This window comes from Uloborus diversus, chromosome 2, assembly GCF_026930045.1.
Source record: "Uloborus diversus isolate 005 chromosome 2, Udiv.v.3.1, whole genome shotgun sequence".
Classification (NCBI taxonomy): Eukaryota; Metazoa; Arthropoda; class Arachnida; order Araneae; family Uloboridae; genus Uloborus; species Uloborus diversus.
This window is the reverse complement of record NC_072732.1, coordinates 11,635,036-11,923,393: the sequence shown is the minus strand read 5'-3', so window position 1 is coordinate 11,923,393 and position 288,358 is coordinate 11,635,036. Positions and strand designations below refer to the sequence as shown.

At 33.5% G+C, this 288,358-nt stretch overlaps 3 protein-coding genes across 3 annotated transcripts in view; 2 read left to right on the top strand and 1 right to left on the bottom strand.

Annotated features, from left to right (window-relative positions):
- The window catches only part of LOC129217812 (obscurin-like), a 106,567-nt gene extending 34,144 nt beyond the window's left edge, over window positions 1-72,423 (top strand). Inside the window, exons 14-34 of the mRNA XM_054852151.1 lie at window positions 2,039-2,239; window positions 5,952-6,090; window positions 12,826-12,998; window positions 16,781-16,807; window positions 19,822-19,974; window positions 24,787-24,832; window positions 27,165-27,245; window positions 31,015-31,238; window positions 32,305-32,383; window positions 35,994-36,183; window positions 37,647-37,798; window positions 41,853-41,985; window positions 45,502-45,636; window positions 49,530-49,697; window positions 52,185-52,374; window positions 53,442-53,724; window positions 57,552-57,735; window positions 62,222-62,300; window positions 64,829-64,978; window positions 67,756-67,962; window positions 72,191-72,423. Coding sequence (XP_054708126.1) covers window positions 2,039-2,239; window positions 5,952-6,090; window positions 12,826-12,998; window positions 16,781-16,807; window positions 19,822-19,974; window positions 24,787-24,832; window positions 27,165-27,245; window positions 31,015-31,238; window positions 32,305-32,383; window positions 35,994-36,183; window positions 37,647-37,798; window positions 41,853-41,985; window positions 45,502-45,636; window positions 49,530-49,697; window positions 52,185-52,374; window positions 53,442-53,724; window positions 57,552-57,735; window positions 62,222-62,300; window positions 64,829-64,978; window positions 67,756-67,954 — 2,986 coding nt within the window. The 3' untranslated portion in view covers window positions 67,955-67,962; window positions 72,191-72,423. The remainder of the gene's footprint in view (window positions 1-2,038; window positions 2,240-5,951; window positions 6,091-12,825; window positions 12,999-16,780; window positions 16,808-19,821; window positions 19,975-24,786; window positions 24,833-27,164; window positions 27,246-31,014; window positions 31,239-32,304; window positions 32,384-35,993; window positions 36,184-37,646; window positions 37,799-41,852; window positions 41,986-45,501; window positions 45,637-49,529; window positions 49,698-52,184; window positions 52,375-53,441; window positions 53,725-57,551; window positions 57,736-62,221; window positions 62,301-64,828; window positions 64,979-67,755; window positions 67,963-72,190) is intronic.
- Window positions 72,424-82,978: 10,555 nt separating this feature from the next.
- LOC129217732 (eukaryotic translation initiation factor 4E type 3-B-like) lies at window positions 82,979-119,181 on the bottom strand. Its single transcript, XM_054852068.1, has 6 exons — window positions 118,982-119,181; window positions 114,459-114,531; window positions 106,211-106,366; window positions 106,058-106,124; window positions 99,582-99,734; window positions 82,979-83,471 (listed from the first exon to the last, which is right to left on the bottom strand). Exons 1-6 carry the CDS (start codon window positions 119,080-119,082, stop codon window positions 83,422-83,424), a joined length of 600 nt encoding a protein of 199 aa, XP_054708043.1. The 5' UTR covers window positions 119,083-119,181; the 3' UTR covers window positions 82,979-83,421.
- Window positions 119,182-152,650: 33,469 nt separating this feature from the next.
- LOC129216863 (rho-associated protein kinase 2-like) lies at window positions 152,651-255,467 on the top strand. Its single transcript, XM_054851078.1, has 32 exons — window positions 152,651-152,749; window positions 156,408-156,489; window positions 157,732-157,832; window positions 166,399-166,458; window positions 167,061-167,138; window positions 172,331-172,506; window positions 181,819-181,903; window positions 181,984-182,137; window positions 183,229-183,367; window positions 184,296-184,387; window positions 188,798-188,957; window positions 194,394-194,448; window positions 198,553-198,638; window positions 201,834-202,170; window positions 204,068-204,233; window positions 205,523-205,629; window positions 205,792-205,942; window positions 206,996-207,156; window positions 210,078-210,262; window positions 214,647-214,716; window positions 219,164-219,246; window positions 223,799-223,985; window positions 228,541-228,634; window positions 230,513-230,607; window positions 230,695-230,820; window positions 234,943-235,165; window positions 237,933-238,089; window positions 239,832-239,910; window positions 242,535-242,618; window positions 244,722-244,857; window positions 245,743-245,956; window positions 255,368-255,467. Exons 1-32 carry the CDS (start codon window positions 152,651-152,653, stop codon window positions 255,453-255,455), a joined length of 4,110 nt encoding a protein of 1,369 aa, XP_054707053.1. The 3' UTR covers window positions 255,456-255,467.
- Window positions 255,468-288,358: the final 32,891 nt, after the last annotated feature.

Sequence of the window (288,358 nt, the reverse complement as noted above, 5' to 3'; positions counted from 1 at the left end):
ACTTATACAGGATGTTTCAAAATGAATAGCGGGGTTTCAACATGTTATAATATTTATTACACCAAACTTACAGCCACAAGTGATACATCAAATGAAAGAGAAACTCAAACATTGCAACTCATTGCTGCAACAGCTGTTTCAATCCCGTTCCTTGATTCGGGAAGGTCGGCTGGCAGTGGAGGCACATACACACTTGGTCCTTAATAAACCCCCAAAGATACGAAATCACACGGCGTTAGGTCGGGTGACCGTGGAGGCCATGGGAAACAAGCCTTGTCATTAGGCCTTTTACTGCCAATCCAGCGATCGGGTACAGTTAGGTTAAGCCAATCGCGTACCTCATTATGCCAGTGAGGCGGCGCACCATCTTGCTGAAAGATAAACACAAAACACTTTCTGTTCTTTGGTCGCCATCTTTGCTACAAGCGCTTTCTAGCGGATTGCAGCAGAAACATTCCACGCGCATGCGCACTGATGCCAACAAACAAAAAAAACTGTTTGAGTTTCTCTTTCCTCTGATATATCACTTGTGGCTGTAAGTTTGGTGTAATAAATATTATAACATGTTAAAACCCCGCTATTCATTTTTAAACACCCTGTATTTCCATGTCGTGGGAGGAAACATGTATTCAAAATTAAATGTTTGTTTTCAATCCTAATCAGTTCCTGTGCTTCAAATTCAAACACTGAGGTTGAGTAATTTTTGTCATTCCTAACCCAATCCCGATGTTGTGCTTCAAACTCAAACACTGAAGTTTCTCTCTCTCTCTCTCTCTCTCTCTTTTTTTTGAGCAATCACGATTGCTTATTGTTCTCACTTGACTGTTTTGATGTGCATTCATTTTATTTTCCCGCCAGCACCCTCTGCAGCATCACCGTCGACCTGCTCCTCACGATGCTGCTCCTATAGCGAAAGCCGTCTCCAGGTTGCGTTCATATACTACACACAATACACAACTACACACACACAACGCGCACACACAAATACATACACCTACACACACATACACAAACACATACACACACACAAACATTTACACACACTCAAACACATACACACACACGCATACATACAGACACCTACACATACACACACAACTACCCACACACTCATCACACTCATGCCTGCACACAGACACAAACACATATGCTTACACACACATACACATTCCCCACCACACACAAACACTCTTACACACAACTACCCACACGCTCATACCTGCACACAGACACAAACACACATGCCTACACATACCCCCCTACACACAGACATACCCCCCCCCACACACACACACACATAAACACACATGCCTACATACATACACACACTCGTGATTGCGAAAAACATAATTTGAATTCAAGAGGTCAAAATTAAAATTAATTTTTTTTTGAGCAATCACGATTGCTTATTGTTCTCACTTGACTGTTTTTGGCGTCCTATCATTTTATTTTCCCACCGTCACCCTCCGCACCATCACCGTCGACCGGCTCCTCACGATGCTGCTCCTATAGCGAAAGCCGTCTCCAGGTTGCATCCATGTCCTACACACACGCGCATACATACACAACTACACGCACATACGCACATACCCACACACACATATACACAAACACACATACCCGCACACTCATGCCTGCAAACAGACATAAAAACACGCCTACACACACACGCACATACGCACATACCCACACACTCATGCCTGCAAACAGACATAAAAACACGCCTACACACACACGCACATACGCACATACCCACACACACATATACACAAACACACATACACACACACATATGCCTGCAAACAGACATAAAAACACGCCTACACACACACACACACACACGCCTGCACAAAGACACAAAGCTACACACAAACACACACACACGCCTGCAACAGAAACAAACACACACATACCCACACACACACACACACATGCCTGTACACACGCAAAAAACACGTGATTGCGAAAAACATAATTTGAATTCAAGATGTCAAAGTTCAAATTAATTATTTTTTCTTTTTTTGTTATTCCTCACCAGGGGAACCCAGGGTATTACGTATCACGTGGTGGACCGCCGCGACGGTCGCAGTTTGGCGGCCAAGGTGATGCACGGGCCGGAGCACATGCTGGACGTCATGAGGTCGGAGTTGGACATCATGGGAGAGCTCTGCCATCCGCGTCTTCTGAGGCTTCAAGATGCCCACGAAACCAAATCCTCACTCACCCTCACAGCGGATCTGTATCCTTATGATGGTTTCAGCTTTGCGATACGATTCAGCAACTGAAATGTCCTTTAGAGGAGAATATGTATTTATTTCTTGTTCTGTAGAAAAATTAATTTTTCATTATCTTCAATTTCCACTCCCCATTTTTCTAAAAATCCGCATTTCGTTTTTTTACTTTCTTTTACAAAAAAAGGAAGTATTGTATTCGCGAAAAAGTTTTTACTCAAAATTCGGCCTTAATTTCTATTTTGCTCACCCCCGAATGAATGTTAAGTTTTTTTTTTAAGGGGTCTAAGGACTCTTAACCTTCAAAATTTTCAGTTTTCTGGAAAAAATATATGTTATGCATAATTTAATTCTGTAGAATTTGATACCGTATTTATTACCACGCGCAAAAAACTTTTAAAGTTATCATGAAAATGCATAAACTTTCCCCATAGAGATTTATGTTTACAGCACTTTTTTAAGCCTTTTTCCTTCAAGTGCCGGTTTCTTGTTTTGCGTGCATGATATCTTCGAACGTTTCTTATGTATTTCCATTAAACTTTTCATGCATGTTTGTCTGGTTTATTTTTATGAGCTGAACCTAAATTTTAACTAAAAATAAAAGTTAATATTAAAAAAAATATTTCCCCCAAAATTTTGGAAATTTTTTATATTAACTTATAACATTTCAAAAAAAAAAAAAAAAATTAAATAATTTTAAAAAAATAAATAAATTTAGGTTCAGATCATAAAAATAAACCAGACAAGCATGCACAAAAAGTTTTATGGAAATATATAAAAAACTTTCTGAAATATCACGCACGCAAAACGAGAAACCTGAGAAAACGCAACCTGAGAAAAAGAGGCTTAAACAGCTGCTGTTAACATAAATCTCTATGGGGAAAGTTTACGCATTTTTCCGATAACTTGAAAAGTTTTTTGCGTATGGTAATAAATAAGGTATCAAATTGTAAAGAATTAAATTAGGCATACCATATATTTTTTTCCAGAAAATCGAACATTTTGAAGGTTAAGGGTCCTTAGACCCCTTAACCCGACCACACGCGGATAAGTGCCTAAGAACATATAAAAACCCGAAGTATCCATTTTAATATTCCCCGAGTTAATTACAACGATTTTTCTCGTGACTTCCGTGTGTACGTATTTATGTATGTGCGTATGTATGTCACATAACTCAAGAACGGTATGTCCTAGAAAGTTGAAATTTGTTACATAGACTCCTAGTGGAGTCTAGTTGTGCACCTCCATTTTTGGTTGCATTCAAATGCTCCAAAGGGGGTCTTTTGCCCCTTTTGGGAGGGAAATCATTGTTAATTTCGATGTAAACTCAAGTGGTGTTATAATTTGGCGGACACATGGCGATATATCGCCAGTCTATCGGTCGCCAAGTTTTGTCGCCAACTTGGCGACAAATTTGGCCGTTTAAGAAAAATAATCTGGATTCAATTGGGACACTGTTGGTGATATTTAGAAAGCAAACTAATGAATCACACTAAAATTGCCAGTAATGGAAAAATTACATTAAAATTGGAGTAAAAGGAAGTCATGTGATGCACACATCAGCTCGCTTTCTAAAAATAAATAAAGAGCAAAAAAAAGTCAAAATGTAAATATTTCCCTTGTTCGAGAAAATCATGTTTTAAAGGCTAAAACTCTAGTCATTCTTAATCGTACAATAAACTTTTGAGTGATTTTCCTTCTTTGTTACCTGTTTAAACACGGCAACAAATTCTATTCTACGAACACTCCGTATTGCCCTATTAAACTCTACTCGAACGAAAAAATTACATTTCACCTCTCTTCCATGCACTCTTATGCGATAATAGGAATTGTTTTTGTAGCGGTCTCCAATCAGGGTCTTTAATTTACAAAAAAAAAAACATGTTTCAATCTCTTTCACCATTGCACAGCTCATTAATCTCGATTTATGGGCCCTTTTCTTATACATCAGGGTACATTAAGATTTGCTTTCTTGCATCTTAGGAGCGAATTCAAAGATTTGAGTGAAGCACGGATTGAAAAGGTGGGGTTTTCCAACAAACGGTGACAATCTTATATGGTGAAGAAATCGAAAAAAAAACATTCACAGGCAACAAGGGCGGATCCATAAATTTCTCAAGGAAGGGGCGATTGATTTTTATTACTTACTTTTTACCATGTATACTGATTAAAAATACTGATCACAAAGATTTTGGACACAAAGGTTTGGAACTGTATCTTAATTTTGAAACAGTACCGGGATATGGTCCTAAACCTCTCTTCTCCTAACATCAATGAAACTCGTCTAAATTAGCGTTTTTTGAACTTCATTTTCGAAAAGTTATCGGTGGAGGACCCCTCAAGGGAGGGGCGATCACCTCCATCACCCCTCCCTTGTATCCGTCCCTGCAGACAAAGAAGGAAATCTGCTTGTCATTCAAATCAGTCTACACTTCCCATATTAGAAGTAAGTCTCCTACAAAAGCGGCACGTGGCTGCCCATTTTAGATTCGACCCATGAATCAAGCACGTTTGTTCGTGCAAAATAACATACTTTCACCAACAGAACAGAAAAAAAAATGCTTCTAATGTGCTGCATTCCATTTTGCTCGCAAGCTTGCATCAATAAGCATGTTACCTCGTTCACTCACCCTTATATGATTAACAGTGAAAAGTGACTGAAAATCAGCGTGAGAGAGCAGAAAACTGAACACGATTCTTTTGCGTATAAAATCACTAGATACATACTCTCCGGAAACAACAGTACAGGGTGTTTCAAAATGAATAGCGGGGTTTTAACACGTTATAATATTTATTACACCAAACTTACAGCCACAAGTGATATATCAAATGAAAGAGAAACTCAAACAGTTTTACATAATAGCCTACAAGTGTTCAATGTGAGCACCATTCGTCACACGTCAAGATGATATGCGAGTTCTTCCCAAACTTTGATGAGTGTCTCATTAGTCATTGCTGCAACAGCTGTTTCAATCCTGTTCTACGGTCGGGTGACCGTAGAGGGCATGGGTAACAAGCCTTGTCATTAGGCCCCTTACGGCCAATCCAGCGATCGGGTACAGTTAGGTTAAGCCAATCGCGTACTTCATTATGTCAGTGAGGCGGCGCACCATCTTGCTGAAAGATGGAGTTTTCTGGTTCATCTTGTGCCGGTTGAGGGAATAGCCATAGCTGTAAAGTATCCAGATAAGAAGGCCGATTGCAGCAGAAACATTCCACGCGCATGCGCACTGATGCCAACAAACAAAACTGTTTGATAAATAAATACCTTTGTGCTGAATAGTACAGTCAGACCAAACAACGTAAGTAGAAGCACAAATTTGTAAATAACAGCAAAATGCTGTTATATGCTGTTATTTACAAATTTGTGCTTCTACTTACGTTGTTTGGTCTGACTGTAAAACTGTTTGAGTTTCTCTTTCATTTGATATATCATTTGTGGCTGTAAGTTAGGTGTAATAAATATTACAACATGTTAAAACCCCGCTATTCATTTTGAAACACCCTGTATTTACCGCATTGTTGCACTTTGTGTTTTACTGGACAAAAAGGAGATGCCTGCCATTCCAACAAAATCTCTACATAAAAAACTCGCAGAGACCCATTCCAAGCCAATAAATAAAAAGAAATCGGAAAACACGGTGGTAACTGGAGTGCTAAAGTGTTCGGCAAAATCTTTGGTTCAACAGTTTCTTTAAATTCCGTAACTCCGATGACTAGATGTGGAGGCGGAGAGCTGTTGCCCAACATCCTGCACCGAGGCACGCTGACGGAAAGTTTAGTGGCGCATTACGTGAAGCAGATTCTGGAAGGTCTCAAACATATGCACCAGAAGAACATAGCTCACCTGGGATTAACGGTAAGAACTCCGTTTTCAGATTTCTAAGTTTGATGGGAAACTAGCCGCATTGCCCGGCTTTGCACGGTCTAGCTCGAAAATAGAAGTTCTGTCAAGGGACGCATGCTCAAGAATCAGGCTTCAACTAGAGTACAAAAAATATTGTGAATTTCTCGTCAAAACAATCATTCTTTAAGAAAGAAAACGGCAAATCAAAAATTCCCTAATAAACAAAACGCAACACCTAAAATCCAAAAGAAAAAAATAAAGAAGATAAATCGCCAAATAATAATCAAATCGGAAATTTTTTATCTCAAAACAAAAATTTTATTTAGTCACAGTCGAGAAAAAAAAAGGCAACCTTCTGAATTGTTCTCATGCTAATTTAAAATGAGATCGCGCAAACGATAAATTTTCGACATAAAATTTCTATTCCATTAGGCTTAATGATGCTTTTTAATTACTTCCCGATGATTTTACAGCCTTTTTTTTTTTTCTTTTTTGCAATTTGAAGAAAATAAATGATCCTTAGGGGTATTTTTCGTGACTTTCGAATGGCACCAAAATTGAACTGGTCGGATAATTATTTCGAGTAGAAAAAGCCATTTAATGCCATTTTCGGGTTTTAAAATTCAAATTCAAACGGTACGGTACTTTTTTGGCGTTCAATTCCCCCCCCCCCCCCTCCCTACGTTCCTTCTCGGGTGCCCCAGTACCTCCCTGCCAAATTTGGTCCGACGAAACTGTGATTTTGTATTAGGGAACATACACACACACATATATATATGCTAGCAAAAATACCCGGCGTTGCCTGGGTCAGTAATAAATATGAGAAAAAATCGTTATTTGCTTTTGTTTTCTGTTTTAAGTGAAAGAATTTAAAACACATCTTTATGACGTGATTAAAAATCGAGTTTCTTCCTTACCCATAAAACTAAAATAGCCATAAGTATAAAGAACAAAATAGTATTGATTTAGAAACGAAAGCACTATATTTAAGCATACACAAATTTCCAAAACATGAAATTAATCTTCTCATGTTTAAAAAGATTAATCTGTTGATACTTTTTTTTTAACATGGAGTCTTAAACCTTCTCTGCATGGCTATTGAAGTACGAAGTTTTTTAAAAAAATGTAGCCGCGCTCATAATCCCCTTGTACTTGCTTTAGTTATTTTGGGAAATTTCAATCATTGTGGGCTCTTGGTGCGATTTTACCGAATTTGCGAGAGTCGTTTTGGGGTTCTTCGATGATGCTCCCCCCTTCTTTTTTACTTTGTAAAACGATATGATATTAACTTTCATTACAGAGATATCGTCACCAGATGCTGAGATACTTTTGGTCACCATAAAATGGCGCTAGACAGTTTCATCCGAAATGTTTCCAAAATAAGTATTAAAATCTGGTGATTGTTTGAAATTGTGCAAAAAGGAAAATTAATGGGAGTTTTTGTGCTGTTTATGGATTTGCCTAATTTAGTTGCTGGATTATTTAACACAGTAAAAAAAAGTCTTTTGAAAATTCTTTGATTGTCGATATTTTGTTTACATGGTGAAAGCTGAGAAACATTATGACGTAGTCTTCGGCTTCAAAAACAGCGACGTTGAAAAAACTGCCAAATGCATCAGCTACGGAAATCTTTCTGCAAAAATTTTGGCGATCTGCTGGTTGATTGGATAATGAGTAAGTGTTCAATCAGCATAAATAATAATAAAAACCATTAATTACATTAAAGTTCCGTTTAAGTGGAAAATGATCAGCCAAATCATGTATTATTTGCCACTCTTGTGCAAAAATCTTACTTCAAGATTTGACTTGAGAAAAGCCTTGAACAGTCACGAAAAGCAAAGATAGTCAACAATACAACAATTGTCGCTATCGACAGGGAGTTGAGATGATACACTAAATACTGTATTGAGTTGAGGAAAGCCTTCGAACATGGAACTAAAAAGCTCATAACTCGTTTTTTATTCTACTTAGAAATTTCGAACAGGTGCCATCATCAGCAGAAAAATCAGAGCATTCGATGGACATATAATGTAAATATGTGCAAGTATATTTTCATCTCAATATTAGAGAATTTATACAAAAATTGTGTTTTATTGCCCCCCTAAGGGGGTTTTGCCCCCCCCCCCCATAACGCGACGAAAACTACCCTATGTGTTATTCTGATGCATAAGCTATATTATTGTAAAGTTTTATCAAAATCCGTTCAGTAGTTTTTGCGTAAAGGAGTAACAAACATCCATACATCCATACAGACAAACTTTCGCATATATAATAGTAGTAAGATTCTGTTTTATTTATATAGATGGCTACGACCAACTGTAAACAGGAAGTATTTATTTAGCTATGCAGACCAACGAGACAGCACAAAACATAAAATGAACACTTACGCGAATTGTTTTATGTTACATTTTGTTGGGGAACGCCTTCATTGGCCTACGCTTCAATGTCGATCAATAAGATGACGGAAGAACACCTCAGTGACGTCAAGCGTAAGGATTTGTGTGCTTTTTAGTTACGTGCTTGGTTCTGGATTTCACTTTTTTGACTTTCTGATTGAATTACGAATATAGGTTCTGTTGAAAAAATATTTTTGTCTAGATAGCGTCTAGATCTCTTGGCATAGCATATCCAGTGAAGAGAAATGGCTCTGGTTCTCAGTTGTAGCAAATAGGAAAGACTTCCTATTTCAATGCCTGCTTTGAGACATGTGCTCACTGCAGACATCCAAAAGAATGCTATACTTTATGACACCGGTTTGTTTCTTGTGGGAAAGCATTTTCTCTGATGAAACGGGTTTTCGTTTGGTTGTCACGTGATATTCTCTCAAGATAACGAGTTTTAATGAAATTAGAATACCGTTTACTGTTTTTTCTTCTTTTTTGGGGGGGCTACAAGTATCTTGTATAGCTTTTGTTGACATAATTGAACCTACAATCATCAGTGCGGCACCAAAAGATATGCGAAAACCTGCCACTTGACAATGATGACATAAACAGGTCTTTTTTTTTTTTTGCGATTTTAAAATGGAATATCCTCTCCCCTGGACTACTTCATCTAAAGTTCTAAGGGATCAATGCACCATCAAAAACCTTGATAATATATATATATATATATATATATATATATTTATAATATTTTTGTCCTTTTTCTTTCTTTCTTTTTTTTAAAATTTCGTTTGAGATATTACACTGTAAAAAAATTCCGAAACGTTTCTGAGTATTTCCGTGTAACGTTTGGGGTTTTAAATGGTTTTTATCCACTTCCTGGAAAAATCAAGTATCATTGTCAAAATGTTTCCTGAATTGCTACAAAATGTCCGAATGCAGACTACTCTCTGTTGTAAAAATAATAGTTTTAGCTCCCAGTTTAAAGCTTAACCTAGCGTATTTATAAAGTATACCCGCTTTAGTACGATTGCGACCCGTCCCGACTGATAAGGCATCCAAAGGGTGCAAACCAGCCCCCTTGGACAACGTAGCTTTGCGAAGAATTGCAGGCGAGTAAAATTCTTGACATTTACTTGCAATTCCGACTTCGCTTTGGTCATACTTGCAATACTGCATCAGGAGCTCTCCTGGAAACGCAGGCAGGTGCCAAGTTATAATAGTATGCCCACCTAAATTTACTCTAAAATTCCAGCGATTCGAATGTCTTTAAACGGGAAGCTTCCTGAATATTTTAGGAAGCTTCCAGGATAATTTCAGGAAGGTCACTGAAGTCTAGCGGAAAACGTTCCTGGTTTTTGTAAGATATGGTACAGGAAGAAATTGGGCACATGAGCTGCCCATTATTTTCCAGGAACGTTTTTGAATCGTTTTTACAGTGTACTTTGAGCCGTTTTTTCGTCTCTTCCGACTTTTGCTCATCTTATTAGTTTAAGATTTTGTGTCTTGTTGATGTGACTGCGTTGAAATTCTAAAGTAATCTATTTACTTAATGATGTTCTGAAGTTCTGAGCAAGTTGCGACTGCCGCTGAATCAGGTTTGACTTGTCGGGTCATTACGTCTATAACCGTTAGTGAAATATTAATTGACACAGCAAAAATTTAGAACAATTTATCTGGAACATATTGGCGTTTCGTGCTTGAACTCAGCAATCGAAATCTTGACGATCTTCGCAGCACTTATGAGTGGATTCAAGGAATTGAAATCTATTCTTTTTCTGATGTTTCAACAAATTTAAGATTTTCCATTAAAAAAATTACTCCTATTATGGAAACCAGGTTCATATTGTAACGGATCCGGCGAGACTTCCAACTTTCTTGAAAGGACGACACAGTTCTTGATAAAAACACAGGAGCTTTATTTACACTATGTACAGGAGAAATCGTTAACAACTGCTAAATTAATCCACAGCAATTAAGCAAATATCACTCAACACCGTAAACTCAACGGTTACACACGTATTTACTTCCAAATACGAAAAACAACGCAGCGAAATACCCCGCAATAAACAGAGCTAATACACTCTCAGTACAAATTCTCAATCGAAACTCCACTTTTTATCATGCGGGACGCTTTTATAAACATCGAAAAGTTTCCACAACATTCTTACTGCTTCTCGAAATGCGTAGACCGTTATCAAATTTTATCAATGAAAAAAAAGGAAATAGGGGTCGTATACTTCAGCCGAATGTAAAGGGGTTGTATATTCATTACAAGAAGCTATTTACAGGTTACGTTACAACAATAATTACTATTTACAGAATTTGTAACAATATATATTTATAAAATCACAAAGTTCAGAACATTTAAAGTTTATTAATATTGAAATGTTCTGGCCAGCGACAATATTAAAGTTCTCATTTGCTGGATCCCTGGTCATGTGAGCATTGTAGGCAATGAGGCAGGCGATTCGGCTGCCAGAGCTGCAAGTATTCTGGTTGACGACAGTGTTCCTTACGCTGACATCAAAAACGCCATTTCTGAATCTCTTAACATGCATTGGCAGCGGACTTGGAATTCAGAAATCCAAAATAAATTACATTCTATCCAGCCCTAGACTAAAGGTTTTAGATCATTACATCTCACGAGGAGGGAACAAGTTTTATTAGCTCGACTCCGCATTGGTCATACTAGGTTCACACGTAAATACCTTTTATGCCTTGAACCTGCCCCAATCTGCATGACATGTAATGTGAATCAGACAGTGTTTCATGTTTTAAGTAACTGCCCAAATTTTACTCAAATACGTTTTAAGTATTTGAATAATTTTAACCCTACTTTGAAGGAGTTGCTTGGGGACCAACCCCATCGCAATTTGTACTCCTTCCCTGGGGAGATTAGTTTCTCCCTTTTAATTTAGTGTTTTATCATCATTATGTATTTGTCCTTTTCATATTTTTCAAATTTTAATATATATGTTCAGTAAATTACCGCCCATTAGCCAGGGCTAAAGCAGAAATACGTAAAATACACCGCCAGCTCAGTCATTTCCAGCCGAGGACTGCAGTTTCGTGCTTATTAGCACTCATCAGCACGGCATAGGAAAGTGACTGAGCTGGAGATGGAAAAGCTAATAAAGAAGCAAAGAGTGCGGAACAAACTGGTAGCTAATATCGAATTAGCAGACCAGACGAGTGACCGAAGCAATGGTTCGGTTCAACTCGAAGATTGAACGCGAGGCAAGGTATATTCAGTAAAAGCTCAGTCAGTTTCCTATGTCAGACTGATGAGTGCTAATAAGCACGAAACTGCAGTCCTCGGCTGGAAATGACTGAGCTGGCGGTATATTTCACGTATTTCTGCTTTAGCCCTGGCTAATGGGCGGTAATTTACTGAATATACCTTGCCTCGCGTTCAATCTTCGAGTTGAACCGAATCATTGCTTCGGTCACTCGTCTGGTCTGCTAATTCTATATTAGCTACTAGTTTGTTCCGCACTCTTGGCTTCTCCGTGAGCTTTTCCATCTCCAGCTCAGTCACTTTCCTATGCCGGGCTGATGAGTGCTAATAAGCACGAAACTGCAGTCCTCGGCTGGAAATGACTGAGCTGGCTGTGTATTTCACGTATTTAATATATATGGTTTTATCTTTTTCGTTTTTAACGACTTTATATTTTATGCTACTTAGATTTATGCCTTCTACTTCCACATACTTTTACTTTTAACGTTTTCTCGTTCTATACTTAAATTAAAAATTAATTGTATAAAATAGAAAATTGTTTGGCGCAGTATAGTCCTGAAAGGGCTCTTGCGTCATTAAACCCAAATAAACCAACCAACCAGGAAAATCTAATGCAACATGGTTTCTGAAAAACTCTTTTTCTGAGCGAACTAGTCGCAAGTTTTAGTCTTCCGAATGGCTCAGTGTCCAAGGTATGCTGGACCCTGGTCATTTTATTTTTATTTTATTTTATTTTAACCAATGATACCTTCGTACCTGCCATTTCCAGCTTAACCGGTGAAGGGTACCATGGTGGTTGAGGGGGAGGGAAAGAAACTGAAGGGAAAACTCTTGTTGAATATACAAAAATACTTATAGTGAAAAGACACTTGGTTAAAAGGTTGTATACATCCAAGTTGAAATGCCTGGTAACGGCCCCAATAAGAACATTTTTCATAAAAGTGGAAGAAACGGCTTAGTGAATCCTAATACGCGTATCTGTTTCTTCCACCGATGTTTACAGAAGAGAATGAGAATAAGGGCCAAAAAATCGGTCCTGGTCATAGCAATAGTAAAACAGATAATAGTAAATTCGTAAGTGACTTTTTTGCTCACAAGTCTGTGCATTTTCTCACTGTATAGATTGGAGACGTCCTGCTTACTCGTGTCAACGGCGACAACGTGAAAGTCGGAGACTTCGGCCTGGCTGCCCGACTTTACCCGGGCAGAGAATTGGTGCAAGAGTACGGTCATCCGGAGTTCGTGGCGCCTGAAGTCGCCAACAAACAACCCGTCTCGCTGGCCGCCGATTTATGGTGAGTGTATTTTCAGAAAACATTTTGTCGATGATACCAATGAGAGAACTCTTGTTGATGACATCGCTGATACTGATGAGTGTCAGTGAAAACAATGTCCTGTTGAACCTAAACTGCTTCTTTGAAATGACATACCTGTGAGTTTTATCTTCAAAATTTCATTTAACAAGTCTTGACTAGAATAACATAATATTCCTTATGAATCCAACAAACAACCCGTCTCGCTGGCCGCCGATTTATGGTGAGTGTATTTTCAGAAAACATTTTGTCGAGGATACCAATGAATGAACTCTTGTTGATGTCATTGCTGATACTGATGAGTGTCAGTGAAAACAATGTCCTGTTGAACCTAAACTGCTTCTTTGAAATGACATACCTGTGAGTTTTATCTTCAAAATTTCATTTAACAAGTCTTGACTAGAATAACATAATATTCCTTATGAATCCAACAAACAACCCGTCTCGCTGGCCGCCGATTTATGGTGAGTGTATTTTCAGAAAACATTTTGTCGAGGATACCAATGAATGAACTCTTGTTGATGTCATTGCTGATACTGATGAGTGTCAGTGAAAACAATGTCCTGTTGAACCTAAACTGCTTCTTTGAAATGACATACCTGTGAGTTTTATCTTCAAAATTTCATTTAACAAGTCTTGACTAGAATAACATAATATTCCTTATGAATCCAACAAACAACCCGTCTCGCTGGCCGCCGATTTATGGTGAGTGTATTTTCAGAAAACATTTTGTCGAGGATACCAATGAATGAACTCTTGTTGATGTCATTGCTGATACTGATGAGTGTCAGTGAAAACAATGTCCTGTTGAACCTAAACTGCTTCTTTGAAATGACATACCTGTGAGTTTTATCTTCAAAATTTCATTTAACAAGTCTTGACTAGAATAACATAATATTCCTTATGAATCCAACAAACAACCCGTCTCGCTGGCCGCCGATTTATGGTGAGTGTATTTTCAGAAAACATTTTGTCGAGGATACCAATGAATGAACTCTTGTTGATGTCATTGCTGATACTGATGAGTGTCAGTGAAAACAATGTCCTGTTGAACCTAAACTGCTTCTTTGAAATGACATACCTGTGAGTTTTATCTTCAAAATTTCATTTAACAAGTCTTGACTAGAATAACATAATATTCCTTATGAATCCAACAAACAACCCGTCTCGCTGGCCGCCGATTTATGGTGAGTGTATTTTCAGAAAACATTTTGTCGAGGATACCAATGAATGAACTCTTGTTGATGTCATTGCTGATACTGATGAGTGTCAGTGAAAACAATGTCCTGTTGAACCTAAACTGCTTCTTTGAAATGACATACCTGTGAGTTTTATCTTCAAAATTTCATTTAACACGTCTTGACTAGAATAACATAATATTCCTTATGAATCCAACAAACAACCCGTCTCGCTGGCCGCCGATTTATGGTGAGTGTATTTTCAGAAAACATTTTGTCGATGATACCAATGAGAGAACTCTTGTTGATGACATTGCTGATACTGATGAGTGTCAGTGAAAACAATGTCCTGTTGAACCTAAACTGCTTCTTTGAAATGACATACCTGTGAGTTTTATCTTCAAAATTTCATTTAACAAGTCTTGACTAGAATAACATAATATTCCTTATGAATCCAACAAACAACCCGTCTCGCTGGCCGCCGATTTATGGTGAGTGTATTTTCAGAAAACATTTTGTCGATGATACCAATGAGAGAACTCTTGTTGATGACATTGCTGATACTGATGAGTGTCAGTGAAAACAATGTCCTGTTGAACCTAAACTGCTTCTTTGAAATGACATACCTGTGAGTTTTATCTTCAAAATTTCATTTAACAAGTCTTGACTAGAATAACATAATATTCCTTATGAATCCAACAAACAACCCGTCTCGCTGGCCGCCGATTTATGGTGAGTGTATTTTCAGAAAACATTTTGTCGAGGATACCAATGAATGAACTCTTGTTGATGTCATTGCTGATACTGATGAGTGTCAGTGAAAACAATGTCCTGTTGAACCTAAACTGCTTCTTTGAAATGACATACCTGTGAGTTTTATCTTCAAAATTTCATTTAACAAGTCTTGACTAGAATAACATAATATTCCTTATGAATCCAACAAACAACCCGTCTCGCTGGCCGCCGATTTATGGTGAGTGTATTTTCAGAAAACATTTTGTCGAGGATACCAATGAATGAACTCTTGTTGATGTCATTGCTGATACTGATGAGTGTCAGTGAAAACAATGTCCTGTTGAACCTAAACTGCTTCTTTGAAATGACATACCTGTGAGTTTTATCTTCAAAATTTCATTTAACAAGTCTTGACTAGAATAACATAATATTCCTTATGAATCCAACAAACAACCCGTCTCGCTGGCCGCCGATTTATGGTGAGTGTATTTTCAGAAAACATTTTGTCGAGGATACCAATGAATGAACTCTTGTTGATGTCATTGCTGATACTGATGAGTGTCAGTGAAAACAATGTCCTGTTGAACCTACACTGCTTCTTTAAAATGACATACCTGTGAGTTTTATCTTCAAAATTTCATTTAACAAGACTTGACAAGAATCTTTACTAATAATAAAGCTGGAAGTCTCTCTGTCCGGAGGATATCTGGATGTCTGTAGGATGTCGGGATCTCTGTGACGCGCATAGCGCCTAGACCGTTCGGCCGATTTTCATGAAATTTGGCCCAAAGTTAGTTTGTAGCATGGGAGTGTGCACCTCGAAGCGATTTTTTGAAAATTCGATGTGGTTCTTTTTCTATTCCAATTTTAAGAACAAAATTCTCATAAGATAAAGGAGTAAGTTACGAAATTATCATAACGTGGAACCGTAACATGGGCACAAGCCAATTGGCGAGATACGAAATTATCATAACGTGGAACCGTAACATGGGTACAAGCCAACTGGCGAGAAAATTCACCATACATTATTTTTAAATATACAAGCGAACCAAAAGACCTTAAGACCTTTTAATTTTTCTATTACGGGCAAAGCCGTGCGGGTACCACTAGTAACATAATATTTCTCATTTATCGATTAAAAATATTTTTCAGATTCATGCCAGTATTCGTCACATAAATAAAAATAACTATTTACTCTAGTTAGGGCAAACCTAACCTAGTAGCATTGTGATGGCTACGCAGATCCCAATCACGGCATTACGACGCTGCCAGGTTAGGTTTTCCTCAACTATACATAGTTATTTTTTTTACTTTAAATCAGTGTCACATTTACTACCCATTCAACACCATAGGCTCAGTTGAAGGGGACGAACGGAGTTATTACTTTTTATATTATTTCTCACATGTGATTTTCATGCAAATTTTAAAAAATTTCTACGTTACCAAACATGTAATAAAAGTGTCTTGAGCACTTGAATAAATCGAATCAATAGAAAAAGTAAAAACACATATATTTTCCTATCCATTGTCCTATTTATTACCACGCTCCCCGGTTTTATAGTCAAAGAAGGTATGCAAGAACTCATTTTAAAAACTAAAAACTCATTAAAAAATTTTATGAATTTAAGCAATGTTCCTTCACGCTCCCAATTTTTGGAACTGGTAAAAAGCATCGCTTATTGAATAAGTGTGAGAGGTTTTATGTGAGTATTCAAAATCAGCAAAAAAAAAAAAAATAATAATAATAATAAATAAATAAATTCTGAATTTTATTTTTTAATAATGATTTTGCTTATTTGTTAAAAATACATCCTTACGACAACTTTAATGTTTTTTCTGTTTCTATTTTAGGAGCGTTGGTATCATTAGCTATATCTTGTAAGTATCTTTCTGTATTACATGTAGTTATAGAGCACTACTCTCTAAATGGTTGCATGAATGTGCATTACGAGAAAAAGACTGTAGAAAGCTCTTTTCTTTACATAGCTTTTCAGTTTACATTTATTAATACATGTTTGTTAAAACTTTAAAGGTGTACAAGACGGAAGAAAATGTAATGATGACAAAAATTTCTCCATTTAATTTTGTTTCTGTTTAATGAGAGTTTCAGTACCCCCTATACCGTCAATGTTAATTTGCACAGGTTCGTGTACCTTTTTCTGAAAATCTGTTCAAGATACAATTATGAAATTTTTTCTGTACCTTAAGTAGACTGTTTTCTTTATATTGAAGTAACATTTTACAGAAAGGAAGCTTGGTTTTTTTTTTTTTAAATTCTAATGCGTAAGTCATTGTATTTTTTTTAAAAAATGCCATTTTGTAACACGAAATCAGCTCTGTAAAAAAATATTTTTGGAATATGAGAAAGATTTTACTTCAGTATATGCAATTATATGTATGAAATAGGTGGTAAAAATTTCAAAGCCTAACACAAGTTAGTTTCTGAGAGAAAGGAACATTTAGTTTCAAAAATACCATTTCGAGATATTGCAATTTAAAGGGGAAAATCGTACCTTATCAACATGCGTTTAATTTTTTTTTTTAAATTATTTTAACTTACTTCTAATATGAGCACGATCAAGAAATTTGTATCATTAAAAAGGTATTGAAATGGAGTTTCAAAATATATAAAAATTAAAAAATCGAATTTTGAAAGTATTTAGGGTACTGACTCCCTTAAGTTCATGCAAAAAATTATTCTCTGCCTTGGATCACAGCTTTCAAACTAACGAGCTAAAGTTTTTGGATGAGGTCCGAGTTCTTTTATCCTGCGCAAGTTATGAATTGCATTTAGTATTGCATTGGAAATTATGTTTCTAAATACAAGGTTGTTTCTTTATAACGGTTGAAAGGGCAAACCTTGTTCCTCGCTTTAGCTAATGATAATAACTGAGCTGTTTTATATGCCAGACCCATCTCTTTCGAGTAATTATTATACAAAATAAGTCTGGTGCGTACTTGTACCAGTGTAGAGTTATAGAACATTAGTAGTTTGAGTGTTCAGAAATTTAACACTCTGCCGTACTAAAACCAAACGTTTGCCTAACTCGAGAAAAAGTTTCATTTGATAGTTCAATAATTTTTAACAGCGGTTTTAAATATTAAACAAATGTATAGTATTTATCAAAGTTTCATGTGACAAGAGTTCATAGTTTACATCGTGCAACAAGTAGTAATACTTCTTTTGATTTACTATAAGTGTTGCTGATTTATTTAAAACGGGCACTGTAACTTCGTAGAAAAATGCAATAAATGTTCTGTTTTATATTTCAATTATAATGATCATATAGCAAACAATCTACAAAATCTAAAAAAATATTTAAGTTTAACTTTAATACTGATCGCAGTAGTCATCCACATAGTATAAATAGCGTAATGAAATGTGTTAGTTTTTTTGGTTCTCTGTGAGAAAATATCACAAAAAATAAATAAATAAATAAAGAAAGAAAAATTAATTTGAATTTTGACATCTTGAATTCAAATTATGTTTTTCGCAATCACGAGTGTGTGTATGTAGGCGTGTGTGTTTGTGTGTGGGGGACATGTGTGTTTGTGTAGGGGGTATGTGTATGTGTGTGTAGGCATGTGTGTTTGTGTCTGTGTGCTGGCATAAGTGTGTGGGTAGTTGTATATATGAATGTGTGTGTGGGGAGGTATGTGAATGTGTGTGTAGGCATATGTGCTTGTGTCTGTGTGCACGCATGAATGTGTGGGTAGTTTTGTGTATGTGTGTGTAGGTGTTTGTGTATATGTGTAAGTGTCTGTATGTTTGTGTGTGTGTGTGTAGTTGTGTATGTATGCGCGTGTGTGTAGGACATGGATGCAACCTGGAGACGGCTTTCGCTATAGGAGCAGCATCGTGAGGAGCCAGCCGGTCCACGGTGATGGTGCGGAGGGTGGCGGTGGGCAAAATCAGCGTAACGCCAAAAACAGTCAAATGAGAACAATAAGCAATCGTGATTGCTCAAAGAAAAAACTTCCTTTTACAAGAAAATAAATTTTAGCACGTACAGTTAGGTTTCGCTTTGTCATTGTATTAGAATACTATTTTTGCTAAAGACACTTGAATGCTTCAATTTGTCTAGAGTAGTGTACGCTGTAATGTTGATAGAATCGTGTTTCCAGTTCATGTTGAACCATAGACTAATAATAAGAGTAGACCGAGCTTTCTCATTCTTGCTTATGAAGAAAATTGGTTCATAGATGTATCATGTGACCAGTGGAAGGGCTTGGCGAAGACTTTGGCAGCATGGTTCTAGATGGCAGCATTATCTATAGTTTGGCACTCGACATGTATTTTAAGACGTAATGTGTTTTCATTATAATTTTTTTCCAGGAGCAGAGATTGAACTGTTTTTCTTTTAGTTATGAATTATTTTGACATTAGTAATTAGTTTTTGATCACAGTTTTCAGTAACTTTTATTTTATTCGGAACTGCGTTGGCGTGAACGTAATGGCGTATACGTTTTGCGGAAACGCGAAAATGTACTAATCGGTATCTTAAATTGAAATTGTAGGTAAAAATCTTACCGTTTGCCGATTCTTTTTGGGCGCTTGCATCTTTAATTGCTTAGAGAGTTATTGAAATTGAATAAAGAAAATGCACAATACTATCTAAACGAAAAACTCACTATTTTAACAAAATATTTACAACTTAGAATAACATATTTACAAATCGGACTCCATAAAAGATCATTCTTCCGTGTTCCATCAATTATTTTTATTTTATTTCTCGCGGGCGTTGATCGTCTGCTACGATCAACGTCCGCTGTTGCTAGGATATCCACCAGTCACATGGTTTGGTTTATGAGCAGCAAAAGGGTTGCCATAGCTCGGTCTATTCTTATTATTAGTCTATGTGTTGAACAAATGCGATATTTCTGCTGACTAGGTTAGTCGGGGAGTCTCCGTTCCTGCGAGAAAATGACCGGGAGACGCTGAAGGCCGTGCAGCAAGGGAAAGCAGACTTCTTCCACGGAGGGTTCGCCGTGCTGTCGGACGAGGCCAGAGATTTCGTCACCAAACTCCTACAACCGGATCCCAGGTGAGTTCCCCTAAGGCCCCTATAGTGGAGGAGCCGACGCATCCGCCATTTCGGAGCAAACTTGATCCAGTGCTTGGTAGCGAGAGCATTGCTGCTGATGTTTACATTTCTTTAGCATGTGTTAAATTGAGTCAAATAGGTGGTTGTTCGGCTGTTAATTGTGTAAACAGCTCCAAAAAAGGATTTCAGCTCTTCAGATTTCTAGCAGATGCAGAAAGAAAAAAGAAATGGATAAATAATAGCGCGCGAAGTGACTGGCAGCCTGGGAACGACGCCAACTGTTTTTAAAATTTCGCCAATGCTCACCTTAGCTCTCCGTCTCTCTCGTTCCCTATTTGGCGAATGGTTGCCAATAAAGGTAGTTTTTCCTGTAGTACGCTTGCTCCAAAATGGCGGATGCGTCGGCCTCTCCAGTTATAGGGGCTCTAAGTTCCCCCACCACCAGGGTTGCCAGATTTAAGAACGGTAAATACGGGACAAGCTTCTAGGAGTAATGGGGGGGGGGTATTTCTGAGACGTCTATTCATGATAAGTCTGAAAAATTCAATCGCAACAAAGCTTTAAATTTCGCAAAATGTTGCCTATAAAAATCGTTTTCATTTGCGACTGATTGACGAAGCATGCGCAGAACTATGTTTCCAGCATTAGCCAATAAGCAAAGAAGAAGCAACCATACAGCTCCTCATGGTCTGCCACTAAAACAAAAACATACAAACCAAATCAAAACGAAAACCATTTTTTGCGATTGCTACCACATGATTTTCTCAGAGCTCATTATTTCACATTTTTTGTTTTACTTTATTGTTTCTCCATAAAATAATGTCTCATTCTGTAAAATATTGTTATCAGATAGAATACGGGACTTTAACCGTCCTGTAGTGAAGTTCTCCGGGACGCGGGACAATTTTTCAAAATACGGGACTGTCCCTTGAAATCCGGGATGTCTGGCAACCCTGCCCACCACGAAACAAGAGTGACAGTAACATTGTACGGTGCTCTGGAATTCACTTTCTATCCAAATTGCGTAGATTTAAGGCTTAGGGTAGACACTAGAGCCGCTATATAGATAGGCCGACGCATCAGCTTAAGTTTAGCCATTTTGGATCGGATTTTTCATTGTTGCGCTGCTAGGGTTACCACAGCAAAGTTTCGGATTTCGCCAAATTTGCAGAAAATAATATTTTATTTCATACACAATTCACGTGCCGCTAATAATTGCTTACAGTGAACAATCACCAACGCGATAACTTGCCAGAAAAGACAACCACTCAAACACGCGCTCCGATCCAAAAAGGCTGATCTTAAGCTGATGCGTCGGCTCGTATATATAGGGGCCTTAGGGTAGACTAGAGCCGCTATATAGATAGACCGACGCATCAGCTTAAGTTTAGCCATTTTGGATCGGATTTTTCATTGTTGCGCTGCTAGGGTTACCACAGCAAAGTTTCGGATTTCGCCAAATTTGCCGAAAATAATACTTTGTTTAATAAATAATTCACGTGCCGTTAATAATTGCTCGCAGTGAGAAATCACCAAACGCGATAACTTGCCAGAAAAGACAACCACTCAAACACGCGCTCCGATCCAAAATGGCTGAACTTAAGCTGATGCGTCGGCTCGTATATATAGGGGCCTTAGGGTAGACAATGCCCTCCCTCATATATCGTGTTATAATGTATACCTTTTAGTTATAATATGTTTATTTAAGCAAATATATTGCATTTTAACCAACAGAAGAATTGATTAAGGCTAACAAGTTATTATGCTAGCTGAGCTGTACACAGTTTAAGGGGAGTCAATACCCCCCTATGCCGTCAATGTTAATTTGCACAGGTTCATTTACCTTTTTTTGAAAATCTATTAACGATACAATTAGGAATTTTTTTCTGTACCATAAGTAGACTCTTTGATCCATACTGAAGTAAAATTCTACTGAAAGAAAGCTCAGTTTTTTTTTTTTTTTTGAAATTCTAATGTGTAAGTGACTGTTTTTTTTTTTTTTTTTTCAAAAAATGCTATTTTGCAACACGAATATCAGCTCTAGAAAAAAATGTTTTTCGAATATGAGAAAAATTTACTTTAGTATATGCAATTAGATGTATGGAATAGGTGGTAAAATTTTCAAAGCCTAACACAATTTAGTTTCTGAGAAAAAGGAACATTTAGTTTCAAAAATATCATTTCGAGATATTGTATTTTAAAGGGGGAAATCACACCTCATCAAAATAGGTATAAATTTTTTAAAGCTTATTTTAACTTACTTCTAATATGAGCATGATCAAGAATTTTGTATTATTATAAAAGTATTGAAATAGAATTTCAAAATATATAAAAATCGAAAAATCGAATTTTTGAAAGTATTTAGGGTACTGACTCCCCTTAAAACTAGTATGTTGTGGCCATCACGAAACATTCTTCTATATTTTTCTTTTTTTCTGATCCTTCCCCATGCTTGACGAGGAAGCAATATTCCCAACAAAAACAAAATTACACATGCAAAAACTGAAAGTTATTTTAAAAGCCTTGCTTGAATTAATTACAAATATTTTATTTGTCAACAAACATAAGATGGCAACAGTTAAAAATTTTAAATCATTGAGATAATATTTCCGATGGGGCCGTGGTAGCCTGATCGGTAGGGCATTGGACTCGGGGCCGGAGGGGCTCGGGTTCGATCCCCGCTGGTCGAAGACCCACCGTCGTCATTAAAGGGGACTGGGCGACGTTAAATATGCTCGTGGTCTCAATGTCCTCCAAGTGAAACGATACCTCTGGGGGTGCTAGTATCAGGTAGCTATTAGCTCTTGGACTAGTTCTAAATTCTCATTAACTGTTCGATCCGGTGATGGTGCTGCCATCTATCGGTATATAAAATAATGGAGGCAAGGCACTTAGTATGCAGTCCTCGACATAAATACAGTTGTAGTCAGTTGTGACTCTTGAATAGAATAGAATATTTCCGATCATGTCCATACAATTAAAATCACGAGAAATACGCAGACGACAATCTATTACGATAAAAAAAAAAAAAAAAAAACCAACACCTTGGAGCGATTGGTGTCAAAATTGAACCAAAGCCTGTTTACATATGGATTCACATATATTCCAAATTTCAACCAGAACGTAGCATTACTTCTTGAGATAGGGCACTCACAATGGAAAAAAAAAAGAACGGGCGATTGCGCTACCCCCTTTTTAGCTATTGACACCAAAATAAAATCAGCTTTTATACCCTTTAAGGGCTACTTGCCGATAAATTTTTCTTTCATTCCGTTCATTATTTCTTGAGATACAGCAGTCACAATTGACGACAAAAAACGTTCTATAGCTCGACTCTCGTTTGAGTTATTGACACCAAAATTGAATCAGCACCTGTTCCTGATACTGGCAACATATGGACCAAATTTTGTTTGATTCCGCCAGTTACTTTCTGAGGAATAGCAATCACGCGTAACTCAAAAAACGTCCCATTTCTCCACCCCCCTTGGAGGAATTCGCGCCAAAACTCAATGGGCACAAGTTCACATAGGGGCACATATGTGTACCAAATTTCGTTCGATTTCATGCGGTAGTTTTTGCTGCAGAGCGGCCACAAAAAACTGGTCACACACAGACGTGACAGACACACACATACACACACACACATACACACACACAGACAGACAGAAATTTTCCAAAAATAGTTGAAATGGACTCAGCACACCTAAAAACGTTCGAATCCGTCAAAATTCGAAATTCGAAAATTTGCACGAATCCAATACTTTCTTCTATATATTAGATATAGAAGAAAGTAAAAATGTGTAAGGTTACCGGTATTGGTTAAAAACTCAAATCGTTGGAGGAACCTAGCACTACGGTTCCAGTAGAATTCAAAACGTATTCGTAAATATCAGAATCGGCGGAGAGCAGATAAACTCTTACTAGCAAAATGAAGACCGGCTTTGGTGGCCGAGCGGTAAAACGCTCTTGCTTTGCGACCCGTCTGTGAGTTTAGCGTTGTGAGTTCGGACACCTCTCAGGTTATTTAATCTCTTAGTGCAATAAAAATCTTGTTTGTGCATTAAAATGAATAAATAATTGGTGTACATTTGTAGGGGAAAAAGCATGAACTTGATAAATATTGAATAAACGAATAATTAAAAACAAGATCTGTAAAGAAGGGGTTTCTAGGAGGTTTTTTTTTTTTCTTTTTACACTGTTATGACGAAATTTCAAGTAATTTAATTCAAGTATTTTTTTCACAAATCAAGTACTTAGTACATAATTCTTTAAAGAAAATTCAAAAGAAAAACATAGTGAATTTTAAACAGAAACAAAGCGGTTAAACGCGTGAAATAAAGAAAACAAATTAGGTGACTTCTTATAAATGCTTACTGAATGCAAAGCTTCAATTTCACATTTAAAGTATATCTGTAAAATAAGAATACCGTTCAGATAGCACGGAAAACTTATTTTAACCGAGGTGTTACTGTATCGATGTTGGCTGCATTTTCGGGAAGTTTTTTTTATGTGCTTCGTGTACGATCCTTATGTACGCATCATTCGTTCTAAATAAAAGCACAAAATTATTTAAAAGTGAAAAGTAAATGGCAAAGTTTTGATCATTTGAGGTTCGTTTATCCGAAGCTCTTTGTTTTCTGAACCCTTTTGAGTCGCAATAAGAATTCGAAATTGTTTAGTTAACAAATATGATTAATGATATACAAACTGTTGACTCCTTGATTGTGCTAAGCTAAAATGTTTTGCGTAGTATATATATTTCGTTTATTTTATTTTAAAATATTGATTGAGGTTTTTTTTCCCTCCCTACAGTCAACGATTAGATGTAGATGCAGCATTGAAACACAAGTGGTTACAGGTAAGTTTTAGTTTGCAAATTTTTTGAGTTAAAAGCAGGTTTTAGCGGTGTTTTTAAATTAAAACTTATTACCTTAAAATTTAAACTTACTTCCCTGCGATCCTGTGAAAAAAAATGCTTTAGAAACAGACCAAAACGTCTAATGTGATTTAATCATACGCTTATTGAATCTCATCTCAAAAGCCGTGTTTATATTGACATTTTCTACCCGGGAAAAAAAACCTGCTTTTAACCACATTCTGGTTATTTGCCGGGAAAATGGAGTTTTCTTCTTCCTTCTATCGACTGGAGTGAAAGCGGGGTTTTGCCCTGAGTTAGTGCAGGGAAATGTGGAGTTTTCTTCCTCCTGCTATCGACTGGAGTGAAAGCGGGGTTTTGCCCCAAGTTAATGCGGGGAAATGTGGAGTTTTCTTCCTCCTTCTATCGACTGGAGTGAAAGCGGGGTTTTGCCCCGAGTTAGTGCGGGGAAATGTGCAGTTTTCTTCCTCCTGCTATCGACTGGAGTGAAAGCAGGGTTTTGCCCTAAGTTAATGCGGGGAAATGTGGAGTTTTCTTCCTCCTTCTATCGACTGGAGTGAAAGCGGGGTTTTGCCCCGAGTTAGTGCGGGGAAATGTGCAGTTTTCTTCCTCCTGCTATCGACTGGAGTGAAAGCGGGGTTTTGCCCCAAGTTAATGCGGGGAAATGTGGAGTTTTTTTCCTCCTGCTATCGACTGGAGTAAAAGCGGGGTTTTGCCCCGAGTTAATGCGGGGAAATGTGGAGTTTTCTTCCTCCTGCTATCGACTGGAGTAAAAGCGGGGTTTTGCCCCTAGTTAATGCGGGGAAATGTGGAGTTTTCTTCCTCCTGCTATCGACTGGAGTGAAAGCGGGGTTTTGCCCTAAGTTAATGCGGGGAAATGTGGAGTTTTCTTCCTCCTGCTATCGACTGGAGTCAAAGCGGGGTTTTGCCCTGAGTTAGTGCACTAGCTGGGTATAGCCGCGAAGGGTGCAGGGTAAAGACGTTTTTCCTCTCGGATACACAGTACAAGATGTTTTTGCATGTGTACGAAATACCTTCTTTACAAAAAAATATTGCATGTGTGAAAATACCTTCTGTAGTTTACGACCTTTCTTGAAAATGGGCTTTTAATCTTAAATTATTAGAACAGCAAGTAGAGAAATTAAGGTATGTGTTGTAGATGATTTCCGGTTTTGAAAAAAACTGTAGCCAAACAGTGATGAACTTTGTAAATGAAAACAAGCCTAGTGTTTTGGCTTATTAATTCCTGGGATTTTTTTTTAAGTTTATAACTAATTAATAAAAATTTTGTAATGAAACATGCATTAAAGCAAAATTTCTTGGCTTTAATAAAATCAAGTTACCTATTATTAATTAAAAAGTGAACCTTTTATCAATGAAACCTTAACCAATAGAACCCATTTTAATAAAACATTAAATGTTTTTGTTGAGAATACGTGTAGTTAATGATATACGGAGCGCTGCAATTGGGTTGAAAAAGGTTGAAAACCCTTGGCCTAATCCTTATAATGAACTCTGTAAAACGCGTTCTACTGCCAGCGCAGTATCAATGCGGTGAAAACAACAAGACTACTGTTTGATCATCGATTACATGGAATGGCTGATATCCGGTTTATAGGCGGAAATGGACGTATCTATTAGTTTATAGGGGTGTTAGTTGGTTTGCTACAGATGTGAAATTTTGACTCTCTATTATTTAGCCTTAGTTTTGTAAAAATGAAAATCTGCTCACAGCAACATTTTTCAAATCTAAAGTATATTCGATCTATATTCTCACGGCAAAAATTAGTTGATTTATTTATTCACAACAAAGTTTTGAGCTTACCATTTTGCTTTTACGTTCCTGAACGAAATGAAAATATTTTCTTTTCTTTTTGTTGTTTCCATGGTAACTATTTTTGTTTCCCCTTATTTTATTTTAGAGAATGCAATAAATGTATAAGGCACTAGTTACATTATAAAAAGCGTGCATCAAAATCCCATCGTTTATTTTCCCTACTCCCCTGCTAGGTTCATTCAGATGGAATAGTCTTTACTTGGCAGACTGCCAAATTACATACAATCCGCGGTCAAACAGTACCGAGCTTCGCGACGATTCATAATGCGTAGTTTTATTTTGACTTTTCCTGCTCTTTCCATGCGTGACTTACGTCCAGTACTTCAAAGAAGGTCCTTATACATTATTAAATTCCAGAAAGAATTCATAATTGTTCAAGAAATTTATCCTTATTGGTGGTCAATTTTGCTCGTAAATGCTATGTATTGTGTGCGGCGAGTAGCAAAACCTTTTAAGAGTTTATTCTTCTTTTATTAGTTGGATGATATACCAGATAAATGTGATGAGTTGGAAAATATTGATAGGCTAAAGGAATATTATCGCAAGTGGAAGGCATGGGTGAGTATTAAAAAAAAACTACTTTCATAATAGCATTAGAACCACAGTTAGTTAGTCACTAATGGCACAGAAAAGTTTTGCGTACATTTTCTTAATGTTTAAAATGTTGACTCCGGCTCTTACTTCTATATGATGATAAAGAATAATTTTATCCGATTTAATCAATATTTAAAGTTACAGTGGACCTTGAAAACCCACTATTTTTTTTATTAATAGATTTTCATGAAAATTGTAGCACATGTTTATAGTATAAATAAATATTCAAATATAAATTTTTGTCAAAATAAATTAAAAAGTTTTTGAGGTATTAATTTTTTTCTTGTTTTTGATAACGGATAATCGGTATTTTTTAAAAAAAGCTCCATGCGGCACCGATTTTCACAGAAACAGATAGGAATCAACATTTTGTGCTCTTATTAAATGTAAAATAAATGTTACTAGAAAGAATTATATTTAATCCTTTATAAATTTAGAAACAGATAATATAATGAGAGATTTTACCCTGAAAATCGTAGAAATCGAAAAAAATTAATTATTTTTTATTTGCATTCCGTGTTATGATACATAAAAGTTTTCTAGTAACATTTATTTTTTACATTTAAAAAGAGCATAAAGAGTAATTTTTATCTGTTTCTGTGAAAATCGGTACTTTTTTTAAAAATACCGATTATCCGTTATCGGAAACAAGAAAAAAAATAATATCTCAAAAACTTTTTAATATATTTTGACAAAAATTTATATTTGAATATTTATTTTCACTATAAACATGTGTTAAAATTTTCATGAAAATCTACTCATAAGCGAAAAGTGGGTTTTCAAATTCCACTGTACCCTTAAATAGCTTAAGTTCTGAAATGTTTCTTGTTTTTTAGATGACATTGGTTGCTCTTAGTATATGTAAATATTGCATTGATCTTTTATATTGAATCTGTCATATTAATACGGTTAATACAGCTGTAAATGAGGGAAATTTTTATACTCGGTCAGATAAATGTGTTTTGTTCAATTTATTTATTTCGAAACTTGTTCAAGTCTATTTTTTTATTCTATTTTTGATACTTAGACAGTTCTATTCCTCAATATTTTGCGAACTATTTAATTAAATAATATCATTAGATTCATTGCTACATCGGATAAAATTGATTCCAGTCGTAGAAAACTATTGTTTTGTTGTGCCATTTGTGAGCTTTATTATTCCGTGTGGTATATAATTAGCTATTAAGTATGATGAATATGCTATACTTAATTTTAAAAGAAAAAACGTATTTACTCTTTCTAAACACCCACAGCGTATTTGTCCTTTAGAACCGTTTATTGTACTCTTTGAATTTTTTATCTATTTTTTCTCCCCTTTAAAACAAGAGTATGCATAAAGTTTTGAAAACAACATGAAGAATCAAAAATAGAATCAAAAATTCCTGACAAGTGCTTTAGAATTACAAGGAATCCCTTTGCCAATGCAAAAGAATGAAATAAGGCGTCAAAAGACAAATCTGGAAACAAGAGTCAGCAGTCATTATTTATTTTTCTATCTTTTTACATTGGTTTAAGTTCCTAACACTTCGCGCAGTGCCAATGGAAAACTTACTTGTGTAGGGTTGAAAACTTAAGCCATCCTACAATTGGAGATTTTGATTTACATTAATAGTTTATTTTGCAATAATATTCGTAACCATGCACAGTAAGAAAACATTTAGGAAATTGAAGCGACTGATACTCAAAAGTTTTAATTATTGAATAATTCTGATAACGCTAGACTCACCATGTAGCTTAGTTTTCCAATTTTAGTAGTCCTTAGTTTAGTAGTCAGTTAAGTCTGGCTGAGAGGAGATGGCAGTTTAGCTTGGTTCGTTTCAGAAGAGTCCATTTTACCAAAGATGCGTCAGGTAGAGAAAAAATTAGGAACGGAATGACGAAAATAGGGTTGCGAACTCAAAGCTTATAATTTAACTTTCTCACCAACTAAAATCAGTTTTTTCCGCCGCTTAAACATTTCAAAACTAATTAATTAAATAACAGAAACATGCTAGGAAAGCATTTTTTGCCGCTCAAATCTTTCTAAAATTTTTAAGTATTAATCATCAAAATGACTTATGTTTATTCTTTTGCATGATAGTAGGAAACATCTACAAACTTCCATCCGCAAACAAAAAATAAAAAATTAAATTTCTTGTTCAGTGTTTAATTTTATCGCCTCTGGCGAAGCTTTTTCTTAGAACTATTCACGCCAACATATGGCAACCCTTTTTGTTTAATAAGAAAATCGCCATTGTAAACCCGCCACCCTGTCCATTGCAAATAAACGCTTACAGTCCACTCACTCGCTTCTTAATAATTTAATCTAACTCCGCATATCTCACTCGAGATGCTTACTGCAACCTCAATTGAAATACTGATGTACAGTCGAGTTCCGACTTACGCGAGGGATGCGTTCTAAAACCCTTCGTGTAAATTGAAATTTCGCGTTGTGAAGGAAAGGGTATGTGTAAAAACTTTTATAAACATACCCAATTATTTTAGACACTTATAAACACCAGCTCAAATCGTTAAGAACAATTTTTTAACTATACAATATTGTTTCCTACATAAAAAGTGAAGTTTTATTTTTATTTTAAATAAAAAGAACGTTTTTTTCAACATAAAATACTGCTACGATCTACAATTTCAATGATCAGTGGGAAAGAAAGACATAAAATAAACCCGTAAGGTACTTACAGTATGTAGTAAGAAAAACAAATGCACTATAGTTTTACTGTACAGTGGATCCAGTAATGATATTTGTAACTTAAAAAAGTGAAGATGATTTATGCTGCATGATCAAACCGTTATTCTTATACTTTTAAATACACAATACAGTTGCTTCACTAGTTCTTTCTTAATTTTTCTTATAGCAACACTCCTCTTCCTGGTTTCTTAAATTTACAATACAAGAGCAGCTTCCATTTTAACAATTTTTGCATTTTCCTTAGATACTACTCGGTGAACTTTTACGGACTTCGTTTTCTTGACTTTTAATTGCACATATGAAAGATTCATTCATACCTAACTGTCGTGCTACCTTCGACGCATTATCTTCACAAAATGAAACAGCGCTCTTAAGTGTCATTATATTTCAACAACTTTCACATTTAGAATGAAAAAAGAAAAAAAAAAGGAAAAAGAGGAGTATTTATTTGTATTCAAGCAATGTATCAGACTAGTAATGTGTGGAATCTTCCGCTCCCAGTGATGCTAAAGGGAAGACAGTCTATTCACGAAAAAATTTTTTAGTAGCCAATAACAAAGCCGATATTTACAAACCGCAATTCCTTTCCGAAATTTTTGGTGTTGCGGGCGAAGAATTCGCGTTATGTATAAAACTCTTTACTGGTGAAAAAAATCACGTTATAACCATTTCGCGTAAGTCGGATCGCGTTGTAGCTGGAGTCGACTGTAATAAAATTAATGTTGTAGATTTATGTACCGTATGGTTCGCTACACTGCCTTTCTTGCTCTCATATAGTTGGCTCGTTAACAGCGTATTAAAGCTTGCTAAAAAATACATTCATATCACCAAAACTGTCGCTAAACTCATAAATATGACAAACGATCTTTCTTCCTACTTTACCGATGTTACGATAACGGACTCATACGCCACTAATGATTGACAGGTGCTACGTAGATGTGATAATACCTAATAACTAATGCTGATGGTAACAACCTTCAGATTTACATACTACTATGCCTGAACTTACAACACATTTTTCTTATATTGGTTTTTTCTTTTCAGTACGCAAATGCGCAGTGCAGATGGTTCTACAGAAGACGCACCCTCGAATCCTGCTTCACGCACCCGTCGAGGATGATCTACCCCCCGGATGAAGTGTACACACCTCCCCTGACTCCGGACAGAGAGGTCGAGGGCCGGAGCCACTTCAAACCGGCCGCCTTCGACGACCTCACCTACAGGCAGAAAATTGAGCGAGAGGTCATTGATCCAAGATCGGAAAGCCAGTAAGTGTCCATCGGTCAACGAAGTGAAAAAATAAGATTTATTTCGTTTTATTTTAAGGGGTTAAAGTACCGCAAAAATGATGAAATGATAAAAAAACATTTTTACTGCTTATTTTAAAACTAAAAATATTCTGAACACAGGGAAAAAAGTTTCATTGCTTTAGTTCAAATATTTAAAAAGTTATGAGTGGTTTTAGGCTATGCTCGCTATGTGTTCTTATGCAAAAGAAAAACTTTAAACTGCTTTTTCTCGATGATGGTATTTTTGTGTTTTAGTGTCATTAGAATCCCTAAGGATTTTTTTCTATTAAAGATACAACTTTAAAGTAATACTTTGTGCAATTGGGATAACATGTTTGACAAAACTGTGCATTGGATAAGCATTTTATAAATTACTCAAATGTTTAGAGCATGTTATACCTTTAAAAACCAATTTTTTTTTTTTTTAAACTTCGATTTTTTACATAATTAATCACAGAAAATTTTCTAATAAACTCATAAGCAAATGAATGCACAGATTTTTTTAGAGATGATTATAGTGATCGTTTAGCAAAAAAAGTTCTTTTAATTAATACAAAAATAAAAAAAGCGTTAGAGATTTCAAAAAAAAATGAAATTTTCTTCAATTATTTGAACTTTTAAAAAAAGTAGACAATATTTTTAAATTTTGAAAATAAATTATTGATTAAGAAATAAGTATGCATGTTATGATTTCAAAGAAATATAAAATTTACTTAAATTTAAAAAAAAAGTGTGAAAGGTACTGTGACCCCTTACATAAATCGGAGAAGGTAATTCTTTAAAATTCAAAAAATACTGAAACTAAATGAATGGTAAACCGGTTCGTGGAGAACGCAAGTGGAGAAAGTCAACTTAAGCAACAATGATTACGACTTAATTGCTGTCGCTGAAAGTGTGCACTTGAGTCTTTAGTAAATGTTCTCGTGGTACATAAAAGTTGAATTCAATTTGCCACTGTGACTAAATTTATCTGTCGTTTCAAATATTATCGTCTGATCGACCTTCACTCACCTACATTAATATGGATTATTTATTTCATCAACAGCTACCAAAGCGGGCCGGATACATTCCTCCTTCCACTGCGTGATCCAGACTTCCCAGTTCGCGTCCGGCGTTACCTGAAGGTCGGCGCCAATCGTTCTCCCCTCTGCTTGCGAGACACTTAAAGGACAAACACTGGGGATACCAAGACGTAAGTAAAGACTAACGCCCGTATTCACCAGGCCTCTCGACCCTTGGTCTCAGACAGCCAAATTGCCGGTCGAGGCCTTTATCAACCCAATAATCACCATGAAATACACCACCAGCTCAGTCATTTCCAGCCGAGGACTGCAGTTTCGTGCTTATTAGCACTCGCTCAGCCCGGCATAGGAAAGTGACTGAGCTGGAGATGGGAAAACCTCTTAAGGAAGCCAAGAGGGCCAAACAAACTGGTAGCTAAAATAGAATTAGCACAGACCAGACGAGTGGACCGAAGCACTGGTTTGGTTCAACTCGAAGATTGATGGCAAGGCATGGTTTAATCAGTAAATTAACCTGGTCTGCGCTAATTCTATATTAGCTACCAGTTTGTTTGGCACTCTTGGCTTCCTTAAGAAGTTTTCCATCTCCAGCTCAGTCACTTTCCTATGCCGGGCTGGTAAGTGCTAATTAACCACGAAAGTGCAGTTCTCGGCTGGAAATGACTGAGCTGGCGATGTATTTCTGCTTTAGCCCTGGCTATTGAGCCGGTAATTTACTGAATATACCATGCCTTGCCTTCAATCCTCTAGTTGAACCGAACCATTGCTTCGGTCACTCGTCTGGTCTGCGCTAATTCTATATTAGCTACCAGTTTGTTTGGCACTCTTGGCTTCCTTAAGAGGTTTTCCATCTCCAGTTCAGTCACTTTCCTATGCCGGGCTGACGAGTGCTAATAAGCACGAAACTGCAGTCTTCGGCTGGAAATGACTGAGCTGGCGGGTGTATTTCATGCATTTCTGCTTTAGCCCTGGCTATTGGGCGGTAATTTACTGAATACAATAATCACCAGTCAATTCGACCCCCAGCCAGTCATCCGAAACGCAGATTGAAGCTTTCTTATTGGTTAAAGAGGGCTTCGACCAGCGGTTTGATTATGTAACCGAAGGTCGCATTGTCTGCTGAACACCAACGTTAGAAAGCTTCAATCTTCGGTTCAGGAATCTAACCGACAGTCGACTAGTCTGGTGAACGCAGACGTTAACACGTTTGTATTTAAAAAAAAAAAATCTCAATCTTCGGTTCAGGAATCTAACCGACAGTCGACTAGTCTGGTGAACGCAGACGTTAACACGTTTGTATTTAAAAAAAAAAATTCTCAATCTTCGGTTCAGGAATCTAACCGACAGTCGACTAGTCTGGTGAACGCAGACGTAACACGTTTGTATTAAAAAAAAAAAAAACAAAATTCTCAATGCAAATGCAACGTACGAGCTGATTCGAAAACCGTTGTCAAAGAGCTGAAACAGATACTTGTGATGTAAGTTTTGTGATACTGGCCATACTTCCCTCTAGGACAAACAATGATACATTTTTTATTACGTCTTTCTAATAACAAACAATTCAGATCTAAAAGTTTGCTGCGTCACACAAAAGTGTCGAAATTTCATAAAACCTACGCCTTAAAAAACTTCAGTAACATATAAACTGCCATCATTGGCTTTAGCACCCCAGATATCACCGTACCATCCAAATGGTTTGTAATAACCGGTTTGGAATGAGTGTCTGAGGATAGTAAAGCCAACAACCTTCGTGAGGAAGATTAAATCAGTTTTAAATGTTGATGACTTTACATAGAAATTATTAGTTAAGATTACTAATATCAAGTCAATACATTTGATTAAGGAAACATCAGTCTTTACAAATATGTCCAAATGGGCGTAAAAGAGATAGAACTATTGTTGCACAGAGGAGTATTGCATTAGGTAACAACATAAAAACTTGATAACAGTTCAGAAAAGCTTACTTCTACGCACCCTTATTAAACGAGACCCGGACTTAACGAGGAAATCAAAAATAATCAGTTGATTCAATGGAAGTCTATGGAAGCAAGTGAAGCCACATTTTAGTGATTCGCAAAATTTCTATTTTCTTCAGTCTAATTACTAATGTCAAAATAATGCATAACTAAAAGAAAAACAGTTCAATCATCTCTGCACCTGAGAGAAAAAATATAATAAAATCCACATTACGTCTTAAAATACATGCCGAGTGCCAAACTATAGATAATCCTGCCAGCTGGCAACCATGCCGCCAAAAGTTTTCGCCGAGCCTTCCACCAGTCACATGATGTATCCATGAACCAATTTTTTTCATCAGCAAGTCTGGGGAAGCTCGGTCTACTCTTATTATTAGTCTACTAGCTGCGTCGCCCGGCTTTGCACGGTCTACCTCGAAAATAAAAGTTATGTCAAGTGACGCCTGTTCAACCCTCAGGCTTGAACAAAAAGAAAAGAAAAAAAAATCAGTAAAGTTTTGCGGCAGTTTGCGGGAAAACAACCAAAAAGTAAACATTTTAAATCTCACGAATACAGGAAAAGCCTTTAAAACAAAATCAAGAATGTTACTTCTTCATATTCGAGAAAGAAAATGGCAACATATCTTTCGTCTGAATGATTTTCTTTACCCCCCATAGACTAATAATAAGAGTAGACCGAGCTTTCTCATTCTTGCTGATAAAGAAAATTGGTTCATAGATGTATCATGTGACTAGTGGAAGGGCTTGGCGAAGATTTTGGCAGCATGGTTGCTAGATGGCAGCATTATTTATAGTTTGGCACTCGACATGTATTTTAAGACAATGTGTTTTCATTAAAAAAAACTTCCAGGTGCAGAGATTGAACTGTTTTTCTTTTAGTTATGCATTATTTTGACATTAGTAATAGTTTTTGATCAGTTTTCGGTAACTTTTATTTCATTTGGAGCTGTCAGCGTTGGCGTGAACGAAATGGCGTAAACGTTTTGCGTTAACGCAAAAATGTACTAATCGGTATCTTAAATTGAAACTGTAGGTAAAAATCTTACCGTTTGCTGATTCCTCTTGGTCGCTTGCATCTTTTATTGCTTAGAGAGTTATTGAAATTGACTAAAGAAAATGCACAATACTATCTAAACGAAAAACTCACTATATTAACAAAATATTTACAACTTAGAATAACAAATTTACAAATCGGACTCCATAAAAGATCATTCTTCCGTGTTCCATCAATTCTATTTATTTTATTTCGCGCTGGCGCTGATCGTCTGCTACGATTAACGCTCGCTGTTGCTAGGATATCCACCAGTCACATGGTTTGGTTTATGAGCAGCAAAAGGGTTGCCATAGCTCGGTCTACTCTTATTATTAGTCTATGTTACCCCCGCTATAAATTTTAATAAAAGCATTGTTGCCGAAAGTTGAGATGAAGCACTGAAAAATAATTTAAATGGAGGAAAGCCTTCGAAAAATATGGATTTTATTTTGAAATCTAAGAGTCATAATTAATAATTTTTAATTGATATCTCCGCTAATTATTATCGGAGGATTATGTTAAATAGCCAAACATGAAGACGGGAAGATGACGAATCCATCGATACCTGGTTCGATCGTCAGTTCACTGTCGTTCGGGAGAAGAAGCTTGGACATAGATAGATAGATAGATACTCAGATTTTATATGTATAAGATGGCTTGCGCTTAATTGAGATGGAATATGCTTTTCTCCATCTTGGCACAGGTGGCCGTCCGCGAGCGCCGTAAGTTCGTAGACGTGATGGACGAGGAGATCTGGGACGAGAAGCGAGGCGTGGGCGGGGCCAGCCCCCACCTGAGGATCAGGCACGAGGTGGGCACACCGGGCTCTGAGTACGAGCACCACGAGCGGGAGCAGGCGATCATCAAGAGGAGGAGGCCGGGCACACTCAAAGGTAGGAAGGCAGTCTGTATTCTAATGAACTGCGAGTTACCGCTCAAAATAACACCCATTTTTTTTTAAATATTTTGTACCCTATTGTACTACTAATAAGTTATCTTTACTAATAATAAAGCTGAAAGTCTCTCTGTCTGTCAGGATCTGTGTCCGGATCTCTGACGCGCATAGCGCCTAGACCGTTAGGCCGATTTTCATGAAATTTGGCTCAAAGTTAGTTTGTAGCATGGGGGTGTGCACCTCGAAGCGATTTTTCGAAAATTCGATGTGGTTCTTTTTCAGTTCCTATTTTAAGAACAAAACTATCATAAGATGGACGAGTAAATTACGAAATTATCGTAACGTGGAACCGTAACATGGGCGCAAGCCAATTGGCGAGATACGAAATCATCATAACGTGGAACCGTAACATGGGTACAAGCCAATTGGCGAGAAAATTCATCATACATTATTTGTAAATATACAGGCGAACCAAAAGACCTTTTAATTTTTCTATTGCGGGCGAAGCCGTGCGGGTACCACTAGTTATATAATAATACTTCAGTATGTCCACGCTAGAGATCAACAGTCTGGAAATGCCTTTAGCCAAAACTGCTGATCCCAAATTATAGTGACAGCATATAGACGTCGTAACCGAACTATGTGTTCGTAATGTTCTGTAACTAGTGCTACCAGCACGGCTTTGCCCGTAGTAGAAAAGGTCATTTGGATCTCATGTATAATTACAAATAATGGATGATGAATTTCTCGCCAATTTGCTATGTTCGTTTGCTTGCCCATGTTACGGTTCCACGTTATGATAATTTGGTAATTAACTTTTCCACGTTGTGATAATTTGCTCGGTAAAATTTTCTTAAAATCGGAATAAAAAAGAACAAAATAGAGTAAATAGTTATACTAGAGTAAATAGTTATTTTTATTTATGTGACGAATACTGGCATGAATCTGAAAAATATTTTTAATCGATAAATGAGAAATATTATGTTACTAGTGGTACCCGCACGGCTTTGCCCGTAATAGAAAAATTAAAAGGTCTTAAGGTCTTTTGGTTCGCTTGTATATTTAAAAATAATGTATGGTGAATTTTCTCGCCAGTTGGCTTGCACCCATGTTACGGTTCCACGTTATGATAATTTCGTATCTCGCCCATTGGCTTGTGCCCATGTTACGGTTCCACGTTATGATAATTTCGTAATTTACTCGTCCATCTTATGAGAATTTTGTTCTTAAAATTGGAATGGAAAAAGAACCACATCGAATTTTCGAAAAATCCTTTCGGGGTGCCCACCCCCATGCTATAAACTAATTCTGTGCCGAATTTCATGAAAATCGGCCGAACGGTCTAGGCGCTATGCGCGTCACAGAGATTCCGATATCCAGACAGAGAGACTTTCAGCTTTATTATCAGTAAAGATTATATTGTTTACTTAAGAAATAATGGATATTTTGTGTCCACTTCAGGTTGGGCTCCGTTCTTCCGTGAGAAGATCCGTCACTGCGCCGTGCGGGAAGGAGAAGATGCCGTGTTCCGATGTCGAGTGACCGCCCAACCCTCTGCGCAGGTGTCCTGGTTCCGAAATGACGGAATCCTGGTGGAAAGCTCGCGAATACTGGTCAGTATGCTCCCTGAAATATCCTAAGTGAAAATTTCCGATTCCGAGTCACAACTGACTACAACTGTATTTATGTCGAGGACTAAGTGCCTTGCCTCCATTATTTTTTATACCGATAGATGGCAGCACCATTACCGGATCGAACAGTTAATGAGAATTCAAAACTAGTCCAGGAGCTAATAGCTACCTGGTGCTAGCACCCCCCACAGGTATCGTTTCACTTGGAGGACATTGAGACCACGAGCATATTTAACGTCGCCCAGTCCCCTTTAATGACGACGGTGGGTCTTCGACCAGCGGGGATCGAACCCGAGCCCCTCCGGCCCCGAGTCCAATGCCCTACCGATCGGGCTACCACGGCCTTTAAGTGAAAATCATCACTGAGATTGAAAAAACTATGCATTGCCATTAAAAAATTGCAGTTTTCAAGCATAATTGCTATTTGGTAAAAAAAAAAAAAATGCTATTTTTGCATTCCTTAAATTCAAGCAGAGCCTACAAGGTTGAACTCAGAAAACAGTAAAACAGTAAAAGTATAAACGATTTATTAGAAGAATGCATGAAATATCTACAGAGTTACAAAAGAAGACCACTGGCTGTCAAACAAATAAAATAAAACCATAAGAGACGTTTTGAAAAACCTGATATTTACATATCCTTGTGGCTAAAACTATGATATTTGGGCATTTAGTATCTGGTTTTTAAATATTACTTCTTGCTACTTGCGAATAGCTACTTGTCCCATAAAATTGTGAACAAACTATCGAAATTTGTAATTAAAGGATAAGGAGGACATCTTCAAGAGATTTCATCACTAAAGTAATAGATTAAAACCATACATTTAAAATGTTAAACTGCTTTAAGGACTGTGTAAAAGTCGATTCCTATTCCTATTCAGAGTCGCAACCGACTACAACTGTATTTATGTCGAGGACTGCATACTAAGTGCCTTGCCTCCATTATTTTATATACCGATAGATGGCAGCACCATCACCGGATCGAACAGTTAATGAGAATTTAGAACTATTCCAGGAGCTAATAGCTACCCCCTGCTAGCATCCCCAAAGGTATCGTTTCACTTGGAGGACATTGAGACCACGAGCATATTTAACGTCGCGCAATCCCCTTTAATGACGACGGTGGGTCTTTGACCATCGAGGTTTGAACTCAGGACCCTCCGGCCCCGAATCCGACACTCTACCGATCGGGCTACCACGGCCCAAAAAGTCGATTGTCTCACGTTTCTCAGTTTCATCAGGTATTGTTTAAAAGAACAATAATTCTAACAATTATAGATTCATAAATACGCAACCCAGCAACCACACTTAGAGCAACACGAACTTATCTTGATATCTTAGAAAGACATAAGTTGCAATCGCAATCATTCAACCTTATTAAATATGCTATAAGCATTTCTATACCTAATTCTTTACCACTCGAAACAGCAAGCACTGTTTATGAATTACAGTCAATATGTACTCAAAGCTTTTTTTAAAGAAGCAGAGTATTGTCTTTACTGACAACTTTGATCCCAAGTTTTTCTATTTTTAACTGCTTTGAAATTTTACTTGCGTCGGCTTTAAAGGCAATAAATACACTGTAAAAAAATTCCGAAACGTTACTGAGTATTCGGGAATGGTTTTTATTCACTTCTTGGAAAAATCAAGTATCATTGTCGAAAAGTTTCCTGAATTGCTACTAGTTTTACGACTGCAGACTTTTTACTGTTGTGATAAATATTTTTAGCTCCCAGTTTAAAGATTAACTAAACGTATTAATAAAGCGTATCGGCTTCAGTTCGATTATGGTTCATCCATGCTAATTAAGCTCCCAAACAGAGCGAACAAGTTTTGGATTACGTTCAGGGGCGTAGCTAAGGGGGGGGGTTTGGGGACAAACCCCCCCCCCCCGAAAAGTTAGTCTCAAAAAAAAAGAGAAAAAGAAGAGAGAAGAGAAAGAAGAAAAGGAAAAAATTCCAAGCGATTATACATATACATATATATATATTATATATATATATATATTATATATATATATGTATATATATATATATATATATATATATATATATATATATATATATATATATATATATTATATACATGTATATATATATATATGTACATATATATATATATTATATATATATATATATATATATATATATATATATATAAAAAAGAAGTAACCCCCCCCCCCCCCCGAAAGTCGGGTCTAGCTACGCCACTGATTACGTTGCTTTGCAAGAACTACAAGCGAGTAAAATTATCGATGCGTACTTGCAGTTCTGGCTCTGCTTTGGCCATGTTTCCAATGCTGTTTATGGAACTTTCTTAATCAGTTAGGAAGGTGGAAAGCTATTATGTGATATCTTCCGAAATTTACACTAAAGTTCTAGATACACGACTGGCTTTAAACGGGAAGATTTCTGAATTTTTTAGGAAGCTTCCGGGATAATTTCAGGAAGGTTACTGAGTTTTAGCGAAAAACGTTACTGTTTTTTGTAAGGTATGTTACTGGCAGAAATTGGGCACATCAGCTGCCCATTATTTTCCAGGAACGTTTCTGAATCTTTTTGAGTGTACGTCTTTTCTGTTATACTGAAGTTAATAATTTTATGCCCTTTTTCATTTTTTGCTATACTACCACAATGACTCATTTGAGTTACCGGAACCTCAAAGTTTGTAAATGACCAAGTTACGGATATATTTATATCTGGGCTAAGATTACTATCATTCTTCTTAAGCTTCATAAAGTAATGACAAACACACTACGGATCATTTTCAACTCTAACACAATCGATAGGGCCGTGGTAGCCCGATCGGTAGAGTGTTGGATTCGAGGCCGGAGGGTCCTCAGTTCGAACCTCGATGATCGAAGATTCACCGTCGTCATTAAAGGGGACTGGGCGACGTTAAATAGGCTCGTGGTCTCAATGTCCTCCAAGTGAAACGATACCTCTGGGGGTGCTAGCACCAGGTAGCTATTAGCTCCTGGTCTAGTTCTAAATTCTCATTAACTGTTCGATCCGGTGATGGTGCTGCCATCTATCGGTATAAAAAAATAATGGAGGCAAGGCACTTAGTATGCAGTCCTCGACATAAATACAGTTGTAGTCAGTTGTGACTCGGAATCGAAATCGAAAAACACAATCGATCGAGTTTGATTCGATCAAATTCTATCTTCTAATAGAGCAGAAAGAAATTTCCAACGCTCCACCCAGAAGGAAATTCCTCGTTGCACTATTGGTAGATAGAATTCGATTGAATGAAGAACGATCGATTCACATTTAATTCTTCAATGCTTAAAGCTTTTCCTGAAACAAAACGAGCTGATGTGTGCGTCACATGACTTCCTTTTACTCCAATTTAATGTCATTTTCTCATTATTGGCAGTTTTAATATGATTCAATAGTTTACTCTCTAAATATCACTAACAGTGGCCGAATTGAAACCAGATTTTTTTTAAAAAATAGCCAAATTTGTCGCCAAGTTGGCGACAAAACTTGGCGACCAAAAGACTGACGATATATCGGCAAGTGTCCGCCAAATTGTAACACCACTTGAGTTTACATCGAAATTAACAATGATTTCCTCCCAAAAAGCGGCAAAAGACCCCCCTTTGGAGCATACGAATGCAACCAAAAAGAAAGGTGTACAACTAGACCCCACTAGGAGTCTACGCACTAAATTTCAACTTTCTAGGACATTCCGTTCTTGAGTTATACGACATACATACACACATACGTACATGCAGACGTCACGAGAAAACTCGTTGTAATTAACTCGAGGATCGTCAAAATGGATATTTCGGGTGTCTATACGTTACTAGGGCTCCACGTTATCCACGTGTGGTCGGGTTGAAAAAAAAAAAACTCAACATTCATTTGGGGATGAGCAAAATGGAAATTAAGGCCGATTTTTGGGGGAAAATTTTTTCGCGAATACAATACTTTCCTTTTTGTAAAAGGAAGTAAAAACAAACTTTTTTTCATTGCATTGAAATACATTGTTGCTGTGAAATTAGATCTATGCCTGTATTCTTCTTCACTTAGATGGGCCAGTACTCCGACGGTCTCTGCACCTTGACCTTGAGACCGGCGAAAGCATATGACGTAGGCGTCTACAAGTGCGTGGCGCGTAACAGCCACGGAATCACAACATGCCGGGCCAGGCTTCACCTAGGAAGTAAGTGCCTCAGCATTCCATTGCCTTCCTTTTGTTCGATTTCATCATAAAGAGAAAGCTCAAAAACTGAGCGTGATGAATGAAAACGATGACCTGAATCTTTATACAGGGTCCATTATGAAAGTAATGAGCATTTACTGGCAAAATCTATTTATTGATCGTAATTTGTACAAATGTTCAATATTCTTCAAAATACATTCCTCCTGCATCAATACACTTGCGGAGACGTGTTTGCTACGCCTGAAAGGCACCCTGAAACTCTTCCAAGGGAATGCCTCTCAGGAACGTTGTAACATGGTGTTGGATGTTTCCCAAGGTTCCACAATGTTTTCCTTTCTTCTCTCTCTCTCTCTTGAGTCGCGAAAACAAAAAGAAGTCACGTGAAGCTAAGTAGGGACTGTAAGGTAGTGAGGGATCACCGGGGGGGGGGACATCCATAACGGGGTTCGTCGGCGACCTATCCTGGCTCTCTTTGAATGCCCTGTGCCACTTCCCAGACTGTGATCTTGAAATGCAATCGTCCTTGAAGGCTTCTTGCAGCATCTGGAATGTTCCGGTTGCATTTTTTCCAGACCTCACGCAAAACTTTATGGCGTATCATTGTTCAAGCGAACGCTCCATTGCGTTATGTTACAAAAGTTGAAAACATACTTCAAGCGGAGGCACTTATCTCCGCTCACGCTGCTCGAAAGCAACTGACGACTGGATGCATTGAAAGGGGATATCCCGCACCACATTTCCCAGCCGGTTTTACCGTGCTGCCATCTATCGTCGCGTCACAATAACATTATGCTCATTACTTTCATAATGGACCCTGTCTACAGTCGAACCTCCATATATCGAACTTCCACATATCGAAATTTTCTATATATCGAAATCCCAGCAAATTTCTATGTTCAGTACATATAAAAATTGTTTCTATGTATCGAAAAAAATCTATATATCGAAATTTTTTTCGAGACATTCGGAGATTTTTTTTCACTTCATACTGTTTGTCTCATGAAAAATGAAAATTAGGGGAGAAAATTATGTTCACTAAAGGTTGCTACGAAACTCATAAGGAATCTGGGGTTGAGGGCTGTGTAGATAGGTCGTTGTTTCGTCCTACAATTCTTAAATTCCCTCAAGTTTATTTCAAATATCTTAGTTGTAAACAGTATTACGGCAAAACCAGTTTCAAGTCATCCCTTTTGTCTGTTGATTATCATTCCTAGTCTTTTTAGCTTCAGTAAAAATCATTCAAGTTAAGTAGATTGAATTTTTACTTTTCTGTGGATTACACTGTCAAAACGAAACCCCCCTATTTTTGCGAATCAAGTTAATTGCCGAAGAATGAAGATGTATGACGGCGCAAAAATATAATTTCTGTTAATTTTTTGTTTTTCAACTTTCATTTAATCCGATGCCCGTATAAATTAGAAATTGGGGGGCGGGGTGAAATACACGAAAATTATCTTTAATTTTAGTGTTTTAGGAGATTTGTACGATAAAATAAGATCGTTTCTATATATCGAAATCCCAGCAAATTTCTATGTTCATTACATAGATATGTTGTTTCTATATATCGAAAAAATCTCTATATATCGAAAATTTTTTTGAGACATTCGTAGATTTCTTTCCCCTTCAGACTGTTTGTCTCATAAAAAATGAAAATTAAGGAAGAAAATTATGTTCACTAAAGGTTGCTACGAAACTCATAAGGAATCTGGGGTTGAGTGCTGTGTAGATAGGTCGTTTTTTCCGTTCTGGAGTTCTTAAATTCCCTCAGGTTTATTTTAAATCTAAGTTGTAACCAGTAACACTGTAAAATCTGTTTCAAGTTATCCCTTTTGTCTGTTGATTATCATTCCTCGTCTGTTTAGCTTTAGTAAAAATGATTCAAGTTAAGTAGATTGATTTTTTACTTTTCTGTGGATTACACTGTCAAAACGAAACCCTCCTCATGTTGCGAATCAAGTTAACTGCCGAAGAATGAAGATGTATGACAGCGCAAAAATGTAATTTCTGTTATTTTTTCATTTTTCAACTTTTATTTAATCCGATGCTCGTATAAATTAGAAATTGGGTTTTGTACCCGAAAATTATCTTTAATTTTAGTGTTTTAGGAGATTTGTACGATAAAATAAGATCGTTTCTATATATCGAAATTTTTATACTGGGTCCATTATGAAAGTAATGAGCATTTACTGGCAAAATATATTTATTGATCGTAATTTGTAAAAATGCTCAATATTCTTCAAAATACATTCCTCCTGCATCAATACACTTGCGGGGACGTGTTTGCTACGCCTGAAAGCACCCTGAATCTCTTCCAAAAGAATGCCTCTCAGGAACGTTGTAACATGGTGTTGGATGCTTCCCAAGGTTCCCCAATGTTTTCCTTTCTTCTCTCTCTCTCTCTCTCTCTCTCTCTTGAGTCGCGGAAACAAAAAGAAGTCACATGAAGCTAATTAGGGACTGTAAGGTGGTGAAGGATCACCAGGGGGGGGGACATCCATAACGGGGGGTTCGTCGGCGACCTCCTCCTGGCTCTCTTTGAATGCCTTGTGCCACTTCCCAGACTGTGATCTTGAAATGCAATCGTCCTTGAAGGCTTCTTGCAGCATCTGGAATGTTTCGGTTGCATTTTTTCCAGACCTCACGCAAAACTTTATGGCGTATCATTGTTCAAGCGAACGCTCCATTGCGTTATGTTACAAAAGTTGAAAACATACTTCAAGCGGAGGCACTTATCTCCGCTCACGCTGCTCGAAAGCAACTGACGACTGGATGCATTGAAAGGGCATATCCCGCACCACATTTCCCAGCCGGTTTTACCGTGCTGCCATCTATCGTCGCGTCACAATAACATTATGCTCATTACTTTCATAATGGACACTGTACATCGAATTTTTTCTGGGAATTTGCTACTTCGATACATGGAGGTCCGACTGTATTTAGGAAGAAGCATGCTCAAGAACTACAGTTATAGTCATTTATTCATATAAATGAAGTTTTTACGGATCCTGTGTATGCACATATTTATTATGATGATTACTTGCAATTAGCTAATACGTAATCCCTTAAAAACCTAATTTTGTGCTTCTTGAGCGTGCTGTCTTTGGGTCTACCACTAGTATTATTCCTATTAGTAGAGATTCCAAATTCATGATTTAGAAAACTATATACACAACTGCATAGTAAAAAATAACAAATGATATATTTTATGTGAACAATTACATTTCTGATAAAAATTAAGGTTGAATTATTTTATGGTCTTTGCGAATGCCTTTCTTTTTTGGATGTTTCGCTTGCATAAATTTTAATTACACTCTCATGAATCTGAGTTTTTTAATTTTGGAATCCAAAATCACAACACTTCGTTAATACTATTGGTGGCTTAAAAAACTATTAATCATCTCAGGTTTTTTTTTTCGGTAATTTGGAAGATATGTTCAAGTGTATGACGAGAGCTACGGCGCATAAAACGCATCTCAAAAAGAGATTTAATTTCAAATCCAATCTTCGATTTTGCAGCTGCCCCCAACAAACCGGATCCACCCCATGCAGATTGTTGCTCCGACACAGAGGTGCTCCTTCGATGGAACATGTCGAGGGACGATGCCTTTGTCATACCCACCTTAGGATATTCCATTGAACAGAAACAGGAGGGTAAGTATATTTTTCTGTAAAAATAACTTAACTCCAAAGCGTTAAAAACACACATCAATGGCACTAGGACAGCCAGAACGTATTTTCTGTGGGGTCTTTTTGTTCCAACAGCAGGCCCGGTGACAGGATTCTCGGACCCCTGTGCAATTAAGGAGTCCAGGCCCCTCGCAATACTAAAACTAGAAAAAATAGTTAATAAAAGGTATCAATTAAATTAAGCTTCAAAAAACAACACAGAATTGTACAAAACCAATCACACAAAAACATAAAAACAGCACTGAAATGCGAGCTTGAAAGAAACATCTGCCCAGTATCGTGTTGTTTACCGTTCAGTCAGGTTGAAACCTGTGGTAAGGAAGGGGAAGGGATGGGTGGGAATGTAGTGAGTCACTGCTCCCGTGCCCTGCACGGACCGGGGCCCGTGAGCGACCAGCGCCAGGCAGGCACCGGCGCACCGCGGTTCTTGAAAATTCCACCACATTCAGTGTTTGCAATTGGCTTTCTCTGTACATTAGGCCCGTGACGTTAATAAAAAGAGCAGCTGTAGAGCATTTGAACTTAATCTGTTATCTAAATTTTTAACAACGCACGTACATTTTAAGCACTGGAACGTTTTTAATTTCATCGGCTTCTGTGAGTCCGGGCCCCTATGCATTGTCCCCCTGTGCACCCCCTTGTCGCCGCCCTTGAAATACAGTCGAACCCGCTTAATGGAATAGCCATTTTGCCACGAAGAAATATTCCAATAAGCGAGATATTCTATTAACCGGGATCCAAATAACACATTACATTGGCTTGGTGCATTGAAACTGTATTGTATTAAGCGGGATATTCTTTTAACCGTTATTCTAATAAGCGGGCTCGACTGTATGTGAGTGTTGTTGTCGGTGAAGGGACTTCCCTTCAAGGTAATTGATGCCAAAATGAAACTTAGCTTGGGAAATATAAAGTGTTCATAAAGTCTTGCACAAGAAAAGAAAGTTCACTTCAAAAAAAAACTACTTAAAGCTTTTTTTTCTGTCTTTATCTCAAAAAGTTCTTCTTTTCTCAACGTTCATCCACTTTTACGAAGGCACTTTTCGTAGTCGTATACTGACGATTTTCAATTTCACGTCATGCACTAGTGCAGATAGAGTTTATCTTCTGGTGGTGAAGGTTTGGTTATAAGTCTTTACATGGACACTTACTTTCATATTTGGATTGTCAATGCGTGTTAAAAATAAGGATTCTGGAAGGTTGATTCTCCCCCCCCCCCCCGCCTCACCCCTACCGTGAAGAATTAGCTAGCATATTTTTGTTGTAACCTGTGATATCGCATGCATTATTATTTCGTTAAGTGTGACACAGTGAGCGAACAATTTCCCATTTAGAAGCCCAGAGGTAAAAGAATGTAATCAGTATTTTCTTTCATTGATGCCATTTTAATATTTAATGTTACATCACTTCAACTAATATTGTATCAATGAGAAAGAAAATTGATTAGATAAAGATTTGAAAAAAAAAATAGTTATGCATAATCTTAAATACTATTTTTTTATGCATAATCTTAAATAGTATTTTTTTATGCATAATCTTAAATAGTATTTTTTAATTTGAGCAACGTTTCCCTAGAGAGACATGGGTCCTATCAGACAGGTCGCAGTTTAATCCAATACTTGCAAAATTGGAAATTCATTGCAGATCAAAAGGGAATAAAAATTGTTAAAAAACTTAAGAGTCTGTCCGGTTCTTTTGACCTCCATTTACAATGGATTCCATCTCATGTGAATTTGAGATATAACGATATTGCGGATGGACTGGCGAAAGAGGGCTCTACTATGACTCAGAATAGTGGGGATCCTCTGACGTACCTTGAACTATACTCCAGATGTAAGGCTACTATAAACAGCTCTTGGAGATGTCCTCATGAGCATCCATGGTATTTTTGCGAGGATCCTGGTGCTTCCCTTGGGTTTGAGGGTGACAGGAGAGATCAAACTGCTTTGACTCGCCTGAGCACAGGTCATCTAAAAACCGTCAGATTTTCCCATGGTAATAGGACTTTCCCAATTTGCACCAAATGTCATACTGAAGAGGCTACTGCACAACATCTGATTTTTTGTGTTGGTTTGGTACGCGAGGATCTACGGAAGAGACCTGCTTCTGTCTTGAAGTTGATGAGGCGAACAACCTCATGGATCTGATCTGATTCAGAACACAGAGATAAGTAAGAAGAAGAAGACATTATTTTTTCTCAGCAGAGCAAGACACTACAAACACCTTATGTTCTCAACTGAAATTGATACCACAAAAAATAGCATTAGAGCTAACTGAAAGAAATTGTTATCAAATTTTTGAATAAAAATCCGCTAAAACTTTCACGAGCGAAAAAGGACAAATCGTATTCTCAGGAAAACAATATCTCAATCCAAAGTCAAATTTTAAGCCATTGATTGGAAATGATACCAAATATAATTTAATTTACTGAAATCCGAAGGAAATAATTAGCTTGAAAAAAAATTTTACTGCGCATACCGTTGTGTCCTCAGTGGCAGATTTACAATTTTGGGGACCCTGTGTGATGAATTTTTGGGTGATCCTTAGGGATGAACTGAGCGATGAAAATTTTTACTTATATGCCCCTTGGATCATCTTTAGGGCTCCTACGTCAATTGTGACATGGTAAATGCGTCACTGTGTGTACTACAGTTATTACTAGAGATTACGGTGCCAAGTTTGTGCTCGCAAATATAGTCAAGAAATTTTTAGTAACGACCAAAAAAAAAAAAAAAAAAATAATAATAATAAAAATGAATTAATTTGAATTTCGACATCTTTTGAATTCAAATTATGTTTTTCGCAATCACGAGTATGTGTGTGTATGTAGGCGTGTGTGTTTGTGTCGAGGCATGAGTGTGTGGGTATATGTGTGTGTTTATAGGTATGTGTATGTATGCGTGGGTGTTTGTGTCTGTATGCAGGCATGAGTGTGTGTGTATGTATGCGTGGGTGTTTGCGTCTGTGTGCAAGCAAGCATGAGTGTGTGTCTGCTTGTGTATTTGTGTCTGTGTGCAGGCATGAGTGTGTGTGTATGTATCCGTATGTGTGTAGGATATGGACGCAACCTGGAGACGGTTTTCGCCAGAGGAGCAGCATCGTGAGGCCGGTAGTCGGTGGTGCTGCAGAGGCAGACGGGGGGAAAATAAAATCATAGGAACATCAAAACAGTCAAATGAGAACAATAAACAATCGTGATTGCTCAAAAATAGTAGAAAAACAGAAATTAATCACTACTTTCGCAGATTTTTCAAAGCTGTTGATGTAAAACTTTTACATAATGAATATTTTTGGTTCGGTTCAGTGATTCTCATCTACGGATCTAACGGACTGGCACCGGTCCTTGGTAACTTTTACCATCAGCATCGTAGAAAAAAAATCTTTATTAAAAAAAACTAATAATTTTTATTCGGCATTTTTTACATTAATTTTTTATTTCTTTTCTTCAGTTGCTTTTACTCTAAGTGGTTTATTTATTAATATAAGTGTAGTATAACGAAAAATTACTTACATTTGCATTCAATTTATTACTGTAATTAAACCATATTAAATATTTTAAAATAAACCAATATAACATTTTTTCCTTGTGTATGGTTTTTCTTTTATGTAAAAAGAATAGAAATAGGGGGAAAAAACTCTCATCCTTCCGCAAAATTTTCTGGTAAACGGTAACCAGTCTGTGGATCAAAAAATGTTGAGAAACGCTGATAAAACCCAAAATGATCTAAATCAAAAGTAATTATATTAGTCTGAGGATTAATATGCTTTTCTCATATACATTAAGATGTATCAAACGATGTATAGATAAATAGACGTAATAGAATGTCACGTATTCCTTGCAACTTTGTTTTGTTCAGGCACGGAAGAGTGGACAAAGATGTCTGGCGTTTTCCCGACTCACGAGTTTTACCTTGTTCGGGGCTTGAGTCCAGCCACATCCTACCGATTCAGGATCCGATCCAGGAACAAATTTGGCTGGAGTGATCTCAGTTCCCCTTCAGAACCCGTACTCACCCTAGCAGAAGGTAAGCCCATATACAATCATGTTTCTTTTCCCAAACAAATCAAAAGCAGTTTAATACAATCTGATTCTCGGAAGCGACGATCTTTTGAATGAACCAGTTTCTAAAAAAGTAATTATGGTTTGTAACTGGAAGTCCAATTTTAGTTTTATTTTCTACAAAGTGATGATCCTACAAACATAACAATGTCAAAATTCACAAATAACACTAAGAATTGCAGGCACATGTTTCGGTATAACGAGAAACAACTTTATATCAATGAGCTTACGAATGAAATGACTAGCTACGGCTTTTATTGCTCTTTCTGCATTTTATAATAGTGTGAAATAAAGTTAATTTATGTTTTTACACAGTTACCTAAGCATTTTTCTTTTTCTCTGTTCCTTGTTCCTTTTGTGAAGCAGGAAGTAAGACAACCGGATCTCTTTGGATCACTGGCGGATTTACTAGGGGGGCGGTGGGGGAGACCGCCCCCTCCATGACCGTCATTTTCTGAAACCAAAAAAATGGATTTGAAGAAATTAATACCAGTAGCTACTACTTTTTATCAAGTAAATTTTACAAATTTGCTTTAAATTAATTTTAGACTGTTTAGTGCAGTTGAGGATGGACAGCCTTACCAACTTTTCAATTTGAACATAATTTTGCCCCCTCCCAATTTTTTTGAATTTTAATAATTTTTATATTTGCATATGTGTCCTGCTTCCACCTTTTTTCTTCCCGGACTTCACTATACTGGAAGGTTAAGACGTTGCTCTGATTTAGAACAGTGGCTCCCAACCCTGGGGATGATTGCCTCTAAAGGGGGCAATTTGGCACTTCAAGGGGGGATAAATTTGTGAGGGGAGATATAGGGTGATTAGTATTTAAAAGACAAGATAATAATAAAAATCCAAAATCGAAATTAAAGACGCTGCAAAACTGTTTTTTCAACCGCCCTCCCCTTGAATCTATATATATAAAAATGGACTTTGGTAAATTTGTTCCCTAAGATCTCGGAAACTACCCGGCAGATTTGGCTGAAACTTTCACCGTTTGTTCTTTTTGGTACTGGGGAGGTTTGTAGACCAGTTCGATAAAAATCCGATTGATAGTTCCTTTTTTATTCTAATTTGTCCAAATTTTCGCATAAATGCCCCAATATGACGGTTAAAAAATACGTTCACATACTAAAATTATGTGTCCATCGAAAGTGCTTATTTTTCTGCTGAAGATGGCATCTGTTAGAAAGTTCTAATTTGTATGAAAAACGAGTTATGGGCTTTTTTTGTTCCATGTTCGAAGGCTTTCCTCAACCCAATTCATTTTTTAGTGTATCATCTCAACTCCCAGTTCATAGTTAGAATTGTTGAATGTTTTTGTGTTTCGTCTGACTGTTTGAGGCTTTTCTCAAGTCAAAACTTAAAGTAACGTTTTTTCCCCCAAGATTGGCTAATAATAACTAGATTTGGTTGATTATTTTCAGTTTAAATGGAACTTTAGTACAATTAATGTTTTTTTTATTATTATTTGTGCTGATTGGATTTTTTAATCATTATCCAATCTAACAGCAGAAACCTCGCCAAAATTTATGCAGAAAGATTTCTGTAGCGGATGCATTTGGCAGTTTTTTCAACTGTCGCGGTTTTTGAAGTCAAAGACTACGTAATAATGTTTGTCAGCTTTCACCATGTAAACAAAATATCGTCAATCAAAGAGTCTTTAAAAACTTTTTTTACTGTAAAATAATCCAGCAACTAAATTAGGCAAATATATAAACAGCACAAAAACTTCCATTAATGTGACTTTGGGCACAAATTCAAACCATCGCCAAATTTTACTACTTATTTTGGAAACATTTCGGATGAAATCGTTTAGCGCCATTTTATGGTGACCAAAAGTATCTTAGCATATGGCGACAACGATTCCCGCAAATTCGGTAACATCGCATCAAGAATCCACAATAATTGAAATTTTCTAAAATAACTAAAGCAAGTTAAAGGGGATCACGGGCGCGCGGCTACATTTTTTTAAACAGTTCGTTCTTCAATAGACATACAGAGAAGGTAAGACTCCATGTAAAAAAAGTATTAACCGATAAATCTTTTTAAACCTGTGAAGTTTAATTTCATATTTCGGAAATTCTTCAAATTTGTATACGCTTAAATTTCGTGTTTTCGTTTCACAATGAATACTATTTTGCTCTTTTTACTTACTGCTACTTTAGTCTTATGAGTAAGGAAGAAGCTAGATTTTAAATCACGTCAAAAAGGTGTGTTTTAAGTTCTTTCACTTAAAACAGAAAACAAATGCAAGTAACGATTGTTTCTCATAATTATTGCTAACCCAGGCAACGCCGGGTATTTTTGCTAGTATTCTATAAATCCGCCCCTGCTTTGGATTCAATTCCGGGTAGGGATGTGTGAGATATAAAACATGTTTGAAAATCGCCGCATCATAAATGATTCACCGCAAATCTATGGAATAATGATATTTCCCTTGTGTATCCAGCATCTCCGAAAATCGAGCTGTGCAGAGGCGATCAGTTCCATCAGGAGCAAGCAGAAAGTGGCATAGACCCTGCCCTGAGCGAAGGGGAGGAGGAAGGACAAGAGCTGGATTACCTCAGAGAGGAGGAACCCATTAAGCTAGAGAAAAAGGAACCCACCGAAGTCTGCAACTACATCTCAGAAATTGCCAGGTAGGCAGATACGTTTTGATGCCTCCCCAAAAAGATATTTCATATATTGAATGTAGAAGTAACGCCTCTCAAAAAATTGGTGAAGCTTATTTTAAAGTAAAATCTATATCACTGCTTTTTTTTTTTGGCTTTGGTTGAGATATATTAGTTGCAGCAGGCGGTGGATATTTTGAGAAGATCGTTATCTAACACAACCAGTCAATTTTCTATTATGAACCGAAAATGCACAACACCTAGCGTAACTAAAATTTTGCACCACATAAAACTTCCAAATTGAATTTTTAAAAAAGCATAACTTCTTACCTTAATAATCTGTACTAATAATAAAGCTGAAAGTCTCTCTGTCTATCAGGATCTCTGTCCGGATCTCTGTCTGTCAGGATCTCTGTGACGCGCATAGCGCCTAGACCGTTCGGCCAATTTTCATGAAATTCGGCACAAAGTTAGTTTGTAGCATGGGGGTGTGCACCTCGAAGCGATTTTTCGAAAATTCGATGTGGTTCTTTTTCTGTTCCAATTTTGAGAACAAAATTATCATAAGATGGACGAGTCAGTTACGAAATTATCATAACGTGGAACCGTATTATGAGCACAAGCCAATTGGCGAGATACGAAATTATCATAACGTGGAACCGTAACATGAGCACAAGCCAATTGGCGAGATACGAAATTATCATAACGTGGAACCGTGACATGAGCACAAGCCAATTGGCGAGATACGAAATTATCATAACGTGGAACCGTAACAAGGGTACAAGCCAATTGGCGAAAAAATTCACCACACATTATTTGTAAATATACAGGCGAATCAATGGACCTTTTAATTTTCTATTACGAGCGAAGCCGTGCGGGTACCACTAGTTAGTAATAAATCAGTAATAAGTTAAGCAGTCAGTAATAAATTTAATATCAGTCAACTGTCCCTCGTATTTCCATTTTGAAAACGGTCGGTTCACTTTGAAACACCCTGCATTATCTGCAATGGAAATATACTGTTATATTGGAAAGGTAGCAGCGAGGTTTCATTGTAACTCGACTGCTTCTGCAGAGTGTTTTTCTTTTACCAGGGGTCGTTTCTCGCTCGTGATGAAGGTGTGGCACAAGGAAAAGAACACAGCGCTCGTGGCCAAAGCGATCTCCCTGCAGAAGGACAAGGATGCGGCTTGGCGGGAACTGAGCGCTCACTGCTCCCTGGTGCACGAGCACCTGCCACTGCTTCACGCCGCCCTGGAAGGCAGTGGATCCATGCTCTTCCTCATCATGGAGAAGTTGGATGCCGTAGATGTGCTGCGAGCTCTCTCTTCCAGAGCTCTCTACAGCGAAGAGGCGGTTTCGAGGATCATCATACAGGTCACAATGTTTTCCTCTTTTTTTTTTCATTTCTAACTTTTAGTTCACACTAATCTTAATCTTTACTAATAATAAAGCAGAAAGTCTCTCTGTCCGGATGATGTCTGGATGTCTGTAGGATGTCTGTGACGCGCATAGCGCCTAAACCGTTCGGCCGATTTTCATGAAATTTGGCACGAAGTTAGTATGTAGCATGGGGGTGTGCACCTCGAAGCGATTTTTCGAAAATTCGATCTGGTTCTTTTTCTATTCCAATTTTAAGAAAAAAAAACCATCATAAATTACGAAATTATCATAACGTGGAACCGTAACATGGGCACAAGCCAATGGGCGAGATACGAAATTATCATAACGTGGAACTGTAACGTCGATACAAGCCAATTGGCGATAAAATTCACCATACATTATTTGTAAATATACAAGCGAACCAAAAGACCTTTAATTTTTCTATTACGGGTGAAGCCGTGCGGGTGCCACTAGTAGCTAATAAAATAACAAAAGAAAAAGCGTGTAAAAAAGAAAAAAAGGTGAAAGCAGGGGAAAAATTAAAAATGCCAAAGACAAAGAAAAAGCTGCTTTGAGATCTATCTCTTCAGCAATGGAAGTCTCAAAGTAATGAGTACTAGAACAACAAAACAGCACTAAATGAATAATTAAGCCAATGCACTAAAATGCTCAAAGAAAGAATACTTTGAAGAGGCAGCCAAATTTTGAAAAGAAACAAATAGGGGAAGCGAATGTATTTAATGTATCCAATGTCTCTTGTGGAGACAGTTATTATCCACAAAGCCAAAGAAGTGCAGAACAAAAAAGTTTACATTAAGACAAAAGAGTTTACATTACAGAGCACATTAATGTACGCCTGAGTAATGCTTCTAAAAATAAAACATACTTGGTCTTCCCCCACCACAAGAGATATCTTACTTTAGTGAAATTACATATTATTTGTTACACATTATATATGTATATATATATATATATATATGTATAAACTCACTTCGACTTATTTTCCCTTGAACAAAAAAAGGTAAAGGAATAATATGTGTGTATATGTATATAACACACACACCGTTAACTGCCAAACTTCCATTAACCTAACTAAAGACGTCAAGTGAGAATCTTGAACATTTTCGCTACCGTGTATTCATCAAATTTGACTACTTACGAAGTTGTGAAAGTGAACACATTATTTTCCATTTTATTGAATATGTACTAGGTGGTAAAGTAAGACAAAACAACGTTAGAAGAAGCACAAATTTGAAAATTGCTTCTTCTAACGTTGTTTTGTCTTACTTTACTGTTTGCACAAAGGTATTTATTTATCTTATGTACTAGGTGGCTCCTTCTGTCCATGGTACCTCATGGGTTTTCATTTTGACCGAAAGAAATGCATTGTAGGGGAGACCGGGGCAAGATGACGAGCCGGGCAAGATGACGAATGTCTTATTTTTTCCGTATTTTCTACTTAGGTAACAGCATCAACTGGATACTACAGGCTCCTCCCATCGGCCGCTCGTTCAGCAATATCATAGAGACACTGAAATCGCAATATTTGTATTACTTCTGAAGCTCTGATTGTTTATGGCTGCAGCGTTATAACTTTTATGCATGTGTAAATAAGCTCTGCTACAGATACAGATAAGATATATCGTATCCCTTTAGTATTTATAAGAAACTTAGTTTAAATACTACCTATTACCATAAATTAATGTCAATTAATGGCCTTCTTTAATGGCAATGAAGATGAATCATTTCAAACACGCAGTCCGGGGCACGATGACGAGCTCGTCATCTTACTTTAGGCCAAAGTTTATAAAATTCAGGCCAAACAATCCTAGTTGCATCAACTTCAAAGTATGGCGTTATAAGCTGCTTTGTTTTGTAAAGAAGAATATTGTGCTCCTCAAACAGAAGAATAAAGAGGAATATTCCAATTTCGAAAATGGAATTTTTATTTTTACATTACGTTAGTTGCACACTTCAACAATACGCTTAAATTTTTACATGACGATTAATTTTGATACTTTGTGAGATGTAAAAACACAGTAATCATTTGTTAAGCTACGTAACATTTTCAAAACATAAAACATGTTCCACTTTTACAGAGTGAGTCATCTTGCCCCAAGGCCAAAGTGATCTTGCCCCAGTACTGGGGCAAGATGAAGATTTGTTAAGGTTATGAAAAAATAAAAATATCCTTCTTTTTTTTTCTTTTGAAATTTAAATGGTAATATATTTAATGCTACAAAGGACTACTCTAACAGATCATGTAAAGTAAATTTTACTATCCTTAAAAATAAATTTGTAAACAACAAAAACTGTTAACATAGTCATCTTGCCCCGGTCTCCCCTACGTCAAAAAATTACTTGACTTTCTGTTCATTAAGCATGCTGACTAAAAACTATGAAAAAAATTACATATTAAAAACCATAATGTCATCATTTTAAAAGTCAGCAAAGAAAGTTCCTCCAATAAAAATATTTGTATTTGTTACAAAGAAAGAAATAATGGAAGGTAGTTTTAACAAAGTAGAGGACCATTGCCTCCTGGCTTTGAGAAATCAATCTATTTGCACATAGCGTCGCCTCGGAGCAATAGTAAGACTTCCAATCCCAGAAACAACAGTAAGGGTGCATTCGGAAACAAGGATCGGTCGCCTCGGTGCAACCGCAAGCGTTCGGAAACGCTTGCGGTGGAACCGGTGACGTCACTTAACCGCGTTCGTAAACGCTGCGGTTGTTTTCTGGCGGTCGACTTGGTAGCAACCTGTGGCACCGCTGTCTGGAAGCGGTTAGCGAGATCACAAACGTCACAAAGTCTGTCTTGGCCAATCCGGTCGTGTTTCATGTTTTGATCGTAACGCACGTGACTTGCCTATCATGAAAGTTACGCTTTGATTGGAGTTTTACCGTGGTTTAACCACGAGCGTTCGGAAACACAGCTGTTCTACCGGAATTCCTAGAGAAATTTCAAATACGTCATAACCATACCGGGCTAACCACGCGGTGTAACCGGTGGATAGTTTCCGAACACAGCCTAAGATACATTACTATTGCTCTGATTCGACGATATGTGGGATTGACTTATGTTGTTTTCCGATAAAATATGTATTGGGTAGGCCCTCTTTCACTCTCCTGGAAAAAACATGAATTGACTGACATGCATAGGAGCTCCAAATATCATTTAGAATCCAATTTTGAGCTTGAATACTGTTTTACAATAATGTTACGAGTTCCGGTACGACTTCCAACTTTCTTGAAAGGACGACACAGTTCTTAAGAAAAACACAGGAGATTTATTTACACTATGTACAGGAAAGATCGTTAACAACTGCTAAACTAATCATCAGCAATTAAGCAAATATCAATCGACACCGTAAACTCAACGGTTACACACATATTTACATTCAAATACGCAAAACAACACAGCGAAATGCCTCGCAATAAACAGAGCTAATACACTCTCAGTACTATTTCTCAATCGAGACTGACTTTTTATCATGCGGGGCGCTATCTATAGACATAGAAAGAGAACTCTCAAATATTCCACAAGATTCCCGAAAATCGTAGACCGTTATTTTATTTCTTTCCATTCACAAATTTTATCATTCAGAAATGAGGGGCCCGTATACTTCGGCCGAATGTACGGGGGCTGTATATTCATTACAAGAAACTATTTACAGGTTACGTTACCACAATAATTTTAAATGAAAGATAATTTAATAAACGCCAAATTTAGCTAGATTACGACAAATTAATCAAAAAAATAATTACTATTTACAGAATTTGTAACAATAAGTTTTAATGATTTCTTGCAATATTTCCAGGTGCTGGACGCCATTGAGTATCTGCATTTCCGTAATTTGTGTTACCTAGAGCTACAGCCTGACAACGTCCTGCTCCTCAGGCCTTACTTCACCCGAGTGAAGCTGGTAGACTTCGGAAGCGTCCGAGAAGAAGAATCCACCTTTCCTAAAGAACAATCGCCTGCGTCGTGCCCAGAGTATTTAGGTATGTCTTTTCAAAAAGCGGGGGAATTAAATTCCTCCTAGATAAATACGGATAGCTTTAATCAGAGTACTTTATCTTTCAAAAAGGAATACAATTTAGGTAATGTGCTGTAAGTTACTGCCTTCAATCCAGAGCTAGGGCAGAACTACAAGCATATACCGACTGCCCGTTTACGACATGGATAGTCTGAAGTTTCGTCCTTGTTACAAGGACGAAACTTGTTAAGGACTTGTTACAAGGACGTTCTTGTTACCATATCCAAAATTTTAAGGGGGGGCTCAAAAAGTTTCTCCATGGTTTATCAGAATATTTTTCCCATGGAAACCAATTTCAGTACAAATTAGAGATATTAAAATTTGACATTTTTATAACTTGTTCATTAATGGCTGGAAAAGAATTTTTTATACATTTTTGCAAAGAAAAAAGCACTAAAAGCAAGGAAGTTCTCATTTCTAAGGGGGGCTTGAGCCCCCCTTGCCCCCCTATATGGGCGCCCTTGCCTTGTTACGAACTCATCAATGTGGAATGTTCATAACAAAGCTGAAGGTGGATGTCCTCTCTTTAAAGCTGGTATCACCTTCAAACCTAGTAACTAATATTGCTATAGCACAGCAGCGAGAATTCACAAGCAATGGACCAAGCTAAACTCTAATGTAAAAGTTTTAGGTAGTGAGCTGTAAGTTACCAACCTCAACCTTGGTCTAAGGCGGAACTTCAAACATTAGAGATTAAAATTAGCTAAACGTCTGAAAGTATTTTCAGCTTCAGTGAGGGGATATCTATCTCCATATCTGTTATGAATATTCTAGACTGTTTGTAACAAGGACGAAACTGCAGTCTCTGGGTGTCGTAACCAGGCTGTTGGTATATGTTTGTACAGGTAGACAGTTACTACTAAGTGGTTACCATGTTGAGTTTAATGTTTAGGCTACCATGTACACGTTACATTGGACGGAGTGTAATCACCAGTAGTAGAACTCATCCATGCTGAAAAACTGTTTGCTGACCCACTGATTCAAGTACTCAAAATTCCATTGGAACTAATTGAGGACAACTGTATGCCTTAATCTCAGAGGAACACATGTGTGTATATTCTCCCTGAAACTATTTCCTCTTTGCTGTGTGGTTCCCACCGAGTTTAGATAACACTTTTATGAATATCTAGTCTTACAATATATCCGAAATTTTTGAAGACACTATTGGGTTTTTAAATACTGCCGTGGTCAAAATTTCAGGCGTTGATATAAATACTTAATTGGAAAAAATACGGTAAGCAATATTGTCCGGCTGCCAGCAGGGCCGACGGCAAGGGATTTTTGTGTGTGGGGGGGGGGGTGCTACACCCCAAGCCAATTTCCTTTTAGCGGTGCAACAAACAAAGAAAAAGGGAAACTCTTCGTTGTTCTAAAAAATTAAAATATTAAATATAAATGAACAATTGAAATAATAGTGACAAAAAGGGTTTGTTTTCTGCAAAATTTGAATGGAAAATGTAATCTTAAAGTACAATTTAGGTACATCCATGATTTTCTTTGATGAAAATTATCCAAGTAATAAACGCGGAAATGTACGCTTCAAACATTTTTTAACGCAAAAAAAAAAAGAAAAAAAAAAAGAAAATTAATTTGAATTCTGAAATTTTGAATCCAAATTATGTTTTTCGCAATCACGAACTGAGACAGGACCCTACTCGTTGGAGTTATTGTTTCTAGAAACGGCTCCTGTCCCCCCCAAGCCTGCCTCTCTTCCTACGTGTGCATAGTTGTGTGTGCGCGTAGACCTGTGTGTATGCACGTAGGCGTGTGTGAGTGTATGTGTGTGAAGTCGTGTGTGTGTGTGTGTATGTGTGTGAACGTGCGTGTGTGTAGGACATGGACGCCTCCGACCAGGAGATCGGATAACTCAAAACCGGAGCAGCCGCGCCGCCAGCAGAGGACGGTGGGCGGTGGTGCTGGTGTCCCTGGTCCAAGTTGAAAAAGGCACAGACACCAAAAACGGTCAAATAAGAACAATAAGCAATCGTGATTGCTCAAAAAGGTATTCAGTGCACTATTCACTGAGTGGGTATGTCCGCTTAGTTGGAAACTATGGGCCGGCTCAGATTAAAGTATTGTGCGTAGAGTAAAATTAGCACGATGTGATGAGGATCGGCGACAAAACGTGCACGCCTTGTCTCTCGGCGGCTCTGGTTATACAAAACAATGCTTCATGGTTCTTTAGTTTAAAAAAAAAATAGATGACTAACTAAGATGGCTTCATAGGGGCGCCAAAACATTCCCATATGTAATTTTTTCGATGGAAAAATATTGTCCTGAAAATCGTTACTAAAAGGAGAAAAATGCATGGGTCGCCGAAATATATTTAAAACAGAAAGAGAGGGAGAGAGATAGGAAAAAAAAACAGTTTAATCCAAGAGAGATTTAAAGTATTGTGATGAATACTCACCAAAAGTTCTAAATGTTTGAACGTAAAAATCGTGAGTAAATCAAAGCTTAATCAAGAGATGCATTAGAAACATTTAAAATAAAATGAAGTGGAATAAATAAGACCTAAGGTATCACAGAAAATTATCACATCTGTTCAAAATATTAAAAATTCTTTTTCTGGGGCCACAGACGCTTGTATTTCAAAAAAAAAAAAAAAATATTAGGCTGGAAATTGAGAATTTTACTATGGAAAATCCAAGCAAATAATCGTGTTTCGCAAAAGAAAATTGGAAGAAAGTATTACCACAACATGTTTATCAATAATTAAAAATTAAAAATGAAGATAACGATGCAGCCAAACTGATTAGAGTGGAGAACTCCAATTCCTTCTTTTTACGTCCCCAAAGCTGGTCTGGAATTGAGTTTTTAAAACTTTTGTTTTGAAAAAATTCTGGAAAAACGTTCTCAAACCCCATCTCATGCCCAAAAGTCATTAATGGCGTACACATGAGTATTTAGGACTGCAATTTTGAAAACCATGAGAGTGCTCCCGACGTAACAACCGAGAAACGCTCTCTCAATTAATCATTCATCATTATTCACGGCCGAATAAGTTTCGTCTTTTGGACTTGAATTTAAAAAAACTCCCTGAGGTCTCCCGAACTTGCCCTCCTATATTACTGAAAACCCTCAAAAGTTTCATTGTTAAGGCTTCAGAAAATTTTCGGGGGAGGTCTCCCAAACCCCCTACCTCTCCAACAGTATTGAAATTCGTCTACGATTGCGTTAATTAAATTTTAATTTTGAAAATTTGCCAGGGGAGGACTCGCAATCTTTCCACCCATTAACATTACCAAAATTCTTCTAAAACTGCGTTTTCTACAAATCAGAAATTTTTCGAGAGAATGCTCCCCTCTCTCTCTCTCGCAAACATCGTCGAAAAACGTCTTAAATCTCGTTTTTAATGCTTCAATGACGAAAACTTTCTGTACGCGAGCCCCTTCAACCCCCACCCTTCAGTGAAGTAGGCTTACATTACGTTTTCGGAGCTTTAATTTCAAGAAACTTGCGGTGCACTCAGTTTTAACAAAAGAGCCTACAACCGCGTTATTAAAGCATCAATTTCAAAGAATTTCGGGGGGATGACGCCCGCATCTCTCTTCTTCTTAATATCACCATATATAGTCTAAAACTGCATTTTTCGAACTACAATTTTCAAATTTTTCCCGGGGGATAGCCCAAGACCCCCCCAGGTCCCTTTTCCTGTAATTATAGAAACAATTCAATTGCGTGCTTGGATTTTGAAGTTTGAAAATCTATCGGGAGATAACCCCCGAGTCTCTCCCTCCACTGTAGATCGTCTAAATCCATGTTTTTCAACTAACAATCTTGAAAATTTCCCGGGGGTAAGCCCCCGGGCCCCTTCTCTGAACATAATCAAATATAACGTACGATTGTGTTTTGGGGACCTAAATTTAGGGGAGGGGAGGGATTATCGGACCTCCTCTCTCCTTTATCCCCAAACTTAATATATAGTCTAAAGCTGCGTTTTTATAATTCAATTTCGAAAAAGCCAGGAGGAAACCCTCCGACACCCCTTATTTCTGACTGAATATTATCCTTACGATTAAATTTATATTTCTTCTACTAAGGTCTAGTAATATGACTATCCATGCTAAATCTTTCTATGCACATTGAAACATGCGTTTGAGACAATTAAGGGACCGCCAAATGCGTACACACACCCCAGTTTTTTGTCCTAGCGACGGCCCTGGCTGCCAATGTCATATTTTTGATTGAAAAAATGCTCAGAATTTAAAAAATAAATAAAAAATTAACAAAAAATTAATTTAAAGTTGGTGATGTACAATTTTACAAAAGCAGTTACTACCATGAAATTAGGTGAAATGAATTTTTGTAACACGATACTCAAAATGTCATTTCAAAAATGTCACGACGTCTAGAGTTTTTAATACAAGATCGTTAAAGATTTAGCAAGATGCTAAATTGAAATTTTTATTTAAATAGTTTTTTCTTATGTGTATTGCAAATTATTTCAGCTCCAGAAATACTAAAAGGCGAAGACGTCATCCATACGCCAGCAGACATTTGGAGTGTAGGCGTTCTTACGTACATATTGTAAGTACATTGTATAAAGCTCTATCTAGAAAACAAATAGTAATAATTGTGTCCTTTAATGTACTTTATTAGTAAATTTGCTCTGAAATTGCAAAGGGGTTGGAGCAATATCAATAATGTAAAAGCATATCTTAATATATAAAAATCTGTGCGGACGTTTGTCATCATAAGGCTTTTAAACGGCTCGACCGATTTTGATCAAATTTTTTTGTGTGTAATTAAGGTGTGGCAAGCATGGTTTCGAGGTGCGATGGATCGCATCGGAAACGTTTTTGTTAATTAAATAATTAATTTAAACATTGGATGTTATACCTCCCAAATGATTAATATTTATTTTAACCTATTGTTGGGCGAGAATTGAAATAAATATAAACCTGTTGCCAAGGGACAATAAGAAAGTCAGCTCTGCTTTTTGTAATGAAATTTCCTACTGTGATATGTCAATTGAGAATAGATAAAACGCAGAGAGAGAGAGAGGGAGTGAGTGAAGTCTTTATTTCTTGAAAGCAACGATTTTAGGTCCCGTGATATATTTTAGTAAAGTATTGAAAGGTTCACGCAAAACGTGTATTCTGTCGTCGTAGTTGAAGAACCATGTGACCGGATCGGTGCTTTAGGTTTTCCTAACCAAATGATCAGAAAGTACCGTACCTAGCAACATTTGCTTCGCGGCTGAAATCCATCTGAGTTTTGACACCAATGTCAAGAAGACTTTAAGGATTATCTAACTAATCAGTACATTATTAAAGGAAAAGATAATGGAATTTAAAGATGAAACAAATTTTGTTTTCGTCCAGATAAATTACAACAGGGTAGTTCTGTACACAAAAGATCAGTGCAGTGGAAGATCTTTATCTTTGGTGGAAATAACAAATTAGGCAATACATGAAGTTTAAAAAGTTTTCGTTTAAAAGATCGGACCGCTAATCAGTCGAAGTTGGCTTCGCTCACTGATCGGCTGGATTACAGTGACGTGGTGGCTTGCTGACATTTGGCTATAAACAATAGAGTTGCGTGATCATTTGTTTACATTTTAAAGCTACTGTTAATGTAATTTATTGTATTTTTTGTTTATTTCGCGAAATGTTTCAAATTGCAAAGAACTGTTTTTCGTTTTTAAAGAATTTTTAGTCATTTTATTTGAAGAATGTTTATTTTACATCGGGAGGGGGAGGGATGAGTGATTTTCTCCCCCCTCTTATTCAGAGAACTGTTTTTACCGTTATAATTTTTCTAAACGATATCCTATCGGTTGTTTTATTCTTTTTCATATGGGGGGATGTTGCAGTGAGATTTCCCGTTTGTTCTAGATGTGTAGTTAGATTTTTACACTTAATATCTGGGTAAGCTTTTTATCCTTTGAGCATGGTTGAAGGAACAAACCATCAAGTACGGGAGAAAAAATAGTTAATAAAACAACTGCTTAGTGGGCATTAAATAAATCAAGTTGTAATAAATATATGCATTCTGGCACCACAGCAGCTTAAAACATTTTTTTTACTTATTTTTTTCAACAGAACGGTTCAAACACTTGGTAGTTTATTGAAATTTTTTAACTTTTCAATTTACAAAGTTTGAACAGAACAACGTGTGTCGTGTCCCCTAGTATCATATATAATTCTTAAAACTTTATTGCTGATCGTTGCATCATTTTCTTTTAGTGAGGAATTTAAATGCAAATCCTCTCCAAAGCGTTGTGACCGTTTTCAAAAGATTTTTCTAAAAACAGAAGCCTTAAATAAAATTTTAAACTCTCAAAATTCGATATTACTCAAGTTAAATTATTAACCACTCTTAACTGATGAATCTAGTATAAGAATAGTTCATTAGCTAACTTTAAGTGGGTAAACATTGTCACAAAAAGCAGCTTAATTTTTAAACTTAGCCTCATCAAGTTCAGTAATATAAGGACCCATTATGTATCATAATATGAAGTATCAACTTTCTTTTCAGAAAAGTTATACTTGAAAAATAATGATCTGAATGTTACGCCCACAACACGTGTAAATCGCTTTTTTTTAAATACAAGAAAGCTTTTCAGAAAGTTGATACGCATATTATAACACTGACTGGTTCCATATATTCGCATACATAAAAATTAAAACTCCGATAATAAAGTACAAATATATGCGTAGAAATACCTCTTTTTTTTTTTTTTTTTTTTTTTTGCAAATGGTTGAGCAAGAAATCTTCAGTGTAACAGGATTACTGAATATATTTAATAATACATGAAATACACCGACGGCTCAGTCATTTCCAGCCGAGGACTGTAGTTTCGTGCTTATTAGCAGTCAACAGCCCGGCATAGGAAGTTTCCCGGTTATCAGTTTTCCATCTCCAGCTCAGTCATTTTCCTATGTCGGGCTGTTGAGTGCTAATAAGCACGAAACTGCAGCCCTCGGCTGGAAATGACTGAGCCGGCGGTGTATTTCATGTATTTCTGCATTAGCACCTGGCAAAGTGGTGGTAATTTACTGAATATATTTAATATTATTTTATTCTTAATTTTTGAGTTTATATTCATCCAGACTTAGTGGTGTCTCACCATTTGCCGGAGAGACTCCACAAGAGACGAAAGACAACGTGCAGTGGGTGCGGTACCATTTCGACCACCTGCATCGCGAGGCCAGCCCTGAAGCCACCCACTTCCTGATGCAGCTCTTCAAGAGGACTCCACAGTGAGTACAATATTTTTCTTTCCCACCTTTAATCGTACTAAAATTGTGAATTATTATTACCGGGGGGGGGGGGGAGGGAGCATCATTATATTTGAAGTAATTTGATGGCTCGTTGTCAAAGTTTGGGAACCACAAGGTTAGAGTCAATCTCTTTCACCACATACTAACCCCACTGTAAATAACCTGTAGCTCAAACTTTTTGGATGGAGCCTCTTCATCAGTGCAAAAAGCTCACCGACACAACCAGAAGTTGCGAGAGAACCAAGTTGTGGTTCTCTTGCAACTTCTGGTTGTGTTGGTGAGCTTTTTGCACTGATGAAGAGGCTCCATTGTAGCCTTGAAATAGCTATATGCTGTATTTTCTTCAAAATTTGTGCATTATTTACGTTTTTTTTTTTTTTTTTTCACTTTAATCATATTGTAGCACAAAGCTTATATGATAATTTTTCATTTTCCTTCTTATGGGCTTCCCGATCTTATGGACGGATTACACAAGTCAAGAATTATATATATAAAAAAAAGATAACAAACCTACCAGTTGAACTACGAAAAATACACTTTGATCGATTTCTTTTATTGAAACATTGAACTTCTGTTTCCCTTCAGTCGGACTGACCTTAATTCTTTTCTGCTATGTGATATATATCTAAAAAATGTATTTTGGAGGCAATAAACTTGAAATGGAAATAAAATACAAAGAAATGTGTTTAATATTTAATTAGCCTTATTTGAAAGGTAATTTTATGGCATTTATGTTTGAATATGATTTCGGACGTGTGGGCCACCGCGGTTGGCGCGTACTGCATACTTACAGCATACCCGAGGTCCAGTTTTCACATACCTGCAGTAGATCTGGTTGAGAAAATAGCCAAAGGGCGCCAAATCGTGAAATGCACCTTAATGGACCTGTGGAACCATTGGTCCGTATGTCTTTAGAAATAAAGAAAACTGATGGTGACCTCATGCGAGTTGACGCCTTTGGATTTTACTTCCTCTGAGGATATGTGAGGTACCTTGCCAAGTCTTGCCTTGCTTATGAAGTATCTTTCAAATAAAGCAAATCCTCATATAAATAATAGCCTATGATCGAGTAACCAGCGTGTTTCAACAATGAAACTCGCGCCACGGCATGATAATTTGATAATAGGTTTTGGAGATGTTTAACATGCAGGGAAAGGCTTTATTGTGACAAGGCTGAACTCGATACGGTAACTTTACTGTTTTACTGGTAAGACTGTGTCATTTCATGAGAATGAAGAAACCAAAACGAGGTCAACTATGAACGCTATCTACAGGAGTTTAGGGTTAATCCACTGGAGTTAAAATTAAAATTTCCACTATTAACATATTACCAAACAGGAAAGTGCTCCGTTAAAATGTAGAAGAAGATGAGCGGTTTTCACTCGTCATACCTTGAGTGGCGAATTTCTAGTTAAATGAATAAAAAGGCTTTTTACTTTCTTTTACAAAAAAGGAAGTATTGTATTCGCAAAAAAAAATTTCACTCAAAAATCGGCCTTAATTTCCATTTTTCTCACCACGAATTAATGTTGAGTTTTTTTTCTACCCGACCACACGTGGATTTACGGCTAGGAACCTACAGACACGACGAAATATCCATTGTGACGATCCCCGAGTTAATTACAACGAATTTTCTCGTGACGTCCGCATGTACGTATGTGTGTATGTATCTCGCATAACTCAAAAACGGTATGTCCTAGAAAGTTGAAATTTTGTACGTTGACTCCTAGTGGGGCCTAGTTGTGCACCTTTCCTCTTGGTTGCATTCGGATTATCCTAAAGGGGTCTTTTGCCCCTTTTTGGAAGAAATCTTGTTAATTTCGATGTAAACTCAAGTGGTGTTATAATTTGTCGGACACTTGGCGATATATCGTCAGTCTTTTGGTCACCGTTTTATTGCCAACTTGGTGAAAAGTTTGGCAATTTTTTCTTTTTTTTTTAATTTGGTTCCAATTTGGCCACTGTTGGTGATATTTAGAGAGTAAACAATTGAATCACATTAAAGTTGCCAATAATGGGGAAATGATATTAAATTGGAGTAGAAGGAAGGCATGTGATGCACACATCAGCTCGTTTTTTTTTGAGCAATCACGATTGCTTATTGCTTTCATTTGACAGTCCTTGATGTTCCGGTTCCTTTTTCAGCTTGGACCAGGCCTGCAGCACCACCGGCGGCGGCGCGGCTGGTCCTGAGCACTGTTCCCCGAAATCCACTTTTGCTGGGCGGTGGCGTCCATGTCCCACACACACGAACGCCTACACACACACACACACGAACGCCTACACACACACGCGCGAACGCCTACACACACACACGAACGCCTACACACACACACACACACGAACGCCTACACACACACACGAACACCTACATGCACACGCACGTACACAACACTCACACACACACATGCAAAAATACACTTACGCACCCACGCACCCACTTACATGCGCCTACACAAACACACACGCTCGTGATTGCGAAAAACATAATTTGAATTCAAGATGCCAAAAATTAAAATTTTTTTTTTTTTTGTGTGTGTGTGTGTGTGTGTGTTTTATTTCCATTTTAAATTAGCTGTCTCTAAAACGCCCAAAACCCTTTAGAAGTTGAACAGTGATTTTCTTACATTTTATGAAATCCAAACATTTCAATGAATGTGGTTAAATCTCAACTTCACTGGTTGTACTAAAGGTTTCTCTTAGAGGAGATGCGTTTAGATTGCCCACTAACTCTTAGTACCGTTGTCTTTCTCAAGGAAACGCCCGACGGCTTCCGAGTGCCTGGAGAACAAGTGGCTCCTCCCCGCGGAGTCCCTGATCCGAAAGCGGGAAAAGACGCTGTTCCCATCCCATGCACTGAGAGAGTTCTCAGAGAAGTTCCATTCCCAGAAGGCCGCCCATACGCCCCAGCATCTGCTCAACATGTATGGGAAGAAGGAAGAAGAGACGTCCTAGGAGGCAATGTAAGTAAGCTACCCGAGGGTCTCGGGTTCGATCCTCGCTGGTCGAAGACCCACCGTCGTCATTAAAGGGGACAGGGCGACGTTAAATATGCTCGTGGTCTCAATGTCCTCCAAGTGAAACGATACCTCTGGGGGTGCTAGCACCAGGTAGCTATTAGCTCCTGGACTAGTTCTAAATTCTCATTAACTGTTCGATCCGGTGATGGTGCTGCCATCTATCGGTATATAAAATAATGGAGGCAAGGCACTTAGTATGCAGTCCTCGACATAAATACAGTTGTAGTCAGTTGTGACTCTGAATAGGAATAGGAAAGTAAGCTACCCCTTGCTTTTCTGCCCCACTCTCTAATAACCTTGAGGTTGAACAGCGCCTTGTTAGGAAAGTCAACGCGCGCTAGTTTCAAGATAATTGTTGCTCTAAAAATAACAAAGATTGAATTTCGAAATGGATACTTTTAATAAACGTTCGTATCATCGTTTTCAAAATTTCAATTAAAAAAGTAGAAAAACGAACTTTAAAATATATGTGGACGTACTAGATTAGAAAATTCTCATTTTAACCCGGGAGAACTCGCGGTACTTTTCGTCACACGAAAGCTCGCGGGGGGCTCCTTAGGCCCGGAGTGGTTATTTCTGTAATTGAGTTTGCAAAAAAAAAAAATGTGTTTTCAACCCTTAATTATAAATAGATAAACAGCCTCTAAAATATGTTTTAAAAAGAAATGTTTAAGAAAGTTTTATGATACATGAATCTAAATCTTCTTCTAAGCATGACTGATGATCGCTATACTGTTCTGTGCCAACTTCTTCATCATCTTCATTAAGGGAGGTCTCATCAGTTGAAATCTCAACTAACAAGGTCTGCAACCTCTTCATTTCATTTTTGTACTTTAAATAGCGATGCATTTCCCAACCTCTTCCTTTACATTCACAATCTGAAATGAAATAATGAAAAGCGTAAGCGCTCGCTCCGGGCCTCTGAGGCCCGAACCGGAATTTTCTGGGGAAAAGGGGGAATGTACATTCCTGAAAAGCATGTGGTCAGTATGTAGGTCACCTTGGACGCAGCTACTGTGGCCCGATGCGAGTTCTCCCGGGTTAATGTATTTTTGGAAGAAAAAATGTTGAAATAACACATTGAATTGAAATTTTATAAAACTTACTGCTGAATTCGTCCGAAAATCACAATAGGGAAGTTTTCGATTTTTCAATTTTATTTTTATATGATAGAGTAACATGTATGAACATCATAGGTGAAAACATTTTTGCGATACGATAAGTAGTTTTTTTTTTAAATTAATTTTTAAAGTTCAAGCGCCTGTGACGTCAGATGGCATAGGAAGTGACGTTATGCGCCTTCCGGTAGGGCAGAAGCCGAAGCACGCATTCGACTTCGAAGACGAAACGTAAAAGGCTATCTCCTCGCATTTAACTCCTCGCGTTTCTGGAACATTAAACCTCTCATCCTCTCGGAAATATTCGAATATCCTCATTGATGTTACATGAGGAAGATTATTTAGATTGTGCTTTAACGAATCCGGTCTCCATAGTGTGTTCAAAAGGATTATTGAATTTCTGAAAAATAAAAATATCAGCGCGCTCAAAATGTTCCTAGCGAAAACAAGGGATCTTCGGCGGAAGGCTGCCCATTCGCGCCCTGTGACGTAGGCTCGTGACGTTTCAGAAGCGCGCACTTTTGCGCGTGGATTTTTAAAAATTCATTAAAAATCAACCACGGTGTTTTAAAATTCGGCGATGGTGAATTTTTTAGTTTTGAGGGTCAATTAACAATATCCAATAGCCAAAATTTGAACATTTAATAGGTTGCAACTTCCCTATTGCTACGACCAGATCGTCTGCTGTTGCGACATCACGTTAACAGCGAGTTGGCTTTCCTAGTCTGGAAGGCATAGACGTGACGTGGCCCTTTTATCATACTAAAAGTGTGAGCATAGAGACCAACCCAGTGGACTAGGAACCCCTACCCTGAAGTTAAAAATTTAATTTCTTATAATGAAAATCAAAGCTGGTGCTTCTCTTATATTTAAAAGATGTTTTTCATCATCCAATCAGGGGTACTCAGCTTGTGGCGTCCCCCCCCCCACACTAGACGTTAAATCCCAATTATCACAAATTTGCCATTTCCACTGCGCTTGCGCGCGGACTTAGCTTTTTGTTTTAAAATTTCGTATTGCTTGTTTATATTTAGGCTGAGCAAAAGTCCCAACAAATTAATGAATGCGATTAGAATATTTTCACAGAGATTTCGTGATATTTTATAGGAAACTACAGATATGAATAACTTATAATCTTTATAATGTAGAGAGAAAAATGACGTTTCAAAATTTATTGGTTTGGAAATATTTATTTAACATAAACGTAAAACACGTTGTGTACTTCAAAAGTGATTGGAATATGAGTACAGATATCCATCTTTTGCGGATAATTTACGTTAGGCGTAAACAGCTTAGTATTACACATTTTTACTTAGGTTTTGATGGTTTGGCCTTGTACAAGAGGTGATGCGAAAATTCTGGTACGCTCTTCTGAGGTTAAAAATTTGGCCCTGAAAAGGGTCTTTGTTTGATAGAAAAATCAGCGTCCGAATCCATTAATAATTAAGACTCAAAACTCAATCTTTACCGAGGCCTACAAACCAAATCTGGGAAAGCTTTGTGATTTCTAATTTTTATATGTTGCTATCTCATATTTAATAACAATTTTAAAATGTTTGTAACTGATTTTAGCAAGATTTTTGAAATCAGCGAAGTCCGTGCGAAAGCGCAGTTGAAATGGCAAATTTGTGATAACCGGGATTTAACGTCGAGTGCCCCTCCCCCTCCCTACAAAGGGTGTAGCAGAATTTCAAGTGGGGTAATTAATCTATAAAGTTAATGAGATAACTGACTATCGTCACTATTGATGTTTTTAAGCAAGTTTATTTAAACGCGCGATGGGTACTGGTTAACAATGGGGGGGGGGGGGCGGAAGCAAATTCGGAAGACACAAACAAAAGCCCGATTCAAATTGTTATTTTGTTGCTTTAAAATTGTAAAACATTCATATTTTAAAAATCCGCAATTTCTTTTTGAAAATTTTTTCAAGAAAAAAAAAATTGGATATATATTTTTTTAATACTAAAATTTTCAAACTTAGACAATTTTCGGAAGTTTTGAAAAAAATTCATACATTTGTTTAGAAATCAAGCTTTCTTGGTTTTTTACTTCCTTTTACAAAAAAGGAAGTATTGTATTCGCGAAAAAAATTTCACTCAAAAATTGACCTTAATTTCCATTTTACTCGCCTCCAAATGAATATTGAATTTTTTTTTCCACTCGACCACACGTGGATAAGTGCCTAAGAACGTATAGACACGCGAAATATCCATAATGACAATTCCCGAGTTAATTACAACGAATTTTCTCGTGACATCTGTATGTACGTATGTATGTCGCATAACTCAAGAACAGACTGTCCTAGAAAGTTGAAATTTGGTACGTAGACTCCTAGTGGGGTCTAGTTGTGCATCTCCTTTTTTGGTTGCATTCGGGTTTTTCTAAAGGGGTCTTTTGCCCCTTTTTGGGGGGAAATAATTGTTAATTTCGATGTGAACTCAACTGGTATTATCATTTGGCGGACACTTGGCGATATAGCGCCAGTCTTTTGGTCGCCAACTTGGCGATAAATTTGGAGATTTTTTTTTAAAAAATCTGGTTTCAATTCGGCCACTGTTAGTGATATTTAGAGAGTATTTTTTTTTCAAAATCTGTTTCAATTTGGCCACTGTTGGTGATAGTAGACTATTGAATCACATTAAAATTGCCAGTAATGGGGAAATGACCTTAAATTGGAGTAAAAAGAAGTCATGTGATGCACACATCAGCTCGTTTTTACATAAGATGTTCAGTAAATAGTACTCTGACAAAAAGACCGTTAAAATGTTGCGTCGATCGACTTAAAAAGGGGTTAGAGATTTACGCTAGTCTCTACTGCCTGGGATGCCAGTGAGAGTATGAGCTTGATTAATGCCCATACAAAACAGCCAATTCTCTATTTAACGACTTTCGAGGGACCACCAAAAAATTGTCAAGTAACGCTCCCTCAAACAGAATTTTTCTAAAATGACAACGGGACGGCCCAGGACCGTGTGAAAAATAGTCTTTAAATAGAGAAAGTCATTAACTAGAGAATCAACTGTACTTACATTTTGATGTGTCTTGTTTTTTAGTTGAACATAACAGCTGCACCTTGTTCCTGAAAACGGCGCCAATGACTTCCTGATCTGCTTATCGAATCACCGTTCTCGAAGACGCCTCATAGCTCATCATTGGATTCAATCTGTGGATTAATTTGTTCTGTGAAAGAGTGCTATAAGGGATGGACTCGTGAACTGTTTCGCTTCGTACTAAATTGTGCTTGCTCAACTTTGCTCATTATCTAGTCTAATAAATTGAATGTTGTAAAATACTTCAGAGTCGTCTTACCTTTTGTTCATTTGACCAGCTTGTATTGCTCATTTATTTATCTGTACATATAAACAGCTTGTCCTGACTGACAATCGACGCACAGCAAAAACCACTGAGGCTAGAAAGCTGAAATTTGGAACAAAGGTTAATTTTATAACGTAAGCGCGTGCTAGGAAAGGATTTTTGGAAATTTCAATTTTAAGGGGGTGAAACGGGATGGGAAACCTTCTGCACTCATATGCAAAATTCTCAAGAAAGGGCTCGAGTTCAGGGTCGAACCAGGTATTAAAAAATTTGAAATTTTACGAGGGTTACGAATATTCCAGCCTTACCTACGTAGGCCGCTAATTAACGGAGACATTAATTAAAAACTCAATTTTACGTCCACTTGAACATACGTCTATGCTAAGAAATGTTCCGATTTTTTCGGGTTTTGTACGTTGGAAAGCTCATAAAAAATAATCATTTCAAAAATATCCGCAAGGACTAAAGAGCGGACATCGAAAATTAACTACAAAAAAAGTTATACGCGTTTGAAGTAAAAATTAGTTTCAAAAAGAAATTTTTTGCTTCATTTTTTGCGCGTGACTAATTTGAGCTTGAAGAAAAGCGGAACAATATTATTTGTTGCCATTTCTTGCTTGAGTATCAAGAGGTAAAATTTCTTGCAATTGGTTTTTAACGCATTTGGGCTTCGTCTGTGCGTGCGTGTGTGTGTAGCAGGGCATCTTTATACACAAATGGCTACTTCTGTGTGTATGTATATGTATGTCCGGGCTAATCTTCAAAACAGCGTGTTTTGAGTTTTTTCAGTTAAAACAGAAAACGAAAGAAAGTAGCGATTATTCCCGACCCAGGCAACGCCGGGTATTTTTGTTAGTGTATACTAAAGGAGTTACTAAACTCAAAAGTTACTGTCCAACCACGGATTGTATGGAATTGGCAAATGTACAGTTAAGACGAGTCAATGAAACTTGATGCGCGTGTTCCACTCATTTGAACGAGACTCTGCTTAATTTAGAGGCAAACATATACCTACAAAAGCTGACATCCCTAAAAACAAAAAGATGCGTTCATTTTTGCCTGTAAACCAGTTGTTCGCCTTGCCATACAATCCGTGGTCATACAGTACTAAAATTTTTTTTTACGAGACTCTTCTTAGTTTACTTACGAGACTCTTCTTAGTTTAGAGGCAAACATACCTACAAAAGCCGACATCCCTAAAAACAAATAGCTGCGTTCATTTTCGCCTGTAAACCAGTTGTTCGTCTGTAATTTTTTTTTCAGGCGAAACAATAGCCGACATCCCTAAAAACAGATGCGTTCATTTTCGCTTGTAAACCAGTTGTTCGCCTTGCCACACAATCCGTGGTCATACAGTACTAAAATTTTTTTACGAGACTCTTCTTAGTTTACTTACGAGACTCTTTTTTTTACGAGACTCTTCTTAGTTTACTTACGAGACTATTTTCTTACGAGACTCTTCTTAGTTTAGAGGCAAACATACCTACAAAAGCCGACATCCCTAAAAACAAATAGATGCGTTCATTTTTGCCTGTAAACCAGTTGTTCGCCTTGCCACACAATCCGTGGTCATACAGTACTAAAAATTTTTAATATTTGACACAGCTAAATTTTCGTAACGTTCTGTTACTTTAGAACGCATGTATTCAAGCTTGCTTATGCCCAAATACTATGAGCTGTAGTATGTGTATAAAGATGAGCAGTGAAACTAAACAGAGAAGTATTGCTTTATAAGTTCGAGTTTCATGCGAAGAATATGCCGTTCTAAAGGTGAAGGTTCGATGGGCCCCAGAGAAGAACTAGTGTACGCTCTTACTAATGAAAGAATGTGCACTAGTTTTTCCTCAGGGACTAGTGTATGTAAAAAGCTGTGAAATGAAAACCACTCAAAGAGAAATACACATAAAATAGAGTTTTTATAGAACAATAAATAAGACAATCTCAAAATATTTCCAACAACAAAGTATATATATTAATTTGCTCTTTTTAATAACATTTTCAAATAAATAAGTTCAATTTAATTAAAGGAAACTTTTGAAAAGTACCATCTTTTAATTTTAATGACAGGGAATCCACTTTATAGACAAAAATAACGAACCTATTTAACTTATTGAATAAAATAAACGCCAGAAAAAAGTACTAACCACAAAAGATTAAAACGACGTACAATAACTTCGTAGCTACGAACAAGATGCTCTAACATATAAAATAACCAATATATAGTGAAATACTAATGATTGTTTCATTGTTTGATTGCTTATCAGTACAAAGTTTGGCAATAACTGCATGTGTCTTTAACCGTTTGAGTGCTGAAGAATTTTCTTACATACATGCTTTAAGTGTGGCGCAAAATGCACGGTTTTTTTCCCTTGGGGAAATTCAACAGCAATATGAAATGCATAAATTAATATCTGACAATAGGAAATCTAAAACAAAAACTGGATACTCCCTCTTTATCAGTGTGGGGGATTGGAGGGGGAGGGGGCGAAGGCCCTGCACTTTTTTTTTATCATCAAAGATTGCCTAAAAGTTAAGGTTTTAATTTCAAAACATTCTGGGTGAGATTACCCGAACATTAACGTCAGAAAATGTTGCTTAACATTTCAGTTTCAAAATAGAATTTTAAAAGTTTTCCGGGAGAAAATCCACAAACACACCCTCCTTTCTTTAAATTCAAAGATGACCTAAATTTGCGTAATAACGACTCCGAGGGGAAAAAATCAGGAACAGAATTTTCATGCAGAGCGTAAAACTGCGTTTTTTAGACACCAATTTAGAAAAAAAAAATCCGGAGATGTTTTTTTGAAGTTCCCAAAGGGAGTTCAAGACTAAGTTCTAAGAATTTCATCAGTTCCAAAAAAAAAAAAAAAAAAAAAAGAGAACCTCCAGACCTTTTTGTTTCTCCTTAGGTCAATTCAAGAGGAGACTGAAATAACGTTTTAAAAGATCTTTTCAACTTTGCAAAACTTACGGGAAAGACCCCCAAACCCCTTGCTCTAAGGTTCACTGAAAAAGGCTTTAATTTGCGTCCTTAAAACATCAGTTTAAGATTTTTTTCCGGGAAGAGCCTTTTTTACCCTCAAATTACCAAAGACAGTCCAAACTTCTTAGTTTTTTAAAAATTATCAATTAGACTTCATTAAAAGAAAAAAAATTACGGGGAACAACCATATAAACTTCTCTTTGTTCCCCAAACGTTGATAAAATTATAATAAAACTGTGTTTTTAAAACTGAAATTCTAAAAATTTCAAGCGTGAGAACATCAGAAGCTCCCCCTCCCTCAGTCACTCAATATAGCCTAAAATAGCTTTCAACTACCTAAGAAAATTTGCCCCAGTCGCCGCCTCTGATTCTTATACTATTAACTGTGTTACAATACGTTGTAATAACAAAATAAGGGCAAATTACAGCGCATGAAAACTAGCATTCAACTCAAATGGTAACTCACTAAAATACCAAATAATGCCTTAAAAAAAATCCTATATCATTAAAAAATACAATTGAATGACACTGATAAAATTAAAACAGCAATTAACATAAATACAACTACTCTCAACTAATGTGAAAATTATACAAATAACATAGTGCTTCTATGTACTTTTGGCGTAATACAGGATTAGTGCAATGTCACTTTATCGCACTCAAACGGTTAACTGCATTTCATTTACATTTTGAATCTGACAAGTAATTTTTACAAATCATATTACAACACACAATTTTCACCCTCATATTTTTAAATATCAACTCAAGTCTTGGAGGTTTTAAGTCGAGGGTATTTGAGAAGCCAGAATAACAAAATATGAAACCTAAATGTTCTAAGTAAAAGAAAAGAAAAAAAAAAAAAAACAACAAGAACCAAACATCATTTAAGACTTTGGCATTGTAATTCGAAACTTACAAGATGGCACATTTTCGAAATGCTTTGTACAAGGGGGGACCCAAAACAAACCGGACTAATGGTGCGATGCCAATCCTAGATGTAGTAGAGTGTTCTTCAGCTAGATGGCTCAAGTAGAGACCTTCACAAACCAGCTGTGCAAGTGGCGTCAGTTTAGTTGATATCGTCTGATCATAGTGTTAGTTTTCTCAAAGGTTGTTGCTTTCCGCCTGTGATCTCATTATGGCAGATTTAAAAGAACAAAATGTAAACTTGAAATTTTGCTTTCTGCTTGAAAAGTCGGCAACGGAATAGTGTACCAAATGCTTCAACAACCTTTCAAGAACGATGCTATGAGCCGTACACAAGTTTTCGAGTGGTTTGGGCGCTTTAAAAGTGGTAGTATGAATGTTGAAGATTATGCTCGCTCTGAGCGCCCTTCAACGTCTCAAAATGATGAAAACGTTGAAAAAATCCGCCAAAAATTCAACGAGAGTCGTTGTTTTACGACTGAAGAAACTTCAGAAGAAACAAGATTTAGTTGGAGTCTCGAGTGGGCGATCGGAAGAATGGTTTCTTCACCATGATAACGCTCCCGTACACACAGCCTTCACTATTAACCACTACTTGGCCTCTCAGGGGTGGCTAGTCGTTCCCCGACCGCCGTATTCGCCAGACCTAGCTCCCTGTGATTCATTTCTGTTCCCGAGGTTGGAAAAATTCTAAAAATGAAGCGTTTGGATGTTGAATTGGCTGTAAAAACTGCTTCGCAACGGGCATTGGACATGGTCAAAGTTAAAGAGTTCCAGGGGAGCTTCTAACAGTGGAAAAAAAGAATTAACAAGTGTATTGCATCTAAGGGTGAACACTTTGTAGGAGACTAAAGAAATTTTGTGAATAAACTAATATATAAATATTTTAGAACAAAAATCCGGTTTTTTTGGGTCCCCCCTTGTATGTAAGTGACGCGCAATTAAATCACCCTCAAAACAGATATTACACGTCAGAGCACATTAAATATCAAAATGTATTAAAGATGGATATAGCTGCCCAGTCTTGAGGGTCGTCTCTGAGCATAAGAGATCAATGCTTAAAACCTTCTTCAAAATGATGAGGTACAAGTTTAATTGTCTGGAGAGGAAACAGCAGTTATGGTTGAAGAGCCTATAGTGTGCAAGGCGAAATTGATTTTACGGTGTTCCGGTGCAGGACTCCTTTGGAAGAAGCAGCCATTTTGGAGGATTTCAAAGGGCTGACTGCGCCCCATTTTCATACAAAAAAAACTAGGGAAACTTTTGTCGGGAAATGTGATGGAAGTTAGACGATGAATCATAAAAACCAACTCTCTTCTTTTCTGAAAGCAGTGAAGTGACTGCAATAAAGGGATGAGAGCCTGGAACCAGGGTTGCCAGACGTCCCGGATTTTGAAAAAGTGTCTTGTGTCCCGGGGAACTTCCATACGGGACGGCTACAGTCCCGTATTCTAGCTGATAACAATATTTTACAGAACGAGACATTATTTTACAGAAGAAAAATAAAGCAAAACAAGAAATGTGAAATGATGAGCAATAAGAAAATCATGTGGCAGCAAACGCAAAAATTATTTTCCTTTTGATTTGGTTTATTTGTTTTTGTTCTGGCGGCAGAGCATGAAAAACCGAATGGTTGCTTCTTCTTTGCTCATTGACTAATGTTGGAAATATATCTGAACGCATGCGTCATCAATCGCAAGGAAAACGATTTTTATACTTTGATAAGCGACATTTTGTGAAGTTTAATACTTTGTTGCGATTGAAATTTTCAGACTCATCATGAATAGAAGTCTCAAAAATCTCCCCCCCCCCTTGCACCCCTAGAAGCGTGTCCCTTATTTATTGTTCTTAATTCTGGCAACCCTGCCTGGAACCTTCAGGTGTGAAGTGAAATGTGCTACTACCCGACCTGGTCCAGTAGTAACAGTCTCTGTGTCCATTTATTTAAAAATTTGATTGCAATACATTTTTGGAGAAATTTGTGATGCACTTTTGTCTTAATATCTGTATAAAAGGCAAATGCTGAAAAACCATACAAGGTACTATTCAACACAAGCATCATAAGAAATAAAAACTCTTCATAGGAAATGATCAAGGTGAAAGTAAAATGAAAAAAAACTGAACAGCGATATTAGGAGATAGAAACAACATAAGTCAAGAATTTTATTCGAATGTTATGCACACAGTCATTTATATATGAAGTTTCAGGAAAAATAGATAAATTAGCTTTATGAGTGTTACCTAAAACACACTTCTGACAAAAAAAAAAGAAGAGGAGGAAGTAGGTGAAGACTGTCCTCTTGCTAATGCCATTGTTTTGAAAGTATAACAAAATACTTCATTTATATCCCATAAATGGCAATCAAATTAATCTGCCAAAAGGTCACATCTAAAAATACAATTTCTAGCATTTCTGTATTTTTTTTAAAAATAAAAAGGGTTGAATTAAACTGGAATTTTTCTTTGAAACAGAAAATCGCTTTCTCTGATGCAAAAAAAAATATTTTTCATCCTATACAAGAAGAAGAAGAAGAAGGAAAAAAAAAAACCACATTGCTGAGGCATGTTAAAAATTCATATTTTCACGTTTATAAGCACTTTTGTGGGCTGTAATTCAAGAAATGTGACAAAGAAAACGAAATTAGAGAGAAAACAAACTAAAGTTTAACATATCTCAGTTTACGACTAGATAAAGCATGAATTTTACTATGTATATAGAAATTTTAAAAATCACTTTAAGAAGCAGGATTGAACTAGAGCAGCGATGAACTTCAGCTGGCATAAGACTAAATTCAATACATGATGCTTCTTCCAGACATTAATCTAAAACATCTTATATGGTAGTTTAATAAAAAAAATTTACAATTGACCAAAAATAGCAAATTATACTGAAAAATTATTTTTTAATGCATTTGTCAATATATGAGATGAAGTAAGTTTATACTTAAATTGTTTTCACATACATAATATAGATAGACGTACAGGACAGTAATTAAGATGTTGCCCATCCCTATACTCTTTCTGGGAAATACAATGCCATCCCCAGCACAGCATCCCCACCAGAATACTGGGATAAGAAACTGGCACAAGTCCATTTCTGAAGAAAAAAAAGATAGTGGTAATTACAGAGAAAACTTTGTATGATCTTCTTATCTGTAAACAATGTCAAGTCAAAAAAAAAAAAAAAAAAAATAGAATCCTTACACAGTGGAACCCTGATTTTACATAATCCATCGGACAAAGAGTTAAATAACCCAACAAGGAAAACTTAAAACCGGGTGTGGAGGTAAAATTCTAAGCCCATTGTTGAAAAATGGATGCTTACCCAATGGACTAGGGAGAGAAATGTTTAATATTTACTTGATTGTTGACTAAATTTGTTCCTTAATTTTTGATTTAAAAAAAATTGTTTTCGAGTTTTTATGCTTTGAATCGAGATATCCTTCTTTTAGGGAAGGAATTCAGTGACTAAGCTTTGGTAGACTAAACTGGGTAAAGTGCTGAAACAAAATCTTACACAGACCAATTAAAATCCATCCTACTGTAAAAGCATGGTCACAAAGCTCAAGAGAAATTGAACCTCATGGGACCTAAAAGCTATGAAAAGCTAAACGTCCACTTTCTAAATGTAGCAACAATTATTTTCTAGAAAAATAATAAAAATTAAAATTTCACACCCCAGAAAGTAATTACACCCTTGTGTTTGAAGTAGAAATGGTTTTTTGTATGCTGAAAAAAAACACAGGTGATTGGAGGAAATCTTTCCGACCTATAACTCACAGAAAAAGGGCAATAAGACAAGACAAAAAGAATTCTATAGTCGCTTTAAACACCAAAAACAATTTTATATTATGCAAGGAAGAAAAATAAAAGTTTGTGTGCGTGATGTACAGAGAAAATGTTTTTATCTGTTTTTAGAAAAATGTACAAAGCAGATTCTATGAAAACGTGTAGCGTAAAATCCGGAATATTTTAGCAATTATTAGTAAAGCCATTTTCAAGGACAAACAGAAAATGTTGTCGGAAGCAGGACAACGCAACACTAAGGTTCCAGTGCATTTGAGGGATTGAAGTTTTAGCTCTTCTCTACATAGTATAAAATGAAGTTTCCAAAAAGCGTCTGTTTGTTTGAACTCGCAAAACTCGAGAACTACCCGGCCGATTTCGCTGAAATTTTCACAATTTGTTCCTTTAAGTCCTGAGAAGGTTTGCAGACCAGTTCGAAAACAATTCGATGAATAGTTCTTTTTTTATTCCAATTTAGGCCCAATTTTCACATAAATTCCCGAATATGGGGGTAAAAAAATACTCGCAATTAGTAATATTACACATCGTTGGAAAGGGTAGAATTTTCCGCGTTCTACGCAATTCGTTCCAATGCTCTAACTTAATTGCGGCGGGAGTTATTTACGTTTTTAGCTCGAATTTGTTTAGGCTTAGCTGAAATTTAGGCACTACTTTCTTCATTAAATCCATCAATAAAAAGTGAAGGAATTGTCCTACAGTTTTCTTTTTGACACCATTGAAAAGAGCTACCTTTTTCACTCCAGATCTAACTCGACCTATGGTCGGAAGTTTAACCCTCTATCTCCATTAGAAAAAAAGTTACAAGCGAATTAAATGAAGTTCACAAATCTGTTCTCTATTCAAGTTTTTGACCATTTTATTTTGCGTTTCCATGGTAACGCTTTTTGAATCCATTATTTCCATTTTTCTCATTTTCAATTCTGAAACTTATTTTATTTTGTGTTTACATGGTTACGCTTTTCAAATCTATCTTTCTCATTTTATTTTAATTTCTTAAAAGTATTTTAATATCTGTCGTCATTGTTTGGAGGGGAAATTTTGCATGATGATTTTTTTTTTCTTTTATTTATGCCTGATTGTTGAATATACGCCACTTGACACAATTTTTGTTTTCAAAATAGACCGGGCAAAGCCCGGCAACGCAGCTAGTCATTCATAAAACTGATCATTGAAATGCAAACCTTCAAACATCTAGCAATAACAAAAATATGGATTTCCCGTTTTCAAAATAAACAGCTCATTTAGTGATGAAGCCGCCTTTCATTTCACTGCAATATCACAACAAGTGAACTTTTTCCGATATAAGTTAATTTTGGGAACAGAAAAACCTCATGCTGTATGTTGCCAGTAATCAAATGATTTGTTTTCGCACACAAAACATATGAACATCTCAAATTTGATGCAAAAATATGAGCAGACAAACGTAATTCATAAGATTACAGATTGTTTCAAAGTACAAAACAAATTCTTTGGTGAAATGTTTTTCGAAAATAAGATTATTTCAAAGTGATAGTTAAAAACAATTTTTAAGAATTTATCACTTGTTTGTTATAAATGCACACATTTCACATTCTATCAGGAATACTTCTTAACAGATTTATCACACCATATAATTAACCAATATAAACAGTTAATCATCCCATATTAACTGCAAATAAGGTAAATGGATATTTTTATTTTTCAGTCCTTTTTTTTAAACAAATAAACAGAATAATTGATTGTTATATAGAAATAATCCAGATTTCAGGAAACTTTTAAACCACAACAGATAGCGGAATAAGCCAGCAAAATTTTAACTCTTAAAAATGCATTCTTGAAGGAAATGCTCTAATTCTAAAAGAAAAGAAAATTTTCTACTTTTGATAGAAACCATGCTTGATGTTTAGAATTAAAAAAGAATCATTGAATCATTGAATTAAAAAAGAGAAGAAAAATATCCTCTGACAATATTCTGTCCAGTTTTTATAATAAATCTTTACAGACATACACATTACATATATACAAGCATAATTGATTAAATATAAAATTAAGTCTGACTTTGTACACATTAGAAGAGACACATCGAAAACAACTACACTTGACTGATGTAACTATTTGTAGCTGAACAAAGAAAAAATAGCAGACAAAAAAAAAAAAAAAAAAAAATAATGATTTTAAAACACAGGATTTGAGGTTTCTTAAAAATATTATGCAAAAATTAAACTATTGATGAAATTAGCACAACTTTATACTCAAAATTCTGTAAAAGTTCAATGTGAAAATATTTAAAGCAACAATTTTTTCTGAGCCTTTTCTTTTTCTTTTCCTCATCCAAAAAAGTTTATTTTAAACAACAAAATGTTTTTATTGTTTGAAAACAAATGTTTGCATTGCTGACAATACTTAGAAAATATACTTTTTAAGAGCACCTACAAATTGTGGTTAATATCATGCAGCCATAATTGTTATTTTTGGTATTTTTGCACCTAAATCTGTTTAAGGATCTCATTACAATATTCACAAAATTTCCATTCACACTAACATTCATATCATCAAAGGACCATATCTTTTTTAAGATACAAGTCTAACACAGTATACAATAGTATAAACATAATGACTAAAAAATACATAAAAATATATGTAACAATCCAATTGCAAAAAAAAAAAAAAGCAGAACATTAGAGCCACAATTTTTCCAACTGTGGTAAAATTGCTTTTTGGAGATGATTAAAACCAAATTTAATTTGAAGAGAAAAGCTAAAGAGAGAGAGAAAAAAAAACACTTAAATCCGTAAATAAGTGAACGCTTAAGTTTGCTCCATAGGATTACATCATAAATGAAAACAATTTTCCACTTCCAATTCCAAACAGTTAAAAACCATTGACTAAAAGAAACATTAAAAAATTATTCATTTGGTTTAAGTTTGTGAATTGCCGAAAATTGACAGTTAAAGTAAGGCACCTCAAAATCAGCAATAAGTTAAGTTCTTCAACACAAAACACTGATTTAGAATTGTCAATCAAACACTATTTAACATATTCCACACGTAGATTATTAATTCTGAATAAAAATGATAAAATTCAAAATAGAGCATCCTTGTATTTTAAAATAAAAAAATAGTTAAAACTTGAATTTGCCCTAAAACTTCTAGCTGGCTGTTCATCATTTTGATGCTCTATTTGTAGCTAATATCAGGCTTGATAACAGGTTTTGGTATCCTTCAAAGTTTTAAGTTTTCTTCAACAAAATAGCTTTTTCAACCACAATAAAGTTCATGAACTATAACCTTTACCACCTTCATAAGAGCGGTGAGTGTTGTGAGCTGGAAAAAAAAAAAACAACAACATTACACTACATAATTAAAAAACACTACATTTAAAATATTTGTAGAAAAATATGAGCATATTGTGGCCAATCAATCTACATGTGAACAATTTTTAGAAATTCAAAATGGTACTGTGCATCATACAGAGCTATTAAGAGATTTTTTAGTTTGTGCTTAGAGAAAAAAAACTAGTATGTTGTGGCCATCATGAAACTTTCTTCTATATTTTTATTTTTTTTTTCTGATCCCTCCCCATGCTTGACGGGGAAGCAATATTCCCAACAAAAACAAAATTACACATGCAAAAACTTGACGACCATCCCAATGTCTCAATTATTGCAAAAGCAAAACAGAGAGCGAAAATTGAAAGTTATTTTAAAAGCCTTGCTTGAATTAATTACAAATATTTTATTTGTTAACAAACATAAGATGGCAACAGTTAAAAATTTTAAATCATTGAGATAATATTTCCGATCATTTCCATGCAATGAAAATCACGAGAAATAAGCAGACGATAATCTATTACGATTTATCTTTCTTATTGTTGCATTAATAAAGCTTTTTTTATTCGCTAAAAAATAATGATAATAAAAATAAATCAGCACCTCTTGGCGTGATTGGCGCCAAAATTGAACCAAAGCCTGTTTATATATGGATTCACATATATTCCAAATTTCAACCAGAACGTAGCATTACTTCTTGAGATAGGGCACTCACAATGGAAAAAACGAACGGGCGATTGCGCTACCCCCTTTTTAGCTGTTGACACAAAAATAAAATCAGCTTTTATACCCACTAAGGGCTACTTGCCGATAATTTTTTCTTTCATTCCGTTCATTATTTCTTGAGATACAGCAGTCACAATTGACGACAGAAAACGTTCTATAGCTCAACCCCCGTTTGAGTTATTGACACCAAAATTGAATCAGCGCCTGTTCCTGTTACTGGCAACATATGGACCAAATTTTGTTTGATTCCGCCAGTTACTTCCTGAGGAATAGCAATCACGCGTAACTCAAAAAACGTCCCATTGCTCCAACCTCCTTGGAGGAATTCGCGCCAAAAACCAATGGGCACAAGTTCACATAAGGGCACATATGTGTACCAAATTTCGTTCGATTTCATGCGGTAGTTTTTGCTGTAGAGCGGCCAGGAAAAACTGGTTACACACAGACGTGACACACACACAGACAGACAGACATTTTCCAAAAATAGTCGAAATGGACTCAGCACACCTCAAAACGTTCGAATCCATCAAAATTCGAAATTCGAAAATTTGCACGAATCCAATACTTTCTTCTATATATTAGATATAGAAGAAAGTAAAAAGACCCAAAGAGGACCGAAACAGGGACCTTTGTCTCAAGTTTGTAAGGTTACAAGTACGGCATGGAACCAGTTACTCTGAACGGTTGTGTCAGATTTATTCTGGATAAATATCTGCTGATTGAGGCACCACATATAAATCAGACTTGTTCCATTGTTTAAGAGCTTAATCTTTATTATTTCAAATAAATTATGTTAAAGCAACAGCAAGTATAAAACAGTATTTCTTATATTTCAAATGATTAAGGCATATGTTTCAAACTTAAATGTTTGCAATCATTCCCATTATTCTTTAAATGTTGAACATAAAATGGTTTTAGCTTATTTTTAGGGGTTTCTTCGACATAAAGTATGATAAGTGAAATACACCCAGGGGTGATTGTGACTCCATGAAAAAATACCTGAACTTTTTTCCAAGAAGAAAAAGTGTTTTGATGGGCATACATATACACATTACATGTATGCACACATTATTTATATACATAATTATTTGTTGGGGCTAAGACTCGAAGTTTTAATTGGACTTAATATGTCCATGTGCATGGAGAATTAAATTCTTTTAATTTTTCTCATTTCTAAAAATTTTTCAAAGAATGTTTTATTTTCCTCCATTGTATCTGAATCCTTAACCATTTATTACATTCATTTTCTAAAAGTGCATAAATATTTCAGAATTAAATAAGTTTGGGGCAAAAGGTGCAGAATGCATTATGATCACTGCGCAATAGGGCTAGGTGATATCCGAATTTTAATGCCACGATATATCGCTCTCCAAATATCGATATTTTCGATATATATAAGTCGTTAAATTCAACATTTAATGGGGGGGGGGGGGACTGTAAAGCCTATTACATAAGCATCTACAACAGAGAAAAGCCATAGGCCATCTTGGTGATTAAATATTTTAGCAATTTAATCTAATAATATAGTTACAGCAAGGATTTTCATGTGTTTGTGTCGGGAGGGGAGGGGGGGGGTGGTGGACATGAAGTAGATTATACCACAGAAACTTTTGGAGAAATTAACTTAGAAGAATTTAAGTCTTTTTATTAGTGGGTGGAAATTCTTGAGGGAAAAGGGGGCTTGGTAAAATTGAGGGGTGCCATCGCAGTGGGGGGAATGGGCAACCCTAGTTACATCATCTGCATATTAAGATATGCAACAGAGAAACGCTATTAGACATCTTGAAAAGAAAATATTAAGGGGAAAAATATCAAGTAACGCTCCTTTCTCTTCTTATCTAGCCCTTATTCCATCTCTCACCTCAGCTGTTCTTCAATAATTACCATAGAGATTGCAAAACATGACGTTAGCTTATGCTTTATACCAAACGAAACGTCTTCAATTTGGACTTTCAGCGTTTCATTAAACATCGACCTAAATTTCACAAAAGTGGGTTTTTCTGAAAATATAGTATGGTTCCGGTATTTTCGAAGATGAAGATACCGGAAATCAAGATGTAAATACCGGAACACAATCACCCCTGAATACACCGCCAGCTCAGTCATTTCCAGCCGAGGACAGCAGTTTCGTGCTTATTAGCACTCATCAGCCCGGCATAGGAAAGTGACTGAGCTGGAGACGGAAAACCTCTTGCAGAAGCAAAGAGTGCCAAACAAACTGGTAGCTAATATAGAATTAGCACAGACCAGACGAGTGACCGAAGCAATGGTTCGGTTCAACTCTAAGATTGAAGGCAAGGCATGGTACATTCAGTAAATTACCGTCCATTAACCAGGGCTAAAGCAGAAATACATCGCCAGCTCAGTCATTTCCAGCCGAGGACCGCAGTTTCCTGCTTATTAGCACTCATCAGCGCGGCATAGGAAAATGACTGAGCTGGAGATGGAAAACCTCTTAAGGAAGCCAAGAGTGCCAAACAAACTGGTAGCTAATACAGAATTAGCAGACCAGACGAGTGACCGAAGCAATGGTTCGGTTCAACTCAAAGATTGAACGCGAGGCAAGGTATATTCAGTAAATTACCGCCCATTAGCCAGGGCTAAAGCAGAAATACGCTATCAGTTTGCTACCAGTTATACCCATATTAGCTACCAGTTTGTTTCACACCTCTTGGCTTCCTTAACAGGTTTTCCATCTCCAGCTCAGTCCTCCAGCTCCTATGCCGGGCTGATGAGTGCTAATAAGCACGAAACTGCAGTCCTCGGCTGGAAATGACCGAGCTGGCGGTGTATTTCACGTATTTCTGCTTTAGCCCTGGCTAATGGGCGGTAATTTACTGAATATAAAGTATGATGTGCAATGCTAGCAGTATGTTGTTGTTGTGCAGCAATCTTATACTACCTGCTTTCGATTTACAATGCCTTTTAATATTTTCTTAACAGTGCCCGATACAAAGCATATTGAACAGAAATACAAACATATTTTAGGGAAAATGTTTTTATTATGTACTAGCATTCCCGTACCTGGCATCGCTCGGGTAATGGAATTAGCAGGGTTTAACAATGCTTGGTGCACCTAGTTTCGAAAATCCCCTGTAATAATTACTTATTACCTATAACTTTTTCTAATTTTGGAGGATCCCGGGGTCCCTGGACTCCTTATATATATGCCCTTGTCCTTAACCGATCTTTAACTTTTATTAACGATCCTTTTAAAGTATTGATTATCTTTGCAAACACAGGCCATCCACATTTTATTGATATACCTATGTTTAAGCAAGAACTTCTTTGTATACAACATTTTTAGTTTTTTTTTTCTGGTGCTAAAATTATTAAGCTGCTTGATGAACTGACTTTGTAGCAAGCTACATAAAATTGGCCGTGTAAAAAAAACGGTCTTCTCTTAAATCGGTCCCTGCTACTTTTAATGTCTGTTCTTGTGACTTATTAATGGTTATTGCAAAGCAAACTTTAACAGGAAACAGCACTCTTCTAAATTCAAAAGGATAGTCCGCCTGTGATGATGTTCTTAAAAACTTCGTTTCTAGTTTTGAAAAAATAAAAGCAAAAGACAGAAACATTATGATTTGACTTGAAAAAAGCCTCGAAGAATCGCGTGAGAAACAAAAACAATATCAAATTTATAGTTCGCTATCGACCAAAAGTTGAGATGAAGTACTGAATAATGATTTGAATGGAGGAAAGCCTTCGAAAATAAGGGATTTAAATTCAATGACAGGTTTTAATTTCGCAGAAATTAAGAGGTTTTAATTAATTTCTCCCGAACTAATTGAGATTTCGAAATATCCTTTCTTAGTGGTTACTTTCGTAATCATGCGGACATGCCTGCCAAATTTCAAGTCTAAAGCTTCAGCGGTTTCGGCTGTGCGTTGATATATATATATATATGTATATATGTTATCTCAGGACATTGATTTTTATATATTAAGATTAAACTACAGTGAAATCTCTCTGACGGCTACCTGTCTTAAGCGACCACCCCTCTTAACGGCCACTTTTTTGCGGCACAGATTTTTTAGCCCATAGACTTAATGTTAAAAACACCCTTAGCAATGGCCACCCAACCTTCTGAACGGCCGCTGAGTGGATGCGTCCATTCCATTTATTTTCAGGAAAAATCTCTTCACTTTCTGCCTCTAAACCTCCCCTTTTCAGTTCAAAGAGGAGAATTCTTATCGGCCTTTAACAAATTCTGATAATTTTGGAGCGAAAGTGTCACTCATGTTTATTTTATTAGTTGGTCAGTGTATACAAGGTTCATACTCTTCCAGACAAAATGAATTTCAGGAGTTTTCAGGAGTCAAAAGTAAAATTTTCAGGAGTAATAACACAAGCGGTTTTTACAAGAAAATTAGTCAGTAACATTGAATCTACTTTGCTGTCAAATTTTTAATTTATTAGTAATTTTTTTTCACACACTATTCAATCAAAAAAAAAAAAAAAAAAATTAAAAATTATATTGAAAACATTTGAAAATAACAGGAATACACAAAATATGAGATATATCGGCATATTATCAGTACTAAACATACTACAAAATAGCAATAGCACTACTAATTAGCAATATAGAAAATACGCTTAACAGCTGTTGCTGTTAACACAAAAACTAGCACATGCTTTTGGTTTGTACTGTAGTGGCAGTTACAATCGGTAATCGTACTGGGCATGTTTGAACAGAGTAACAGGTCAGTCAGCTCGAACACATCCCATGTCTTTGCGAAAAGCACTGGGTGCTCTGTATAATACGAGAATTTTGACTGGTTGCCAGCGATTCAATATGGCTGCCTAAATGGAGATGACACGGAATTAATATTAGCGATTGTTGTTGAAAACTATTTTCAGGAGGAGAGGGGGGAAATCAGGAGGTTAAAACAAAAATTCAGGAGTTTTAAGGGTCCTTAGAAGAAAAAATTAAATTTCAGGAGTTTTTCAGGATTTTCAGGAGGCGTACGAACCCTGTGTATCTGTGTAATCTGGGTTGTACAAACAGCACTGTCGGAGATCATTTCATGAATCTCGAACTACGTATTGAAATTCTGAGCAATATGAACACAGAAAATCGGCGAGAGAATTAATAGAGTACAATTTTGAATTCTTTCCAGCATGAAACAGCAATGGAGAGCTTTGACAAATACACTGCCGACTGAGAGAAATATTTTCTGGTTAACGAGTCGGCGAAAAAATAAGCGTTTTTCAATCAAATCTAATACAGTGAAACCTGTGTAAGTTGACCACCTGTGGTGCACTACTTTGGTGGTCAACTTAAACAGGTGGTCAAATAGAGGTTGAATTATATGATATAGATCTAATTCTGTGCCTGAAAATAGCTGTCAACTTAAACAGGTGGTCAACTTTACAGGTTTTACTGTATTAGTTTGGGATTGGTTTAAATTAACTAATCAGTTCGCTGTGTGTATTATTAAGGTCTTTTGAGCAAATGCATTTTTATGCCTTTTGTTCACTAATTCTGCATCTGACAATCAATTTGCATTTTGTAATCATGAGTAAACTAAACTTTCAACTGAAGTGATTTTGGGGATAATAAATAAAATCATCGGAAATTCAGATGCAATGACAAATAAATTGGTTAGAGCAATTTATTTATCATTTTGAATTGAAAAACATTTTGAATTGCAACAAGCAACATCTTGAATTTGATTTCAAAAACAACTGTTGGGGAAGAATAAAAACTTAAGTCACAAATGGTATCCTTTCTTCAAAAAATGTAAACAATAATTAAATAATATTCTATTTCCCTTTTAGAATGGTCACAAACTTCATTCTGTGCATTAGACTTGCTTATATTGTGTACTAGCTGTACCCAAAGCGCGTTGCTACGCCAACAAAAAAATACATCATTATACTGATTTTCATGACAATCGGTTGAACGGGGCAGAAGTTGCTACTCTGCAGTGCCACCTGGTGGCGAGTGGCTTCAATGAGCATATTATGCACCTTCTCCGTGGAAAAATACATATATATAGCAATTTTCATAATAATCGGTCCAGGTATCAAGTGAAGCCGTGACTCTACTCAAATTTTGTACTCACGCAGTTTTTAAGATCAATCAATCGCTAAAAATATCAGATAGAAAAAGTTTTAAATCCCCCCGTTGCATGAAAAGCCATAAAACAATAAAGAAAGAATTTATTTGTTCAAACTCAAGAAAAATGGCAACAGTTAACTTCTTATCAATGAGATCTTTCACGCGAATTAATTTCTGCAGCCGATAATTTTATTCGTATTTATCCAATGGATTGTGACTTAAATTGGAATAAAAAAGGAACTATCGATCGGATTTTTTTCCAACTGGTCTATAAACATTCCCAGTACCAAAAATAACAAACGGTGAAAGTTTCAGCCAAATTTGCCGGGTAGTTTTTGAGTTCATGGATGACATACAGACAAACATTCATTTATATATATATAGATTATAGAACTATATTGCATCTGTAACGAAAACCCTTTAAAGGGGCCACCTCCTCTCAATGGCCGAAATTTTGCAGAACGGAGAGGTGGCCGCTCAGAGAGGTTTCACTGCATATTATTGGGGCAAGTAATTATATAGTGTGAATTTTCTGACAAATGAGGATGATAGGCTGAAAAATATGGTACTTTCTACTTTAGAATAAAATTAAGTAAATTTGAAAAAAAAAAACACACACACACACATTACTATCATAAATGACCTTTTTAATGCAAAGATTAAAACGTAGTTGATCAGGGAAAAAACTCCAATCAATTGGTTTTCAGTCAACAGCTTTTTGGATGAGAGGTTCCGTAAGCATTAGCATTCTGGTCGTGACTATCGGTGGAGAAAAAGTAATGAAATCTCAACAAAAGCAGTGCAACTGATTTTCAAAAAAGTGTTGAAAACTTGCTAAAATAAGGTGCAAGATGCATTAAAGAAATCATTATAAACATGATGAAATGATGAATTACACAAATAACTTGCGTCTTATATAATTAAAATCTGAGTATATGTATCTATGTATGTATGTTCAAGTTACTCCTCCCGAATGTCAGTGAACTGACCATCGAACCAGGTATCAATAGATTCATAATTTTCCCGCCTTTATGATTGGCAATATAACATAATCCTCCGATAATAATTAGAGGAAATATCAATTAAAAACTATATATATATATATATATATATACAGTCGACGCTCATTATAACATTATAAAGACCGTCCCATTATAACGACCAGTGGTAAAAGTTCCAACTTTGTTCCTATGAACTTTATGTTAATTTCCTTTCATTATAACGACCTTTTTGTATCGTCTAATCCAATACAGCGACCGAATTCAGCGGACGCTATTTCTGGTGTTCTTTCCAATAAACAAATTTGTAGCTTGAAATGACTTTGATTATTGTTTACGAACATCTGCCTGAAGTTTTCAATGTCAAATCGAACTTTGAGAGGGGTGGAGGGATTACTATTCACCACTGCTAGCACAGAAAAAAATAATGGGAGGAAAAATCGAGAAATTTCCAGATTCCTAAGAAAAGGGAGTTGACAGATGTGTTGGTAGTTTGGTGTTTGAATCTAGTGGTTTTTAAAATTTGGGGCTCTCGAGGGACTTTTAAATGCTTCTTTGAAAAGCAAGAAAAACACAATTTATCACCTATATCTGAAACAGAAAATAATGTTTCGCAAAAATCACTTCTGTCAAAACGGCAAACATCTGTCTGGTTTTATCTTCAGAAAATGTTGTGGTAGTAGTAGCAGATTTGCAAGTGTGTAACATTTTCCTCCCTATATTTTCTACTTTAAAATTTGTTTAATATTCTGTCATAATATTTTGCACACGATTTTTCTAAAAAAAATCCTATGATAAAAATAATTTGGGCATTTAACTGGAATGTTTGAAAAAGTACCATTTTTTTTTGGAACAGCGGTGCATGCATGATGACCGTGTATATTTTTTTAATTATACCTCTTATAACGACCACTCGTTATAAAGACCTTTTTCTCTAGGACGGAGATGGTCGTTATATCGAGCGTCGACTGTATATATATATTAGCTGGGATACTTAGGTTTCGACATAAAATCCCTATTTTTTGATGGCTTTCCTCCATTCAAATTATTATTCAGTAATTCATCTTAACTTTCCATAACAATGCTTTTATTAAAATTTGTAGCATGAAGAATTATCATTGCTACGTCTCAATGAATCATTCGTCTCAATGAATCATTGAGAGGAAAGATCTGTTGCCATTTTGTTCCTTGAATATGAACAAATAAAATTTTGTATTTTGTTTTAAATGCTTTTCCTGTAATCAGGGGATTTACTTTTTGGTTATTTTTCTGCAATCTGCTGCAAAATTTTACTGATTATTATTAGTTTTTTCTTTGTTCAAGCCTGTTTATTGAATAAGCATCACTTGACAAAACTTTTATTTTCAAGGTAGACCGTACAAACTCAATGACACAGAGAGTGTCTACTGAAAGAATTCAAGGCTGAATTGTGATTATAACTTAACAATAAAACGACCAGGTCGGTCATATTGAACGTAAAAGAATATAAAACACGAGAAAACTTTTTTGGGCTTCACTAATCCGTTCGATGTGTTTAGGCTTTGTCTAAATATTGATGAACATCTTGTAAAGAAATTGATTCATTTATTTTTATTTGTTTCTATGCAAATTTTGAGGACACCTAGAATGGCCAACAACGGTCAAAACGACCATGGGTTACTTTTGTTGATTTTGTTATTGGATTATTCAAGTGAAAGGTAGGAAGATTTGTGATTTTAAGTGTGTGACCTTCACCTTTTTCACAGAAATATTCGCTTGAACAGAGTTTTAGAATTTTTCTTTTTTTATTTTCCCACAATGTAAGTCACATTTCACCAATTGGATTTGAAAAGAGCATATACAAAATAATAGACCTCTGGTCGCAGTGCTTGGCTCATTTCACTTAATTTCATATTGCACAAAATATGATTGAAATTTTATTTTCTATTTGCTTTTGCAAAATGTTCCAAGATAGATAGTATAGTTATAACTCATGTTAGAACTAACATAAAATGCTTTTCTTGACTGTATACATTTCTAACAAGATTTGCAGCTTCTGAAAGGGAACTGTTACATCGACCATTTCTGGTCGCAGGGGCGGCAAATAGGGGGGGTCAAGAGGGGGCGGTCCCACCCCCCAAATTTTTTGAGAGGAATGACAAAAAAAAATGAGCAACTTCAATTTCAGCAAATTGCCAATCAATGTTAAAGAAAAACAATCTTGCTGGTTCTCTGTAATGGTTGATGAAACTTGACACATTTCAACACTTGAGTAAGCGTTTTCCGTTTTTTAAATTATTAGAAATTCATCAAGTCTTTACCGGCCTTTTCAGAACAGAAAAAAACTGATGAAGAATTATGGTTAATTTTAACCAACGGTTATTTTTAACGACGTAATTTCCCGATATAGGCTAAATATCTCGTTCTTGTGTGCTCAGCGTAACGATGGTTAGAGGCCCGTGCAGTGGTGTGGCGGTATGATTTTCACAATAAAATGACTTGGTATTTTACTTTCAATGTTACACTCATGCTTATAAATAAGTGTGTCTATTTAATGAGTGTTCATCACTTTCTTCTGCTAGAAACATGTTTCACCTACTCAATGCATCGTATGCTTTCACAGATACTCTTTAAAAATACTGGAAAAAAAACCCCCCTCACATCAACAAATATCTTTTCTGGGGGGCTCTTTAAGTATGCAATCTCCCCCCATATCATGATAATACTTGCTGTTAGCCAATATGTGTTTTGTTCTACACTGAGGCAATTCGTATTTAAGAAACTCGACCCCCCAAATAATATGCTGAAATGCCGCTTTTATCTGGTCGTTCTAGTCGTCCAAGTGTTAAATAATAATAATAAAAAGATGAAATTTTGGTTAAATATGCTACATAAGGCAAACCTGGGTTGAAAACTCAATTGCAGTAGAAACAGGCATAACTACAGTGGGGAGGCCATTCAGTTCAGCTCGAAAGTTGTATTCCGACATTAAAAAAGTAAGATTACAGGAGCATGGTAAGTTCTGTAACTTGTCTAGGTTCAGCAAAATTTTCTGGTCATTTCTTATTGCCACCTTAGTAACAGGTAGGTTTGTCTTGTATCGTCAGTACTAACTTTGTAATCGATATTCCAGGATTCCCATCAGCAGATTCTCAAAACAGCACCTTTCAAGCACACCCCCACACACTTTTCCAAACATAAGTTTTTTTCCAACAATGTGATACATTATGCTGATGTTTTTAAAATTTTTATCAGATCAGTTTTATTGGTACATACTCATTCCTTAGCTTTTTTTTTCTACCAAATAAGCCTGTTTTTGTGATTAAATAGGATATTTAAAAATCCCTTCAAGCTAATGTGCCCATAACCAGTCAATTAAAGGTATGTATTTTAGTTATGGGCACATATGACAAAAACTAATTTTTTGTCCATTCTTAGTCAAAATTTTTATTTTGGATACATGCTAAAACGTAAGCTAAATGTGGCAAACAATAAATAAAAAATGAGCTGCAGAATAGTTCTATTTGTTTTATTTATTTTTGTTGTTTTTATTCAGACAAACCTTTCTGAAACAATTTGTTAGCTATCCATTTTATTATCATTTGTTGGCTGAATTAGAAAGTCAAGATACTTTAAATTTGATTGTATCGAATTAAAAATAAGTGTTTCATTATTGTTCGATATTTTTTTTGTACATTTCCTGAAAATAATTGAATTCAGCTAGCACGATGATTAAATATTTAGTATGACCATAAATAAATGAGTGTGACCATAACTTGTAAAACCAGTGTATTCCAATTTATTTCAAAAATTATGCATACACAGGCCGAGGACTGCTGATGGCCTTTGAAAAAAGTGAGAAAGGTGACAAATTTGAAAACAAAGGTGACTAAAAGGTGACAAAAAAGTAACTAAAAGGTGACCAAAAGCAATTTGTTAAGAACTCAAAAAACAGAAAAGGATTATCCCTTTTTACCGACTTTTACCAAAATAGCCCTATATGCTTTTTGTAAAGATTTCTACAGTTTCACTTTTAATATATGTTTTAATTTTTGCCATTTTCTTAGTTTATTCTTCACAATCATTTCTTTTTTGCTCTTCTTTTCGCTTCTGTTTCAATTTCAAATCCTTTTTCCTTTTACATTCATCCATGTATGTTGTGTAATTTACGTGTGCTTGTTGTGCACATTTAATTATTTCTGGACCAATTGGTAAAGAAAGCAAATGAGGATATTCTTTTACAGCGTCTTTAACTATATAGTATGCTGTTTAAAAATCTTTCAGTCCTTGCTGTCTTATTTTCACCAAAAAGGTGATTTGAAATAGAAAATAGTCTTTCAATGTCAGCATTACCATGTGAAAATGCAAGTGAAGCTTTTATCACCTTAGAAACATTAGATCATTGGAAGTTGAGTCCTTTTTTGAAATGTGCTGCTGCCAGTAGATATCAATGGTTTTGTTTTCGGATGCTTCATCATCTTTTTCCAGCTGCAAAAGCTTCCATTCATCTTGCAACTTATCGAGTGGGACATTAAAAGGCATGATTTTGGCAACCTTTATCAAATCCTTACAGCTTCTAGATTTACTTCTCTCTTTTGGATCCAAAAATTTAAAACTTTTCAGTAACCCATTTGATATGCAACTTTTTTCTATTACATACTTGCATGCAGTCACACAATCCTTTTTATCAGCTCTGAAAAACATAACCTTTTCATTTTCTTTCAGTTTTAACAGTTCATCTGTCACCTCTCCACTAACAACGACATCTTCAAGAGGTAGTCTGTTACCAACTGCAAACAGTTCATCCGTGTCTACGTTTAAAAAATCAACTTACTTTATGACAGAGGCTTTTATAACCCGAGCCATAAAACTCTGAACAATGGTCTCTATTTCTTGGTACAATTTATGTATCATAGGTGCTTGGCATTGAAAGCGTTTCGTGAACTGCATAAACAAATCAGCAGATGAAAAGATAAAATGCAGCTCAGCTTTTATAGAAGGTCTTTTTAAAACATTTGCAACAGCTTTATATGACCTGCATTGCATAGCTGAATTCTTTTTTAAAGGCACATGTTTAAAAAAATAATACTGAAGAGCATCCCACTGTTCCAGTAGTCTGTTTGCTGCAGGTCCAAGGGTAAGCCAATGGGTAGTTGTGTGTTTCAGGAACTTGCGATGAGGTGCATTTAGTTGAGCTTGCACTTCTTCGAAGTCCTCCTAACGGGAAGGCCAACCATCAAAACAGCTTTAAGTACTAAGATGCTTCTTGACCTAAATATTGCAATGCTTTGACATACGCATTATGCATTGTATGAATACTGCAAGTACCAATATTTATTAGGCTTTTTTCTCGTGTCTCAAGGATAATAGTGTCAAACAACCTAAAAACCTTTTTATTAACATAAGGACCATCCAAAGGAAAGCATGAGACGTTTATTCATGGATAATTACTCTCGGTAAGTGCTTCACGTAGCTTCTCAATCGAAATTTCACCAACTGCCTTGCCCAAGAAGAAAGTTTTGAGATGCCTTGTTGTGATGCAACATTGGCTTTCAGACCAATATTTTATTCTTCGTTTCAGTTCTTTTTTGTCTTTGACATTGGTAGTTTCATCAAAGCTCAAAGTATAATAGGATAAACATGCTTCCTTTAACATACATTCCCGAAAATAAGGAGCAAGTCCATCTGTAGAAGGGATAAAAAGACTGGTTCTGCTCATAGGGTGCAATTGCAAGCGATAAAAAAAATTCCCTGATTTCCCGGTAGCATAGCTATTTTTCTTAAACAACAAGGTGAGGGGGAGGGGCATATTTAAGGCTATTTTTTAATTAATTTCACTGTTAAAGCTATCACTCAGATACTTTTCAAAGATTTAATTATTTAAAAAAAAATCCTAAGACGCATTTCAAGAAAGGTGACAAAAGTTGCAAAAGGTGACTAAAAGTAACCAAATTTTCAAAAGGTGACTAAAGGTGAGAAAGGTGACTGACTCCTCGGCCTGCATACATCATGATTGAAATTTATAATAAAACTATCAAATATACAACAGTAATTTCTAAGTTCTAACACCAAGTGAATTAGGTTTTTTAGTGAACTAGAACAGCAACGTAATTTTTAATTTGGATTGTCATTGAACAACGGTTCAAAAGTAACCCCGATTAAAAAAAAAAAACCTTAACCCTACCCCTAACTAGTCCCCTACTACACCTTATAAAAATAACAAAATATCTTATGATACTAGCTGCGTCGCCCGGCTATGTACGGTCCACCCCGAAAATAAAAGTTATGTCAAGTGATGCAAGTTCAACACTCAGGCTTGAACCAAAAAAAAAAGTCAGCAAAATTTTGAGGCAGATTGCAAAAAACCCCCAAAAAGTAAACATTTTAATTCCCCTGTGATTACAGGAAAAGCCTCAAAACAAAAACAAGAATTTTACCTGTTCATATTCGAGAAAAAAAAGTGGCAACAGATCTTTCATCTCGATGATTTTCTTCACCCCCGCTATGCATTTTCATAAAAGCGTTGTTGCGGAAAGTTGAGATGAAGCACTGAATAATAAGTTGAATGGAGGAAAGCCTTCGAAAAATAGGGATTTTATGTTGAAATCCAAGCTTCATAATTAATAGTTTTTTATTCATATCTTCGCTAATTATTATCGGAGGATTATGTTAAATAACGAACATGAAGACGGGAAGATGACGAATCCATCGATACCTGGTTCGATGGTCAGTTCACTGTCGTTCGGGAGAAGAAGTTGGACATACATAGATACATAGATACGCTCAGTTTTTAATTATATAAGAGATTTTTATGTAACATTTTGACCAAAATCATTACAAAAGAAATGTCAAGATTGTTACTTCATAAGTAATAAAATAAGCAAATTGTTAGTGATTAGTTAACAATGATGAGACAAAAAGTTTGAATAACTTGAAAGCGATTTGAAAAGCGATAGTAAATACTGAGCACACTCAAACCGAAAAATAAATAATAAACAAATATTTTTGTGCCGAAAAGTAAAAGATAATAATGCAAAATTAAAGTGTACAAATTTGCAGGAAACAGGAGTTGCATGTTTCAGGGTAACAAGGAACCCCTTTTACTATGTAAAAGAAGTGAGTTTAGAGATGAAAAGACCTCTGACTAAAGCTTTTGTTAAATGTCTTTTCATCCTATCTTTTCCTGGATATGGTACTGAAAGAACTTTATTTCATCCAAACTTGGAGAAACTCTGCCTTTATCAATGAGAAAAATCACATTTGAACCAAGTGAATATGGTAGGGTTTCTAATGTAGCAAAAAGGGGTTTGTTACAACCGTCAAGAACAAGTTTATTCTTGTGGATTCAATAGATTATGATGCAGATTTCAGATATTTTAGATGCTATTTTCTTCGTTTCATCTTTGAATGAAGTGTTTTACAAAATGGGTTCAATATACAAACACAAATACAAAAGTGACGACCAGCAACAGGCTCTGGGCCCAGCTAGACTGGTCCTAGTCAATTTACAATCCCCAGTGAAGATCAATGGCCCTCATAAAACTATCTACTCCCTTGCTCATTACCACCTCTTCCGGTAAACTGTCCCAAGGTTCCACTACCCTGCTATAATAATAATTTTTCCTAATATCCATGTTAGCCTGAGATTTAAATAGCTTAAAACAATGACCCCTCGTCCTGTTTTCAGTGCTAAACTTTAGCCCCGTAACATCTTTCATTTTAATAAATTTAAACAACTGAATCATGTCCCCTCGGTCTCTTCTTTGCTCAAGACTGTACATTTTTAGCCTTCTAAGCCTGGAATCATAGTCTAAGTGAGAAAGTCCATTTTTAAGCCTTGTAGCCCACCTTTGAACCCTTTCCAATACGTTAATGTCTTTCTTAAGATAAGGAGACCAAAACTGAACAGCATACTCCATATCTATTAAAAACAATTCCACAGAAAGAATTTGAGTTGTTTCGCACAAAATAACACAAGTAATAGAAATTAATATGCACAGGTGTTACATGTAAATAGTAAGGCATATGATTAAAAAAGATCAAAAGACTTTTTTTTTTCAAAAAGGCTGTTTTTTTCTCTCTCTTTAATTAAAACTGACAGCGATGGTCTGTTTTTTTTTTTTTTTTTTTTCAACGTTTGCTTTTTTGCAGAGCTGATCTTCCCTCACATGTATTTTTGCATCTTGAGCAAGTGAAATTTTTATAGTTGGAGAAAACCTATCCCTGGCAGTACCATAATGCTATGATTGGGATATCCCTAGCCTTCATAATGCTGCGAGGTTAAGTTTGCCCCATCTAATTTTTTTCTTCTAATATTTAAATCTAAATAACTTACCTCTATAAAATTCAGCAATATATTTTACATTTGGTAGTAATTCATACACTTTTTTATGGATACCATTAGGTTTAGTTGATGCATTACTATTCCACAGCAGTATGATGTCATCTTTCTCTCGAACAGTCACACTCACACCACAGACTTCGTCACCTGCAACATAATGTATCATGTTTTAAACTTGCAAATACATTTTCCTCTCTAAAGCAATTAAAAGAACTAACACGAGTTAAAAAATTTAACGAGAAATAAAGAAAATTTTTATATGCTTCATCTTGATGAGAAATGTAAAGATTAAAATGTGTTTTGAGAAATTCAAGTGTATGTGAAATGCAGAATTAAATGGTATACCCACAGAGAGGGCTAGAGAAACTGGCCCTTTTTCAGAGTTATTACACAATAGAAATTTCATGACCAGAAACAGGCGCTGGGCTCAACTGAGCTGTTCCTAATCAATTGATCAACCCTCAATGTAGATCAATGGCCTTCTTAAAGGTATCTACCGCCTTGCTCATTACAGCCTCTTCTGGTAAGCTGTTCCAAGTGCCTACAACTCTACTAAAGTAGTAATTTTTCCTAATTTCCAGCATAACATGAGATTTGAATAGCTAAAACAATGACCTATTGTCCTGCTTTCGATGCAAAAATTGGACCCATTAACATCTTCATTTTAATAATTTTAAACAACTGAACATCTCCACTGCTCCAGGCTATACAAATTAAGCCTTTTAAGCCTGGTATCGGAATTTAAATCTAAAAGTTCCTTTATCTAGTAGCTTTTCTTTGAACCCTTTAATAAAATAATAATCTCCCCCCCCCCCCTAGATCGGTTACAAAAATAATAAAACTTCATTTAGAAACAGATAGCAGCAGAAGTACAAGCTTAGTGTTTTGCAAAATAATTTACTGAGGTTGATTACTAAAAATTTTAAGATGAACTCCGACAGTAGATATAGCAGGGCTTGTTTGTGATTGTGTTTTACAAGAAAATTAATGTTTTTTGAAAAAATTAACACCCATTTTGTGGAATTTCACTTGCTTAAGGCGATAAGGGGATTTCAGATGAGTAAAAATTGATCAAACAAACGTTTTTTTCATTCATTATATTTCTAAAAATTAGACCTTTAGCTGAACCGTTTAAAAAGAAAAAGAACTGAATCGGTGGAAAACTGGCGACACTTTTTTGTAAGAGCCACGCCCCCTTTTTTTACTAAAAAATGCACATAAAAATGCATGAGTAAAAAAAAAGCATATAATATTTACATTTTTAATACTAATACCATTTTAAATGACCTTATTTGTGGTGAATTTGTATTTAAAACTAATTTGTTTATTCAATAATGAAATTGGCAATAAAACAGAAAATGTTGATTTCCTCAAAACCTAATTTTCGACATAATTACAAAATTCAAACTGCTCCTTGCAAACGAATTATTATTTCAATTTGCTGAAAATTTTATGCCAAGTATTTAAGCGGTTTGTTAACATTTTGTTGTGAAAGATTTCTCTGTTTGATTAGATTTGTGGAGTATATTTGCTACATTTTATAGAAATACGAACATATTTTATCGAAAACGTCTAGTTTTCGGCTTTTCTTCTCATTATTTATCTTTAAGACAAAATTTTGAAAAAGTAATTCCAACGTCCTAATTTCGGTTGTTTTACGTATCATATTTTGCTAGTATTTTATAAATCTGATGAATTTTCGTTTGCAAGGAGTAATATGACAAAAGCGTTATAAAATCTAAATTTGAATTTAAAAAAAAAATTAAATTTCAAAATAATTCAATGAAATTTTATATTTGAGTTAGTGTTAGTATCATGTAAATATGCTGAAAATTTCAAAGAAATTCATTGAAAATTACTTTAAAAAAAATTGAAACCCCCGTATCGCCTTAGTTTCGGTAAAAAAAAAAAAAAAGTGGTGCGCATAAAGAGAATTAAACATCAATAGAAATGCACTGAAAAATGAAAACCCATCTAATTTAATGACTCTTAGTTAAAATAACACAATGAAGAACTTCCTTTTACAGAAAGCATTTTTTTTTTTGATAATGTAAAACATAGAAAATACATACGAAGAATAAAAAATCATTAATAGCTATTTAGAAGCAAAATAAACTATGACAACTGATGTCACACATATAATTCATACAAAATCACTGACAAAAATTCACTAAAGGGTCATTCAGTCTATAAATTAACTACTTAAGCTGTCAATCAAGTATGGACTACTCATTCATGTCCAAATATTTCTAAGTTATCAAATTAAAATAGTTTTTTTATACTTAAAATATGTTTTTTCAGTATAATATATTATGTGGGCCATTTAAGAAAGTGCAATGAAGTTTTCACACCTTTTATTTCTGTTTTATTGCGTAAATTAACTATCGAAATTGCTCAATTTCAAAGACCTGTATCTTTTTTACAAACCAAATACACAAAACAATATATATAAAATGTATAGTACTTGAATGGAATATTCAATTGGCCAAGAAATTTCATTTTTAATTCCATCCCCTTTTAGTTTACAGGGGTCTAAAAATGTCATTTTTCTCAATTTTCTGATCTTTGAGGGGCTGTAATTTGTAAAGGGTAAACAAACACACAATTACAGCTATATTTTCTCATTAGTGTGACTCCAGTGATTAGTTTTTGCCATAATTCATTTTGCGTTTCCGTCCCCTAAGCGAGTTATGACCCTTTGAAATGAGCAAAAATTTTACATTTGACCTTGAACTTTAACCTGTTGCCATTATTTTAATTATTAAGTTACACTCACGTAACTCAGCATGTGAGACTATCATCTTATGCACTTTAACATCAAAGCGTAAAATTAACTGCCATAAATGTAATTCAAATAGATTTTGGCCAAAATGAAAAGGTCTAAAAGTCCCATTTTTGACTGCGAAAATCACTTTTGATGACCGCTAAAAAATCAAGGGTTAAGGTTAGAGAAAAAATAAAAGTGGTTTTAAACATCATTCATATGCATCATTTTGGGATATGAGTTTCAAAAAAATTAGAAATGGTCGAGCGAACTCACCCGTTGAATCTGTATGGAATGACCCTAAAGCAAGAAAAATATTTTTAGGTCAATATTAAGTTTTTCTAGAAGGTCTCCACAAGCGACTTCTTTTAAGGCAGCTCTTCACAGGCAGCATTGCGCCAGAACTGATAGCTTAGTATTTTTTTCAAAAGCAATCACTTTTTTTTCTGTGGAAAACACCAATTTGCAATTGTGATTTTCATAGGTGCATGTTTCAGAGTTTGTACTCAGTTTCAGAAATAAAATGAAGGAGTTTTGGAGGAGTTTTGAAGGAGTAAAATGAGATTTTGAAGGAGTACTAATGGAGTGTCATTAAATGATGTCACACTTTTTTTCAATATATTTGACCATCAGCACCCTTTATCAAAGTGTCACACTTCACCCCAAACGTCTCCTCTTGTCACGTCACATTTTTTACAAACATATTGTTACAATAACTGTGTGATGTCACTTTTTGTCACCCTCTCTCTTCCCCTTGTCACAATTTCATGAGCCCGTCTCCTCCTCAAAGCATGACATCACTTGTGGATGACCCTTTTTACAATATCATAACTGCAATTAACTAAACAATTGTTTTTTTAAAGCAATCACTTAATGTAGTACATTTACTTATGTAGTTTTAAATATTTAAATAATAAGACAACTTGACTTTCACTGCTGAGAGTGTGGTGGAGGAAAAAAACAATAATCATAAAACTTGAAAAAATAGCCAAGTACCATTTAAGCATGTTTTACTTCACATATGAAATGTCTTAGTCTTCTAATAAAAATTTTACCTTCAATTTTTATGAATTAACTATGATCAATTTGTAAATCGAAAAAAATAAATGCACGAAATTACAGACCCCAAAGTGGTTTTTTTTTTGGGGAAAAAGTAGGAAATAAGGAATCAAAAATTGAAAAAGTAGGAAAAAAATCACTTAAAAAAGTAGGAAAAAATAGGAAGAGATAGGACTGAACGCACGTCAAGAGGAAACAAATTTAGCGTAAACTTCTAATGTAAAATAAACTAACAGTATTTTTGATTCAAAACTGTCCCAAAAATAAACTATTAGTACTTTTGAAGTATTAAAGGGATTTAATGAAAGACCGAGTCGTAAAAACAAAACGAAAGAAACAAGCTGACAATCATCAGTATGAAAAATAAACTGGTGGAAACAAAGATACTAAATACAAAAACATGAAAATAAAATTTAAACAAAGAAACACCTTTCAACAATAAAGTAATAAAAATTTTAAGTGTAAAAGAATAAAATGCGATATAGCAATCGAAAAAAAAATCATAATAACAATAATAATAATAAAACTCATATTTTGGTGCAAAAAAACCATTTTTGTTAAAGATTTGTTTTGTCAAAAACGAAAACATTCCTTTGAGAGCATCCATTTATCATTTGAAATACTAACACTTCAGCTCCTCTTGTCATAAACTGCGATACAAAAAGAAAAGTAAATATTAATTTAGTTTTAGTTTAAAATAATCAGCAGCTGACATGCATTCTTGCATAAACAGACGTGCAGATATTTGAATTTGAAAAACAAAAGAAAAAAGACTGAAAATGCAGAACTAAAACAAATTTGTTCTTAAATATGGGACATAAAATTTATAATAAAATAATTAAACTAAATAAATAACAAAATAAGTATACTAAAGGGTTTGTATTATGTTATATGTTTGTAGCATTCAAGAAAATTTTTTGTTTTAGGAACGTCATTAATGGGGGTCAGTGGGATCAATTTCTCCCCTCCCTGGCTTTAGAAAATTAATGCTTAACTATACAAGTTTGTGCGGTTTTTGTTGTTTTCCGACAAAATTTGCGTTCAGTATACATCCTTCACTAGCCATCCGCGGGGGAAAAATCAAAATGACGGGCCATTTTTAATTTTAATAAAGCAATAAAAACGAATATCGTTTTACTGGTTTGATGATTTTTTACCTTCTTCCAAAATTTTCGTCAAGGAAAAAAATGAAAAATCCATGCATGGTAAACATAACATTTTTACTCAATCATCACCATACAACAAAACTGTTCACGAAATTGAGAGTGTGGGTGGGGGGAGCAACTCCTCGATACTGATGATATATCAGATTAGAAAATACCCATTAAAAAGAAAAGAAATACAGTACATATTTGCTTGTGGCTCTATCCCCCCCCCCCCCCAACTTTTAAAAATGTGAAGAAATAAAAACGGAATCTCGCATTTAAATTGGTTTCCGATTTTTCTCCAAAAATCGGGAACGTTTTGCCAATCTAGGTTTTGCAGAGGTTTTTTTTTTTGCAAATACACTTTTTGCAAGGAAAGAAACTGAAATTTTATAAATTTTATAATCATGTTTCCTATTTAGAATGAACAATAATCATATTTATGTATGAAAAAAGTTAGTTTCTGCGATTATTTTTGAAGTGTTCCGTTTTTGCGAATTTCTGTTATATGTGGCTTTTGTTTTGTACTAACATCAAGAAAATATGTACAGTGTACAGGTTTTTCATTTTTTGCTTCCTTACATTCTTTTTAAGGTTTTACATTGTCTTTCAGTTCAAATAAAGCTCCATTTCCCTTGTAATCATCTATACGAAAAATTGGTGAATAGGAAATTCGGCTTTTCCCGCACTTTTTGAACAGTCGGCAGTTTACTTTAATTAAAGTTTCTAATTGACGGGTAAGTAATATATAATTGCATCAGAATGTGTCAGTAACCATTTCTTTATTGTTTCGTTAAAACAGTAGGACTGAAGTCGGGGCAATAAAAACAAAAGTCAATCATAAACACAGCAATGGTAAAAAAGTCACTTACAAAAATATAACTTATAAACACGAAGACGCCGCGGGGTTCCTTCCAAAAATTACTATAGTCAGTCAATGAAAACTTCAGGATCTGCTTGTTTTTTTTTTTTTTTTGCTTTTCAAAATTGAAACATGCAGAAAATTATCGTTGCCACATCGTAAAAAAAAGAATCAATGCACAATTAGAAGTGCTATACTAAAGAAAGAACAAGTAGGAAAAAAAAAAAGGAAAAAGTAGGAAAATAAGGAGAGGGCTCTAAAAATAGGAAAAAGTAGGAAAAATAGGAATTCTTTGGGGTCTGAAATTACTACATTAAAATCGCCTTAGTGACGAAGTTAGTTGTCAATCGAAGTATTTTCTGTTATAGAGGAAGATGATGTAGTCTTGAACAAAAAAAGAAGGAGTTTTGAAGGAGTTAAAACCAAAATGAAGGAGTTTGAAGGGCCCTTCAAAATTTTTTTAATAAATGAAGGGGTGTTGGAGGGGTTTTGAAGGAGCATACGAACCCTGTGTTTTGGTGATCATGAATATTTCTTAAAAACTACTTTTGAACCTAAATGAAGAACCTCACGGAGCCCCAACTACTGGTTTGAGGAAAATAAAGTTGTTTGTTCCAAAAACATTCAAAATGTTACCAACCTTCATCAAGATGTTTAGCAAACTGCTCTCCTATTGCAGCTAATAATAATTCCTTCCACACCTTCGGCTGAGAATAAAATATAACATATTAAAAGATTTGGCAAGTTTTGTACTGTAAAACTTGAATTGTCAAGAAAACTTAATTCTTCTCACTGTGTCGTGCTTATTCACTTTGAAATGCCATGAACCACCATGAGAATTTGCTTCATCTTCCCACACGGGTCGTCTCTCGCCTCTCATAAGATGATAACTGTATTTCTTTTGAAGTTCTCTCACATCAGGTATGTTGTTGTAAACACTCCAAAATGTCTATGGGATATGCACAAAGAAAGTAGTTTAGAACAAAGAATTTAAATCATTAAAACCAAGAGAAAGGTGCCTCTTTAGCAAGAATTGTTAATACAGTAGGACCTCCATATATCGAACTTCCACATATCGAAATTTTTCTATATATCGAAATTCCAGCACGTTTCCATGTTCATTACATAGAAAAATTGTTTCTATATATCGAAAAAATCTCTATGTATCGAAATTTCTCTCGAGACATTCGTAAATTTTTTTCCCACTTTAGACTGTTTGTCTCATGAAAAATGAAGGTTAGGGGAGGAAATTATGTTCACTAAAGGTTGCTACGAAACTCATAAGGAATCTGGAGTTGAGGGGTGTGTGGATAGGTTGTTGTTCCGTTCTGGAGTTCTTAAATTCCGTCAAGTTCATTTCAAGTCTTAGTTCTAACCAGTAACACTGTAAAATCAGTTTCAAGTTATCGCTTTTGTCTGTTGATTGTCATTTTCAGTCTTTTTAGCTTCAGTAAAAATCATTCAGTTTAAGTAGATTGGTTTTTTACTTTTCTCTCGATTACATTGTCAAAACGAAAATACCCTAATGTTGCGGATCAAGTTGAATTGCCGAAGAATGAAGATGTGTGAAGGCGCAAAAGTGTAATTTCTGTTAATTTTTTAATTCTTAACTTTTTAATCCGATGCTCGTAAAAATTAAAAATTGGGTTTCATACACGAAAATTAGCTTTAATTTTAATATTTTAGGAGATTTTTTATGATAAAAACAGATTGTTTCTATATATCGAAATTTCTATATACCGTAAAATCCCGAAAGTAACGCCCCTATCGATTATAGCCCCCCTTTTTTTTGTGGAAAGTGAAATTATTTTAAAATCCTGAATATACCCCCCCCCCCCTTTTCACCTGAAAAAAAATCTGATCATCGTCATTTTCCACTCCCTCTAAAAAAAAGGATAACATTTTCTGCTTTACTTGAAAAGCAATTACAGAGGTTTAGTTCTCCCCCCCCCCCGCCCCCATGTGCAGGTTTTCTTTTCTAAAAAAAAGAAAGAAAACAGAATGATTTGAACAAAAAGGAAAAAAATGGTCTCCACGGTTTATTCCTTTCAAAATGTTTAGACTCCTTTTGATGCAAGGGCGCCTGTTTTTTTTTTGTTGACAGTATTACAGCAGAAATTTATTTGACTGTACTGCTTTTTATTTATTTTAGAAGGAGCGTTTTTGTTCTGACTTATGAAAATGAACAATCTTCAACACGACGACATTTTGGAAATGCGTTGCTTAAAAAGTAGCGCGAAATTTAAAACTTACTTTCGGGATTTTACGGTATTGAATTTATTCCGGGCAATTTGCTACTTCGATATATGGAGGTCCGACTGTATTAAGTATTTACAAATACAAATACAAAAGTGACGACCAGCAACAGGCTCTGGACCCAGCTAGACTGGTCCTAGTCAATTTACAATCCCCAGTGAAGATCAATGGCCCTCTTAAAACTGTCTACTCCTTTGCTCGTTACCACCTCTTCCGGTAAGCTGTTCCAAGGTTCCACTACCCTGCTAAAATAATAATTTTTCCTAATATCCATGTTAGCCTGAGATTTAAATAGCTTAAAACAATGACCCCTTGTCCTGTTTTCAGTGCTAAACTTAAGCCCCGTAACATCTTTCGTTTTAATAAATTTAAACAGCTGAATCATGTCCCCTCGGTCTCTTCTTTGCTCAAGACTGTACATTTTTAGCCTTCTAAGCCTGCAATCATAATCTAAGTGGGAAAGTCCACTTATTAGCCTTGTAGCCCGCCTTTGAACCCTTTCCAATACATTAATGTCTTTCTTAAGATAAGGAGACCAAAACTGAACAGCATACTCCAAATGGGGTCTTGCCAAACTTCTATATAAGGGCAGAAGAACTTCTTTAGATTTATTTGAAATAGATCTATTGATAAACCCAAGCATCTTATTGGATTTACATAAAATAAACACAGGGTTCGCACAAAGGAATATCTGGATTTTGAAAAATTATATTTCATAAACTATTACACTTAGCACTATTATAAATGAAACATAAAAATAAAGATATTTTGTTCCAGTTTCTTTTCACTCACAAATGTTCGCGTGTACACCTTGAGTAATGTGACACACATCTAACATATATTTTGATGTGTTTCACTGTCAACTTTTTGTAATGCTACACAAATGTGATCTTTCTGTTCTTGCAATGTTGTAAGAAAGCGTTTCTTAAATTCCAAGGACACCATTCAAAGGTTCCATGAAACTTTTTTTATTTCTAAATGTTCAAGTTCGTCATTTATAAAAACAAGGTTTGAGTGAAGTGTTTAACCCCTTGAGGACCAGCGCTCGGAAAACGAAGCGCAGCTACGGGACCGAACGTTCTGAAATGGAACGCCGCCATCGGCCCGCGCATTTACAGCAGTTAAGCCTAACTGAACAAAAATATTCATATAAAATCAGCATCTCAAAATAATGGCTTGAAATTTTAATTTTGTTTAAACAATGTACTACTGATTACTAATTACTAATATAAAGACTATTACATTATTAGAAGGAACGAAATAAGTAGAATACTAAAACTTTAACCATGTGCACAAAATTAAATGATATGTGCACAAAAACAAAGTTAGAGTTTGACATCGTGAGTGTGGAATCAAAGAAAAAGAAATGTAGCAAAAAAATATGTTCCTTATGTAATTTTGATTAAAACAACTTAGGTCAACGAATTTAATCTAGTTATATTTCCCACGCGACAAGTTTCAAAACTGCTTCATAATTCACTCGAAAACATTCCCTTTCACTCACTTCGCTAATCATTTTTATTGCAGTTTCCCATCCCCAAATGAAAAAGAATAAATACAGAAGAACAATATCAGAAAGGATTCAAAAATAATCATAAACTTCAGGCCTCTTGAACTCATTCCTCTACTCTCATTGAACGGGGAATCCCAAAAGTCTGGAACACATACGCGAAAATATTTTAACCTTCCTTCCCTCCCCCATAATTTATTCAGCTAGATGTATATCTCCTTCAATTACTCGTAAAAAAAAGAGAAGCAAAGATATAAGCAAGAGCAATTGAGACCTCATAAATCATATGCGCAGAGTAGTGATTCACTGTTGTTTACATTAAAAAAAAATCTATCCCATTGAGAGGCCCAAATAAGAAACTAAAGCGTGTACATGAAGGTCAAATACCATGTGACTCGAATATGATCAAAGTTATAGCCATTTAGCGCCATCTAGTATCATTTAAATATTCAATTCAATCGTTCCATTTCGAGAAAGCATATACGTGACGCTGGGACTACAGCGTCGATCAGAGCACGTAGCGGATAAGTGACGCTGCGCTGATAGGAGAGGAATCGTTGCGTAGCGTCCGCGTGACGCTGGGTGCGAACGGGTTAATAAATATTTCCGGAATGAATGGCTTAGAAAATATCAATAGTAGATAAAAAAAAAGCTGTTTGTTTGAAAACTAGTGGTACCTGCACGGCTTCGCCTGTATATTTACAAATGATGTGTAGTGAATTTTCTCGCCAATTGGCTTGTGCCCACGTTACGGTTCCACGTTATGATAATTTTGTATCTCGCCAATTAGCTCGTGCCCATGTTACGGTTCCACGTTATGATAATTTCGTAATTTATTCGTTCATCTTATGATAGTTTTGTTCTTAAAATTGGAAAAGAAAAAGAACAAAATCGAATATTCGAAAAATCGCTTCGTGGTGCATGCGCCCCCATGCTACATACTAACTTTGTGCCAAATTTCATGAAAATCGGCCGAACGGTCTAGGCGCTATGCGCGTCACAGGCATCCTACAGACATCCTACAGATATCCTACAGACATCCAGACATCCAGACATCCTCCGGATAGAGAGACTTTCAGCTTTATTATTAGTAAAGATAAAACATTCCTAAAGCGTTGCATGCAAACTATGCTATTGAGGGAAAAACAGGGGTTCCACAAAAAAAGACGAAACTCAAAAGGGTTCCACTTATCCCCCAAATTAAGAAACGCTGTTGTAGGCAATGGGGGGGGGGGTAGTTATAAACAGTCTTTGACAAAAAACCCCATAAAAACGAGCCGATGTGTGCATCACATCACTTCCTTTTACACCAACATAAAGTTATTTCCCCATTATTGGCAATTTTAATGTCATTCAATAGTTAGCTCTTTAAATATCACCAACAATGGCCAAATGGAAGCCAGATTAAAAATAAAAAAAATGGCCAAATTTGTCGCCAAGTTGGCGACAAAAAGCTTGGCGATATATTCCCAAGTGTTTGCATAAATTATAACACCCTTGGGTTTGCATTGAAACTAACATTGATTTCCCCCCAAAAAAGTGTAAAAGACCCCCTTTGGAACATTCGAATGCAACCAAAAAGGGAGGTGCACAACGAGACCCCACTAGGAGTATACATACCAAATTTCAACTTTCTAGGACTTACCGTTCTTGAGTTATGCGACATACATCCATACATACAATACACACATTACATACAGACATATGATTCAGTAGTTTACTCTCTAAATCCCCAACAATGGCCAAATTAAAATAGATTTTTAAAAAAATATCAGCCAAATATGTCGCCAACTTGGCGACCAAAAGACTGGCGATATATCGCCAAGTGTATCACCAAATTATAACACCACTTGAGTTTACATTGAAATTAACAATGATTTACCCCCAAAAGGGGGAAAAAGACCCCTTTAAAAACACCTGACTGCAACCAAAAGGGGAGGTGAACAACTAGACCCCACTAGGAGTCTACATACCAAATTTCAACTTTCTAGGACATACCGTTCTCGAGTTATGCGACATACATACGCACATACGGACGTCACGAGAAATGTCGTTGTAATTAACTCGGGGAATGTCAAAATGGATATTTCGGGTGCTTATACATTCTTAGGCACTTATCCGCGTGTGGTCGGGTTGAAAAAAAAAACTCAACATTAATTCGGGGGTGAGCAAAATGGAAGTTAAGGCCTAATATTGAGTGAATTTTTTTCGCGAATACAATACTTCCTTTTTTGTAAAAGGAAGTAAAAAGGGGTCCTAATACAATAGTTAATGCACATGTAAAGAACGTTGTGACCAAAAAACCTCCTCCAGAAGGAATTTCTGGCTGCGCTAGTGCGGAAAGTGCATGCTTAAGTAATGACGTGATTAGCTCCCCTTCACCCCCACTTTTTTTTGCAATTTCATTTTTTGAGGGGGGGGGAGGTGCAAAAGTGCCCTGATCTTCTCATTTTTTTCGAGGTCGGGCAAGGACTTCATACTGCATCCAGTGGCTCAATTAAAAAATTAATTATAGGAGGGCAACTCTTAAAAATTTCTCGACTCTGGAGGGAGGGGGGAAGTATATGGAAGATTCACTTATACCTAATTGTCATGCTACCTTCACTGCATTTTTTAGTTGTTGAAGCTCATCAAAAATCTTTAGCTTTTCTTTAACTGTCAGAAACTTTCTCTTTTTACTTTATATTTTCACAAACTGTTGATGAAACAGCGCTCTTAAGTGCTCTTATATTTTACCAACTTTTGTATTTAGATTGAAAAAAAAAAAAAAATAAGGAATAGTGATTTGTGTACACTAACAAAGCAATGTTCAAACTAGTCTGGTATGAGAACTCCTGCTGTCAATGATGCTAAAGGGATGAAGGTCCATTCCCGTAAAAAATATTTTTAGCCAACAACAAAGCCGAAACTTACACACCGTGATTCTCTTCCCAAAATTTTTTGTGCTGAGGCTGAGAAATTCGCATTAGGTCTAAACATTACTGGCATAAAATTCATGTTATAGCTGCTTTGTGTTAAGTCAAATCTCATTGTAGCGTGAATCGACTGTACATGAATTTAGAGAGAAATATACTATGTTACAAATGCTCAATGTGTGATCTTTTTGTCCCAGCAGATCTAATATGCAGCCAAGTAAAAATACTATCTGACCTGAACTACAGGAATGCATTTTTGCAGCATTCTCAACCATTTACTTTGTGATACTGCGAAATGTGTGGAACAAACTGGGGTACAGATGTGATATACCCCCCCCCCCCCCTGGCGAGGATAGAATTTTTAGCTCATTTCGAAAATCGCCAACGTTGGCGATAAAACTTTTTCCGATAGCCCTAGTAACCCTGCAGAATATACCTGGGAAGTACAGATGTGAACTAATTCTTTTCGCACGTGTGTCCGTGGAGGTAGGTGCACATATGTTCCGCTCTTAGGGTGATGTTGTTTCGTGCAATATACCTTACAGGAATGCTTATTTTGTGTTAGTTTAAATTCAGTAGTTGTGTTTTGAAGTAAAAACATTAGAAAATGCCAGTTTCTTCAAACTTGAAGGTTAATTAAAAGTTAACTCCAACGTGGTGTGTATCTGTAACGTGCCATTGTCATATGATGTATTGTTTTAGACTGAGTGTGAATATTTATACCATATAAAAAGGTAAGTTCTTTATTTTAGAATTCAAAAAAAACCTCTCACTTCCAAAATTCTTTGTTTTTACAAATCCTTGAGGAGTTCTTGTAGTACACATAACTGTGATCATACTCCGACTGTAATGTATATTAACAGTCCGAGGGATATATTTCGACTTGTAATTAATACAATAATTTATTTCATTGTATTTTAATATGTTTACAAAAAACCCCTGCCCTGTACATTTTTGAAGCATATATTTGTGATGTTTTTTGTTGTGCTTTTATGTTGTTTTTATATATATTGTGTTCTGAAGTGCTTTGATCATGTTTTCTTATCTGATTTTTTCCTGTTGGAGCTAAAAAAGCATCGCTAAGAACGATGTATGACATATGTCGTCATACATCGTTTTCTTGGCGACGCTTTCTTGGCGCCAACAGGAAAAAATCGCCAAGGGTGGGGTATATCACATCAGTTCCCAAACTGGATAACAGTTTAGGTGATAACATGCAACAAAGGGCTCCAAGAATGAGCATTTATAGTGGAACATTTTGTACAATGTGCCCACGAATTACACATTTGTGTGTTTAATTGAACTTTATTGGAATAAGAACTTTGTACAGTGATCTCTCGCTTATACGTGACCTCTATTATACGCGTTTTTCACTTATGCGCGTTTTTCTCATGGGCCCAGCCAGCGATATAGGAAAACAATGTTAACTCTTGTTCATTTATACGCGAAACCTAAAATGCACTTTTCACTTATGCGCGATAAATTTTTTTCAATTTTAATTAAATCGCCTAATTCGCACTTTGCTTATCGGAAGATTTGTACCCTTCTTGTTCTTTCTCTTGAAATACATTCACACGACGTTATTCCATTGTTCGAATTCTCCAAAGAACGTGTTTTTTTTTTTCCACAAGTGTGCAATAGGGGGTGGAATTAGTCTTGTGATTGACTTCTAGAGGGGAGAACAGGTTACATACAAGAAGGTTGACGTCACTAAAAATCGTGCTCAAGCGGTAAGCGTTGACATAGCCTATCGAAAATCTTTTGCATCCTCGTAGACTATAGCACTGATCACGCGACATTTTTTTTAGGTTTTGGGGAATTCGCTTACGTACTAAACAGTGCATAAAAAATGACAAAACGTACAACTTCAAACTTGACTTTTTTATTAAATCACAATGTATAAATGGAAGTTATGTGCGAATTTATTCATTAGTATTAGTAGTATTACTATTAGTATTACTATAACTGATGTTAACTTATTGCATTTAAGCTAATTTTTGGGTTTTTCACTTATACGCGAATTTCACTTGTGCGTGAAAATTCCGTTGTCCCGTTTGGTTGCGTATAAGTGAGAGATCACTGTACATTTCTATTCAAATTCATGTATCACTTATTGCAATATGTGCAGTAGTTTTGAAAATATGACTATTTGAAATTTCAATCATTTGTGCTTACCAAGTATTAAAAATACATTGTTTAGCACTGGTACTAATTTATATAAAAAAGTGGCCACTGATGCAATTACTACTACTGGTCACTGGTGATAAAAAAATTCTTACAATTTTGCACTTCACTACAAAGCTAATCCAGAACAATTGTGAAAATAAAAGAAGTTACTGAATGTTTGTTAATTAATTTACCTGTACAGTTGAAACAGTATACACTTTTTGTAGACTAGCTTCATATTGAGCAGCAGAAATTCCTCTCTCTGTTCTATCCCGGAAAGAAATACACATAAGACCTTAATGTTAAAACAAAATTCATTTTGCAATTTTGTTGAAATTGAAAAAAAAAAAAAAAGTGTTTACAAATCAACAATTGAAATTAGCCATATAAAGTTTAAAACACTTTTGAATAAAAAATTGTAACCTTAATCACAAAACAAGTTTGGTTCCCAGAAATTGTAACTTTTCAAAATGTAGACAATTTTATAAAAATGTGGCTTTCCAACATTAAATGACACATATACAAATACAAATGTGACGACCAGCAACAGGCTCTGGGCCCAGCTAGGCTGGTCCTAGTCAATTAATTAGTCCCCAATGAAGATCAATGGCCCTCTTAAAGCTATCCACTCCCTTGCTCATTACCGCTTCTTCCGGTAAGCTATTCCAAGTGCCCACGACCCTGCTAAAGTAGTAGTTTTTCCTGATTTCCAAGTTAGCCTGAGATTTAAATAGCTTAAAACAATGACCCCTTGTCCTGCTTTCCCCGCAAAAATTTAATCCATTTACATCTTTCATTTTGATAAATTTAAATAACTGAATCATGTCCCCTCTGACTCTCCTTTGCTCCAGGTTATACATGTTAAGCCTATTAAGTCTGGTATCATAATCTAAATCTGAGAGTCCCCTTACTAATTTAGTTACCCTTCTTTGAACCCTTTCCAATACAAAAATATCTTTCTTCAGATAAGGCGACCAAAACTGAACAGCATACTCCAAATGAGGTCTTACTAAACTCCTATATAAAGTCAGAAGAACTTTCTTAGATTTGTTTGAAATAGATCTATTGATGAACCCAAGCATTTTGTTGGCTTTGTTACTAGCAATACTGCACTGTTGACTAAACTTGAAGTCCTGATTTATAAACACACCCAGATCCATAACATTTTCTGCCTGATTTATGACTGAACCCTGTAAACGATATCTCATACGCTTATTTCCATGACCTAAGAGTAGCACTTGACATTTCCCTACATTAACTGCCATACCCCATTTATCTGCCCACTTAGTAATATGATCTAAATCCTCTTGCAGCTGATTTACTTGTTCTTCATTTTCGACAATCCCCATAACTTTTACATCGTCAGCAAAACAATTCATGCTTCCAGAAATATTTTCATTGATGTCATTCATAAATATAATAAACAAAAGAGGCCCTAAAACTGATCCCTGAGGAACCCCACTTAAAACATCACTCCAATTAGAATGATTTCCTCTCACAACTACTCTTTGCTTCCTACCAGTGAGCCAATTTCTAACCCAAAGTAAAGTTTTTCCTCCTATTCCTATGTCAGCTAACTTGCTGAGAAGAGCAACATGCGGTACCTTGTCAAAAGCTTTTTGAAAATCAATATAAACAACATCCACACATTTTTTGTTATCTAAAGCTGAGGTCATCTGTACACATTGCATTAAAGTTTTCATTAATATTTTCCGATAAACAATTTCATTCAAATAATTAAGGGGAGGTGGGGCACGTAGGTCCGCCTTTTTACTATCATTTTTTATATCATCAAAAAATTAAACGATAGTTGGATTTTCTACAATAAGTTTCACTAAACACTTCTTGCAACCCCACAGATTTTTTTGGAAGTGTTGAATTGATAAACTTTTTTATATTAATTTTTTAACGGAACCTAGTAAATTGGACCAACCTGCCCCACGGGTGGGGTACGTTGGTCCACATAACTCAAACAACTTTGTTACCTATCATTTTTAGTGATAAATGCTATTAAACTTTGCAACTACCTTATTCTCAGTGCTGTGTGTAGAGTGAAAAATATTAAGGGTACATATGTGATATACCCCCCCCCCCCCTTGGCGAGGATAGAATTTTTAGCTCATTTCGAAAATCGCCAACGTTGGCGATAAAACTTTTTCCAGTAGCCCTAGTAACCCTGCAGAATATACCTGGGAAGTACAGATGTGAACTAATTCTTTTCGCACGTGTGTCCGTGGAGGTAGGTGCACATATGTTCCGCTCTTAGGGGGATTTTAATTTGAAGTATTTTTAAGTTGAGCGGGACATATGTGCACGGCCTGATGCGGGAGTGGATGGAAAAGAATTTAAAAAAGAGGTAAGTGCACTTACTTTTAAGTATTGTGTTCTTAGATAGTTATTTTTTGATATCTTTGTTACATATATCGCGATGTTTATTGTTGTTTTAAGTTCTTTTAATGATTGTCTTCTTAATGTATTTGTTGCTCAGTCCTACTCTTAAAAATGCTGAATTTTATTGATAAATCTGCACAATAATGGTGCATATTTCACACTTAAAACTGTGTCATTATTGTACACTGAACGGAAGGAGCCACCCTTGGGTGTCTCCATGAAAATATACATAACTGTGACCATACTCCGACTGTAATGTATATTAACAGTCGGAGGGATAACTGGCGAGCCAGAGGTCTCATAGTACTTTCGTGATGAGACCGAGGCAGGGCTGGCGAGCCGAGGTCTCATTACGAAAGTACTATGAGACCAAGGGCTCGTATCCCGGAGAAATGATGAAAAAAAAATTAATGCATTAATTTCGACTTGTAATTAATACAATAATTTATTTCATGGTATTTTAATATGTTTACAAAAAACTCTGGCCCTGTACATTTGTGAAGCATATATTCGTGATGTTTTTTGTTGTGCTTTTATGTTGTTTTTATATATATTGTGTTCTGAAGTGCTTTGATCATGTTTTTTTATCTGATTTTTTCCTGTTGGCACTAAAAAAGCATCGCTAAGAACGATGTATGACATATGTCGTCATACATCGTTTTCTTGGCGACGCTTTCTTGGCGCCAACAGGAAAAAGTCGCCAAGGGTGGGGTATATCACATCAGTTCCATATTAAGTTTAAAGATCAATATAACATATTAAATTGATTTTTTGATAAATAATCTTTATTTAAAAACAGCAATAAGCATTCACCATTATTTTTTTTAAATCAAAAGAAAAATCATAGAATATTGTTATAATTATTGAGATTTAAGAGAAAAAAAAAGTTTTTAAATTGTGTAGGGTAGGTTGGATGGGTCCAACGTGCTCCAAAAAGAGTGGATCAACCTACCCCACCTTCTTGATCTGAAAAAGTGATGTCATAATTTTTCTCTTTTTCACAAAAAATGAAAAAAATGCCAATTATTACGAGCTAAAAAAACTTACTTTAAGAAAAAAGTTCAATTTTTTTCTGGCAGTCTTGATGAAAACAATTAAAAAATAAAATAAAATTCCAGTTTCTTGAAAATTATGCAGAACTACTGAAATAACACTTTCTGGAATAAAATTGGTTCAATATAACAGTACCATCTGATTTTATTATAGGATTTGTAGGACCATAGGTGCTATTTGTCGAGCGTAAAATAAAATTAAAAATAATAATAGCATTAAAATAATTGAGACCGGTCCAATGTACCCCATATTGGGATTAATATGTAACCCCCACAAAAAGGCAATAAAAAATAGATGGATAAACATTTTTCCCAAAATAGTTTATTGAAACTTAAAGCTTTACATGACAAATTCAGAGAAATGATCCCACGGAGATGGGTCCAGAGGCGACCTCCAAAAAATTTCTTATTTGGCAAATTTTGTCAAACAGTTAGGGGCAATTCTCCAAAAAATGTCCCGTGCATAACGCTAAGTATTTAATTTTATTAGTATTTATGGGATTAACTGTTATGCTTTGAAAGCATATCAACGCATGTTTTATTCCCCAGCAGCATTATTTTTTGAAGACTTTGGTTAGCTGGAAAAAATTAAAAACAGGTTTACGCGCAGGTCATTTTTTTCGAGAATCGTCCTATGGCAGATTTGGAAAACGCATTGAAACTTTTTTTAATGATGCCTAATGTTGTTTCTCTTTGGATAGAGGTAGTAGTGTGTGTCTGTTCATATTTTATCAATTACCATTGAGGTATTTAGGAATTTCCAACCGAAAATTTTAAACCTCACAAAAATATAGACGATCCTGCCAGGCCCCACTTAGCTTTAGCTGGGTCCTGCTTACATGAATTGATTTTGAACTAAATGCTCCTGTTCCAATTCATTTCATGTCAACTTTTGTCAATAACAATTCAAACGAGAATTAGTCAATTCAAAATTGAAGACTTCAAAATCGTAAAATAAGGGGAAAATACCTTTAAGAAACGATGTAACTTGTATTAAGTGTTCGTAACACTAAATAGAGCTCCTCAGGCAAATGCTCACTATTAAAAAAAAAAAAGTGTCGAGGGGGCTTTAGCTATTATATAATATTACACAGTCACTGAAGATGATGTAAAGATTTGACATCCAGTTACCGGACAGAAGAAAACATTAGTAATCAATATTTCCGATCTTCACAAAGCAAACAATGTTTACATTAAGTCGAGGGCTGAAACATTCAAATCTTGAATCAAGAAAAGATGAGGCAAATAATAGAACATTTAAAAATTATGCTAACTTATCAATCCAAAAAGTCCAACAGGTATTGAGAGGAACAGCAGCCTCATTTTTATTTTGTTCAATCAGTTCTGTCACATTCATATCCGTTTGAATTTCCATTGCACTGATTCTCAAGCACAATCAACTACAACATCAAACATTGAAGCAGCTGATTATTGCAAGTGATTTTTTTCTTTTTTTTTCAGTAATTTCGCAATCTTTTCGTTTACGAATGAGAGTCATTCTCTCACTAGTGTCATCGCGGCATGACAACAATTCAATCATTCATCAGTGACGAATCAAAACCTGTAGAGAACAAAATAGGCGTGGCTAAATTGCGTGACGCCTAGGCCACTGAGCTAAATATAGAAGCTGGAATAAATAAAAAAGAAATTTCTGGTTTCTGTATTTTTAACAGTTATTTCTTTATTTGGTAGTCTGAAAAACCATATGCAACTCATGATTGTATTGAAACTATCTTAATTATAAATTATAACACTTCATTGGGGTACTCAAATGACTCAAATGGGGAAAGGACCAATCATTCCCTCTTTTGAATCTCAAACTAGTGAACTATGAGATCAAAAATGTATTCTTCCGCAAATAACGCTGACCGATTGCAGTCTGCAATTATATGCAGACCTCGTAGCTGTGTTATAGTAATTTTGCTTGCTGCTAAAAGAAATTTCGATCATTCATCTTTATTGTTACGTTTCAGACGACGACAGCTTATCGTCTATTCACGGGCCAAACTCATCAGTGCCTGTCAGTAGGCGCAATATTTGTATTTCAGATGTCTCAATCTCTTTTTATTTATTAATTTCATTCTAATTTTGTGGAAATTATTGAATTTTACAAAATTTTGATTGACTCGTTGTTTATGCTCAAATCTGATACTCTCTTAGATTTTCTTCACTCAATCAATCAACCAATCAATCAACCCTACAAGTCGGAATTTTTATTTCCGTTGTATATCTAAATATTTATAATTTTTATTTTTTTAATTCTTAAAATTATGATGTAGAGAGTGCAGTTCTTAGAAATCTTTAGAATGAGGTCAGTCCTTTATTATTTTCTTTCAGTAGTGTCTTCTATTAAAATTGTTTAGCCGGTATGTTACCTGAATTCTGATTTCGTCTCTACTATCCTCGTTGAATCTTTTAATACAATTAAATGCATATCAGCTGAATGTAGCTGAATAGTTTTATCTATTTTATTAGGAAACGATTTGAACGAAATCATATTAGGCACGGGATATCCGAACTATAAGGGCATGTGGAATGTGCGAATCTTGACACCCTATGAGTTAGGACCTGGGATACTTTTGTTGGCGAATAATTTATGAATTTATCTCGGAAGAAGTTGCTTTGTTTAAATTTATTTCGACTTTTGCGTCTAAGATCATACAACATCATTTTTTGTATTTCTATTAGGCGTTTCTTGTTGTGCATATGTGTGTGTGTGTGTGTGTGTGTTTTTTTTTTCCGTTTGGATTTGCTGACCCTCCCATATTTATATTCGATTGTTTTTGAGTTACGTATTGAATAATAATGTTAATAACTCATAATAATATCATATGCAATTGAGTGTAGTTAATTTCAATTAAGGTTTCAAAGGAGATTTAATGGACACATGCTTTAGAATTCCTGTAATCCGAACCACAATCAAACAAATCGTTTTTTTTTTATCCAGATGCAGTTATTGGAAGAAAAATAATATGGCGAAATACATTTATTGCATAGAGTTGTTTTATTTGTGATCATACTTTATTCATTTTATTGTTATTTATACCGTGTTATACATTTGTCACGTTAATTTTTTAAGTACAGTTGATATTTTTAAATTTTCATGATTCTGGACCATGGGCGCTCAAGTGGGATTTCAAGTCCCCTTTACAAATTAGAACTTCCTTGCTTTCAGTACTGTTTTCTTTGAAAAACTGTAAAAACATTTCTTTTCCATCCATTAATGAATAAGTTTTTAAAAATGTCAAATTTTATTAACTCTAATCTGTCCTAAAATCGGTTCCCCATAAAATTTCCCCAAAAAAATTCCCCATAAAATTTTGCTTATTCGCAACTCCAACGAACTATAGGTTTGGCACTGAAGTCACTGCCTAATGGCTGACTTAAAAACTAAAACAAACGCACATGGTAACAAAGAAAATGCTAAAAGTGTTGTGATTTTTGTTCGTACGTACGATTTTTTCGCTTTATTCTTTTTAAATTAATTTTCAAAGTCTTGTGGATATTCTGGCCCACGTAGAAAGAAATGAGAATTCAAGAAGCATTACTAAACGTCAAAGATTAATGCAAACTACGTAGTTTGTAGTTCTAAGCAGCTATTTCCACTAAATAATAATTGTGGCCTGACAAAAATAACAATTAATGCTAGAAAATTCAATATGACATTACAAATTGTTATCGAAAGAAGATGATACTTTTTTGCCTTGCTTGGCTAGCGCTTATTGTTTTCCATTTGTAGCTGAGTTATTTCTCTCGAATTCCCGAATCGGTTAATTTAAAAATTTTCTGTTTCGATTTTTCTAATTTCTGAGTTACGATTTAATTGTGTCATGTTATCAATTCAATTGTTATCAATTGTGTGTTATGCAAATCATCAACAAAATTCTCACGGATATATGGTGGTAGTTTTCTTTTCAGTTGATTGACCATTATTTCTTTTCACTTATCGAATTCTGTAATCTTACTACCATTTTATTCCACTCATGATAAAAATTAAAAATGGTTTTAACTAAAAACGCGAAATCTCGCCAAGGCTACTTTGCTCGCACTATACTAAAACTATAACCCTAAACAAATTTGGCGAAACCTTTCAGCTGAGAATAAAAGGAAAAAAGTAAATTCTTTCTCGGTTATTCATTTTGTTCTACGATAATATATTCAAGAAAATATTTTGCATACTGTCCATTCCAACTAAATGCTGCTGCAAAATATGGTAAGTTTAATTAATTTAAGATTAAAAAAAAACCCATATTCTTACAAATTCATACAAAACAATAAAAATTTTTACCTTGTATAACGTTATCCAAGTTTGTTAATCCAGAATTTTCGCTTTCACCAATTATTAAGGAAATAATGAAAACTAACATTATTTTGAGAAGCTCGAGAATACTAAGGGACGAATTAATTTCTGTAGCTGAAAGCAAACTAAGACACATCGATTGCGTTAATAAATACTCAGAACAAACTGCCTGTGTTTACGTCAACAGACACACGTGGAACGCAACGTGGCAATGTTTTAGTTTCATTTGCAGTTTTGTAAATCACCGCAAGGTAGCGTATTCGAGTGCTGGAGTTCCAAATGGGCACCCATGTTCTGGACTATTAACTATTAGCTTGGTTTTTCATGTGTTAGAAGTTCATGCATAGGGCTGCTGTGAGCTTAACTACGCCTCAGGGGAAAATATTGACTTTTGGGCCAAAGTAGCAAGCCCCCAGTGTAGCAAACTAGGGAAGAGAGAATAGGAGGTTACATCAAAAAAAAAAAAAAAAAATTAATTTGAATTTTTGGCATCTTGAATTCAAATTATGTTTTTCCGCAATCACGAGCGTGTGTGTTTGTGTAGGCGCATGTGTGTGGGTACGTGTGTGTGTGAGTGTATGTATGCATGTGTGTGCGTATTGTGTATGCAGTTCTGTGCGTGTAGGCGTTTGTGTGTGTATGTAGGCATGTGTGTTTGGGTATGTGTGTGTATGTAGGTGTGTGTGTGTGTAGGTGTGTGAGTTTGTAGGTGTGTGTATGTATGCATGTGTGTGCGTGTTGTGTATGCAGTTCTGTGCGTGTAGGCGTTTGTGTGTGTATGTAGGCATGTGTGTTTGGGTATGTGTGTGTATGTGTAGGTGTGTGTGTGTGTAGGTGTGTGAGTTTGTAGGTATGTGTATGTATGCGTGCGTGTAGGATATGGACGTAACCTGGTGGCGGTTTTCGCAAGAGGAGCAGCATCGTGAAGCGGCCGGTCAACGGTGATGCTGCAGAGGGTGCTGGCTGGAAAATAAAATCAGCGTAATGCCAAAAACAGTCAAATGAGAACTATAAGCAATCGTGATTGCTCAAAAAAATAAAAACATGAAACTATACAGTCAACTTACTCAAATCCTACAATGTGAAATCTGCACTAGGTCTGAGATGTTAGTTATTTAAGATTGCAGTAGGAGGGGGGGGGGATAAGCTGCAGGGAAGCATAGAATTTTTTTTGTAACCGTCACTGGTCTGCAGGAGCAATAACTACAAAATTTCTCTGTTCCTTCAACACTTAAAGTGAATCATTCATGCATCTTAGTTTTAAATAATGAAAAAAAAAAAGAGAATGACAAACATGTAAAGCGAAATTAATCAACACATGACAAATATAGAGTCAATCGGCAATTTTCAATAAATATGTTTGTGGAAGGGAAAGAAAGAGCTCAGGTATTTTTCTTCAACACCTTCGACTAGTCCAGGAATTAAGCTAAAAAAATAGGATCATCTTTGTTACTATTGTGAGGTGGATAGAGAGGGGGATAAATTGGCCTATAATATGTTGTTTCTTATATGTTTTCCTACAAAGAAGACTTGAACATTATAAGTAAAGTTGGAAACGTTGTTTCAAAAGTTTTAAAACCTTGTGATGCTTAAAATTTTTGAACAAAACACATAATGAAACTTAATCTACTGGTCCAACCACTTTATTTTCTGAATCTAATGGCTGTTTTTGTACTCCCTGACCAGTGGACCACTGTTAATTTCAAGCCCTAAATTGGACCCAACAAGTTTTTTGAAAAAATCCCATGAGTTTGCCACTTTTGAGTGTTTTCAAACTTATAAAGTATTTTAAATAAATAAGAGAATGCTTAAAAATTGAAACTAATTCTTCATTTTCAGTAAGTTACCGCCCTATAGCCAGGGCTAAGGCAGAAATACGTGAAATACACCGCCAGCTCAGTCATTTCCAGCCGAGGACTGCAGTTTCGTGCTTATTAACACTCATCAGCCCGGCATAGGAAAGTGACTGAGCTGGAGATGGAAAACCTCTTAAAGAAGCCAAGAGTGCCAAACAAACTGGTAGCACCGAACCATTGTTTCGGTCACTCGTCTGGTTTGCGCTAATTCTATATTAGCTACCAGTTTGTTTGGCACTCTTGGCTTCTTTAAGAGGTTTTCCATCTCCAGCTCAGTCACTTTCCTATGCCGGGCTGTTGAGTGTTAATAAGCACGAAATTGCAGTCCTCGGCTGGAAATGACTGAGCTGGCGGTGTATTTCACGTAATTCTTCATTTATTTGTTCTGCGCATCTGACACTTAACATTTACAAAATTAGAATGTATTTTGAATTTTAATAACTTTTGCAAATGCTTTTTACTTTCAAGGGCGCGACTGTAGGGGTGCTGTGGTGCTCAAGCACCCTCCAAAACATCACTCCCAGTACTTAGAAGAAAGAAGGAAAATAAATAAAAGGAAAAATCTAGGCTCTCCTCTGATATGCCCCCCTCTTGGCGAGATTTTAATTTTTCGCTCGATACGAAAATCGCCAATAAGGCGATAACTTGGCAACCCTGGTTTTGCAACTTGAACGCTGGAAAGTAGTTTCTCGAAGTCTGTCTTTTTGCACGTGTCTGTGTGGTAGGAGGTAGGTGCTCATATGTTCCGCTCTTAGGGAGATTTTAAGTTGAATACTCTAAAATAAAGTTTCAATTCAAACTTTATTTTATAGAGTATTCTTTTTCTTGTTGTTTTTTAATGTTAATTTAGTTGAATTTTCTATTTTAATTATGAGTTCGGTTTGTGATGTTGTCCAAATGTATCAGTTGAAATTTTTGAATGAATCTTCTTTTTCTTTTTCGTCAGGTCATCCAACGTTTGGACGTACCGGAGTCCTAAATAGATTTTTTATATTTAAACTAATTGAAAATAAAGAGGTTTTTTGAGAATTTTTAAGGGAAATTGGTTTACTTAAGAATGAAATGTTATGTTCTAGATGTAATTCTGTTATGAAAATTAAAAAAACTAAAAAATGTTCAGATGGGTTAATTTTTTTTTGTAGAAAGGTTATTGGGGGTGTTGTTTGTGGAAAAGAAGCAACGATCAGGAGTGGGTCATGTTTTAGTTCTAGCAAGTTGAAAATAGAGGAGATTTTTTTGATAACATATGAGATTTTAATTGGGACCAAAACTGCTGATATTGAAAGTCAATATTTTTTTTCATCACAAACTTTAGCCGATTGGCGAAATTATATTAATGAAGAAATATTAAATTACATTGAATTAAAATCCGAACAAATAGGGGGGTTGGGAAAGTTATTGAAGTTGATGAATCTAAATTTGGGAAAAGAAAATATAATCGGGGACATGCAGTTGAGGGACAATGGGTTTTTGGGGGGGTTGAACGGGGTTCGGGGAAAACTTTTTTGGTTGCTGTTGGGGATAGGGGTAGGGAAACTCTATTTTTGGCAATTAAGCAGTGGATACTACCAGGCACGACGGTGCACTCCGATTGTTGGAGGGCATATGATACATTGGGGGAGGAGGGGTATGAGCATTTAACAGTCAACCATAAACTTAATTTTGTAGATCCAGAAACTAAATGTCACACTAACACAATTGAATCCACATGGAGACACGTTAAAAGTACTCTACTAACATATAATAGATTAGGGGATTTTAAATTTTATTTAGCTTATTATTTATACAAAAAAAATTGTGAATACAAAAATGAGGATATGTTTGTAAAGTTTTTGGAAATAATTTGCGAAATTAATTGGGTGGAGTACAAAATACAAGTAAAATAAGGTTGTTTTTTTTGGAATTTTTTTTGTCAAAACAAACATAATTTAAATATTTTTGTAAAGTAATGATAATAAAAAATGGGATAATTTCCCTAAGAGCGGAACATATGTGCACTGCCTCACGTGAGGAAGTAAAAGAAAAGTAAAAAAGGTAAGTGAACATATTTTGAATTATTGTGTTTTTAGTGTGTTTCTGGTAGTTTGTATTTTGGTCTGGTTGGCATTTTTGTAGCACAAAAATGGTGTTAATTTCACATAAAATCTGTGACTTTATTGTATACTGAACGGAGGAGATCTGTGACTTATATCCGACTGTGATGTATATTAAAAGTCGGAGGGATAACGGAGCGAGGTCCTGGCGAGCCCGAGGTCTCATAGTACTTTCGTAATGAGACCGAGGCAGAGGTCTCATTACGAAAGTACTATGAGACCGAGGGCTCGTATCCCGGAGAAACAACGGGAAAAAATTAATGCATTAATTTCATTAAATAATTAATGACATAATTTGAATTTTTCCTGTTGGCGCTAAAAAAGCATCGCTAAGAACGATGTATGACATATGACGTCATACATAGTTTTCTTGGCAACGCTTTTTTGGCGCCAACAGGAAAAAGTCGCCAAGAGGGGGGTATATCAGATTTGTTCCAAAATCTATTTCCTAAACAGGGATGACCTTCAGGCTAGAGATCTGTGGGCGACAGAAAGCTGCTTGACTTTTTCTCTGAGCTTTTTTCCCTTTCGTTTCAATGGCACTAATTCCAAAAATTCCATCTTTCCATGAAATGTTTTCTCATTTCACAAGTTTTTTTACTCATTTGTATGCTATATTGAAATTTTTTGTATTTTTTTCTGTTCAAGTAAAAAAACGTTAGAAGGTCACTTCACTTAATATTTAATTTAAATACCTACAGATTTAAAATCAAGAATCCTGGAATTTCCAAATGTTTATTGTCACACTCTATGTTAATTCTTTGCATGGAAGTTATTCATTGTTCTTCACAATCAATCGAGATTTATATGCAAGTAAGGCAGCGTGTCAAGACATGAATCAAAACTTTCAAGGAAAGATTTTTTTTCTTGAAACCATTTCTTCTACTATTCACTGTTCAGTCGAGTAGATTTTTTTTGTTGTTTGCATAATTATGTCAGGGCATAAAATTGGTCAGTAAAAGTCAATTAAAGCCTATTTTAAAAATTGGTCAGTATTTAGAGTTTAGTCAGTTTTGTTTTGTTTTTTGCAAATTTGCTAAGTAATTAATTTTAAGATAATATTCACTCAATTGTGTTTTCATTTTCTGATAAACTTTAAAAAATACCTAAAAAAGCTATAAATTGCTAATATGTAGCAACCCAATTTTGCCAACTTGGTAGTCTGTTTTACTTAATAAAAATATCTGTTATTCTTTTATTGGATTGGAATGGTTTTGTTTTGTTGAAAACCTCCTGTTTTTGCCCGAAGTGCAAGGAAAGTTTTTTTTTTTGAGCAATAAAGTCAGGGGTGTTAGTGATCCGAAATTTTTGACATTTCCAAAAATTTTGGTTTAGCAACATTCTAAAATAAATTATATTAAAAAGAAAAAAAATATATAGTTTTTCTATGATTAATTGGGAATTATTAAAGAACCCCCAAATCCAAAGTTGCGGGTGTGACATTTACACTAACTAAATTAGTCATCAGCAAAAATATTTTAGAGTATAGGTTTCAATTTCTATATTTTACAATAAAGACCACTTGCAGGTACATCATGCCAATTTGCAAGTTGATTGATATTTTATTTATTTTTTAAAAAATTAATTTCTACCCGTTGCGGGTGTGACATAAAAAGGACATGCATTTTCACCTTGTTATCAAAACATTCAAAACTTTGTGAGTTATATCAATTGATCGAACTGGTTTTTTTTTTTTATGTTAGACTGCAATACTCAATTAATTATTCTATGAAAAAATTTAAATACTCACTCAATTATTTTCACTGTAAAAAATATTCAAAGTTGCCGTTGCGGGTGTGACTTGTGTGGCCAATAAAATAACAGCGTACACAAATAGTCATCAATCAGACATTTTATGATTAACACAGTAATAAATAAGAGAAATTGCAAATAACTAAGGAACATTTTTTTACATAAATCTCATTTCCAATCTAGAATTGATGATTTCTGGGGGTGTTAGTTTTCTTATTACAACGTTCTGTTTCTCCCATGATATGTCTAGCTAATTGGGCCAGATGTATACATGTTCTGAAGGTTTTCTTCCAAGTATTCTACTTGTATGTCTTCTCCATCTATTTGTTTGATTTGACCAACAAAATTTTCTTTGCCTTTTTTTCTTTGAGGTAGAAAACAAAACTAATTCTAAAAAATCTCCAATGGCATTTGTATTACCAAGGGAGATCGTTTCCGATTGAGGCAGGAAAAAACTTTCTTCAGTGCACGTTCTGCAGTTAGTACCATTTGAATTGTACCCATATCGATCGGTACAACATGGTGTACCGATTGTAAGTCTGGAACACTTTTGGGGGGGGGGGGGGGGTAACATGGCGGCAGCGTCCGTCAAGCATTTTTACAGCATTTTCTGTGATGTCACTCGGGAGAATAAAGTAACTGATTTTTTTAAGAGCTTTTTTTGCTCAAATGGCAAAATCCGATACAGGATTGACTGTTGCTCTACGCTGTAGAACGGCAAGTGACACCATTTTTTTTTTTTATCGCACCAACACCATCCACGGCTTCTTTTCCATAAGACCTTGCAAAGTATGACCAGGCAATTTTAATGTTGAGTCTTTATGGCCGTATGACATTAACAGAAGATTGTGCCTGTCTATGGATTGCGTTACCAAAGATTTGAGCTCTTCAAAAACTCCCATCGACTCCTCTTCTACAGCTGGAGATAGTGTGGCACCTTTTGTCGAAGACTTCTTTCTCTCTCTACACTTCATTCTTCTGCAAAAACAAATGTGTAAAGTGAATAAATATGGCACTACAAGTCAAAAAATATAATGTTGAACATGTTAATATTTTTTTTTTGAAATACTTTGAATTTTTTTTACCTCAAATGAAATTAAGAACGTTACATTTTCATTTAAAACTTTAACTGACAACATTTTATACAAAGTTAATAAATATTTTAGTAACAGTTTCATTACTATTTTTATTATTTCTTTATATTTATTTTGAATTTGAAATAAAAAATAATCTATCCCTAATATTACATTATTTGTTTTAAAAAGTAAAGGGGAAAAAAGCCAATTGCTGAAAGCAAAATTATACATTTTTATACATACTAAAAAAGATAAAATATTGTTTTGGTTTTTTCAAGTTTTATTTAAAAAAAAAAAAAAACTTATTGAATAGTTGTCTTAATTATAACTCAAGAAATACAAAAATGTTTCTTAGGGGAACCAATAATGTACAACACCAAACTAAATAAATCAACTGTGCACATGCTCTAAACATACTAATTTTGAATTAACTGGGGTCTAGACAAATAAGTCAAAGACCAAAGGTTAGGTCAAAGGTAAAACATTAGTGTGCTGTCATCTACATGCTTTCCAGGATTACATTTGTGTTTAATTTAAAAAGATGTTGCGGGTGTGACTTTAACTAAATGTCACACCCGCAACGCTTAATAACTCCAGTTAGAACATTAATTAATTTTTTTTCTGTTTGTTATTCAAAGCACTTTAGTAAACTATTTTTGAATACAAAGTTTCAAAACTTTCAGGCAAATAGGTTTTTCTGTGGAAATATAAATGTATTTTTTTGTTGCCAGTGTGACAATAATTAAGAATAATTAAATATGCTTACCTTTTGTAGTGAAGATTAGTAGACATTTTCTTCAGGAAAAAACTGTTGCTAATGAATGTCAGATTATGTGTGAAACTTTATAGATTTGTAGAATAATTTGTTTAGCTGTATTAGACTGTGCAACATAAGCAGTTTTGGTGCGGTCTAGTTCGCACTGATATAGTTCCACTTTAGTAATTAAAATAAGTATGGTAATGAGATAAATGAAATTTTTTTTCAATAAAATATGAAATAGTATGCTTTTAACAGTGTGTATGCAAATTTTTAACCATATTGAATGAAATTTGAATTTTCATCCTCCTGTCCACTTTTTTTTTGGATTGGGCATTAACTTTGTCACAAGGGCGAAGGTATAAGGGTGATGAAGGGGTGAAAATATATTTAGATGACTAAGACATTTCATAATGGAAGTAAACCATGCTTAAATGGGGGCTTGACTATTTTTCAAGTTTTATGATTATTGCATTTCCTTCCACCGCACTCTCAGCTGCAAAAGTCAGTTTCTCTAATTATTACTTAAAGATACATCAGCAGATGTACTATATTAAGGGTCATTCCAGGTCAATTCAACCAAGCCATGACACCCACCGACTCGGATTTTGATGAAACTTGGTGAGTTTAGTCCTTTAATGTAGAAAAGTATCCACATCAATTTTTTCTTCTCAATCTGCTTTAGTTTTCATTTTACAGCCAGTCAAAATTTTGAATATTTCGTATTTTCCAAACTATGACAATTCTGCTCGTTGATTGAAAATAATTTATATTTCATTTATTTTTTAGCCAATTTTTATGAAAATTTACAGTAATATTAATGAAAGTATGAGGATTTCAGAAAAAAATATTAAAAAATTCTAAGTAATATTTTAAAAGTAGAAAAAAACTATTTTCGAAATTTTTTTTTCTAAAAGTATGAAATACGTTTAAGTCAATATCAACCAAAGGGAATATGATAATCAAAAAAATTCTTTTTTCCTGATGATCTTAGATGTGTGTTCTGCCATTAAAAAAATAAAATTAATGGCTTTTTCAGTTCTTTACATTTTTAGCTTAAAAATATATCTGCTTCATTTTTTTTTAAATTTTATTTTTTTATTTATTTATTTTCTCACACTATTATCAAAAAATGAATGTATTTAAAAATATAAATATCTCAGTAATTTGCACATGAAATACTCTTAATTTTTATTTTAATCACAAAAATGCTATTTTTTTACAAATTTCATTACATAGTACACTAGTGCAGCCAGAAATACCTACTGGAGGGGGTTTTTGGACCAAAAATACCTACTGGAAGGGGTTTTTGGACCAAAAATACCTTTTGAAAGGGGTTTTTTGATTAACAATACTTTCTGAAGGGGATTTCTTGATCAAAAATATCTTCTGAAAGGGGATTTTTTCATCAAAACAGTCCTTTCATATGCAGAAACTACTGTATTAGAATACACATATATATGTTAAAACCAATGCCTTTGGGAGAATCTTAAAAGTGTGTTCTACCATTTTAAAAAATAAAATTAATGGCTATTCCATTTCTTTTTATGTATGCATATATTTAAAAGAAAATATTTACGAAAAATTTTCATTACCCAATTTTTTTACATATCAGTATTATCTGCTAGAATAAAGAGCATACAAACACAATTTTTAATGTATTATTTTATTAAACATTCAGAATCTATCAAATCAGCTCGTTATTCCTATTATTTACAAGATAATTTTTTATTTACTTTTTCTCTGAAATATTGATTCCACTTAAATGTTTTTCCAACTTCTTTATGTAGTATGATGATTAATATTTTATTACCTTTTGCAGAAACTCAAACTTTTTCAGAAATATTTTGTGATGCAGACAAATAGTTTGAATTCTTGTTATGATTCAGTTCGTTGCTTTAAGAAAATTTGTTCATCTTCAGACAAATCATTAACATTTTCTATGACTTGTGTGCTCCATGACTAAATTTGTGGCAATGAGTTAATGTCAACTCTCCTATCCTACACTTATCTTCCATTTTTCTTACTAAAACAGGTAAATGTAAGCAGCTCTAAGCACACAGAACATCTAAATGCAACTTACTGCAATAGTTATGGAATTAAAGTATCTCAAAGTTTGACTCAAATATCTGACAGTCTCAGTCTTACTTTATGTTCAGCATTTAATTTGCTTCTCTGTGTGTGGGAAAATCCTTTTGATCCTTGAAACATTTATCAAAAGGGGATATCAAATTAAAAAAAAAAGTTTTTTTTCTGACTCAACAGTATATTTATTCGTAACATTGAATCAGATGGAAATTAAAGAATAGTTTTAGAAAATACCCTTTAGAAACTCCCAGTTAAACAATATGATCCTTTTTCTTGCAATAAAACTAGAACAGTATTTAAAGTTATAACTTCTTGTACAGGGCTATGAGTCTAGCTCAGGCATCGCAGCGTTCCTATATTCCTATATTTTCCTATATTTCTGAAAAAGTTCCTATAATTCCTATAATTCCTATATTTTCCTATATTTTCAGTTTCCGATTCCTTTTTTTTTTTTTTACTTTTCCCCTCGACTTTTGGCTATCGCCTTTTCCGCGATCCACGTGCAGCCGCCATTTTATCTTTCCTACTGTGCAGGGCTCCCAAATGGTTCGCTTTTCCCGCCAAAGTCCGTGTTTTATGGTAAAGTCCGCTTTAGACTTTTAACATTATGGTCTGATTCAATCCTTTTGCATCTTGTGAACATTTTGATGTTTTTTGCAATTTGAAGTTATTTTGACGTATGTTTCTATAGATTGGCTTATTTTTCGTTTAATTTCAATAGTTAACCAAGGAAATATTTTGGAAACCATAACAATAACATTGAGCTTATTCGGACTTCGCGGAAAATTGCATCTCGCGTTTGAAATTTCAATCCTTTTGCATCTTGTGAACATTTTGATGTTTTGACAATTGGAAGTTATTTTGACATATGTTTTTATAGATTAGCTTATTTTTCGTTTAATTTCAATAATTAATGAAGGAATTATTTTGGAAGCCATGGCAACATTGAACTTACTCGGATTTCGCGGAAAAATGCTTCTCGCGTTGGAAATTTCAATCCTTTTGCATCTTGTAAATATTTTGATGTTTTCCACAATTGGAAGTTATTTTGACATATGCTACCTTAGTTTAGCTTATTTTTCGTTTAATTTCAATAATTAACGAAGGAAATATTTTGAAAACCATAACAACATTGAGCTTATTCGGAATTCGCGGAAAATAGTTTCAATCCTTTTGCACCTTGTAAACATTTTGATGTTTTTGACAATTGGAAGTTATTTTGACATATGCTACTATAGATTAGCTTATTTTTCGTTTAATTTCAATAATTAACGAAGGAATTATTTTGGAAGCCATGGCAACATTGAACTTAATCGGATTTCGCGGAAAAATGCTTCTCGCGTTGGAAATTTCAATCCTTTTGCATCTTGTAAATATTTTGATGTTTTCCACAATTGGAAGTTATTTTGACATATGCTACCTTAGTTTAGCTTATTTTTCGTTTAATTTCAATAATTAACGAAGGAAATATTTTGAAAACCATAACAACATTGAGCTTATTCGGAATTCGCGGAAAATAGTTTCAATCCTTTTGCACCTTGTAAACATTTTGATGTTTTTGACAATTGGAAGTTATTTTGACATATGCTACTATAGATTAGCTTATTTTTCGTTTAATTTCAATAATTAACGAAGGAATTATTTTGGAAGCCATGGCAACATTGAACTTAATCGGATTTCGCGGAAAAATGCTTCTCGCGTTGGAAATTTCAATCCTTTTGCATCTTGTAAATATTTTGATGTTTTCCACAATTGGAAGTTATTTTGACATATGCTACCTTAGTTTAGCTTATTTTTCTTTTAATTTCAATAATTAACGAAGGAAATATTTTGAAAACAATAACATTGAGCTAATTCGGACTTCGCGGAAAATAATTTCAATCCTTTTGCATCTTGTAAACATTTAGATGTTTTTGACAATTGGAAGTTATTTTGACATATACTACTTTAGATTAGCTTATTTTTCATTTAATTTCAATAATTAACGTAGGAATTATTTTGGAAACCATGGTAACATTGAACTTACTCGGACTTCGCGGAAAATTGCTTTTAATGTTTGAAATTTCAATCTTTTTGAATCATGTAAATATTAAAATATTTTGCCCAATCGAATGTTCTTTTCCCATATTCCAACTTAGATTAGCATGTTTTAGGTTTAATTTAGTAGAAAATAAATAAATTTATTTTATGAGAAGCATGCCAACATTGAACTTGGTTCGTGAAAATTTGCTTCTCTGAGCTTTCAATCGTTTTGCATCTTATAAATATTTTTATATTTATGGCAATTAGAAGTTATTTTGACATGCTACGTCAGATTAACTCGATTAAATTTTTACTTAAATAACTAAAAAATTAATATTTTTTGTGTTGTTTAATTCAAGCTTATTTAGTTTTCCAAACATAATTTTGATTATCATTAGCTTATTTTCGGTTATTACTGTTTTTTTGTGTGGGAGGGGGAGGGGTATTAAATTTAAACAATTGAGCACATAACATTTTAAAGTAGCGTCTGTATATGAAACAAAGTTGAATTATGTAATTATATGAAGTTGAATTTGTACATCATTTCATTGTCATGATGCCTGCTGCTGTTGTTGTCGTGTGCCAAGTAGGCTGGCAATTTGAGGTGCACTGCTTCACTTTTCCAACTGTAGAGTAATTTGGTGTGAAGTCCGACTTCTACACTACACACATGCCATAAGGACCCGTTTATAGGGGACAAGGACAGGAGAGAGAAAGTACGTCCATGCCCGAGCCGGGATTCGAACCCGGACCTTCCTATCGCAGTCAGACTTCTCTGACCACTAGACAAGGCAGGCGGCATGATGCCTGCTAAAGGGGGGAATTTGTTTCCCCCCCCCCATAAAAGTTCAAAGCACTGATGGCCCTGCAATCATGGATTATTTTTTTTTAATGTAAGCTTTATGATTCTTGAAAATATACTTTGAATATGAAAATTGCAAAACTATGCCTCATGCTATCTGCTTCTCTTTGTGATTGAGAATTTCAGACATTTTTAGGGAAACTTTCAATACAGTAGATCTGTTTGGTATGTGATGGATTCATATCGGTGGAGAAGGGATATAAATGCTATTAAAGAAGCATTACAATACAGAAAAACACAAAAATAATTTTAAACTATAGAAAGATGAAGCACAGCTTCATCTATCCTTCAGTGAGACTACCAGCATCCCTGATTCAATTCAAAATGTATCATTACGCCCATTTAGTTCTATGGAGGCTGCCTTAGCCTCCCCCCCCTCCCATCCAAATGTTTGTGTAAATAATATTATTCAATGGATAAAAAGATCAGTTGTGCAGAAGGTGATAAAGGAATTGTATCATTAAAAATCAGTATTATGGTTAATTAACAAATTATTTTCAGGGATTTAGCAGTAGGCAGCTAATTTGCCTTTTGATGCTTCCTTGTGTTTAAATGAATGGTCCTCTCAAGATCCTCTTTTTAATCCTAACTGGTCCTCTTTAGTCCTCTTTTTGATTGAAATTGGTCCTCTTTTACCCTTTTCTAAAACTAAAATGTGTTGAGAGCCCTGCATTAGTTTCTAGAAAAGTGAAATTTTATCTGCACAATTGCATTCGATCCTCATTGATTTGGAGGCTTTGGTATGAACTTAAAGAAACGGTTTTGATTACTAAAATGCAGTTTCCTAATGACTTCTCATTTATTTATTTTGAAGTAATTTAAAAACCTATTTTAACTTAAATTTTCCAAAATGCATGTTTTTGTAAACAAGTGCAAGGTTCTATTTATTAATTTTTTTTATGAAAGTAGTAAAAACTAACCCCCCCCCCTCACTTTTTGTACTTTAAAACTTTGGGACAGTGGTGGCCACCAAGTTTTTAGGTCTGGATTATTTTGCTTTAACGACCAAATATTTCTAAATCAAATATATATTTACTGGGTGTCCTTCAAAGTCATGGGAAATCGTGGATTTCAACTATGATCGAATTTGGTGAAAAATGAAACCTGGATTGACCCCTGATATTACTGTGACATGTGACTTTGATTTCAGCATAGCACATGTTTCAACAACTTATAAAACTTTAAGTTTGGCTTTTACTGCATTGTCAAGTGATAACATAAATTAGAACAGAACTTCACGAATTTCATTCTACTGTACAGCTTGCCCATCGCAGTATCAGATCATGCAAAATCTTTCATTAAAAATTAGATTAGTGACACAACTATTTTAAGAAAGATTTGTGTTCATCTACAAAAAGTTTGGTCTATTTTTTTTTATTTTTAAAGAAGTATGCCTTGATATGTTTAGTACAAATTACAGTTTTACGCTCTTTTATTGTTTGTAAAATTGATTTTGTGTGCATTTTTAGACTTATTTATGCGTATGTATTGCACTTATGTCAGGTAGTGTAATTACATGTTTTTAATCGAATAGTAGTATTGCATTTTGAAAAAAAATGTCATACTGGAGAGCTTTGTTATCGAAATTCCTGTATATCCTTTTTTTTTCAAAATATTCCTATATTATTTCGAAAAATTCCTATATTGTTTGCAGAAAATTCCTATATTTTCCATTGAATTCCTATATTTTTTTCAGAAAATTCCTATATTTTCCTATATTTTTGTTGGCAAATGTCACTTCTATCCCTGCTAGCTGTTAGGTAAGAATATACGGCGCATAATTATCATTTGACTGTAATTTCGAGTTTGAGTGCTTAAGAATTTTCTTTTATTTTTGAAAAACAATAGAACTGCTTTAATAATCAGACATTTAAAAAAGGGTATTTTTTACCAACAAACATATTTGTATGCCCACTTGTTGAAGAGAAACTCCACCTGAACAAATTTCATGAGCTCCTTTTTTACATACACCACAAAGCAAGTTGCATAGTTTATTCCTTTGTTTGTTTTTTTTTCTTTTTTAACTGTGTAATTCACACTGTAGGAAGTTTTGTTCAGAAAATTTTTCTTAAGTAAAAATATTTTTTCCCATCCCTGATGTATTTTTGGGTTGCCAATCATTCCTTCTCTTTTTCATCATTAAAAGCTCATAGGAAATTGTTGCTAACAAACACGGCAACTCCTTGTCCCACTTTAATAGTGAAGCAGGCGTTCGCATATGCTCTATGTACTGTTTCCATTGAGCTTAATCGAATTTTCCGATCAAAAGCTACTGAGAAAATGAAAGCATATGCTTTCAACTTCATATACCCTGTATCCATAAGTGTAACTTCTTCAGCACTCTATGGAACCCTGGGCCTTGCAAGAGACAAATGAATAAATGATGAGTAAACAGCACATGAATTATAAACTTACGCCATTACAATAGTATTTTTGAGAACCCCCTTTCTACCCCTCAGCCCTCCTTGAACCCCTAGGGGTTCACAAACCACTGGTTGGGAAACGTGTAGATGAAGAAGGATTTGTGTTTCACTTTTGCAGTAAGAGAACATTTCACAGGCTGGAAGAAAGATGAGAAGAGAACACTTTTGAATAGGCTACTATGTCAGTGGCACAACGAGGGGGGGGGGTGAACGCCCTCCCCCCCCCCCCAAAGGCATTGGTTTTAACATACTTATACAATAGTTTATGCATATGAAAGGACTGTTTTGATGAAAAAATCCCCTTTTAGAAGATATTTTTGATCAAGAAATCCCTTTCAGAAGGTATTGTTGATCAAAAAACCCCTCCAGAAGATATTACTGATTCAAAAAACCCTTCCCATAGGGATTTTTGGTCCAAAAAACCCCCTCCAGAAGGTATTTCTGGCTGCACTAGTGTACTATGTAATGAAATTTGTAAAAAAAATAGCATTTTTGTGATTAAAATAAAAATTAAGAGTATTTCTTGTGCAAATTATTGAGACATTTATATTTTTAAATACAATCATTTTTTGATAATAGTGTGGGAAAATAAATTAAAAAAAAAATAAATTAAAAAAAAATGAAGCAGATATTTTTTTTAAGCTAAAAATATAAAGAACTGAAAAAGCCATTAATTTTATTTTTTTTAATGGCAGAACACACATTTAAGATCATCAGGAAAAAAGAATTTTTTTGATTATCATATTCCCTTTGGTTGATATTGACTTAAACGTATTTCATACTTTTAGAAAAAAAAATTATGAAAATAATTTTTTTCTACTTTTAAAATATTACTTGGGATTTTTTAATATTTTTTTCTGAAATCCTCATACTTTCATTAATATTACTGTAAATTTTCATAAAAATTGGCTAAAAAATAAATGAAACATAAATTATTTTCAATCAACGAGCAGAATCGTCATAGTTTGGAAAAGGCTAAACATTCAAAATTTCGACTGGCTGTGAAATAAAAACTAAGCCAAATTGAGAAGAAAAAATTGATGTGGATACTTTTCTACATTAAAGGACTAAACTCACCAAGTTTTATCAAAATCCCTGTCGGTGGGTGTCAAAATGCCTTTTTTTTGGTTGAATTGACATGGAATGACCCTTAAGTGATTGTGTTAAAAACATAATTGTTTAGCAAATATATTGTAAAATGGGTTATCCACAAGTGATGTCATGCCTTGAGGGGAGACTGGTTCACGAAATTGATAAGGGGAAGAGAGAGGGTGACAAGGAGTGACATCACACAATTTTTATAACAATATATTTATAAAAATGACATGTGACAAGAGGAGCAAGGTGAAGTGTGACACTTTGTGAGAAAGGGGGTAAGGGGTCAAAGATGTTGAAAAAAAAAATGCGACAACATTTAAGGACAGCCCATTAGTATGTACTCCTTCAAATTCTCATTTTACTCCTTCAAAACTCCTCCAAAACTCCTTCACTTAATTTCTGAAATTAAGTATGAACCTTGTATAAAAATTATTTTTGTTTTGAAACAAAATATTACAATTTGAGCATCAATTTTTGAAAATTGCTTGCATTATCATACGTTTGATTTTCAGAGGTAATTTTTTCTTGACTAGAATAGACAATATATTGTTACAAATTCTGTAAATAGTAATTATTTTTGTGATTAATTTGCTGTAATCTGGCTAAATTTGGCATTTATGCCATTATGTTTCATCTGAAATTATTTTAGTAACCTAACCTGTAAATAGTTTCTTGTAATATAAATACAACTCCCTAACATTCGTCTGAAGTATACGATCCCCCCATTTCTGGACGATAAGATTTGTGAATGAAATAAAAAGAAAATATGAGAAAGTGGTAGACTGTTGTAGGATTTTCTGGAATATTTGAGAGCTCTCTTTCCAGGTTTATAAATAGCCATGCCACGTGTTAAAAGTCAGACTGGTCTGAGCTGTGAGCTGGAAAGTGTGTATTTGCCTTTGTGCTGTGTTTTTACATATTTCAATGTAAATACGTGTGTGACCGTTGAGTTTACGGTGTTAAATGGTATTTGCCTCATTGCTATGGGTCATTTAGCAGTTGCTAACAATATTTCTTGTACATAGTTGTAAATAAATCTCCTGTGTTTTCTCAAGAACTGTGTCGTCATTTAAAGAATTTCTTGAAGTGGCTGAACTCATAACAATATGAGGCAGTGAGAAGTAAAGGGGTGCAAGTGGTACTTATTAAGTTTCAAGGAAAACGCGTTTAAAGATAAGGTGCTAGGTAGGCTTTCATTGAATTTTTTTTTAAATCATGCTGTAGGGTCACCCGGGGTAAAATGGGTATAAAAAACAGCATTTTTAATTTCAGTGACCCATAGCAGAAATAACATGAAATATAATTGTGTTTTTGTTGAATATTCTATACATTGTGTATCTTAGGTCTAATTTGGGCATAGTTTGTGTTAACTTTTTGCTTTAAATTTAGTGTAAAGGGGTATACCTATTTTACCCCTGTGTATACCCATTTTACCTCGTGCTTCGGGGTAAAATGGGTATACACCGGGGTTAAATGGGTATATACTGTTTAAAGTTGAACTACACTGTAACTAATGGAGAAATTTTTTTTAAATTGAGTATAATTGCATTGGAGGATAAAAACTTTAATCCAAAACAACCACAAAAAATGTTTACAAAACCAAATTTATGAACAAAAGGCGCATTGGCAAAGACTTGCGGTTTGGCTGAGGTAGTATTTTTACAACTTTGTGATGCCTGCACAACATCAATGTCATCTTTCTTGGAGAGCACATAGGATAATTTGACAGATGATTTTGTAGCAAACTCTTGACTCAAGACAAAGGAGAGGTTCACTTTGTACTGGTTATCTCCAAATTTTTAATTTTGCCACTTAGATCCCTTTGCTTCTCACTGCCTCATATGTTAATACATAGTGAAAATATTACTAGGCAAGTGGCATTAAAAGCAGAGTAAATATTTAACCATTTCACTTTACCCCGCTATTTCACTTTGCCCCACATTCCCCTACATAGTTTTAAAAAACATTTTATTCTTGTATTTTATTACAGCTTGTTCCATTTTTTTCTCTCTCTCTCTCTTTTATTTATTTCGTAATTTACATTTTTAAAAATGTAACCTGAAGTATACATTCAAGTTTTTTTTTGTTTTTTTTTCACCTGTGACCATACTATATTTGGAGATATGATATTTCTATTTTTTATTTGCACTATTTCAAGAGAGTTCAATTTTGAAAATTTTCTGACGTCAGAAGCATTTTTTTTTTATATAGTGAAATTTGAAATTTTAATTTTGACATGCTGAAATGGAACCTGCGATTTTTGGAATGGAAAACATATTGCTATTCGGCAACTGAAAAAATCTTACAAAATAAACTATAATTGCTTTATACATCTAAACCTGAAGAAAGTTTTTGTAATTCATTTTTTCATGTATATATTCTTCATGTATATATTTTTTCATTGTATATATTCTTACTTTTAGATACTTTGAATTATTTTTCCTTCAGAGAATTAAACTGATTTAATGAAACATTTACAATTTACGTGAGAGTATCATGCAGAGACACATGCACTTTTTTTAAATGAACGAAGTCGTTCAAATGAACAAGTTGAATGAACAAATCAAAAGAATGAACGATCCTTTGATGAACGGACCACTAAAAAGAACGACATTGCCCACTTCTAGTATGATGCTTAGCCTGCAATGCTTAACAGTTTTAATTAAAATATTTATTCTTTGTATATCTGTTATTGAAAGTACCCCACTAAACAACAATACAAAGTTTCATGACAATAGGCAAATAAATTTTTCTCTGCAAATATAAATGTATTTTTTTGTTGCGGGTGTGACACAGATTGAGAATAATTAAATATACTTACCTTTTGTAATGAATGAACACTTCTCTTAAGGCAAAAACTCTCAATAATAGATATCAGATGATGTGCAATTTTAGAGATTTGTAGAATTATTTTTTCAGCTGCATGAGACCATGAAACCTAAGCATCTTTGATGCAGTCTATGTCTTGGGCATCAGATGTCTTGGGGTAAACACCCAAAAAAAAACTTCCCTACCCAATGAGTATTTACATAATATGCATCACTAGTTGTGCAGGACTTTCATAAAATGCTTAGAGCCTTAATACCTACTGTATAGTTCTCTGGCACCACATCTAGCGTTGGGAAACTTTTGTTACTCCGTAAAATTGAAGTGTGCTTTAAATAGTTTCACTTTCTCTCTAATTGAGAAAAAAAATAAACAAAAAATAGATTCTTTTTAAAGGCAGACAAACCATGAGAGATTGCTCGCTATTCTGCTATGTAACTAAATACAAAAATACAAGTGACGACCAGCAACAGGCTCTGGGCCCAGCTAAGCTGGTCCTAGTCAATTTACAATCCCCAGTGAAGATCAATGGCCCTCTTAAAACTATCTACTCCCTTGCTCATTACCACCTCTTCCGGTGAGCTGTTCCAAGGTTCCACTACCCTGCTGAAATAATAATTTTTCCAAATATCCATGTTAGCCTGAGATTTAAATAGCTTAAAACAATGACCCCTTGTCCTGTTTTCAGTGCTAAACTTTATCCCCATAACATCTTTCATTTTAATAAATTTAAACAACATAATCATGTCCCGTTGGTCTCTTCTTTGCTTAAGACTACATTTTTATCCTTCTAAGCCTGGAATCATAGTCTAAATGAGAAAGTCCATTTATTAGCCTTGTAGCCCGCCTTTGAACCGTTTCCAATACAATATCTTTCTTAAGATAAGGAGACCAAAACTGAACAGCATACTCCAAATGAAGTCTTACCAAACTCCTATATAAGGGCAGAAGAACTTCTTTAGATTTGTTTGTAATAGATCTATTGATAAACTCAAACATCTTATTGGCTTTGTTACTAGCTATACTGCACTGTTGACTAAACTTTAAATCCTGACTTATTAAGAGGACCAGATCAGTAACTTTTTCTGCTTGACTAAAACTAACATTTGAATTTTTGAACTAGCAGTTTGCTTCTTGGTAATCGACATAATTGTTAAATATATCATGTTAAATATCTTCATATTTAAGACATAATTATGTAGTATATTTCTAAAATTAAATTTGAATTCTTATTTCAGTCTGAATATTTTCTTGTAGATACAAGGCTCGATGGAAGAGTCGACTTGCTCTGTGCTTGAAAATAAGGTAGTATGCAGTTTATTGGTGTTATCAATGGCATTTTTCCCGAGACAAGCAAATTAACCCCCCTCAACTTTGGAGTCATCATTTTGAAAAGAGGTACAGTTTCTCTCTTTTACTGTACAATTAGATATTTTTGATTTGATAATTTCATAGACTGTTGCCAATTTCTGAGAAATGATTTTTTTTAAAACAATTTTTGAGTAGGTTTTGCTTACGTTTTAAAAGAAGGATATCTAGGGGGAGTCTGTGTATGCTGGTCAACTTATCCACTTTTATTTTTTATCCCAGCAAATATTCAATCTGCAGTTTGATTTTCTATCATAAAGTTTCATTTATTATTTTTCATCATCCCAGACTTTTTTTTTTTTAATGAAAATGTTCAATACATTACCTTTTTTAACAGAACCTTGTGAACTGGATTAACAAAATCCATGTCAAGGGTGTACAATGGTTTGCATTGCAAAAATTAATTCAGTTGCGATTTTTAGGATAAATATTATATTATTGACTATATGAAACAGGGTGCATTAGAAATAAACAAAATTTTCAGACATATTTGGGCAGTTCTCAAAAGGCGGGAGCAGACACAGACCTCAAATTTGAAGCTTTAACACCAAATAACTTTCATTATAATTAACTCAAAATGTTTTGAATTTAATTATAATGCTGCATGGAGACAAGAATTGACATAAATTATGGAGAAAGTGCTCTTTAAATACCCTTAAAAAAATATTTTCTTTGCTAAAAGGCACAATTTTGGACATTCAAAACGTTAACTGAGCAAATGTACCATCAAAAAAAAAAAAATTTTTAATTATTTCCATACGTTTAAAAAAAAATTAAGGATATAAATCTCAAACTGAATAACTTTTTGATAATATTTTCCACTAATTACAAAAGTAAAGACATGTTATTTATTTTGTATACAATTTTAGAAAAAAAGGAAGTTGGAAGTTTGATCTATGTACAAAAGTTACGATCTGGACAGTGCACTACAAAAAAAGTTACGACGAAGTTACAATCTGGACAATTTGAGAACTAAATGTATGATTTAATCAAGTAATTCAGTAGTCTAATACTGAAAGTTTTTTTATTTTGAATTCAAATTATGTTTTTCGCAATCACAAGCGTGTGTGTGTATGAATGTGCGTGTGTGTTTGTGTAGTCGCATGTATGTGTGTTTGTATAGGCGCATGTGTGTGGGTGCGTGCATAGGCATATATGTTTGTGTCTGTGTGCTGGCATGAGTGGGTGTGTGTGTGTAGGAGTGTGTGTTTGTCTGTGCTCAGGCATGAGTGTGTAGGCATGTGTGTGTGTGTGTGTGTGTAGGATATGGATGTAACCTGTAGACGGTTTTCGCAAGAGGGAGCAGCATCGTGAGGGCAGCCGACGCGACGGTGGTGCTTGCAGGTGGAGGTGGTGGGAAAATAAAATGATAGGAATTCAAAACAGTCAAATGAGAACAATAAGCAATCGTTATTGCTCAAAAAAATGATAATTTGCAGCAGAGAAAAAAATTGAAAACTAAAGTGGGGGGATCAAGTATCCCCAGTCCCCCCATCTATGAACAAATAAATTTTTCAAACACTTAATAAACATATAGAGAGGGCTTCTACATGTGTAACTCTGGTAAAGTCAGTTTTTTTGTTGTCCATGAATCTGTGATAGGTTCTGGGAGTACTTTTGCAATTTGAGAATGCTGATAGAGAGGGCTTCATAAGCCACAAGCATGTATAATTCCAAGCATTTCAAAATTAATTGACTTGGTTGAAAGTTTTAAATAAAAATTTGAACTATGTTAAAATTAGTAAATCACTTAATAAATGTTGCGTATAATAATACATGAATAAGCTGCAGCTATTGCACAGGTTGGCTACTTTCCATGTGATTATTGTAATCTAACTTTTTCAGTTGGCAACCTTGCACTAAGCTGCTGTTATACAAGACGTTCCTTGTTACACATTATCAAAGCATTTTTCCCAACAATGCAAAATAATATCTTTCAAATTCATTGAAATAATTATTGCTTATGGGTCTGTCCTCAGTGACTGAGGTTACAATTTCATTCTATTTTTAACTTATAAATTCAGCACTGTCTTGAAATTAAATTTTGCTTCTTCTGAAATTGATCTAAAATACCATGATATGGTTCATCACTGGCCCCACACTTGTTTTCAGACTTGAGGATTTTTTTTTTTTTTTTTTGATGAATTTAAAAGAAATGAAAATACGTGACTGATGTTACGCAGAAGAGACATTGAGAAAAGTGACTTATACAGGATTGAGATTTTTCCGGCTTTTGCCTGAATTCCGGCTTTTTCTGTTGGCTGTTAACACCTTTCTTACTTTTTTTTTGCCTCTTTCAATGCCTAATTTTCTCAAAAATCGGGGAAAAAATACGATTTTTTTAATTTTCGGTCTCCGATTTCTTATTCTTTCTATTCCCCCCCTCGAATCTTCATCCTTCGTGATATCCAACAGAAGCGTATGTTTTGGAATTATGCCAACGAAGTCAAACACGTGCTGCGCCGAAAGTTGCATGCCTCGTTTGAGATTTCAATCTTTTTGCATCCTGCAAGTATTTCTATTATTTTTGATGTTGAGTGGTTTTTTACTATATGCTACCTTATCTCTGCATATTTTATTCATCATTTCAATAATATTTTTATTTCTTTAATTTAATTTTAGAAAAAATTAAAAAGTCAATCAAAAAATGTGGTTTAGCACCCACACTCTTGAATTTTATTGAAACTTCGCATGGTTACTTTTTTGTGTATTTAAGAAAGTGTAAAAAATACTTATGGTGAACCTCAAATGGTTTAGGCTTTACAACCTGTTAACAGTTTTGAGATTTCATGATTAAATGAGGCAGCTGCAAGTTGTTCTTTTGATTCTGAAATAGTATTAGGAAGTTTTAAAAAACAAATTTTGGGTTCCACTGCAAAGAAAAAGATAACCAATCATTTATATACATATATATTTATTTTCAATTTTTACTATGAAAAGTATGTTCTATCACATAAAGAAATTTTAGATTTTTCTCTGTTGTAAATTTTTCTTTTACAAACAGACCTAATGTTAAAGTTTATGTCTTACTCATTTAACAGTATAAGTTCAAATGTTTTAATGAAAAAAATGTATTTTTCTCTAAAAAAATATGAAAAGTTGACACTATTGTGCGATACAGCCATGATTGACCTCTGGCTCCCCCAACCCTTTGTTCAAGGACTCAGGGAAAGGTTGCCTCTTTTTCGAAATTTATATTTATTCAGGAATAAACACTCTTGCAAGAAATGGTACAATGCAGCAAATTGTACAAAATTGTTTCTTATACTTCATTTAATACGTATTACCTTAAAAAACTGGTAAATTAACAATTTTTGTTGAATTTTTGAATATCATGGCTTCCAGGTTCTATTTTGGTGCGATTTTGGATATCATGACCACTCTCATCCCTGATTATATATAATTTGAAATTCTCTTCAGACTTATAACAAAAAATCTAAACAAATTTCTTCTCCTTAAAATAGAGATTTTAGACTTGATGCAAGCACTTTGTTTCATTGAACAAACTTAAAAACTGAAAGTATAAAAATTATTCAACACCCGTGACTGATGATACAAAGATTTTGTGACTTGATGTTACATTTACAATAAATTGCTGCAATTTATAATTTATTTCTCTTTGAAAATAAAATTAGTATATGTTTTGTTTAAAATTGTATTTAAATTATAAGAAAAGTATATTTATAAAGTTTTAAGAGTTATGATTTTAAGATATTTCATAAAATAAAAGTCATTGCATTTACTACATCTAATGCGCTAAATATTTTATTACTCTCTCTTAAATTTTTTATTACTTTGTGAATAATGAATTTCATCCAGATTGACAGGCTATTTCCAATGTTTTTCTGCTTGAATCTTGACAAATACTAATTACTCTTATTTTTCAATTTTAAAGATTCTAACTTCTCGTGATACAATTGTTTGTCATATTCCTCAAGAACCCGTTCTCCAGTTGCAGCCAACAATTTTGGAGCACGTTCTGCTGGAGGTGATTCCCTCCTTTACTGTCAAAAAAGTGTTGTTGCCAAACACCTGCTGCAGCTTCTGAATTTAAAAAAAAAAAAAAAAGTGCTCAAATATAACTGCTTATAACATGACTGCAAGTCCGATGATGATATCTCTGAAATTTTGCACGAAGCTGTGACATTTAGAAATATTTCTGTATCAAAGATGTAGTTTTTTTTTCAAATGTAATACATGGAGAACTAGGAGTATCTATTTGTCAAATTTCATGTTGAAAATTTTTTTTTACATCTGCAGTTTTCGTTTGTGAAGATATGATAAACAGATATTACCAAGGTTTCATTATTTCAAACAGGGGTAATGCAGCTGCTAATTTAAACCTGGGACTTCAATACTTTAAATTTGTTCTACTCTTATTCTACTTCTTCACCTAATTTCTCTTTTTAGTTTAATTCTGAACTAACTCTGGTTATTATGATAGGTTTTTTTAAAATCATTTTCTTTATTTTTTATCCTTTGCTCTTTCTAGCTTCACTTATTTTACTTTTTATAATTTTCATTCCTTTATTTCTTAATTTATCTCATCTCCTTTTTTGCCTTTCTGTAGCAACCAATGCCTTTTGTGCAATTTATTTGAGGTTTATTAACGAAAAGAGAAATGTGACTGATGTTGCATATTTTAAATAAGTTTTAAATAATTAAATTCAGCTATTTCTAAATATTTAAGGGATTAATATTGAAGATATCATCCTAAATGAAAATAAATGAAAATAATGACTTTTATAAACTTGGGTCATGTTTCTGTTTAAGCAATGCAAACTTTTGTACAATTTTGTGACTGATGTTACATTAGTATGAAGCCTAGTTTAAAAAAAATGTTACAAGACAATTATAACAGTTTAAAGCATCTTTATTGGTCTAATATCTTCCTGTGTAAAATAAATTTCAATAAAAAAATAAGATGGTAGACATAACAATAATTTCCTAAGTAAAATGAAGATTAATTTTTAGAACCGCTAATACAACACATGGGCACTGAGTAGTGTTGTCAAAATTTGCCTATAAAACTTACAAAAATGTGTTTATAACTTTTTTGACATAGTTTAATAAAAAGTCTTTTTTACCTTATATGAAAGAAAAAAATTACTGATACAATGAAGTTTTTCTTTTCCTGCGATGTCAGTAGTTACACGGATGTGCCCTTATTCTAGTCTTTTTAGCATTAAAGAAAAAAAAAAGATAATTGTGAAATCCATATGCAGTTTTAATTTCCAATGCTCAATAAATTGCCCAGAAATGCACATGGAAATTTCTGCGCTTGATATTATTCAATGAAGTTGTAATATTTAGTCTGTTTTCGAAGTAAAAGTTTTCAATGTGCAGTAAATTCTGAAAAGATCCGCTCACCGAGATAGTGGGATTTTTCAAGTTTGCCCACCCGAAAGCACCTGTGTGGGTTTTTTCGGGCTGAGCTTGATTTGTTGCACCTTGCATAAAATAGTACAGGGGTGGTCTGTTTTTGAAGGACATCAATTTTTGTTCTGTTTTATAAATAATTGAATAAAAATAAATGTTTTTTTTATATTATTCATTTTAGCTTTGAAATTTAAACAGTTGTGGATTTCTTTCTTTTCATAGATTTCTAAGAGAGCAAGTTAATTTGAAGTTAATGTCTTCCTTATGAAACTAAATCCAATCCAAGTGAGTATAATATTGCCGTGCTAAGTGTAAAAGCTGTATCTGCAACTGAGCTTCAAATTAAATACTGCTTTTCAAAGTTTTACGCCTCTAATATACAGTGACTCCCAAAAGTGTTTGTACACCTTGAAGTTTTGTAGTAAAACCAAAATATTGCAAAACTGAATTTGAATATGATGTCCAATTTTTTTTCACACCATTCTTATGCCATTCTGAATAAAACCCAGCAGTGTTTTTCAAAATATTACCAGATTTTATTTTTGAAATTTGTCAAAAGATAAAGAGAAAAAATACGCTATGAAAGTCATCGTACACTGAAATATTTTCGAATAAATTCATGATTAAAATTATCATATGTGGTTTTTTTATTATTTTTGCATCGTAATGACACTGTAAAGTCATTTGCCGTTAATTTTTTGTCTATTTGTTCCCTAATATTCTGCTTATTATTTTAAAATGGCAGGTATGCGTAAAAAACAACAAACACGATTCGAAATTTGATTTTTTTCCCTCACAGTAGCCATAAATTGGTTTGAAATGTCTCTAAATTGTGTAATTTATACCATTCTATAGTGAAGTGCTTGACAAAATGCTTTAAAGACAAGAATCGGATGGAAAACATGGTAAGAAAAGGTCAACTGGCAAAGTTAACAATGCGTGATCAGAGGTTTGCAGTTAAAAAAATTATAAAAAATACACATTTGAGTGCTGAAAAAGTGTCTGCAAAATTAAATGAAACATTTTAAGTTTAATTTTCACCCAAAATTGTTCGCCAAGTTCTCTGATTAGCTGGATTAAATGGGACCTCTTCCCTCAGAAATTTTCTTGTTTGTGCGAAAAACAGTAAGCTTACGCTTTTCATCGTAATATCAATGATAAATAAGCTCAAAACGTTTTGGAACAACGTCTTACTTATAGTTGAAAATAAATTCAACATTTTGGGTTAAATTGTTGCATAATTGTAAATAGAAGAAAAAATGAGGAATTTAATCTTAAGAACTTGGTTGGATCAGTTAATCAGGAAGGTGAAGGTGTTCTAGTGTGAGGGTGCATTACAGCATCAGGACTTGGAAATTTGGAATTTTTTGATGAAATAATGAATTATGCTGTTCACTTAAATATTTTAAAAAACAATTTATAACTATTAGCCCAAAATTTGGTAATCGGAAACAACTTTGTTTTTATCAAGATAACGATAAGAAGCACACGTTTGTGTTTGGTGCCTCAAAAATTGTGCTTAAGCTTAGAAATATCTTCTTAGTCGCCAGATTTAAACTTAATGGAACATATTTGGAGATATCTGGTAGTTAGATTACGAAAATACACCATTGAAACGAAAAGCGAACTAGAAACAGTAAGACTCGAAGTGCGGCTGAACACCTAATCAGAAATTGAACAAAAAAAGAAAGAAAAAACAATGAAATCTATTCCCAGACGTTTAAAAGCTGTTGTTCATACTGCATGATATTCTACTAAACAATAACTTTGTAAAAAGTTAGATTATTTACTAATTTTTTGACATTTTTTCAAAGTGTACAAAGACTTTTGTGAGATAAAATTTCCGGCAATTTTTGGTTTTTGATTTTTTAAAAATTATGTTTTAATGTTTTATTAAAAATTTTCATGTAGTTTTGTTAAAAATAAATCATAGCTCTTATAATAAAATACCTATTCCGAAATATTAATTCTAACCAATGGATAATGGCCAATTTCATTGAGAGTCGTAGGTGTACAAACAACTTTTGGGAGCCACTGTACTTGATTCAGATATTTTTAAAAATATTTTTCCATTCATGAATAACAATGGAACACTTCTATTAGGTGAAATATTTTGCAAAGAACCACTTGATGACAATCAGGGGCGGCATTTCAGCATTTTATTTGGGGGATCGAGTTTCTTAAATATGAATTATCTCAGTATGGAACAAAACACATATTGGCTAACAGCAAGTAATCACAGGGTTTAAGCTGGGTTCAAAAGTTCTTTAGCATAAAAGCTAAAATTTAGGAAAAAATGTTAGCAAAATGCTAAAATGTTACACATTCTCATATATTTATATATGCCTCAGTGTGTTTCATCTAAAGTTGAAAATAAAATTCACATTTCATCTGTGATATCTTTGAAGAAATAAGTACAACAGCGATTTTTTTAAAACATAAAATAAAAAAAGAAAACACGATTGTTGTTTAGAACGTTGCAGTCCTCTCCTCCTAATAAAGCAGTTATTGGGGGAACATAATGCTGGATAAGACTAACAGTTATTGAACTTAATTATAGTTTAAACATCTTAGCTAAGATTTAAAAAAGATTAAGTTGATTATCGCCATGCATGCTTCCTCTCTAGGATCAAACATTTCTACTTTTTTTAAAAATTAATTAATTTTTTATTTGAGCAAAAAAGCGAAAATGCATTGCTTTATTTTCGCAATTCAGATAGTGTTTTCGCATTATGCGAAAAATGCGACCGTAGCGGAAACCCTGAGTAATCATGATATGGGGGGAGATTGTATAGTTAAAGAGCCCCAGAAAAGGTATTTGTTGATGTGAGATATCTTTTTCAAAAGTAGTATGTATTTTTAAAGAGTATCTATGAAAGCATACGATGCATTTAGTAGCTGAAATGTGTTTCTGGAAAAGGAAAATGGTGATGAACACTCATTAAATACACACTTGAAATATGAGCGTAACAATGAATGTAAAATACCAAGGCATTTTCCTGTAAAAATCATACAACCACACCACTGCAGGGGCCTCTCATAATTATTGTTACACAGAGCACACAAGAACGAGGTATTTAGCCTATATGAGGAAATTACGTCTTTAGTTAAAATTAACCATGATTCTTCATCAGTTTTTTCTGTTCTGAAAAGCCCGGTAAAGGCTTGATGAATTTCTAATAATTTAAAAAAACGGAAAACAATTGCTCATGTCTGGAAATGTGTCGACTTTTCATCAATCGTTACGGAGAACCAGCAATATTGTTTTTCTTGAACATTAATTTGGGATTTACGTAAATTGAATGTGCTCATTTTTTGTCATTCCTCTCAAAAAATTAGGGGGTGCGACCGCCCCCTCTCAACCCCCCTTTTTCCCGCCCCTGATGACAATTATTGAATTTTGATAAAATTTGCAGGTAAGACATCTGCTTATCCCTTGGCAATAGTCCAGATGCTTTTTTTCATAAACATATATATAGATAGATTGGGGAGTTAGTATTCTTTTTGAAATGGGAAGTGCCAGTCATTTTAAATTAGAAATTTATTTAGATAGACCTTTTTTGGTTGAAGAGTCACTCACGTAGCTTATTACAGGTTTAATATGGTACCTGGGGAATTTAGAAAAGTTCGATAAATTGATATCCCTTGACAAAATCAGAGGTAAAAAACTTTTGGAAATGTTGATTTTTTTTTCCAACGCGGGTGGCTATGCTCAGAATTAGATTTTATCTACTGTGTTCGATGCTAACATAAATTAGGATATGAGAGTTGTTGCTATTAGAAGCTGCTTTTCATATCAATAGGAGATATTCTAGGTTGTTAAAGTTTTTATATTGTGATCTGTAAGTTTATTTTATTTTAGGACCATGTGCCAAAAGTTTACTATAAGTTTCCAGCAAGTTTCTGGCTTTATATCTGCTCAATTCTGCTTGCTGTGACTATGTTGCTTCTGTGTTACTTTTTTGTTAAACATGTTTACTTAAAATACATTTTGTATTAGTGTTCAGTTCAGTCTGTAGCCTCGTACTACGTAAGACATTTCTCCTGCTTCTTAAGAAATTAAAGACTTGACTGTGAAGAATCTCTTTGATTTTGAGTTCATCTTAGTAGGGAAATTAAGAAAACTGAATGACTGGTAAAGCAATGGAATCGTATGTTTGTATACCAAAACTTTGGACCACGCGTTTTTAAAAAATTGCTTATAACTCTAGCAAGAATTTTTTTTTTTTTTTTTGTGTTCTGAAGGTTTTTTGCTGGCTGCTATTTTGAAACATTTTTTTCTTTTTTAATTACTTGTGTTTCTCATGACCATGTATGAATGCTAATTATAATTGTATACATGTCATCTTTATTTTTGTTGCATTTACAATTTTCATGTCTAATCATTTGTTAGACTGAAGAAAAATGTTTCAAATAATGTAGTGTACTCTTAAAAAATAAAAACAGTATGTATCAGCGCTTCATTTTTAGTTTAAACTATCTTTAAAAAAGTTTCAAAATATGAATGTTATACCTCGTTGATTAGTTTTTCTGTAATTTATATCTTAGAATATGAAAATTTTCAATTTTGTACTAGCATTAGTCTTGTTCCAAGGTAAAAATTTCTCCTGCTGTTTTGTTTTGTTTCTTCTGCTTTCCTGTTTTGCAAGGTTGGCAAGTATGCATTAAATTACAATGTCTGAAATAGTACATGTTAATCAAAACCCACACAAAAACTGCTAGTAACATTGAAGATGTTTTTGCGTTTTTAAAGAAAAAAAGATTGAGATTAAAATGTTATAGAAGTGAAAATCTTTTGTACAGTTTAACATTTGGACATTATTTGCTCATATGCACCACTGAAAATATAAAACAGCTTTTTCAAAAATTCTTTCCAAATTTCAGTTGCTAAAAAATATGGTTTCGGTTGTGCAGAGTACCTCCAAATCATCTTAAATTTTTTTTCGTTGCAATCTGGTGCAAAAATAGAAAAATAGCTGTAGCAAAAAATGATTTTCTTGTGGTTGAATCTCAATTGCGAATGATTTATATTTTGTATTATAGATGGACAAAATCGATGACCCAGATCGACGGCAACGTCTGCTGCATCTCGAAAATTGTCTGACAGAAGTTGAGTCTGAAATAAATATTGATGGGCTTTTGGTAAGCTTTCTGTTATTTATTTTCTCCCTTTGAGTAAGACACTTAGGTATATGCTATATGGCAATTCCATGTCAGATCAATCACTTTTTGACCTCACCATCTTGGATTTTAACGCAAATTGGTGTGAGGGACACATATGTCAAGATAAGTTATCCTGCCAATTCTTAGAATTCTACTTTAAAAATTTTACGAATTCAGGGCTGTTAAAAAACTAAAAAGTACAAAAAAAAAAAAAAAAAAAAAAAAAAAAAAAACGAAAAGTTGTGACTGTAACTTTTTTCCTAATTATAATCGAATGAAAATTCAAAAAACCATTGTAAGGCTGAGCTTTTTATTGATATAAAACATGACTTTCTTGCGACAGGTTTAAGTTTCAAGGTCATTCACCTTGAATTTTGACCTTGAATATCTAAAAACATGTTTCCTTAGAATTTCTTTAAAAAATATATTTTATAGCTCTAACACTATTCTTCCACTACAATAAAACTTAGACTGGGATCACAATGGCAAGGTACTGAAAAAAAAATCAAGAATGTTCACATGTTTTACACTGTGAAATTCCATATGTCAGTTCAGTCACCTTTTTGACCTCCTCATCCTTTCCGATTTTAATGAAATTTCGTGTGACGGACACATACAACAAGATAAGTAATCCTGCCAATTTTCAGAATTCTACTTCAAAAATGTTACGAAATGCACTGCTGTTAAAAACTTTAAAGGTGCGAAATAAACGGAAAGTTGTGTCATCAAATGACTGTAACTTCTATCATTCTAACCTAATTACAGTAGAATAAAAATTTGAAAACCATTGTACGGTTAAAGACTAGAGCTTTCTATTAGGATAAAACATGGCTTTCTCATGACAGGTTCCAGATTCAAGGTCATTCACCTTGGCTTTTGACCTTGAATATCTTAAAACACGCCCCCTTAGAATTTTTCCAAAAAAATACATTTTATAGCTCCAACAGTGTTGTTCTACTACACCAAAACTTAGGCTGGGATTGCAATGGCATTGAACTGCAAAAAAAATCAGAAATATTTACGTATTTTTGTTACACGTTTTACATTAATTCTGTCCTAAAGTTATTGTTTTAATTTTGTTTCAATTATGTTGATAATATGTATATTTTTTAAGAAATTCTAAAGTGGCGTATTTTTAGACATTGAAGGTCGAAATTCACGGTGAATTAAAGACTAGAGCTTTCTATTAGGATAAAACATGGCTTTCTCATGACAGGTTCCAGATTCAAGGTCATTCACCTTGGCTTTTGACCTTGAATATCTTAAAACACGCCCCCTTAGAATTTTTCCAAAAAAATACATTTTATAGCTCCAACAGTGTTGTTCTACTACACCAAAACTTAGGCTGGGATTGCAATGGCATTGAACTGCAAAAAAAATCAGAAATATTTACGTATTTTTGTTACACGTTTTACATTAATTCTGTCCTAAAGTTATTGTTTTAATTTTGTTTCAATTATGTTGATAATATATTTTTTAAGAAATTCTAAAGTGGCGTATTTTTAGACATTGAAGGTCGAAATTCACGGTGAATTGAACCATGGTGAACACATGAAAACGTTCACACTGTTGACGCACGGTGAACCTTGAAAATTAAACCTGTTGTGACAAAGCCGTGTTTTATACCAATAGAAAGCTCTATTCTTTAGCTTTACAATGGTTTTTAAATTTTTCTTTTACTGTAATTATGATAGAACAATAGAAGTTACAGTCATTTGCATGTCACAACTTTCCATTTATTTTGCACTTTTAAAGTTTTTAACAGTCCTGTATTTCGTACCATTTTTGAAGCAGAATTCTGAAAATTGGCAGGATTACGTATCACGTTGTATGTGTTCTTCACATGAAATTTCATTCAAATGGATCGGAATGGATCGGAAATAATTTGGAAATGGTGAGGAGGTCAAGAAGGTGACTGACCTGACATATGGAATTCAACAATGTAAAACATGTAAACATTCTTGATTTCTTTTTTCAGTACCTTGCCCTTGCGATCCCAGTCTAAGTTTTGGTGTAGTGGAAGAATAGTGTTAGAGCTTTGAAATATATTTTTTTTTTTGAAGAAATTCCAAGCGAGCATGTTTGGAGATAGTCAAAGTCAAAAGTCACAGTGAATGACCTTGAAACTTAAACCTGTCATAAGAAAGTCATGTTTTATATCAATAGAAAGCTCTATTCTTTAGCTTTACAATGGGTTTTGAATTTTTATTCTACTATAATTAGGAGAGAAGTTACAGTCATTTGAATGTCCCAACTTTTTGTTTTTTTCGTACTTTTTCAGTTTTTTAACAGCCCTGTATTTTGTAAAATTTTTAAGGTATAATTCTAAAAATTAGCAGGATAATTTATCTTGACATATGTGTCCCTCACACCAATTTTGTTAAAATCGGAGATGGTGAGGTCAAAAAGTGATTGATCTGACATGGAATTGCCCGTGCAAATGCATCCATGTTGACTGAGGCTCATAAATTAAATGCACCAGGTACTGAAGTTCTTTGATTGTGATTTTAAGTTATGAGTCTAGGTCAATAAATTGATGAAAACAGTATTAACATTTAGAGATAAAAACGGTCAGAAAAAAAAAATTGGAAATTTTAGGCGCAAAAGTTTTTTTTTCTACTCGGGGGAAAAATTGAAAATTTTGAAGTTTCTAGCACAAAATTAAGTCTAATGCTTTTTTGTTTAAATATTTTTTATGTTCTGTTATGTCCAATATATTCACATGAAAACACTAATTTTGATACTGAAGCTGTAAGATAATTTTTCTTTACCAGTACACCAAAGTATTATTTGCTACTTTTCTCAGTAACAGCGTAAATTGTTATATAGAACAAAATCATTATGTCAATAACATTAATTAATAGAAATGTTAAAGTAAAAAGTTCTATGTACTTATATTTTATATGAGTATAATGCATACATGTGTAAACCCATATATAAATGGATGTAACAAACTTTTTAAAAAAGGGCAACTTTCAGTAAAATCTCACAATTAAAAAACAGGCAAATTTGCCAAACATTTGTTTTAACAATTAACAAGTACCTTCTTGCTCAAAATTAATGATCAGTTGGCGATATGACTAATTTAGATAATTTTTGATGTTTTGAACAATGAAAGCTACAGTTTTTTTTTATAGGAAACGTTTTATGTATTTCTGTTAAAAAGATAAAATAAGGTAACATGGAAAGATTGCATAAATCTTTAATTTTTTTTTTTTTTTTTTTTTTGAATGTTTTCTAAGAAAATGTAGCTATTATATGCATTTTTGTTTGTAAAATTTAATTTTTCCTTTTTTTTTGCAATTATTCCAGAGAAAAACATTTTTTTTACTCTGCCTCAATATTTACAGAAATTTTGCATCTCCATTGACAGTACAAAATTATTTCATTTATCATTATTTAATTCTATGTTTTCAAGTTACACTGATTAAGATGTTGCTCTACTTATAACAATGTTTTGTAAAAAGTTATAAGAATGGTGTGATTACAAGCTTCTGCTGTAAAATGCATGCAAATGTATCTATATTTATATTTAATTTTTAAAATATTGATTTTTAATAATACAGTATTTATTATAAATCACAATCATATTAAGGTATGCAAAAAGTCTAATTTTTTTTAAATTCTTTTTTTTCAGGACACTGTTCAAGCTCTGTATTTAGACTGTGATCATCCTGCCTTAAAACGGATGAAAACAATAGAAAGTTATTTGCAGCGCTGTAAGTTTTTACTGTTCATAACATATTTGACTGTTTTTATCTCTGAAGATTGTTTTTGCTGTTTAAAAGAGTTTAAAATATTGCTTAAAAATATTTTGTCATAGAAGTAGCTCTCAAATAGTATGGTAGATAGTTTCCTAGGAAATACTTTTGCATGAAATCATGTTATATGAGACCCAGAGCCATTGCAAAAACATGAATTGCATTCTGGAAACCAGTGGCTGCTCGTGACTTGAAAAAGAGAAATGGCCTGATCATGGGTGCACTTGCACCCTCCCCCCCCCCCCCGCTCCCCCCAGTTTTTGAAAAGAAAAAAAAAAGATTTAAAAAAAAAATAATTTTATACAGTAAAATCAGTCCCATTTTAATTTCATTACATTACTTGAATTCCATCACAACAAAATTCTTGTTACAACAAACAAATTTTGCAGCCCCTTGTAACGTTTGTTCCAGGGAAAGAAAGTGGGGGGGGGGGGGGAACCTTCTTCCAGAAAAAAAAAAATTCCAGAAATCTTCTTCAAAATTTCTGGAATTTTTGCATCTCAAGTCATTTTTAATATTCATATTTTCAAGAGTGTTTCAAATTGGGGGAAATTTTCATGCAAAAACCATTATTATTTCAATGCTCAAATTATAAACTCTCAAACATTTAGCAAAAAACTTTCATGTGGTGTATCCTAGATATCATTGTTTCAGGTAAGAGAAAGAAGCTGGCATTTATGCAATATAAGGATTTTTCATACTTGCTTGTAACTTTATTTTTGCAAAAGCCAGGATGAGTACCTATTCACAAGATTCATTTGAATTCACTGAGGTGTAGCAAGTCTTGATTAACTCATGAAATGTTTTCTTTAAATTTAAAGTTGAACAAAATAATAATAATAATAATAATAATAAAACTTAAGGTTTTTTTGTAAAATGTGTTGCATATTATGAATTATCTAATAAATTAACTAACCATAAATTTGAATTAGTGAATCAAAATAATGATAACTGTTATGTCAACATATTCTATTTGACTTTTTTTTTAGTTAAATTTCCATCATTTTTACATTTTGACTATTTTTATCCCTTGCATGTGGGTGTGTTTGCAAACCTTATTCTGTTTTCAGCTACAAAAAGGGCAGAATTGACTAATCACATGCAAAGCATTTTGCATTTTTTTTCTTCCTTTTTTGTATTTGTTAATGTTAGACAAATTTCTGTTACATAACAAAAACTGAATACCTTGTTTGTTTCTAGACCATAAATCTGCTAATGTTGTTGTATCATGTCGAATGACTCCCGATGATTTCATTGTTATCAAAACTATTGGAAGAGGGGCTTTCGGAGAAGTTCAATTAGTAAGTTTTGAGTGCCATTTTATATTTATTTCATTGTGAAATTTATTATTATTTTTATAGTCCGGTTGCATACTTAAGGAAAAAGACCCTCCGTGGGAAATTTCGTGAGGAAATTGTGAGACCAATTCTAATACATTCCTTATGGCCTATATAACTATGCCTCACCGGGTGTTTTGCTTGAACCTGTGTCAGATGGCCTGTGTGACGTCATTAATCCAAGATGGCGGCTGCACTAGATATTGATGAAAATTTTCGGTTTTAACTCATTTTTGAGGCATATTATGACATTTTTTCAACTTGTCTTATATATTTAATATTTTATTACTATTATATTTCAAATTTGAAAACTAATTGCCAATTTAAAATAGGTTATTCATTTAGTTTTTTTTTTGTTTAGATGCAGATTTTTAGTAACCAGTAACAGTTTAAAAATATTTTGGAAAGCTTGTACGATAAAATCAAGTTTATTATTCCAAAAAAACCTGTAAAATAATTTGCACACATGTGTTTCGGGCTTATAAGAAGCATTTTTTTTTCAATGCAGAAAGAAAATACAACTTCTGTTACTTAATATTAGATATAATGATAATTTTATTTATATACTCAAGTAATGAATGAGTGTTTTCATTATCTAAACTCTGATTTTAATTCAAAATATAGATTTTAAGGTAAACAAACAATTCTTACTTAAAGATCTTCATCTGAAGTGTTATCAATATCGCTTAGTTATATATGATTTTCACATAAGTCCTCATCTTCACACACAAAGTTCAGTGCATGAAATACTTTGAGATTTGCATTTACATGAAACAATGCATTTTCCCTTTACGCAGCTGTATCGAACTAGTTTCAAACTGGACTCAGAAGCACAAAAAAGTGTACACATAACTGGAACATACAAGTTGTCTTTCTCTTCCCATCCGAAGTCTGACGGTGATGTTAAATTCGGGCCGCTGGTCAGTAAGATGCCGTTCCAATACCTGATAATGAGCTCTTAAAATGTATAGGGACAAAGATGCTCTTGCAGGAGGCAAATTTTCATTTTGAGTCTCCTGCTTGGAAAACATGAACCAAAGAAATTCTCCAATATCAGAAATCTTTGTCAGCGGCATATATACAGAACAAATAAAGCCTTCTTTCAGTTACAATTTTATCATTTGTACCGAATTCTTCAGTTGACTCCCAGATGAGTCAGAGAGCATCTAGAGTATCTTTATCAGCCGTCTTATAAATTTTCCAAAAAAGAAGGTTTTTCCTTCTAAGCAAGTGAGCTTGTTATATTACTTCCTGACAGAGTATAGAGTCACAATATTCCTCTTGTTTTTCTAGTCCTAATACGGTCATAATGCTGGTCATTCTTCAGTTGCTACCTAGCCCAGTCAAAAATGTGCATGGACGGTGAAATGATTTTAACCAGAACAATGCTAGCAAAAATTCATCGGTGTCAGTCGAATATATATGAGTACTGGTTGCTCTTTCTCTAGAAGCATGAAGATGGTTCAGTACTATTTTAACACAGGCCTCTTCATGATTGCTTTGCAGTTGCAGTCACATCACCTTTTAATGATGATTTAGCTTCATTTCTCCAGCTAACGATTAGGTTTTTTTCAATGCTGCTTGTGTATATTAACGCTTTATTCGCCAGATAATCTATTAAGTTATCCTTTGTTTTTACATAAGAAAGTAGGGTATTCATGTGTACGTTTTTAATATTAGTACAATGGGTTATTTTGAACCTAATGGGTGTTAATGTACTTCTTTTTTCCGCATGACAAATTGGCAGATTTTAGCGAGTTTTCAATGTATGTGTCAAACACTAAGTGGGTTTCATCATAATTTAAAAGAATCTCCTTGATCTTATTATTAAATTCTGCAGCTAAATCATTACATGTTTTCAGTTGCTTTGGTTTCTTCGATGATTGTAGTTGCGCCATTCCGTAAAGAACAGCAACACTGTAAGATTCTCTTCATTTGCTTCGGTATGCTTGAGTCTTTCATGGGGTTCGGCAAAGAATCTTCGATGCTGCTGTCTACTTTTTCTGAGCCACATTCTTCTAAAACCTTTATTAACTTTAATTTGTTTTGAGATAATTTTACCTACCCATCCAGATTAAACGTAGATTGTGGAACAGCCTAAAATTCATATGCTGTTTTTAAATTAATATCTGCTCGACTCCTCGATACTGAACTAGCTGAAGTTTAAATAACGATCGGCTTTTAACTGTAGAACAGTGCCAGCTATATTTGTTGCAACTTTCTTCGTGCTATTTTTACACAGATTTAGCTTTTCTTTTTTCATTGGGGCCCAGAAATTCGTGTTTTCAGTTTTAATTCTCTCTCGTTTCAAAGTGGCGTACATGTTACGGCCTTTGTTTAAAATGCCTTAAATACATCTGTTTGTACGGCTTCATTATGTTCACACTTTGTTGTGTTAATAAGTTCACTTCCTTCATATATTATAGGGTTTGTTGAGACTCTGATTTCACTCCATATATACATTGCACATCTTCATGTAGTCGCTTTACTTTTGAACCTGTCAAATGATAATGTTTACTCTTTAACGCTAAACTATTTTTCTATTGAGTTATGTATTTATTATTCTACTAATTACTTTCATACTCCATTTCTCTTGCTCCAAAGCTTCGTCTGACTCTAAAGCACAAAACGGTACAAAATACTTTTTAACAGCGCAATTGCCTCCCATGAATTCATTCCGAAGATTTTGTTGCTTTACGTTAAGACGCTTCATATTAGTCAAGTACCATGATATCATACTTGCATAATTTGTTAAATTCAAAGCAAAGAAATAGGGAACGAAACCTTCGAATGAAGAAATGTGTAATTCCCAATTTCCTGATCTAACAGACCGTATAAAAGTAACATGGTATCCATCATATGCATGTATAACAAAGCAAGTTTAAATGTTGGTCTTCCAATTGATTCTGTGTCCTCAAATCTTTCATTTTTTCATGTATTTTAGAATCTAGTAATATCTGCCTTATATTTGAGTCAAGTTCTTTTGTTTCACCATACTTTTTTTCTTGAAAGCAATTAATTTTTGCACTCGATCATCGCATTGAAATTTCATTTCTTCATTGTGTATATAAAAAGCATCGAGGAAACATTTAAATAGTACAACCCTAAATGTAGAATGTGCTTCTGTAGCCCGTCTAACACACTTTCCTGCAAGAATTTTTGACACTACAGATTCACTGTATAACTCAGTCAAATTGTCGTCAAGACCTGTACAAGTTTTTGTTTGAGAGGGCAAGTTTTAAAACTGGTTTGTAAAATCCAATATCCATGGTGATTACTGTTTGTAAATTTTCCCCTAAAATATATTTAGTTACATATACCAGTTTCTGCATGAACGTAAGCTACGTTGATGAAATGAAACGAGCGTTCTAAAAGGTGCAAGAAAAGCTCCTAAGGCATAATTATACAGGTTATAAGAAATTCTGTTTAACGATTATACAGTCGAAGCTTGTTAAAACGAACTCAAATGGACCTTAAAAGTGAATTTGTATCAACAGTAGCTCGTTTTATTTGAAAAAAATAGTTTAAGTGTAAGTATAGTAGGACGGGGATCGCAAATATAGTTCGCTTTAGCAGTAATTCGTTATAAGCGTGTCCGAATTAACGGGGTTTGACTGTACCAATGTTTAATGATTTTAGCCTGAAAATTAACAGTATTTTTAACTGCAAAAACTCACCTGAGGTACTTTTAAACCAGCTTTTTCTGAATGCCAAAGTCAAAAATGAAGACTTCAGATTTTTTTTTTTAATGAGTTAATAAACAAGTAAATTAAATATTTTACTTTCAACTTATAATAAGAAAAGTAATAGAATTTTAATCGAGCAAATTCACCAGAAAATTATCAAAAAATACCCAAAAATTGAGTCATAATTGCAGAAACTCATTGCAGTCGCCATCTTGGATTGATGACGTCATACAGGCCGTCTGACACAAATTCAAGCAAAACACCCGGTGAGGCATAGTTACACAGGGTATAAGGAACATAATAAAATTGGTCTCACAATTTCCTCACAAAATTTCCCACGGAATGTAGTATGCCTCTCTACTATTAGTCATGATTGCTTTTTAATGCAGTCATAGATGAAGAAAAGTATTTGTTTTGAATGATTTTAGTGGTCCGACGAAATTGCCCATAACTGCTGTAACGTAAATGGTTGTAAGAAAATATCTATTGCTATATAAAATTATGGAGGTTCTTTTATACTTATGCTAAATATCTTTTCATTCAATATTAATTTCGAAGTTGAACAGAAATAAAAATCTTGGAATTAACATACTTAAGTAACGGAGCAGTTAGAGAATTGTTGGAAGTTTTTGAAAATGGTGAAAATAAAATGTTTTTCAAACAAATTTATACCAAATATTTTCCTAAAAATCATTATTTACAATTGACAGGTTCGTACGGGTCATGGAAACTCTGGAAAGTCATGGGGAAAAAAAATAAACCAATTTCAGACCTGGAAAAGTCATGGAAAATGAATATTTTCGTTACAAGTCATGGAAAAATGTCCTGGACAAAGAGAAAGTAACAGTAGCGTAAAGAGCGTTAGAAATCTTGAATGGTTTAACAGCATTGCATATAAAAACTGTAAAACGTAAAAATTGAATGATCCTGAAAACAAATTTAAGTTTTGAAATCTCATTTCATCCACGTCTGTAACAGCCGCCCTTCTTCGTTTTCAATGTGATTTTACTGCTTAGACATCACTAGTTTTGAGCTTATCATTATTTTCAACACTTCTTATATTTTATATTTTGTAGTAGCGAACTTACACGTTCTTGATTTTGCCACGTCCTCTCAAAAAACGAGATTCAATTGCATCCGAGAACGTTTCAACCGCTCTTAAAAACTTTATCATTAAATTTATCAGAGTTTGTCCTAGTTTTTTGTAGGTTTTAGGAAATAGCGATCTTTAATGAGGCGACGGAATATAGAAATAGGGGAATTCTAATACTCTGAAACAGTAGTGCCCCACATACAACCCGTGAAACTGATTCATATATCCAAATGTTACGTTCAATGTCAGGAATCTAACACTATGTTCTGGAATTTCTAAACCTATTAATTCATATGCATTTGAAAATTAGTAAACAAGCACATTTGAATCTGTGGATTTATTTACTACTGAAAGATTTTTTGTAAATATCTGTTTTGGAAACATGAAATTACTAAAGAATGGCTTTACTTTAAAGAACCAAAATACTCTGACAGGTTACATGCATGATTAGATGCACTGTTGACACTAAAAGGCAACTTTTGAAGCAAGTTTATTGATACTTACACTGATGTTTTTTCAATCACAAACAAGTGCTTTGATGAAGTAGTGACATTAACGCATAAGTTTAGCTTATTCAAATATTGACAAGTTTGATATTAAATACAGTTGGCTCTCTATTAAACAACTTTCAAGGGACCACAAAAAATCGTCCTTAAGTAGAATGCGTTGTTAAATAGAATGCTTTTAAAACTACAGTGGAGCATACGGGACCATGAAAAGTCTTCTTTAAATAGATAAAGTCGTTAAATAGAGCGTTGTTGAACACAGAGAGCCAACTGTAGTACTATTCTCTTTGTGTAACAAGGTCATGAAAATTTTTATTGAGTCATGAAAAAGTCTTGGAAAAGTCATGGAATCTATTCTATTCATCAATTCTATTTTCATCTGAATAGTGTATGAACCCTGAATTGATCTCTTTGGTTTTATTTGTTGTCACACCAACAATTAAGTCTTATTACTATGTAAATCAGTGTTTGATAGGGACTCAAATATACTTGTATTTTTTAAGTACAAAGCATGCTTTTGAAGAGCAATGAAGTAAATTTCAGTCCTATTTTAATTTCCATTACATTATTTGAATTTGATCACAACAAAATTCTTGTTACAACAAACAAATTTTGCAGCCCCTTGTAACGTTTATTCCAGGGAAAGAAACTGGGGAAAAAATGTTTTTTCCTCTTCTTCTAAATTTCTGGTATTTTGCGTGTCAAGTCATTTTCAATATTCATATTTTCAAGAGTGTTTCAGGTATAATTTTCATGCAAAAAACATTATTAATTCAATGCGCAAATTATAAACTTTCAAACATTTAGCAAAATACTTTCCTGTGGTGTATCCTAGATATCATTTGATTCAGGTAAGAGAAAGAAGCTGGCATTTATGCAATATAAAGTTTTTTTCATACTCTCTTGTAACTTCATTTTTGCCTTATATTTTATGCTGCCATACTTCCTTTTGACTTCTTAGAATTTTCACAATGTGCTTTGAGAAATTAATAAAAACCTGTGTTTAAAAAATATTGTTTTATTGGCTCTTAAAATATGTTTTGAGAAGGGTTATGCATAATATTCTGTACAGCATGAGAGGTACTGCAAATGTAAAAAAAGAAAAAAAATTGAAAGTTTTACAGCTTTCTAAAATTAAGATCACCCCGAAATGACACTGCAAATAAGAGGATTTCAATTGTGATATAAAACGGTCATGGAAAATCGTCATTTTCAGCAAAAAATGCTCAAAAATTGTGGAAACTGACAACTGGTCATGGATGTTGAGTTCAAGAACATCCATATTTATCAAATTGTACCCATTAGGTGCAAAATGTATGCACCTTAGCTGTTTCTTACACTTTTTCTCAATTTTTCACACAGCTCGAAATCCGATTGCCTCTGCTTCTGTAATACTCACTCGCTTTTCTTTATCATTTGATTCCACCGTTTGAACATTTATAATTATGTGTTTAGCATTATTTTTAACCTGCCTTACATGTCTAATTGTGTAGATGAAGACTTGTAGACTTCTAATTTTGCTGCTCTCATTCGACTTGAAAATGTTAAGCCATTTGCATCCATGTTTATTCAAGAGACTCATAAAAATTATTGTTAATTTTCAACAATGCTTTAATTTAATGAAGATTTTAGATATTAAATTTTGTCTAAACAATTTAAGAGTCTAGGACATCGATAAAATACTGAAGTTCGAGTATTTTCAAGGGTAATTTTTTTAAAAAATCCAAAAATGTTGCAAAAATCATAAATTTAGGATTTTTTTGAATATTTGTAACCTATCCTAAAACTTTTACAGTAATATATCTGGTAATGTGTGGTAAGATAATTATTAAGTACTTTAATTTAATTTTTTTCTGATTATTTATTTTATTTATTGATATTTAATATTTTACTTAATTTTAGTAATTACTAAATTATTGCTAGTCACAGATTTTTTAGAAAACTACCAGCTCAAAAAAAAGAAAAATTGGATTGATTATTTGTTTATGAAATAAAATATATATTTAAAAAAAAAATCGGAATAATAAGGAAAATAAAAATCAAGCTCAAATGTTCAGTAAGTTATCACCCTATAGCCAGGGATAAGGCAGAAATACATGAAATACATCGCCAGCTCAGTCAGTTCCAGCCGAGGACTGCAGTTTCGTCCTTATTAGCACTCATCAGCCCGGCATAGGAGTGACTGAGCTGGAGGTGGAAAACCTCTTAAGGAAGCCAAGAGTGCCAAACAAACTAGTAGCTAATACAGAATTAGCACTGGCCAGACGAGTGACCGAAGCAATGGTTCGGTTCAACTCGAAGATTGAAAGCAAGGCAGATATATTCAGTAAGTTTGCTAATAAGCATGAAACTGTAATCCTCGGCTGGAATTGACTGAGCTGGCGGTGTATTTCATGTATTTATGTCTTAACCCTGGCTATAGGGCGGTAACTTACTGAATATGTCCGAAAATTAGTTGAAAGAACTAGAGTCGAAGACCAACAAAAATATAAAATGATGAAAGATGCCACGAATGAAGATACTCCAGATTGTACAGGGAAATAAAGAGGCGCGTGTGAGCGAATTTCGCGAATAAACCGCTAAATACAAAGTCAGAAATCAACACAAACTAATTTTTTGTTTTCGAAAAACTTGGTTAATATTTCTCAGGACTTCTCGAAAATTCGGCACAGTTACGAACTAATAAAAAAATCACTACTCATTTTTATAATATATTTAGTAAGTTCAAATGGGTTTTGCTGTTCATCCATAGTTTTGCATCGTTATAGCTGCATGTTTGCAGCTTCTTTTATTTTGAAAAACCATTTTGCAATTTCAACTTCTTTTCAGTGTTTTTAGTGATTGAACAATTATTGTGTATCATATTAGATTTTTCGAAGAAATAAAAAGTTAGTTTACATGTTAATTCTTACCTATAGAAAAATTTTGAATGATTTATTGGAATCACAAAAAATATTTTCAAAAATTTTAGATTTGTAAATTTGTGTCCTTGGTAGCAAAATAATTAAGTTAAAACTTTGTAATTATTTAATCAGTACCTATTACTAGTCTTTGTTTTGTAGTTATAATAGTTGCTGAGCTAATATGCAAATTTTGGCGTTCAGATTGACATTTTTGTGGAATTGCCCTTTTACAAAAATTTGTTTCTAATGTAGAAAATGTTCAGTTTGTGTAAATGCATATTCTTTTATTTCATGCATATTTGTATCTGATGTGTTTCTTACGTAACTTTTGTTTCATTTCAGGTCAGACATAAATCAACAAAGCAAGTGTATGCTATGAAAAGACTTAGCAAATTTGAAATGGTAAGTTTTTTTTCACTCCTCTACATCACATAAATACTTTTCCAAAAAAAAAAAAAAAACTTTTTTTTTGTTTTTTTTTTGTTAAATGTCTTTCAAATAATATGATTTCATAACAAAGTACAATTTTTATGGTTCAGGCCAAACTCCCTGCTTTTAGTTTTAGGTTTGAGCTCTTGTTTATTGTTTATAGTTTAGCATATGGTGCATTTGCCCAATGTTATTCTATATTGCATGTACTGGAGCTTAAACATTCTCTTTTAGTTCACAGTTAAAAAACAATTTGGTATTTTGACCGTATTTAATGAATCCTCCACTGCTGATGAGCTCTGGATTCATACTTTATCTTTTCCTATTTAATAGCTATTTGCAGTTTTCCTTTTTATCATCATTATTTTTTATAATTTGTTTAATATTTGGAATTTGGCTTGCTTATTATATATATATATATACATACACACATTTGATTCCTCAATTAATTGTATAAATACTTATTTGAGAATGTTCTTTTTATGAGGGAAAGATAATTTATTTTGTATGAACTTTTTATAAATCTTTCTTAATGAATGTTTTTGTGTAATAAGTGTTCAATGTTATTTATTTAGATAAAACGTTCTGATTCTGCTTTCTACTGGGAAGAACGGTTTATCATGGCCTTTGCAAATTCGGAATGGATTGTAAAGGTAAGTGTACTACTTACCCTTTTTTTTTTGAGTAATCACAAACTATTTATTATTATCACTTGACCAAAGTTAATGTTGCTCTGACCTTTCAGATAACTATGGCTGCAATAGTTTTTAATGTTTATTTAGAGAACAAAATTTTCCTCGTCATAGTTACAAATCGCCTGCGGTTCGATTTTATTCATAATTTTTTCAGAGCTTAATTCAAGCAGGCTTTACATTATAAAAAGGTTTTTTTGGGGGGTAAACTTTCACTTTTTTAAAAAGAAAAAACACTTATGTAGATGTTCAGGGCAAATATTAGGATCAGGCCATAAGATCCATAAGATCAGGCAAAAAAAATTAAACAACAAAAGTGTCATCTAAATATAGAATCTCCAGGTTATTGATTCTCATCATTTAAGATCGATAATAAAAAAAGAAGGTTGAAAATGTTTGCTCATATGAGATTTTCTTATGTCAAGCAAAAAATTGGGGTAGCATAGAAAAAAAAACAATTTATGCATTCTCTAGAAGTTGGCCACCCTGTATTTTTGGAGAAGTTCACTAAAAATTAAATGATTTTAATGATCTAAATTTTGCACTTTATTTTGTCAACTACTTGCTCAGTATTTCTTTCCTAAAGACAAAAATGCTCACTCATAAAATATTTAATTTGTGATCTGTGGTTTGAAGGACATGAGGTAATGCTAATCAAGCTGTTAAATTCCTTTGAGAGGTCTTGGATTGGACAGCTCTTACGAACAAGCAAACGAAGTTATTGTGAAAATAGGAAACTGCTTCAGAGACCAAATATACACTCAAAGGACTAATAATTAAACTTAAGAACGGCATTAGTCATTTGAATATTTTTGTTTTTTTCTAGTTTGAACAAGTAGAGAATGAAGCCAATATTGAGCAGCACAGTGCTAGTTGGGCTTCTTTACACCCAAGAGAATTGTACGAAACACATCAACAACATAACTTAAAGACTGTTAATGATTTCATTTTGGAGATATGCGAATTGTATCACTCATAATTTTAATTTCAGAACTTAAAGCTGGTTCTATTTCAGTTGCCACATTTGTTTTGAAAATTTTAAATTTAAATCATAATGAAGTAAGTTATTTTAATATAAAGTAAGCAAAATTATGTCTTAAAAATTGTCTCCAAATATAACAGTTTAAAAAGTTGTCATGTTTACAAACTTTTTTTTTTTTCAGGCACTTTCTGTAACCTATTTTTTGACACATTTTCATGTCATAGGAAAAAATTGGAGTATATAACAAAAAACCTTCATGGTACATCTAATATCATATCAACACTGAATGACGACCACCTTTTTGCAGAAGTTCTTCCCTTAAGATGTTTTTTTCTCCCCACTTGAAAAAAGATTTTTGTGATATTGGTGCACTGTGTTTAACTGTGTAGAAATATTTTACAACTGATAAACACTATCCTACCATCCATACAATTTTTACTAAGATGCAAGATAAGTAAATAAAAGTAAATAATAAAAAATTAAAGTAAAATGATGAAAATAATGAAAAAATAAAGCAAGAAAGTCTCTTAAGCCTTGTTGTGTTCACTTGTGCTAGTAAATTTACTTTAGTATATATATATATATATATATATATATATATATATATATATATATATATATATATATATATATATATTAAATTAAGCAAACAGAATTACAAATATTAAACAAATTATAAATAACAAATGATGACAAAAAGGAAAAATGCAAACAGCTATTAAGTAGGAATAGATAAAGAGTGAATCCAGAGCTCATCAGCCGTGGAGGATTCATTAATTATGGTCAAAAGACCAAAATTTTAACTAAAAACTAGGAGAGAGTGTTTAAGCTCCAGTACATGTAATATAGAGTAACAATGGGCAAACGCACCACTTGCTAGGCTAAAAACAATAAACTAGAGCTCAAACCTAAAACTAAAAGCAGGGGGTTTCGCCTCGACTAATTAGGAAAACAAGTTCCGATAATTAGCCTTCCACGGGACAGTACCTGCCAATAACAAAACCGTCCCACCTTGAAATCCGCGTAAACAAATCCAATCCACCGCTCAGCCTGATAAAAAAACCAATCCATTTGTCAACAAAACATCAAAAACACATCCCGAAATCGGTCCACAGACACGCCGAGTCGCCTGTTTCGCACGTGTAAAATTCATCCACCATGGTGATTCATAAAAAAATGGTTTGTCACGGTTGTATCATACATTTACACAGTTAAACAGTTTCAAAGGAAGCGAAATGTTCATCGAAGGCTATACTTAAGCAAATGTTTTCAACTAGATTTTTAGGGAAGTTATTATTAAAATGTAAGTTTTTGAGTACTGAAATTTCTTGCTTAAATGCAGAGATGGTATTGCAAATTCTTTTAATTCTGATAGCTTGCGAAACAATAATGCCAATAAAAACCTTTTTACTTAGGCAGGAGGAAAAATCTTGTAAACTGTTAACTGTGAAATTGAATTCACGTCTTTTATCATAGATTGTAGTGGAACAATTTGAGTCAATTTGTATGTTGATATCCAGGAAATTAAAGCTATTTTGATTAGAACTGGTCTTTTTGAGCGTTAATGAACTATGATAAATAGTTTTGCTGAGTTCAGAAAAATTAGGAAAATTTATACACAAAAGGTCATCAATGTATCTGCAACAAAGAGGTGTAGAGGAAGGATAGTCAATTAAATATTTTCGTTCATAATATAAAAGAAAAAGGTTGGCTAATGTAGAGCTAAAATTAGCTCCCATTGCTATGCCATTAATTTGTAGAAAACATAAATTACCATTTTTGAAAAAATTATTGAAAATACAAAATTTAAAAAGACCAAGAAAAAACAATTCCTTAAAATCAAGGGAATCCTTGACTGAGTTAAAAAGTTCTGAAACAGAGGAAAAAAGTTCAATGAGAGGGATATTGGTGAAGAGGTTTTCAAAATCAAAAGTTTCTAAGTAATTTATAACAAGCATATTAAGTAAATTGATGACTTCAACACTATTATTAACAATCCAGAACCAATTCATTTGTTGAAGTCCCGATTCTGTTAACTTACCTTACTTATATGCAATTCCAAAATTTCATAAAACACCTGTTGGATTTCGCTTTATTTGCTCTGCGACCAACACCATTGGAAAAAATCTGAGTGTAAAGCTTGAACAGTTTCTCAAAAAAATTCTTGAACAACTTAAACTTCAACAAATGAATTGGTTCTGGATTGTTAATAATAGTGTTGAAGTCATCAATTTACTTAATATGCTTGTTATAAATTACTTAGAAACTTTTGATTTTGAAAACCTCTTCACCAATATCCCTCTCATTGAACTTTTTTCCTCTGTTTCAGAACTTTTTAACTCAGTCAAGGATTCCCTTGATTTTAAGGAATTGTTTTTTCTTGGTCTTTTTAAATTTTGTATTTTCAATAATTTTTTCAAAAATGGTAATTTATGTTTTCTACAAATTAATGGCATAGCAATGGGAGCTAATTTTAGCTCTACATTAGCCAACCTTTTTCTTTTATATTATGAACGAAAATATTTAATTGACTATCCTTCCTCTACACCTCTTTGTTGCAGATACATTGATGACCTTTTGTGTATAAATTTTCCTAATTTTTCTGAACTCAGCAAAACTATTTATCATAGTTCATTAACGCTCAAAAAGACCAGTTCTAATCAAAATAGCTTTAATTTCCTGGATATCAACATACAAATTGACTCAAATTGTTCCACTACAATCTATGATAAAAGACGTGAATTCAATTTCACAGTTAACAGTTTACAAGATTTTTCCTCCTGCCTAAGTAAAAAGGTTTTTATTGGCATTATTGTTTCGCAAGCTATCAGAATTAAAAGAATTTGCAATACCATCTCTGCATTTAAGCAAGAAATTTCAGTACTCAAAAACTTACATTTTAATAATAACTTCCCTAAAAATCTAGTTGAAAACATTTGCTTAAGTATAGCCTTCGATGAACATTTCGCTTCCTTTGAAACTGTTTAACTGTGTAAATGTATGATACAACCGTGACAAACCATTTTTTTATGAATCACCATGGTGGATGAATTTTACACGTGCGAAACAGGCGACTCGGCGTGTCTGTGGACCGATTTCGGGATGTGTTTTTGATGTTTTGTTGACAAATGGATTGGTTTTTTTATCAGGCTGAGCGGTGGATTGGATTTGTTTACGCGGATTTCAAGGTGGGACGGTTTTGTTATTGGCAGGTACTGTCCCGTGGAAGGCTAATTATCGGAACTTGTTTTCCTAATTAGTCGAGGCGAAACCCCCTGCTTTTAGTTTTAGGTTTGAGCTCTAGTTTATTGTTTTTAGCCTAGCAAGTGGTGCGTTTGCCCATTGTTACTCTATATTACATGTACTGGAGCTTAAACACTCTCTCCTAGTTTTTAGTTAAAATTTTGGTCTTTTGACCATAATTAATGAATCCTCCACGGCTGATGAGCTCTGGATTCACTCTTTATCTATTCCTACTTAATAGCTGTTTGCATTTTTCCTTTTTGTCATCATTTGTTATTTATAATTTGTTTAATATTTGTAATTCTGTTTGCTTAATTTTATATTTACTTGGCTTTTTAGTTTTGCTGCGTTGCGCATCTATGGGCTCTTGGTGTGGTCTTTTCAATATTTTTCACTTTTATTATTATTATTATATATATATATATATATATATTTTTTAATTTCTTTTACAGTTTGATTTAATTTCCAAAATACCAAAACATTTGGGTTGTCATTGCTGATTTCTATTGAAAATATAAGAAAAAAAAAGCTTGATTTGTTTCCATCATGTGTAAACATGTTTGTGAGTTTTAAATTTATCGGACACTTACTGTATACAAAGATTTCAATGCAATACATCTATAAGTAAAATTTTCTTGTACATACATATGCTGTTTATTTATTTATTAAGCTGTTATTTATGTAATATCAGTATTTATTTATTAAATTGTTATATTTATTACATGCTGTTGTATAAAGTCCTGTAAAATTGCTACGTTTTATGGTGCAGTTTCCCATACTTCCTGTTACATTTTTGTAAAATGTCTCTGCGAGGTCTGTAAATTACTTTTTGAAGAATGCTAATAATTTTGTATTTTCTAACTTGTGTGTTGAATTGAATCTTTTGTTTTTTTTGTTTTGTAATCATGCCTTTTATTATGTTTTCCAGTTGCACTTTGCTTTCCAAGATGCCAAGCATTTGTACATGGTTGTTGATTATCTCCCTGGTGGAGATCTTGTTACTTTAATGAGTAACTTTGATGTTCCTGAAAAGTGGGCAAAATTTTATGTTGCTGAAGTTGTTTTAGCTGTTGATGCCATTCATTCTATGGGCTTTGTACATAGGTGAGTTTTGAAATTGTTTGCTTTGATTATTTTATTTAAAAAAGGATGGGAAAAAATCATCTTGGTCAAACTTTGAAAAAGGAAAGGTAGAACTCATTTGCAATTATTTGTTTTTTATTAGAAACAATCTTTTTTTTTAATGCTTACAGTGCAGTAAGTTTATTAGTACTTTTTTTGGCATGTGTAATTATTTTTAAAGTGTACTTAATTTTTGCTCATGTACATTATTAAAAATATCATCAACATCATTTTCTTGTAAGGTGCACTAGCAACCATAGTAAAATGATGTACCATAACCTCTGTTACAGTACTATCGTGCATCTGGACTCGAAGAGCTCTAAGTTTTTAAATGTCCTTTCTGACATTTTGATAAAAAAAAAAAAAAAAAAAAAACTTGAGCATGTATTTATTAATTTGTATATTGATAGACATAGCAAACAATGCATGTATTTACAACTGATATCTCAATAAAGGATTTTCTTTAAAACTATTTCTGACCTATCATTGTTTATGGTTGAGCATGGCGGGCTACGTGACTTTTTTTTTGAATTGTAGAGCCGCTTACTCTTCGTTGTGAATTCGCAATAAAATATACTTGCAATAACTATACTGAAACATTTATTACAACACACGAACGTAACATTTAACATAAATTTAGAAATAAATATGACTTAGAATGATCGAGATATTTCAGAATGAAAAGAATGTGATGCAGCAACGCTGCTTGACTAATCGCTACTCAGTAATCTTTTTGTTCCATCAAGAAAATTAATTTAAACGTTGCCACTCACACGAGCGATGAAAATTATATTAATTAAATTAAAGTTCTAGGCTCAGCTGCAGACGATAAGAACTACCATACTCCCCCCATTGGACAAATGTCCAAAACTAAGTCTAAGTTGGTAGGGGAGCAATCTTAGTTATTGGTCTTTTAAATGTTCCTGATGTAGTTTTCACCTGAACAACTCTTACAGCTCCATCATCTCCAGGAAAAGTTTCCATAACTCTTCCTAAACTCCATTTCATGGGATGTTTGAGATCTTCTTTTAACAACACCAGTTGTCCAGTTTTTATATTTGGGTTAGATGACTTCCATTTACTTCTCTGCTGTAACTGTGTGAGATACTCAGCACTCCATCGCCTCCAGAATCCTTCGCGAAGAGCTTGAATCAACTTAAATCTTGAAGTGTATGATAGCGAATTTTCTGCTTTATAAGACTCAGGCATTGCTAGAAGCGGTGCTCCAATCAGAAAGTGACCCGGTGTTAAGGGATCAAGGTCGTTTGGATCATTACTAAGAGGAGTTAGTGATCTTGAATTCATACATGCTTCAATCTGAATAATTAAAGTTGATAATTCTTCATAATTAAGCACTGCTGATTTACATACTTTGAAAAGATGTTGCTTCATTGATTTGATGTTAGACTCCCAGATACCTCCAAAATGAGGTGCACTGGGTGGGATGAAATGCCAGTTAATAAACAATTCTGAAGCAAAGTCCTGAACTGATGCTGATTTAAGAATTTCCATTTGACTGTATAAATAGTTTCTTGCACCTTTAAAGTTAGAGCCGTTATCAGTATATATGTCTGAAGGTTTCCCTCTTCTCGATATAAATCTTCTGAGGCACGCTAAGAATGAATCTGTACTTAGTTCGGACACAACTTCAAGATGAACTGCTTTTGTCGTGAAGCAAATGAATAAAGCAATGTATGACTTTGTGGTAACCCTTGTTCTCTTGAGATTTGGCTTCGTTATTATCGGCCCTGCAAAATCTATTCCCGTTTTGAGAAATGGTCTGGAAGGAAGAACGCGATCTTTAGGTAAATCTCCCATAATTTGGCACATGATTTTCTTCTTCATCTTGAAGCATGTCAGACAACGCTGAATATTTCTTCTGACTTTATCTCTTCCTGATATCAGCCAAAACCGCTGTCTAATGAGTGAGAGTACAACTTGTGTTCCTCCATGAAGAGAGAGTTTGTGATAATAATCTATAATTAAATCCGAAAGGTGATGATTTTTAGGAAGTAGCATTGGATGTTTTTGATCATTTGACATATTAGAGTGTTTAAGTCTGCCGCCAACTCTTAAAATACCGTTTTTGTCAAGAAAAGGATTCAATGATATTAAGGAACTTTTAGCTGGCAAACTCCCTTTAGTTTGAATAGCATGAATTTCCGATTTGAATTCTGAATCTTGGACCAACTTTACAATGCGAGTTGTGGCGTCAAGTAATTCTGATGTCTTAAGAGAACCTACTTTCCGATTATTTTTGTCACATTTTGCATTTTGAATAAATCGTACGCTATACGCAACTACTCTAGTAAGTTTACTCAGCGAAGAATAGTTATGAATGAAGTTTAACTCGCCTTCTACTTGATTAGAATAACTTGCCGTTTTCTCTGACACTTCTGAGATTTTTTTCTTTTTCCGGAGCTGAATGGTTTTGTGGAGGGATAACTATTGGCGAATCTGAAAGCCAAGAAGGACCTTTCCACCATAATGAATGATTAAGAAGTTTTGAAGGCATGAGTCCTCTTGAGGCACAATCACAAGGGTTCTCTTTGCTTACAACGTGATGCCAGGCATCGACTTGAGTATTAGTATGAATTTGCGATATCCTATTAGAAATGAAGGATTTCCATTTATGAGGTTCGGAATTTATCCAATCAAGCACTATTTGGGAATCCGTCCAAAAGAATGACTCATCTACTTGAATGGCAAGATTTTCAACTACATTCTTGTAGAGTTGGCTTAACATTACAGCTGCACACAGCTCCAAACGAGGAAGCGTTATTGTTTTTAGTGGTGCGACTCTGGTTTTCGCGGCGATTAAACTAATCTTGACTTTCTCATCTTCAAATTCTGATCTCATGTAAAGGACAGCAGCAAAAGCCTTTTGGGAAGCATCGCAAAAGCCATGAATTTGAATACATTTTACTGCAGAATTTTGGATGAAGAAATGTCGTGGCATTTGAATATGTTCAAGTATCGGAAGCTGTGAAGCAAAACTTGTCCATTCTTTAAGGATACTGTCTGGGAGTGGATCATCCCATTTTGACTTGCATAACCATAATTTCTGCATCATAATTTTAGCTAAAACTGTAGAGGGTGAAATGAAACCGAGGGGATCATAAATTCTAGCAATGCTTGACAATAATTGCCGTTTTGTGGTGACTTCTTGAGCTGGATTTAAATGAATCGCAAATGTGTCTTGATTTGGATCCCACTGAATGCCAAGAAGTTTCACTGACTGATCTTCAGCAATATTTATAGACTGTTCTGTTCCTTTTAGTTCAGGAGGTAATTTTGAAAGAATACTATGTTCATTTGATATCCATTTTCGAAGAGTGAATCCACCTCTTCTCATTAGATTAATTAAATCACTCATGAGATTTTCAGCTTCCTGAATTGAATCGGCTCCTGTTAATAGATCATCTACGTAAAAGTCCTTGTCGATAACTTTTGAGGCTTTAGGAAAATTCATCTCTTCATCTTCAGCAAGTTTTTTAATAGTTCTTATGGCTAAATACGGTGCGCAAGCAGTTCCGTAAGTCACTGTCTTCAATCTATAGTCTTCAATCTTTTGATCGGGATTTTCTCGCCATATAATTGTCTGAAAATCAGAATCTGAATGTGAGACAAGAATTTGTCGGAACATTTTTTCGATATCAGCCGCAAGAGCTATGGAGTGTATTCTGAAATTTGATAGAATATAAAATAGATCAGTTTGGAGTTTGGGTCCAGCATGCAAAACATCATTTAGCGAGATGTTTGTGGATGATTTAGCTGATGCGTCGAACACAACTCTTAATTTTGTGGTGCTGCTTTGTTCTCTAATTACTCCGTGGTGTGGCATATAAAAACACTTGCGATCTTCTACTATGATCTCTTCTGTTTGCACTAATTCCATGTGGTTTAAGAATAAATATTCCCTCATGAAATTCTTGTATTGATCATACATGCTAGGATTTTGGATTAGTTTCCTTTCCAACGACAGAAATCGTGCAACCGCTTGATCTCTCGAATTTCCAAGACTTGGTTCTTCCTTGAATGGCAGTTTGACTTCATATCTTCCAGTGTCATCTCTAGTTGTAGTTTCTGAGTAAAACTTTTCACAGTTTGCGTCTTGAATGCTTAACTTTTCTTTCTGAGGAATAGATTCCAATTCCCAGAATTTCTGAAGAACTTCATCAATTTTTACACTGGAGTGGTGACTCAATTTGGTATTTTCTGTACCTTCATATAATTTGGACGATACCCTTCCTGAGAGAATCCAACCTAACTTTGATTGAATAGCTGTAGGTGTGTCTTTTCCACCACTTATCTTGCGACCTTGAATTATGTCAAAAAATACATCTGCACCTAATATTATGTCTATGTTTCTGGAGATGTAGAAATCAAGATCTGCTAACTGCAAACTTTCAATGTGTGACCATTTATGACTAGAAATAAGGAAATTTGGTAATTTCGTAGTAAGTTCTTTAACTATTAGTGCTTTAGTAGAAAAGGTTTCTGAATTAAACCGTGGAGTAAAGTTTAAATTTACTAAGTAATTGGACTTTCCAGCAACTTGATTACCAGTTCCTATGACTAAGTGATTAGTTGAAAATGTTTTTAGATTAAGTCTATTACAGCATTCTTCAGTCATCAATGAGGTTTGAGAACCACAATCGAGTAAAGTTCTACACAGTTGCCAATGTCCTTGAGAATCCTTGACTTTGACTAAAGCTGTAGATAGCAGAATATTGCACGAATTATTCAGACCAGTTAAAGCTAGACTGCTGGACTGAGAATTATTAACTTGAACAGAATCACTTGACCTCTGTGCAGAATTATCGACTGAAAGGTTCGATTTGTATGAAGAATCATGTAAGAGAGTGTGGTGTCTTTTAGAACAATCTTTGCAGTGAAAAGTAACTTTACACTTCGAAGTATCGTGATTAGCTCTCAAGCAGTTAAAGCAAAGTTTATTCTTCTTCGCTAGATTCCACCGTTCTTGAGTGCTCAAATTTCTGAATTCTGAACATTTGAACAATGCATGATCTAAATTGCACAATACACAACTTCTACGATTTACGTTTGTTACGGAATTATAGCTAACTGACTTCTTGGATTTCAAAAGTTCCTCTTTGGGATAGATTTCTTTGCAGGTTTTCATGCTTCTGGCATGCCTTTCTAAAAATTCAATAAATTTCTTATACGATGGAATTTCTTCATCTTCTAATGTGAGCTCCCACTGTTTTCGGATATTATCATCTAAGCGTTTTTCGAGAAATTGAATAATGATTAATTCTGAAAGTTTGTCTAACTCAAATCCCAACGTTTTTAGATTACGAATTGCTTCATTGCAAGAATCCAAAATATCCGGAAGAGATTTAGAGGTCATCAATTTGACTGGTTTAATGCTAAATATTTTCGAAACTAAAGCATATGATAACTCTCTTTTGTTGTCATAACGACTAATTAACGTTTCCCAAGCTTGAGAATAATTATTTTCTGTGATAGGAAAGCCCTTTATTAGTCGAGCAGCTTCTTCTGTAACTGATGCATGCAAGTATTGCAATTTTTGTAGTTGACTTAAATTAAAATTATCATGAATAGTCGAAATGAAAATTTGTTTAAAGCTAATCCAATTACTTATATTTCCGTTAAATGCTGGAAGATCGAATTTAGGCAAATTTATGCTCGTACTTGTTTGAAAAGGTCCACTTCGCGATGGTAATGTAGACCGATTATCTTTCTCAAAGTCAAGCTTAATTTTTTCAATTCTGCTTTCAATATCGAACTGAAGATTTAGAATTTTATCTGAATATTCTTGGCTAGCTTCTATTTCATTTTCGAATTCATCCATATCTTCGATTAAGTTTTCAACTTCTGCATCAGCGACTTGAATTTGATTTAGCTTACTATTTAATTGCAGCTTGAATGTGCTTAAATCTTCCACAGTAACGTCTTCATTATTTAACTGCTCAGAAATTTTATTCAGTAGCTTAGTTGTTACCGCGCGAATAGTAGCTCGTTTCTTTTTTGCTTTTTCATACGCAGATGCAGCTTTAGAAGTCATGGTTTATCACAAAATGAAAGATAGAATGAGAATAAATAGAATAGAATGTATCTATATCATGCAATAAAGTTTAATAGAATCGAATGTATCTTTGGTTGTAAACCAGGGTTAAGAACCTTTTCCAAGAATTACAACAAAATATATCAACATTCAAGAATGATTTTTCTGATAAACGTTTCTTATACACTTCATTCAGAATAGAATATAAACCATTTCAATGAATAAAACACTCAGTTTCATTTATAGCACAAATAAATTAGAATAATAATGTTCATGGGAATTTGCATTCGAATATGAATTAAATGTCCGTTATTTACGTTTTATGCAATGTCCTACATTTGCATTTTTCATTACAAGAGATTTTAAAATATCGTACCTTATGAAAAGGATTCCATGAATCATAAACGAAACAACAAATTCCTCACTGGTGGCTCCAAAAATGGTTGAGCATGGCGGGCTACGTGACTTTTTTTTTGAATTGTAGAGCCGCTTACTCTTCGTTGTGAATTCGCAATAAAATATACTTGCAATAACTATACTGAAACATTTATTACAACACACGAACGTAACATTTAACATAAATTTAGAAATAAATATGACTTAGAATGATCGAGATATTTCAGAATGAAAAGAATGTGATGCAGCAACGCTGCTTGACTAATCGCTACTCAGTAATCTTTTTGTTCCATCAAGAAAATTAATTTAAACGTTGCCACTCACACGAGCGATGAAAATTATATTAATTAAATTAAAGTTCTAGGCTCAGCTGCAGACGATAAGAACTACCAGTTTATTTATTTTATGTATAAAAAATGAAAAGACACATGACACACCCAACAAGTTGTCTCATTGTAATAATGGTAGCCAAATGTTCATAAAAAGTATGTGCATATGGGAGGGAAAAGAAAGTTGATAAAGTGAGGAGATATACTTTAAACAAAACATGCACACAAGGAATGCTGAAGGCTGAAAGTATATTTTCGTTAAAGTACAATATATTTAGTTTTAAAAAAAGGTTTCTTGATTGATTATTTGCGTCCCCAGGTAGGCATGTCAAGCAATATAGCTTGACGGACAATATCCGATAGTAACTTCCTAATTTTTGTCTCTGAGTAGGCAACTTAACATGACTTAGACAGACGTCCTCTGAAGGAGTACTTAACCATGCTATCAAGCTATCCTTTTTACAAAGCTGTTGATGGTGTAGGATTTTGTTCATTAAGTGATCTTTTAATTATGTCTATATATGTTCAATCAATGAATTTCAGGGGCCAAATCTTACTCTAGAGTTGTGCAGGATGTACTTCAAAATAACTGTAAAGGATTTTAGCTTGTTCATATGATTCACCGTCATCCTGAAAAAAAAAAAAAAAAAAAAAAAAAAAAAAAAACTTTCTAAGGTACATGAAGTTTATGTATGTTTTCCAAGTAGCTGTGTATCATCATTTCTCATCAATGCTTGGATGGATGGAATTATACTGCCTTTCAGGTTTCGCTCTAGAAGGGGGATTTGAAAAATTCGCTATTTTTTTCTAAATTCTCACTCAACATCTCTTTAATGCTGTTCACCATTAGCGGACATACATCAAAAAGATCGCAAAATTTATCATCTCAAATTTTTCTATGTTTCAAATTTATTTTATGAAGACAGCAAGTGGAATGGTTGAAGATAATTTTCAACTGTCATGTTATTATTCTCAGTGAACAGAAGACTTGAGGAATTTTGCCACAAGAAAACAGGATGGAAAGATCAAGAGTAGCGCCATTCTTTTGCTTTACTGAACATTTAGACACCTTTGGAACTTTGAGATTATCTCGTTGCTAGTTGCAGGGCTGCAGAAAATGTTTTTACTGCCAACATTTCCCCTAATTTATATGAAAATTTCCCCAACATTTTACAATATGTTTTATGTTTCAGATAAAAATTCATTCATTACTATAGGTATAGATAATTTTGAAAAAAAAAAAAAAACCTGCATCCTTAAAACTAATAGAATGAACTGGTAACTTGTAGAACTAGGTATCTAAAATGTATGTTAAATAAATACATGCATGTTTCAATTAAAATCTCCGATCTAATATTTATTATTAAATGTAAATCATTATCCAACAAATAGTGAATGAAAAAAGAAAATGCATTCAAAAGACACTTGCTAAAAAAATCGAAAAATTAAAATTAAAAAAAAATTAATCTGCAAAATTTCCCCATATGGTTCAAATTTCCCCCGATCCTAGATCGCTGGATCGGACATATTCTGTACCCATGGCTAGTTGTACCTAACAAAAAAATATTTTTAAGCCCTTGTTAATGCCTAAGCTGCACCAAAAAGCATGCTTTGTCAAAATGGCCATTTTTGAACTTTCTTTTTCTAGAAACATTGAGATTTTATCTTAGTGTTGAGGGCAATTGAAATTACATCTTTATCACACTATTTAGTAAATAATGGATTAGAAGATGACTACTGCCTGCCTGTGTAGCAATGTTAATCGCTGCCATAACTTGCTACTGTTAAACTTATTTCTGTTGTCAGCATTTTGACCATTAAAAAAATTTGAGCTAAATACTACGATAATATGCACGTATTTTCTTCAAATATATATTAATCTGAAATTCTAGAGCAATAAACTAAGCTGCAATAAATAAGTAAATCAATAAATAAAAAAAAATTAAAAAATAATAAGGAATTTTAAAAAATCCCATTTCAATTCTAAAAATTCCCACTTAAAATTTTGGTGAAGGTGGGAAATCTTACTTTTTTTGCTAGTGTGATCCCAGCTGCCTTTAATTTATTCAAACACTTTTCACAACCTCTTGATGTAATGTATACTAAATTGCAATAAATAAATAAATGAAAATTAAAAAATAATAATAAACTAAAAATCTCACCTTTTTTCCTTTGTGTGATCCATGCTGCCTGTTATTTATTTAAATTATACTCTTTCAAAATCTTGATGTAGTATAAACTAAATTGCAATAAATAAATATAAGTTAAAAACTAATAAAAAAAAATTTAAAAAAATAATCCTACATTAATTCTAAAAATTCCTACTCAAAATTTTGGTAAAACTGGGATATCTGTCCTTACTTTTTTCCCTAGTGTGTGATCCCTGCTGCCTTTCATTTATTCAAATACACTTTCAAAATCTCTTGTGTACTTGAGTAGAAGTGTTGTTCTGCTTACATAAAATATGTTAAAACGGAATTTTGTCTTTAATTGGTCATTCTAATTCTGTTTGTGTAGAGATGTTAAGCCTGACAATATTCTGCTGGATACCCAAGGCCATATCCGGTTGACAGATTTTGGCACTTGTATGAGGGTCGGACCGGTATGTATTTCGTCAGCAGTGCAGTAGTTCACTTAAGAGTTTTTGAAAACTGCTTTTTCTAATGATATTTTCATCAACAGGATGGTTTAGTTCATTCAGATACAGCCGTTGGAACTCCAGATTATATTTCACCCGAAGTTTTGAAGTCAGAAGGGGGATCTGTCCTCCAAGGTTGTTACGGAAAAGAATGCGACTGGTGGAGCGTTGGTGTTTTGCTATATGAAATGCTATTTGGTAAATATAAATTTTGTGCATATTTTTTAAATAAATTTTATATCATTCAAGCACCAATCTGAAGTCATGCCTTCTGTAGCCGAATTGTCTATGACGTAGTTAAGGCTATAACGTAATAGTCTCAATTTCCCTTATTTCTTAGAAAATAATTCATAGCAAACTGATCATGTACAACAAAGTGAACATTTCTTTCACTGAGGATAACAAAGTGTCTCTTCATTTGAAGAAAAAATGAATGAAATAAAATTCTCTGAAAAACTGAGCAAAAAGTTCATTGCTCTTAAAATATACATCACTGGAGAACTGGAAAAGTTGCAAAATTGTTGGTGCCAGGAAAATTTTTTAATCGCCAGACATATTATTTTTCAGACCTATAGTAAAATTCAGTGCAGCTTGGGTTCGGTGATCATTTGGCTTATGTTGAGACATTGTATGCTATGTACTAGGTTTATTCTTAATGGAAGAAAAACCTGTTTTATGCCCTAACCACACCAGTAGTGTAATAATGGAAAAAAGGTTTAAATAGGTAACAATCAAAAGAACACCGTGAGACATATTTTTGGAGCAAAAGTTATTTCCACTCATCTGCCCGTTATTGAGATTTAATGTATTGAACTGTGCCAAAATTTCAAGCAAAGTGCCTAATTTAAAGACTGAGAAATTGATCATGCAATTTCGCTGTCTGCATCCATCTAAGAAGCCTCTAAAAGATGTCTTCCACATTGAAACTTGCTAAATTTGTCAACTTTTCTTAAAATTTCAGAAAACTTTAAGACCAAGGGGGACACGAGTGCAAAAAGTTTATCCGCCCAGAAACCTGATTTAGAATGCTCTTTCAATTGCTAACTTGTTTTATTTATTTTTTTTTTCATGATTACACTATCATGTGTCCTGATAAAAATTCTGTACGGGTCATTCCACGCCAAATCGACACAATTTGGAACAATTTTAGGAAGGACTGTTGCAGATCTGGATGAAACTTGGTACATAAAGAGATTTAATATTTTTTATTTGCCTCTGTACTAGGTAAATTTGTAATTCTGAGTTATGAATTGAACTATTGATGATAAAGTAGTTGACTTTGTTTTAAGGTGACACACCGTTTTACTCTGAATCTCTGGTTGGTACTTATGCAAAAATTATGGATTTTGCAAATAGTTTGCATTTTCCTGATGATGTCATGATTTCCAAAGAAGCCAAGAATCTTATATGTGCCTTCCTTACTGAAAGGTATGTGCTCTAGTTTTATTTGTTAAGTTTTGATTTTAGTTTGTTTCATTCATTATTTAAAATTATTTTAGATTGCAAAAATATTTCTTAACATTTATGCACCTTTTATGCTAGAAAGTAGTTTCCCCCTGAAATAGACTGTGTTGCTTACTTTTAGGCTCTTAAAGTTTAATTTATAACTATTAAAACTTGTGTATGTCTGTATGTGTCTGTAACCAGGATCATGTTCAGAATTCATGTTTCAGAAATCAACAGGTGTTCCTCCCCCCCCCCCTGCACACCCCTATCTGTAACCCTTTCTCCTATGGATTGTCAATGTCTACCAGGTCGATACTATAGTGAAACCTGTGTAAGTTGACCACTTGCAGTGCACTATTTTAGTGGTCAACTTAAACAAGTGGTTAACTTATAGAGGTGATTTATATAATAAAAGACTAATTTTGTGCCAGAAAAAGGCAGTCAACTTAGACAGGGGATCAGGGAATGAGGGTGGTCAACTTTACAGGTTTTACTGTATTACCATTCAATACAGAACATTTAGGGGAAGCCATTTCCACCTTGCCATTGCAGTGCCCTGTTCTACCCTCTAAACCTTAAGGGGGCGAGATATGAATTGATAATGCAGTCTACATGACATCCACTATGTGTCTACAGAACATCTAAGGGGAAAAGCATTAAAACCAATCGATTGTCACTCGCCGCAGGCAGCATTGAGCCACTGCAAGTGGTAAACTGGGGTTGATGTGCAAAGCGAACTGGGGGCAGAGGCCCCTAGTAATTATTTAAATAATTCATTCAATTGAATGTTAGGATTTCTCCCCTTTGATTGTGTATCTGAATTTTTGATGCTTTTATATTTTGAAATATTTTAAACTTTATTTTAAAAATTATTCACTCATTTCTGTTTTTTTTAAAATTTTTTATACAGGATGGAAAGATTGGGAAGAAACGGCATTGAAGATATCAAACGGCATCCCTTTTTTCAAAATGATCAATGGACTTTTGACAATATTCGTGAATGTTAGTATCTTCAAGTTTTGTTTGATGGCTATTTTTGAAAAAAATCCTTCTTAAATATTAATATTGCTCAAAGCTGACAAACAAATAGTATGTTTTCTTTATTTTATGTAAATAGACCACTATTAAAGGTTGACTGTTATGATTAACTCTGAAATTGGAAATAAGCCTCAAATTAATTATTAATCGTATAAAGCGAGAACTTGAACATGTTATATTAGTACCTACACATTTTGATTTTAGTTTGAAATTGGAGGAAGATCTATCCCTTATGGTCCACAATGTTACAAAGGCAGGAAGCTGCCAATTTTTCCTTCACTTACCCAATTTTTAAGAAGTTTTATTGGTATTAATAATTTTGACATCCAAATCTTGCAATAATTCCTTTGAAGAAGAGAGTTATGACTGTTTGCCAACTTTTCTGCATAATGCTGAAACTTATACACCTTTATCCTCTGCCTTTCTGTGTGAAAGATAAAATCTTCTATTTTTCCATAACACTTTAAAATAAATTCATCATAAAATTTATGTAGTTTCAAAAGCCTGATCTTTTTATTTTCATTTTTATGTGATGAGAATTAGCTCTTCTGTAATGCAGTGAATTCTTCATTAATCCAGTTCATTTCTCCAAAGCTGGATGTTTATTCATCACATATGTTGTGTGATTCCATCACACATAGTTTTCTGTCACTGATATTTGTGCATTTTAATTGTTTTAAACTCAATATGGATCATTTGCTGTTATATTATACAGGGCGTTCCGTTTTAACCTGCAAGAGCTTTATTTTTGCAACTGTTAGCCCTAAATGTATACTTCCAATTGCAAAAATGTTTGAAATCAGATGCAGGGTTAAGGTATTGAAAGTTTGAAATGAAAATGAGTCAAAAAATATAAAATTTTACTTTTTATGCAGGCCCCAGGTCCCCTTATTTATATTTAATGAAATAATCTCCATTGAAAGATAATTCCAACACAAAAAGTTTGAAATTAGTGCAGGGTTTTGTGACTTACACCACTTTTCACTCGCCGCCAATAACACCTTTTGGGGGAAAATATATCGGTTAACAAGTGTTTAAAATTACATGTGTGCATAGACAGGGTGGCAACAGGAATTGGGGAAAAAAAGTTCCCTGACTTTTCCCTGATTAAGTTAACTGAATTTTTCTGATTTACGTTACCAATGATAATGGTTTCTTTCCTCTATATTACCAGAAAACCATTGCATATTTAATAAAATGCAGTGTTTAAAACGTTTTAAGATGTTAATTAAAAAAATATTTTGAAAAGAAGCTCCTTTTTTTAGTAAAAATAGTATATTAAATTATCCACAGCGAAATATTTCAGGAAATCTAAAACAAATACTTTACTTCCAGTAACCAGTTAACATAAGAATTCTAAGAAATGATTAAATCCACTCTTAAAGACATATCTAATCCTGATAAAACTAAAAAGTTTGTTTAGAAGTAACTTTTAACTAAATTTTCAAGCAGTATAATTTTTGCTGCGAGAATAACAAATAATAGTGAAAGTATAGATAAGTAATGCAGTTTTACTTACGTAAATAATAGAAATATTTATGCAAAACAAATTGAAACCTTTAAACAACCAGTCATATTCAGCTATTCTCTAATCAAGAACTCAGGTTTTAATGAAGGAATACAGCAAATATTTACTTACAACTCGATTTCAAATGATTTCAGTATTAGTGGGAAAAAAAAATCTTTTGTTACAAACAACATTGAAATGCAAAAAACAAGTATAAGTTTCAAAATATAGAGTGCATAACTTGATTTTAAAATAAAAGAATTTTAAAGTCTTTAGAAGAAAAAAAAAACACCCTTTGTATAACCTGAGCAAATTATACCTTGGCAAAAAATCAAAGTTGATTTTCATTTAACATTCAATTTTAGCAGTAAAATCGAAAATGCCAAGTAATACTTTTTAAGCTTTTAGCAGCATCAATTTAGAAAGATCTTTCCTCGAAATCGTGATACCAATACGTTAATAACTTCAAGGCAACGAGTAAAAGCAAAGGAGCCAAGTCATTAATGACGGCTTCCTCTTTGTTTATAGGGTTTATTTTATGTAGCAAGGGGCAGGTGGCAGAAAAATTCAAGCTGTGTAAAATAAACTTCTTTACAGACACAGAAGCTTAGGAAGTTCATCCTGTGGTTAATAACTTAAGAGATCCTTGAGGAAAAAAGGTTCATTTTGTATAATGGCACATCACTAACTTAACAAAAAACGTTTTTTTAACAAATAATTGGTGGAAAATTCACAGGAAAGAAGGGTATTTAATTTTGCAAAGCAATAAAAATTTTTTCTTCATTTGATCAATTTTCCCTGATTTCCCTGATCTGTTGCCACCCTGATAGAATGATTTTTCAAATTATTCAAGGTATTGTACTGTGTTTTTGCGTATCACAGCATAACCTTTGCATTTATTTTTGAATAGCAATGAAAAATATAAATACCATGTTTTTCTTACCTGACGACCTGTCATAAAGAGCGATAAGTTCCGATTTCATCTTCCGTACGGTCCCTTAAAACTTTAAACTGGACTATCTCCTTGAGTTTTGGTCGCACAAATGTCACGTTTTTTGTGTTAGTAATAGTTTTCAATGGAGATTATTTCTCTAAATATTAGTTAGGGAACCTAGGGCACGTATAAAAAAAATAAATGGTACATTTTTTTGACTCATTTTTATTTTTGCTTAAAACTTTCAATATCTTAACCCTGCCTCTGATTTTGAACATTTTTGCAATTGAAAGTATACAATTACGACTAAGGGTTGCGAAAATCAAGGTCTTACAGGTTAAAAAGGAACATCCTGTATAATATTCTTCTTGAAAAGTGATCAATCAAAAATGCTATTAGGAAACTTAATGAAAAAGTAAATCTTTAGAATTACTATGCATGGTTTATCCAATCATGATATCAACACTTCACTTTGCAAAGTATGCCTTTGTAATTTATATTTTGCATTTATATTGGAAAAACCAGGAAAATTCCTTTAAACATAAACAGAAGCTTAAATTTTCATCAGCATTTTTTGTGTCATTCTCCTATATCCCATCTCCCAGAAATGAGTTTCCTGCATGTATGTTTGCTTTGAAAAATCTTTCTTGTTTAATGCCTTGATAGTGATCAGTGTAATAAGATAGAACATTCAAAATCGCTTTTTAAGATTTAAAAAAAAAAAAAGAAACCAGCAACTGTTTCATTGCAGTAATGATGATGTGTGAAATGGTTTTTGAACTTTTTTTTTATGTTTAGTAATGTTTTTTAAAATGTAAACTGGGAATATGTGTTTTATATGCTAACAAGGCAAGTTGTTAATTATGATTTGTCTAGAACAGTGTTTCCCAACCTTTCTTCTGTTGCGAACCTCTCCCATTCCTTTGCAAATTTGCGAAGGAGTTAATAACAAGTTCATAACGAGTTACGAAAATCCCTCCCCCCCTTCTTTTATGCAATGTAATTTTGCAAAAGGTTTTCATCAACTCTAATTATTGCACAAAAAAGTAACAACACAGACAAAAATATTGTTTATTCTCCCTTCCTGCAAGAGTATTTTGCAGCAAGAATAATATAAACTCTTCTTTTTTCAGACATAACACAAATTGTGTTTGATCATTTTATTCCATGGCATTTTTTTTTTCTGCGTTTCTCTTACTGTGGTAGTTTTGCATTAGAAATTTTTTTGAAGAAAATCTTTATTTATTGATACTCTTTCACTGCTGTTTTTGGTTACTAAACATTCCATCTCTATTGCATGAATAATGCTCGAAGTAGTTTAGCTAGCGAGAGTTATAGTAACAGACAGGGGCACTATCACATTTCTAGGCATTTCTGGAGCAACACAACAGAAACGGGATAAGGATTGTCACACTCAAATATTTAAGAAAATAGTTTTCGATAGTTAATAAAAGATGTTTCCAAAGTTTGCATATACTCCTATGCTATTTAAAAAAAAAAATGTTTTTATAAAGTTTTGATTGAATATTATCTGATAAAAAAGCTACAGAGAGAAACCGAAGAAAGTGTCAAAAATCCATCATTAGAGTATTATTTTCGTGAGCCCCCTTTGTTCACCTTGCGAACCACCGGTTGGGAAACTGGTCTAAAATTACTTTTCAAAAGTTGTTTTTAATAAAATTTTTTGAGTAGTAGACATGAATAACACCCTTTTAATTGATTTCATTAGCTAGTGCTGGTTTTATTTTACAGCAAAATGTCAGGTGAACTATTTTGCTTTTTTTTTTTTTCTGGGGATTTGTATTTCGTGAATGTAAATGTGCATGCTGGAAAGTGCTACTGAGGACTACTTGTTCTAGTTGAACTTTTATATTTCCTGAAAATTATTTGCTTCTGTTTAACTAAAGCTTTCATTATTATTTCTTACATACAGCTGTGGCACCAGTTATTCCCGAACTTGCTAGTGATGATGATTCATCAAATTTTGATGAGATTGATAAAGAAAATAACAATGATGAAGATTTTCCACCATCAAAGGCGTTTGCTGGGAACCACTTGCCTTTTGTTGGTTTTACTTACTCTGGAGATTATCAGTTAGTATGATCTTTGCAAATACATTGATCTATTCTCATACCATGTTGTTTGTTGTTTTTCAAAATGAAAAGATGTTGCCTAATTACATCTGAGTTCCCACAAGTCGAGGGGAACCTGGAAAACTTGAAACTGTTTCTGGAAATTTTGATGAAAAACGTGATTGTGCATAGTACATTTAATAGAACTCCCCAATGAATCTAATCACATTGCTACTCTTTTAAGTCAGTTTTTTCATACAAAAATTTTTATTAATTAATGCGTTGTATGTTACGCCTCTCAGCCAGAACTTTGCCAAAATTACCAAATACCAATAAGCTTGTTGTGTCATTCAGAGACTTTTTTTCACTCTTGTTCAGAATCATAAATCTGGACAACCCATAAAAGAGCTGCAGGCAGTAAAACTGTGATTACAGCTGAGTTTATCTTCATACTGGTAGCTCAAATAGTTAGTATGTATCTAGTGTATGTAATAGTTAGTATATATAATATTTAGTTTACATAAATATTTTGAAAGGAAGAAAATCATGAAGAATCTGAATCAACTTTTGTGAAAGTAGTTGGCAAGCCTCTGTTGTAACTGAATGTACTTTGACCGATCCTGAAGAACAAGAATTTGTAGTAAAGTTTATCTTGATTTGGTCTTACATTGTTGAAAAGTATTTTCACTTACAAGAAGGAAAATGCTAAATTTCAACTGTTGCTTCAAGTAATTTTATTTGACAGCCACTTGTCAGAAGAGGATGTTGTTTGCTTTGTTTGCTTTGAAAGCTGCATTTCTGAAGAGACAAACTTTCTTTCTTAAAGAAATCGAAAAGAACAACTCTTTCAACAAGACATTGTACAGCAGATTTAAAATCAAAAGAAAAAATAGAGGTTTTTATTACTTTCATTCAGATTTTTCTCCATAAGGGTCTTCGCATTACGTTTTAAAAGTGATGTTATCAAATAGGTTGGAGGATGAGTAGCAATCAGAAAAAGGCTTGTATATCTCACATACAACTAAATAAGGGAGAATAATTACAATATTGGTGAATGTAAAAGACTAAAATTGTAAATATACGATATGAATGGCGTAGTTGAACTTTTGCATGCTTTTTTTTGACATTATTACATAACCTGGCAACCATGAAATGCTTAGTTTTTTTTTTTTTTTTTTTTGTATGAATAGAAAATGAATATATGGGTTATGTTTCTACCTTAACCAACCCAATTTCATGTTGATTTCAAATATTACAATATAAAATATGTAATTTATTTTTACTCCCCCCCCCCCAGTGAACGTAAGTTTAATCGCTGGTAGTCCCTTTAAATTTTGTTCAAAATCTATGAAACTTTTATATGTGTTTTTTTTTCATCGAAAAGAAATAATAAAAGGGGTGCCCCTCAAGAAACTCAAATTTTTTTTTTAAAAGTGCATTACAAAACGCACCCTAATCTTGAATGAAATGGGTACTAATAGTTTAAATTATAAAATGCTCCTAAATTAGTCTGCTACACAGCAAAACAGGCTACACCCTAATATTTTTCAAGTTTTCATGTCTAGTTTACATAATGTACTTTTATTAACAATATTATGGAAATTGGCTTAAAGAAATTATATAAAATTTTGAAATTTTTTTGGGAAAATTAGAACAGTGAAGAAAACTAGTGTCTCAGAAATAAACTATTAGCTATTTTGAAAGTTAGAATTTTAAGAGAAAAAATATGATGGCAAAATTGGTAGTGTTAAAGATGATCACAATGAACATGAATTGGCTGATTATCAACAGCCGATTAATCAGTAATCGGCCAATTTGCTTATTGGCGCATCGCTGCCTTTAAGCGTTTGAAATATAAAAAATACTGTTTTATATTTGCTGTTGCATCAACATAATTTATTTTAAAGTCTAAAGATTGAGCTTTTTTGAATCTAGTTAACATAATGTAACTTATCAATAATTTGAAAATTTGTGCTCATGATTTAATAAACAATAATAATAATATATATCAGCGAAATGAACTTAGAACTGTTAATGGATAGCATGGGTGGGTAGAAAATGTGATCGCTTCAGATAGGGTTACCAATTTCAAAAATGATGACATTGCCACTTAGCATCTGGCATTAAACCTTTATAATGAATTGATTAGAAAATATTCTCCTTTTACCAGCTTGACAATATTTGCATTTTTATGGTGCGATGTTTAACTTATTTTGGGGGAAAATTATATGGGTTTGATTTTTTGATGCCAATAAAGATGATTAACCCTAAATAAACTCATTTATTTATTTTTTTAACACGCTTTTATTAACTTCACCTGTATGTATATATGTATGTACGTATGTATCTTGTAACGGAATCTTGCAGCTCAAATTTTGCCCACTTCCTGCGATAGGATTCTTTTGAGATTTGGCACGCGATCTCAGACCCGATGACAATGCAATATTCTTTAATCAAATTAATTAATTAACTCTTTTAATTGTTAGTTTTCTCCAATTTTAATCAACATTTTGGCATAAATCCAACAATGTGAAAAAGGAAAATTTTTTAAAAATACATTAAAAAATACTCGCAAAAATTATTTAAAAATATCTACAAAAACCTTTAATTTTTCTGCATCAGACAGAATTTGTTCCAATGTTCCAAGATAATTAGAACATGAAATATAATTGTTTTTAACTAATTTCATGCCAAAATTAAGGTGAGCCTTCAATTGGAAATTCATTGCTGATCAGACCATTGTTGAACAAAACTTTTATTCAAATGCATCTCAAATTTTCAAAGTAATATAAATATGATTTCCGCAAACATACATCGATGACTCACAGTAGCTTCCCGTCGGGGTGCCCTTGTCTTAACTTTAAGATATTACCTCGCACCCGTTTTATAAATAATTTCGTCGCCTGATAATTCTCCAACATAATACTAAAAAACAGAAAAATAAAATAATAGTTTAGAAAACTAAAAAAACACGCTTTCGTAGCAAAATGAACTAAAAAGTGAAAAATAATCTTTGGATAGTAGTAGTTGACCAATCACTTAATTTTAATGTAATACAAAAAAGCGTGGGGTGCTGTCTATTCACATTTTTGCTTGGACAACAAATGGCAGAAATTCAGGACAACTGATAAGAAGCCCCCCACTCTTTTTTGTATTACATTAAAATTAAGTGATTGGTCAACTACTACTATCCAAAGATTATTTTTCACTTTTTAGTTCATTTTGCTACGAAAGCGTGTTTTTTTAGTTTTCTAAACTATTATTTTATTTCTTTAGATGCCTACATTGTGAAAAATGTAATCTGTTTACATCTGATGTGCGAATCATATTTTATTCTTCTTTTATTCTTTCAAGCTAACTTTACTTTATTAGGATGTAAATAAATAAAAATTCTTTGTATTTTTGTTATGACGCTTAATTCAAGTTTTAAAAGCAAAATTCCATTTTTTTTTATGAGTCAAAAATTAAAATGATGAAACAATGGTTTATTTATTCATTCATTTTTTGCTTCAACTGTCTCCACAAATATTAATGATATGTTTATCCTAGGACTCTAAAATGCAATACTAAAATAATTTTATCTAAAATATTTCTGTTACAAGCCATTTTTCTACTTTTGAGGACTTCACTTAAAGGATCTCTTTGCATCCGCTATGGGAATAGGATTTTTCAAATTTTTGGTGTTTAGTACACTTTGTTAAGAGATAAACAAATAAAATGTCTTTTTATTTTTGTTAAAATCACAAAATTTATAAGTTTTAAACAAAATTCTGTGCTCTTTATGAACATCTTGGGTCAAAAAGTTTAATGCTGAACCCCTTCTTGAATTTTATTTTTTTGTAACAATTATTTTAAATACTATACATGTAACATTTCTAGTATAACTTAACATAATGTAGAATGGTAGATAAATATGGATACTTGAGAGGTGCCCATCTCCCAGAGAGGGATGCTGCCCCCCCCCCCTCCCTCAAATACTAGAAAAACACTCAAGAATGATATTCTCAACAGAAAAGAGAAAAACACTTAACTCAAAGTTTCAGTGATGCAGTTTTACGCCATCGCAAAGTTTAGAAATTTCGGCTTTACAATGTTTTTTTTTTTCAAAAGAATTTGATTTTTCACAAAAGTATTTGATTTTTCACAAAAAACGGACTTTGTGAAAAATTCTGGACAGACCCCCGCATCTCATCCCTAATATTTATGTATGCATATATAATGTACATTTTTTAAAATTATTATTTATTTATTTGTTTCACTAATTGCATTCATAAAATTTATCTAAGAATTTCCTGGTTTGATTATATCTTGGATTATATACCTTAATGATACAAACAAGCTGTGCATCACATGACTTCCTTTCACTCCAATTTAATGTCATTTTCCCATTACTGGCAATTTTAATGTGATTCAGTAGTTTACTCTCTAAATATCATCAACAGTGGCCAAACTGAAACCAGATTTAAAAAAAAAAATCTGCCAAATTTTCGCCAAGTTGCCGACCAGAAGACTGGTGATATATCGCCAATTTTTTGCCAAATTATAACATCACTTGAGTTTTCATTGAAATTAACAATGATTTCCCCCCAAAAAGGGACAGAAGATCCTTTTAGAAACACCTGAATGCAACCAAAAGGGGAGGTGCACAACTAGATCTCACTAGCAGTGGCGTAGCGAGAAAAAATCCTTGGGGGGGGGGGGGATAATTTTTTCTGAAGTTTAAAGCAAAGCCATGCCCTCAAGTTTATACACTTATAATGTATATATATATATATATATGTGTGTGTATATGTATATATACACAATATATACATATATATACATACATATACATTGTTATTGTTTTGGGGCTCATGGGGGGTTCTGACCCCCCTATCCTCCCCATGGCTACGCCACTGCTCACTAGGAGTCTACATACCAAATTTCAACTTTCTAGGACATACCGTTCTTGAGTTATGCAACATACATATGCACATATGTACATACAGACGTCACGAAAAAACTCGTAATTAACTCGGGAATCGTCAAAATGGATGTTTCGTGTGTCTATATGTTCTTAGACATTTATCCACGTGTGGTCGATTCGAAAAAAAATCAACATTCATTCGGGGGTGAGCAAAATGGAAATTAAGGTTAATTTTTGAGTGAAATTTTTTCGCAAATACAATACTTCCTTTTTGGTAAAAGAGTAAAATAGTACAGTGGCCCTAAAAAACCGTAAATTTTCTTCTGAAAGCTCAGCACTCACAGAGATTAACTTTTATATGTATAGACTAATTCTATGGGTAAATGTATGAAGGATTCTGTGATAAATGTCAGAAATCATATTTTCTCCCTTTAGTTGAAAGTTAAAATAGTTATGTTGCTTAAATTGCATAGCACTCAATGTCCTGTTTACAATTTTCAGTTCATGAATGATTTTAATGTTTAAAAACAAAAATAATTTCTCCCTTTTAGATTACTTTCACAAGGTTTGGCGGTGGACAAAATTTGCAAAAATGACATGGATGAAGTAAGCAGTGTTTAAAAATATATTTTTTTTTTACATTTACAGACATTCTTTAATTTGTATTTTCTTTTTCTAATGAAATCATTTGTTTTAATTCTATGCCTATGCTTGATTTTGCTGCTTCTTGGCATCTGCTTCTCTTCAATAGATTGATGAGGTAACTTATATTATTTTTCTTGAATTTGTTTTAAATATCTCATAAACTCCAAATAACTCCTCAAAAAAGTATTTTTTTTTTTCTTTCCAATTCTTTGAATCTTTTTGTTACTGATATGCATTTTATAATGAGATGCAAATTCTCACCAAATGCAATATTTTGCTGTTGTCAACAATGCTCGTTAATATGTTTTGCTAGAAATCAATTTATAAGACAGCATCTGGGTAGATTGTCGAAATTAGTATCCAGAATTGTAAATGTGGTTTATCTACCTTGTTTAGTATTCAAAGTCATCTCTCAAATGAGGAAATTTTTTTCTTTTTTTGTCATTTTATTCAATACTAGCCGCCTGCGACGACCAGCTGGTTTGCCTTCTTACACCATTCGCCTTTCTATGCAAGCAGCCACCGACGGTGGCTGTTTGGCTAACTAGTCATTTACCTTTTTACTTCAAGTTTGCCGCCTTCGGCGGCTGTTCAAATAAATTTGGCAGCAGTATTAATCAATCCATCTCTATCTTTTTTTGTGCCATTCACATTTTTGCGCCAAGATTGCCGTCTTCGGCGGCTATCTACCTTTACGATCTATCTCTAAATTATCTTATCCATCTCTATTACCTCCCCGCCAATTTCCTAATAAAAACAAAGATCACTCAAAAAAAACGCTTTTTTTCATTTAAGTAGAACAAAAAAAAAAAAAAAGTTATCTCCAAAATTCCCCGTAGTGTGCAAAAGTAGAGTTCCTATATAGAAGCTACGCTTCAGAGTCGCGCAATAAGCGACCCTCCGCTCATTGGTCGAAGCCTCCAGTTTACCCCCGCAGGCGATAAAGATTTTCCTCCCGTAGCTTTAACATGGAGCGTCCGAGAAGCTATCAAAAATACGCAGAATCCGATGAAATACAACGCTAAAGAACGCTTTTGCTATTTGTTATCAATGTATGGATGTTTAATCTATATGCATGTGCAATTTTTTTCTGGAAAAATCCCTTTCTTTATTTTTTAATCTTATATTTTGTGTTCCGGTAGTGAAGTATCCATACTTTTTACACTTATTTTTTGCTCAATATCCTTATACAACCTGCTTATTTAGATGCTATACGATATCTATGCATTCATTTTGTCATTATCACTTAATTATACCACTGTAAACGCAGTCTACTGTTTTAAATTTTGCTTTTATATTCGTTTTTGTGTACGCTTAGCTTGGCAAGCTTTTGGATGCATTTGGCGACAGCAATGCTCGCCAAGGTTTTGCAGCACGTCCAAAGAGGATTTAAATTTACGTTTTGTTACTTTCTTATGAATATGCATAACTATCAAGTAAAAGTGACTAAACATTCTTAATTTTAGCTTTAGCTATGTCATTGCTATTAATGTCAATAATTGAATCGAAATTTTGACGCATTGCGTAATTTGTAGTTTTTAAGAAATAGTTAATTGATTTGAACTGAAATACAGAAATGTCATGCATAATTTTCACACCTGTTTATAGGCATATTGAATTATATTCTGTGAGAGTTTTAATTTTATTAGAATTAATATAATGAATTGTTTTGCTGTCCGGTCAGATGTAATGCAGTTTTTTTTTTTGTTTTTTTTGTTTCTTGCAATTTAAAATGGAGTCCCTTTGAAATGGCTTCAAGAAACCACAAGATGAAAAGACAAGGAGCTTTTGTTCGGATGTCTTTTGATCCACAAGCTCACTTGTTTTGCCTTCAAAAAGGAGTTCCTTGAAACCCCAAGACTCGGATATACAATAATCTGCAAATTTTTTTTCCAATTACTTTGTTATTTCTTAGTTTTACTTTTTCTGCACAAAGGTATTTATTGAACTTTAAAACTAAATTACTTAACATTTTAGTCACAATTAAGTTCCTCAAATTAATTAACTTAATTGTTCATATTTATAATAACATCTGCAAATTGTACTATGTATTCTTTCTTTCTTTTCTTTTATTTTTTAATAAAGAAAAAAGTCTCTTATTTTTTGAAATAGAGTAAGACACCTATATTAGTTTTAAAAAAATAAGAATTCTTTAATAAATTTTTTTAGCGCAGATATACCATTTCAGACTTTATAGTTAGTTTAAAGCACGTTTTCTCTGAGGTTGGGTGCGGGGAGTGAATTTTTTTCTGATTAATTCCAAGTTTTCGCTATCAAGGATTGTAATCAGGTTTTGAAACTTTTCTTAAACGCTCTTGCTTCTACGCTTTCAGTATTAATGCTTTAAAGTTGATTAATTCATTTCCCAAAGTTGTAATTTTTATTTATACTAAATATCCACGAAAAAAATTCGAAAGTCAGGTAATATTTTGAATGTTACACCATAATACATGATGGAATCGTATAAAATATTTTAACAATACTGCAAAAATGTGCAATTTTGATGTCACAAATAAAGGTACAGTCGAACCCGCTTAATGGAATAGTCAACTTGACATGAAAATATATTCTAATAAGCAGGATATTCCATTAACCGGGATTAAAATGAATAGTTTAAGCGATTTGGTGCTTTGAAGGTTCATTACATTAAACGGGATATTCTATTAACCGATATTCCAATAAGCGGGCTCAATTACTGGTAAAAATAGTTTTAAAAAGATCACTAAATTTTTACGCAAACAAAGGGAAAAACATTCAAAATGAACTCATTTAAATATAACTTTCTTATAAGAAACGCTTAAGAAAGTATAATCATTCATATTACCCTATCTAAGCCTTTAAATTTTCATAATATTTAAAAAATATAGGCGGGGGGGGGGCTGTATTTACGTATCGAATGGTGTTTTGCATAGTATCTAACCGCCCATGTACTGGCTCTGCAGAAGTAAAAAAAAGAACGGGAAAAATGAAGTGAGCGATTACGCGCCAATCTTGCACGCGCTTAGCCACAAAGCAACCCCTCTTGGTAAAGTCGCTCTTCGTATTGCGCGACTCTGAATCGTAGCTTCTATATAGGAACTCTATGCAAAAGTAGCGTTTGACAAAGAAAAAAAAAACCTTGCTGTTTTTATTGAATTAAATGCGCACAATTGTGAAATGTATGGTAATATAGACATAGGAAAGCCCCCAGCTTGGGGGGGGGGATGGAAAAAGAAATAAATACAGTCCCTAAATAACACAAAAAAAGGAAAGAAAAAAAGCAAGCGCTGCCGGAAAAGCATGTGGTCATCACGTCATAAAATGTAGAAGTAAGCTATACAGTAAAAAAAAGAAAAAAAGATTAACATTGTTTGCGATTAAGATTCCAGCGTAAATATCGAATCGAAATCCAAGTTGTGACGTCAGAGGCATAAAAGATTGAAGAACGCTTTTTCGACCGATGCCTGGAAAGACATGATGTGTTCAGCATTAAAAAAACTTGTAAAAACAAAAAACTATTGCGTATTTTTAAGAATTTTTTTCTTCTGAAGAGGGCGAAATGTTTTTACTATTACCAACTTAAATTTCAGAAGTGAGGCTTTGATACTTCTCGCAGGATGATATTAGAAAAAATAAAACCCAGAAAAAAAAATACAAATTAAAGGTTTTCTCAAAAATTCATGAAAAATACAAAAATTGCTCTATCTTCAAAAAATTTTCATTCATCATATTTGAAATTAAATTTCCTACACTATAGTACAAAAAATATTTTTGTGGTGCGATTGGTTCGGGGTCTGTGGGGTAAAAAGTGCAAAAAAAAACACATAAAACATTAAATAACTTTTTTTCTAATTAAAATATCAAAAATCGAAGCCCGAGGTGCACATCTTTCGGCAAAAACAGCACCTGTGTACCAAATTTCATCTTTCTAGGCCTTACCGTTTTCTCGGGAAGCGCGCCACACACACAAGCATCTTATTTTATTATATGTATAGATTCCCCCCCTCCCCCACTGTATTTTTGTGATTTAAATCTCTCATTTTAAAGTTTTTAGTGCATTGATTAAGATTTGATTCTCTCTTGCAGTGTGGAAACTTGAAAAAGATAGAGACATTACAACATGAAATTTCCGTAGTACAAAATAGAAATGAAGATCTAGAGAAAAAATATAGGTATATTTGAAACATAGTATATTGCTTATTATTATTAATTAATTAATAATTTTTGTTTTTAAAATCCAGTTGAACCTATTTTGAGTCAAATTTTTTGATGTGTTGAATTTTCCGTTTCTTTTATTTATATTGCTTTTATGTATTACTGTTATAGGTGACTCTTTATAACTCGAAGCCTTATCACTTAATTTTCATTCGGTCCCAAAATAATTTAGTGTTTTCAACATTAATTTGCCTCTATATCTCGAATGTGCTCCTTTTAAGATGTTTTCTTACGAAAGTTTTGTTTTTATTTTCTTCGTAAAACTGCATCCAAAGTTAAAAGAAAAAAATCTCCCTTTAGCACATCGCTTTGCTTTGTGAGAATGTGATATTTTATTTACAATGGTGCTTCTTCTTAATTGCCACAGCATTGCAAGATTGCGTGAAAAGTTGTGGATGGGGAGATAGAGCTATTTTTTTTAGTAGCTGATTACCCACAATTTATTTATTTTTTTAAATTAAATACGCCATCCCTGCACATATCCAACAATGTTTAAATTTAACAAATTATGGGATGATGTAAAAACCAAAATTGTATTGCTGGTCAAGGAACTTCTATAATCTTCCTAGACTGGAAAAGGAACTTCGATAAATCAATCTACCGATCTCAAAGGTTTCAGATGGTCCCTTAGATTATTGAGAGACTTAAAATTTTATCAAAAACTGAAAAAAGTATCCTTTATTTTCTGAATGACTCAAATAATCGTGCTGTTACAACAGAAACTGCCTACGACAGAAACAGTGCTTTAAGAGCTGTGGTTTCATAAAGAGCAATGATAACAAAGCTAAAGTGACTGACGAATGGGATCATTATGAAGTCTTTGTTGATGTGAACTGGGCGGAAATGAAAGATTACGAGGAAAACGTCACTATGTGCGAATCCTTGTTCTACAAAGCTGTTGTGCAAGTTCTTTGCGGAGAGTCTGCTCATGCAGATTCTGATAAAGAATCTTTACCAGCTCCAACTAATCGTCAATAATCAGATTTTGCAAATATTTTACTTCAGTACCTGGAAAATTCCAGAAACAGAGATGAGTCAAATTCTGTTTAGAAGTTTAATGACGTTTTAAGATATGATTAAAAAAAGATTTAAGCAGTAAAAAAAAAACTTCTTTTTACGAAGAACCTTAATCAACTTTATTTTCTGTAAAATAATTTTTATTTAGTACTTGCTAATAATTTATTTTATCCAAACCAAAAGTGTTACAATTTATAGCCTATTATATACTAGTCATGAGAGGGAAAAAAAACTTGAGAAGGCTGAAAAAGGAACTTCCGATAACTCGAACTACTGATTACTTGAAGGTTTCAGCTGGTCCCTTGGGACATGGATTTATCGAGAATTGACTGTATATACAGGCCATCTTTCATATAAAAGGTACTAGTCCAAAACAGTTTCAAAATTACAATAAATCGGTACAAGATTTGATTGTTACAGCAAGATTTGATATTACACGGTACCAAACTTGAATTACATGCAACACGGTTTTGATATATCACAAACTTTAAAAATAAGATTTCATTTTTGTTCAATACACTGTTAACAAAAATTGACATTCACTCTGAAACAATTTAAACTTTTTTTTTTTTTTTGAAACTAATTCAGAAAATTGTTTCTGTATCCGGCTCGAAAGTTTGGTTTGCCCGTATAACACTTAACTTTAACCGACTGGCACAAACAAGATGTAAATTTGGATTTTTTTTTTTTTACTTCAAAACAGTATATTGTCTAAAATCCAACCTTCATTCCACCTCGGACAATTAGAGTTTTTCCAGGCAATTTTGATTCGCCTTTTTGATTTGTTGAAGTATCACTAATTTATGAAGTTATATATTCATTTTTGAAATATTTGGTTGCTTAGCTACTGTTTTCTGCATCTGAAAGTGATTTTTCATATATTAAAGTACTGGCAAAAACTTGCTGTCTATGATTTGCAATGCCATTTTCCACCATTGTAAACAATGTACCAACAGCCGGATTATGACATCCAAGGGTTGTAGCTTCATGCTTGTTGTGAACTCATCAGTCTGGAATAGTCGATAATTGAGTTGAAGGCAGATTTCCTCTCATTGAAGCAGAGATTACCTTTAAACTAATAGATAAAATTGGTTTGGTAAATTAATTTTATCTACCAGTTTTAAGGTTAGCTCAGCTTCAATTCGAAGACATCTGCCTACTGTTCTGGTATGGACTATTCCTGTCTGATGAGTCTATAACGAGAACAAATGCAGTCTCTGGAATTTCATAATTGGGCTGTTGGTATATTGCTTGTAGTTCTACCCTGACCCTGACTTATGCAGGGTTCGTACGCTCCTTCAAAACTCCTCCATTACTCCTTCAATTAGGAAATTTTTTGAAGGGCCCTTCAAACTCCTTCATTTTGGTTTTAACTCCTTCAAAACTCCTTCTTTTTTGGTTCAAGACTACATAATCTTCCTGTATGACAATAACTTAAAAAACTTCAGTCGACAACTTAACTTCGTCACAAGGGTGATTTATATGTAGTAATTTCGTATATTTATTTTTTTTCATAAAGATGTGATTTACAAAATCATCAGAAAAATCATAAAAGTTGAAGGTGAAAATATTATGGGATGACTGAGATGTTTCATAAGTGAAGTAAAACATGCTTAAATGGTACTTTGCTATTTTTTTTTTCAAGTTTTATGATTATTGTTTTTCCCTCCTCGACACTCTCAGCAGCAAGAGTCAGGTTGTCTAATTATTATTTAAATATTTGAAAATACATAAGTAGATGTACTATATTAAGTGATTGTGTTAAAAAAACAATTGTTTAGTTAATTGAGGGGATGACGGGTTCATGAAATTGTGTCAAATGAAAGAGAGAATGTGACAAAGTGTTATTGTAACAGTATTTTTATTAAAAATATGACATTTGACAGGAATTAGGTGAAGTGTGACAATTTGTGACAAAGGAGGAAGGTGTCAAATATGTTGAAAAAAAGTGCAACATTATTTAATGACAGCCCATTTCAAAATCTCATTTTACTCCTTCAATACTCCTCCAAAACTCCTTCACTTTATTTCTGAAATTAAGTACGAACCCTGTTATGGATGGTATACTATATAACTCACTGCATCTTTTCCACCATTACTTTTTTCATTATTTTGTTTATTAATTTCATTCTTAGGTTTGCTCTGACACAGTTGGAAAATTTTGCCAATCAACAGGAAAGAGTTTCCTTCATAGAAAAGGAGAATCGAGAGATGGAGAAAAGCATTCTCATGTTGAAGCATGACATTAAAGAAGCACAGCGCAAATTCGACAACGAGTCTCAAAACCGACGGAAAGCCGAGGCCTTGCTGATTCACGAGAAAAACATTTGCTCGAATCTGACTTCGACAACAGAACAGCTCAATGAAAAGATATCTATGCTGGAAAGAGAATTGAGAGATCTCAGTGATAAACTGAAGGTGGAGTCTGAGAGTGGCATGAAATTCAAAAAATCAAATGCTGAATTAATGCTAGTAAGTTTCAAATGCATTTTATGCCATTATGAAATTATATTTTCAAAGGATCAAAATGTTGTTTTTTGACACACAATAAATTAAATTACTACTACCCTTAACATTTGAACCTAGACATTGGAGAATTCTTCTAACACTTTGTCTTACCTTTATTGTCTTACCTTTTTCTTGAAAATAAGGTCTCAGAAATCTTAAACATGCATATATTTTATTTTCCAATCAGTAAGATTCATTCTTTACACTTGACACATCCTATTGGTTGTCATTATAAATGAGTATGTAGAGTACTTGTTCATATGGATTATCTTATATTTGCCAAATAAAGCTGGCTGCATTTAAAGTCTGGTTGTTAAACTGTGTAAATTATGTCGAAAATCTTGATTTTATATATTTTTCCATTGTTGGTCTTTTCATGCAATTTCGTTTTTAACCCCCGACACACAAAGGAAAGGGGTTATAAGTTTGACGTATCTGTGTGTCTGTCTGTGGCACTCTAGCGCCTAAATGGATGGACCGATTTTGAAAAAAAAAAAATTGCTCAAAAGGAGAGTTTATTGAGAGTGTTCTTAACTAGGTTGCATCTTTGGATGACATTAGTTAACAAAGATATTAATTAAAAACCTCTAAAATGTTTTTTGTGATTTTTGCAGTGAAAACGTAGTTAAAAATTTAAAAATTTAATACCAAAATAAAGATATTTTTTCCGCATCTGATAGAATGTGTTTGGAACTTCAAAATTTCATAGAATTCGAATTATAACGTTTTTTTAAAGCAGATTTTAATGACGGCTAAGCCTTCATTCGTGCGATTGATAACCGAATTCATTGTTGGCCGACAACGAAATAAAACGCAATGATTTAAAATTTTTATCTGTTGCCAGTTTCTATTTAATAGCAAATAAAATACTTGACATTTGTTTTGAATAATATAAGGCTTTTAAAATTATTCTCAATTTTCCCTCTTGATTCTACAGTTGCGACTCAGTCAGGGTTTTTTAAATTTTTTAATTTTATTATTGCTTGTTAAATTTTTTGCTGCTGGAAGTGATAGGTCTTTATTTGTTTACAAACTTTTGACTTCCAACAATCTTGCCATAGTTGGAATACCCCTCCATTCCTCACCCACTATGGTTTGCTGAACCCTTCCTATACGTTTCTTTGTGCCAGTCTTCCCATAAAAGGGCAAGTTTCTACTTTTTCAGTCAAAATATTTTAATTGCTGAAACTGAAGCAGTCAGCAGAATTTGATAAGTTCTTAAGTGAATCTTTTATTTGAATTGAATTGTTTGGATTATTGTTAACCTCTCCTTTTATGCACTGCTAAAGAACCTCATTTTAGCTTTGAAATAGCTGTTTGCTGCCTTTCTAACTTTCATTTCATCACTTTTGTGTGTACATTTGTCTAATTTTTACTAATATTTTGGTGCAGCTGACAGAGTGGTGTGGTTAAGACATTAGCCTCTCCCGCTCAAAGGAACAAAATCAAACCTGACTCCAGTCAATGGATTTTTAAGATACAGAAAATTCGCAGCATCTATGCTGTATGATTATGCAGCATGTAAAAGATCCCTCAAACACTTGTTTGGCATGAATTATCTCTTGGCAAAATTAAATTCCAAGTACAATTTCACATCGAATAGAGCCAAGGTCCCCCATCTAGTGGGGAAACTAGGCTTCGAAATTCAATGGCATCCCACCGATAGTGGAGCTATGTGAAAGATTGATTGCTGTGCCAGGGGATCTCACTAGGTCTGTAAAATGCAGCGCCTCTACCTCAGCTGCATAAGAAAGAAAAGGAAAAACAAAAAATGGTGCTTGGACTGCTTTTACAATTTTAAGAGTATATTAATTTTAATAACCTTTTATTTTTATTGTTATTCTTTCTATTTTAAATACAGGCTAATACCCAACAAACCAAGAAGATTGAGGAACTGAGTAACAAAGTATCCGTGTTGGAAGACATGAATATTTCTCACGAAAAAGAGCTTATAGATCTTACTGTGCAATTAGAACAAGGGAGAAGTACATGGACTGAAGTTGCGGACAGAACATTAGATTTGGAAAGTGTGTATATTTTCGCTTCTAATAGGCATGCATGTGTAAAAGGAATGTGAAAGTGGACTTAAACATTAATGTCGGGACCTGTTTGTTAGTTTTTGCCAGAAATCTATTTTTGCACACTTTTAATAATTTTTGTAAATTTTGTTTTGTGAAGTTTCTTTTTAACTGACTTCAAAAAAGGAGTTTATGATTTCGTCTTGCGGCTTGTTATGTATGTTTTCTGATTATTCCAAAACTACTGGACCAATTTGAAAAATTATTTTTTTATTTGGAAGGGTATACTTCCCAGATGGTCGAACGGTAATTTAGTTTGGAACTGATATGGGGATCCCTGAGAAATCCAAGAAACTTTTAATTTCACACGTTGGGGCTACATAATCCAGCTTACATCAGCGGGTGGAATACCTCACAGGTCATTTGTTTTTTACAGGCAAAAGTCGGGGAAAGTCATGGAATTCATAACTCGAAATGTAGCAGATACCCTAGGAGTATAAATGCACTTGCATATATTTTGGGGCATTTTTCCCTATAAAAAGTGATAGAAATTACCAATAAAAAAGTCCCCTCCCCCCACACCCCATGGAAAACTTTGAAGTAATGGGTCTGCTTAGATGCCAGACAAATTAAAAACTAAAGCAGGGATAAAAAGACCTTTCCTTGAACTATTCCAAAGACACAGTTCATATCAAACCTCAAATTAAAAAAGATGATGAAAATAAATAATTTAAAACTCAAAGGAAAATGTCCTTGCCCAGTTTAGAATGCTTTAAAATAATAGATATATTACAGCCGCATAATGTAGCAACATTCTGTTTTTTGTAAGTCAACAACTTTCTGAACTTAATTGGTGACTAAATAACCAAATTCTTATTCTCTAGATTAAATTTTATTAATTACGAACTTATTATTTCTTTTTCATCGTTTTATTTGACTACACATCGGACGTCAATTATACATTGTCCAGGAAAAAAGTACAAAATGTTGATGGTTGAAAATACTAATTTTTGCAAGTGCAAATTTTTTTAGGGAATACATGGAATTTTTAAGGCAATAGAAAAAGTGATAATTTGCTTTTTTTTTCCCTCGTACTGAAAGGATTTGCGGCCACAGGTTTTTATTTTGTTTTTTTAGTCACCTGAGCACCTGTGGCCCAGTTTATTTTGTATCCGGTTAGCCTGTTACCTCTGTATTCTATTTTCGTCTATGTAAAATATAAATATTTCTAGTAGATATTAATTAGAAATATGCATAGGGCTGGTTAAAAATAATAAGATGACTTTTTCTGCTTTCAGATCGTCGGCAAGCACTTCAAAATGAGTTAAGGCTTCAAAAAGAGCGTGAGAGTGCTCTGCTCTCAGAAAATCAACAACTTACTACTAAATTTGTAGAACTTGAAAAGGTTTGTTTTTATTATGTTTATATAAAAATAAATAAATAATGTAAAATGTAAAAAACAAATGCAATCTAAAAAAATCTTTGACCTAAAAATGCCCAAAACTTGCACATTAGTTTGAAATTTTTATCATTTGTGTTTTAAGCAACAATACTTTTTAATTTTCAGAACCATGCAATGGTCGTTCTACAGTTAAAAAATTTGAAAAAGAAATTAGACGACTCTACCGCTGCATATAGAGAAGACATTGATGCATTGACTGCTGATAAAAAACGAATTCTGTCTTCAACTGAAGAAGCTAATTTGGAGGCTGTGCAAGGTGTTCTATTAACTATTTTATTTGCCTAAATATTTGAATATTTTTTTGTTCATTGAAGCCATATTTTGTTTTTAACACTTTTGCAAAACAATTTTCAGCATGCAGCAGAGGTTTACAATAAGTGTACATTCATGGTGGGATTGCACGATTCCCACTTTTTTCTAAAATCCCTCAAGAAAACTGAAAAATCTCTTTGCAGGCTGTTCCTGCTGTTTACCAATTAGCGGGCATACGTTAAAGCAATTGCGAAATTGCTCCTCTTGGATTTTTCTATTTTTCATATTTATTTCAAGACAGCTAGTATAAATGACATGGCTTATGATAATCTGCTATTGCTGTCATGCGAATGAACATTAGAATCTAGAACTTCAGCCACAAAGAAACAGAAAAAGTTTAAAATTAGCTTTATTCTCTTGGTTTACTAAATGCTCAGATACCTTTGGAGCTTTGAATATGTCTTCGGCTCTCAATTTCATCAAACAAAATGTATTTTTAAACTTATTCTTTTGCCGAAACTGTGCAAAATCTCTTTTGACAGTAAGATTGCCATTTTTGGACTTTTTTTTGGAGGCATTGATGCATTTTTAGAATGATTGAGAGTACTTGTACAGCCACGTTTTTCGTGACTTATTGGGACCAAAAGCAATCGAAATAATGCAGATAGTAGGGTGGTCCCTATATAAGGATTCATTTATTTTATTTTTTTGTAAATTTTGGCTTTGGTCTAGTCTATAAAAAATAATTAATATATTTTTTAAAAATTTTTTAAGGCAAACTTTAAGAGTCACTACCACGACTGTAAAATTTTGAATTTCTGGAAAAAATTAGAATTTTTATTAGTTTAGATTAAGTTCTCCTTATAAAGCATTTCATACCATTTAAAATCAATCAAATCTATGAACCCAGAAGACATAGTGAAATTAGTTTTTCCTGTTTTTAAGTTTTTTTTCTTGTTCTATTCATTTACTGGGTTTGCTAAATTGAAGCTGCAAGTTTTATTAAAAAAGTGTTTGCTGTTTTGTTAATTTTAAGTATTTATTCTTAATCCTCTAGCTTTGAAAGCCAAGCTTTATGAAGAAAAAATTTTGCGGGATAAGTTGGAAGCTTTTATTCAAGAAAAAGAGCGGCAGATTTCAATGCTGTCTGTTGACTATAGACATATGCAACAGCAGCTAGAAAAACTGGAAAATGAATACAGAGATGAGACTAAAAAGGTAGGCTAAGTTATGAATTATATTGTTATTTAATTATGTGAATTATATATTAGTGCATAATTACTTGTTAACTATGTATTAGTATATAATAATATGTTAGTATATAACTATATGAATTATACATGAAATATACGGTCAGCTCAGCCCTTTCTGCCTTACCCCTGGCTATAGGGTGGTAACTTACTGAATATATGAATTATATACTAATTTTTTATTACAAATTTGCTTTTTAGTTCTGAACAAAGTTTGTTCAAGATTTTTTAAATGCGATAAACTTATTCAAACGATATATTTTCTACTATCATAATAAATTCACATTCTTTTATACCACATATATTATTTCTTATAGGTGTTTTCCTATGACAACACCATAATTCTTCAAATTCTTGATCAAACTGCATCATTAAGGCGTCATTTTAAATCTATATTTCACCGCTTTTGGCAAAAAAAGAGAGGAAAAATGCACATTTTGTTTGTTTTGTCAAAAGCAAAAACGCATTTTATTCTTGTTTTTTATTACACGTTATTTCAATGCATAGTATCTCAAAGTGGACATGCACTGACTCGGAGTACGTCATACTAAAATGGGCACGGTATGAGTTTGAATCCCCAGGTGCCGAAAAATATTGTTTTAATGATAATTTTCTTCAGCAGAATTGTAATCCAAATTTCCATTTCTATGTATACTAAATTCTGATCTACAGTTCTGTTGTAAAAATCAAAAAGTAAAACATTGGTTTGAACATGGTAAATCCATAGGCGGATCAACTGAAGAGGGCCCTTAGCGGTAAAAATTTTGGGGCCCCCGAAACTTAGATAAAAAATAGAAGTTCCAATAAAATACAGAAATGAAAGCAATATCGTTACACAATAGTTTTAAGTACTTATATGAATTTTTGTCGTGTTTTATTGGTAGCAAAATCATCAATTATTTTGTTAGTGTCGATGTGGTTTAACATCTCCTGGTTTATGTATAAAATAGCTAAGGTATTCAGTCTTTCTTCCCCCATTTTGTTTCCTTTTTTTTTCCTTTTCAAAACTGAAAATAATAGCTTGTTAGATGCATTTGTCAGTGGAATTGTTAAAAAAAATTTCAACGATGTTCCCATGTTCGGAAATGTACAAGACATTCCTTTAGCTGCTTGATAAATGTGATAACAAGAGAGACATAATATGTCTGGATTTTATGGTATTGTTTTAAAGGTATCCTCGTTTTCTTGGAAAAACATAGTAAAATGATCAAATTCATCTTCTGAAGTGCAAACGTCAGTATCATTTCTGTACATATCTTTCAAACATTTGAGTGATGCTTTTCTTTCTTCTGATGTCATGTTTCAATCAAAGAAGATTTGAAATGACTCAAGCACAACTTCATATTTTTGAGCTCATAGAGACAAACAACTGTGCTATGAAAGTGTGCTTGTGCCTGTAGATGCCAGTGGTTTTCAATCTGTGACAGGCACCCCAAAGGGAGGCACAGAATAATTGTTAGGGTGAACACAACTGCTGCCAACAGAAACTCTTATACAAAATCAAATCCGTGTCAGAAAATTAAAATTAGAAAAACCCTATGACATTCAGTTTAGAGCACCCAAATTAAAAACATCGATATCTTTTCGATAAATCCACGGCTTGAGAAAAATTACACTCAAAGGCAAGTCCACTCATTGCATTAATATTTCATGAATTGCATATTATGTTGATGAGGTGAAGGTTAAGGGCTGTAACTGCAGAAAGGATATTTGAAGAAACAAGTTTTGGATACCATACTAAAAATAGTGAAATGTTGGAATTTGACTTTTTTTCGTGTTTTATTTTCAAAGAAAACTAAATAAGCAGGTTTGTACTACCAAGAAGCTAATGTCAATGACAAAAATAGGAAAAAAAATAATAAATATAAAGTTTCGGAAGGGGTGTTGGGGGAGGGGCTAAACTAGTCGTCATGTGCCTATCGGTTAATCAGATCCCGGCTGTAGAAAACAACTCTGTAGTTTAGTTACAGCGGGTAATATCTAAGACCAATGTAATCAAGCTCTTGATTCCAGTCGAACTTCAGGGCCCTATGGCATCGTAATTCAAAATACTGTTGAAAAAAATTGGGGGCCCCTGCTTAGCCGAGCCTCATAGGGTAAATCAATCGCCAGCTGTGAAATAAAAATCAATCGTTTTGTTTCAGTTGGTAAAATCTGAAACCAACGTATTCAAGTTTTAAATTCTAGCTGAACTTCGGGGCATCGTTATTCAAAATAGTGGCCAAACAAATTTGAGGGGGAGCCTAAACCAGGCCGCATGAGCCTATTGGTATATCAGTCGCCGGCTGTAAGGGAAAAAAAACTTGTTTGTTTAGTTACAGTTCGTAACATCTAAAACCAATGTACACTTGTTTTTGATTCAAGCAAAACTTCTGGATCCTGTACCATCACAGGGCCCCATGTGACGGTGTAGTGCGCTTACAGTTAGATCCGCCGCTGGGTAAATCTCAGTTCAACTTTTTATAAGTAGAAGCTGCTAGTATTGCAAAGAGTCGGAATTGGAAATCTCCCATGGGTCAGAAGAATGTAGTTTTCTAATGACTGAATGACTGATTAGGGACAGGATTTTAAACCACTTTTGTTTTGCATTGAAATCAGAAAAGAAAAAAATAACCTGTATTTTAATGCGATAACAAATCTGTGGGTGATGGAGAAAAATTGTTTATGTATTTGAATGTAGCGCATCATTTTATGCAAAGACCAGATATTTGTCACAATGTGACAAAAAAAATGTATTTTTTTGTTGACTGGTGTAATAGTTATTTCTAGTCTGTTGTAAGTTGTGTTTTGATAGGTGTGGGTATGTGGAGCAGGGGAAGACTACATTATTAACAAATTGTTCATTAAGTTATATTTACATTTATTTTATGACTCTATATTACTTTTTAGGTCAAAATATTGTCATCTCAACTTGAGGAAGAAACTCAGAAGAAGAATTCGATGCAGGCAGAAATTTCTGCTCATTTATCCGAAAAGAATTATCTGAAAACAAAAGAAAAACAATTGACCAAAGAGATGTCTGACTTGAGAGAAACCAAAAAATACTTGGAACAGGAACTTAGTAAATTCAAAACGTATGTTTTACTGTTCTTTTATTCTGTACAAAAATTCTTCATTTGTCACTAAATTTAAAGCATAGGGGTCCAGCAATAATAGTATACTTGTGCACTAAAATAAAACTATGGTCCTGTTTTCTTCTGCATGTAGTCTTTGTATAACACACACAGAGGAAAATATTATGAATGGTTGGAAATAGTTTAGTGTTATGGAAACTAGGGGGAAAAAACCCAAACCATTTTTTGTTCTTCCACTATGTAACAAAAGCTTTTTATTCATTACTAGCCGCCTGCGGCGACCAGCTGGTTCGCATTCTTACGCCATTCGCCTTTCTGTGCAAGTAGCCACCTACGGCGGCTGTTTGGCTAACTTGTCATTTACCTTTTTAATTCAAGTTTGCCGCCTTCGGCGGCTATTTAAATAAATTTGACAGCAGTATTAATCAATCGATCTCTATCTGTTTTTGTGCCATTCACATTTTTACGCCAAGAGATTGCCGCCTTCAGCGGCTATCTACCTTTACGATCTATCTCTAAATTTTCTTATCCATCTCTATTTATTTTAACCTCCCCGCCCATTTCCTAACTAAAACAAAGATCACTCAAAAAATTTCTTTTTTTTTTTAAATTTAAGTAGAGCAAAAAAAAAAACTCAAATTCCCCGTAGTGTGCAAAAAGTTGCGTTTGACAAAGATAAAAAAATCTCGCTGTTTTTATTGAATTAAATTCGCACAACTATGAAATGTATCGTAATATAAATAGAGCGAAAGGTCCAGCTTGGGGGGGGGGATGGAAAAAGAAATAAAAGCAAGCGCTGCCAGAAAAACACGTTGTCATCACGTCAGAAAATGTAGAAGTAAGCTATATAGTAAAAAAAAAAGATTAACATTGCTTGCGATTAAGATTCCATCGTAAATATCGAATCGAAACCCAATTAGTGACGTCACAGGCATAAAAGATTGAAGAACGCTTTTTTCGACTGATGCGTGAAAGGACATGATGTGTTCAGCATTTAAAAAATTGTAAAAAAAAAAAACTATTGCGTATTTTTGAGAACTTTTTTCTTCTGAAGAGGGCGAAATGTTTTTACTATTACCAACTTAAATTTCAGAAATGAGGCTTTGATACTTCTCGCAGGATGATATTAGAAAAAAATAAAACCCAGGAAAACATGCAAATTAAAGGTTTTTTCAAAAATTCATAAAAAATACAAAAATTGCTCTATCTTCAAACTTTTTTCATTCATCATATTTGAAATTAAATTTCCTGCACTATAGTACAAAAAATATTTGTGTGGTGCGATTGGTTCGGGGTCTGTGAGGTAAAAATTACTAAAAAGTGCAAAAAAAACACATAAAACATTAAATAACTTTTTTTCTAATTAAAATATCAAAAATCGAAGCCTGAGTGCACATCTTTGGCAAAAACAGCACCTGTGTACCAAATTTCATCTTTCTAGTCCTTACCGTTTTCCCGGGAAGCGGGCCACACACACACACACACAAACATCTTATTTTATTATATGTATAGATTTCTCCTTCTTGGGAGCTGTGATGTTTATTAATGAATTGAGCATAAAAGTAACATGAAATATCTTGACATTTTAGAAGATAAAAATTAAAATTATGTTTGAAGTGATTGAATGCTGATGCTATTGCTTTGGCCTAAATTTATGAAGTATAGTTTCATATTGTATTATTGTGCGTGGTAACAGTTCTAGGACATATGTAATAGTCTTTAGGCGCGTCTTTAGGCGCAGTGTTTTTACTATGATGGGGAAAAATTTGTAAATCAATATAAAATTCCGAAAATCTAATTTAAAAATAAAATTTCATAATCAAAAGAAAGTGCTGTCCTTTCTTTCCCTAGTTTCAGGATTTGCATAAGGGCTGCATTTGAAAGGGCGATCTTGGGCTTTTTTACAGTGAATATTAATTTTCATTTAAAAGCTTTGAATTAAGGTGAGAAGATGAAAAACTTTCAAAATATAATTTGCAAGCAATGGATAGGTCTGCCGAACATAAAAGAGGTATTTTGTAACTGAAAAATGTGTTTACTTCTGGAAAGTTAATGGCTAATAGAGAATTGAATTTCATGGATAGACATTATAAAGGTATTCTACTGTAATTAACTAGATTAGAATCACTGCAAAAATTATGTCATTACAAATGATTACATTCTAACTCTTCATACCAGTTATATACAATTCTTTTTTCAAACAGTGACCCTTGTTAAAAAAAAAGAATTCATATGTAAGTATCATTATAATGCCTGTGATAGTTTTTTGGATGCTAAAATAAATTTTTTTTTCACCATTTGTAATAAATATGTTTCGGGTTGTAAAAAAATAAAATAGAAGTAATACATATGCAGAATTACCCAAGATAATATATATTTTAAAAGGTCAAAATTGAAGAAATATTTGATTCCTTTGCTCATCATGCTTTAGTCACAGATTGCGATTGCAATGAGTTGGAGAAAGAAAAAATTTTCAGCAGCAAATTTTGTGCCAGGGTTTGGGCATTAAAATGAAATATTTGATCTCAAAATACAACATAGCTGTTACTTAAAATAAAAATGTCTGAACATTCTAAATATGTTGTAATATTTTGATCATAATACTCGAACCCCGCTGTAGTGAACCCAGGATATAACTGTCCCCCGGTTGTAGCAAACCTTTTGAATGGTCTAAACTAAAGTCCTATGCAGGGGCGTGCACAGAAATTTTGGGACCCGTCGCAAATGACTTTTCTGGGCCCTTTCTCCATATTGTTTGCCTCTCTATTTCACCCCTAGTTTTAAAAATATTGCGCCCCCTTCAAGCTCGGGCCCGGGCATAGGCGGATTTAGGACTGAGTTCCTGGGGGGGGCAGGGTTTTTTTTTTTTTTTTTTTGGAGCAACATTTTTTCCCCCCTCCCATGTTTTTGTCTGTTTTCTGTGATGGGTAAGGCCATTCGTTACTTTTTTATGCATCGTTTTCATTACTGTGTGTAATCATGCTGTCCTTTTTAAAGCGACCTTAAAAGAGAGGGGGCTGGTATTAAGAGTGTAACGCAGTGCTCCCTTTTAAGTGGGATATAGAATATCTCCAGTTTTAGAGGGCCCGGGGGTTACTCCCCCGGAGGAAATTATCTAAAATGGATATAAAATTCTGCATTTTGAAGTCTTATAAGGGTTAATTGGAAATGATAGGCAAATATATTTATTTTTAAATAAGTTTTACGCTTTAAAAGTGTTCTGTGATGCAAGTTAATACTTTAAAAGAAATGGTGCACAGATTTAGAGAATAGGTATCAAGAGAGTAACATACTACCCATTTGAACAATTCTTAATTTATACACTTGATAAGAAATAAAATTGAAGCACACTTTGCTTAGGAGTTTCAAAGACTTGTTTAATTATTTTCAAGGTTTGGTTGATTAGATTGGGTTTTGGTTCAAGAGCCCTTGTAGGTTATACTGCGCCAATTCTTTTCAGGGATTTTTGAACCTTTTAATAATTTGCACTTTCCAGCCTCTGAAATTGAGTAGTAGATTATACACTTGTACAGTATTGTTCAAACTTTGTAAGAAACGGCTATTTTAAGTTTAAAAGAAAAAAAAACTTTAATTTCCTATTCAAAAAAGAAAAAATCATGATTTTTTTTTTGTTATAAGATTTTGGAAGATATGTTCTTACTATATAAACTCCACCCAAAACTGGGGAGCATTGTCCCCTTTGCCCTCCCCCCTATAAATCCACCCATGCTCTTCTAAACTATTCAAAAACGAAAAAATAATGTTTTTTTTTTAAATTTTTGGAAAATGTGTTGTTACTACATAAAGTCCTCCCAAAACTGGGGGGGGGCATTGCCCCCTCTGACCCCCCATAAATCCGCCCATGGGCCCGGGCCAACAGGTATCCCTTCTCCACCCTTGTGCACGCCCCTGGTCCTATGTCATTAATGCAATTTTAAACGCTTGTAATGATCCCAAAGTGTTAGAAAATCGTCTATATAAACAAAAATCAAAATTCTTGCAACCGAAAACATCCTTCTTCCATGTTATAGAATTTTTCGTTTCTCAAAAAGGTTAATTTTTGTAGTTAGTTCATTATTTAAAACAGTATAATTAATACATTTCACTGTATGTTCCTAATTACAAATAGAATCATCCCGTAATTAGGATGTCTATTATAGAAGTAATTGAGTGATTTCAGACTTTTTTGAAAAATCGGATGTGTAGCAAATCCTTGGCTATAGCGATTTCTGAAGTCGGTCAGTTGAGGGTTTGTTAAAGCGGGGTTTGACTGTAGTAAATAAAAATGTTGCATTGTGTTGTTATGATTGTTTTTAAAAATTAGATTATCATTTGACTGTCTATTGTAATGGTATTCTTTTTTTTTTTTCTTTTTTTATTGCAGTTTTAAGTCACTTACTGATTTACAAACAAAAGAACTTCAGGATCAACTAGAGGCTGAACAATATTTTACAGTATGTTGCATTAATATACATATATGATTACTTGTACTCTTAAAGTACTAGTGTTGAAAATTTCTTTAATGGATTTGCAAATGTCTAATACTGTGAAATATGTTTAACAGAAAAACACTCAACATGCAAAATTGGTTAACATGAAATCATAGTGCTGTTTGAACAGTATACTGGTCAATTTAATACATATCTTTTACCACAAAACAATATTTTGGTCCTTTCAGTTTCATGTTAAACGTTTTTAAGCAATTTTATTATACTTGACCTGATTTTCACGGAGAAATCTGAGGCCTGATTTTGCTTATATCTCAGCAACTAGAGCGCTTAGAGACTTCGGAATTTCCATAAATGATTTGCTATATCTAAAGGCACAACTTAGTGTTGAAAAATTAATATTCTAAAATAAAATTATTTTTTCGGTTAGGATGGGAAACAGCAAATTTCATGTAATTTCCCCATTAAATATTTAAATATAAAACCCATTGTTACAAATTTTGTTGTCTTGCAACAGTAATTTTGATAGTAATTAAGTTTCAATCAAGGCTTCTCTGATGCAAGCATGAAATGTATTGCTCTGCACTGCCGTTGCTCTCGTAGGTTTTTATCCTCAACTACGCCAATGATCGATAACAGGGCTAAGTAAAGAGCCATATTAGGATCTTTATCTCAAGTAACTTGTATGTTGTGAAACCTAAATTAGTTTTGAAAACCTTTAATATTTAAATGAAATAGTACACAAATAAATAAATCGTCGAGAGGAACATGGATTAGTTCTTAGTGCCAATTGCTTAAAGTTTTACGGCATGCGTATAGATTTTAACTTTACACTAAAAATAATAAAATAACAATTTAAAAAAAAATATATTAAGCACTTTTCGTAATGCACTCAAAAGGACAAAATAACTTTTCTGGGTCAAAAGAACAATTCAAGTGTTCCTGTAGTTTTCAATGATTGCAAGAAAATGACACTACAAACGAAGAAAAGTGCGCCTCAAGTCATTTCAAACCAAACTTTCCCATTAAGAAAAATATGCATGTTTTAACACTCAAATTTATAATTGAAAGCTAGATAATAATAAGAGAGAGAGAGAGGAATTCTCTACATGACTTGAGGTGCACTTTTCTTTGTTTGTAGTGTCATTTTCTTGCAATTATTGAAAACTACAGGAATACTTGACTTGTTCTTTCTGACCCAGAAAAATTATTTTGTCCTTTGGAGTGCATTACAAAAAGTGCTTAATATTTTTTAAAAAAATTTCTGTTATTTACTGAATTGCAATGTGTAGGGTGATGAAAATAAGTTTGATTTATATTTCATGATATAATTTTAATAGTATTTAAAATGTCTGAACCATACTTTGAGATTAATTAAAAAATAAATTTTTCCAGTAATATATTCATATTTCTTCAAAGGTCATTTTTGTATCTCAGAGCCAGAACGACGTAAGTCACATAATCACTACTGTACAGGAGAGAGGTAAAAAGGTTGTCTTGCGTGTGTAAAAGATGGGGTTTGCGCTCTTTTAATGCTGGTAAATAATTACAAAGGTTTTTTTTGTTTTTTAATTACATTCACATGACTCGAAGCGGAATGGGATTCTACATACAATGCACTAATTAGCTGAAAATCGTAATTTTTGGACTTACATTAGTCTGGCTCTGAGGTACAGATTTAGTTTTAACACGCAACATTTAACAAAAGTCTGTCCCATTGTCTTTTAAAAGACCTGTATAAGGAAACAGAACTTTTACATGGCTTAGTATAAAGCCCTTATTTCTATCATGGATCTTACTAAATAATCTAAATAGTTCAATTGATGGAGTTAAGCCGTTCTTCCATTCTAGAGTAGATAGCCATTCTTCTGTTGTAAGAAAATCTGGAAAATGCTTGAAGATATCTTGGGTACCTTTTGCTTTGTGGGCTGGCATCAAATCCTATTGGAAGAATTGTGGTATTTTCTGAAAATTGTTTTGTGACCAAGAAAGAAGAGCATCTTCAAAAATGAGTGACATTTTCCCTTCTGGCACATATCCCTCCCCTAACCACAGCATATCGAGTCTGTTGACAATCTTCCATTACACTAGAAGTTCCATTGTCCCCTCTGAAAAAATGGGTATTGTGAGCTTGTTTAAAGTGAATAGGTTCTCATCTACGAAAGCAAATTTCTGCAATTGATCAAATGAAACTCACTTGAGTGGAGTTCAACATGATTCGTTTGTTGTTTTCAGTTAAGTTTTGATCTTTTTATCACATGTATGGTTGATATCCTGAGTTTTTGAAACAATCCTTTTGCATTTTTTTTTTTCCTTTCAAGACTCTCTTGCTCTGTCAGTTCTTCTATTGATGACTTAGTAGTATTGTGATGTCTTTACTATGTTCTTTCTTGTCTGGTCTGTTCGCTATATCACCTAGTTCTTGAAATGGTTTGATTATGTATGAAACTGTCTGCTTTGAGACTTTCTACAAGTGAACAATTTTACGTTTTTTTTTTAAATTTCTATGAGCATTTATACCAAAATAGCATTTTTTTTCTTTCAGATGTTAGATGAAGGAAATAAGATGAACTTAGTTATAAGGGGTTACAGTACCTCAAAAATGATGAAACAATCAAAAAAATTTTTATTGCTCTTTTCAAAACAAAAAACTATTCTGAACACAGGGGAAAAGTTTCAATGCTTTAGTTCAAATATTTAAAAAGTTATGAGTGGTTTTAGGCCATGCTCCCTATGTGTTCTTATGCTAAAGAAAAACTTCAAATTGCTTTTTCTCGATGATGTTTTTTTTGTGTTTTCATGTCATTAGAACCCCTAAGGATTTTTTTTCTATTAAAGATACAGCTTTAAAGTCATACTTTTTGCAATCAGGAAAACATATTTGACAAAACTGTGCACTGGATAAGCATTTTATAAATTACTGTGATGTTTAGAGCATGTTAAACCTTTGAAAACAAAATTTTTAAAAAAAAAACTTTGATTTTTTACATAATTAATCACAGAAACTTTTCGAATGAACTCATAAGCAAATAAATGCACACATTTTTAGAGATGATTATAGTGATCGTTTTGCAAAAAATGTTTTTTAAATTAATGTAAAAATAAAAAAGCCTTAGGGATTTTGAAAAGTTGAAATTTTTCTCAATTTTTTGAATTTTTGAAAAAAGTAGGCAACATTTTTAAATTTTGAAAATAAATGATTGATTACGAAATAAGTATGCATGTTATAGTTTCAAAGAAATATAAAATTTATGTAAATTAAAATAAATTGCTTGAAAGGTACTGTGACCCCTTAATGTGAAAGGAAATGATTTATTATAAAATAACCATTAAAATCGGAATGATAAAAGTACCATGTTTCTATCCAAATGTTATCCAAGTTATTCCTTGTCACCCTGTTATGAAGAATTGAGTTCAATTTTAGAACATCAAACCTACTTTTTTTATTATGACTGATGCACTGAGACCTACCTCCCTTTTAGATGTAATCTTCATGATTTGATGTATTTACCATTGAATATAGCAGTGATAGTACAAATAATTCTATTCTCTAATGTTCTATTCAGATCTAAATTTAATTTTAAGAATTAGTGATACTTGTTTAAATAAAACAAATTAAAAAATCACTGAATTGTTTTGATCTCATCAATGATTTATCAGTCTTTAGGTAAACTTTGTTTTAAAGTTTTGTTTGATGGACAATTCTTCTCTTCTAGATAATATTAATTGATACAAATAATTAAATAATTATTATAAAAATAATTAAAAGGTTTTTGTCTTGTGTTGAACATTTAATTTGATGTGCAAACATGAAAGAGGAAGAAATAATTTTAACCTGGATTGAGCAGCTTTTCTTTCCAAGGAATAATATACTAACTAATAATTGCCCTTTTAAAGGACAGAACTTCTCAAACAGGGAAGGATGTCAAGCACAAAACATTCGTTAAATTTCAATCCCTTTTTAATGGAAATTTTGGTTACTTCTACTCCGAGAAGGCATTTAATAATTGGGAGTCAATTATTTAATTCTGTATTTTGTTTTCCTATTTTTCTAAAACTTGCAACTGCATTCCAAAAAAAAAGCTCCGAGAGAAATGAATTAAAAAAAGCTTCCGATGAAAGACAATCGTTAGTTCAAAATAATGTTTCTTATAGACCTTAAACTGTTGAAGGTTTCAATGACATCATAAACTTTTTTTTTAAGAACACATCCTAAAAATAGTTTAAATTTAAACTTAAATCGTCTGCTAAAGTGTCTGGTTCAAATTAAATTTGATTTACATATCTATTTTCAAAGCTGTGCCTGGAGTGTAAATAATGTAAGCTAAAAACGTTTTTTGATGAACAATTTTTATCAACTGATTTTTAACTTTTTTTTTTCATATGTTTTTCATTTGCAATTTTTTTTCATGAGTCGAGTTTCTGACTTAAACTCTTTAAAACTTTCCCCTAGACTTTATATAAGTCACAACTAAAAGAAGTGAAGGAAGAAATGGATGAAAAACAACAAATTCTTGTGGACTTAGAAAATGAAAGGTATGTTTAAGAACTTACAAAAATTGGAATAATTATAGTATTTAACACTGATGCAATGAATATTTCTCAAATATTTATTACAAGGTTGGGTTTTTGTTGCTAAAAATAGGTTTTTGACATGACATGCCAAAAACTAATCGAGAACTCAAAAACGTCAAAAAACTAAAATAATTCATTATTGACTTTTTTTTATATAAACACTTAGGATTTCTTCATGTTGAAAAGTTATTTAAATATAATTTACACATCATATCAATCAAGTTTTAAATTAATAAATTTTAAATTAATTAATTTAATTAAAACAATTGTATACATTTTCTTTGTTCTGCTGTAAAAATAGTTGTGGATATTAAAACTGTTTCTCAGTAGTTATGTTTAAATCTTTAAATAACTAAACCAATTATTTACAAGTTAGTGAGCAATCTAAAAATCCATTTATGCACTTTTTTTTTTTTTTTTTGCTTTTAAGTAAAAATAAAGCTAAGTAGATCAATGATCAATTATCTTAATATGTTTGATAACAATATTTTTTTTTTCTTTTTTGATTAACTTTTTCCATCAACTAATATATATATTCTTTGCTCATACTGTTTATTCTCAAAAGCAAAAACTATAAACTGCATTCGCAGACATATATCCGATATTTTTTTTGAAAATATCATGATATTTTGATATTTTCAATATAAAAATTATTAATCGTAGTAATATTGTTTATTTATTATTTCAGTAACCAAAAAGTTATGTACTATATTTTTATGATGTAGTAATGCTTCATTAATATGACAAAGTAATTTATTATTCCTTTTTATTTTATATTCATAAAAATATCATAGAATGACTTGTTGGTGAAATTGATTCTTGAACACTCAGCAATACATTTAGCCATTTCAGAAGCAGCATTATGTAAATTTTTGAATTCCTTGTGGTACTTATCAGAAGGACTTATTTGTTTAGCGTTATTTGATAACTCTGTAAGTGTGTCAACCAAAAGACGGTGTGTAATATGCAGAATAAAGTTCTAGTGGCTAAAGATTAAAATTTCTCTAATTAGTTTCAAGTTGATATTAATTCAACTAAGAATAAGAACTTGCAAGGTTTTGTTGCAACCAGATCAGTGAATAAGTTGTAAACAACCATGCTGAACATGCAGTGGGTTCCTCACCCATGATGAAACGCAACTACAATTTCTATTGCAAGCTGTTGAAAATCGTAAGAAAAAGTACCCTGACAGTAGGAAAATGACCCCCCTTAATTTTTGCTAAGGCGATACAATTTAAACTTGACATGAAAAGCTAAAGTCAATGTATAAAATTAGTGCAACAAACTAATTCGCAACTCCAGCACTCGAATACGCTACCTTGCAATGATTTACAAAACTGCCGAAAAAACTGAAACATTGCCACATTGCGTTCCATGTGTGTCTGTTGACGCAAACACAGGCAGTTTGTTCTGAGTATTTATTAACGCAATCGATGTGTCCTAATCAAGAATTGATAAATATTGAATTCAACATCGTGGAAATGGCTGCTTAGAACTACGAACTACGTAGTTTGCGTTAATTTCTGACGTATAGTAATGCTTCTTGAATTCTCATTTCTTTCTACGTGGGCCGGAATATCAACAAGGCTTTGAAAATTAATTTAAAGAATAAAGTGAAAAAATCATGCATATGAACAAAATTTATTAGGCTTATTAGCATTTTCTTCGTTACCATGTGTGTTTGTTTTACCTTTTTCGTCCGCCATTAGAAAGTGGCTACAGTACCCCCCATACTTCGTTGGAGTTGCGAATTCCAACTAGTTCATTGATTTTGAATTTGTTGTGTCACATGTAGTCCTACTTTCCGTTACTGTTTCATAACTTGGAGGTGCTTGAGCTACCCCTAAATATTAAGAAATATTTAGTAAAATACCGCCATAAGAGGTTTTCCATCTCCAGCTCAGTCACTTTCCTATGCCGGGCTGATGAGTGCTAATAAGCACGAAACTGCAGTCCTCGACTGGAAATGACTGAGCTGGCGGTTAATTTCACGTATTAAGACATATTGTTTAAACTTTATATGTATTGTTTTTATAGTAAATGTAACTAAATAAAAGGTGAGACCTGTAAAAATATGAAAAAAAAAGGATTTTATGGCTCATAAGAGACACCCTAATGCTCAAATTGGTGCTAAGGAAACAAACAGTAAATGAGTGAATGTTTGTTGTTGTTGCTGCCTTGTGCCAGCTAGGCTGGTAATTTAGGGTATGCTGCTTCACTTTTCCAACTTCACCTTAATTTGGTGCAAAGTCCGACTTCCTCTGTACACACATGCCATAAATACCCGTTCATAGGCTAAGCAAACATTTGCAGCACAACAACTCATTCACACAAAAAAAGGACAAGGACAGGAGAAAGAAAGTACATCCGTGCCAAGGTCGGGATTTCAACCCAACACCTCCCCATCGCAGTCTGACTTCTCTGGCCTCTAGACAAGGTATTTGTTAAAACGACCAAATTCATTTAAGTTTCTAATAGCTTGTGAAGCTGAATCTGGAGCATATCCTGGAAGTTACATATACAGTAGAAGACTCAATATAGCTCATATATTTCAATAAAGTTCGTGTTTGCAGCAGTGTGAAATGCAAGAAAAACGTAAATTCAGCGAAGCAAACTCTGATTTGTCCCATGCAATGGCATAAAGGAAATTCTACGAAGAACCCGGAGAAAAAAAGAACCATTTTTAAAATTATGTCATGAGACTCCAAAAATCTGTTAAAGAAAATAAACCCCGCCAAACAAATGTATGGGTGTATCTGAATATATGACTGCATCTTTAAAACATAAGTTCAAGTGCTTGCATTACATACTTTCTAAAATAATACTTGGTCTTTTGATTAATTGAAATTAGTCTTTGGCTGAGACTTTTGAAATTATTTCAAAATTGACTTATTTACTGGTGAACAATTTGAAATCTTTATCGCTGGCAACTGTTTCAGCATTAACTGAGATGATTTTCTGCAGTTTTGGATTGATCTTCTCCAAACTTAGAATTGAACTTGGGAAAACAAAAAGTTTCAAAATTGGTATTTTGTCTCCGCATGCTATGGGGAAAACATTTAGAATGGCACTAAATATAATATGTAAATGTTAACTAAAGCTGTCTATTTTATTTATTTATATTTTAAATCTCCTGCTATTTATAACAATAGCCCTCTTATTCTACAGACAAGCAACTTGTTGAATCAAAATACTGTTTGAGATAATTTGGATGCCTATGTAACAGTTTCAGACAGGTTTTGAACAGAAATTTAAGGTTTTTGACAATTACGTCAAAAACCATCTCAAAAAAGGATTTTTGACATAACAGTGAAAACCATGGTTATAAAACCAGCAACTATCAAAAACTTGACAACCCTGGTTTATTATTCTGCTACTTTGGCCTAATTTCTGTTCATTGTTTGTTCTGTTCATTGTTTTTGTTCATTGTTTTTATGAACGATGGGTCATTGTTTTAAGCTATTTAAATCTCAGGCTAACATAGATATTAGGAAAAATTATTATTTTAGCTGGGTAGTGGAACTTTGGAACAGCTTATCGGAAGAGGTGGAAATGAGTAAGGAAATAGATAGTTTTAAGAGGGCCATTGATCTTCACTGGGTATTGTAAATTGACTAGGATCAGCCTAGCTAGGCCCAGAGCCTGTTGCTAATCGTCACTTTGGTATTTGTATTCATTAATTTATTACATTATTTAAGTTGACAATGAGGGGAAATAAACAGAGTTTTTATGGAAATAACAAAAAGAAAATAAAATATTTTCATTTTGTCTGGAAATGTTAAAGCAAAATGGTAACAAATTAACTATTGTTTGTAGTGAGAATATGGGTCAAAAATAGTTTAAATTAAAAAAATCATTACTCTGAACAAGTTGTCATTTTTACAAAACGGCATCTAAATAATTAAGAGGCAAAAGCGCACATCTTTAATAAACTACTGCCCCTATAAACTAATAGATGTGTCCATTTCTGCCTATAAACCGAATATTTGACTTTCCTTATCATTGGTTGTCAGATTGTATATACATTTATTTCCTCACTCTATTTAAATTTTATTAACTTCAATTTTTCTGAATAAGTGTGCCATCAGCGGTGCTCTTCAAAGGTTTGTCTACATAAACAAGACAAATAATAATGTGTATCAGTTGCTATTTAGCTGAAACAATCAATGGTTTTGGTTTATGAAGAGAAGGGAACTCGTTTCTTAGAGAGGCAGTCTGGATGCTTCCTCTTGGGGGAGTGGAGGGGAGGCTTATTGAAGGAAATATGATCAAACTCTTTAATTTTAAATCATTATATGTGCTGCATTTGACAGTCAATTATCATCACCTCCATTCCAATAAAACTGTTGTTGCAGTATAGAATCAGATGGTCATCAGCGATAAATCGAAATTTACCCAATTTTTTCTGGTTTTTATCTTTACTCATTTTGCAGATAATTGTTTTGTTTGAATGTTGAAATTGAAGCATATCCCAAATTTAAGCTAATAGGTGAATTTTCAAATGTATTTTCAGAAATAATTTTTCTCACCAACTTCAATTAGCCATAGCCCGTGCAGATTCCGAGTCTTTAGCAAGGTCTATTGCAGAAGAGACAATCGCAGATCTGGAGAAAGAAAAGACTATGAAGGAATTGGAAGTGAAGGAATTAATATGCAGGCATAGAGCTGAATTAATGAATAAAGATACCATTATTTCTAACGTAAGTATTTTTCCCATAGACATACTTAATCAAATTTTACTTATTGAACTGATGGCTTATTATTGATTCATGTTCGGACATTAAAATTGATGTTAAATGACAATTTTTGATTTTTGATCTTCAAACGTTTTATGAAAAACTCCATTAAAGTGCACTGTACTTTTTAATGTAATTATGTTGGGAAAGTTTTATTGTATTTGGAATCACAGGCTTTGAATTAAATTTATTTTATGCGGTTAGTGTTTTTATTTTATTTTGTTTTAATGTCAATATAACTGGTTATTCTAATAAGGCGGTTTTCTAAAAATGATATTTATTCCTGTTCATTCCATGATTTTTTTTACAATTATTAATACATTTGTTACACAGGTTTCATTCACTAACCTACGTGAAGATGACAATAAGGTCACAAATAAGACATTAAAACTTTATATATATTATTCTTTTATTCTAATTGTAGTAGAATCAAGTCATCAATTGTAGTAGAAGCATGAGTCTTTAATTTTGGAAGCACTTATTTTAGTTGAAACTTTAATTGAGCTTTCTAAATCAGGGTTGGTATGCTTCTTCCTTCAAGTCATTCAGAGCTGTATTGTTTATAGGGAATTTTTTTAAAAACTCTTGGTGAAGGTGGTTTTTAATGGTTTTAATAGACAGATTTTTACAAATTCTATACATACGTGAAAACAAATATCTAAAAAAAAGAAAAACAAATACGTGATTCTGCAATATGCAAGGGAGATTCAAAAACTCACCCACATTTGGGCATGGAGATGAAAGTGCGATTCAGAATGCTCTGATTCAAATGCATGAGCAATCTGTGATTTCTTACTCAGGAAACTTTAGAGAGCTAAAAGAGACATAAGATTTCTTGGGCCAAAAAACTTATGGGTGGATATCCATCGTGAATTTTACGCTGTCCACCCTCATTGATGCTCTTTCATACGCTCTAAAAACAGGAGAGGTTTTGCCCAAATTCAAATAGGGTGTGTTTAAACATCCTTGCTACAGCCTGGACTTGACTCCTTCTGATTATCATCTGTTTACTGCAACGAAGAAGTGACTTGGGAGACAGCATGGTGATGAGGAACTTAAAAACACTGACACATTGGTTTAAATTGCAGCTGGACGCTTTTTATGCTTAAGAAATGTGTAATTTGATAAAACGGTGCACCAGCTGCTTGAACTATGGGGGAAACTATGTTGAAAAGTAGAAAAGAGTTGTAACTAGTAATTAACCGTGATTTTGGTTAAACAAATATTGTTTAGTACGTCAACAGTACTGCTGCCCTGCACAAAAATACTGGTATAGTTTCTATCCGTTGCAAAACTTCCTTGGGCCATAACTGAGCTGCCTCCAAATGTACACTTTTAGATTTTTTTCCCCTTCACAGCAGTCATACCAGAAGTAGCAAGAACTATCTAATCCATCCTATTTAAACTTTTTCTCATTGAAAAACATTACAGTATCCCACTTTTTACCCATAACAGCACATTTTTGGCACAGTCAACCCTTGGTCTCTTATGAACGTTTTTAAGAGTTGGTAATGATATTTATTTCACATAATGAAACTTTTTCCCTTTTGGTTTTAAATGTTGAACAGTTTGAGCAATCATATTTCCAAATTTCAGGTTCTGCCAGATTTCTAAATGCCGAATTTCAGGTCCAATATAGGCTCAGTGTAAGAAATCCCTACTTAAAATTCAAAAATTCCTTTTGCTCTCAACCTTTTGTAACTATATTTATTAGTGCTAGGTTTCCTTTATTTTTATCTTTCCATGATGGTAGCTATGCCTTGTAATAGTTTAATTTTTTCCTTAAGCCTTGTAACCAGTGGCATAGCTACACTTTCTGCCGCCCGAGGCGGTTCTTCAATTTGCCACCCCTTTGATGGGAAATAGCTTATATTAAAGAACCAAAAGTATTTAAAGCAAGAATAAGATATTAATAAAGAAGAAAATACTTTTTTTTCTTCATATTTTTCTTGCAGAAGAAAAAAAAAAGATTTTGGAGCCCACCGAAAAAAATTTTAAAAGTTGTGTCAATTCAGAATTTTAGGTAGTTTTTAGTAACGCTAATCACAAAAAGGACTTGGAGCTCCCTCCAGTTTTTTTTTTTCTAAATTAAATTTAGTTTTATGCTTTCTTCGGCGACATCAGAGGGTCGGGACTTCACAAGTAAACTTTCCGATATTAAAATGTCAAAAAGCAATTTTAGGCTATCGTTGGATACGCAAAGATATTGTGGAAGATTCGGAGGTGCTGTTTGGAAAGTTTGACAACGAAACCGAAAAACATGTAAATGTAGGCTGTATCTAGTGGTGTAAAGGCTTCCTCTAATTCGAGCAAAGACTGGATTTTCCTTCCAAAATACTTTCAAACTTGAAATCAATTTTAGGCTATCTTTGATGACGTTAAAGAAAACGGAATGTTCGGGAGCTGTCTGGATATTTTCTCAATGCCGAAGTTTTCCCATTTTAAGCTCTTCAGCATTGAGGAAATAAAAGGCTTTGCAGGCTTCCCTCAGAAATTTCTAACAACGAAATTTGGAGCCAACTGTGACGATGGTATGTGATTTCGTGCACATTTGCAGTTCCTACTTTAGAATTTTCTGGAATTGAAGTTTTAGAAATGCAACTTTAAGCTACTTTTGGAGACATTGGATGAGATGGGTATTTAAAAGTTAAGAAATTGTCCTAAATACACATTTTTGACTGTCTTTAATCACGTTACAGAGGAAGAACCAGGACTTAACCATTGAAGAGATAAAAGGGAGGGAGTAAAGATTCGTTCGTGGATCAAAGACCCCAAGGCACGTGATATATTTTAAAGCAAAACATTGAAAGAAATCAGGTTTCTTTCCCTTGTTTCACGCAAAACATGCCAACCGTTCGCTGTTGTCGAATCACATGACTTGGGGTCTGTGGGTCAGCTTTTGCTAAGACAATGTACTTCACACTGCCATCAGGAATTTGCTGGTATTGAAGCTTTAAAAACTCAAAATTAGGCTAAAAGATGAGATGTGAAGAGTTGGGGTGGGCGTTATCCCTTGGAAATGTTTCGAGACTCAAGGCCTAAAACTGCATTTTTGGGTTGTTTGGTGACATTAAGAGATACCAAAGGTTCAGTTGCTCTTCCTGAAAAATGTGACATTTGTTGAAGGTTTAACAACACAATTTTAAGCATTCTTCGGTGGGTCAAACCTCACAACACATTTCAAGCTATCTTTGACAACAATAGACAGCGAAGGAGGGAAGAGGGAGGAGTTGAAAATGAATCTCCCCCCCCCAAAAAAAACTTTGTTTTTGGCTATGTTTGGCCAAGTTAAGGGAGAAAGGGATGGTAAAAGTGGCTCTCCTCTGGAAATTTTACAAACTTAAAATCCTGAAAAAGCATTTTAAGCTTTGTGACACTAGGAAGGAGCATAAAAGTCGGGGAAGTTTTCCTAATTTAAAATTTTAGAAATGCAAATTTAGGGTCTCTTTGTTTTCTCAAAGGTAGTTATAACTCCTTTTTGGATCCGTGCTTGAGCAAATCATTTAATGTTGACAAACTCAGAAGTTGTCGCCCAGAGTGTACAGGCAAAATTTATCCCTTCCCCTTCCCTAGATCCGGTACTGCTACATTACCAAACTCGAATGATTCCCTTTTTCACTGATAGAGGACTATAAGATAAAGAAGCCCTTTACAATTGATTAACCACACTGTGATTCATGAGAAGAAAAAGTTGTGCATCAAAAATCATTACTTTTGATGTAAATGTGTTTGATGCTTTGCCTAGACATCATTTTACTGATTAAAAACCTTTCATTAAAATGAATAATTAAGTGTGAATCTTTTTGTTTAAAGAAATTTGTTGATATAAAACAGTAATACAAGCAATTATTATTTGAGTTGTGAATAAGTGCTTTTTAAAAATGAACTTAAAATTCATTCTGTCTCATTGAAAATTTTGTAATCAATGACCAATCAAAGCAATTGTTAAAATCCTGATGCTATCCTGAAAATGAGCAAGATATCGCCCACCATTTGAGACCTCTCTCCTCTTACTTTTGTTGTCATTTTCCTTTAAAAAGAAAAAAACAGTGGGTTCCCCCCCCCCCCCTTTTTTTTAATAAGATGGTTTCCAAGGACTTTCTTAAAATCAAGTGGTAACTTCATCATGAAATTTTTTTTTTCCTCCGCAATAGTTAACCTTAACAGAAAAAAAATCTTGGTCCCTTAACTTTACTTTACCACCTTCATCTGTAGCTTCAACGAAAAAAGAAAAAAAGCAAACAACAGTGCTGAGATGTCTACAAGAAAAACATATTTTATGTCAGGGTAATTTTATTGTCATAGCCGTACCAAAACCTTACAATTCAAAGTTTTTTTTGCTTTTATTAAAGGATCAAAGGCATGATTTCCTTATTGGAAAAATGTGTTGAATTTTTCCACATCAAAAGTGTGAAATTGCCGCCCTTTAAGAAGTGCCGCACAGGGGCAACTTATGTCTTTGTTTGCATGGCAACTAATTTTTATTTGTTCATTTCATCAATCATTTACTTTGTTTCAGATGAAAGATAAGGAACATGACTTCAAAAAGACCATCGAGTTGCTAGGTCAAGACAAAGAGGATCTCAATATAAAGATATTAACTCTTCAAGAAGGTAATCTTTTCACAAGCTATAATTTTGTGTGATTAAATTGGTTTTCATTGTGTCAAGAATTTAGCTGGGAGAACAGCTCTCATTGCAGCTTGATTTTCTGCAGTATTAAAGTGGGAAAAACTTACCGTATTACTCTGCATTATCCGGCATGCTGCAAAATTCGAGGGTTACCAGATTTTCAATAACACTTGCCTGGCCCTTTCCGGCATGCCGGAAAAATTGAGGTTAGGAAAGAAAAATTCATACTATAAAAAATATATGTTCAGCTTAAAAAGGAATATAAGTTCTATACATATCTTATTAGTAATCATCAACAGTTTAATTTTGTAAAAATATTTACTAACAATGTCATTTGTCATTTTAACAAGAAAAATATTGTTTAATAACGAATAATTATGTAAAAATTAAATAAAAATTAAGTAAGCAAACATTTAAGCAATAAGTTACCGCCCCTAAACCAGTGCTAAAGAACTTACCACTGCTATTCAATAAATGAAAATTAAACTCGCCTCTCTAAAATAAACTTAAAATTATTTTTAAAAATATGAACAAATCGCAGTAAGGATGATTGCTTCTGAATTGATTACTTTATTGGCATATAATTAAATCCATTAATAATGACCTACCATAAATTACAAGCACATATTATATGCAATACACATTTTTTTTTTACATGAAGGTTACTTTCGGTATTTATTCCCCCCCCCCCCCCCTTGCAGTGGTTTGCTTTCTGATTGGAACTGAATAAGGAAATTTACTTTTGCTTTGTTGGAAAATAAGCCTCAAATTATCCAGCATGCCGGAAAATTCGAATTTTCCGGCATGCCGGGTAATGCAGGGTAATATGGTAATAAGTTCTTGAAATTAAAAATCAGTTATATAAGTATTTAAACCCAGGTTTTGTTGAATACACTAAAGAAAGTTTTGTCAATGCGTAAACTATCTGAAGGTGCTTTTATGCCAACTTTAACTAGCCGAATCTCAGAACTCCAGCAGCAACTAATGTTACACTAGCTATAACTTATGTTTCGTGTTAGGCTTTCTTCTTGCAGTCGAATGATGAGAAAGATTTCACAAAGCTTGTGTGTGAATTTATTATGATATTTAATAGCTAAAAACTCTAAGCAATTTTCTGTAAACGACACATTTTTTTAAAAGCAGTTGTTTGTTTCATGATGTGTGTTTGCTAAATATTAGTTTCATAGTTCATTTAAGCAAAATGAATATTGCTAGCCACATAAAACAAGTTTTTATCTCCAAATTCTTATGTAGTTACTCTCAGCTCATAGGACTTGTTAATGTCTGACTGAAATTGCAAGGCTAAAACAGATCTAACAGCTAGTCAAAAGTAGTCGTCAAAAATGAATTTCAGTAAAGGATAAAACATATCCAACAGTTGTTTAGATCTTCCGATACCCAAGCAGCTTTTTCCACTTTTCAGTGGTACTTTTTTAGTTTTAATGTAACTATTAATCTTATTTAATTAAATGCTTTATTTAAACATTGTGAGGCTAGTTCTAGTCACATTATCTATCCCCAATGCAGATGATCGAGAGCTCTCTTAAAAACTATTCATCCCATTAAGAATCTGACCTAAATCCTGTCAAAGCATTTATGAATCAGATGCTCATTTTACTATCACAAAACTCCCATAAACAAAAAATATTGATGGAGTCATGGTATAAAGTTCAGTATTCCTGATAAATTGCTATATTTTATGTCTCTAGTATGAATAGTATTTAGATAAGTAGGACAGTTCTTCAAATTTTCTTTTACTGGAAATTCATGTACATCAATGCAAGTACAAGTTGAAGTTAGCTCATAAATAATAATTTTATTGACACATGAAGCAATATTGAAAGTTTTTGTTTCCCCTAGATTTGAACAACCTTAGAAATGAGTCTTCAAATATTGAAGATCAGATCCAACAGCTCAATAAACAACTCCAACAAGAGCGGCTTTTGAAACTACAAGTAATAACCTTTCTGAATCTGAGAGATTGTTCAATGCTGATGCTTTGTGCTCGGTTTATTAAAATCTGTTCATTTGTTTATTTTTAGGCTGTTAATAAGCTGGCTGAGGTAATGAATAGGAAAGACTGGTCCGGCAAGAAAAACAAGTCCAGTGCAACGGATTCGAAAAAGAAGGCAAAAGAATGTCGCAAACTTCAGCAAGATCTGACTGTCGTACGTACAACTGATTTTAGTTACTGCAAAATTCTGAAGAGTTGTTAGTTTAATATTCATAAGTTAAATTATACTATTTATTTAACAGTATATTTTAAGGTATGAATATTGAGCTTACACAGGGTTCGTACGCTCCTTCAAAACTCCTCCAATACTCCTTAATTTATAAAAAAAATTTGAAGGGGCCCTTCAAACTCCTTCATTTTGGTTTTAACTCCTTCAAAACTCCTTCTTTTTTAGAGTTCAAGGCTACATAATCCTCCTCTATAACAGAAACTTAAAATACTTCGATTGACAACTAACTTCGTCACTAAGGCGATTTTAATGTAGTAATTTGTGCATTTATTTTTTTCGATTTACAAATTGACCATAGTTAATTCATAAAAGTTGAAGGTGAAATTTTTATTAGCAGACTAAGACATTTCAAAAGTGAAGTAAAACATGCTTAAATGGTGCTTGACTATTTTTTCAAGTTTTATGATTATTGTTTTTTCCTCCACCACACTCTCAGCAGGAAAAGTCAAGTTGTCTAATTATTATTTAAATATTTAAAACTGCATAAGTAAATGTACTACATTAATTGATTGCGTTAAAAAAAACAATTGTTTAGTTAATTGCAGTTATGATATTGTAAAAAGGGTCAACCACAAGTGATGTCATGCTTTGAGGAGGAGACGGGCTTATGAAATTGTGACAAGGGGAAGAGAGAGGGTGACAAAAAGTGACATCACACAGTTATTGTAACAATATGTTTGTAAAAAATATGATGTGACAAGAGAAGTTTGGGGTGAAGTGTGACACTTTGTGATAAAGGGTGCTGATGGTCAAATATATTGAAAAAAAGTGTGACATCATTTAATGACACTCCATTAGTACTCCTTCAAAATCTCATTTTACTCCTTCAAAACTCCTCCAAAACTCCTTCATTTTATTTCTGAAACTGAGTACGAACTCTGTACATCTCTTCAGAAATTTTTCTTAATATAGCTTAAGTTATTCTTAATTTTTAATGTAGTTAAAGCAATTTTTATAAGCTAAGCTACATTCATTTTTGGCAATTGAAATGTTGAGTGCTTAGTTGCACTGACACCGCACATGATGCTGTGATAACTGAAAATGTTAGTGGGGTTTAGATTTGGGTTTTCATGCTGACTCATTACTGATCAACAGGGTGACCATGCTACTGTCATCACTTTTAAAAACAAGGCCATATTTTTCCTCATATGTATTTTATTATTTTTTCCCAATGTCTTTAGGATTTGTTTTAAGTATGCAGAGTGCATGTATTCTAAAACAAGTGAAATGTTTTGTAAAACAATAATTAAACACTGGGTGATTTTTCTGAAACAAAAAAAAACAAAAAAATATGGGTTAAATTTGAAAGTTTTTTATAATGCTCCCTTTTAGGATTTAATTACTAAAGTAACTGTTGTATGTTTTTACATAAGGGCAAGTGTTATTGCCTATAAAGCAAATTTATTAATACCAACTGTGTTTGGTCTTCTTATGATTATTTCTTTATTCATTTAAGATTTATTCTTTATTCATTAGTATCCGTTATCCATCTTATTATTATTTTTAACATTGCTGTGCATCCCGCACAATATTTTATGCTTTGCATATAATATTTGAACCATACAATGTCTCTCTGCAATGCTCTCATTTTATAACATCTCATCTTATTCATTACTATTTTTAATATTTGGTCGGCACAAAGTAGTTATTTAAGCTTCAAAAGGAAACCTTTTATTGTTTTAAGCTTTACCAAGACAAAAAAAAAAAAAAAAAAGCAATTAATATGTTTGTTAGTACTTTTGATTAAAGTAAAATGTGTAGCTTGCTCACACCAAACATTATTATTACTCTGGTTATAAAAAATAATCATTTTAAGGGAAACTCGCTTAAAATCAAACAGTCTAAGTTGTTATATTTATAAGAAACTTACCATATTTATATTACCACAGACAATTTTATCAGTAATTTTTAAATCAAGGGAGGAAATCTTCCAGTTGTGCCAAAGTGATCCCATTTTGAAATCCTGCTACATTCAGGTCCAAGACTGAAATTCGCTTCACCATCATGAAATTTTTCACCATCTTGCGGCAAAATAAAAAATTGAAAATTTTGTTTTAAAAAAGCTCTCAAGTCGTACACAGATGCCGAACATTTCTATGTTCTGTTCCTAAAACAGCAAAATTTAGTTTTTGCTCTGGTGTGTGTCTAAAGGGAAAAAAAATAAAAAGGTTCATTTTTAAAAGCCTGTGCTACATGGTTTTCAACTCGTGAACATAATTTCTTCCAATTTTCAGCCGAAAAATGAAAAATTCATGAACATTTCCCTTATTTTTCATTTCAGTTCAAAGTTGCCATCTCGCCCGATTTTTGTGGAAATCTCCCATTTTACAATTTATTCCTCCAACAACAATTTTACAATTTATTTGTATTTCATTCATTAATAATGCATCTAAGATTGAATATTTGAAAGAGATTTTCTTGATTTCTACCTGGTATAAATGAAACCTATGTTTTCAAGGCATGTCAACATCGAATACTTGCTTCGCCAAAAATTGCATGCCCTGCTTGAAGTTTCCATCCTTTTGCATCCTATAAATATATTGTCACGAGGTCCAATTGGCCGCGAACATGAGAACATTGAAGAATACTTTAGTATAAAATAAAATTCTTTTATTTACAATTTAAAAATATAGATGTCGTACATCCTGCCACCAGCAGGCATGCAAGTAGGAGACAGAAACTAGCAAATAAGCGACTCGCTTTATAAATAAATGTTTTTGCTATTGCCACGCACTTGGCAGCTAAACTTTCCAGTATAAAGTGAAATTACATGCCAATTCAACTGAATATGCAAAAATAATAAGTCCTCCACAATATCAATTGTTTTGGAAGTTGGAAGTTTTTTTAGTCTATGCGACTTTTAATTAACTTATTTTATACTTTATTTAAATTATTAATGTACAGTTTTTAATATTTTAACTAAAAAATATTGTTTTTTTAAAGACTTTTACTATTAGAATACATTTAGAAACTAACTTCATACTAATTCATTGAAATTCAGTTTTGAATGAATTAAACACGTGTTTTGCTAGAAATTACTTCTAGGAATATTTTTGATCTACAAAGTTTTGATCGACTTTATTAAAATAATTTTTTCTAAGTTTGATCTGAATTGCTTCGGTGCTTAAGTTTTCATTCCTTTTGCTTCTTGTAAATATTTCTATTTCTGTGAAAGTCAGCAGCTATTTTAACCTAAACTAATTAAAATTTACTTATTTTATTTTTCTATTTTAACATATGTAGGTTTTTTTTTTTTTTCAATATGAGTTTTCTTTTTAATTATCAGTGTTATAAATTCATCTAAAATGCCCCCCAAAAAAGTTTTTTTTCCCCCCTTTCTAAAGAATGACTTTACTATAGTAACGACAAAATATATTTTGCTAGCTTTTAAATTCCTCAAGATTCAGAAGTACTTGGGTAGGTTTTTTTTTACTTTAATGAAACTGAAATCATGAAACGCCCGTATTTTCAAGGATCAAATTTAGTGCTATTTGCAGTTTGTAGAATGTGTAAAACTACTTTGGATCAAATTTAGTGCTGTTTGCAGTTTGTAGAATGTATAAAACTACTTTGGATCAAATTTAGTGCTATTTGTAGTTTGTAGAATGTATAAAACTTCTTTATGTATTTATTAATGCCGGGGGGGAGGGGGGTTCATGGCGCAAAGTGCACCATTGAAATTTTTAGAGGGAGGGGGCTCTTGTTCTTGGGAGTCCTTGTGGTATTTGAGGGGGGGGGGGCATTGCTCTAGAGGTGATGGGCATGCCTGCTAATACAACATTAAAATAATTTTTATGTTGAGATTTTCTCAAATTGTTAAATTTAACTATTTTATCTTAATTTTAAAATATTGTTTGTAAGTTAGATGCTTAAAAATATGTTACATATTTCAGCTCTGAGTAGGTAAAGAGTTGAAATGTGTAATAAAAAGTTATACAATTTCTAATACAGTTTTCATTATTAAAAATTTTGCCAATTGATGATTGAATTTAAAGCATGTTTTATTTACTTATTTATTTATATTTTTGTCTTTCTTCCTTTCTTAAGGAACGGGAAAAGTACAATCAAATGGTTTCCCGTTTCCAAAAAGAGTTGTCAGAAGTTCATGCTTCGTTATATGATGAAAGTCAAGGTAAATTAAAGTTGCAGATGGAATTGGACTCGAAAGATTCTGAAATAGAACAGTTGCAACAGCGGTTGGTTCTTCTAAATAGCGAGACAGCTAGTATCAATAGTGGTCCAGATAATGATACGGATGATGGTTTTCCAGGTATTACTTCTTTTTCCCCAAACAGTATTTATGAGCATTTTATTTTGTTGAAGTTTACAGACAATCATAAAAGGCACTATTTTATGCAACTCTAATTATTTTATTTCTTATTTTTATTTTTTTTTTATGTATGTTTTTTTTTTTTTTTTTTTGCAGACAATAAATCTTGTCACTGCTTATTGTAGATTTTTGCCTCTAAATACTGTGTTCACTATTATTCGCTGGCATTTCATATGAAAATATTTTGCAGTCATTTAGGATAACTTTGAGTTAGTTTCTCTATTTTGAACTACCTCTCATATTTTAATAGTTTCATTGTATTTTTGGGTAAAGCAAAAGAAGCACTCCTAAACTAATGTTCAGTTCATCAGAATTCAAAAATGATCAGTATAAAATTCATTTAAAATTAATTATTAGCTGCATTTTCAGTAGTGATGTTCCGAATATCCTTATCTGTATCCGCGGATATCCGAGGGAAAATAAAGATCTGCATCTGTATCCGTTACTTTTTTGACGGATCTTTTCTATTCTAAAAATTCTTAAATATATTGAATATTTGAATAAAAGACTATTAAATTCCGTTTCAATTAGGTTTTATTCCCTATTTAAATTATAAGGTATCATTTCCGAGGCCAATTTGTACCCTCCGTCGCAAAAAGGAAGGGATAATAAGTTTTAAAAATGTGTGTATGTGTGTCTATTTGTGGCATCGTATCTCCTAAACAGATAAACCGATTTTGATAGTTCTTTTTTTTGTTCAAAAGCTGACTTGATCGAAAGTGTGCCTAGATTAGCCTTGTTTTTGTAGAACTTTAATTACCGGAGAGTCGGAGATATTAATTAAAAGCCAACTTAACTATTTTCACGATTATGGTAGTAAAAACTTACGGTACGTTAAAAATATTGGAGCTAATTGAAAGAACGAAATTTTCTGCGTTTTATATTTATTTGGAACTTTCAAGTTATATACAGTAGGAGCTATAATCTTGTTAAGTAAATTCTAAATGCAATTCTAAGCCTTTATACGCATGGTTGGAAGAGATTTCGTAGTCGAAAAACAAAACAAAAAAGCTCAATGATTTAAAATTTCTATTTGCTGTCAGTTCATGTTTGTTAACAATGTGTGTTCTGACCCGCGAAATTCATCTTCATATGAGGTCGCCCCCTCAGAGACTTTTTTTTTTTAATTTAATATTGGTTTTTGTTATGTATTTGGGGGTTTGAGTTATTCTTCATTTTGGCTTTTCTCGGCATCCTTCAAAAAAAGTGATATTAAATTCTCTATTTACTGATTGTGAAGGTGTTCCCGGCTCTGTTATTTCGTCGGTCGGGATAAGTTGGTTGGAATGGGTCAGCGCTGCATTTATGCTGAAATAAAATGCAAAAAAAATATTTTTAGCATGTCCAGAAGCAGCTTTACACTCTTGCTCCTGTATCCTACATTTAACGAGCAAGCTAAAAATAATTTTTCATATTCTGTTTAAGCATTAATGCAAAGCTAACCCAGTCCTTCCAACTCTCCTTCAATTTTAACGGAGATTTCTTTAAAGAGTAAATCATAGTCTTGATTATATTTTCGCCGTAAATGACATTTTTTGAAGAAACAGTGCCATTACCCTGGCGGGAATACCTTCCCTAGCAAATTTTACACTTGGGTAGTTGATTTGGGTTTTTTTTAAAAAATTGAGATCCGTATCCGTATCTGCAAATCTTGACATTAATGATCCGGATCCAGATCCGCAAATCTACTTTTTTAACGATCCAGCACATCACTAATTTTCAGCTATCCTACTATTTAGGGTAATTTTAAGCTGCATCAGTAATGGAATAATTTTTTTATTTTTATTTATTTATTTTATTTATTTATTTATTTTTATTTATTTATTTATTTTTATTTATTTATTTATTTATTTATTTTGCAGTAAACGCAATGTAACTTTAATGCAGCAAAACAAAATTGCCTTATGTTTAAATATTCTCACTGTGTACTTCATAACCTCACAGTATTTCTAAGACTTATGATATTGCATAAAATAGTACAAAGTAAAAAGAGTATTTTCAACAACTTCAAAGTTTGCTTCTAAGAATTATTAAGAGTTATTGAATTATTTAAGAATTATTGAAGGATAGAATGAGCTGTGTACAATATTGCCAACTTTCATTTTGTAAAATAGAGAGTAGAAAGCTTATTTCATAACCTTGTTGATTGAGTGCAGCACTGGCGTTCAAATGTGCTAAAAAGTTTGAACTGGTGCAACAAAGTTTAATGAAATGGCTCATACTTTCTCTGAATGACTGTATGTATGATTGAATGACTGATAAAGGGTTCCAACTTTTTAGTGTTATTTTCATACGATAGTCAGTGCGTATAAAAATAAAACTGAATAAATGAGTCTGATATTTATGCAAAACTGTAACTGTTAGAAACATGAAGGTTTTTATTTTTTTTCTCTTTTTTTTCTAGAACATAGAAGTTTGAAAAGAAAAAAAGAACATTTCGTAAAATAATAAAATAACGTATCAAAATGACAATCCTATAGTTAGGCAAACCTAATCTGGCAGCGGGCATAATAGTGTGATTAGGATCAGCATAGCCTTTGCAACGCTGCAGTTAGCTTTGCCCCAACTAATAGATTGCAAAGATTTGTCAAAAACAAATTTAACCTTTTCCCTTTTATGTATGACTGACATGTTTTTTTTTTTTTTTGAAGGGGGTTGTACAAGTTGTAAAATATTGTAAAAATGAATTTTGTCTTTATTTCTTCAGAAACTCGATTGGAGGGTTGGCTCGCAGTTCCTAAGCAGAACATCAGACGACATGGATGGAAGAAGCAATATGTCGTGGTCAGCAGTCGGAAAATTATTTTTTATAACAGTGAGTCCGACAAAGCTAATGCTGATCCTGTGATGGTTCTGAATTTGAGGTTAGACTGTTTGAAATTCAATATGTGCTTGATCATTAAGTACTTGTTTCTTAATTTTAGTTAAATATCTTATTGATAGGGAATGCAGTTTTATCTAGTATATATCTTGCCCTCTTTTAGTTACCTGTAAATAATTTATTATTATCATCTTTATTGGTTATTATTTTTTCATACACATTCTTTGTAATTCAGTAACAAGTTGATTATGGTTTTTGTCTGAAAAATGTTGGTTTCTGATTTATATTTGCCACTTCCATGGATGCACCATTGGTTGAAGGTTTCTTAAGCCACGTTAATGATCTTTTAGGGCTTCTCCACTTGAGAAGCATTTTTAAACTTTTTATCGTTTTGAATAGCATGAGTTTTCAATCTCATAGATGAAGCATTAGAATAGTTAGGGTTATTTGATAGGCTTGTCTAAAAAGGTCAAAGCGGTTATTTTAAGCTATATTTCTGTAATCCTAATGCTTTCATCATATTTAATTTGTATTAACTCCTTAAACTATGCACAAAAAAAGCCTTGTAAAAATGTCTCATAAAACGAAATGAAAGTACAGTGCAGAACTTTTTATCTGGAAACCAGAAAACCGGCAACCTTTTACCGATTTTTTCCGCCATTTTTAAAAAATGCGCATTTTTGGCATTTTTTGAAAAACTAAGCATTTTTTTTTTTTTTTTTTTGAAATACCTAAAAGAATATGAGCGGTTTCTTAATAAAAACCATATTACTCATCTATAATTCTGGAAAATGTTTTCAAAAACGAATTTCAGAGCGTTATCCTTAACGCAGGGCAAAATTTCCGAAATATTTTCTTGAATCAAAAAAGTACACTCGTAAGGCTGAAATTTTCGTGTTTTATTCCAACTGAATACTAAAGAAATAAATATTGTCACATTTTATTGCAATATTTTATTGAATAGTCTCTAATGAAAGCCGTTTGGAGCATAAGTAACGTTGGAAAAGCACGGGAAACACCGAAAACCAGATTTGCGATTTTTTTGGATAGTTGATGCTGGAATCTAGAAATAGTTAAACGCAAGACTCATAAATCAAATTTCTATTGGTATGAACTTAATGCAAAAGCAATAGTTATCAATAACTACCGCAATCGCAAACACCAAACCTTTACAAGAAATTTATTTAAAAAAAGTGCGTTAAAGAAAACAAATTCTTCCATACAATATAGTAGAAAAATTGCACATCTATGTTCAAAACCTTGTTGCTTGCCCTTCCCTTCATTTTCTTTTGTTTTAAAACATGGAAAAGTGTGTTTTTTTCCAATCTTCAAAATGAATGTGAGGGTCTCAAGTCTTATGGATAACTTTCAATAATAAACGTTTCTGAACTGTTTTCTTCTTATTTTAATATGTATTACTATTTATTATAGTAATTTAAGTGTAATAAACAAACGGCCAATAGCACTTTTTAGCAATCCAGAAAACCGGGAAATTCAGATATCCGGGACAGCGATGATCCTGAACTTCCCGGATAATTGGTTCTCTACTGTACTAATATTGAAGTGGGTATTTGGTTATTGCATTAGCCTTTTGTGTGTTTATTGATGTATTGAAATAGAATTTATGACTGCAAAATAATTCAAGGAGTATTTTCACTCTTAGTAAAATAATCTCACTTAGAAAAAGATTTTCATTTCATTCGTGATGCTGGAGAAGGAACTTTTTTGCGTATTAATAAATGATGCCATGCTTCTCAGCTTTTGATGCTATATTTTTATTTGTAGCAAACTTTTCCATGTGAGGCCTGTTACACAAGGAGATGTGATACGAGCTGATGCCAAAGATATTCCTCGAATTATGCAAGTAAGTATATCTAGCTCATTTTTTTTTGTCATATTAGGGAGTTAATGTAGTTTTCTTTTACTAGCTAAACCTGCTATTTTTCCACAAAAGTGCAGGTTTCTGCTCTTTTAGTAGAAATCCCTTTGCTGCTGGAAAAAAAGTTTAACAAATTTGATGCGTTTTTAAACAAGCACTCATTTGAGTAAAAACCACAACAACGTGCATCAAGTACAAATAGAGTAATAAAATAGAGTTAACGACAAATGAAGGTTCATTTGCCGTTCGGTCGTACATTGTGTGGACTTTTCTTTCTTTTTTTATGCACTGATGAAGGGGCTTGCATATGACAGCCCCGAAACAGCTGTTTGCTGAGTTTTTAACTCTATTTTATTACTTTATTTGTACTTTATGCACGTTGTTGTCGTATCTACTCATTCCATAGTACAAAGTTTTCGACTGCTGTTTTACAAACACTCATTTGCATTTGAATATCAGCTTTTTTCCTCAGATAAGATATAATACGTTGGATGTGTCTCAAAATGGTTAGTTATAATGAGCTAAAGTTTTTTCGACTACAACTTTGTACTTGCTGTCAAAATGAAAGTTTGCCAATCTTTAAGGTATGCATGTTTCAATTAAGATAGCCATAGTCTGTCAACGATCTGGCAATGCTGTGACGTTACCAAAGATAAAGGTAATTAAGGTGGGTGTTCGACCTTAATCTTCTGGTGGTAGATGGAATTTTTTTACTGGTAAAGTGTCTAATATTTTGTAATTTATGCAGCTTAAAAAAGTACTTGTCTGATTTTTTTTTCCAATTTAATAGCTATAATAGGGAAATAAAATTATCTATCAATTGATATTTAAAAAAAAAAATAAAAAAAATCTTGCAATGATCAATAGTTCCGGAGAAATTTTAAACTATATTAATCTTACATTCCAAGTTCATTTCCATTTTTTACCAGAAAGTAGTAAATTATGGTACTTGCACATAATTCATGTAATATAGTTTGTTTCCTACAGCACATCTGGGATTTAAAAATCATCCCTCAATTGCTACCTCAAAAAATAAATTTAATGCGAAAGACATAAAGTATTTAGTAAAATATTTTCCACTAAATTCCAGATGCAGCCCTTATGAACTATTTTTTTTACAAATTATTATTTGCATTGATTAATGTATTTAACAGAATTAACTTCAATTAAATTTAAAAAAAAAACTCTTTTGACACTTTGAATAAAAAAGAAAAAGTGGCCACTGTTTAAAAAAAAAAAGAGGCTGCCGATGAAATTGTTGCTTCCTGCCATTTGTGGCTCAATAATTTTTCCAGATTTGCCTTTTATCATCAGGTAAAGTAAGACCTGATGCTAGTTGTGGCTCATTGTTTGCATCTGTGTCACTAATTTTGTGCTGGCACAGTGTGATCCAGTAACTCGAACTTAAATCCAATGCCTTGCCCGTTTGCCCAAATAAATTCTTGTGGCATGTAGGAAGAGGTTGCGTAACTTTTGCCCATTATATGCCATAAAATTGAAAATGTAATGAAATTGTACACTATTTATTCTCCTTAAGTAGAAGTTTTTAGGAAATTTATGAGTACCGTACAACCTTGTTGATCCAGAATAACTAGGATCAACAGCAATCTAAATAATATGGGTAATAAGCAGACTTATCTTTTATTACAACAAGAACAATGCTTTGTTAGAAAATTGTATAGTATCATTTCTTGAAAATACTTTATCATTTTTAGTTCAGCTGTGGTGGTGTCAGACTGACTTTCCAAGCATACCATGTTGTCTGTTAGATTAGTATTATACTTAAGTTTACATTCTAGGCAGGAGTTGAACGTTTGATCAAAATGAGAACCGAATATTTGCTTATTTATAGTTCTGTTCTTGTTGTCATAGTTTAAGATAATTATTTAAGCAAATACATTTTTTTTAATCTCTAGTAATCAGGGTTTCCGCTACGGTCGCATTTTTCGCATAATGCGAAAACACTATCTGAACTGCGAAAATAAAGCAATGCATTTTCGCTTTTTTGCTCAAATACAAAATAAATAAGTTTTTTAAATAAAGAAGAAATGTATGATCCTAGAGAGGAAGCGTGCATGGCGATAATCAACTTAATCTTTTTAAAATCTTAGCTGAGATGTTTAAACTACAATTAAGTTCAATAACTATTAGTCTTATCCAGCATTATATCCCCCCCAAAAACTGCTTTATTAGGAGGAGGGAACTGCAACGTTCTAAACACCAATCATGTTTTCTTTTTTTATTTTATGTTTTAAAAAAATAGCTGTTGTACTTATTTCTTCAAGGATGTCACAAATGAAATATGAATTTTATTTTCAACTGGAGATGAAACACACTGAGGCATATATAAATATATGAGAATGTGTAACATTTTAGCATTTTGCTAACATTTTTCCATCAATTTTAGCTTTTATGCTAAAGAACTTTTGAACCCAGCTTAAACCCTGCTAGTAATTTGGTATTGATAAACAGGGATTGTATATGAGATTTTACTGTAATATTGAAGTTGATAAAATTGGTGCTGTAGTTTGCACATTCCTTTTCCTTTAATTCCTATTCCTTTTGATATTTTTATGTCATAGTTAATGAAATATACTTTTTCGTTGTAGCTTCTTTATGCGGGTGAGGGGGAGAGCCGGAAACCGGGCGATTCTCACTCGGATTTGCAGCTTCCTCACACACTTACTAAAGATGTAAGTAAACGGATTCAAAAGCTCTATTTTTTACACACAGAGGTTGTGTCACTGTGTTTGAATGTTCTGAATTAATGTTTGAAAAGTTAAATAAAGTTACGGTGAAAGTGCTAAATATTAGGCTGTTAATAAAAAGTAAAAGTTTTTTCTGTATGTAGAAGTATGTGTGAAATACTAAAATGTTTGCAGTGTATATGTTTCAAAAGATAGTTTTATTTGAGAAGTATGATTTTTTTTTCCCTCTTCAAAAGTGCTTGAAGGTTATATAATTAAAACAAGACATTAGCAAAGTTAACTATTTGTGTTTAGTGTATCTTGGAACATGTGAATGATGCGATGGATATGGGAATGACCAAATAAGCGTGTTCATAATTTAAAAACCCGGATACCTGACTTCATGAGGATTGCCCTGACTTTTAGAAGTCTGTTCTGAATTTGTTCTTAAATTCTCATTCTGATTTGTGTTAAAGTTTTGTTAAGTTTAGGATAATCAAAGTATGTGTTGATTTTGATCCATAAGATGGAAATGTCATTGTTAGTGAGTAGAAAGCATAATTTCTTGAAGCTTTTTTTTTCTTCTTCTGGTACTTTGGGTAAAGACCATTGTCTTTTTATTGTATGCAGAGTTTTTGTAAAAACTTTTTGGGCAACAAAATTTTGCTGAATAATATATTGCTCATTGCCAAATTCGTTTGAATGCAATGTTTTATAGGTTCATTGGAAATGTAAATGTTATTTTGAGGAGGGCAGGGATCAAAGCCATGCTATATTTCTTATAAATCCTGTAAGCATTATTGATACTTTTTTTGAAAGGACTGCATGAAAAAAGCATATAAATAAAAAAAACGTGTTATAGGTAAATATGGTATTGGACTCTGCAGTCAGTGACCAATTTAAGAAAGGTATAAATGATAAAAATCATATAAAAGATAAAAGTATGAATGGTTCTTCAATTGTGTTTCATTACTTAAATAAAATATAAGACACAAACGCTTGTACAAGAAGTTAGCTGATGACTTTGTAGGTGTAATTACTAAATTATGATAATTACCAAATCCAAATTTATTACTCTATGCTTTAGTATAATGCTGTTTACTAAAACTTTTAACTGCTGCAATATAATATTTATTACAGCAGTGTTTATAACCATAAAAATGTTTATGTGAGAGGCAAAGTTCAGTCATTAGTCGGGCAGACAAAGTTACTGATCTGATAAGTCAGGATTTCAAGTTTAGTCAACAGTGCAGCATTGCTAGTAACAAGGCCAATAAGATGCTTGGGTTTATCAATAGATCTATTTCAAACAAATCTAAAGAAGTTCTTCTGCCCTTATATAGAAGTTTGGTAAGACCTCATTTGGATTATGTTGTTCAGTTTTGGTCTCCTTATCTTAAGAAATATATTAATGTATTTGGAAAGAGTTCAAAGGCGGTCTACAAGACTAATAAATGGACTTTCTCATTTAGACTATGATTCCAGGCTTAGAAGACTAAAAATGTAGTCTTGAGCAAAGAATAGACCGAGGGGACATGAATCAGTTGTTTAAATTTATTAAAATGAAAGATGTTACGGGGCTGAAGTTTAGCACTGAAAACAGGACAAGGGGTCATTGTTTTAAGCTATTTAAATCTCAGGCTAACATGGATATTGGGAAAAATTATTATTATAGCAGGGTAGTGGAACCTTGGAACAGCTTACCGGAAGAGGTGGTAATGAGCAAGGGAGTAGATAGTTTTAAGAGGGCCATTGATCTTCACTGGGGATTGTAAATTGACTAGGACCAGTCTAGCTGGGCCCAGAGTCTGTTGCTGGTCGTCACTTTTGTATTTGTATTTAATGCCACTGTTTTATTCATATTAACTTTTAACTATTTCCTGTGTGATATGGAGTCTGTTAAACATAGATACCAGAATCAATTAAAATTATTGAAGTTTTGTTTTGCCTCTGTTTCTGTATTTCCTTCTCGCAATTTTTTATTTTGGAAATTGTTTGGTTGGCTCAGATGCAAACTACAGCGTATTTTTCATCCAAAATATAAATAAATAGCATAATAGTGTCTCATTTTTGCCTTAAAAGGTTGCAAATGTATTTATCTCTTTTTAGCTGATGCAGCCAGGAGTATTTGAGCACAAGGGTCACGATTTTGTCTCAATTAACTTCCACATGCCCTCAACATGTGAAGCTTGCCCAAGGCCGATGTGGCACATGTTTAGGCCTCCACCAGCTCTGGAATGCAGAAGTAAGTGAAATAGCTTTGTAAAATATCTAAGATGAGACGTGCACGCAACTGATGTGCGACTGTAAATAAAGCCCCTGTTATCCCTAGGAATATGTTTTTTAAGACTGATTATCTCAGAAGAATGTATAATTTGTTTATTTGTTTGAGCCAACTGTGATTTTAAAAAAAGTTTCATGCCTCCCAACTCTTTCATTTTTAATGAGACTTTCACTATTTGTACTCAGATTCTGGCTAGAAGTTAAAATGTATTTCTTATTTTTTTCTTTTTTTCGTATTCTGGCCCTTTATACTTTTCCTAATTTTACATTTCGCTTCAATTTTTGTTCTCCATTTTTAGTTGCCGGATTTTTTTTTTTTTAAGGTATTCGTGCAAACGTAATAATATCAACTTACATGCATGTACTAATTTGCAGTTAGTGCTTTAAGATCATTGATATTCAACCATTATTTTCATAACTTTTTGCTCCTTATAAGGGGTATTATTTTTAAAAAATAACTTCGAATTAAGCATAATTTCACAGTTTAAAAAAATCTTAAAACACAATGACCTGATATACCAATTTTAAAAAAAAAAATTCAGACACGTAATCAAATCCTGCACCATTCCAGCTATTATACAATACTTAAGATATGATTTACGTCCCATAGAGACGTATAGTCAATTTGTTTTAATGGTCAAATTTATTCATAGTTGGGATCAATAATGCAATATAGTTATATAAATTTTTATAGACATTTCAATTAATGTTAAAATTAAAAGTAAAAACTTAAATTAGCCAAAGTGAATTCTAAAAAAATATATCAGCTTTGTTTTCTCTATTTTAGTATCCTCCCCCCCCCCCTTGCATTTTGGGCTACATTGTAAGTTTTTTTTTTTTTTTTTAGGATGCAGGGTAAAAATTCACAAAGATCACCTAGAAAAGAAAGAAGATTTGATCGCTCCGTGCAAAGTCAATTATGATCGTAATTCGGCAAGAGAGCTGTTACTCTTGGCCAATTCAGTTGAAGAACAACAGATATGGGTTGCAAGGCTCAGAAAGAAAATTGAAAAATGTGGTTATGCTGCACAACAAGAAGGTAGAGGTGGATCATCTCCTAGGTAAGATCGTACATAATGTATATATGAGGAGTTTATTTTCAAAATGAATTATACAGTGAAACCTGTGTAAGTTGACCACTTGCGGTGCAGTACTTCAGTAGTCAACTTAGACAGGTAGTCAGCTTATGAAGGGTTGTAATGATTTTTTTTTTTTTTGTCGTTTCTTGTACTGTGTAATCATTCTTTGATTAATTCACACTTGCTATTTTCTGTTCAACTCACTTTTATTGCTTAATGTTACTTTGAAACAATAATTAAAAATGTTAATCAAATATTTTTGTTATTTTTTCCTCGCGTTTTTTTACTACATTAGACTCTGTCGTTTTAGAAATTCCATTTGTGTCGGCTAATTTTCTCTGGATTTCCCTCTTTTCAATTAATTTTAATATTTCATAACTTTTATCAATCTCAAGTTCAACTAACATCCTTTTTGAAGCCATTTTATGAAAAATTTATAACACAAAGAGCAACAAGCTGGACTCTCCTAGTTCATAAAGATAGTTGAAAATGAATATGTCGTATTTCTTAAGTACAAAAGACTATCTTAAATAGAACAACAAAAAAAAAACAAGTTTGGAGAATAAAGAGTAGCATAAGCTTTATGCTGCTGCTTTATTTAGTTGGTAAATTGCTGGTAAGGCATCAAAGCATTAAAATTATTCTTGGAAAGCTATAAAAAAGTAATAATAATAAAATAAAATAATTTGCTTATTTAAGTTTAAAAAAATAAACTAAGTGGTCAACTTACAAAGGGTTTTTTACAATACTCCGAGCCAAATTTGGTGTACATTAGTGGTCAAGATAGAGAGGTGGTCAAGTTACAGAGGTTTTCCTTCATTATATGAGATAGGACTAATTCCGTTCCTGACAAAAGCAGTCAACATTGGCAGGTGGTCAACTTACAAGGGTGGTCAACTTTACAGGTTTTACTGTATCCGCTTTTTGAAAAAAAAAAATTAAGAATCTCTAATATAAGCCCTATTGATCCATGAATTTCTTTCATCTCGAAGTGATTTATATCTACTGTTAAAAAATTCGTAAACATTGACTTAACCACCTAAACGGTGTATATCCATCCCCTTATTTCTTGCCACATCTTTTACAGCAAAGTGGAACTTATCCCTTAGTTACCGGTACCCACTCATTCACTTTCATATCAAAAGGGCGCATATCCAAATTTGAATTTGCCACTTCTAACTCGAAGGTAGTTCACAAATAAAATAGTGGAGCGAAGCACTGGCTGAGCATTTCCAATCAAGCATGATAACCGTCCATATTAAGAGATTGCAGCACCTTGCCCCTTGTGCAAGTCTGTTATCAGTTAGGCAAGAGCAACCTCAAATTGTGATTACTAAGTTAATATTAAATAATTAATATTTCTTTTAAATTTTGATAAAAATTGGGATCTATTAATACCCATATGTACATCATTGTTACTCGAATCCCTATGGTGGTTTTATTGTTTATACTTCATTGGATCGAAGGTCCTTTTTTTTTGAAATGTTCAATGAAAGGAGTAAAGTAAGTAAAAAGGAATAAAGTAGAGTTAGAAAATAAAATATTAAAGTTTGTTGAACATTTTGTTTCAATGTAATCAAGTTTATCTCTGAAGAAAATGCATGTTTTTTTTGCAAAAATGATTATATCCACTGTTTTACACCGAAAAGGAATATATCCAAAATACAATTGGCTGTTTAGGACTGGTAAAATTGACGAAAAATTACTAAACTTATGCCAATAGTCACTTGTTATTCTACCAAAACATTGTGAGAAATTCGAAATTCTAACAGTTAGTGCTTGTGCCTAAAACATTTTTTTCGTTTTGCCAAAAAAGTGTAAAACTCGATATGGGTTATTCTTCAAAAAGTGTAACTTTTCTGTCACACGCGTTTTACAGTAATGATTTTAAGGAACAATTCATTTAACAATGTTTTTTAATAATAACACTGAAAAACCAATTTTAACAAATTTTCTGTTCCTCAATGTACTTTGGGTGTTTCTTACAGATTACAAGGTGGTGAAAAAGAATATGTTTGCAAAAAGTTTATCACCCTCCAATTTTCAGACATTTCATTTTTAAGTTTTGAATTATATTTGCTATCCTATAGTAGTTAAAAGTTTACTATATGTTTCTTTTAGATGCATTTGATCCGTAGACACATATGTTTTTACTCATTACAATGATAGAACATGTAACAAGAGAGTAGAAACCAAATTCACTTTGATAAGTTTTATGTACGGGAACTTGAGCAGATGGGGCTAGGCTCTGTATCATTTCGGTTTCACGCAAGATCACGATAGTTGAAGTTGTCGCAGCAGGTTGGAACAGCGGGGCAATACATGAACATTATATCAAAAAAGAAACGATCAGAGTGCAAACACTATATTGCAGGTGAAAAAAATATGTATGCAAAGCGTTCCTCTAATCGATTAAAAAAAATATTCCCCCACCTTTACACATAAAGTTGGGATTGATGAAGAATTTTGTTAAATTAATGGATAAAAAGGGTGTGGATTTCAATATTTGTAGGAACAGTTCCTATCTCTCATTTATGCAAAAACTAGCTGCGTTGCCCGGTCTACCTTGAAAATAAAAATTGTATCAAGTGACGTATATCCAACAATCGGGCATAAAAAATAAATTTAAAAAAAAAGCATCATGATTTCCCTTCCAAACAATGACGACAGATATTAAAATACTTTTAAGAAATTAAATCTAGAAATATGGATTTTAAATGCGTAACCATGGAAACAAAATAAAATAAGTTTAAGGAAGGTTTTTACTGATCTGGGGGTCTTAATAAGTCAGGATTTAAAGTTTAGCCAACAGTGCAGCATTGCTAGCAACAAAGCCAATAAGATGCTTGGGTTTATCAATAGATCTATTTCAAACAAATCTAAAGAAGTTCTTCTGCCCTTATATAGAAGTTTGGTAAGACCCCATTTGGAGTATGCTGTTCAGTTTTGGTCTCCTTATCTTAAGAAAGACATTAATGTATTGGAAAGGGCTCAAAGGCGGGCTACAAGGCTAATAAATGGACTTTCTCACTTAGACTATGATTCCAGGCTTAGAAGGCTAAAAATGTACAGTCTTGAGCAAAGAAGAGACCGAGGGGACATGATTCAGTTGTTTAAATTTATTAAAATGAAAGATGTTACGGGGCTGAAGTTTAGCACTGAAAACAGGACAAGGGGTCATTGTTTTAAGCTATTTAAATCTCAGGCTAACATGGAGGTTAGGAAAAATTATTATTTTAGCAGAGTAGTGGAACCTTGGAACAGTTTACCGGAAGAGGTGGTCATGAGCAAGGGAGTAGATAGTTTTAAGAGGGCCTTTGATCTTCACTGGGGATTGTAAATTGACTAGGACCAGTCTAGCTGTGCCCAGAGCCTGTTGCTGGTCGTCACTTTTGTATTTGAATTAAAATGGGAAAGAAAATGGTTCACAATTTGAATGGAATCAATATTTCTTAAAATTGATTTAAAAACTTTTAACTTTTTGACTTAAAAACCTAGTAACTTTTTTCCTATCCAGATAAAAGCTTTTTTTTTCGACCATAGGTCGAGTTAGATCTGGAGTAAAAAAAAAGGTCGCTTTTTCCAATGGCGTCAAAAAGAAAGCTGTGGGACAATTCTTTCACTTTTTATTGATTTATTTAATGAAGAAAAAAGTGCCTAAATTTCAGCTAAGCCTAAAAAATTTCGAGCTAAAAACGCAAATAACTCCCGCCATAATAAAGTTAGAGCATTGAAACAAATTGCGTAGAACGCAGAAAATTCTACCCTTTCTAAGGATATGTAATATTAATATGTGCAAGTAATTTTTTACTCCCATATTTGAGAATTTATGAGAAAATTAGAATTAAAAAACAACTATTCATCAAATTTTATTCGAACTGGTCTGCAAACCTTTTCAGGACTTAAAGGAACAAATTGTGAAAATTTCAGCGTAATCGGCCGGGTTGTTCTCGAGTTTTGCGAGTTCAAACACACAGACGCTTTTTGGGAACTTCATTTTATACTATGTAGAGATTGAGAAGGGTATTTTCATTGAACTGCAGATAAAAATGCTTATGAAGAACCAAAATTTTATAGCTAGATTTAAGTGATTTAAGAATAACTGCATGGATTGATTCTAAAAATGTTGTGCCTCAGTTCTTTGAAATAATAAAAGTCCTAATTATGAAAAATTAATTTAAGACAGGTTAATAAGTTACAAAAAACTTAGGATGTTCAATGTTACTGAATTTTTTTCCCCCTGAAAGAATGGGAGCTGTGAGCGACGAGCATAGGAAGTGCTTCCGCCAGGATATTTCTGCAATTTAAGTGAGATATCACAGACAGTTTACTCCTAATATGCTTGGGATTACTGTTGGAATCTTATTAGAATATTATATCTTATTTACGTTTGTGTTAGTGCCAATAATAAAGCATCCGCACTTAAAGCAATTACAGCTACATAAAGTATAAAATTTAGGAAATTTTTTTACAAGTATCATTATTTTTTTCATCAAAAATCTCTCCCGTTCTTCCACAACTTTTTAAACAATATGTATTTTTTGTGTTTTATACTAGTTTTAAGCTTTGTAATTGCTTATAAAATGGCAGAGGACAAAAATATTGTGCATGTATTGAATAAATGTCATTAAATTTAGATCTTAAAGATTTTGGATTTTTCAAAAATCTGTGGGTGATGGAATATTTTTATTGTCATTTTTTTTTCAGCACCCCCTAAAACATAAATGTCACCACTTACTTAATGAGGAACAGAAACCTTGTTGATCAGTGTATTTTTTATCTTACTAATATTATATATGCGAAAGTTTGTCTGTATGGATGTATGGATGTTTGTTACTCTTTCACGCAAAAACTACTGAACAGATTTTGATGAAACTTTACAATAATATAGCTTATGCATCAGAATAACACATAGGGTAGTTTTCGTCCCGTTATGGGGGGCAAAACCCCCTTAGGGGGGCAATAAAACACAATTTTTGAATAAATTCTCTAATATTGGAATGAAAAAATACTTGCACATATTTACATTATATGTCCATCGAAAACTCTGATTTTTCTGCTGAAGATGGCACCTGTTTGAAATTTCTAAGTAGAATAAAAAACGAGTTATGAGCTTTTTAGATCCATGTTCGAAGGCTTTCCTAAACTCAATACAGTATTTAGTGTATCATCTCAACTCCCTGTCGATAGCGACAATTGTTGTATTGTTGACTTTCTTTGCTTTTCGTGATTGTTCAAGGCTTTTCTCAAGTCAAATCTTGAAGTAAGATTTTTGCACAAGATTGGCAAATAATACATGATTTGGCTGATCATTTTCCACTTAAACGGAACTTTAATGTAATTAATGGTTTTTATTGTTATTTATGCTGATTGAACACTTACTCATTATCCAATCAACCACCAGATCGCCAAAATTTTTGCAGAAAGATTTCCGTAGCTGATGCATTTGGCAGTTTTTTTCAACGTTGCTGTTTTTGAAGCCGAAGACTACGTCATAATGTTTCTCAGCTTTCACCATGTAAACAAAATATCGCCAATCAAAGAATTTTCAAAAGACTTTTTTTACTGTGTTAATTAATCCAGCAACTAAATTAGGCAAATCCATAAACAGCACAAAAACTTCTATTAATTTTCCTTTTTGCACAATTTCAAACAATCACCAAATTTTATTACTTATTTTGGTAACATTTCGGATGAAACTGTTTAGCGCCATTTTATGGTGACCAAAAATATCTCAGCATCTGGCGACGATATCTCTGTAACGAAAATTAATATCATAACGTTTTACAAAGTAAGGAAAGAATGGGGGAGCATCATCGAAGGTACCCCAAAACGACTTTCGCAAATTCGGTAAAATCGCACCAAGAGCCCACAATGATTGAAATTTCCCGAAATAACTAAAGCAAGAATAAGGGGATTACGAGCGCAGCTACTTTTTTTTAATCACTTCGTACTTCATTAGCCATACAGAGAAGGTTTTAGACTCCATGTTAAAAAAAGAGTATCAACTGATTAATCTTTTTAAACATGAGAAGATTAATTTCATGTTTTGGAAATTTGTATATGCTTAAATATAGTGCTTTCGTTTCAAAATCAATACTATTTTGTTCTTTATACTTATTGCTATTTTAGTTTTATGGGTAAGGAAGAAACTCGATTTTTAATCACGTCAAAAAGATGTGTTTTAAATTCTTTCACTTAAAACAGAAAACAAAAGCAAGTAACGATTTTTTCTAATAATTATTACTGACCCAGGCAACGCCGGGTATTTTTGCTAGTTTAAATATATTTTTGTTTCGCAACATGTGAATTCTCACCTCTGTGGCATGTCACGCACCTTGTGTGACTGCTTATGTTGCTTTATAACTTGTTTAATTAAAAGTATATTCTTATTTATTTATTATTCCTTTCACAAGTGACTCAAATACTAATGGTTTAAGTATATTCAATTTTTTAATATTGTGTTTTAGTTCGTTTTAGTAGAACTAGGAGTCATGTCACACAATAAATTCTCAATAATGACATCAAATTTTATTTTCCATGATACAAGGGAGCCTGCTTGTTTATTTTCAGCCATAGTTGCAGTTGTCAGATTTTTGTCAAAGAACAAGAAGATACATTTTTTTTTTTGTTTTTTGTTTTAAAAACTTAGTGTGGTTATTCTGACTTCTCACTTCTGTGAACTTGAGTTTCAGGAATGTAAATTAATGTAAAAAAAGAAGTGAACATGTTTTCATGTGCTTAACATGTGCAGATTGTAGCAACAAAGAAAAAAAATATTTCCTGGAAAAATGTATCAATCAGGCCTATATTAATGGAAAATTCCTCACCTCAGTAAATCTCATCTCCATGACGGATCTTATCAATCTCGTTATTTCTGAGGTGAAAATAAATGACGGAGGGGAAATACATCAATCTTAGGCACTCTACCAAAATATAAATTGCCAGTATATTCTCAAATTTACTAAATTTTATTGTAAACACACATTTGAACTAAAAGGACAATTACTAATTTAGCTGTATTTTAATTAGGAGAGCTTAATATTAGAGTCCCACTAATCATTAAAATAGCTCATTTTTTGCACAATTAACAAAATTACTACTTTGATATTAAATTTGGCCTCGATTTTTAAACATTAAAAGTTTTTTCTTTTTTATTTCCGTGAACAAGGCATTTTTTAATTTTTTTTATTTATGAGTAAAATAATTGGAACTTATCTGGGCCATTGTTTATGGTTACTTCTAGTAGGTAACACTTTCATGTAAGAATGAAAAAAAAAAAGAAACAAAAGGTTTCAAAATTGAAAAATATTTGCGTTCAAAAGTTACATTTTCTGGAGAATGACCCATATACTAAAGTGGAACAAAGCTTCAACTAGGCAGCAGCTTGAGCCATTCCACAGAAGCTTCGGCCTGGCCGAATCATGAGCTGTGATTCGGCCGCTTCCAGCTGAAACAATTTATGTTGCAAATTTTCTTTTAAAATTATTTTTTTTTTTGAAAGATATTGTCTTTTAAATTCAAAATTGTACCTCCTAATAAATCATAACAGAAATGTATATTTGTATGCAATGTATTCTATTGAAAGTTTTGTGTCAAATTTAGTTTATAATTATTTTAAAAAAATAAGTTAATCCAGTTAAATGTACTGCGTTAAACATTCTTCAAATATTTCTAGCTTTGAAACTTATAACAATAGTGATGTTATTTATGTGTACAAGGACGGATATGCGACTAGTGGGCATACTTAAGTATTTTTTTTTTAATTATATTTTATTTAACTTTGACATTCTGTGTCTGTATGTACAGTGATAATCCAAATAGAGTAAACCCCCTCCCTCTTCTCTTTATCCCTGATGTAAAATCTCACGACTATGTATCTTCAGTAGAACCTTGTTATAATGCAAATATTGCCAATATAAGTAGATTATTAAGCATTAGCAGAAATTAATTTCTTAAGTAAATGTTAAGTGCAAACAGAGCCAAAAGTATGATAACTGAAAAGTAGTTATTAAAAGCAAATAAATGGCAGTCATGTATGCCGACTTAAAGCCGACACAAGGAAATATATCGCAAACGAGCAAAAAGAAAACTGCTTATTGAATCAACCACTTATGTATCGAATGAAGTGGTCAAAAACAGAACAAAATCTAGCTTTATTGAATTAGCTGCTTTATTCAATCAACCACTTTACTGAATCAAAAAATGTTTAAAACATGTAATTCTTATAATCGGCGACCGCTGTATCTCCTTTGCATCATTGAATTCAAAATCTTCTTGGATAATTGGACCAGTTACATTTTTTTTTATGGTTGCAAGTAAAGGTTAATTGGTTCACAGTTTATTTTTCAATAATTTCATCATACCTTTCAGTAAAAAATAGTATAAACTATGTATAACACATGTTTATGTTTCAATTTTACGCATTTTATTTCGTATTTAGATAAAAGTTTATAATTTTTTCACCTTTTATTTTTTTCCAAAATACCCAGATTTTGGGTATTTACCCTAGGCCTGGGTATTTACCCAATCCACGGTGCTAGATACAGGGTTCGTACGGGTCATGAAAATCCTGGAAAGTCATGGAAAATTGATATTTTCATCAAAAGTCATGGAAATTAATTTAAAGTTATGGGAAAATGTCTTGGACAGTAATAAAGTAACAGTAGCTAAAAAAAGGATTAGAAATCTTGAGGTATTTAATAGTATTGCTAGTTCGTTGTGTTTTCCACACTGGTAAAAGCTATCAATACTCGAAAATTTAACGATCCCAAAAACAAATCTGAGTTTAGGAATCCTATTGCATCCGCTTCTGTAACAGCCACCCACCTTTTTTTTAATGAGATTTTACTGCTGGGACATTCACTAATTTTGAATTCACCATTATTTTCAGCACTTCTTGTTTGTCATATTGCATAGTAGTGGAGTTGCATGTTTTTGATTTTACCACACCCCCTCAAAAAGTAATTCAATTGCATCCGAGTTTATTTCAACCATTCATAAAAAGCATTAAATTTATAAGAGTTTATTTTAATTTGTTGAAGGCTTTAGAAAATAAAGACTTTAGTCAGGCAATACATAGAAATAATTGGCAAGTTTGACATTAAATAGTACTAATCTCTTTGTGTAACAAGGTCATGAAAATTTTTATTAAGTCATGAAAAAGTCTTAGAAAAGTCATGGAATTTTTTTATCCAAAGTGAGTATGAACCCTGTAGATAAACCACAGCCTGTCTAACTCCTTGGTTAGTTTCAACTTCCTCTGTATCAGTTATCATGTCCGATGTTAAAATTTGTAAATGTCACACTCTGAAAAAGAATGGCAGATATATCTGGTAATTGTTAGGTAATTTGAAATTAAATGTTTACATTCATTGTTTTGACTTTTAATAGGGCATCCATGCGCTCAACAACTAAATATCAGCCACAGAAGTCTGCAACACTGCCATCTAATGTCCTCTCGAGTGCCATGAGGAAATAAGCCTTCAAAAATGTGTGCTTGTAAATGATGTATTTATAATGTTAAGAGTTTTTAAATATTATATTTGTGATGAAATATTTTATTCATGTTGAAATATTGATACGTCATATTTTCATACAAATACAAAGAAAAATTATGTTTACCGATTGATCTAGATCTGAACTATTTTCTAATCTGAGAAGAGAAAGCGTAACGGTTTTTTATGATGAGCTTTATATTTAAAAAAAAAATACTTTGCTGTATTTATGTCTTTGATCTTTTTTTATTAATCAGAATGTAAGTGTATAAATTTGTATAAACCTATGAAGCCTGATTTGCCATATAAGGTGTGAATAATTTGGAAATTAGTTGATGTAGTGAAAAGTTACTTTTTAAAATCAAAATTTGCTTTTTGTTTTGTCCAAACAGTAAAAATATTCTTTTATTCTTTCATTTCAATTTTTTTTTAAATATATATACTGGTACTTCCTAATGTGTTTGAAAACATGTTTTAAAAAAAACTGAATGCCTCATTTATGCCTTCATTCATAATTGCTTTATTTTTAACTTATAAAGTCTTTCACAAGCTCTTCCATTCAGTATACACAGGCAGCTACTAAATTTTATTTATTCATCCCTTGTATTAAATTTTCAAAGATTTTTTTCCCTTTAATTTGACATTTTTGTTTAGTTGAATTTGAATTTTCAGTGTGTTTTACCTGTTTGTTCAGCACAAATCATAAATCAGTGGCTTCAAAGAGAAATAAAAATCCGTACATTATGTTACATTTGTGTTAATGCAGTCAAAAAGTAAAGTAACAGTGAGGAGCAAAGGGATGTAAGTGGACATTTTCAAGTTTTGAGTAAAATGCGCTTAAGGGGACCGTGGACCTTGAAAGCTTTTTCTTTTGTTTATTAATTTTGAAATATGAAACTGGGCGTAAAAGTAAGTTTATTAGCATGCAAAACATCAAGCAAAAAAAATGCAGCAAAATAAAAAGTTAGTTAAAATTTTTAAATTTAAAATAAAAATTTTAAAATGCTCCATGCGACTCAATTTTTGCTCTTTTCTCAAACAATTTGCATTTTATCAAAGAACAGAACATTGCCAAGAACTTTGGGTATCCATTTAAGGATTGGTCCATTATTAACTGCACAGTATTTTTTTTCGCGTAAAGCACGTTTTTGTTGCAAATATTACATAAAAATCAAAACTTTAATATTTTTAAGCAACATAAAATTCTCTTAAACCTTAATGCATACCCAGTTTTATCAAACTACTACCAAAGTATCATATTCTGAAATGTAAAGCATATCGAACAGAAATTAAGTCGCACGGAGAGCTTTTTTCAATCTGTGTCGCATCGAATTTTCCAGTCCGAGATAAATGAACTAATTTCACCTACATTTCATGATCTTCGTATTTTAATACCTCCCGAAAGATATTCTCACGATGACTAAATACTTGACATTAATACCAATGTAAGAATTTATTGAAACTTAGTTTACATGTTTGACACTGAGTTTTACTTAGTTTTTGGACTTTGTTTACATGTTTTACAGCCATTTTAATCGAAAACACGCTCTGTTTACTTTTTTTTAAACGCATATAACTTCGCGATAAAACATCAGATCAACAAGAGGTTTTTTTCATACGATTCAGCACACTTCATATATTGTTACCATAGACTAATAATAAGAGTAGACCGAGCTTTCTCATTCTTGCTGATGAAGAAAATTGGTTCATAGATGTATCATGTGACTAGTGGAAGGGATTGGCGAAGACTTTGGCAGCATGGTTGCTAGATGGCAGCATTATCTACAGTTTGGCACTCGACATGTATTTTACGACAATGTGTTTTCATTAAAAAAAACTTCCAGGTGCAGAGATTGAACTGTTTTTCTTTTAGTTATGCATTATTTTGACATTAGTAATAGTTTTTGATCAGTTTTCGGTAACTTTTATTTCATTTGGAGCTGTCAGCGTTGGCGTGAACGAAATGGCGTAAACGTTTTGCGTTAATGCAAAAATGTACTAATCGGTATCTTAAATTGAAACTGTAGGTAAAAATCTTACCGTTTGCTGATTCCTCTTGGTCGCTTGCATCTTTTATTGCTTAGAGAGTTATTGAAATTGACTAAAGAAAATGCACAATGCTATCTAAACGAAAAACTGACTATATTAACAAAATATTTACAACTTAGAATAACAAATTTACAAATCGGACTCCATAAAAGATCATTCTTCCGGCTTCCATCAATTCTATTTATTTTATTTCGCGCTGGCGTTGATCGTCTGCTACGATCAACGCCCGCTGTTGCTAGGATATCCACCAGTCACATGGTTTGGTTTATGAGCAGCAAAAGGGTTGCCATAGCTCGGTCTACTCTTATTATTAGTCTATGATTGTTACTTTCACGGAATAAAAACATCATATTTTTGACCGATTTGAGCTATTTGGAAGGTCCACGGTCCCCTTAAAGATAACGTCCTAGGTAGGCTTTCATTGATTTTTTTTTTTCTAAATCATGCTGTACAGCAGCTCCTACCAGGGCTACTAGTGCCATCTCTTGCCCCAAGACAGAGGAGAGGTTCAATGGCCGCTTGTACTGGTTTTTTCCAAATTTTTAATTTTGCCACTTACATCCCTTTGCTTCTCACTGCCTCCTGTGTAACTGAGAGGTAAAGGGCACTATATCACTAAAACTAAAGTTTCCAGGAGGTCTTTTATCTCAAAACCAGCATGTAGAATGTGCAAGAAAGTGCTGTTTTGCGCAATTTCATGAAAATGGTAACTTTTACAATTTTAACTAATTTTATTCGAATGATTTTACAAATATTTGTTTCAGTAATTTTATCTGACCCAAGTGTAATATTTTTTTTTTGTTTCATTTACAATGGGATCACTTATTTCAATGAATGGACTTCAAAAATTCTTATCACAGTCGTTCCGTCACAACACATTAACTGTAATTATTTCAACACTATGTTCAAAAAATTATTCATATTCTGTATTCTGATTATTCATATTCTTTCTTCTGTATCTTAAATGTACCATCAGTTAAAAGAATAAATTTATTCGTAATTCACAAAAATTTCATTTTGTACTAAGGAGTTCAATAGCTTGGTTGTTGAAAAAAATCATTCGATGAGAAAGCAAAAAAAAAAAAAAAAAAAAAATAGTGCAAAAATTGAAAAATATAGCAAAAAGATTTTTTTTCTCTCCATATTTTAATGATTAACGATAAAATGCAGAGCAAAAAATTTCAGTTTTAATGCAAATATTTTCACTGTAATCACTTAAGCTTCTGATATTCATTAAAAATGTTATTCTGTCGCACATGATACTGCCTTTTCCCATTCTCTATATTGTTTACTATTGGGGATCAAACTTTGTTCTTTAAGCCTCTGAATTGAATTTAGTGCTCAAAACCACTGACTAATGTATAAAAAGAGTAATCTTTTCCTTTGATCCTGATTTTGAAAAAATGGTCATTAGTACCTTTTACCTCTACATACATGTATGTCTTCATCAAATTAAATATTCACTAAGTTTTTCAACATCCCTTGATGTTAATAGTTCATTTTGGGTTTAACTTTTAAACTTCAATTGATCTCAGGGATTCAGTTCTCTGTAAGTGCCTTTTTACTGGAAACCAAAAAAAAAAAAAAAAAAAAAAATTCTTTTGCTTCATGGGGGTTGCTCATCATCTCTTTGACACTCTCATTCCTAAACAAATTGAAATACTTGTGACAAATATCAGTGCAGTCAAACCTCTTCAGAGAAGTTCAAAAGGACCTTTAAAATCAATTACAAAAAACAATGAAGAACAAGCAATGGGACAGGGATTGTAAATGTAGTTCATCTGAGCAATAATTCGTTTTAAGCATGTTTGATGTAACGAGGTTCGACTGGTATAATGTTTTGTCAGAATGCTGTGGAGGAATGCATTATATGAATGTAATTATTAATATATTATTTGAGGAATGCATTATATACATATAATCACGGATTTCCTTTTTTTTTTCTTTTCAAAATAATGTTTGAGAATTAAGTATTTTAACATTTATTTCTAGATGCCTCTGTCTTTTCACTAAATATTTTCAGAAAGCTTAGATAAATTATTTTCATACTTTTTTGAAAGGGATCAAGGCAGTTGGTCTTACAGTACGTGCACCTTTTTAGGTGCCAAAATGATGTTTTAGTTATAATGCTAGCTGATATTTATGATCGAGGACAAAATAAAAATACTAGTTAATTTAGTAATTTTTAAGAGTTAGTTTTTCATTTTTATATTTTTCACTATCACATTTTTTTCATGAAAATATTTTCTAACTTATGTTTGAATTTTGTGTATTTATTTCAATAGTAAAATGTTGTCTTTAGTTCCCCCCCTATGAAACATGTTAGGTGGGGTGGCATTATGCTGTAAAATAGAAAAGAGTTGATGTATTAAAATAGAAAACAAGTTGATGTAAAATCTATATCTATAGAGAGCTATAGATTTTACATCAACTTGTTTCAGTCAAAATAATTGACGAATTAACAAATTCGATTTGGTAAAATAAGTATTTTTTTCATACATATATAAGTTAATGCTTTCAAATTTATACATTTGAGCCTTTAAAAATGTATCTATTATATATATATATATATATATATATAATATATATATATATTTTTTTTTTTTTTTTTTTGATGCTTAAGTAAATTTTTACACTAAAGCAAAGTTTAGAATATTGTTTCAGTTTGTATGATTTGTTTTAAATTAAGCTTTTGAATAATTATGAGAATGATACTAGAGAGAGAGTTTTTATATTTCACTTTTGAATTTCATTGCTACTTGCGTATAATGACTGCATTCAGCCAATTTATCGACAGGTTTGTTGTCCATGTTTTAATTTCATAGTGTATCAAGAGTAAAATGTTAGTTGTTGCTGGCAGGGCCAGATTTGGAAGTGTGGAGGCCCCTAATCAAGGTTCAAAAAGATCATCATACTTTCGAAAATATCGGATACTTTGATATATATCCGAATATTTTGATATATATGTATATATCGATATTTTCGATTTTTTGACCCGTGAAAGTTAGAATTTTTTGTAAAAATTTCATTGTGGGGGACCCTTTGTTGTGGAGGCCCGGGGGCAGTAGCCCCGCTTGCTGGGTCAACCGTCCAGTGGTGTCATTATTAGTTAGGAACCAATTGTCTCATTGCATTGTCACCTTCAACTTAAACACAGTACTTATTCTCTCTTAATTTTCATATATTTTCAACTTAATTTTTTAGCCCTTAATTTATTTTTATACTGAAATTGTTGCAATAATGAATGTTTAATTTCTATAAATGTATGACACATTTATTTTAATTATTATTGTGTTTTTAGGCAATGTAAAAATGTATTTGCTTCCTGTTTTGTCTTGTCTAAAAGTGCAAATAATGCAAAAATGAATAGGCTGTTTTATATTTTCAATTTTGTTGTGATAATTGCAAAGGATCAATCCAATCATTCAGCTCTTGTGGCGAAATTACAATCAGTTCACAGTTTCAAGCTTAATTTGAGCTTTTGATGCATAAAGTGTGTTATTGCTTGTAGAAGAACCTATTGTCCTGAAGCATAGCAATAGGGAGGAGGAGTTAAATCTTTTCTTTTTATTGTTTATTTTTATTGATTTTGCTTTTTTTTTTTTTAAATCAGTGCTCAACTTTTTAAGCACTTTTATAGCAATGAACTTGAAAATTTCATGGTAGATGTAGTAGAGAAGTTAAACTGTGTTTAAGAGTTCTGTCCTTCCTGCTCTGACACTTGGTTAATTGCACTGTTTTTAGAAATATTAAAAATGTATTTTCCTCTTTTATCTTCACCATTTAGTTTTACTTTACTGCATAATGTTCAGAAGTATGTTCTTGGATGCATTTTTTATTTTCTAAAGAAATTTGCTGCTCTGGGTGGCTTTTCAAAAAGTTTGATTTTCCTGTATTGTGTTATGTGGCTCGGAGTTAAACTGATTATGCCCATAAATGTTCAATAATCTTGATGTCATAAAACTCGATATATCTGAATTGCATGTCTGGATGCAGTTCACTTTTTATTGATGAATTTTCAAAAGATAATATTTATATTATGTAACTTTTTTAAAAATAGTTCTTTTCCTTTTAAGATTATAAAGGCGGCCGATATATTTTAAAATCTAACCTTTGTTCTCTTCCTCTTTGAAGTTTAACTTCACCAATTTACATTTATAAATTTAATTGTTTGAAGCACTGATTTGTCCGCTGGAAACGTCAATCTATTTTCTCTCATTGGAACACAACAAAAGTGGAGGTAACACATTTGTTAAATTGTCGATTGTTCCATTATAACAACACAATGAATGTTATTAAATACATCAAGGTTGTCACACTGCTCCGAAAAAATAGCAAAACTCCGCAGCTTCCGCAAAGAAGTTTTCTCCGCATTTCTAGTTTGGTTAGCAAAGGTTTAGATAAAACAAAATTTATTTTTATTACATTTTGCTAATTTATTAGGCATGTAAATATTAAACCTAAACCCTTGTACTCAAAGCATGACATAATGTTGAAAGTTCTAGGATTAAAGTGTTATTAGTTTAAAAAATAATTATTCTTATGCTAGTGCTTAAAGTGGTTATCAAAGCTCAAAAACAATTTTAGATAAGAGGTTTTATTTTTTATTTATTATTATTATTATTATTTTTTTTTTTTTTTGATTTTTATACAAAATACCCAGGTGCTCCGCAAAATTATTTCTAAATGCTCCGCTAAATCACCACAGATGCTCCTCAAATTGTTTCTCCAAGGTTGGCAACCTTGAATACATTCATAAACAAAGCTTTTTTTTTAATTTTTGACTTCACCATATTATAGATAGTGAGAAGAAAACAACATGTTTCCTGTCTGAGGCAGATTTTTGTCTTTAAACACAGTAAATTTCATTATCGTCATCAATTATGTATTTTAGGGGGAAGCCGAAAGGGCACGGGCCCTGAACCAAAAGGAATTTAAAACAGACCATTATGAATGAGTGTTTCAATCTTTCCAAACTTAAATTTTAAAGTGATCATGATATTTGGCTTCATCCCCTTCCCAAAATAACTTCCTATGTATGCCCCTGGTCATCATGAATGAGTGTGAAGTCAGTACAGTAGAAGACCATTATAACGCACACCTTGGGACCAGAGCTTTTGCGTTATACAGATCATTTTACAAGTTTTGAAACTAATATTCAGAATATATCTATATATTAGCACTTCAGAATGAGTTTTATCTGCAAATGAGTATTAAAGCACCAATATTACAATTTGTCATTTACAAGTAAATATGTTTCACAATCATAAGAAATTGAATTATCCTGCACTTCTGCTAGCTTCATGGTTTGCATAACAGCTGCATTTTCAAGAGCCATCAGATATTTTCCTTTTACTGTGAACACTAATTTTCATTTAAAAGCTTTGAATTAAGATGGAAAGATGAAAAACTGTTTTAAAATTTAATTTGCCTAAGAATTTTTATATTTTCAAGACAAAACAGAGGGAGTTTTTTTAACTTCAAAACCTATTGTTTACTTCTGAAAAGTGGTGCGGTTTATAGAGAATTGCTTTATATAGGTCGGCGTTTATAACGGTCTTCTACAGTATTACCTTTATTTTCACCTTGAAAATATGAACCACATTTTAGGTTCGAGTAAGTATGGCAGTACTACTTCAATTTGGAAGTGTGGAGGCCCCGGGGCTACGAAGGAGTAGAGGCCTCTAATCAGGGTTCGAAAAGATCATATTTTCGAAAATATCCAATACTTTGATATATATCCGAATATTTTGATATATATGTGCATATCCGATATTTTCGACCCGTAAAAGTTAGGGATACTTTGAAAAATTTTATTGTGGGGGCCCCTTTGTTGTGGAGGCCCCACCTGCCCTCCCCTAAATCCAGCCCTGACTTCATTTGTAAGTACTTTCAATTTTCGGAATCTAAATCTAGTTAAAATCATTTCTGTTCCCTGAAAGTTTTATAATAATAGTTAGTAAATAATAAAGGAAAGGAAAAAAACACTGGAGTACTGATATTTTACAGAAACATAATAAACACATAATGATTGTGTAACAATTGAAAATAATCAGTCTCTTTTTCCATTTAATGATTTAATGCATTACATAGGGTGTAAATTAATGAGTACGTCACAAATTAAATGTACAGTGAAATCTCATTACAACGAGCTTGAAGGAAACACAAATTTTGTTCAATGGTAGCAGTTGTTTTGTTACAATGGAATTCAAGCAATGCAATGGCAATTAAAACAGAACTGAAGATTTTTTTCGTTTAAAATGGATATTTGGTTGTATTAGTATTTGCCGTAATGAGATTTTACTGATAATGTGAGAATTCGAAACCAATTGAAGCAATGCGAGTCCAAAATAAGTTTTAGAACTTTGAAATTCTGTTTAGTGATTCTACTGCATGGGAATGGAACATATGTCCCGTTGGTAGTTGACGAGTGAAGTTAAAGGAAATAAAAATTTCAACCCCATTTGAAGTGCCTATGTATGTATTTATTTATTTTTTCAGTTTGAGAGATTGTATTATAACATTTAAATAATTTTTACTGAATCTCAGTGGCTGCACAAAACTGTGCAGAAATTTTTGTGCATTGAAAATTTAAAAGTTTATTCATCGTTATTTTCCTATTTTTTTACTACCAAAGGATATTAGTCATGTAAAATAATCTAATTATTTTCGTAATTTATGATGAAAGATAATGTACTTTCTTAGAGAAATGTAAAAAAAAAACCTGTACATACCTGTTTTTTGTGCTAGTATGTATCATTTATAGCATTTTGAGCAATTTTTTTACATTAAAATGCTTTGTATATATAAACCCTCTCAGGGCCTAATGCAATTACTTGTAACTGAATCTGCTGCTGAAAAGTTGTTTTCGCAGTTGTGAAATTGTTGATTTAACCTTTTTTATATGTCATTAAAAACAATTTCCAGATTTTCTTGTCTCCTTTATTTTATGTTGTGCAAAAGTGTTTTTGTGACATACATATATATAGCATTTTATTAAAATCTGTTTTGTCTTTGAAAACTCCCGAAGTTATCCTTGGTTTTTTACAGGAAGACGAATGTTAAGTCATTAGATATTAGGGTCGGGTTGGGGGGAAGTGGGTCACCCCCCTAAAACTGAAATACAGATAGTTTTCAAACTTTTTGCACTGATCCTGTTAAATTTCATCACAGTGGTTGGTTTTGCACATATTTGGGTTTTCATAGAACTTTTTTCTAGGTCACAATACATAGTCAAAAAAAAATTCTGATTTTTTTTTTTTTTTTTTGCGAGTTTAAGCAGTATTTTAGCGTTTAGTAGCAAGCAGTAGTATTTAGTTTTTATCAGTTTTTATGATAATTAATGTTCCGCATATAGTTTAACTTAGAGTTCATACAGCAACAAGAATTTTTGTATAAAATTTTATTAAGTATTTAAGGAGGAGGGGTCTCACTTACCCCCCAAATTTTTGCTATAATTGGCAAAGTGGGTCCCGTATAATAATGGGGATTTTCAAAAATTAAAAGCAGATTAAATATTTGTATTAGTGAAATACATGACAACTATGATTACTCTTAGTAGGAATTGATACTTCAGCTACGAAAATTTGCTAAAGCTGCTGATTATGTATTTGTGAAACATACATGAATGGGATTTAAGTAAGTCTAATGTTGGAAATTGATGATACGAATTAAAAAATACTGTTGAATTTGCAACGACAAATAGAAATTAGTGACAATTTTTATTGGCATGGTGCAGATGATGTTGGAATGATTACTGGGGATAAAGCAATAATAGTTCTTCCTTAGCCAACTATACATAGGCACAGTCATTTAGTGTTTCCAATTTCTTTTTCAACCTATAGTTTTGGCTTAATTTACTCAAATTGATCTTAATCAACTGTATTACGTTCATTAAACACATATTTATATGTAAAAGTAAAATCTATTCCTTTTTCTATAAATTTTTTAATATAAATATAGATGATCAATAATATATAATTAATATAAAAAGCTTTCAATAAATTTCACAAATGAAATTGCTTAGTTTTTCGTTTTAAAATTTTCCGTGATACAGATTTAAAAGACAGTAAATATCTCATAAATGGATGTATTTACAAAAAAAATAGTTCATACTAAAATTTGCATGCTTTATCATGCAAGACTCTCTTACCCCCTTTTTTAGATATGCTTAATTTAAATTTAAATAAAATTGGGGGTGACCCACTTACCCCCACCCCCTTACTATGGGATAAGTGGGAAACTCATCCGATTTTTTTTTAAATATAAACGGTTAAGAATATTTAAAACATTATTTTAGAAGAGTAATGATAAACTTTTGTTTATTAATAATGTCCAAGATAAAATAAGACAATAATTTTAAATTTTTGCTTTTCAAAAATTTTGTATAAGGTTTCAAAAACAAACAATTCTCAACTGGGTCCCACTTACCCCAACCAACTCTATATTTAAACTTTCGTCATTAGTTTTGAAACTTAATTAACGCTCTTATTAACAACTTCTACACAAAGCCATCATCTACAAATAACATTAAATGTTAAATGATGGTTTGTTGTTCACCCTTACCTGGGAAAATCTTTAAAAAAGATTATCTGCTGTTTGCAATTTATGATGTTCAAAAGTATTTTCTCGAGAGGAAAAAAAACTGAATTCATGCTTCTACAAGATTTTACACTTCGTTGTATTTAAATAATTTGAGCAAAAAAATCATTCTGATTCATAGGATGCAATAGTATAAATTGGAGCCTGACAGTCAATGAACAGCACATATTTCTAAACATACATCTGTATAATCTATTAAAAAGTCAGGTAAATTACAAATATTTCTCCATCAAAAATTGTCAAATTTCAAATTCAAAGCCTGTTTAAGTTGAAAGAACCTGTACATGTATAGTCTGTGTTCCACGAGAAGGCACTTTGCCCTGCCTTTCAGAACTCAGAGTTCAATCTTATGCAAGGGTGTTCGGTAAACCTATCCCCACGCTTGTAAATGAGACACCGCATTTACCAATGAAATGATGAGATAACAGGAGTCAGAGTCGGGAGTTTGTCGTCAAGAGCTATTTCCAGCAAAATCTGAAGTAAAGTCTGCCTCAAGTTCAGGATCTATAATGACTTTTAGTTTTTCCGTAGGCGCTAATGTTTAAGGGATTACAACTGTTCAAAATTGGAATGGAAAATTGTTCAAATCAAAAACATGTTTTCTATGCATGCTCTTCTTCAAAAGCTTTCTCCAACAAAGTTTTTTTGGAGCAAATTCACCTTGAAGTTTGGGATTTATATTTGCCTTGAATTTCCCCTTTGGCGCTAATGTTAAGTTTCTTCGAACTGATCAAACTTGATCAAAAAATTCTTCAAATCAAAAAATGATATATGGGACTAAGGTGTCCTCTCCGAGATCTTTCAAAAAAAAAAAAAAAATTCAATCAAAAGTTATTGGGGGGGGGGGCAGACATTTTCCCCCATCTCAATAGCCTACTTTTAATTTTTGATACTTATTTAATTGTTTTTTGACGTTTTTTTGTTTTTTGCAATAGTTTTAAGATGCATTAAATCTTTTTTCATGCTTTTTTCTTTCTCTGACTTTTACGAGGAAAGTAGGCTAAAAAGGAAAGATTTTAGCTTTTACTGACGAACTACACTATTATTGTAACTATTAGGCATTAAAGGATCAGGATTTCAGTGATGAAAAGTATTAGACATTTTCATTTAGCATGCATGCAATGGGCAATAAGGAAACTTTCAAAAAAATCATGAAACTTTTTCTGTAAAAAAACACGGACTTTGGTGTATATCCACTTAAGCATTCATAGGGGTTCAAATGAGCCAATTTTTAGCCATTACAAAAATCAAGTCTTAGTTTCATATACTTAAGCATAATTTGATCCATTTGTTATATTTCCTGTTCCATCATTTTATTGAGAGCGATAGAACTGTTAGTCGAATTATAAATGCATCAATTGTCTGTTGCATGCGCCACATATTTTTCCTTTCGAAGCTCATAAGTATTTTGATAGCTTTTAAAAATTTATAACCACAAATTTTCCAGACAATCTGTAAGAAATTCTGAAATTGTATAGGCTATTGTGCTTTAAATCTACATGGAACTTAGAGAAATTATTTTATACTTTTTGGTTTATTTTAAAAACATGGTACTTTAAAACTTTTTTATTTCATTAATTATTTTATTTCTAGGTTAAAATGTTAAAAATTTGCATTTGAAATGATTTGCGATTTTAACTCTTTTTGAGAGTTGATCAGATACTAAAAGTCGATACAGTAAAACCTGTAAAGTTGACCGCCTTTGTAAGTTGACCACCTGCTTAAGTTGTCTACTTTTGTCAGGAACCGAATTATAGTCCTAACTTATATAATGAAGGAAAACCTCTGTAACTTGACCACCTCTCTATCTTGACCACCTGTCTATCTTGGCCACTAATATGCAACAGCTTTGGTTTAAGGTATTGTAAAAAACCATTTGTAAGTTGACCATTTGGCAAAAGCATTAGATTTTACAAAAAGTTTAATCAGAGATGCATCAAAGAAGCAGCCAGACATATTAGAAAAACCTATGAACATTTACGTTTCCATCAAAAAACATTGGGCCCAAAAAATGCGTCAAACTTCAATAAGAATTTATTTTGTTAAAAAGTAGATTGCCATGGTTACAAATGTACAGGAAAAAATCGAATGAAGAATTTGAGTCACTTTTGATTTGTTATAAATTTTTAGGAATTGTTAATATCAAGTAAGTAGTTTTTTATAAGCTATGAGACAATTTTTTTTTTTTTTTTTGATCGATTTACAGAAGTTTTGAACTTGTATGAAACTTTACATGCCATTCTGGTAAATAATCTCTGGTAAATATTTAAACAACATTTTTCTTACTGTTTTAAAGTAATTTTAAACAATGAAAGTGAGTTTAAAGGATTCCAATTAGTTAAAAAATGAATGCATAGAGCAAGAAATGGCAAAAAAAAAAAATACTACCCTCTATAAGCTGACCACCTGTCTAAGTTGACCACCAAAGTACTGAACCGCAAGAGGTCAACTTACACAGGTTTCACTGTATTGGTATATGGGAAAATAGGCTCGTTTAGTTTTGGACGGAACTTCTTGTTTTAGCCTTCTTCCCCGTTGAAGTAAAAAGAAAAGGAATAAAGACATGAAAGGAAGGTCAACGTCTTGTAAAAAATATCGTAAAGTGTTTTTAAAAATACGTAGTTAAAATAAATAAAATAATTGATAAATATCTAAAAATTGGAAAACAGACTTTTGAGATGAGAATGTATGCCTGTCGGTGTTTCTGCACCCCCCCCCCCCCCCAATAACTTCTGAACGAATAGTCCGATTCGAACAAACTATTTTTTGTTCGAAAAATCTCTGCGGGAACACCTCATGATTTACCTTTTGATAAGAACAATTTTTCCTTCCATTTTGAACAATTCAAAAAATCTCTACATTAGCGCCTACAGAGTCAATAAATCCCAAACTTGAAGGCAGATTTACTTCAATAAACTTTCTTGGAAAAAGTTCTCTGTGAAGAAAATGAATGGCAAAAGTATTTTTGATTTCTACAAGTTTTTTTTTTTTTTTTTTTTAGTTTTGAACAGTTCAAAAAAACTGAACAGTGCCTACGGAAAAATTGAAGAAAAATCCTGGATTAAAAGGCAGATTTCCTTCCAACTAACTTTGCTGGAAGAAGCTCTTGATGAAGAACATGTACAGAAAAGATCTTTTTAATTTGAATAATTTTTCGTAAAGCTTTGAACATTAGAAAAAAATTACGGAACAATAGCGATATTTTAAGAGTATTTTTTGTACATTTCAAATTTTTTGCAACAGTAACGACAACACGAAAAATAATTTTTTGGCTTCAAGAAATAGAAAAAAAAAGGTATTAATAAAAATCGAAAAAGCATAATTTGTGCTATTTGAAGTGGTTATTTCTCATTTTACTTTTTATGCACGAATGTATTTATTTAATTTAATGCATATACCATCTCTCGCCAACGTAAATGAAATGAATTCAAAATGCACTGGCTTTTACCAGGGCTGTGGAGTCGGAGGAAAAATGACCAACTCCGGCTTTTTGAGTTTTAAATTCCCGTCTCCAACTCCTTTACCGCAAAATCAGTTCGACTCGGACTCCACAGTTTTTTTTTTTTTTTTTTTTTATGTCAAATAATCAATTGCTTTTATTTTCATTCTAAAGTTAATTTATTTGTTCTATTTTTGTCAACAGGAAATAAAAGCAAATTCCTTTACGTTTAAACAGAAGGAGCTATGTGGACGATTTTTTATTTTATTTTAGTTACTATTTTTTAATAATAAAAATTATTTATTTAAGTGGAAATTTTATTATTTTTAATTCATTTTCTGAAGTATATATTTATTTATATTAAAATCTGAGGCTCCTAACAAACTATTTTTTTTCCTGGTGAAATGTATTTATTTTGGTAAGCTTTTTATTTTTAACTAGTGGTACCCACACGGCTTTGCCCGTAGTTGAAAATTAAAAGGTCATTCGGTTCGCCTGTATATTTACAAATAATGGATGACGAATTTCTCGCCAATTGGCTATGTTCATTCGCTCTCACATTCCACGTCATGATAATTTCGTAATTTACTTTCATTTGGGTAAAAAACTGGCTGACCGGAGGGAAACAAAGAGTAGTTGTAAGGGGAAATTATTCTAATTGGAGTGAGGTTTTAAGCGGGGTTCCTCAAGGATCGGTGTTAGGGCCTGTTTTTTGTTTTTATGAACGATATTCACAAAAATATTTCTGGGAACATGACTTGTTTTGCTGATGATGTCAAAGTTATGGGGACTGTAGAAAATGAAGAACAAGCAAATCAGCTGCAAGAGGATCTAGATCATATTACGGAGTGGGCTGATAAATGGGGTATGGCTGTTCATGTTGGGAAATGCCAAGTGCTACATTTAGGACAGTGCAGCATTGCTAGTAACAAGGCCAATAAGATGCTTGGGTTTATCAATAGATCTATTTCAAACAAATCTAAAGAAGTTCTTCTGCAGTTATATAGAAGTTTGGTAAGACCTCATTTGGAGTATGCTGTTCAGTTTTGGTCTCCTTATCTTAAGAAAGACATTAATGCGTTGGAAAGGGTTCAAAGGCGAGCTACAAGGCTAATAAATGGACTTTCTCAATTAGACTATGATTCCAGGCTTAGAAGGATAAAAATGTACAGTCTTGAGCAAAAAGCGACTGAGGGGTCATCATTCAGTTGTGTAAATTTATTAAAATGAAAGATGTTACGGGGCTGAAGTTTAGCACTGAAAACAGGACAAGGGGTCATTGTTGTAGGCTATTTAAATCTCAGGCTAACATGGATATTAGGAAAAATTATTATTATAGCAGGGTAGTGGAACCTTTTAACAGCTTACCGGAAGAGGTGGTAATGAGCAAGGGGGTAGACAGTTTTAAGAGGGCCATTGATCTTCACTGGGGATTGTAAATTGACTAGGACCAGTCTAGCTGGGCCCAGAGCCTGTTGCTGGTCGTCACTTTTGTATTTGTATCTTATGATAATTTTGCTCCGGAAAATGTTCTTAAAATTGAAATAAAAAAAGAACAAAATCGAATTTTTGAAAAATTGCTTCAAGGTGCACACCCCATGCTACAAACTAACTTTGTGCCAAATTTCATGAAAATCGGCCGAACGGTCTAGGCGCTATGCGCGTCACAGAGATCCTGACAGACAAAGATCCGACAGAGGACATTCAGCTTTATTATTAGTAAAAGATAAAGATTCTTTTTTTTTTCTTTTTGAAAGCGATTAAAGAATTTTTTTACTAAAAAATTGTATAAGCTGCATTATTTTAAAGGTGCTAATATTGTTTGTTTATTTATATTTTACGTATCTATTTCATCTATTGAGCGAAGCATATTTTGTTTATAGAAATCAGCTGGAAATTTCAAAAAGGCATATTTGACACAATTTGCAGTCTTTGGCTAATTCAGAGAATATTGATTAGATACCAGAAAGTCGATGTTGATATACGAGAAAGTAGTCTCGTTAAGTTCTGAACGAAACTTTTTCTTTTCACTTTGATTAATTAATTAACTAATTGAATTGTTTGTATATTGTTTCACTTTCATTCATTAAAAATTTTTTCTTTTATGTAAATTCATTTGATCGAAAATATTTTTTAATATTTCGTTAGAAAACTATTTTATTTTTACCTTCGCCTCATTGAAAAAAAAGGGAATTTTTCCCTTTTTTTGAGCAATCACATTGCGTATTGTTCTCACTTGACTGTTTTTTGATGTCCTATGATTTTATTCCCCCCTCCCCCCCGCCCCGCCTCCCTCTGCAGCACCACCGTCGTCCGGCCGCCTCACGATGCTGCTCCTCTAGCGAAAACCGTTTCCAAGTTGCGACCATATCTTACACACACACGCATACATACACAACTACACACACACATACACAACTACACACACACATTCACAACTACACACACACATACATACACAACTACACACACACATACATACACACCTACACACAAACGCATACCTACCTACGCACTCACACACTCGTGCTTGCACACAGACACAAACACACACGCCTACATACACACGCACTCGTGATTGCGAAAAACATAATTTGAATTCCAGATGTCAAAATTCAAATTTATATATATATATATATATATATATATATATATATATATATATATATATATATATATATATATATATATATATATATATATATATGTTCTTTCTGTATGTACTGTTGTTTTCAAAACAAATTTTCAGTTTTTTTCATTTTGAAAAAGGTAAGTTATCTTAATTTTTTCATTTCGGCCTATATTCCCGTACTTTACGTTGAGAACGAAGACCGCCACGAAATTAATTATAGAATCGCAGTTTTCCCCGCGAACAAGCGACTTTCCGTAAAACACCTTTCACTGCTAATGAAGTAAGCGTGTAACAAAACACACACTCATTCACTTTCTCGCTTATTTTCGTTTTCATTCACAAGAAATTCACTTATTTATTTGTCTGTATTATTTCAATTCAATTATTTATTTATGCGTTTATTATTTCATTCATTCGTATATTATGTATTATGAATTCGTTTTTCTTTGTTTGAAAAATATCTTTATTATTAAATGGAAAGTATTTCGTTAGAAAAATGAAATTTTTCACTTATCGTCTCATGTGTGAATCACTTTCTTTTGAAGGAACAAATTTGATGCCAAAAATTAAAAATAATATTTCTATTCAAGTTTTATTACAAATTGCATTATTTTTACTTTATTTCCTGCAATTTTCTAAGCAAATTTTCGATTTTTTCACTTTGAAAAAATTTAGTTATATTAACATTTCTTTTTGCCCCCTCATTTCCCTACTGAAAAACTCTTCATGTACAATTTATTGCTTTTGAAAGTAAGGTACTGCAAAAAGTTTCAATTCCTACAAGCGCAATTTCGGACTCTTCAGGTTGTCCTTGGTGACTTCAAAATAAAAATCAACGACTTCAAACAAAACATTTTCGAATTAAACTTACTTAAAAACGCATTTCAGCCAGTTTTTGAGTGTGTTAGAAGAAGGGGACACAAAAATCTCTCACAGTGTAATTTTCAGATATGATGTCAAAAACGGCACTTTAAGGAAATTTTCGGTAACCTTAAATGGAAGGGAAGCGCTTGAAAAAAACCTTTTTTTTTCTTAAATTGAAATCCATTTTAAGCTATCTATGGTCGCGTTAAAGGGTCAGATACTTCTACTGGAAATTTTCCAACAGTGAAGTTTTAAAAATGCTGTTTTAGGCCACCTTTAAGGACATTAAAATAATCGGGGACTTTAATCTTAGTAATTGAACACTAAAGTCTGAAAAACTGCAGGCTACCTGTGGTAAGCACTAACGCCACTAAAAGTGAAGTCAGATAGCTCCCCGGAAATGTTTCTAAATTGACGTCCTCCAAACACGGCTTTAGGCTTTTCTCCTTAGCAATAGGAGGATAAAGAGGGGGTTCGGGATTCCCTGCCGAAATTTGCAGTTTTACCCCAGATAACTAAGTCGTATTCGTCTTATATATACCCTATCGATTTCTATTCATATAAATCACACTTTAAGCACCTGCTAAGACAGAACCTTAATTTTTAAAACTTCTTTTTTTTTTAAATTGAAATAAGATAATACTTGTGTGTTAAGTTGTTTGGAATGAATAGTAAAGAAATAAACGTACTCTTACGAGTACTTGCCTCGAAGTCTACAAGTCGAATAAATAATTACAGAGTTAAGCAGATATCAAATATCTAATGCTGATGTCTATCAAATCACTGACTATTACTTAGATCTATGGTTAATAAATATTAAGGAGTTCAAATTTTATCCATTTCCGATACGGAACTTACTGACACATCTTACAAACATTTCCCAGGAACATCTCGCGAACAATGCTATCTAATACCACTGACAAAAGCCTTTTCTGGAAATGAGAGTGCTCCCGATTGGTTGAAATATTTATAGAACACGCAATCAAAGGGATGCTTTTTGAGCCCGAAGAATGGAGGTCTTATCTTAATTGCATTTCCGATAAACGCTATTGAAGAACATATTCCTTTTGATAGTCACTAGATTGCTACAGAGTATAGAATAAAATAGAGTTCTAAAGACCATCTTCTCCCCTTCCGCCCTCGCACCCTTTCAAGCGGCGAGTTTTTTGAGCAATCACGATTGCTTATTGTTCTCACTTGACTGTTTTTGGCGTCCTATCATTTTATTTTCCCGCAAGCACCCTCACCGTCGACCGGCTCCTCACGATGCTGCTCCTATAGCAAAAACCGTCACCAGGTTGCATTCATATCCTACACACACGCGCATACATACACAACCACACACACACGCATACACACTACACACACACACGCATACACACACACGCATACACACACACACGCATACACACACACACGCATACACATACACACACGCGCACACATACACCTACACACATACCAAACACATCCACACACACATACATACACACACAAACACATACACACACATACATACAACGACCCACATATTCATACATGCACACAGACACAAACACATATGCCTACACACACACATACCCCGCCCCCACGCACACAAACACTCATACACACAACTACCCACACACTCATGCCTGCACGCAGACACAAACACACATGCCTATACACACATACACATACCACACACAAACACACTCGTGATTGCGAAAAACATAATTTGAATTCAAGATGTCAAAATTCTAATTATTTTTTTTAACTTCTTTTTTCCTTTGTTCTCGCAAACGATTACTAAAAACTTTTAACACGTTGACGATACTAGTTAAAGTGTTAAGTTTACCATGTATAGTAATTTGCGTTTTTCGTTTTTCATTAAATTCCATGCGTTTTATTGACTAACTGAACTAGTAAAAAGTAGTTTCACGTGTAAATGGAAGAAAAAATTGAATGGGAATCTCATACTACTTCATTTTACGTCTATTAAATACAATATATAGGGTAGACCGGCGAACGTTATGCAGTGCCCGTTTTTAAAAATGAATTATAACTGTGGAGAGCCAACATTCATTACAGATTGATGCTGCTCCCTAGCAAATATCCTCACAAGTTTTTGAGCATCAGTCGAGCTTCGGTCTAGCAAACAGAGAGAATAATTTGTTTTCTACTAAGTCGAGTAAATTTTGAGTTGAACGTTTTGAAACTTACTGTGAATAAATAATACTTAGTTAAGAAAGAACAAATAAAAACTAGTATGTTGTGGCCATCACGAAACTTTCTTCTATATTTTTCTTTTTTTTTTTCTGATCCCTCCCCATGCTTGACGAGGAAGCAATATTCCCAACAAAAACAAAATTACACATGCAAAAACTTGACTACCATCCCAATGTCTGAATTATTTTAAAAGCAAAGCAAAGAGCGAAAATTGAAAGTTATTTTAAAAGCCTTGCTTGAATTAATTACAAATATTTTATTTGTTAACAAACATAAGATGGCAACAGTTAAAAATTTTAAATCATTGAGATAATATTTCCGATCATTTCCATTCAATTAAAATCACGAGAAATACGCAGACGACAATCTATTACGATTTATCTTTCTTATTGTTGCATTAATAAAGCTATTTTTATTCAAAAAAAAAAAAAAAAAAATCAACACCTCTTGGAGCGATTGGCGTCAAAATTGAACCAATGCCTGTTTACGTATGGATTCACATATATTCCAAATTTCAACCAGAACGCAGCATTACTTCTTGAGATAGGGCACTCACAATGGAAAAAAAGAACGGGCGATTGCGCTACCCCCTTTTTAGCTGTTGACACCAAAATAAAATCAGCTCTTATACCCACTAAGGACTACTTGCCGATAAATTTTTCTTTCATTCTGTTCATTATTTCTTGAGATACAGCAGTCACAATCGACGACAAAAAACGTTCTATAGCTCAACCCCCGTTTGAGTTATTGACACCAAAATTGAATCAGCACCTGTTCCTGTTAATGACAACATATGGACCAAATTTTGTCTGATTCCGCCAGTTACTTAATGAGGAATAGCAAGCAAGCGTAACTCAAAAAACGTCCCATTGCTCCACCCCCCTTGGAGGAATTCGCGCCAAAAACCAATGGGCACAAGTTCACATAGGGGCACATATGTGTACCAAATTTCGTTCGATTTCATGCGGTAGTTTTTGCTGTAGAGCGGCCACAAAAAACTGGTCACACACAGACGTGACACACATACATACACACATACATACACACACACATACATACACACACACAGACAGACAGACATTTTCCAAAAATAGTCGAAATGGACTCAGCACACCTCAAAACGTTCGAATCCGTCAAAATTCGAAATTCGAAAATTTGCACGAATCCAATACTTTCTTCTATGTATTAGATATAGAAGAAAGTAAAAATTGCAGAATTTTTCCGGTGCTGATTCAATTTTGGTGGCAATAACTCAAAGGGGGGTTGAGCTATAGAACGTTTTTTGTCGTCAATTGTGACTGCTGTATCTCAAGAAATAATGAACGGAATGAAAGAAAAATTTATCGGCAAGTAGACCTTAGTGGGTATAAGAGCTGATTTTATTTTGGTGTCAAAAACTGAAAAGGTGGTGGCGCAATCGAATGTTCTTTTTTTTTCATTGTGAGTGCCATTTCTCAAGAAGTAATGCTACGTTCTGGATGAAATTTGGAATAAATGTGAATCTATTTGTAAATAGGCGTTGTTTCAATTTTGGCGCCAATCGCTCCATGGGGGTCTGATTTTTTTTTTTTTTTTTTGTGTTAATAAAAATAGCTTTATAAATGCAACAATAAGAAAGATAAATTACAATATTCTCGTCTGCTTATTTCACGTGATTTTAATTTTCGGGAGATAATCGGAAATGTTATCGCAATGATTTAAAATTAATAACTGTTGCCATTTTATGTTTGTTAACAAATAAAACATCTAATTAATTCAAGCAAGGCTTTTAAAATAACTTTCAAGTCGTTCTTTGCTTTGCTTTTGCGGGAATTCAGGAATTCGGACGGTCGTCAAGTTTTTTTTTTTTGCTGGGAATATTGCATTCTTTTCAAGCATAGGGATTGATCAGAATTCACAAGAAAGATATAGAAGAAAGTTTCGTGATGGCCACAACATACTAGTTGAGAATTGTATTTGTATGAACTGAAATGTTATTAAATATTTTTGCACATTAAAAATAAATTTAAACTTGAAGACGGGGCAAGTTTACGCGTTGACGTCTAAGCATCTTTACGCACATTCTTACTGTTGTCTTACTTCTAAACGTGCCCTGACGCTTTTTTTTTTTTTTTTTTTTGCTCCGAACTGTCTGAAAACTGTTTTGTATTTTCAGGTTGTTTAGTTTTGAAACTCACGATTTAGTTTTTAATTGAGTTTCAAATGGGTTCAAAGAAGGGTAACTAAATTAGTAAGGGGACTCTCAGATTTAGATTATGATACCAGACTTAATAGGCTTAACATGTATAGCCTGGAGCAAAGGAGAGTCAGAGGGGACATGATTCAGTTATTTAAATTTATCAAAATGAAAGATGTAAATGGATTAAATTTTTGCGGGGAAAGCAGGACAAGGGGTCATTGTTTTAAGCTATTTAAATCTCAGGCTAACTTGGAAATCAGGAAAAACTACTACTTTAGCAGGGTCGTGGGCACTTGGAATAGCTTACCGGAAGAGGCGGTAATGAGCAAGGGAGTGGATAGCTTTAAGAGGGCCATTGATCTTCATTGGGGACTAATTAATTGACTAGGACCAGCCTAGCTGGGCCCAGAGCCTGTTGCTGGTCGTCACATTTGTATTTGTATTTGTAAATGCGTATCTTATAGCTTGCAATCATATTGTACTGTCTTCATGCCTGTTCACTTCTTACTTTATACACTATTCAGTCTGTAATAAATTTGCTTTATTTTAACGATGGTAAGACATTATGCTCAAAACACTAACAGAATCACGTTAGGTGTTTACTCAGCCGACTTGGACTCAAAAATAATTTTTTTAACGGTTAAAAACAGACTGAGCAACAACCGAATATACCAATTTTGACTCCATTAACTGCTTCATCAAACCGCAATGTCTAAAATGCCTTAAGTTAAAACATAAAGTTTAGAAAATTCATTGAAAAAAATCCTCGTAAACGTGCCCCGGTCAACCCTATATATATATATATTTAATCAAAAGAATGTTGTGCTTTAATAAAATCAAAAGAATGGGTCTGTGCACTCATGTACTTGAGTTAGAAGCAAAACTTCTGAAATGCATAGCATTTTTGACCTTTCTATGCCTATGTAGGAATATATCGCTCGATCGCCACACCTATGATAGCATGGTAAACACATAGAATTGTACTTCCCATTGTAAAGAAACAGGATGTTTTTATCAGCGTCTGAGGTTTAAAGTTGAATAAATAAATAAAAACTGTAAATGGAGCATGTAAAAGAAGCGTACAATATTGCCTTACAGCGTGTTGAAAAATATTCAAAATACTATTCTAATTTGAGAAAATATAGTTTTACAGATTTATATAACAGATATCAACTTTTTTTTTTATAGTTTAATACAAATGAATTGAAGAAAACTTGCAAAATATTAGTCAAGAACTTATGACAAAATGTTAACTTTCAACAAGTTTTACCACCCATAAGCGAGGGCTAATGCAGTACTACAAGCAATATACTAATAATAGCACAGCCGGACCGTCGGTTGTAAAATGTTAATTGTTGAGCGTTGACGACGAAAACCGAGTTTCTCATAACTTAAAAATGTATTTCCCTCACTATACGACAACGAACTCCATTTGTTCAAAAACTATCTTCTTCCGCATATTTTCATTAACATGCTTTCGAAATTGTATTGTCAAAGAAAACTTTGAATTCGCTTCACTCTCCGAGATCTTGTGCCATTCTAAGCAAATATTTATTCCTTTTATCCTTAGAACGTCCGGAAATCTGAATACTAGCTGATTATTTTTGCTGCGATCTATCGGAAACATGTTCAAGCACCTGGGGGGATAGTTACTGAATTTCTCGACTTACGCAAGCAGAGAAAGCGTTGCCGATTCTTCAAATCCTTCGTAAATATTTTTAGTCGAAATTCCCTCCTTTTAGCTACAGGGCAGAAAAGATTGTTTTTACTATTTTTTCTCTAATGTTGTGTTGATTATTCAAAAGCAAAATGAGACTGAAATAAATCTGTTTAACTTTCAGTTGTTTTAGAGGGAGACTTTCATTCTTATTTCTAAACATCAGTATATTATATTGAAGGTTTTCATCCTTCTAAACTTTTATGACGCTCTGTAATAAATCATGCATTTCAGGGTATGCATGTTTTAAGTTTCGTAGACGCATTTTCAGAATGAAGACTTAGGGGGAAAAGGGGGGGGGGCACGTGTGAACATTTTTTTTTTCATATCTTAATTTCTCAAAAAATATTATCAATTTCTCAGAGCAAAACTGTCTCCATGATTGATTAGTCGTTTCTTTGTGATCTTGAATTTTTTCAGATTTTGAAAAAAACCTGTTTCTGGGTCATTCTTCAAAAAGTAACTTTTCTGTCACACGCCTCTTACAGTAAAAATTTTGAGGAGCAATTCATTTTACAATGTTTTTCAATTTCATCAAAAATATCTTATACATATAAAATCTGAGTATCTATCTATCTATCTATCTATCTATCTATGTCCAAGCTTCTTCTCCCGAACGACAGTGAACTGACCATCGAACCAGGTATCGATGGATTCGTCATTTTCCCGTCTTCATGTTTGGCTATTTAACATAATCCTCCGATAATAATTAGCGGAGATATCAATTAAAAATTATTAATTATGACTCTTAGATTTTAAAATAAAATCCATATTTTTCGAAGGCTTTCCTCCATTCAAATTATTATTCAGTGCTTCAACTCAACTTTCCGGATGAACGCTTTTATTAAAATTTACAGCGTGAAGAAAATCATTGAGATGAAAGATCTGTTGCCATTTCTTTTTCTCGAATATAAAGAAATAAAATTAGGCTTTTGTTTTAAGGCTTTTCCTGTAATCAGGGGTTTAAGTTGTTTACTTTTCGATTATTTTGCCGTAATCTGCAGCAAAATTTTGCTGTTTGTTTTTTTTTTTTTTTGTTCAAGCCTGATTGTTAAATACGCGTCACATGACATAACTTTCATTTTCGAGGAGGACCGTGCACGTCGTAAAGTAAATGAGTGATTTACAAGTTATTTGAGTTCTTTGAGGGTTTGTACCTGGAAAACGGATTGATGTAATTCTTGTACGACCATGTGGATAGAATCCATCCAAATATTTGTCTGAGTGGTATGTTGCATTAATAAACACCCGGGCAACGCCGGGTAGTAGACTATTTTATGTAAAAAGCGGATTGTTATTGTGCATAAATATTTCCGATATAGTCTATCAGATGTAATTCAGTTTAACGTGAGTAAAGATTATAGTTGATAATGCATATATTTTCCCCTTTTGTGCTGACTGAAAATGTATTCATAACTTGTATCATTGATAACGATTATTAACGTTGATGAGGTGTTTTGGCAAAAATATGTTTTACTGGTGTTTTGCAAACCTTGCTTTACGCGCATTTATTTATTCCTTAACGCGTTAGAAACTAGTGTCAGTGTACTACAAAAGCATCAACTGGACTGCTCTTACATTTTTTAGGTAGCCCGTGCAACGCCGGGCACGCAGCTAGTCTTATACATATAAAATCTGAGTATCTATCTATATATCTATCTATCTATGTCCAAGCTTCTTCTCCCGAACGACAGTGAACTGACCATCGAACCAGGTATCGATGGATTCGTCATCTTCCCGTCTTCATGTTTGGCTATTTAACATAATCCTCCGATAATAATTAGCGGAGATATCAATTAAAAACTATTAATTATGACTCTTAGATTACAAAATCAAATCCCTATTTTTCGAAGGCTTTCCTCCATTCAAATTATTATTCAGTGCTTCAACTCAACTTTCCGGATGAACGCTTTTATTAAAATTTACAGCGTGAAGAAAATCATTGAGATGAAATATCTGTTGCCATTTTTTTTTCTCGAATATGAACAGGTAAAATTCTTGTTTTTGTTTTGAGGCTTTTCCTGTAATCAGGGGATTTAAATTGTTTACTTTTTTGGGGGGTTTTCCGCAATCTGCCGCAAAACTACACTGACTTTTTTTTTTTTTTGTTCAAGCCTGATTGTTAAATACGCGTCACATGACATAACTTTCATTTTCGAGGAGGACCGTGCACGTCGTAAAGTAAATGAGTGATTTACAAGTTATTTGAGTTCTTTGAGGGTTTGTACCTGGAAAACGGATTGATGTAATTCTTGTACGACCATGTGGATAGAATCCATCCAAATATTTGTCTGAGTGGTATGTTGCATTAATAAACACCCGGGCAACGCCGGGTAGTAGACTATTTTATGTAAAAAGCGGATTGTTATTGTGCATAAATATTTCCGATATAGTCTATCAGATGTAATTCAGTTTAACGTGAGTAAAGATTATAGTTGATAATGCATATATTTTCCCCTTTTGTGCTGACTGAAAATGTATTCATAACTTGTATCATTGATAACGATTATTAACGTTGATGAGGTGTTTTGGCAAAAATATGTTTTACTGGTGTTTTGCAAACCTTGCTTTACGCGCATTTATTTATTCCTTAACGCGTTAGAAACTAGTGTCAGTGTACTACAAAAGCATCAACTGGACTGCTCTTACATTTTTTAGGTAGCCCGTGCAACGCCGGGCACGCAGCTAGTCTTATACATATAAAATCTGAGTATCTATCTATCTATCTATCTATCTATGTCCAAGCTTCTTCTCCCGAACGACAGTGAACTGACCATCGAACCAGGTATCGATGGATTCGTCATCTTCCCGTCTTCATGTTTGGCTATTTAACATAATCCTCCGATAATAATTAGCGGAGATATCAATTAAAAACTATTAATTATGACTCTTAGATTACAAAATCAAATCCCTATTTTTCGAAGGCTTTCCTCCATTCAAATTATTATTCAGTGCTTCAACTCAACTTTCCGGATGAACGCTTTTATTAAAATTTACAGCGTGAAGAAAATCATTGAGATGAAAGATCTGTTGCCATTTTTTTTTCTCGAATATGAACAGGTAAAATTCTTGTTTTTGTTTTGAGGCTTTTCCTGTAATCAGGGGATTTAAATTGTTTACTTTTTTGGGGGGTTTTCCGCAATCTGCCGCAAAACTACACTGACTTTTTTTTTTTTGTTCAAGCCTGATTGTTAAATACGCGTCACATGACATAACTTTCATTTTCGAGGAGGACCGTGCACGTCGTAAAGTAAATGAGTGATTTACAAGTTATTTGAGTTCTTTGAGGGTTTGTACCTGGAAAACGGATTGATGTAATTCTTGTACGACCATGTGGATAGAATCCATCCGAATATTTATCTGAGTGGTATGTTGCATTAATAAACACCCGGGCAACGCCGGGTAGTAGACTATTTTATGTAAAAAGCGGATTGTTATTGTGCATAAATATTTCCGATATAGTCTATCAGATGTAATTCAGTTTAACGTGAGTAAAGATTATAGTTGATAATGCATATATTTTCCCCTTTTGTGCTGACTGAAAATGTACTCATAACTTGTATCATTGATAACGATTATTAACGTTGATGAGGTGTTTTGGCAAAAATATGTTTTACTGGTGTTTTGCAAACCTTGCTTTACGCGCATTCATTTATTCCTTAACGCGTTAGAAACTAGTGTCAGTGTACTACAAAAGCATCAACTGGACTGCTCTTACATTTTTTAGGTAGCCCGTGCAACGCCGGGCACGCAGCTAGTCTTATACATATAAAATCTGAGTATCTATCTATCTATCTATCTATCTATGTCCAAGCTTCTTCTCCGAACGACAGTGAACTGACCATCGAACCAGGTATCGATGGATTCGTCATCTTCCCGTCTTCATGTTTGGCTATTTATAATAATCCGATGATAATAATTAGCGGAGATATCAATTAAAAACTATTAATTATGACTCTTAGATTACAAAATCAAATCCCTATTTTTCGAAGGCTTTCCTCCATTCAAATGATTATTCAGTGCTTCATCTCAACTTTCCGCAACAACGCTTTTATTAAAATTTACAGCGTGAAGAAAATCATTGAGATGAAAGATCTGTTGCCATTTCTTTTTCTCGAATATAAAGAAATAAAATTAGGCTTTTGTTTTAAGGCTTTTCCTGTAATCAGGGGTTTAAGTTGTTTACTTTTCGATTATTTTGCCGTAATCTGCAGCAAAATTTTGCTGTTTGTTTTTTTTTTTTTTTTTTGTTCAAGCCTGATTGTTAAATACGCGTCACATGACATAACTTTCATTTTCGAGGAGGACCGTGCACGTCGTAAAGTAAATGAGTGATTTACAAGTTATTTGAGTTCTTTGAGGGTTTGTACCTGGAAAACGGATTGATGTAATTCTTGTACGACCATGTGGATAGAATCCATCCAAATATTTGTCTGAGTGGTATGTTGCATTAATAAACACCCGGGCAACGCCGGGTAGTAGACTATTTTATGTAAAAAGCGGATTGTTATTGTGCATAAATATTTCCGATATAGTCTATCAGATGTAATTCAGTTTAACGTGAGTAAAGATTATAGTTGATAATGCATATATTTTCCCCTTTTGTGCTGACTGAAAATGTATTCATAACTTGTATCATTGATAACGATTATTAACGTTGATGAGGTGTTTTGGCAAAAATATGTTTTACTGGTGTTTTGCAAACCTTGCTTTACGCGCATTTATTTATTCCTTAACGCGTTAGAAACTAGTGTCAGTGTACTACAAAAGCATCAACTGGACTGCTCTTACATTTTTTAGGTAGCCCGTGCAACGCCGGGCACGCAGCTAGTCTTATACATATAAAATCTGAGTATCTATCTATCTATCTATCTATCTATGTCCAAGCTTCTTCTCCCGAACGACAGTGAACTGACCATCGAACCAGGTATCGATGGATTCGTCATCTTCCCGTCTTCATGTTTGGCTATTTAACATAATCCTCCGATAATAATTAGCGGAGATATCAATTAAAAACTATTAATTATGACTCTTAGATTACAAAATCAAATCCCTATTTTTCGAAGGCTTTCCTCCATTCAAATTATTATTCAGTGCTTCAACTCAACTTTCCGGATGAACGCTTTTATTAAAATTTACAGCGTGAAGAAAATCATTGAGATGAAAGATCTGTTGCCATTTTTTTTCTCGAATATGAACAGGTAAAATTCTTGTTTTTGTTTTGAGGCTTTTCCTGTAATCAGGGGATTTAAATTGTTTACTTTTTTGGGGGGTTTTCCGCAATCTGCCGCAAAACTACACTGACTTTTTTTTTTTTTTTGTTCAAGCCTGATTGTTAAATACGCGTCACATGACATAACTTTCATTTTCGAGGAGGACCGTGCACGTCGTAAAGTAAATGAGTGATTTACAAGTTATTTGAGTTCTTTGAGGGTTTGTACCTGGAAAACGGATTGATGTAATTCTTGTACGACCATGTGGATAGAATCCATCCGAATATTTATCTGAGTGGTATGTTGCATTAATAAACACCCGGGCAACGCCGGGTAGTAGACTATTTTATGTAAAAAGCGGATTGTTATTGTGCATAAATATTTCCGATATAGTCTATCAGATGTAATTCAGTTTAACGTGAGTAAAGATTATAGTTGATAATGCATATATTTTCCCCTTTTGTGCTGACTGAAAATGTACTCATAACTTGTATCATTGATAACGATTATTAACGTTGATGAGGTGTTTTGGCAAAAATATGTTTTACTGGTGTTTTGCAAACCTTGCTTTACGCGCATTCATTTATTCCTTAACGCGTTAGAAACTAGTGTCAGTGTACTACAAAAGCATCAACTGGACTGCTCTTACATTTTTTAGGTAGCCCGTGCAACGCCGGGCACGCAGCTAGTCTTATACATATAAAATCTGAGTATCTATCTATCTATCTATCTATCTATGTCCAAGCTTCTTCTCCGAACGACAGTGAACTGACCATCGAACCAGGTATCGATGGATTCGTCATCTTCCCGTCTTCATGTTTGGCTATTTATAATAATCCGATGATAATAATTAGCGGAGATATCAATTAAAAACTATTAATTATGACTCTTAGATTACAAAATCAAATCCCTATTTTTCGAAGGCTTTCCTCCATTCAAATGATTATTCAGTGCTTCATCTCAACTTTCCGCAACAACGCTTTTATTAAAATTTACAGCGTGAAGAAAATCATTGAGATGAAAGATCTGTTGCCATTTCTTTTTCTCGAATATGAACAGGTAAAATTCTTGTTTTTGTTTTAAGGCTTTTCCTGTAATCAGGGTGTTTAAGTTGTTTACTTTTCGATTATTTTGCCGTAATCTGCAGCAAAATTTTGCTGTTTTTTTTTTTTTTTTTTTTTTTTTTTTTTTTTTTTTTTTTTTTTTTTTTTGTTCAAGCCTGATTGTTAAATACGCGTCACATGACATAACTTGGGCCGTGGTAGCCTGATCGGTAGGGCATTGGACTCGGGGCCGGAGGGGCTCGGGTTCGATCCCAGCTGGTCGAAGACCCACCGTCGTCATTAAAGGGGACTGGGCGACGTTAAATATGCTCGTGGTCTCAATGTCCTCCAAGTGAAACGATACCTCTGGGGGTGCTAGTACTAGGTAGCTATTAGCTCTTGGACTAGTTCTAAATTCTCATTAACTGTCCGATCCGGTGATGGTGCTGCCATCTATCGGTATATAAAATAATGGAGGCAAGGCACTTAGTATGCAGATCCCTCGACATAATACAGTTGTAGTCCGTTGTGACTCTTGAATAGAAATAGAAATAGACATGACATAACTTTCATTTTCGAGGAGGACCGTGCACGTCGTAAAGTAAATGAGTGATTTACAAGTTATTTGAGTTCTTTGAGGGTTTGTACCTGGAAAACGGATTGATGTAATTCTTGTACGACCATGTGGATAGAATCTATCCAAATATTTATCTGAGTGGTATGTTGCATTAATAAACACCCGGGCAACGCCGGGTAGTAGACTATTTTATGTAAAAAGCGGATTGTTATTGTGCATAAATATTTCCGATATAGTCTATCAGATGTAATTCAGTTTAACGTGAGTAAAGATTATAGTTGATAATGCATATATTTTCCCCTTTTGTGCTGACTGAAAATGTACTCATAACTTGTATCATTGATAACGATTATTAACGTTGATGAGGTGTTTTGGCAAAAATATGTTTTACTGGTGTTTTGCAAACCTTGCTTTACGCGCATTTATTTATTCCTTAACGCGTTAGAAACTAGTGTCAGTGTACTACAAAAGCATCAACTGGACTGCTCTTACATTTTTTAGGTAGCCCGTGCAACGCCAGGCACGCAGCTAGTATCTATTAAAACCTGCCAACAATTTTTTAATAATTGTTTTTATGTCAATATATTTTTTGTTCATACCATGTGAATTCTCACCTCAGTGGCATGTCACACACCTAGTAATAAAGTGTTTATGTAATAGCTTTGTTTAATTAAAAGTATGCATTTACTTATTTATTATTTCTCTCACAAGTGTCTCAAATACTAATTGTTTAAGTATATATATATTTTTTAATATTGTGTTTTAGTTCGTTTAGTAGGATAAGGAATTGCGTCACACAATAAATTCTCACCTTCGTTACTGAAATACAAAATGCCAAATTTCTAAAATAAATTAATCATAAACTTATAACTAAGAAAACTATTTGAAAGCAAATAATTCAGAGTATGTTTGGGATTTTGTTGAAGAGTTTTTATAATAGAAAAAGACCTTGTCGTCAGGAACTACTTAGGAAAGTTTTTGTTTAAGAACTAACCTTATCGTGACCGAATTATACAAAAATGAGACGCAGATATATATTTGCTTGCGATTTGATAGGATGCAATGTCTCTGAAAATCAAGATGAAAATGTCGTTTTTTTTTTTTTTTCAAGAGTTGTTTTTCTTTTACATTTCTTACGAGCATCATATTTGTTTTCTTTGTAGTTAATTTGTTAATACGTGCACATTATGCTTGTAAAGGTGATAGAGGAAGAAAATATCTGTTAACCTCAAGGGAAAAAAACCGTCCATTAAACAGTTCAAGTAAGGAGGTAATTTTTCTGCTCAGCAGGGTTGGCTTTCTGCCGACAGAAACTAGTTTTTGTCGTGCCAGTGGCAGAAACTGGCTATAACCGGTAAAAACCGGCAGAAACTGGCAAAAACTTAAAAGTGTCTTTAACTTTACTTAACTTTTAAAGTAATTACTAAATGATATTCGTTTAAATAAACTGAGACATGAAATTTCATTTCATCATTTAAAAAATAAAATCCTATGATAATGCCCTTCATTTTGTTTGGAAAGGGAACTTTTCAATTGTAGATGCACGTAAGATTTGCATTAATCTAACAAAGGACAAAAATCAGATGGGTTTTTAGGCAAGAGGAGTGATATACAGAACTAAAAACAGGAAATTACTAATTGTAATTTGCTCGCTTTATATGCTTCATCTAAATTGCTTGTAATTGAAATTATCACGTGCTTCAAGAAGAAAGTGTCAGAATTTTACTTGCCAATATTAACCTAGATTTTGTATGTACTTAATGTCACTTCAAGAAGAAAGTGTCAGAATTTTACTTGCCAATATTAACCTAGATTTTGTATGTACCTAATGTCACAGCTTTGCAAAACAAATTGGCCGCATTTCTCGAAACTTATTTTTCCAGTTAAACTTTTACCACTTTCCCAGTTACTAGATGGTGGACCAGTTTGATATAGAATAAATTGGTGTTATTAAAAGAAACAATCTCCTCTTGATTGGCAGAAAAATATTTCTGTTCAGTCCAAAGACAAGCAAAACATTTTTGATTTGAGGAGGGGCAGCTCTCTTTTTGCTAAGATATATATTGCCTGCCAAGCAATTCAAATGGATGTAAAAGAATTTTTTCTCATGAAAACATCTCTTGTCCACCGTCTATATCCAACCTTGGCAAATTTAGGAAATCAAGAAAAAGTCCGACGTAGTTTCTTGTATCGTCCAATCAACTGCACTGGTTTTGACGGCTATTCCGGAACCAAATTGTTCATTGATGGGGCTGCACCGATTCACATGCTTGTTCCTCAGTCTACTCGAACTGTCCAACAGTACTGCGATCAGATTGTGAAGCCATACATATTAATGAGACTATAAAGCGTTCATAGGGTAGAT

Excerpts from the sequence above, each read along its gene's own strand:
- LOC129216863 (XM_054851078.1), top strand. The coding sequence starts at position 152,651 with ATGGACAAAATCGATGACCCAGATCGACGGCAACGTCTGCTGCATCTC. Across the intron at positions 157,833-166,398 it reads CTTTCGGAGAAGTTCAATTA|GTCAGACATAAATCAACAAA; the intron begins GTAAGTTTTGAG and ends GTTTCATTTCAG. Across the intron at positions 223,986-228,540 it reads AAGATACCATTATTTCTAAC|ATGAAAGATAAGGAACATGA; the intron begins GTAAGTATTTTT and ends ACTTTGTTTCAG.
- LOC129217732 (XM_054852068.1), bottom strand. The coding sequence starts at position 119,082 with ATGGAAATTCAAACGGATATGAATGTGACAGAACTGATTGAACAAAAT. Across the intron at positions 99,735-106,057 it reads TGCTAAACATCTTGATGAAG|GTGACGAAGTCTGTGGTGTG; the intron begins GTTGGTAACATT and ends ATTATGTTGCAG. Across the intron at positions 83,472-99,581 it reads TATTGCTGAATTTTATAGAG|CTCACAACACTCACCGCTCT; the intron begins GTAAGTTATTTA and ends TTTTTTTTCCAG.